The 243,793-nt window shown below is 42.5% G+C and overlaps 2 protein-coding genes and 2 non-coding genes across 7 annotated transcripts; 1 reads left to right on the plus strand and 3 right to left on the minus strand.

The window, feature by feature from the left end:
• The first annotated feature begins 88,272 nt into the window (after positions 1 to 88,272).
• Positions 88,273 to 88,379, plus strand: LOC118657127. The gene has a single exon (XR_004967866.1). It is a non-coding gene; the product is annotated as a U6 spliceosomal RNA (small nuclear RNA).
• A 14,328-nt stretch (positions 88,380 to 102,707) lies between these two features.
• Positions 102,708 to 114,262, minus strand: ZNF622 (zinc finger protein 622). 2 transcript variants are annotated; one of them, XM_036309301.1, is made up of 6 exons: positions 113,494 to 114,261; positions 112,313 to 112,579; positions 111,909 to 112,071; positions 108,335 to 108,447; positions 104,223 to 104,366; positions 102,708 to 102,983 (listed from the first exon to the last, which is right to left on the minus strand). In XM_036309301.1, exons 1-6 carry the CDS (start codon positions 114,098 to 114,100, stop codon positions 102,856 to 102,858), a joined length of 1,422 nt encoding a protein of 473 aa, XP_036165194.1. In that variant the 5' UTR covers positions 114,101 to 114,261; the 3' UTR covers positions 102,708 to 102,855. The 2 variants fall into 2 exon arrangements, with proteins under 2 accessions (XP_036165194.1, XP_036165195.1); XM_036309302.1 differs by lacking the exon at positions 102,708 to 102,983 and having other exon boundaries at positions 104,360 to 104,498; positions 113,494 to 114,262.
• A 5,486-nt stretch (positions 114,263 to 119,748) lies between these two features.
• Positions 119,749 to 119,885, minus strand: LOC118657232. Its single transcript, XR_004967944.1, has one exon. It is a non-coding gene; the product is annotated as a small nucleolar RNA SNORA76 (small nucleolar RNA).
• A 778-nt stretch (positions 119,886 to 120,663) lies between these two features.
• Positions 120,664 to 229,195, minus strand: RETREG1 (reticulophagy regulator 1). 3 transcript variants are annotated; one of them, XM_036308108.1, is made up of 9 exons: positions 228,773 to 229,195; positions 208,478 to 208,584; positions 202,338 to 202,368; positions 131,854 to 131,980; positions 130,498 to 130,582; positions 128,384 to 128,521; positions 127,500 to 127,564; positions 127,136 to 127,262; positions 120,664 to 124,938 (listed from the first exon to the last, which is right to left on the minus strand). In XM_036308108.1, exons 1-9 carry the CDS (start codon positions 229,069 to 229,071, stop codon positions 124,445 to 124,447), a joined length of 1,473 nt encoding a protein of 490 aa, XP_036164001.1. In that variant the 5' UTR covers positions 229,072 to 229,195; the 3' UTR covers positions 120,664 to 124,444. The 3 variants fall into 3 exon arrangements, with proteins under 3 accessions (XP_036164001.1, XP_036164003.1, XP_036164004.1); XM_036308110.1 differs by lacking the exons at positions 202,338 to 202,368; positions 208,478 to 208,584; positions 228,773 to 229,195 and adding an exon at positions 158,088 to 158,496; XM_036308111.1 differs by lacking the exons at positions 202,338 to 202,368; positions 208,478 to 208,584; positions 228,773 to 229,195 and adding an exon at positions 155,220 to 155,239.
• Positions 229,196 to 243,793: the final 14,598 nt, after the last annotated feature.

The following is a 243,793-nucleotide window of genomic DNA, read 5'->3' on the forward strand; positions in this document are numbered from 1 at the left end:
CTCTGTATGTTGTAATCTATGTAAGTTTGAATCAATTTTTATTCAGGTTTATTCTATTGCTCTATTGAGGATCGCTGCCATCTTCACGTCATTGATAATGTATGTTGTATCTTGCCTCATATTCTAGATGTGAAGGGCAGGAGTATTTTCCTCCACAGTGGATATTGCCCGGCCATTGCCTAGTTCAAACCTTAACATTACTTATAAAAAATGTACTTTGAACCTATTTTTTCAACAAATAAATTTCATCTCTAAGAAGGGACAGAGAAGCTAGAGTAGTTAATTATATGTGAAACAAATTATTTTAATATTTTCAAATTCCCTCAGGCATCTTTGGGCAAGTTGCTTTTGTTTTGCTAACTTCTTCATTCCATTTATTTATTTATTTATTTATTTATTTATTTATTTATTTATTTTTAAAATCCTCACCAGAGGATATATGTTTATTGATTTTAGAGAGGGGGGAAGGGAGAAGGAGAGACACAGAGAAACGTCAATACGAATAACATGGATCAGCCGCCTCCCATAAGTGTCCTGACCATTGATCAAACCCATGAACTGGTATGTGCCCTGAACGGGAACTAAACCTACGACCCTTTGATGCACAGGATGACTCTCCAAACAACTGAATCATCCAACCAGGGCTGGCCAAGTTTCTTAAACTCTGCGAAACTCAGTTTTTCTTCTGTAAAATTAGAATGTAAATATGCATCTTGTCTAATTCATGCAGTTGGTCAATGATCAAATGTGATATTTCTACCATGTTTTATTTGGCAGGAAAATATTTGTTTGAGGGGGTGGTCTTTGATGCAAAATCTTTGCATAAATGCCAACTTAGAAAGCTGTATCATGAAGTGTATTTCAAATAAACAACATCCAACTAAGCTTTTCACCTGTGGCAAACCACAAGAGGCCTGATGTCATTCTTCACTAATTGAAAGTGATTATTTACAGTCAATATTTCCTTTCATTTAGAAAATATATCCTAGGAAGATATGTATTGCCATAATTTGAGAATATGATTTTTTCTGAGGTTTAAAATAGGATTGACTTGAGTAGTTTAAAAGGCCACTATTGATTACTAAAAATTAGTATCTATGAAATTATTTCCTTATATAACATTATTTATCCAAGTTACTTAAGTCAGTATAAGCTCTCCAAGTGTGTGATGATGATAATCATAGCAAGGGCTAAATGTTCATGTAAATGCTAGAGCAAAGACTGGTATCCATATAGAGTCACTGAATGGGACAGGAAATACAGGTATTATCTATTGGACAGATAGACGTTTCATAAAACAGGTAATGAAACAGAGATCAAGTGGTTTTGTCAAGAAGCTACTTTGTTGTAGAATTGAGATGAAAACCCAAATCCTCTAAATCAAGATGTAGAGATTTTTAATTAACTACTCCACATTAACCATTAAGATATTCTCCCAAATTTTCATACAAAAGTAGCAATATTTTTAAATTGCAGGGGTTGGAAAGAGAATATGTTTAAAATGTAAGGAGGAACCTGGCCAGCATGGCTCCCAGGTTGACCATCAACCTATAAACCAGAAGGTCATGGTTCGATTCCTAGTCAGGGCACATGCTCGGGTTGTAGGCTCCATCCCCAGTGTGGGTTGTGCAGGGGGCAGCCAATCAATGATTCTCTCTCCTCACTGATGTTTCTATCGCTCTGAAATCAACAAATATTTTTTTAAAATAAAATAAATGTAAGGAGACAAAGTATTTAGATTTTATCAAAACTTTAACAGATTTCCATTTTATAGTTTGGTATCATGTGAAAGATGTTCCATTTGTATAATAACTGAGTTCTTGGTTCAACATAGATTTTCTATTAGACTATGAGAAACTAGTTAAAACATATTTAATTTAATTGCTTATTTATATTTGCAGTACTGGTCTTAAGTTGGAAATTAATTCTAGAAATCATTATACTAAATTAATCTTATTGGAGTTCATTTTATTATTCTTATGCAGCAAATTTCAAAAAATTAGCTTAAAAGAAAAAACACACGTAACATTCTCATATAAACTCTTTCCCAGCAGATTGATCCACTTGAACATCTAAACAGCCTGATGAGGCAAACATCTTTCCTTATCCTGGCCAGGCAGTATAGGTGCGCATTTTCAGAGTAATAATTCATCATTAAATACTGTCAATTCTGCAAAATTACATGTAGAGTGTCCTGGACATTTTAAATCTGAATGAAATGTAAAGCAGGGGAAATAGACTAGGGATTTAGCAAAGATAGTCTTGGCTTTGCCACTGGAGTGGGGGAGGAGGCATTGTGTACTACAGCCGTATGCTACAGCTGTTCCCAAATTCTTGTGTGGCAGTTGCAAATAGGAATGCTTTCCTCATAAATGTTTAACTCCATGGTTATGGCCCTTTCTTTGAGAACTAGACTTCATCCCAGTTGTTCACTCTTAAGAAAGGATTGCAGTAGGTGGATGCAAACTTGAATATCAAAATAGAAATTTTTCTTTCTGATAAAGAAAACAGTTCCAAATGTCATGATGGTTAGAGGGCCTGACTATGCTTGAGTACCTGCTCTATCCCTGACTAATGTTGGTGAGTCACTCTACCCTCCCTGGAACTCCTGTGTAAAATGATGACCCCTATGGTCCATTCTATGTCATCCTTGAATCCTCTCAAATGTTCAACTTTATTGTTCAAAGCAGACTGCTGAGCTCTTCATCAAAGACTAAGATTATACAAAAGTCACTATTTTACTTAGTTAAATTCAGTGCCACAATCCTTTCCTGGCAAATGAATGAATGAGTGAATGAGTGAATAAATGAATGGAGTACAAATAATGACATTTTCATAGGAGCAGGGAATGAGAAGGCTAGATATGTATTTACTTATTGTTAGGATGATTAAACTAGATTACCACAACATGTGTCAGTTATATCAGTGGAGGGATTGAAAAGTGTGTCTTCTAAGAAAAAATTCTCTCCCCATTTGAGCTCAATGATTTTTGTGGAGTATATTGTTTGCTGCTTTCTTTCTGCTTTATATATACAGAAAGAGCACGCTATCCTTTCACATAAAATCCACTCCAAAAACAAAATGAATGAATTCTAAGAAGTGTGATGGAAGAGTTTAACTTCCTGCAGTAGGATACATCTGGTTAAAGTTTCCATCAGTTTTTTAGAAATGAATCATCAATTGCAATCACTATGATATAGTCTAGAAAAAACATAAATATATACAGACACACACACCCATCCAAAATATACACATCCCATTATAGATAGATATATATGATATAGATAGATAGAGATAGAGATAGAGATAGAGACAGAGACAGAGACAGAGACAGAGACAGAGATAGAGATAGAGATAGAGATAGAGATAGAGATAGAGATAGATAGATATAGATACAGATAGATATACAGATACAGGCACAGGTACAGGTATAGGTATAGGTATAGATATAGGTATAGATATATACACATCCCCAAAAGTATAGCAATTCTATAGCTTAGAAAAATAAAGGGCAAAAGTGTGCTGAGTCAGGTTACCATGACTCTCTTTAGTGCAGAAGCAAAAAAACTTCATGATAGCAGACAACTAATCCGAGATCCTCAGAACAAGAATTAATTACATAGGACTGGATAAACTGATGAGTGACTATGTAAGCCTTTAGTTTAATGTTCCATTTTCATATGGGTATATAATAAAGCCTATTCTTTTCTTCTCATGCTGTTCAAGGTGGGGGGAAATTTATTCTGCTGAGACTCTCTCTCCAACATATTCCCTTCAAAACATTCTCTCTTGTTTTTCTCACTGCCCATTCATAATGCCAATGGCCAATGCATGTTGACCAAAACACAGACTGACTTGAAGAGAACCCAAGTGTGGGGTACTGAACTGTTGCAGTTGTGTCCAAGCATGTCAAACTCAAAGGCTAACACAGGCCAAATAAATGAGGCATGCGGCTCATGGACCGTGAGTTTGGCATGCTTGGTCCAGACCCTTGCTATCTGGTCTGGCTTATTTCCAAAGACCACTGACCTCACATTTTGCTGGTAATTGACCTTCTCTTGCAAAAGAAAAAATATATTTTGGGAAAAAATGTTTTTCATTTTTCTATAACTTTGACACAGAAAGAAAATTTATTTCAAATGAAATAATTTATAGAAAATTCTTCTTTTGATAAATAGTCAAGTATATTGATAAGACAATCATCAAAATAAGTCATTTTAATGGTGAAGCAGAAAATACCTGCTTTTTCTATATTTCTTATATAAGTATTTCAGTCTCACAGTTTTATTGTTACTTTTTTAAATTGAGTTTATTGTGGTGACATTGGTTAGTAAAATTATACAGGTTTCAGGTATACAATTCTATAATACACTAGAGGCCCGGTGCACAAAAATTTGTGCACTAGGGGGAAAAGGGGGGGCCCTCAGCCCGGCCTGTGCCCTCTCGCAGTCCGGGACCCCTCGGGAGATAACGACCTGCTGGCTTAGGCCTGCTCCCGGGTGGCAGAGGGCAGGCCCAATCCCTAGGTGCAGCCCCTGGTCTGGCTCAGAGCAGGGCCAATTGGGGAGTTGGGGCGCCGCCCCCTGTCACCCACAGAGCAGGGCCGATCATGGTGTTGGGGCGCCGCCACTCTCACACTCAGGGCAGGGCCAATGGGGAGGTTATGGCTCTACCCTGTCACACACAGAGCAGGGCCCGTGGGGGGGGGGGGGAAGGGTTGGGGCGCCGCACCCTGTCACACACAGAGCCACAGGGCGATCAGGGGGTTGGGGAGCTCCCCCGTATCAGGCATAGAGCAGGGCTGATCAGGAGGTTGGGGCGCCTTCCCCTGTCATGAACAGAGCAGGGCTGATAGGAAGGTTGTGGCCCCGCCCCTGTCACATACAGAGCCGCAGGGTGATCAGGGGGTTTGGGTGCTGCCCCCTGTCACTCTGATCCCAGTGCCGGGAGGCATATTACCCTTTTACTATATAGGATAGAGGCCTGGTGCATGGGTGGGGCTGGCTGGTTTGCCCTGAAGAGTGTCCTGGATCAGGGTGGGGGTCCTCACTGGGGTGCCTGGCCAGCCTGGGTGAGGGGATGATGGCTGTTTGCAGCTGGTCACACACCCTTCAGGGTGGGGGTCCCCACTGGGGTGCCTGGCCAGTCTGGGTGAGGGGCTGAGGGCTGTTTTCAGGCTGGCGGGTGACTGAAACTCCCAACCGCTCCTTTTTTTCTTTTTCTTTTTTATTCTGGGCCAGCTTTAGCTCTGAGGCTTGGCTCCAGCTCTGAGGCCTCTGCTGTTGAAAGCAGGTATCTGGTTTGTTTGGGTTCTATAATCGAAACAATGTATAACTCCAGCTCTGAGATCCCAGCCGGTTGAAAGCAGGTTTCTGGGGTTTTGTTTAGCTTTTATATTTGTTACAATGTTTCAAACTGCAAGCTCAGAGGCCAGCAAGGCAGGCGGGGAACGTTGGTTTCCTCCGTCACTGAAGCAAGCAAGCCTCATGTTCGCTTCCAGCTGCCTGGCTGCCGGCCGCCATCTTGGCTGGCAGTTAATTTGCATATCACCCTGATTAGCCAATGGGAAGGGTAGCGGTCGTACACTAATTACCATGTTTCTCTTTTATTAGATAGGATTCTCTGTATATTGCATTGTGCATTAACCACTCCAAATCAAGTCTCCTTCTATCACCATTTATCCCCTTTACCTTCTTTTACCACCGCACTCCCCATTTTCTCTGGCAACCACCATACTGTTATCTGTGCCTATGAGTCTTTTTTTCTTCGCTCAATCCTTTCATCCTTCTCACCCAGCCCCCAATCCCCTCCCCTCTGACAGCTGCCAGTCAATTCTCTGTATCCTTGAGTCATAGTTGTTTTTTTAACTCTTCTTTCCTTCTTATCAGCCCCTTCCTAACCCACATACTTATTCAAGCATTTGACCTGCCTTTTGGAATCTACTGCCACTGCCACTAACCTAGCTTAGATCAAAATTACACCTAACCTAAACTGTGATGACATTGTCTTAACCCATCTTTCTGACTCCAATCTCCTCGCTCCTTCAGGCTAACATCACTCACACCATTCCCTACTATCTGCAGCCTTAATTAGCCACATAAAACCCAACTTTGCTCACAGGATAAAATGCAAATCCTCTCTTGGAATTTCAAGACCTTCTACCATCTGCTCCCACCTTCATTTCCTCCTGTTTATAGGTTTTGCGGATCCCTCACACTTTCCAAACATTCTGCTTCTGTCCACAGTTTCCTCAGCTTAGAAAGTCCTTCTTTTCTCCTCCCTACACCCCATCTGTGTTTGCCTGTTTCAATTACACCTTGTTCACAGTTTCCTTTGAGAGTGTTTTCTAATCCTTCTTCTCATGTCTGTTAAGAAAAATTACCTAAACTTTCTCCATTTCTAGAAATATTGTCCTTAACTTTCTACTCTGTATATGATCATTTACTGCTTCTGCTTTCTGGTTGAAGTCAGTGGATTCCTTCGAACTAATAATGTCTCTACACGGACTGTTAAGCTTTAATTCTTGTAGGAGAATGAGAATACTTTTCCCTGCTTCCCATTATCTCAACTGATTTTGAGGGGATTCTGGATTTATAAAACATCCCCAAGAAATATTAAGAACTCCCACATGAAAACCTACTTTCAATGTCATCTATCTAATAAAAGCCTAATGTGCTAAGTGTCGGGTTAGCTGGTTGGCCATTCAACCAATCAAAGCATAATATGCTAATGATATGCTGAGGCCACTCACCACTTGCTATGACATGCACTGACCACCAGGGTACAGACGCTCCAACTGGTAGGTTAGCTTGCTGCTGGGGCCCAGCCAATCAGGACTGAGCGAGCCAGGCCGGACACACCCTGGAACCCTCCTGCAGTCCCTCCCCAGTTGACCAACCTCCCTTGTCCCTCCCTGGCCCCAACAGTGCACTGGTGGGGTCCCTGGGCCTGGCCTGCACCCTCTCGCAATCTGGGACCCCTTGGGGGATGTTGGAGAGCGGGCCTAAGCCAGCAGTTAGACATCCCCCGAGGGTTCTCAGACTGCAAGAGGGTACAGGCCGGGCTGAGGGACCCCCCCGCCCAAGTGCATGAATTTCGTGCACCGGGCCTCTAGTATATTATAAGCTCATATAAAGTCTTATCTTCCAAGGCATGAATTACCTGGAATAATCGGGTCATAATAACATAGGTGGTCTCAGTTCTCAATTTTATATAAAGTAAAAATAAAAAACAATAACTAAGACATAAAGTTATTGCCTTAATTGCTTTTATACATTAACCAGAGATATTTTTGTTCTACTGAAATTATGTTGAAAAGTTTTCAATTTGCTTTCAATAATTATTTTATTTATTATGGTCGTTTATTTTGAGTGATGAAATTTGTTAGTTATAAGAACAAATACTAAAGGTTTGATACCAAAGATATGGGGCTTTTCCCTTAGTGGTAATTATAAGTCCTTAGACAACTTTTTCAAATTAAGAGAATGTCTCAAAGCTAGCATGCTCATTGAGGGCTTCTGAGATGTTATTTTTAGTACAACAGGAGAAAGAAACTTTTGGTTTTAATTAGTTATATAAAAACAATTTTTCCAATTAAAATTATTTAGATACTTTGCCTGGTCAGCATGTCTCAGTGGTTGAGCATGGGCCTATGAACCAGGAAGTCAGGGTTTGATTCCTGTTCAGGGCACATGCTCAGGCTGCAGGCTCAATCCCCAGTGTGGGTCGTGCAGGAAGCAGCTGATCAATAAATCTCTCTCGTTATTGATAAGACTGTAAACCAATAATTAACCTCACCATTTGCATCAGGAAATTCTTGCAAACCAACTTATCAAGACAGTTCGCTCCTGTGGGCAAACAGCTTTCCCATCAAACAACGATGTGCTCACCTAAACAAAGAGCTTGCTCATCAGAACCTTGCTTTGCTATGTTCACCAAAACTGTATTTTTATTTCATGGGCCTACCCAATCCTCCTCAGTCCCTGCTTTGAAAGACCCACCTTAAACACTTGGCCCAGACCTCAAAACCCTACTAAGAAAGAAAAAAAAAAGAAGAAAAAACCTTCCCTAACGTCTTCCTTTTATGATAGGCGATCATCTTTGCTGCAAAAACTTTTAGTGCATTCGGCTTTGCTAATCAACAGGTCTTTGGGTGGGAGTCAGTCAATATGCTATAATCAAAGAATTATCTAGTACTTTAAAAGCTAGTGTTGTAGCAAGCTTTATGATAGTTTTCAAATTATCCTGCAGTAAGTCATTGGCTGATACTGAATACTGCATGTTAAAGACAGAGTTAGACCTCTAAAGATACTCAGAGCTTATAGATCACTTTATAGAAGTGTAATCCAAACTGTACTGGACAAGTGGCATGATTCTTTATGCCTCTCTAGGACTATTCTATGGGCCCCACAGAGAAGGTGAAAACATGAATAAGTTTTGAAATGGTTGGGCAATCCATTTTACCCACTCAATAATCACTGTTCAGAATTCACTCCAGGCAAATTTTTAGAATAGACAGAATTTGTCTCTTCTTTTCCAGTTTTCTTTTCTTTATGCTTTTTCTTCTCTTCACTCTTTCAGGTAACCAAAGCCTGCCTGCAGGCCTCTTGCCTCTACAAAGCCAGGGACCTTATCAGTCATTCACACCTTGGTATGATTGGGTTTCCAACAATGACTTATCTTCCCCACCTCCCCTCATCTCTTGCTTTAAAATCTCATCGTTCACCTGTGCTGTCTCCTCCATTATACTTTCTCCCAAGGTGTTTTCATTTGAAATTTTTTTCTCTTGGTAAAACGAAAGGACTTTTCCCTAGTTAAAGGAATTTTAGAAAACTAAGAAATATTTGGCAGGCCCCCAAAATTCCCTATACTTATTCCATTTAATGGGTCTTTTTAGTCTGTAGGAAAGCCCAGTCACACTGACACTAAAGTAATTAAGATTATTGGAGTGAAGTGGGCAAAAATATCCAATAAGAAAAATAAGCAAAGATACTATAAGAAGCAACCAGATAAATAAATCCAGGTGTGACATTCTGGAGGACAACTGGCCCAGATACAACAATTCAGTTTCATGAAAAGAGAAGACTATTCTGGAACAGATACTAACAAATCTTTCCTATAAAGTCCAGATAGTAAATATTTTAGACTTTGTGTGCCATACTGTCTCTGTCACAACTACTCAAATCTGCCTTTATAGGGTAATAGCAGCCATAGACAGAACTTAAATAAATGAGTGTCTGTGTTTCCATAAAACTTTATTTACAAAAACAGGCAGCCTAGAATTGTCCTGCTGCCCTTGTTCTAGAGCCGTGGTTCTCAACCTTCTGGCCCTTTAAAACAGTTCCTCATGTTGTGATCCCCAACCATAAAATTATTTTCGTTGCTACTTCATAACTGTAATGTTGCTACTGTTATGAATCATAACATAACTATCTGATATGCAGGATGGTCTTAGGCGACCCCTGTGAAAGGGTCATTCGACCGCCAAAGGAGTCGCGACCCACAGGTTGAGAACCGCTGTTCTAGAGGAAAGACTTGAGGTAACAATAAGAACCAATATATAGTTTAGTCCTGGGTTAGATTCTTCTTGGAACAAACCAGCTATAAAGACATATGGGGTATAATTGGGGCAATTTTATATGATTTAGATACTAGATAGGATAGCTTTGTTTACATAGAAAAATAGAAAATCTTAACTGACAAAAGCAGATCATTCACTATATATACTATCCTACTAACTATTTCATTTGTTAAAAATGAATATGTATAAAATTTAAAACTGTATTCATTAAGGTGCTATTAATGTTGGGGATATAGTGTTTCAAATTTCTTATTTTTTATTTTTGTGTAATTTATAGTCACTGACTTTATAATGGTGAAAGTTTGTTTTTATTTTTAAAAATACAAAAGAAAATTACTTACTCTAAATATTTAAAAATTAATATATTCCTTGGGTGCTTAAAATGAAGAAATCCTCAAATTTTCATCTTTTAATTTTTGTGAAATTTTTATGGTAGAAATATAAATAAGATCATTTCATTTTAAAACATATTTTGTAGAATTTTCTAAAACAAAAATAATTCCACAAATAAATCTCCAATTGTTTTAGGCTTTTTTCTAATTTTTGATGGTTTTTGAAACTGTCCTCAACAGAATAATAGACTGCACACAAATTTGTGACTTATAAATCACATTTATTATTGCCGACAGGAAATTTCATACTTAATGTATGCAATGACTTATGGGTAGCAATAAATGTGTGCCATTAGAATGTATATTTATAGCTTTAGCTCTGGATTTTAGATTTTATTGAAGGAATTCTGTAATGCATTTCTAAGTGGTTGTCATTTAACATATCTGAGACTAAATTTACATAAGGTATTTCTGAATAAAGTGTATTATTTGACTCAATTATTTTCTTTTGTCTTTTTAAGTTTAAGAGTAGTGGCAAGACTTATTGGGGTGAAGGAAAATAATATTCCCTTGGGGATGCAGAGGGCGGGCCGGCTCCCTTAGCAACTGTCCCAATATCCCTAATATCCTCCACATATTTTCTTGGTTTGGGGGAATAAGCAGACTTGCTTTCAAGCTAACCAGCCTACTTTCTGGGTTTTCCTGGGTTGGTTATTTGATGTTATATTATATTTTATTTTATTTACTTTGATTTTCTTCCTCTAAGAAATTTGAGACTGGAATTGCAAAACTTGTATAGGCACATTTGCTTGGGGCCAATTATTCCACACAAATATGTAGTAGAGTTAAAAGAAGTCCCCACATCAGATGATGATCGCTTACCGTGTAGGTAGGTGCAAAGGGTGCCTTCCCTGCACCATGGAATAGGGGCTTCCACACCAACACAATCTGTTTTCTTTGATGACACACTAGACCTCCGTGAACTTCCCATTTCCTCTTTGAGAATGAAAGAGTTTGGATGACTTTTTCTTTAAAGGACCATTTAGAGCTGACATGCCATGGCTTACTAATTATGTATCTCACTCATTCTTCTTTCATTTTCCATTTTTTCATTACAGATAAAAGAAGAAACATTGCAATAAATACAGGATAGCTGGCTTCTCCTCCCAGCTCTGCTATCATCCCTCGACCCTGAGCAGCTGGATTTGCTTTGCTCTTGCCAGCACTCCGGGCCCACCCAGTCCCTACACTTGTACCCCTATATACACAACAGTTTTGAAATGATTATGTTTCCCTCCCTGCACCCGCTTCTGAAAAGTCTGTACTTAGAACTCATGCTGAGGTCACATATCATTGTAAGGGCGGCAGGTTTGGTCATGAATCCTGACTGTTAGATTCAAAAGCTCATGCGGTTAGGCTCTGCACAACGAGATCACCATCCTGATGAATTGTTCATTGCCTCTCCCAGTTTCCCCTTTGCAGCCTACACTCCTCTTTCTGTTTTGCCCCTTTGACATCTTAGCCCATGAGCAGTCCACATCCAGCTATTTGACACTGGGAGCAGATCAGGTTTTAATGCCCCTCTCCTCTATATATCACAATCATTTTTTAGCACATTTAGAAATAATTACAATGTAAAACTAATCATGATAAATGGCTACAAAAGAAATAGAGACAGTGAAAATTTTCATTTATGAAGTTTTACATATAAAATCACTCCCCAAAAAATGAAAGAAAGAAAAAACCCACGAAATAAATATTGCAGCACAAAATGGGAAAACATTCACTGCATTGGGTTGAATTTGGCTCCCCACAAGAGTTGTCCAAGTTTTAACCGCTGGTATTGCTACTGTCATAGTTAGTTAGTTAATACTAATAAAGGAAAGAAAGCAAAGGGAAGTCGGACATTGTAAGAATACTCATCTGGGCAGCTTCAACAGGAAGCTACAGCTTCATACTCCCAGGGAACCATGGTCCATTCCCAGCAGGTCAATGGGGAAGGGATCGAACAAAGGGGAGACAGGAACATGCACAGAAGTCAGGTGGTGCAGGAGAGGGGCCTGCCTGCCAGGTCTAGCCTGGAAAACAATGGATCGGCTAGGGCCTAGGCCAGTGATGGTGAACCTATGACACGCGAACTCATTTTTTTGGTTGATTTTTCTTTGTTAAATGGCATTTAAATATATAAAATAAAATAAAAAATATAAGTCTTTGTTTTACTATGGTTGCAAATATCAAAAAATTTCTATATGTGACACAGCACCAGAGTTAAGTTAGGGTTTTTCAAAATGCTGACACGCCGAGCTCAAAAGGTTCACCATCACTGGTCTAGGCCGTGGTCGGCAAACTGTGGCTCTTTGGCCCCTTGAGTGTGGCTCTTCCTAAGCCTTAGGAGTACCCTAATTAAGTTAATAACAACGTACCTACCTATATAGTTTAAGTTTAAACAATTTGGCTCTCAAAAGAAATTTCAATCGTGTACTATTGATATTTGGCTCTGTTGACTAATGAGTTTGCCGACCACTGGCCTAGGGTGTGGATCCCATCAGAAGCACAGGAAATCTTGGAATGTTAAAATCCCCAGACAAAGGAGCTTTCTCTCTTGTGCTCCTGAATGCTTACTCTCTCTCTCTGGCTCCTTGAACCACACTAACGCGTGCGCTTGCCTGTTCTCTCTGCATGGCCATGAGACATTAAGCAGCGCATGGCAGACTTCATGGCTCTGCAAGATGCTGTACTTTAATATGGAACAGAAATTCTGGGCAGTGGCCTTAATGCTGGCTCTGCTGAAGACAAGATGGGACTTCTTCCATAGCAGAACAGATGGAGATGGGACCTTGGAGGGGAAGCCCATTAAGTTTGCATCACCAATAAAGCTTTCCATGAAATCCCATTCTCCCATTGGGGGCTCAGGAAATTATTTTCCTCATGGCACCCCAAGAACTCCACTTCCATTGATCACAGAACCATGGTCTTTGAAGATATAATTAACTGATAAAGATGAGATCTGCTGGACTAACTGAGTGATCTCTAAATCCAATAATAAGTGTCCTCATAAGAAGACACAAACACAGGGGAGAAGGCCATGGGAAAAGGCGGCAGAAATTAGGATTGCCAGCAGCCACAAGAATCTCGGAGAGAGACACGAAGCAGATTCTCTAGTCTCCAAAAGGAACCAACACCTTGATTTCAGATTTCTGGCCCCCAGAACTGTGAGGAAATATGTTTCTGTTATTTAAGTCACCCATTTTGTGGTAGAAAACTAACATGGTAATGAATTAGTACTTTTGATTACAAAAATATATTTTTCAAAAAAGAGCAAAACATTTTTGCCTATATTTGTTCCATCATAGTAGTGAATAACTAGTATAACAGTGTCTATTTTCTTTTTTTAAATATATTTTTATTGATTTCAGAGAGGAAGGGAGAGGGAGAGAGATAAAAACATCAATGATGAGAAAGAATTATTAATTGGTGCCTTCTGCATGCCCCCCCCAACTGGGGGATCAGCCCACAACCCGAGCTGTGCCCTTGACCAGAATCGAACCTGGGACCTTTCAGTCACCAGGCCGACACTCTATCCACTGAGCCAAACCAGCTAGGGCTACACATTTATTTTTAAAAAAGCAATGGTAAATGCAGAAATGTTTAGATTTTATGCCAACACCACATTTGGGGAAGGAGTAATTGATGATTACTGAGGGCTTGGAATTGGTGGTGCGTGCTGATCATAAAAAGACCAACTGTTAGTCCAGTGTTATTGCTGTTTAGCAATGCTCAGAAACAATGTGCCCCCTTCCGGCCTGTACCCAGGGGGGGCTGCTCTCACCATCTTGACTTCCGTATTCTACTGTCATAAAGGATAAGAAAAAAAGAGAGAGGAATGTTGATTGATTTACACAGGGGATACCCAGACTCTCAGGTTCTTCTCCTCAGACCCTGTACCTTGTTAGATCATGAAAGCGCTTCACCTCAGGGTTACACCTGGCTGCTCCTGCTAGACGTGCCTTCACTTTGGCCTCACACACAGTACACCCTCTCCAAGTTCCCTTTTTGGAGGAAGGCCATCTAGTCACCCTGCAGTAATAGTCACAACGAAAATCAAGCAGAAGATAGAGTGATCATGGCCCTGATTTAAGCTGCTGTGATAAACTGGGAGGCAAATTGCAACAAAGAGGATGCTGTGATGTCCAAAACGCAAAAAGGAAAAATAACAGGATTTTCTATGCCAATGAAAAGTTAGCATAAGGATATGCAAATCCAGGAAGAAAAACGTAACGTCAATATGAAGACCCAAAGGTAAATAAAAACCAGAGACTCTGAAAAATGCTTGCCAGAGTGTGAATATCATGCCCTTTAATACAACTGTCAACTTCAAAATAGGTTGTTATTGAAAAGCCAGTGTAGTGAACAATCATTTTTTTTTTTTTTTTTTTTTTTTTTTGCTTTAGAGAGGTTCCATTTGGCAGTGAGAGGGGACATTTGTCATTGTATATACAAGACCTAATTAGGTTGACACCACAAGCAAATACATGGCACTGGGGGGAGGGTGCTTTAAAATGACACTATATGTTATTTAAAATAAGTGGTCTTCATTTTTAGTATATGATTATTTCAAATTCTATATGATCAGTGAAAAAACTTGCATTGCTATTTTACACAAACAACTATTATCAAACACATCAATAAGGCTCTAGTTAAATATTTCTTCCCAATGGTAATCAAGACTTTTAAAGTAATTTTACAGTCTCTGGTGCCTCATAGGAAGAGATAATATGGCTGAATTTTACAAACATATTAATTTCACAGACCTTGCATTTTTGGAAGTGAATTTATCTAGAAATTGCTTTATATTCACAGAATAGAAGCAGAATGAAAAGCCTGGAGGTCTGAATAGTTTTTCTACCACAACAGAACTGGAAGGGATAACTTAAACAGTAAAATGTGTTAAATAGTAAATTGCACGGGAATCTTGAGGAGGGGACTTCAGCTCCCTCTGTGAGCTGAGTAGGTCCATTGCAGCAGCTAGAGGGGAGAGGTAAGCTGAATGTTTGTAAATGCAATCAAAGGAAAGCACTACACATGCATAAAACACTAATTTTCATCAGTGGGTCCCCTGTGTTGTGTGCGTATGTGTAGGCAATTTATTATCGTCACTATATATAACTCCAGTCAGTCTGAGCTAGGAAGAACAGCTGTTTCCCACCAACAATGTGCCTCTGAGGAGTCCCTAAGCAAGTCTCCTAACAAAGCAAAGCAATCAAGGCTGATTAAAAGGATAGCATTAAACAGCAGTGAAGGCAAAGCAAAGGGGGAGAAGGAAAGACCATTCCCCCAAATCAACCTTGCATCATCCACAGATATCACTAAACCCTGTAATCATACCGATAGCTGTTTACAGTCATGATGACTTATTCTAATGAGGAAATTTAGAAGTTCTTTGTTATACTACCTATCTGGTTATGCAGGTATAAATTATGTCATGTTCCCAATACACAGAGTATGAGGTTCATCCTCAGGTAATTTGTATAAAGAACAAACACAGTAGGCAGTAAGAATTCAAATTATTGATGTCCCCTCCACAGTCATCGCCTTGGGAGGTTATAGACTTATTCCAATTATGCCCTTCAAGACTTTTGAGCTTCTGTTTGAGAGGAGTTTATCAGTCTTTCAAGAGTTTCTCTCTTTCTCTCTCTCATGCACAAATCTGCATGCACACATGTAAACATATACACGTGCACATAAAAGCCAGTGATTACAATATTGTCATTCCAGATTGGGGGAGGGTATTTTTTTAATCAAATATATATTATTCAAGTTTCCTGCCATCACCCAATAGTAGTTCACCCCATTTTCTGTAACAATAACCTTCCTGATATTTAACTGATATTGTAGTACATGACCACCAAAAATAAGGATAGAGTCTCTGCCACACAGCTAGCTGGCATGGTCATATGGCCAGATTCTGCCCAATGGTATATTCCATACTGGATAGTGAGCCATCTTGAAACAGCCAATGGTATTGTTGACAGATCAACAAAATAGAGGGGGCCTGGGCCCCCTAGAGACTCTGCAGAGCAGAACCATGATACAGCCCAGATTCTTGAGAGAGAGGAAAATCAACTATCTAGTCTGAGATGTTGCTGCTTTGGAGTTGAGCCACTTACGGACAAATGGAACTCATAATAGAGTTGTTTTTTAAAAAATGTAAATCTATCTTCACAGTGAAACACTATGAGCCACTATGATCACAAACCTTTCAAAGGATCTACGTAAAATTCTCCAAGAGGAGCTACAGAATATGGCTCAGCCATCCAACTGTGTTGTCCGGAAGTAATCACGTGGGAAGGTACATGTCAGTGTGTGCTTAAAAGAATTAGTTACGTTACTTTTTAATTATAGAAGTGTTGTGTAATTCTGAACAAACATAGGCCGACAGCGTAATGCATGTTTGATCATACCTCCTTTAGAACATTGTCATCACCCGATAAGCTAGATAGGAGTTGAAGTCATTCCACTAGATTGTTTAGGAAGGAATTTCAGAATTCCTCCCTTATCACATAAAATCTCTGCATCCACTGCTAAACCTACTAGAAGGGAAGAAATTTCTAGCTTCTCATAAATGATTATGATTGTTTATGGAATGTTCTTCTGACCTGCTGTTTAATCAATTGAAAGTGGAATTCCAGTCTCCAGTAGGAATTTACTATTTGAAAATCTGGGGAGCCCCAGCTGCAGGGCTGACATTGAGGGAGCTGTCAGTGGTAAGCCCAGGCCAGGCGTTGACAGCATCTGTTCCAGAATTAAGCAATGATTGGCGTCCTTGCTGTGCCAGCTGCTAGATATTTTGAGTGCCTTCTGTATCTATAGCTGCCCATGGGGGCTTTACTCCTGTTCTAGCTGTTGCAGAGATGGAGTGTATGATGAGCCCTCGGATGAATATTCCCCTCCTACTCTAGGTAACAAATGTGGCTGGAGAAGGTTGATATCAGGCAAAGTCTACAACGGAATTGTCTGTCTAACCAAGAGATGGTTAGGGAGGAATCACCTGTCAAACCAGAAGTAGATCAGGGCCAGAGCTAAAAGGAAGTAGCCTTCTGAGGTGGATAATAACCTAGGAGAAAAGGTACAGATTCTCTCTAGAGAAAAAGACTCGATGAGGAAGAGAGAGAGAGTAAAACAGAAGCCAGAACACAAAGATGGAATCGGGGAGTTGGCTGCAAACACTTCCAGGTCCAGGTTTCCATTGAGAGGCCACTCACCGATGCTACAAAAAATTGCATCTGGCCATTAAGCAGTGGCTAAGGCCCTCCCTCTCCTCCTCCTTTTATTTTTATATTTCTTTTATTTTTTTATTTTTCTCCTCAATTAATTTCAAGGGTTCTTCCTTTCTCCTGCTCAGTCATTAACATCTTCTGGGAGTGGGGACCAAGGAAAACTATTACAGATGGTAAGAGGAGTTTGGTGGGATTTTTTTGTTTGTTTTTATCATTTTGGTGGTTCTATTTATTTATTTATTTTTGTGGCATCCTGAAAACTCAGTGTAAGCCCCAGATATTTTTTGTTGTCGTTATTTATACTTTTTAGTGTGGAAACTTTCAAAGATATGCAAAAGTAGAGAAAATAGCAAGATAGATTTCCAGTTTGGGCAATTTTGCTTTATCCATAACCACCACAACCACCTCTGCCCCTGAATGATTTTAAAGCAAAACGTAGGCAAGCATATAACTTCACAGAAATATTTCGGTGTGTCAGTCTAATGAAAAACTAGAGAGTAAAGCTTAGCTTACAATGAGAATAATATTTCTCCTGTTCTTTTCAGAAAGTGCATTTTGGGTCCTACTCATCAAAAGGACAAATTATTAATGTACTTTTCTCCCTTGTTCACTTTTTTCTGCCTTCTGAATAAATTCCATCATGACAAATTACTTAACTTTCCTCCTGTTGACCCTGGAAATTCTACCGGTTACTCAAATGACATTAGGAAAGAATAAGGCTCCATCGGTTACTTTTTAAAATATATGGTGTTCTCTTTCACACTCTTAAATGCATTAGTCACACAGATTTCCCTTCTTTTGCCATTGAGAAACTTTCTCCCCATTATGCAATTATCCCCTTTCGGTGCAATTTTTTCCTGTTCCCATTTAAATGTAACTTTTCCCTTTTGGATGAGGTAACTTGGTAAGACAAAAAAAATTACCTCAATAAATCTTTTTTAATAAGGAATATCTCAGGTCAATTGTACTTTTAGATCATAAACCAAAACATGGGTACTGTCATTAGAAGAATTAATCTGAGTGGAATTCAGATTTTTAGATTGGATTGCAGCAAAAAGTAATGCCAATATTATTTGCTAACCTTGTTATAGCAAGCCTTTTTGCCTTACAGAATCATAGCTTGTGAGATATAAATCATGTTACACTGTTCAGTGATAATTCATGAAATATTGGATGGTTATGTGAAAATAGGTCTTAGACTCATTCATTCATTCATTCAGCAAATTCTAACTGAGGACCTATTATGTTCCAAACTTTAAGGTCTCATTAAGGTTTTAATGAGATATCAGTAAGCTAAATAGAGTAAGTCCATATATTCATGTACAAAAATTCTAGAGGAGGATTCTGAACACAAACAAGTAGGAAATAAGTACATAATGTAATCTTAGGTATTTTGTTATGAATCAAAATAATCCAAGATTAAAACAAGGAAATCAATCCGGGGGGGGGGGGGGGCGCGGAATAGCCATTTTTAGCTAAGGTGGTTAAGTGCCATTGGCGAAGAGACCTAGAAAAAACCGTAAGCATAAGCTCTATTAAGACCTTTTCGAAGAGTACGGGTGGACCATAAATCCAAAGATTGGTATCCTTAGAAGAAGAGGAGAAGAGATAGAGACACAGAAGGTGTGTGAAGATGGAGGCAGAAATTGGAGTCATGCATCTACAACCTAAGTAACAGCGAGCATTGCTGGCAGACACCAGAAGCAAGGAGAGAGGCTTGGGACAGTTTCTACCTTAGATCCTCCAGAAGGAGCCAACGCTGCGGACTTCTTGCTTGTGGACTTCTGGCCTCCTGAACTGTGAAAAAAATAAATTTATATTGTTGTAACCATCCAGTTTGTCCTGTAGTCCTAGGAAACTAATACACTTAGTAATAAGCTTGCTGGACAAATGAACTAGGGCTTCAGAATTATTTTCTGAGAGTCACCCATGATGCTAGACATGTTGTCAGCAGTTAATAAATGTGTTTTGAATTAACCCAACTACTTCTAGAGTCTATGAGTACAAAATTTCTCATACCCTTAAGCTGTCCATAAAAAGCAAAATTCAGGGAGCCATTTAGTCGTTCCCCTACTCTAACACACAGTATATGAGTGACATAAAAGTTGAGCAACATTGGTTCAGCCACTTGGGCACATGAAGACAAATCCATTAATTTACCCCATTCCTCCCCATCAGTGTTTGCAGAGCTAGGAAGCCTGCATATATTTTTCTAAATGGCTCTTCCATTGAGGTTGAGTCTTCTTATTATCCTGAGAAAAGCAAGTTCAGGAATTTCATTAAAGTTCTGAAAAATGTTAACCTCCATCTCCTGGAGCATTTTTTACAAAATCCATTTGTGCTTCAGAATAGGAGAAAAACACAGCCACAGCCATGTATTAACTTGGTATTGACAAAGCTATTTTCTGTCAAATGACCTTCTGAATCTCACTTCCTGGATTAGGAAATGGCAGCAGATGTATGTTCACATCTGGATTATGTTGCCTTGAATTAAAGTGGCACTTCTTACCAAAAGAACATTGTTCACTAATAGGATTTTAATGTTATGGACAAATTATTCTGATTTTTTTTTATCAGCTATTTAACCAGGTTCTCTCCCCACTGCCATAGGCATAAAAAGAAATATAAGGTACTCTTGTAGGTAGTGAGAGAGACCTGGAGAGCATCAGCCATTGATTAACCCAAAACAGCTTTGGGGAAAATAAGGCTGAACAATTTAAAGGGTATGAGATGAAGAATGTTTCAGCTCAGTAGGGGGCAAAAATTGGGGTGAAGGAAAAAGCCCCTATTCTTCCCCAGCATTGTCCAAACATGAACGTGGATATATTCTCCCCATCTTAGCATGTCTTGTATATTTCACTTTGTGGGTGGAGGGAAAAATGAAAAGAAGAGAAAGCTGATATGGTCAGAGAGTGGGAGTGGAAAATGGGGAAATAGAAAGAGGAGGGGATAAGATTTACTTTTTAAAATATATATATATATTTTATGGATTTCAGAGAAGAAGGAAGAGAGCTAGAAACAACAATGATGAGAGAGAATCATTGATCAGCCTCCTCCTGCACACCTCCCACCAGGGATTGAGCCCACAACCTGGGCATGTGTCCTGACCGGGAATCGAACCATGACCTTCTGGTTCATAGGTCGATGCTCAACCACTGAGCCATGACAGCTGGGCAAGATTTACTTTTGATTGAAGTAAAACAATATAATAGAAGTTGCCAAGTATTGGTGATGGGCAACCGAGGGACCAGGGGGAGGGTTTTGGAGGCAATGCAGACTGACCTGCATGATGAATATATTGCTTTGACAACCCTCCCAAAAATGTTCCCCATAAATGTTCCTGGCTCTAATTGGGGCAGCAGGAATCCTTTACAAAGAATTTTTAAGTTTATGATCCTTGGGGTAGAAAGAAGAATCCACAAGTGACGCTGATTAAATTGATTTTACAATATATTTATCTCATTTCTCTTCTCTAAGCTTTTTGTCTTTTTGCAGTTTTTTCTACTAACATATCTATCAAGTCATATTTTTAGAATAAGCAATACATTTGCACATCAACACGAGAAATAACTCTGCAGAGTTGTAATGTCTGGAAGATATATAAAGTACTTATTTTAGCGATGATACTATACTATTGCTTAAAATATTTGGTGGGCTCCTTTCATGATATTGCTTTCAGACTCCATGTCAATTCCTTTAGAAACTGCTCAGTGTGCCATAGAACTTTAACCTCTGAATATGGAGGAGTTTTCTGGACAAAATCAGAAGTCACTCAGAAAGAACAATGGAATTTGAGGTGAGTGGTCAGATTCAGTGGTATTTTTGTGCAAAAAAAAAAAAAAGCAAGTTTATAAGAAATATGCCATTTAATGGAAAATTTACATTATTGGCATACTTACTTCAGAGAACAACAGGTTAATTTCTGTTAACATTGAAGATACATGGACCTACTCCTGGGCAGCAATCCTACAGAACTGTCAGTTGTAAACACAGGGAGATATTTATAAGGAATGATGTGTACAACAATACTACAGTAACCAAAGTTACATGTATCGACATAGGTGAATCCTAAAAACATAATTTTTAACAAGAAAAAAATGAAAAGTGGGATCAAAAGTCTCCAGAATTTTAAAGTCCTATCTGGAAAACCTGATTAAAAACATGGAAATATATTTGACCCAGTTTAGTTCATAAAAGGGAAAATTGCCTTCAAATCATCACCTACAGGAATGATTTTTGTTTTGTTCAAAAGCTACAAATTAGAAAACACATGTAAAATCTTATAAGGTAAATATGTTGACCTAGCTGACTTCCAGAACTCCTCCTGATTCATAAATATCCGAAGAACACTGAATTTGATCAATCAGAGTTGAACACCACATTGCCTAGACATCCTGTTGATTAGAAGAAATGTGCTTTGTCTGATTCTTGCGGAAGTTGAAAACCTCATGGCCTAGAATGTAATTTCAAATGCTGCGCTTAACACTTAGGCTCGGAACAAAACTAAAGGAAAGCATTTGGCAATATTTATTGTAATATAATTTGATATAGAAATATTTAATTTCCTCTAGATAATCAAACCTCCCAGATAACAAATCTGAGGAAGGCAAAAGGTAGGTTGGGGGACAAAGGTAGAGAGAGGCTATTATACACAGCATTCAAGGAGTCCAGGGCTGCACCCTAGACTCTCTTGGGTTCCATATACCTCAGGCCTTCACCCACCCCCAAGTCCTGGCAGAAATGTAAGCAGCACATGAAAGATGGTAGAGACCCAAATACATCTGACAGAAAGCTGGGGGTGGTTTTAAGGCCCAGCTAATTTTTTTAAATTGTAACTTCAGCAAAACTTTTGTTGGTATTTAGAAAAATAAAAACGTGTCACATTTGAAAAAAAAAATTTGCACTTGGCCAATTATGGAAGTCTATTTGGGTGAAAACATGATACTAAGATATTTCCCCTAGATAACTATTACATAGTAGAAAGCACGGCAGTTACTTTTCTGTATCATCAGTATTACTTCTACTGAAGCCTCTTCTCCCACTTCTCTCTTCAAAGTGAGCAAGAAGAATGCACACCATTTCATCTGCATGCAAATCCAGAATCAAAGCATAAGAAACCCTTTTGTTTTAAGCTTCAGAGTGATCAACTCTCTTTGGCAATTACACAGGTCACTACAATGGGAAATGCAAAAATCTAGGGGCCCACTGAAGCTTAATGACTCTCCATATTTACTCTGATCCCTTCTTAACAGCCTACATCCATGCCTTAATTCATGGCTAATAGAGGTCAGAGGCAGGGTTAATAGCTTGCAGCTCAAAATTCATTAAGTCATTCACTGATCATTAAAACATCCTGAAAGAGCTTTGTGTTGAAGTTTTAATAGGAGCAATATATGGAGACTTGCTATTCTCAAATACTAATAATGTTCTTTTATGACAGTAAGGATGTGTGTGCATCTGATGGCTAACATTAATCCTGATTACTAGTTCTAATCTCTTAACATGACTTCAAAAATAAATTTTTAAGAAAACTTCCAGAAAGATGAGATATCATGCATTACAACTTTCTGGCCCAGGAGCAAGTGTCACAGTTTTGGGAATCAGTAAGTTCTCTGGGTTCTGATAGAGCCAGGTATGCCGTGGTTCTCAACCTTCTGGCCCTTTAAATACAGTTCCTCATGTTGTGACCCAACCATAAATTATTTTCGTTGCTACTTCATAACTGTAATGTTGCTACTGTTATGAATCATAATGTAAATATCTGATATGCAGGATGGTCTTAGGCGACCCCTGTGAAAGGGTCGTTCGATCAACAAAGGGGTCACGACCCACAGGTTGAGAACTGCTGCAGGTATGGGAACTGGCTTGGAGCTGGCCTGGAAGATTGTTCTAATCCTATTGCTCTCTTCCAGTCCATCCAGCAGATGTTAATGGAGCACCTGTTGAGGAGACAGAAGGAAGCTAGGTAGGTAGGGGTGGGACCAGGGGAAGGGAAAATAGAACTGGGGAACCCAGCAGGTGGAAATTACTAAGACAACCCAACTGGGTGGGGAATGAAGGGCACACATGAGAAAAGTGAACTTTAAAATGTATGGATGTTTCGAGAAAACGAAGATGGCGGCATAGGTAAACACCGGAGATTGCTGCTTAGCACAACCACTTCAAGAATACAACTAAAAGACGGAACGGACATCATCCAGAACCACAGGAAGGCTGGCTGAGTGGAAATTCTACAACTAGAAGGAAAGAGAAAAGCATACCGAGACTCAGAGGAGGTGTTGTGTGGAAGTAAGTACAGAGGTACAGAGGCGCACACAGAGAGGGCTGGCGGCTGAGGACATGGTTGTCTTTTTCAATCAGTAGGGAGTCTCAAGCTCTGAGCTCCAGTTCCAGGCGAGTCTCTGGGGACCCAGACTCATATGGGAGAACCTGGACTGTCTGGCATTGGTCGGAACTCGAGGGCAGCTTTCTCTCGGAGGTGCTTGCAGCGATTGCCGGGACACTGAGAAGTGGAGCCTCTGAGGGCAGCCATAGCTGCTTGCTCCATTCTGTTGATCCCCTGGGACCCCGGCCCCACCCAAGCTGTGAGCCTGCTTTTGCATATGAAAGGCCTGGCCCTTTGCAATCTGAAAATTACCTAACAAACTTGCAGCTGGCCCAAGGCCCCATGGCAACTTGCATTGCTTCACAGCTGAGCTCCTGCTGGGTAGCCTCAGACAGAAGCTAGATTAGCACCTCCTTAGAGATCCAGGAGCCAGTGTGCCCGGTGGTCAGAGTGGGACCATCCAGATTGCAGCTCCTCGAATCCATAAAGGACACACTCAGGGGGCAGACTCAGTGAGCACCAAAGCCCCACTGAAGCAAGTCTTGCTCCGGAAGGGTGTCTCCAGCACAGAAGTTTTCCCACTGCAGACACAGCTGATTCTCACAGCCAAATTGGCCTGGAAGCCAATTCCTCCCAGTGATACCTACAACAATCAAGGCTTAACTACAACAAGACTGTGCACAAAGCCCACAAAGGGGTGCACCAAGAGTGTCCACCTCAGGTAATTGGGAAGGCTGAGCCACTGGGCCCTATAGGACACCTAGCACAGAAAGCCACTCTATCAACACAGGGAAGCATAAAAAATGCAGAGACAAAAAAACAGGACACAAATGACAGAAATAGAGGAAAGCAAACTACTGGATATAGAGTTAAAAACCACACTTTTAAGGTTTCTCAAGAACTTTCCAGAAACTGCTGATAAATTTAGTAAGACCCTCAAAAAGTCTGGTGAGACCGCCGATAAATGTAGTGAGACCCTCAAGAAATCTAGTGAGACCCTCAAGGTTATGAAAAAGGACCAACTAGAAATTAAGCATACACTGACTGAAATAAAGGATATTATGCAGAGTTCCAACAGCAGACTAGAGGATCACAAGAATCAAGCCAAAGATTTGAAATATGAAGAAACAAAAAACACCCAACCAGAAAAGCAAAATGAAAAAAGAATCCAAAAATACGAAGATAGTGTAAGGAGCCTCTGGGACAGCTTCAAGAGTACCAACATCAGAATTATAGGGGTGCCAGAAGAAGAGAGAGAGCAAGATACTGAAAACCTATTTGAAGAAATAATGACAGAAAACTTCCCATACCTGGTGAAAGAAATAGACTTACAAGTCCAGGAAGCAGAGAGAATCCCAAACAAAACGAATCCAAAGAGGACCACACCAAGACACATCATAATTAAAATGCCAAGAGCAAAAGACAAAGAGAGAATCTTAAAAGCAGCAAGAGAAAGACAGTCACTTACCTACAAGGGAGTACCCATACGACTGTCAGCTGATTTCTCAACAGAAATTTTGTAGGGCAGAAGGGAGTGGCAAGAAATATTCAAAGTGATGAGTGCCAAGAACCTACAACCAAGATTACTTTATCCAGCAAAGCTATCATTCAGAATTGAAGGTCAGATAAAGAGCTTCACAGATAAGGAAAAGCTAAAGGAGTTCATCAGCACCAAACCAGTATTATATGAAATGCTGAAAGGTATCCTTTAAGAAGAGGAAGAAGAAGAAAAAGGTAAAGATACAAATTATGAACAACAAATACACATCTATCAACAAGTGAATCTAAAAATCAAGTGAATAAATAATCTGATAAACAGAATGAACTGGTGATTATAATAGAATCAGGGGCATAGAAAGGGAGTGGACTGACTATTCTTGGGGGGGAAAGGGGTGTGGGGGATGCGGGAAGAGACTGGGCAAAATCGTGCACCTATGGATGAGGACAGTTGGGGGGAGGGGTGGTGAGGGCGGAGGGGGGGGTGAACCGGGTGGAGGAGAGCTATGGGGGGGGGGGGAGGAACAACTGTAATAATCTGAACAATAAAGATTTAGTTTAAAAAATAAAATAAAATGTATGGATGTTGCTAAGACAGACAGCTTGCAGAGGATCAATCACAAGACAGTAAATCATATAAACCAATCCCCAAGGATGTTGCTAAGGCAGAATTATTTGAAAGAACCAATCAGAAGCTAGTAAGCATGTATAGCTTGGATTTTATAGCATAGATTTTGGCATATTTTTCAAGTCTGCTTGGCTTACCTGGGCTGAATATGGTAGAGGGATCATACTTCCACAAGAAAAATAAACATTTTTACAGCCTTTTAAAAGGTTTAAATATATGTGTATATATATGTATATGTATATATATATTTCATTCTCTTATTATTTTCTTTTTCAAGGACATTCTCAGATGACACATATTTTGGAGAAAATCCTTCTACTTCTTGGTAGAAGAGAGAAAGGTGATAGAGTCTCCAGGCATTCCTATCAAAGATAGGAGATAATAGTGGGGAAACTGAAAATAGTCGATTATAGACTCTTCTTTAAGAAATCTTCCCTGACAAGCCATTTCTTTTTAGAAATATCAGATGCAGCAAAATTATATTTAAACAATAATTTAGACAGCTCTTTAGAGAATGTTTAACTGGAGTTCAAGACACATTCAGTGGAAGGGGCTGAACTAGGTTAGAGACACTACTTCACTACTATGTTATCCTGTGTGTCCTCGGGGAAGCCACTCAACCATTCTGATCTTTAGTCATAATATTTAAATAATTATATTTTTGTTACAAAATATAATGTGAAGAGTAAATTATACTTATGTATGTAGAAGTAACAGTGAATTGAAAACAGAGATGCAATTTTTAGTAGTTTTTACAAGTTGTTATTCCTAGTAAGCATTTATCCAAAAATAAAAGGATCTTAATGTCTTAGAAATCGGTCAGCTTTTATTGAAAGCCTCTTAAACTCTTTATAAAAAGCCATTTTGATTTATTTCCTAATTTTATAGATCATAAACACAGATCTTGGAAAACTGAACCTCAGAAAAAAAATTGCAATCATTTAACTATTTTAATTTTTGATACATTAAAAACCATGTGGTTAAGCTTTCCTCACTAGGAACTGAATCTGCAGGTCCAACCTTGATGTTGGATTCTCCACACTCCAAAACTATGAGCAGTATATGTCCATTGTTTCCGCTACCCATTCTATATCTATTTTGTTACATCAGCCAAGCAAACTGATATAGCTCATAAATGTAACATTCATTTCCATTTTTACTTCCTTGAATGGTTTTATATTCATATAATCTCAGCCAGTATTAAATCAATAATAACTACAATGTCATTAAGAGCTTCATTTTCGAAGTAGTTTGCAAGAATATGTTGACTACAAAGAATCTGCTTTTTTGCTTTATACAATGCCTTCATGGATCTTTTTGTATGCTCTAACATGTCTATGAAACTTCCACTATGAGTAGTGTTCTGACATTTGTGATCTAATTCTAAAATGTTATCTTTTTTTCACATGTGAATAAATAAATTTGGACGTGGTTTAAGCATGCTCTTATTATTTAAAAGAAGTTATTGAAAGAAATTGTCACCAATGAATAACATATTTATAAATACCAATCAGAAATAAATACCTAGTACTATAGAAACACTACATTTTATTTCAAGATCAATAATTCTATTTTTATTAAATGTGAAAAACAAATTTCTACAAAAGACAATAGCAAACCACGTTGCAGTCTATGCTTCTAGAGAGAGGACACATGCTTCCATGGAGATATGTCAAGGCTAATGGACTTATTCAAAGGTTAAATTTCAGGGCCCTAGCCCAGGTTTGAGTCATGCTGTTTTATAATTACATGCCCATGGCTACTCTAGTTGGTTAGCACATCGTACTAATGAGGCCAGTGGCAAAAGTTCAAGTCCCCAGGCAAGCAATTTGTTTTTCTCTGCTTGTGGTGATGGCTGTAATACCTATCAAGTCAGGCATCAGAAATGTGTGTCAAACATCACAGTGTTAAGAGGAAGTGCCAATGGCTTAATGAAAATCTGTCCTTTCCATTAGAAAGATATCTCACAGCACATGTGCCTCTAATGGAGGGACAATGGTGTCACCTTTAAATGCAAGGAGTAGAAAATTCCTCATGCTGCTACAACAAACAGAATTCTTACCAGAAGCAAGTCATAAATGTCATAAAAAATGATGATCTTAAATTAGATTCCACATGAATAATTTCTTCATTTTTCATCTTCGACCAAACAGTACTAAATTTGCCATTAAGAAAAAAACTATGTGTTTACCTGCTTCCTTCCTGTTGCCCCAAATTGTTATGAGAATGAATCAGAGAGTATCTTGGAGGCATTTTTAAAATAATAAAATATTCATCCAAATTGTCCCCTTCTGACCCAGTGTGGGAGTAGATATATTGAGCTTTCACAATGTGAAAGCAATGGATGATGTGCAATTCTGCTTCAAACAACAGTCAATTCAGAAAAGAAAAACAGAATTTTTAACCTGTTATTTGAGTGAAACAGTTGAGTGATGACCAATTGGTAGCATGAAGTAGTCAGAGCCATAGATAATTCTGACATAACCATTCTTAGATGTTCAGTTTAGCAAAATCCACTGTTGAATAGAATGCAAAAGGTCGGCCACCCTTTAAAACTATCTAGAAATTTTGTAGCTTTATTAACAAAAGGTCTCACTGGAACCTGTGACAAGTCTAAGCCAAGAGACCTGTAAGAGACACCTGCTATCTGGCTAACTGGATATACAGGGAGGCCCTTAAATAAAGGAAACAGAGGATGGGAAATTACAAAGCCCCAGGCCTGGACTTCAGACTTGTAGTTGACTGAATCCTGAAACCAAAATTCTAGAAGTTACTCTTGAGTTATCCTTCTCATGTGCATATGATTATTCAATTAATTGTTCTTTTCATTCACTGAATTGTTCTAATCATTCTACTTCCCAAATGTTACTCAAATCCATTTATTTCACTCCATTCTCTTCAGCCACTACTCTGGTTCTGATTGCCACCATTTCCTACCTGGATTATGTATACCCTGTATACTGTCTTGTAACTCCTTTAATCTAGTCTTCTTTCCTTCCACTATTTTAGCCATACTGCTCCAAAAATAATCCTTAGAATAAATGCAAATAGGCCTTAAAACCCTCAATGGCTCCCCATTGCCCTTCAAAAATAGTGTAGTACCTAACAATGGTTTGTGAAGCCTCAACAATAGAGCCTCATTTCAAAACTTTTCCCCATCATGCATTTCCTGCTCACCATACCAAACTTACTCCAGTTTTTCAAATGTGCTCTTTCTTCCCTCAATGGTTTCCTTTTGGTGAAGCATTCTCTCATCCAACCCTTCAGTTCACTGAACTACTACTCAACCTTTAGATATCATCTTAAATGTCTATCTTTCTTGAGAAGCCTTCCTTGACCTCAGGGCTCGCTCCAATCCATTTTCTATTCCCTTAATACCCTATGCCTCCTGTTATCCCTATAATAAATATTCATCATACTAATTATAGCAATCAATTTAAATCTTGCTTTCCTGCTAAGCTCCAAGCTCAGAGAGGCAAGGACAGATTCCATCTTGTCTATAATGAGAACAAAAGCTCCATGAGTGTAGGAATTTCTTTTATTGTTACTATATCCCCAGCACCTAGAGCAGTTCTGATAATAGCATACACTAAATACATTTTTGTTGAATAAATGAATGATAGGCACTCAGTAAATGCATATTTAAAAGAATCCATGGAGGAAACTCAAGGCCACACAGAGCTCAAAATAATCAAACTCATAGGAAATATTGACACATCGGAATGGTAATTATTTCATATCAGGAAATGTTCTACATCTGTTCTTTGCTCAGAGGACTCCCTCCTACAAGGCAAGCCCGCTCAGAGTTCAAGAGGTTATTCCATAATCAGAGAAGTCATTTAAAAATGGTTAGAGTCTTAAGAGACACCTCAACCAAACCAGGGACATTGGATGGATGCACTGTACTCCTCCTTTCTACATATTTCTAACTGATGGAGGCCATGGTGATGAGGTGACAGTCAATTGATCTGGTCCAAATTTATCTAAAGAGGAAAATATTGCTCTATGCTGCTCCTCAATGCTCAATCCTTTCAGGAAGCATATTTGTTTATGGTCAATGCATGAGCAACAGTTTCCTCTTCTGCAGAGGAAGAGGGTGGAACTATAGGCTCTACAAAGTCCCTTTTAGTCATAGGATCCTTTCAAAAGTCATAGACACTGAAAGGCAAATAAAACCATGAGTGTTGCCATGGAAGCTTCCATTGATACATTGCTGTACATAACCAGCACTACAAGTCCTGGAACTGGGAGTTTCATGTGTGCTTTCCTCATTATACTATGGCCTAAATAAAAGTCAGAAAGTCGGTCTCGAGAGGCAAAATATATAATTTTTACTTTTATATTTGAGCATAGATTATAACCGATTGTTTTTTTCTAGAAAATTTGAAAAAAAAAATGCAGTCACCTACGTGTTTACAATGACAGTCTTTTCCTTTTCTCTAAATATCCAAAGCTCAAATATGGCCTGCTATATAAAAAGACTTGACCTAACTTGATATAGCAAAGCGAATAGCATTTTAACTTTTTTAACATAATCAGATATCTAGAATGATAAAGACAAATGTTCCCTAAAGTGAATGCTTACTATATGGGGACATAAATTTGATAATAAAGTTCTCTAGAATGCCACACTTCTATAATACATGTTTGACCTTTCTTTCTCCTGCCTCTGCCCTGTCTACATGAAAGATGACATGGGAATGGAGCCAGACAAAGGAAATACACCTAGAGTATTGAAGAAGAAGAAGAAATTAGCTTCAATGAAAGGTGGAGAGATTTCAGTTGGGCATAAGGGAAAACTCTTGATCTTGCTATGATAAAATATTAAAATAGGCCAATCAGAAGTTATGAAAATTCTATCTTTGGGGATTTCCTATAAAGGCTAAAAAAAAAAATCTGCCTGGGATCCTTCATTTATTCATTCATTCATTAATCTGATATAAATTACTGATTGCCTAATGACCAACTACCAAACTATGTACAAAGCATATTTCTGAACCAAAAGACAGGAATCAGGAGCATGTTATGTCTTTAGGTTTGTGACATTTCTCAATTGTTATGAAGTGTTCATGTATCTGCATATGGAGAGAATGGCTAAAAGATCATCCAGAGAAACATTTCTACCCAGAGAGACACTAATCCTGTTACTGACTATCAGATGTGGCTCTTTGTGAATAAAAAAACAAAAACATTTCTGTGAAATTAGTGTAAGTATCCTGTATAACTTACTTCAGAGGGGAAATGACTTCAAGGGATAGTGAATTCTCCATTACCAAGGTTATCCAAACTAAATGACCATCTGTCAGATAGGTACTAGGTGAAAGTCCATTGTTTTGTTTGAAAAATATACTTCAAAAGGGTATCTTTTATGAAAGCAAAACTGTTGGCCAAATTGTTGAGAAGCAATGCTAATTGAAGACATCCTAAAAGATAAAAATGAATCAGGGTCATTGCTTTGCAGGTGCACACACAACTGGGAAAGAGTTAAGCTCAATTCAAAGTACTAGTTTTTATTTCTATTTCTTAAATTGTGGAAAGTCATTTCGAATTCATGGTTAAGCATCTTAAAGAGGAGATACTGGAGAACAACTAGCAGTGGATTCAACAACTCATGTGGCACAGGCACCAGCTAATCAAAATGGGCAGGAGCCAGGTCCCCATAGCCCTTGCTTTGCTAGGTGTTGACCTTTATTTGCCAGCTCTGGGGACATCCAATGGTATCTGATGGGAGAGTCGAGGAAACTGGGGACAGGACAACTTGGATAGGTTGTTGGGAACAGTGGCTATTTATCAACTGGTTCAGAAATAATTTTCTCTAACATGTTTTTATTGATTTCAGAAAGGAAGGGAGAGAGAGAGATAGAAACATCAATGACAAGAGAGAATCATTGATCAGTTGCCTCCTGCAAGTCCCACACTGGGGAGTGAGCCTGCAACCTGGGAATGTGCCCTGACTGGGAATTGAACCCGTGACCTGCTGGTTCATAGGTCAATGCTCAACCACTGAGCCATGCTGGCTGGCAATAATTTTCTAGTTTTACAATCAGTACCACAATACTAGGGGTCCATGGGTAGCAATCACTCCTGGGAACAACCATTCATGTGAATCCAGATACTGCTAATGCCACACCAATCCTTATCCCCAAACAGCAAGTTCAAAAGGAAGAAAAAAAGAGAAGCAATCCATTTTAATTTATCTAGATTTTTCTCATCTTCTGTGACACAGCCATTAATAAATGGAATATGACAGGCTGGGTTTCACAATATAGTAGGGAAGATTTGACTGGAGGGCCATCCATGTCAGACAGAAGAAACTGGGAAACAAGGATCTACAGGAGTTTGTTTTGAGACCAGTGATGTTCACCCACATACTAGTTTTGTCTTCATAAATAATTCCTCTTGATGGAGGCTGGAAAAATAAAATAAAGAGTTCTAATTAGAGATTAAAGAAAGCAGGAATTAGGAGTTGGGGAGAAATTCTGACATTCTGAAAGACCAACACAATTTCAAGTATCATTGGCCACCTAGAAGAAGATAAGAAAGAAGTTCCACACAATAGAGTCACTAGGATAAGTAGGGACAAAATTACACAAGTATGAGATGATTTATATGTAATTAATATACTAATGCCTGCTACACCTATCACTTCAGCTTCACCTATTTATTCATCAACTGAAAACACATTGAACCTCGACCATGGGCAATCCCTTAAACTTATTCAAGTATTTGATAATGTGAAAAGCACCATATCAACACTAACTTTACATTATTGGTTCTCCATAAAAGCAGAAATCATGCCATAGCCTTTTATAAAACTAATTTTAATTTATAAGTAACAATAAATCCATTCCTTTTTTAAAAAGGAAAAAAACTAAATAATAAAAGTGAAATGACTATATAATTTAGTATCCAAAACAGGACACTCCTGAGGGTGAATGGAAGTGCATTAATAGTTATGTTGGGAGAGAGGAGGAAAGACACTAGGTATAAACAGAGGCCCACCAGACAAATTGGGACATTGGGCCATACAGAAAGGAACCCTGAAGCCCCTTGTGAATGCCCAGCCTCCCCCCAAAGATCTTTGATATTTCCCAAAGGTTACATACAGTTATTATTTCAGAAGAGTGACAATGTTTGAAAGAAAGCCAGAGACCTTTTTGTAGAATCAAGGAAGGTGACATTAGATAAAGAAAACAGAAGGAAAAGTCTCTCCCAGAATACGACACATCTTTAGCTCACAGTTAACCTGGGGAACACTTCTCTGATGTCTATTCCCATACTTCCATACTTCTTGCCCTGAAGCACATCAAGATCTACTTAACAATGTCTAACTCTCACCAGTTGGCCTTAGATATAGTGGCAAAAGAGATCCCCCTTACCATGGGCAGTCTCTGACAATTCTGTTATGCTTTACATGGCCTTGAAGGGGTCTTATTTCAATTTTTTAAAAATAAGCTATTCATGATTATCTCCTACCCAATATTGTATTACAATCTACAGTTTATGCAGAGATGCATTTACATTTGAAGAAAAAAATCTATTTCTATTTTCTGATGTTCTAAAGCAGCGGTTCTCAACCTGTGGGTCATGACCCCTTTGGGGGTTGAACGACCCTTTCACAGGGGTCGCCTAAGACCATCAGAAAACACATATATAATTACATATTGTTTTTATGATTAATCACTATGCTTTAATTATGTTCAATTTGTAACAATGAAATTGGGGGTCACCACAACATGAGGAACTGTATTAAAGGGTCACAGCATTAAGAAGGTTGAGAACTACTGTTCTAAAGAGAGCAGTGAAGGGAAAGTTATTGGGGAAATGCTGGGGCTGACCAGCAGACCCTGAACCACGGATGAACAGATTACTCAGACACAGTTTGACTGTGAAAGAGAGGGCTAAGGGGCTCCTGGCTCTAGCGGTCAGAGCAGACTCGATTGCCTGCCTCATTAGCCTTTTATTGGAATTTTTATCTTTAGATACAATCAGTAGGGTGAATAACTTTGGGAGAACACATGTGTTTACATTGTCCTCTAGGTAAGAGCATCCAGGGATTAAGCATAAGGATTCCAGTAAACACCCGGAGGTCTGAATATGCACAGGCTTGTTTGGAAAGGTCAAGGAATAATTAGGGGTGCCACCTTCGACACTTCCTTAAGTCTCCCCTAAGTCGGAATCCTGATAAACAGGGTAGGCAGCCTTCTACACACTTCCCTTTTATCAGAATGTCCTCCTTACAAACTTTCCAACCAAGTCTCGTGTGCTCCCCAGCAGGGAAAAGTGCTCTCCACCCTTCATTCATTGCCCCAATGGGGAGGAGAGACATCAGACTGGTGGTCAGGAGACAGAGCTGAGCAATGCCAGAGATGATGGCTTTCTACAGGCCAGACATCTTGTTCAGCTGGAAGGAACTCCCCTGTGATTGTCTGGATGTTGCAGGCAGTGAGAGTAAACCTTTTGAAATCAGGGGGAGTATTACTAAGCCTATTTGGCCCACATTTTAAACCATATTTTTCTACCAGCTTAATCAATAATAAAGCCTTTTTTTTTTTACTCCCCATCTGTTTGCCTTCTCTGACTTGTCACTCCACTGGCTCCAAAATCCGGATGGAGAGATGATTCATTTATTGGTCCTCCAAACTCACACACGTAGGTCTCGATGAGGCTTCATAACAACTCTTCTTTATGGGTGACTACCATGTTAAGTAAAGGTGATGAGGGGTCCTGACCCGTATGTGCTGCTTTTCTTTGCACCTCCGTAATTAATAGCACACATTTGCATATAGTTCTCCAGGGTCGGTTGTAAGGTCTAGGGTTACAGGATAGAGTTTTCTCTCTTAATAGCCATAGAAAATGGAAGCTTACAATCCTGCATTTATTAGCATCATGCCCTGCTGCAGGAGATCTTCACTTTTTTAGGGTCAGAGACTATTTTCAGTGGTTCTCAACCTTCCTAATGCCACGACCCTTTAATACAGTTCCTCATGTTGTGGTGAGCCCCAACCATGAAATTATTTTCATTGCTACTTCGTAAACTGTAATTTTGCTACTGTTATGAAGCATAATGTAAATATCTGATATGCAGGATGTATTTTCATTGTTCGCGACCCACAGGTTGAGAACCGCTGATTTAGATCATCATGTAGATATGGAAAGTCACTCCAGGAAAATGCACATATTCAAAACGTTGGGCATCCAATTTTATCAGCTTCCTAAAGCTCTGAAATAAATGGTTATAAATCCTGCACCATGCTCAGATGAGTGCATGACCCCCTGTCACTTCTTACTGGCTGGCAGAGGACAGAATCCTCAACTCTTAGGAGGGGAGAGCCTTTAGAGCTCATCAGAGTCAACTTCTCATATTAAACTTGAGGAAATAGACCTAGAATAACGTTGTTAAATTTGTGGCATACAAATCCCTTTAAGCTCCTTAGGACTGGTACTATTTTAAGTGCATAAGACCCATTTTTCCATGCTAAGGGACCCTGAACATCTTTCAGTCTCAAAGTTGTATTTCCTCTGTACTAACTCACTCTACATGTGGAAAAGCAAGGCACCCAAAAGAAGTTCCTTTTGTTTCTCAAACAATTAAACTATCCTCATGAGGATAGGTTTCTGTTTTAAAACAAAAAGAAACCAAGTGTGAATAGCTTTAAAAAAATATATTGAACACAGTTCCAGGGCCCAGCTGATGCTCAACAAATGATTATTATCTGGCAATGGAAAACATACATTTTTAAAAAATGAACTACCCACCGTTGTTTGTATTTGTTATAACTACATATTCCATGTAAACATATCATTATAAGCAAATCGGTTACAACCCTGAGGCTCTGGGCAAGTAGCCAAAGGGATTCTAAGCCAAGCAGTCCAGACATCACTGTCGGGTAACTCCATACACCTGACAAGAGTATTAAAGTATCTTGTCACATCGTTGCCTCTCCTGGCTGGTATTTCTTTCTCTCCTTTAGTCAGCAGAACTAAATTTTTATCAGTTTTTCTTTCTTCTGTGACTATAGAAATTGGTTCTTCCTTCCAGAATTTCTCAACTTGGTCACTATGGACATTTGGGGCTAGATCAATCTCTGTTGTGGGGGGACTGTCCTGTGCATTCAGGCATATTAAGTAGTATCCCTGGACTCTGTTCACTAGATGCCAGTAGCACCCCCTCACTCCCCAGTTGTGACAACCAAAATATCTCCAGACATCACCAAATGTCCCCTGAGAGGCAAAACCACCCTAGTCCAATGCTGAGAACCACTGCCTTCTTAAAGGAATCTGCTTGAAACTAAAAAGACAAATGAAATTTAAATTCAAGAAAGCATCTGAAAGTTGACCAGCCCTAAGAGGACTCCTCCCGTGAACTGGGAGCTTGCTTGCTTGCTTGCTTGCTTCCCAATGGTCTTCTTGACCCAGGAGATCTCTTCATATGCAATTCACTGGAAATTATTCCTTCTGACTCTCTAACTTCCACTGCTTTGCTACAGGACCATTGCCCCTTGTGATAAACTGTGTCATCCTTTCCGGTTCTAATCTGCTTAAGGGTAGCACTCTATGTTCATAGGGAACACCAAATTTATTGTATTCAGACAACCAATGGTTGGGTGTTTTTTTTTAATGAAATAACATGGAGTGATTGGGAAGAAAGTGGGAAAGTGGCTTAGGGCAACCTGTCTGGTCAGTGTACCAGGTGTACCGGTTACTAATGATGGATTTTGTAATCAAAGAAAACAGAATAATTTCAAGAGAAATATCAAAAGTGCTTTATTCAAAGTAATGTCCATTGCTAGCTACACATTTCCCCATCTTTCAGGTAATTTGTGGATACCGTCCCAATAGAACTTTTCTGGTTTTGAGGCAAACCATTCAGAGACCCAGTTTTCCACTTCTTCATGTTTTGAAGTGCTGCTCAGAAAGTGCATGTGGCACTGATTGGAACAAGTGGTAATCTGAAGGAGCAAGGTCTGGTGAATACGTCAGCTAGGTTAATACTTCCCAGGCATTATCTTTTAATGTGTCTTTAACTGGTTTTGAAGTGTGTGATGGTGCGTCATCATGAAGCAAAATTACTTTGCCGTGTCTTCTGGCCCATTCTGGTTGTTCTATGATCAAAGCATGGTTCAAATTGATTATTTGTTGTCGGTAGCGATCAGTATTAACAGTTTCACCTGGTTTTAGAAGCTCATAATACACCACACCTTCCTGATCCCACCAAACACAGAGCATTGTCTTCTTTCCGAAGTGATTTGGCCTTGCAGTCGATGTTGATGGTTGACCTGGATCAACCCATGATTTTGTGCATTTGGGATTCTCAAAATAAATCCACTTTTCATTGCCAGTCACAATTCGATGCAAAAGAGACTTTCTTTCATGCCGCTAAAGCAACATTTTACTGATGACTTTTTGGTTTTCCATTTGTCTTTCGTTCAGTTGATGTTGCACCCATTTTCCTTCCTTTAAAATCTTTCCCATTGCTTGTGAATGATTGGAAATTGTTTGCTGAGCAACGTTTAATCTTTCTGAAAGTTGTTTTTGAGTTTGACATGCATCTTCATCCAATAATGCTTGTAATTGTTGTTCTTCAAACTTTTCAGTTGACCTGGACGTTCTTTGTCTTTCACATTGAAGTCATCACTTTTAAAGCATTTAAACCAGCAATCACATGTATCTTGAGATGTAGCATGTTCACCATAAGCTTCCCAAAGTATTGGGCAGCACTTTTCTTCAAGATAAAGTAATGAATTATAACTTCCTGCAAATGCTCTTTTTTTGGCACAAAATTCGACATTAAGTGTAAAAATATCTATGATGTTAACACCTTCAGCAAATTTGACATATGAAGTTTTGAAGCTTGTTGTCAATACAGCAAAATAGCATACATATCAAATTGCATATATATCAATATATGTGTAATTCCATCTATTGAACAAATACGCATTATTAACCGGTACACCTAGTAAATTTACCTGATTAACATAGTTGTTGATCCAAGATTCTACAAAGTTCTTTGCAAAGTTGGATAACCTAAAGATAGCCCTCAAGATGCCAACCTTTTATGGATGGAATTAGAATCTTGCTAAATGCAATGTGGGGAATAGGTTTCCAGTATGCCTGCCCGTGCAGTACCCTTCTTTAAATTCCTTCCATCTTGCTAATTTATGGCAAAGCTCCTTCCAACTCCAGGGCCAAAACACAATAATGCAGCTCATTAAGAGCCACCAAGGAGTATTTAGGAAACAGGCAAAAGGAACAGTTCCTTTATTTCCTTTCCCTGGAGTCTTATTTCCACTCCAAGGTTTTCTCCATCTCTTCTAGTTTGAACAACTAAACATTGGCTTGGAAAATAACTTACCACTATAATTCATCTCTGAGCTAGTTTTTTTAAAAAATTTTATGTTTCCTGAAGTTGCATGTGTTTCAGTTTCAATTCCGAATTCCAAATGCGCAAAGTGAACTCCTATTTTTCATCTCCAATTAAATAATGCATTCCTCTAATTCTAAAGCATCCAATCCAAATCATCATGTTGACAGAAACTCATCTGTCATATTCATTAGAAATGCCCCTTTCCTTCTGCCCTCTCCCAACAATGTTGCCTGCCATGATTTGGTAGTTGTTTCAGAGCACACTGAGCCGCAAAATCAATACCTCATTAAGTTATTTCAAATCAGGGAACTACAGCTGTTTCAGAGAACGAGCATGAAATATGGTTTCATCAATAGAATCCGAGGCTCTGTCTACACAAAGACAAAACAATTGAGTACTTCAGTCAATGCTGTGTTTTTTTAAAAAAAAAAGTCAAATGAGTTGTTTGGTATTGGGTAAGCCAAATAATAATTTGCCTGTTATTTTTGTCACATACAAAAGCCATTGAACTGAAGGACATTGTCATGATGTTCCTAGTCCATTTCTTTGAGTCCCTCTAAGACTCTGAACAGAAAAATGTCTATTCTATTCTTTTGTTGTTTGATGTTGTTTTTTTTTAATCCTCATTGGAGGATATTTTTCCCTTGATTTTTAGGAAGAGTGGAAGAGAGAGGGAAAGATAAAGAGAAACATCAATTGATTGCCTCCCCAACCAGGGCCTGGGCCGGGGAGGAGCCTGCAACCAAGGTGCATGCCCTTGACTGGAATTGAACCTGAGACCCTTTGGTCATAGGCCAGCGCTCTATCCACTAAGTCAAATGGGCTGTCCATTCTATTCTAAATTGCTGCCAAGAAAATGTCCCTGACAATTGCCCATGAGTGTATTCTTCCCTTAGTTAACATAAGGACTAGAGTGACTAGCAATTATTCAGTAAAAATTAAGCATTTGCCCTGCCTGGGTGGCTCAGTAGGCTGGAGCATCATCCTGTACACCAAAGCTTGTGGGTTCAATTCCCAGTCAGAGCACATATTAAGGTTTGGGTTTGATTCTTGGTTGGGTGTGTATGGGAGGCAACCAATTGATCTCTCTCTCTCTCTCTCTTCCTCTCTCTCTCTCTCTTTCTCTCTTTCTCTCACTCTCTCACTTTCTCTCTAAAAACAAAAACAAACAAACAAACAAAAAAACAACTCTCCATTGTGGATTTAAAAAAAAAAATCTGAGCATTTACGGCAAATAAAGTCCCCACGTACAAAAATTAATTCAAAATGGATCAAAGACCTAAATATAAGACCTGAAACAATAACTTACATAAAAGAAAACAGAGGTACCAAACTTATAGTTACAGAAAACATTTTATGAACTTGACCCCAAAGGCAAGGAAAGTAAAGGCAAAAATAAATGAGCGGGACTATATCAAACTAAAAAGCTTCTGCACAGCAAAAGAAACTGACCACAAAACAAAGAGGCATCCACCCAGATGGGAGATGATGTTTGCAAACAATAGCTCCAATGAAGATGTAATTTCCAAAATATATAAAGAACTCACAAAACTCAACACCAAACAAACAAACAACCCAATCAAAAAGTGGGCTGAAGATCTGAAAATACACCTCTCCCAGGAAGACATATGAACAGCCAACAGTATATGAAAAGATGTTTAACTTCACTGGCAATTAGGGAAATGCAAATAAAAACTACAACAAGAAACCACCTTACACCTGTTAGTGTGGCCATTACCAACAATGCAAGCAATAACAAGTGCTGGAGAGGTTGTGGAAAAAAGAGAACACGTATTCACTGCTGGTGGGAATGTAGACTGGTACAATCACTATGAAAAGCAATCTGGCAATTCTTCAAAAATTTAGAAATAGATATGTAATACTTTAAAACAAAATAATTAATTAATTAAAAATAAAATAAAAGAATAGAGCTACCATACAACCCAGTAATCCCTCTTCTGGGTATATACCCAAAATCCTCAAAGTCATGTATTCTCAAAGTTATATGTACCTTTATGTTCATTGCAGCATTTTTCATGGAGGCCAAGACATGGAAACAACCAAAGTGTCCTGCAATAGAGGACTGGATACAGAAGATGTGGTGCATACACACAATGGAATACTACTCAGCCATAAGAAAGGATGAAATAGCGCCATTTGCAACAACATGGATGGACCTTGAGTGATATAAGTCAGTCAGAAAAAGCTAAGAACTACATGATTTCACTCATTTGTGGAATATAAAACCAAAATTTGTGAACACAAACGGTAGTGATTGCCAGAGAGGAGAGGATGGGGGGAAGAGGCGTTCCGAATATATTTTGTTAGAAGTCAAGGCAGTGACTGGGAGGGGGCATGAAAGGGTTTGCTGCTGCTGGTAATGTCTGTTTTTTGGCATGGGTTTGATTACATGTTGTGTTTATTTTATGGATAAAATTAATTGAGGTACATGTTAATATATGTATACATTTTCTGAATTTATGTTTGCTTCAATAAAAAAGATTATTTAAAAATAAGGTAAGGAGGAAAATAAGGTAAGAAGGAATATTAGCATTAAAAAGGGAATGGAAAATAAAGGATGAGTGTAAAAAGAAAACAGTACTGACAAGGGGACCTGCAATCCTCTGTAGTATCGCCTAATGCTTTCAAAAGCCTGCTGTATAGATTAAATGCTTCTAGAGTCTTTATCTGGACTTTGTCTCTGCCATTGTTGATGGTAAAAAGTAACTTTATCTGCTCTAAAATTTAGAATGCCCTATTTGGACCTATTTATGTGCCAGAAGTAGTCAAATCCTTGCTACTCTGGTTCTTGGATGATTTCATGGCAATGAGTCCATTCCTTTCTGGCAGCAGTTCTCAACCTGTGGGTCGCGACCCCTTTGGCGGTCGAACGACCCTTTCACAGGGGTCGCCTAAGACCATCCTGCATATCAGATATTTACATTACGATTCATAACAGTAGCAACATTACAGTTATGACGAAGCGACGAAAATAATTTTATGGTTGGGGTCACAACATGAGGAACTGTATTTAAAGGGCCAGAAGGTTGAGAACCACTGCAGTCTCTGGATAGTGCATACTCTTAGATGCTTAAATGGAATTTGTGATATTTAGACTAATTTTCTAACAAAGTCAACTTTTTTATTATAGAAGAACTAGAGGCCTGGTGCACATTCATGCACCAGTGGAGTCCCTCAGCCTGGCCTGCAGAATGGGGCCAAAACTGGCTCTCCAATATCCCCAGAGGGGTCCCGGATTATGAGAAGGCACAGGCCAGGCCGAGGGACCACACCAGTGCACAATTGGGGCCAGGAAGGGATGCAGGAGGTTGGCCAGCCGGGGAGGGACCACGGGAGGGCTCCAGAGCGTGTCCAGCCCATCTTGCTCAGTTCCGATCGGCCAGACCCCAGCAGCAAGCTAACTTACCAGTCGAAGTGTCTGCCCCCTGGTGGTCAGTGCACATCATAGCAAGCGGTTGAGTGCCTTAGCATATCATTAGCATATTACAATTTGATTGGTTGAATGGATGGCCGGATGACCAGACACTTAGCGTATTAGGTTTTTATTATATAGGATACTGCTTTAGATGTAGTGTATATAATCAATTTGGAATTTAAATTTAAGTAAAGACTTCATTAACTAACAATTACATACAGATGTGTGTGTGTGTGTGTGTAGCCATAGCTTGATGATTTACTTATCTTTGGAACTTTCTCCAGCATCAGCTCCTAATCCACCTGGTTATCCAAAGAGTTATATTGTGCCTTGGGTTGTTGGCAAGTGTTGTTTTTTTTTTTTAATAAATGTCCTCCATAAATAACTCATTTTAACTAATTTTATATGGCTTTTTTCCCCCAAACTGATAAAACAACTAGAATACCCCTGTGCAGGGAAAATTAAAACAAAGTTTATGAGCACATGAAGCTCCATGTCTTTCGATTTTCTCTTCATTAATTACACAATGTTCGCAATGGGGAGTAGGGAGGTGAACCAGTGTTACTCTTTGTTCAGAGCAATTGCTTGGTCTTTTCCTTCTTAATGAAAGCTGCTTAACACACACACCTGAACCTTGACACTAAATCCTAAGGGCAACTTTTAAAAATCATGCATTGTCAGTTCCTCAGCTCTTCTCTCTTTAGCTTATGCAGGTTCATATATGGAGCATTCTTTTTATCTTGGATTGAGAATTTTCTAGATCTGAGAAGCACTTGGAAATGTTTGGCTGTTTGCCATGAATTCCAAGATTAATAACCCCTCTGGTAAATGAGAAAGAAGAGTTGAAAGATCATTGAAGATTATTTAAGCTGTCCATTTAAAAACCCTCAAAAACTCTTCCCCCAACTATTTTAATGAGAAATTAACTTAAATAAAGAAATCATGGAATCTTTTAGTGGCTTCTTTTTTTACCAAAGACACAAACTTCAGAGTGATGAAACATATATACTAGTATTTGGGGGTGAGTGAGAACTAAGCCATTTCCTTAGATTGTCGTCTTGTATTATTCTTTTTGGAAATAGGGCAGCTGAAGCAAGAAATGGAGTGCGCCCCGTTATTACTTTTTTTCCCTTTTAAACTAAACCTTCTTTCAGTGATCCGTGGCCATATCCTCTAAAAGCACAGCTTCAATTTTCACTTGGAAAAATGGGCTCAGGCCACAGCCTTCTCTGCTGGACGTTTAATTTGTTCTGGCCTTCCTGGAGAGCACAGTCATCCTGGCTTCTGCCAGCAGCCTGGGTGGAGGAATGGCCTGGGGTGTGCCTCCAGGCTCGCCCACCGAGCAGCAGAACCTCAGGCATTGTCCGTCACAGAGAGAACACCTGGTTTCCGGACCATGAGAACGCCCTGTCTGCGTTTCTCCTTCTTGTGTCTCTCTCCAGATGGGAGTCAGCATGACACTCACTTCCTCCTGAGCTGGGAATAGCTGTTACAAAAGAGACTGGATAGAAACATAACTGAAAGCCTATCTGACAATGAGATTTTTTAATTGCTTGAAACAATGCACTGGGTCTGAGACAGTATCAAGTGAGAATCTGCATTACAACTGCCGTGGCTTACACAGGAAGAGTCAGTGTTTTGTTCTCCATTGGGAAAACATTCTTGAATGGCTTACAAATCAGGCCTCTATAGGCGATTATTTTCTTTAACAGATTTTATCATATTTTGATGCCTTCATTGATTTCCCTTCCCATGCTCACTAATGGTCCAAGTATTATTCAAGAGGAGTCAAGGTCAGGCCACAGCCGCGCTGAGCTGGCCCTCAGCACAGGTGGAGGACGAGTTCGGTGCACAAAGCATATACTTTTTCATTTTTTATACATTTAGATCAGGGGTTGTTAAACATTTTTGGTGCAATGGAGCCCTTTGGCATTTTTGTGAAATCTATAAATTCTGAATAATGGGGGTGTGTTTTCATTATAACACAGAATAAAGAATATTACAGAGGAAACCAGGAAAATTGAAATAGCTAAATACCTAAAATTCCAGTAAAATTACCAAAATACCTAAAAATAAATCTGGAGGTTTCTACTGCAGCAAGTAAGGAGCTTAGAAGTCATTGTTCTGTCCTAACAAGTAAAAAAACTGAACAAACTGAAAAAATCAACAACTCTTCTCAGATCCATGAGAGAAGGGAGGTCACAGGGCCAACTGCTGCCCCCTAAATAGGAGAGACAGATGGGAAGACACCAAGAATCACAATTTACTGACTCAGCAACCTGTGCACAAAAACCACTTCAAGAAGCTGAACCAACTCTGCTCCCAGCAGAGTTAACTATTCTTATCCCATCATATTAAAAGTGTAAATAATTATATCTTACAAAGTGCAACGGCCCAAAGTTTACAATAAATGAAGTCTAATGCAGCTGTATTCACACATTCCACATCCACTTATTGAGACAGGTGGGAAGCTGTCTACCTTTTTCACCTATGGCAAAAATTACAGCACTCAGTGATATAGGAGTGGTTCATTCCACGACATCAGAAAGCTTAAGACCCACTTCTGAACTATATCTGTAGATTTTTATATAACTAGCAAGGTTTTCCAAAAAATTTAAAGTGGAAAATGATTTTTTGAAAGAGATTCTCCAGCCCTTTCAATAAATACAGTTTTGTATGAACCAACTCCTTTATCTCTATGGTTCAAGGTCCCTCCGTCTGCCCCCAGGTGAAAGATGCCCTCTCCCACTCCTGGACCAGACAAGCTGGGACTGGCTTTCCCCTCCATAGAGAATAGGAGGGATCAAGGACGAAGATGTGACCACAAGGTGGCAGTAGCACACACAAGCTGTATTTGGGTGATGCTTTGACAAGTTCACATGCAAGAAAGTCCCTCACTGCCTGAGACTGTCCAGAGGCTACAGCACTGGGGCCACCACCCAGAAGAGGAGGAGGGCAAGGGAACTCCCAGGGGAGAGGGAGATCAGAGAGGGCCTTCCCACTTAGGTGATGTTACTCAGCAGGCCAGCTGGGTCTCTGGGTCAGGGGGCTTCCAAGGGCAGCAGCAGTGACTTGGGGTCTCTATGATCTTGGGGTTTATCTTTTATGGCTAGCAGGTGTTGGGCAGTTTCGCAGGGTATGTAAACAATGTGAGCTCTAAATAGCACTACAGAACAAACTGCTTATTTGGGCTGTGCTTAAAACAACTGGATGTATAAAAAGTTGAGTTTGGGTCTGACAGGCTTTTGAGCTAATGGGTCTCAGCCTGCTGTGGAGAAACAAATTAAGGGGTCCATCCCTAGAGGCCACCTTTGGCTCATTTGTATGACACCATCTCTTTCTTACACACCCTTTGTCTCTTCCTAAAGCTGTTGTTCCTGCTCAGCCACACCTCAGTTCAGTCTGCTCCCAGGTTCGGGCCACCTTCACATAACAATGCTAGCCCATCCCCCTCCCCCCCACCCCCCCACCCCACCTCACCCCTACCCCCCACCCCCGCCATGACTCCATGGCTCTTCATGGAGACTGGGGTTGTGATGCTCAGACTATTTATCTCTGATGCCATGTCCTACCTGAGCTCTGTCCCTGTCCCTGTGTTTTCTCTGGTGCCTGGATGGTTTCCTGCCCCCTGACTTACTTCTCCTTTATTTATTTGTTATTGCCTTAACAGGACTTATCTCAGTCTGCAATTCATTAACTTTGAAATGTGCTTACTTTTAAAATGATATGCATGCTCTCCTTTCCTCTGCTAAATTGGGAGCCAGCTGGGAAAACCAACCTCCTCAGCTTTGTTCACTCCTGGATTACCAATGCCTGGAACAGTGCCTGGCACAGAGTAGGTGCAAAGTTAATAAATGAATGAATGGATGGCATGCTTCACAGTCATGCAACTTGAACCTTCCTCCAGTCTTTTCAGTGAAGAAGGAAGGAGAATGGATGAAATTGTCACCTAGGGAGCAGGAGATGCGAGTGATCTGGGGAAACAAGATGATTGTCAAGCCACATATCTGGGCCTACTTGATGTTATCAAACGTGACTTGAGAGTGACACCAATTCCCATCACTGTGTGTCTTTCTCCAGCTATGTTCCTGGAGACAAAGAAAGGGTGCTAATCAAGAGAAGAACAAAGGGGTTGAAGATATAGGCAAGGAAATGATTGTCATGATTGATCCTGGAAGTTAAGGAGCACAGTGAGGACATGTGGGAAGTAAGGGGCAGTGAGCAGATGGTAGGACCCTTGAGGGTAGCAGGGTTGTTGGATTGTCAGAATCAGGATACTGATTCTGGGAGAGAATTTTAAAAGTAGGATGTTAGAGAGATTCAGAGTTTGTAGTTATTGAATGACAAATGAGTGAGAACCTATCAGGTGTTCTTCCCTATGGCATATCTGTTTAGAGAAGCCAAAAGCCTCTAACTGTTAAAAACGCACTATGGACACCGTGCCCTTGGCGATCTCAGATCTGTCTCTTGCTTCAACAATGTTTGGATGGAACAGGCCCAGCCTCTGACGACCCTCCAAGATCTTTCCTAGCTACCACCTCCGGAACCACCTCCACCATCCTCAGACTGAGATACCAGCCAACACTGACTTTTTCTTTCTTTTTCTTTTTTTGTCTTAACTTCTTATTGCCAAATAACCATGAGCTCCCAAATCCGTCAGAATTATTCCACGGAGGGAGGCTGCCATCAACTACCTGGCCAACCGGTATCTGCAGTCACCAACACCTACCTCTCTCTGGGCTTCTGTTTCGACCTGACGATGTGCTATGGAGGGCGTGGGCCACCTCTTCCTCGAGTTGGCAGAGATGAAGCCGAGGGCACTGAGCATCTGATGCAAAACCAGTGCGGCGGCTGCATTCTCTTCCAGGACGCGCTGGAGCCTCCCAGGATGAGTGGGCCAAACTCAGGACACCATGGAAGCTGCCCTGGCCTTGGAGAGGAACCTGAACCAGGTCCTCTTGGAGCTGCAGGCCCTGGTTCTCCCCGCAGACCCTCGTCCCTGTGACTTCCTGCAGAACCACTTCCGGGGAGAGGAGGTGAAACTCATCAAGAAGATGGGCGACAGCTGACTCACCACCGCAGGCTGCCAGCCCCCAGGCTGGGCTGAGTGAGGAAGAGAGGCTCACCCTCAAGCACAGCCAGGAGCCTTTGGAGCCCAGAGGCCTTTGAGGGGGCCCCTCTGCATCCCCTGGTGTCTGGCTTTTGCCTGAGCATCTCCCCCAAACCACTAGCCATTCTTCTAAACACCTTGAAGCCCTCTCCCATGCATTGGACCAAATGGAAACAATAAAGTTTTTGCAGCAAAAAATATATATATTAAAAAAAAAAATAAAAGCATGTTAGGAAAACTGCCTTCTGTTTAGTTCACAAACACCTACATAAGTCCATAGAGTAAAATGTACAACCAGATTAATTATTATTGGGGTGAGGGAGAGAGGATTGTCTTTCCCCAAACACAGTGAAACCTTTTATAGATAGATCTTCACGTGCCTGGCAATGATTGGGGGAAAGTGTTATTTAAATTATTTTATATGAAACGTTTTTAAAAACCTCCTCATGCAATCATCACAGAGCCATTAATTATCCATCTCTATTTCACTCACCAGCTCTGCCAGGGCAAGTCCCTGCCAACGCTGTCATCCACCGCTGCTCTCTCCAAATCAGGAATAATTGTTTCTCACATCCTAAAACAGCCACGTTCACCAAAATGAATGGTCAATGGAACAGGCATTCTATTCAAAATCAGCAAGCAATTAATTCCACCTGACCAATAACTCAGATATTTTTAAAAGGCATTCTTGAAAGGTAAAGAGGAAACCATACACACGCTATAGAAATGCCCATCATGCTTTTGTCAAGAACTTTGCTGTATATGTTCTGTTTGCCTCAAGCCTTCCCCCTCTGGCATATGCTTGGCTCATTTCCTACTTCATTCTGGTCTCTGTTCGAGTGTTATGTCCCCAGAAAAGCCTGCCTTGATAACACTCTCTAAATTGGCACTGTTACCAATGCCTCTCTCATTTACTGAATTCTCTTTTATTTTTATTTTATCATTACCTGGGACCTTTTCCATTACCTGGTGTCTGTTTTTGTCACTAGTGGACACCCAGTGCCTAGAACCAGTTGGATCTGGCACAAAGCAGGCACTCAATAAATATTTATTGAATGAATGAACAGTTGAATGTATGAATGAACAGAGATGTACAAGAAATGCCATTCCAGGGAGAGAAAACGTTTACAAACATTTTAGGTTCATAATAAGAAAACAATAGTTTAAAATACATAAAAACAAAAGTTTAAAATGCTCTGCAAGTTTAGAGCATTAAAATATACTCAGGTCCTGGAAGGGAATATTGTAAACCTTTCTGTTGAAGAGAGATTTCCACTTAGTCAAGAAAAAGCAAAAGAAGAAATGTCAGTCTAGAGGGTGATTTTACTTGAAAGGTAAGTGCTCAGAACAAAGTCTTATAATGGGAATGTTTCATCAAAGCACATTGCATGCTTGACAAAGCACTTTCATTAGTGTAATTTATGTCATGGTTGGTTTGAGCCAAGACACACACATATTAAACATAACAACACAAAAATGTACACAGAACTACTTGTCTCGTTTTGAGACATAGGTAAATCTTACTTCTGGTTGGTAATCACATTGGTATTTATGGGAATTGCTGTGTTAAGTTACATGAGGTATTTCTTGCCAAAGGATCAATTTAACGTGCTGCCCCGAGGAACATCAATCGTCTGAAAAATTTCCTCCTTGTAGTTTCAGGCAATGTGAGATGGCATTTTCAGATATTCATGGCTGAATTCCAACTCAGTATTCACAAATTCATTGATTTGGTTGGGGGAATGAGAGTGGAGTGGGGTGGGGTGGGGGGACACAGAGGCCAAAGCAAACTAGATGAATGATGACTTCTATTTGTTGAACAGACGTACAAATAAAATACAGCTATAGTTCAGTTTCAGAAACTATCCCGCTGTTTATTTTTAATTTTACTTTCAAGAATGAAACTCTTCTAGCCTTGTGATATTATTATATGAGACATTTGTCTGTTCATTATTATATATAATTCACTTAACCCCAAGATTTTGTCCCATTCTTTTATTCTGGACCTACAAATGCTCCTCTGAAATTTTCTTCTTTAGTTTGAGCAACCTAAAAGTTAGAAATAGAAAATATTCACCATGCCTGACCAGCTACTCAAGTAAAACCATTTCTCCCTTTCATAAAGATTTCTATTTCTGAAAGACTTATTACTTGCTTTCAAGATTATAATCTACTTCTCTGACACACAGTCCTGTGGAATGTATCACATAGCTTACCCACATAGTAGAGGGGTTATATACACAATTTTAATCTAATAGAACTTAAGATAGACTCTTTTTAGTCTCAAATTCAGTCTACAATCTTCCTAGTCTACTTCCTAGAAAAAAAAGAAGTTGAAATGTGGGTCTAGCATGTCAGATAACCTTGCCTTATACGCTGAGATTTATCTTCTGTTCCCTGAAAGTGGTCACTAGCTTTCTTTCATTAATTCACTCACTCATTCACCCTTTGTTCATTGAGCCTTTTTGTAAGCATCTAGTTAGATGGAGGTGAATTGGGTATTAAAACAGTACAGCTCATCAGTAATGATTTCCTATCTTGTTTGCATTAATACCCCTCACAGCTCGAAAGCAAGTCTCTTGCCTTTGTGATTTGCAGAAACCCAGCATTTCACATTCACTAGTGACCCTCTCAGAGAAGGGTCATCACCTAACTTCAAGAAGCAGACAGTTCATCATGCTTATTGTGCATAATATTCCCTGAGGCGGATGCTGCCTTTATCTTCTAGGGTATTTCAGGATGTCTATGAAAGATGCTCACTGAATACATTCAAAGACCCTTGATGGACTAATTTCATTACACTATGCTAGACCCAGGAAATGGCTCTTCTCAAAAGGGTCAGATTAGACGTACTATGGCATTTGATGTTTTCTTTACCTTCTTCCGCCATGAATAATTGATCAAAAAGCATTCTCAAATTCTGAACAACACAAACACAGAATGAATTATTAACACGAGCTTCCCCAACCTAATCATCTTATCTTCCTCTTTGACTTTATCCTCCTTGCCAATCTTATCATGACTCAGTAGAAAATTATCTCTTCTGGGCTCTTCTGTCAAATGGCTGGGTGTTCAAATGTTTGTGTCTCCTTTCTTTATCTGTAAAGGGAAGGGTTGACTTAAATGATGTTATGGCCTGTAAGTTGGGACAGTTTGTCATTTTTATATCAAGACTAGAGGCCCGGTGCACAAAATTCATGCACTCGGGGGATGGGGGTACCTCAGCTCAGCCTGAACCCTCTCACAGTACAGGAGCCCTCATGGGATGTCTGACTAATTGCTTAGAGCGGGCCTAAGCCATCAGTTAGATATCCTTAGTGCTGCTGCTGCTGCGAAGGTGGGAGAGGCACCTGCCACCCCCGCTACACTTGCCAACCATGAGCCCAGCTTCTGGCTGAGCGGTGCTCCCTCTGTGGGAGCGCACTGACCACCAGGGGGCAGCTCCTGCATTGAGCATCTTTCCCCTGGTGGTCAGTGCACATCATAGCAACTGGTCGTTCTGCTGTCGGGCCGAAACCAACTCTCTGACATCCCCAAGGGGTCCCAGATTGCAAGAGGACACAGGCCAGGCTGAGGGACCCACCGGTCATGATCAGGGCCAGGGAGGGACGTGGGAGGTTGGCCATCTGGGGAGGGGCTGGTCGGCCAGACCCCAGCAGCAAGCTAATCTACCGGTCAGAGCATCTGCCCCCTAATGGTCAGTGCATGTCACAGCAAGCAGTTGAGCGGCCTTAGCATATAATTAGCATATTACGCTTTGATTGGTTGAACAGCCAACCAGACAACTGGACACTTTGCATATTAGGCTTTTATTATATAGGATGTAGGAATCAGGGTGATTCTTTTCCCTAGTGCAATCCACCTGCTTCTCTGAATGAGGATTTGAGAAATCTCTACCTTATGTTAGATGCAGATCAAGGCTTAGAATAGAGGGGTACATTTCCACTGGTTACTAGAATAATAATGGGTCCAAGTCATTGGTTGTACTTGTTCAAAACTGGAAGCAGATGAGGGGAAAAAATCAAGTGGAATATGAAAATGAATTCTCTGAAAAAAAGACTGTGCCAGTGGGTCCTGTGTTTTTGGTGCATCTCCTGGCAGAATTCAGACCTTTCCTTTAATGTCAAAAAGTTTTAATTTGGTTGGTACGCTCTGCCTTTATTTCCTTCTTGTCACTCTTTTCTTCATCATTTCTCTCTCCACCCCACCCCACCCCACACAACTCTCCTTTCCTGTTTCTGCTACCAACGAATGGCTATTTTCCCATTCTGAAATGAAGCTCAATGAGATGAGAGAGAGAGAGAGAGAGAGAGAGAGAGAGAGAGAGAGAGAGAGAGAGAGGAAACAGAGGTGGGCACTGTCTAGTGGAAACAGAAATATAATTAAGAGTAGGGAGTGGCTATCATGCATTTACCTTCTCTGCTTCCCTTTGTTCCTGGTCCAAGAACTTTTCATTTTCATTGAGATGATGTGCACTGTGGGTCTTGTGGGTATAAGACTTGAAGTGGATGGCAAATGTCGACTCAGCACATCCTGTAATAAGTGTGCAGTCTACCAGGATGTGGTGCCTTCAGGGAGCCAGGAGTCTGGGATTCCGCATTGGTTGCTGTAAAGTCAGCAATCTGTCAAAGCAAGTGGAAGAGGAGGGGCAGGAAACAGGAGAGATGAGATAGAGAGAGCAGGAGAGGGAAGTAAAAAGGAAGAGAGAGAGGGTGTGCATTTAGTTCTGAGAGTATTTGCATCTAACTCAGTGCATCTCACTCAGGAAAACTTGGCTAGGCCTGGGGTAGATGACATCGGACTTTAAAGATGTTTTTCTTCAGCACCTTTAAAAGGATAACTACATCCACAAATATTACACTGACAATCTAATTAATTTACCCTGTATGACAGAATGGAAGATGTAGTATGCAGCGTTGGAAGACACGGCATCTGATACACAACATCTCATACACAGTTTCTTCGGGGGTTATGAAGATCAGACTGAACTCTGTTCATTGGGTTTAACATTTATTGTAAGCATGTCATGGACCAGGCCCTGGAGCAATAAAGGATGAAGAAGACATGGTTTGTATGCTTGAGAAGCTGATAATTCTAGTAGAGCAGGATATTGGTCTGTCCTTTTTATTGCCACCAACAGAAACCACTCCGGCTATTTTCAACAACAAGATAAGTATTTTTAAAGAAGGTTACTGAGTAGCTCAAAGAATCACCAGAGTAGCTGGACAGTCCCACTGGAACTAAGAAAGGTTACCACTGCCGAAGGCATGTTGAGGAGCAATCTGATTGGATCGCTACTTGTGACTGATGCTCTTTTGTCACTTAACATAGCCTACTACTCTATTCATAAGGGAACACTTTTATATGTCCCCACAAATTAGATCAACATAATTAAACTAGAGGCCCGGTGCACAAAACTTTGTGCACTCGGGGGGAAGGTGGAGTCCCTCAGCCCGGCCTGTGCCCTCTCGCAGTCTGGGACCCCCCAGGAGATAACGACCTGCTGGCTTAGGCCTGCTCCCGGGTGGCAGAGGGCAGGCCCAATCCCTAGGTGCAGCCCCTGGTCGGGCTCAGAGCAGGGCTGATTGGGGAGTTGGGGTGCCGCCCCCTGTCATGCACAGAGTAGGGCGGATCGGGAGGTTGCGATGCGACCCTCAGTCATTCTCAGGGTAGGGCCGATTGGGGGGTTGGGGCACCGCCCCCTGTCACACTCCAGGCAGGGTCGATGGGGAGGTTGCGGCGCCACCCCGTCACACACAGAGCAGGGCCAATCCGGGGGTTGGGGCGCTGCCCCTGTCATGCACAGAGCAGGGTCGATCAGGGGGTTGGGGAGCTCCCCCCTGTCATGCACAGAGCAGGGCCCATCAGGGGGTTGAGGAGCTCCCCCCTGTCACTCACAGAGTAGAGCCGATAGGGGAGTTGGGGCACCGCCCCCTGTCACACACAGAGCAGGGCGGATTAGGGGGTTGGGGCGCCTCCACTCTTACACTCAGGGCAGGGCCGATGCGGAGGTTATGGCTCTACCCTGTCACACACAGAGCAGGGCCCGTGGGGTGGGGGGGAGGGGGTTTGGGGCGCCGCACCCTGTCACACACAGAGCCGCAGGGCGATCAGGGGCTTGGGGAGCTCCCCCATATCAGGCACAGAGCAGGGCTGATCAGGAGGTTGGGGCGCCTTCCCCTATCACGAACAGAGCAGGGCGGATAGGGAGGTTGTGGCCCCGCCCCCTGTCACACACAGAGCCGCAGGGCGATCAGGGGGTTTGGGCGCTGCCTCCTGTCACGCTAATCCCGATGCTGGGAGGCATATTACCCTTTTACTATATAGGATAGAGGCCTGGTGCATGGGTGGGGCTGGCTGGTTTGCCCTGAAGGGTGTCTTGAATCAGGGTGGGGGTTCCCACTGGGGTGCCTGACCAGCCTGGGTGAGGGGATGATGGCTGTTTGCAGCTGGTCACACACTCTTTTATTAGATAGGATGTCAATCCCTGCCCCGTAGGGGAGCCCACCTAGTGCACAATGAATATTTGTTCCTGTGAATTGTCGCTCATATCCAATGAGTTCTGTTAATAGCATTGGCTTCTGTTTAATTTAAAATATAAGAAGAAGAACATAGAAATCATGGTTTCCATTTTTATATTGTGTGGGTTGTTTCTAATCATTATTTAATATGAATCCCCAAGTCTCAACTAAATAAGCCTCAAACAAATAATTCTCTCTGGCTTGCACAGGCATTCCAGTGCCTTGCAAAGTCCACTCCCTGTCCCCAGAACTTCGGGGAGTCACTGTGGGGATCAGTGTGAGCTGGGCCTCTCTCAGGTCTACCGAGGTGGCCTCTGGTGGCCTGCAGGACTCAGAGATACGTGGACACCACACTGAAGAGACTGACTCCCCTTCTCTGGCCTCTGGCCTTTGATTAGCTCCCACTGGCACCTAGCAATCCCTCCATTGGTGTTATCTGAGTGGAGGTGACCTCAAACAAGGGTGAAAGGAAACAGATTTTGGATCACACTCAGAATATTGGTTTGCTCCTCTATGAAATGGAGATTCCAATCTTCTTTTATCGTATGGTGACTTTTCCCCTTAGTGGCTTGTCCTCCCTCCTAGCAACCTGGCTGCATCTGTACTTACCTTGGCTGTCAAGCATGCCTTTTATTCCTGAATCCCAACCGTGGACCTGATTTGTGCATCTTTCTACATGGGAGCCTCCAGCCTCTGGAGATATAGATTCTGGGAAGGGGTTTGTTGCCAAGATCCACCCCCCATTCATAGTCAAACAATAGTTGTTCCATTATCAGCAACCTTGCAAGGAGAAAATGCTATCCCTGTTTTAGTTAAAGGCTTCCAGTATGAAATGTGATAAGGTCAAAAGAGTTATCTTGCTAAGATGACAGAATCATGGGTCAGATTTTTTCTTTTATTTTTCCCTTATTGAAGTTAAATTATAATTTGCTCAAAAAAAAGGAATAGACTTTATAGGAAACTCAAGGACTTAGGCATCTATCACAAACTAGTAGACCAAATATTAAATACATAGAGGAGACATTTTAAAATAATATTCCAAGGACTCTGAATTTAAACCCCACAATTGTCAACAATCACCTCCAGGCAGTCACTTTTGCCAAGAAAGTGATATTTATTTTCACTTGATCTTAGCCAAAAGGCCGAGAAACGATTGTGATATTTATTTTCATGGTGACCTACATGACCCGTTTTCACCACCCTCTTTGTAGTCACATTCTCTCGTTTGCTCACTCCAGCCACATTAGTCTCTTGCTGGTTTTATAAAAAAATATGCCTGACGCCCTCTGAACAAGAACTTTTGACCTTGCAGTTTTCTACATCTTTTGAACCCTTCCCTCAGATGGCCTCATACTTCCCTCGCTCACCTCCTCAGGTCTTTGGTCCAATATCCCCTTCTCAGTAAGACCTTCCCTATCTGAAACTTAAGCCCATCTCTCTGATCCCTGCCCTTTTCAGTTTCATTTTTCTCTGGAGGACTTGCCACCATCTGACACTGACACCATAGCAACAAACCCTTCTGGAAGACTCCTTATATGCTGGGCCTAGTCTAAGAGCTTCACGCACATGATCTCATTTAACCCTCACGGCAACAATGCTCTCAATGATCTCATTTTACAGATGAGGAAACAGAAGTGCAGGGAAATTGAGTAGCTTGCTCAGCATCACACAAGGACTAAGTGGTTTTGATGACCAGGATTTGAACTCCGTGCAGCGCGGTGTGGCTAGAGAGTTCAGGTTTATCTACCGCGCTTTCATTACTTAGCCCATTTACTTGGTTTATTTTGAACCTCCCTCCACTATAGTGTAAGCTCCAAGAATTTTCACATTTTTTTTCTTGCTGCATCCTCAATGCTCAGCACAATGCCTGGCCCATAATAGGTGTCAAACAGATATTTGTGTAATTAATTAATTTGTTAGCTAGTGTACCTCTATAATCCCTATTTCAGCCTCTGGTGTATGCCTGCATATGTGTTCAATGCCTAGTCAATATTTTTTAACATGACGTAAATCCCTAATGGCACATTTCCTTAACCACATTCTCCCACTGTCCTGCTCAAGCGAACGTTAGAACAAAACTTTTTCCATCTGACCTTTGCCCAAAGGCCCCAAGGCCAAGAACACAACAGTAAGTTCCAAAGGCCCCACATTCCAAAAACAGTGCTGAAGACAAGCTGAGAAGGGCTGAGGCTCTTCTCCAATGCCGGACGAGCACAGGAAGGTCCCAAGAGAGGCCAGGCCTTCTCTGCTGCCTGGTACCACTCCTCTCCGCTCCACAAACCGAACCTGACAGCAACGGCTGCTTCTGAGACACGCATGTCAGCTTTCATCTCCTCTGTGCCTGGCCTCAAATGCAGACAAGAGCCACTTCACAGTGCTTGGCCTCAGAGATGTGCACCTACTCGCAGCCCATGCTCCCCAAGTCTCTCCCCCAGGACAACACCTGACAGAAAGCGATACTAACACTCCATCTGTTAATCCACTAGGACATGCAACCTGCTTTGAAATCTGCTTTAATTCACATTCATCCTTTTCATCGCTGTCCAGTCGTTCAGCCTAGACCCCACCTCCCCTAATGAAGACAAGAATCACAATGAAGATCAAAATCATTCTACTGCATTGCCCAACGCCTTTTGGAATTAAGCAAGCTCAAGCATCAGAATTCCTCCAGCTCCTTTACTGACATGTTTTCAGTCAGTGATGGGCTTCTTTAGCTGTGCCTCCTCCGACTTCTGCAGAAGATCTCAGCTTGCCCTTCCCCAGTGCAACCCTCCAGCTACAGCCTCCATCTCTGGGCAGCTGCTGGCCGCCTCACCATCTGTCACACTGGCCCTCTGCCCACCGGATATGAGCCAGTGGTTTATGGCATCTAGCGAAGACACCCGGGAAGATGGGAATTTGCTGCATCAGTGGCATTGTGTCTCCACATTCCACCCCTCTTGCTGGAAGCCCCTCCTGATCACATCTGGTAACGATTGTACTCGTGGGAGAATCTGTGCATCCCACAGCGCAGGGAGCACCCACCCCCAAGCAGGGTTAGTACAGAGATTCCTCCTGATGGCAGCCCCCACGGTGCTTCCTCAGCCTGATGCTTTGTGAAAGGGAGGTCTCTGCAAGCCCAGCTCCACCCTTGCTCTTCCATTATTGCCAATAGAGAAGAACTGGACCAGGCTGACTTGATTGTCTCCTTGTAATCCCTGGTGGCTTGTCTGCATAACAGAAATAACTAGATCACAGTGTCAGCTACAAGATAGTATGGTTATTTTAAGTGCCAACTCACTTCGTGGTATAACGTCTCAGATGAGGGACACTGGAGTACATTTGGAGTATAGAAATGAGTCCGCCTCAGACACCTAATCAGCCACATTCCTATCAACTTGGTTTCTGTCTTAGGGCAGAATGTTTGCCATTTGATGGAAGGAGGAGGGTGCAGGATATAGGATGGGGAGATAGGGGAAAGAGAGGATAATTAATTACACAGACCAATTTGCAATCAAATCAGGATTATGGTGTACTTGTCCCTATGCACCATTTCATAAAAAAGACAAAAATGTATTTTCTAGGATATGCTGGATTTCAGTAGAACAACCCCGTTAAGCTAATCAAGTAGCATTTAGAACACTGAATAGAAATATACTCTCTTACATAGTGTGAGAGAAAACAGTCTAGAATTTTCAATGTCATCCTTCCAAAAACACACAGTACCAATTTGGAGGTTTGGGGAATGGAGCTGAGTAATGAACCCTCCCAGGCATATACTACTTTGGGGGGACAAGCTGCAGTGAGTCTGATTTAGCTGATTTATGATCCCACCCAAAAATGTATGGGGACCAATAGTACAAGACCAGGCCTCAGGGGGGCCCTTGACCTTCCTCTATTCTGAGGCCACAAGACGCAACCTACACCCCAGTCAAATTTCCACTTTTATCGAATAAGGGAAATATGAAAAAGAGTGGCAGAAATAACTCCTAATTACCCTATTTCCAAATGTTAGCAGGTCATTGGAATGGGTGCATATGACTCTTAGGGGCACACCTGGGCAGGGAAGACCTGATTTCACACTTGCATTGTCCAAGCCACTGCACTTAAGCTCACCCTTCTGTTTCTGCAGCTGCTCCTTACTTCCTTTCCCTGTTATGAACTTTCAAGATACTAATGAATTTATCTGAGCTTCAGTGGGACTTAGGTTTATGATGGGGAATAAACTGCCATTTCTGTTCAATGATGCAAGCTCTCTGCTGGGCAGCACCGTCAGCTGGGGATAGACACTCTTCTCTCACTGGGCGAGAATTCTTTTCCCTTTCCATGGATGAGCGCCTGGTCACCAGCTTAATGATATATGGCACAGACCACCGTCTGCCCTTTGCTGAGTTGCGATCATGCAATTTACTTTTCTTCAGACAAAAACTCTAACTAAAGTCAAGATGTTGGAGGCCATTAAATATATTTCCATCCATTAAGTAAGCCAGGAAATTGCTTGTTCCTTTCATTGAATTTCTCTACATGAATTGAAATACAAAATAGGCATAAGTGTAGATTATGAAATAATGCTGATTTTCCAACTTCACCTACCTTAAAAGAAGTTCAATACTCAAACAGAAATAATATATTACGGAAACAGCATGTCACCATCCCTATCTATCCTTCAGTGAAATGGGTCCTGCATCATTGACAGACTTACTAAATGGACTTAATTGTGATAAAACTATGATCTTTAGGATCTTGGATGTAAAGAGGAATATCCTGATGGGAAGGACATGGTTCCCCAGAGCTAGGAAATGGCTTGCTCGTGCTCCTACTGCTCTTTGATTCCCATGAGAATTCTTAGCCTGATTTGGGTATCCCCTTAGGAACACACCTCTCCCAAGGAACCTCCTCCAAGAAGCCTTCCTTGTTCTGATCCCGTCCACTGCTTTTCTATCTTGTGCAGAGGACTTAAATAATCGTGCTTCCAAACATTTCTCCCATTTCCCATCCCTTTCTTATTTATCCTTAATACTGGAGCTGTCAGCTTCTAGGGCAGCCCTTCAGATGAGCATTTCTGGATCTATCTCTCCTGCATTCTCTGCTCAAACCAAGCATGTATGCTTTGCATGACTTTGCAGATACATACTTTGAATTTCTCTTGTGTATGTGCTGTGTGTGATGTTTCTCTAGCTGGGTCTACAGGTTCTGGAATTCTGTTACTTATCTTTTACATTTCTGTATAGAAGCTGGAGGCCTCTAAGGCAGTAAATGAACATGATAATGTGATCATCTAATGAACTGAATGATGGAAGGACTCATGAAATCTTAAAACTCAACTCCAGAACCACTCCTCTCGTGAAATCATCCCCCCACCCAAGCCCATGTGAGAATTAAATTTTTCTTCATTTGGGCTTTTAGAGTATTTCAGTTTTCCCTTTATTGTAGTACATACCACACACTCCTTGTAATATATCCAGTTGTACATGTTTCTCTCCCCTCTGGGCCAACTGTGTACACCTGTGCTAGCTTTACATGCATTATCTCTAATTATTCTGGTGATCATTCCATGTAGGTATTACTATCTCCATTTTAAAGACAATAAAACTATAGCTTATGGAAATTAAAGTAACAAAAAGTAAGTAAGAAGCTAAGCTAAAATGTTTGCAAGGTCATACTTCTGCCCCTGTCCTGGTGTTTTCTTTCAAGAGGAAGAAACCCTATTAGTGAAACACTCCAGCCCTCTCTGTCCCCTTACTTCTTCCTCCCCAAAGGACATGGAGCATCTCAATGCACTGGTTTAGTTTGGAAGGAGAATTTGGACAAGCTTTCTTCTTCTCTCCCCTCCCATACCCTTCCATTCCTCCTGCGTAGAGACCCGAGCTCTGTTCCTTTAAGCAGCAAGTCTAAGAAGTAGCCCTCCCCTCCCCTTGCCCAAGCTGGTTTGGCTCAGTGGATAGAGCATTGGCCTGAAAACTGAAGGGTCCCAGGCCCGATTCCGGTCAAGGGCACATACCTTGGTTGCAGGCTTGATTCCCAGTAGGGTCCAGGAGGTAGCATATCGCTGATGCTCCTCTCTGATCGATGTTTCTATCTATTCCTCTCCCTTCTTCTCTCTAAAAATCAATAAAAATATTTTTAAAAAGAAGTAGCCCCAATTCCTATGGCCTAAGACATAAGAGATTATAATTGGGATATAACCTCAAATGTACCAATACCCAACACAATAAGTTGGTAATCTCAAATCAGTAAAACATATCCTCACATGAGGATTAAAAAAAACTAAAAAATATTAATGCTATTAAGTTTCATCCCTTGAGTAAAAGTCCTTTTAATATTTTATGTTATGAATTGAAATGTGCACATGGAATCCTTTTGCTGTGTACCACGGTGTGAAGGTTGTCCTGAGGAAGGCCCTGTGAAGTTGTTTGAAGTCTGCCCTGAACTAGTTTTTTTTTTTAATGAACATTATTTTTACTTAAAGGAACTACTATGGTCATTTAAACTTGGGTATTTGGGAAACTATTTGCTCAAAAATGAACAAAGAGCATGTCAGTTCAAACAAAACAGCAGACAATAATTGTCACCAATGATAAAATTCAAGCTTTCAAGTCAAAATTAGAATTTTTTAAAATGTATATTGAGCTTGATAGTTTCCTAGTCTTAAAGACGTCCTGGCCCGGCTGGTGTGCCTCAGTGGTGGAGCATTGACCCATGAACCAGGAGGTCACAGTTTGATTCCTGGTCAGGGGACATGCCTAGGTTGTGGGTGCGATCCCCACTCTACCTCCCTCTCTCTCTAAAATCAATAAAAATACATTTTTAAAGAAAGACTTTCAGATGAGATGGGTAGTGATATTAACAAATGTGACATTTTGGTATTATAAAGTGAAATAGTGAACAACATTCAGGAGAGATGCCTAACTCAGTGAACCTATGTTTCCCAAATGACCAAAATATGGAACAAAATATTAACAAAATTATGCATGAGTAAAGGGTCTTTTCAAAACGTAAGCTATATCAATGAATTTTAATGTAACAAAGTATACAAAGTACACTGGTAGGATTTCAGATTCTACATGGACACTGATCTTTAAGAAACGAGCAGTTGTTAAGTGTTAGTGTAATATCAAAGAAGAAAACACACCATTATCTAAAACAGGTTGGAAAATACACCTCCTTTTTTCATCTGCATATATGTATAAGGCTGGAGTTTCTTCAGATTCTTCAACCAAAAGAACATATTGCGACAGGTTGAATGCAGAAGTGGGTATGAGTATCCAGAAGTCTTCTCTTCTCTTACACCAGATGTGAAAAAGATTTGCAAACATGTAGGGAAAAAAAGGCCACTCTTTTTCATTTTATTTTTGTTTGGGAAAATACCTTAGCTTTAATAAATATGTTCTCCATATTAAATTGAAATGAGTTTAGGTATTTTTAAGTGAATTGATAAATATTTTTACATATCTCAGTTTTCATTTTTAATATAATAAACATTGATAAGTATTTGGGGGTTCTCAAGAATTGTTTAGAGTTTAAAGGTGTACTGAGATCAAAAGTTTGCAAACTACTAACCTAGACAATGAGAACTCTCTGGCTAAAACCACCAGAATAAGAAATTGAGGGATGAAGAAATTATAAAATCTTTGAATTTTTAACTCACACAGAAAAACAGAACTTACTTTCAGTCATTAATTCCTACGTATGTCTATTTGAACTGCAACCAGCAAGGAGATTTAATCTCTAGACTCTAATTTCCTGCTGGGAAATGTATAATAGTGGAAGGTTTGGATATCAAATTCAGGTATCTATGTTATTGTACTGTATTATTGTGCTTTGTTATTAATGTTGTCCTTTAATTTCATCTCAGAATCTCTGAACTGGAGATACCAGAATGGACTGAATTGCACAATGTGTCAGATATGCATTTCAGGTAGATCACCCTAGTGTTTTTACATAGGAAGAATTTGAGTTAAACAAAGCTACAGAGAGTTGGACCAATTAGGAAATACGAGCTAAAGATACAAATGGGGTGATGGGGACCAGAACAAGGACCATAACAACAGGGTGAAAGATGGAAAGACATATTTGTCAACTGAATGTATGCAGCTTTGGGGACATCCACAAAAGACAATAGACATCTTTTCCAGTAGTAAGGTAAAATATAGTCAGGTAAAGTTAGGTGAAGGAAATTATTCTGCTGGCCTGTATTCCAAGGGTGAGACATGGGACCTTTCAGAGATAGGGCACTTCCGCCATAGCATGCCCAGCTTGCTAACATAGGTATCTGGGAGGAAAAGGCCCAGTTGTGACCACCTATGCTCTTGATGGATCACACAATAAGAGGAAAGAATGACTACCTGACAATAGAAACCAAGTCACAGGACAGCTATGGGTTGCCATTTATTTCTGTCTCTTAATGTAAATAATGTGTCAGGACCTTTCCTATTACATCAGCTTCCCTGATTTTCCTGTTTCACCCGGGGAAAAGCCAGCTGTACCAATGTCCACGGGAGACCAGCACTCTTTCATATAGAGAGGTGCCCTTCGTACTTCCTCTGAAAATGGCATTCCTGCCTTCCAGTTGCTATATTTTATGTCATAAAATTCTGTTTGGTTCTTTTTACAGCCACCTACTACATTTTTTAAGTTAATTTCAGAGGAAAGGAAAGGGAGAGATAGAAACATCCAAGATGAGACAGAATCATTGATCGGCTGGCTCCTGTATGCCCCACACTGGGGATAGAGCCCACAACCCAGTCATGTGCCCTGACCAGGAATCAAACAGTGATCTCTAGGTTCATAGGTCAATGCTCAACCACTGAGCCAGGCCAGCTGGACCACCTAGTACATTTTGATCTCTTGTTTCTTCATTATACTTTCAATAGTTTCTTTATTAAAATATATCTAACATACCCACTTTCCATTCTGTTTCTGATCATTTTCATGTCTACTAGCTTTGCAAGTAGCTCTTAGCTCAACTTCTGTTCTTTGCTTTTTACTGCTGACTTTTGTTTATACTGGCTTATTTTTGCTTAATCTTTTTAAAGTTATAAACTCATGTTCTTGCAAGTTTACCTATGGGAATTCTTTGAGGACAGTGTTTAAATTGTGTTTCTCTAAGGAGTGTTTGCATTGGTCCCTGCCAGTCTTCTAGGGGCACTACCAACTCAAGACTACTCCAAACTAAAGTTTCTCCAAACCCAACAGGCAAGGGAAATTTGGTCCCAAACCCTTGTGATTTAGGGTTCATGGTTAGAAATTATATGTGAAAATCGAGCCAAGCATGAGACAGGATGCATCCCTAGCATATGTCTCCAACACCTCCATCAGCAGGGGAAGTTTTTCCTACTTTGTCTACTTATAAAAAATTGATTGATGAGAGAGAGATAGAGAGAGAGAAAAAGAGAGAGAGAGAGAGAGAGAGAGACATGGATTTGTTGTTTCATTCATTTATGCATTCATTAGTTGCTTCTTATATGTGCCCTGACCAAGGATCAAACCCACAACCTTGCAACCTTGGTACACTGGGATGATGCTCTCACCAACTGAGCAACAAGACCAGGGCCCCTACTTGTCTACTTTAGAGATGCTAGCTTTATGCAAAAACTCTGACTTGACCCCTTTTCCCTCTTTGGGGTCCAGGCTTTGTCTTCTGTCCCTGTGCATTTGTCCCATTAAAACCCAGGTATTAGGCACCAAGTTTTAACAGATACGCCCAGGGAAAACACTGGCTCCAACTTGCCTTGCTCTTTTGGATTTGTATTTTCATGAGGTTTTTAGAAAAACCCTAATAAATTCTTTTGCTTTCTCTGAGCTCAACCATGTACTGTAAAAGATGTGAGAAGTTGAGTTTTTCTACAGTGATTTTAGGTGTGCTGTGCTAGGAGAGGTCTCTCTGAACATCTAAACCACTACTTTACAGAAATTGGAAGTTAGAGCTATAGGCTTGTATCATGCCACAAAGTAGATAAGTCATTTATTTATGCCTCATGTTTGAGATGATCAATCGAGAAAGAATACAGTTGGAATAAAGGAGTTAAGAAGGCCAAGTTATTATCTGTTCCATCCACATGGTCTACCCCAAAGAGATCTAAAGGAAGATAGATGGGCATGAGATGAGTCACTATTTTGTATTAATAGGAAGCAATCAAGTGTCAAACAATGAGTGTTGTTTGTCTTAAACAAACAACAACAACAAACTACAAAACTGAATGTATTACTTCCTTAAGTAAGGGATAGTTAAACTGGCTGGGCACAGTCTCTCTGAGAAGAGTAGGTAACCAACCTGATATGATATCTGGAAAATGTAGACCTCAAGGATTGGTGGGCTTTCAGAAGCAGGTGTGGGGTGATGTCAGCTGGAGAAGCACCATTATTCAGGTGAGATATGCTGATGGGTTCACTTTCAGAAGCCTGTTCACTGGGGCAAGTCCAATAGTCCCTATTGGCTGACTTTCCAAGGCAAAAGGCCAACACTGAATCGTTGGTTTTCAGAAGCACTTCACTGGGATGAGTTGTTGGTTGATTAAATAGGTTTTAAACTAGTTCTGATCACTCCATGCTATAAAATTGTCTTTTTTTTGCCAAAACCGGTTTGGCTCAGTGGATAGAGCGTCGGCCTGCAGACTGAAAGGTCCCAGGTTCGATTCCGGTCAGGGGCATGTACCTGGGTTGCGGGCATATCCCCAGTGGGAGATGTGCAGGAGGCAGCTGATCGATGTTTCTCTCTCATCGATGTTTCTAGCTCTCTATCTCTCTCCCTTCCTCTCTGTAAAAAAATCAGTAAAATATATTTTTAAAAAAATAAAATAAAATAATAAAATTTTCTTTTTAAAAAAAAAAATAAAAAGCACTTTTAAAATCCATTTTGGTGACTACTTTTTACTGTGGCTACATAACTAGTTGTTTCTTAGGAGTAAGGGAATTTTTTTTTCTGGCCAAAGAAAATGGCATCAAGAAAAAATACAATCATTTGTTAAACTAAATCTTAACAAAATTTCTTTTTCAGATAGGACTCAAATCCTCAAATTAGGATTAACCTACCAACAGCCTCAATCACCCATGTATTCATGCTGTGAGAAAGAGGAAATGACAAGAAAATGTTATGTCCTGGGGTTGGTTCAGCCTCTCACACTTTCCACAGCTATGTCGGTACATTCAGAGCTATATTCAGAAAACTTACCTTGTTCACAAATCATAAAACAAAGCCCTCATCACGAAATAAGATTTTAGTCATTGTCAGTCTGTGTAGTAAAGGAAGAAAGGAGATATGCTGCCTAGGAGATTTTTAAACAAGTATGATGTAAAAAATATTATGCTTCATACTTAATGAACTGGGGAAAAGTGAACTCAGGCACCTAATTTCCTGATGATTTTAATTAATACAAATTACACAGAAATTAAAATATTTTTAGCTACGTGCAATTTGGGATCTGAAAGCACTTATCTTTACATTTCATTCAGTATTCCACAGTGTAGTAGATAAAGAAACAGCCCCAGAGCCTGACTACCTGGAACCACAGCTTAGCTCTGGAAGTGCCTCAGTTTCCTCGTTTGTGATTATGAGCTGAATTGTATGCCCTCCAAATTCGTGTGTTGAAGTCCTAACCCCAGCACCTCAGAATGTGACTATATTTGGAGATAAGGTCTTTACAAAGGTAAAGTTCAACAAGGTCATTGATGTAGGTCCTAATCCAATATGAGTTATTGTCCTTGTAAGAGGAAGAGATTAAGAAATAGGCACACAAAGAGGGAAGACCAAGTGAGGACACAGTGAGGAGGCAGACAACCTACAAGCCGAGGAGAGAGGCCTCAGAAGAAACCAACCCAACCAACTCATTGATCTTGGACTTCCAGCCTCCAGAACTGTAAGAAATAAGTTTCTGTGATATTGTTGGGGCACCCCTAGGAAACTAATACATCTGCTAACGGAATAGTATTGAACCCACATCACAGGGTAGTTGTGAGGATAAAATAAATCAATAATGTAAAGTAATAATAGTTACCAATGTTTCCTGACTACCACTTACTATATGCCCACCACTCAGGGCAAAGTCTGATTGCTATTCAGTCAATGCACTTACTGTGTATTTTTATTATTTTTAAAAAAATGAGATATGCTCAGTGAGAATGGAATATTCTGATCATAATTTTGGATTTGATTTTAAATATAAACTATGAAGAGGTAAAGTACAGCATAGGGAATGTAGTCAATAATATTGTAATAACTATATATTAAAAAATAAATAGTAACTATGGATGGCTCACCCCACTTGCAAACTTGGAAAAAGGTGTTCATCCTCCATTATGGGTGGCAGCCTTGTGTAGTTTTTAATCAGCGTGTGGATAAACTGCCATTTGAGGAATGAAATTAACTCATTTAGCCTCACCCAGGGTAATTTGTCAGGCACATAAATGAGATGATCAGTTTTGACCCCCACTTCCTCTCTTTAGATGCCCTAACCTCTGTACTTGGAGTGGTAGGGAGTTGAGTATAAATTTTTAAGCACTGTCAGAAGAGACTTACTATTTCAGGGGGAGGTAGAGACCGCTGGAATAGAAGCATGGTTCAGGAGGGGCAGAAAAGAAACAAGGAGAGCAGCTAGTATATTTGCCTAGACAGGGGCAAGGAGTGAAGACAAGATGGATAGGTTGACTTGAGAAATTTAATGTATGTGACTTGAGAAACTTAATGTATGTCTTGGTTTGTTGATGAATGAGCATGTTTGGCAGAGGGGTTTTAGTATCAATACGTAGGCATAACTGAGAAGCCGACAGTCTAAGGCAGTGATGGCGAACCTTCTGAGATCGGCGTGTCAGCATTTTGAAAAACCCTAACTTAACTCTGGTGCCATGTCACATATAGAAATTTTTTGATATTTGCAACCATAGTAAAACAAAGATTTATATTTTTGATATATATTTTATATATTTAAATGCCATTTAACAAAGAAAAATCAACCAAAAAAATGAGTTTGTGTGTCACCTCTGACATGCGTGTTATAGGTTCGCCATCACTGGTCTAAGGTGACCCTAGAAAAACTGGAACTGTCCTATGATGATGGTGAAGGCGTCACTTGGCAGAATGACCTGGGAAGGAAATTCCATCATAACTCTTCCTCTTATCCTACAGAAGGACTATGTGCAGTGGAAGCCGGAACTCTGTGGAAGCTGACCTAAAACAGATGTGGTGAGCTCTGCTTCAACCCTGGACCAGAGGAGAATCATTAAGGTAGCATTTAATCATGTACATTAATGGTGAGAACAGCAAATATGGATTTCAGAAGCTCATTTTCTGTTTCAGGAATATGCAGTAATGTGAAATAGACCAACAAAGTATAGGTTAGGGCAGTGATGGCGAACCTTTTGAGCTCGGCATGTCAGCATTTTGAAAAACCCTAACTTAACTCTGGTGCCATGTCACATATAGAAATTTTTTTATATTTGCAACTATAGTAAAATAAAGACTTATATTTTTTATATTTATTTTATATATTTAAATGCCATTTAACAAAGAAAAATCAACCAAAAAAATGAGTTCGCGTGTCAGACACGCGTGTCATAGGTTCGCCATCACTGGGTTAGGGTGAGGCCAAGTGACTTTGTTGTAATGACTACTTAAGAATCATATGTAATTAGAACATATAAAGTACGGTTGACCCTTGAACAACACAGGGGTTAAGGGTGTCAACCCCCATACAGTTGAAAATCGGCATATTATAACTTTTGGCTCCTCAGATACTTCACTACAGTTGATCCTCAGTATCCTCAAAGAATTGGTTCCAGGACGCCTCTTGGATACCAAAATTTGAAGATATTCAAATCCCTTATTCAAATGGTGTAAACCAATGCATGCAGTCAGCCTTCTGCATCCAGGGATTTTCAACCTCAAATTGAAAATGCCATTTACCATCAGCAGTTGCTTGAATTAACAGATACAAAAACCACAGATACAGAGGCTGACTGTATTTATGAGGAAAAAAAAGTCCACATATAAGTGGACCCTCCCAATTCAAACCTGTCTTGTTCAAGAGTCAACTATATTTATATGTAATGAGTAATTTTGAATGTTTCCTAATTTTAACAACTTGAACAGTTCCATGTTGTTCCATATCTTAGTCAAATATCTTGTGATTAATACATGAAGATAAACTTCAGTCTCTTGATTAAATGAACATATGTTCTATATTTATTGCATCAGGTAATTGAAGTCTTGAGCATTCTTTGTTTCATTGTCTGTCCTTGCTCAAATCCCAACCCAACACCCAAGAAGACTGCCCCACCAATTTACAAAAAACCATCGTCCAGGAATTGAACCAACTCCTTAGTCTGTGAGTTGTTTTCTGTAGGTTCTTCATATGTAATTTAGTTTAACTGAATATGTTAATTCATTAGGCATGTACTAAACTCTTAACTAGGAATATTCTGGATAATTCAGTTTGCTTTTGTATACATACAATTACTAGCTGAGTGCTGACTGCAGATTTATGAATAGAACAAAAAGACAGGTTTGCTTGCCAAGCTGTTAATTGAGTTTCCCATTGTCAAAGTAACTGTCATTTTGATTTGTACACAAAACCAAAATGATAAAGACATCACTGGAAAAAAATTCTTGGGCTTATGGTTACATAAAGAATAAGCTTGATGATTTGCAGACTCAGTTGATTAGATTAACTGATGTGAACTTTAAAATTCATCATACCAGTTGTTTTACTGAACTGACTGCTAATTTGTTTTAGAAAATGAATGTGTTAGCCCCGTGTGTTGGCCTTAAATTGTTTCTCTGTACTCTGACTTTGCCTTCCAGATAGGTAGCTATAGGCCTACCATTTATTGGCGGTTACAATTTCTTTTCCCATGCCTCCTGGTCCACCTTTGCCAACCTCAGGTAAATGACATTTAATCAAAGAAGAATCATTGCCTTGTAATCAGTAGTGTCATGCACTGCTATGACACCCTGCAACCAACAATTTCAGGATGGGAATAGAAATGGAAAGCAGGGAATAACAGTGCAGGCTTCCAAACGAGCAAGGGGCCTCCTCATTGTTCCTGCTCAGTGATGGAGCAGGAACAGCAGGAATTGTCATTAGCCAGATATTGAGGAACAGCAGGAATGTGGACTTTCATGGCTACAAACTCATGCATACAGTTCCTGGGAGTGTTCTGCACTGCGAATTATTATGCGCCGTGGAACTTTTTCGGTTTCCTAATGGTGCTAACATTTCTTTTTTACCTAATTGCAGAGAATGACAAGTGAGAGAGGAAGACAATAAGCATAAAAGCAAGAAATGTGCCAGATAGAGAGAATTCAGCATCGTGACCAATTTCAGCCTCTCTCGGGAGACTTTGGTGTCAGCACTTAAAGAGGAAAAGAGAGGAGGCACCATCCTCCTTCTGTTCATCTTCTGACCCTTCGCTTCTGTGTGGGCCGCAGACTCAGCCATGAGTCACGCTGTGTAGGGAAGGGTGGCGGGGAGGAGCGGAAATGGAAGCAGTCCCTTCTTATCTGTTTGCAAGGGCTTCATTTGAAAAAGGCTAAATATAATTGAAGCTAATATTATTAGTGTGCATCAGCTCTCGGATTTTTTTAAAGATCCATTTGTTTGATACGTTCATTTTCCTAAAAGCTTTTGCATGCATTTGATGCTTTTAACTTTCACTCTATTAACTGAAAGTGGTCAGGAAGAAAATGAATATTCCAGAGCAGCAATGGGTTCTTGTTTAAAGATCTTTACCGGATCTCTAACATAAACCACCAGAGTCCCATTTTTTTTGTGTGTGTGTGGGGGGGGGGGGGGGGGGCACATACCATAATAGGATTGTAGGTGTCATTCTTAGAGGAGGCCCCGCCTTGCAATGCCTATGCTCAGAAATGCAGAGAAAGTGGTTTGACAATTTTAAAAGTTTTTATTGTCTATCTACCAACACTTACACATTTATCTTAATATTTCCGGAAACTTTTTTTATCCATTGTCCTTTTTTTCCCAGCCCTCCCGCATGGGTGCACCCGGTTGTGAAGATACATGTACAGTCATACACATAAGGACATTTCAGTCAACAAGGGACTGCATATACAACAGCAGTCCCATAGGATAAAATGGAGCTGAAAAATTCCCGTCACCTAGCGATGCTGTAGCCATGGTAACACATAGTAACATAATGCATTACTCATGTGTTTGTGGTGCTGCTGGTGTAAACAAACCTACTGCACTGCCAGTTGTATAATGACAATGACAATAAACTATATTACTGGATTATGTATTTACTACATTATACTTTTTATTGTTATTTTAGATTGTATTCTTTCTAGTCATTAAAAAAAAATGTTTTTGCCCTGGCTGGTGTGGCTCAGTGGTTCAAAGGGTCATGGGTTTGATTTCCAGTCAAGTGCAAATACCTGAGTTTTGGGTTCATCCCTGGCCGAAGTTGGAACCCATGCAGGAGGCGACCAATGATGTATCTCTCTCCCCCCCCCCCCCCCCCCGGCTCCCGCCTTCCCTCCCTCCCTTCCACTCTCTCTAAAAATCAATGGAAAAAATATCCTTGGGTGAGGATTAACTAACAAAAATGTTTTCTGTAAAACAGTGTGCCAGGTTACATCTGCAGCAGCCTTGTACATATATCTCGAGCTTACCACCTCATTTGATTGCCTCATTTTCTCTTGTGTTTGATTTAATCTGGTGTTATTTTATAAATTTAGTGTGGTCTAAGTGTACAGTGTCTATAAAGTCTACAGTAGCGAACAGTCAAGTCCTAGGCCTTCACATTCACTCACTGATTCACACAGAGCAACTTCCAGTCCTGTGACCCCCTTTCATGGTAATTGCCCTAAACAGCTGTACCATTTTATATCTTTAATACCACATTTTTACTGTAACTTTTCTATGTGTAGATACACAAATACTTACCACTGTGGTACAATTGCCTACAGTATTCAGAAGAGTGACATGTCACACAAGCTTGTAGACAAGGGGCAATAGGCTATACCATATAGCCAAGGTGTGTGGTGGGCTCTCCCATCTCGGTTTGTGTAAATGCACTCTATGATGTTCACATGACAACAAAACCACCTAGCAATGCATTTCTCAGAGCATATCCCCGTTGTTAAGCAGCACATGACTGTATACGCTTAGCACAGGGCCCACTACATTACAGATGCTTAAATATTGCTAGAGGGGTTTTTTAAATGGACATAGCCTGTGTCTGCTAACTTGACTAAATTGTATGATTGAGGATTAAACTGTTTTGAGATCAAGCCAGGAACTAAGCTAACTGATGAGGAAACAGTTGATTGGGCTCCAGCTTGGTGAAGAATGGACAGGGAGTTGTGGATTCAGAGGCAAAACTTAAGTACCACTTGGAGCACTTAACAGCAATGTGACTTTGGGCAAGTTACTCTAACTCTCTGAGTTTCTGCTTCATCCTCTGTAAAACAAGGCAAATAATACATTGCAGGATATTTCTGAAGATTAAATAAAATTATACAAGTCAAATAGAGCAGGTCCTCAGATAACATCATTTCATTCAAAGTCATTAAACAGTCAATAAGATGTTGTAGGATCTTAACTCTTGTTTATATCAATTAGCCTATGATAAAACTGGTTTTGTTTTATGTTGTTCCACTTAAAGTCAAGGAACCTATGGACAATGCTAAGTGGAAATTTCATGTATTGAAACAAAAATGTATGAAACATTTCGTACAGTATCTGGCACATAGTAAATGCTCAATAAATATTTTTATTATTAATTAAAGAAAACCTGTGCTTTGGTAATAAAATTATTTTAAAAATAGAACAATCATGATATTTTTATTATAGATACCATGGAAAGTTTTTGTTTGTTTGTTTGTTTGTTTGTTTGTTTGTTTGTTTAAGGCAGCAAGTGGTAAATCCCACCAGTAGAGCAACTGGATTTCATGCCAATTACACTATTTGAACAGAGTAGACAAAACAGGTAGATGATTGTCCATTCAAGAAAGAGAGAAAGGAAAGGATTTGTAAGTGTTAAAATGTGCTCTCAAATAAATCAAGTACTTAGAGCCAGTAAAATGAATTTAGGCTATTTACAACTGCCCCTTTCTGAGCCACGGTACAGATATTTATGGATAAAATTGTGCCCTTATATTCTTGCTTACATCAGTCCTTACTTGGCTACAGATACAAGTGAAAACAAGCTAATAGGAACTTCAAGTCCAAGAGCTTGAAGGATCATAAGCATATTTTCCAAATGGCTGAAAAAGCTTTCATATATTTAGTCCTATTTTTACATCAGAATTGTGTCATCACCAGACCGATGACTCAAGTTCGTGTGACCTAATCTGTAATCTACTAATACAAGCTTAGTCACTGGGTCACCTTTATGTGAGAAATAGACATCCATTTCCTAATTCATCAACATAACCTCAAAAACATTTTGAAGATTTGAATTAAATTCAAATATGGATCTAAAAGTTCAAATTGAAATGAAGCCCATACCTGTTATTTGTCAAACATTCGCACTCTTTGGCTGATTTCTAAATTCTTTCATTAACTAAAACACTCTATGAAAGAAAAAGGATATCTGCCCACAGAGCAAACGTAAGTATGCTGGACTACTGACAGTAGCAGAGAATTTTGGAAAGAAAATATTGCCTGAGAATAGAGAGGAGAAAAAGACTCAGTGCTTTTTGGTCTCTCAGAAGGCCACTGTCATGTCCGCACATGTGGTTGGCCCCAGAGAGCTGCGAGAGGAGAAAGAGGCTCTTGTTGACATCATGAGGGTGGAGAAATAAGAAGTGAAAGAATATGTAGTACAGAAGGGCAGAGGACACCCAGCTGCTGCAGTGAGAGAACTTTTGTGTTTGTTTAACCACATTTCCATGCTAGCCTCATTGTCTCAGGTACATACAGCACACACAAAGGAACTGTGACAACAGACTTAGCATTTCTTTTCATTAATTTGTACAAATTAAAGTTGCTGGCAGTGGGTCCACTATTATTATTGAACATCTCCTTATACAGGGTCCTGGATGAGGAGCTGAGGGAATATAAAGATGTTTAAACAAGAATGTAGTCCAGAGTCCACACAATCGAGTCCATTGGTAACAATCGTGACAATTTGAAATCTTTGCTATGTTTACAAACAGCTAGAATTGCTAGTCCTCTATTCTCTCTCTAGCCTTTAGCCCCTTAATTACTGGACCCAAAAATGGACTACACATACCACTTCATAAATCTTAGCCACAAATATAGCCATTTTTTAATCCTAGTTCAAAAAATATTTTGTTTCCTCCCATCCCTAACCTTGAGAATAACAGAACAGACAGCAAAGGCCATTGTCCTTGAGAACAACCCTAATGCTTTCCTAACCTCCTTAAGTCTACCATACATTTTCAGGGACACTGATTTTAACAACTGTTTAAGGAAACACTTTGAAATGTTTGCCCTCAAAGAGGGTTGTCATACCTTCGAAGCCCTCTGTATGCATTTCCCAAATTGCCTCCCAATTCCTCACTCCCACACAGTAATAACTAATGTCATCGCTTCCAACCTTGCTGTCATATTAGACTCCTACTTCTCCTTTACTCCCAAATCCCACAGGCTACCCAATCTTCTCTTGATGGTGGAAGTGCGTCCCCACCCCATGGCTCTGCAGTCATGCCACCGGAGGCTGGGCTATGTCACATGTCAAAAGAAATGTGAAGAATCCCATTTTCCACTTTGGAAAACACTATGGTTTTTGTGGGACTGGAATAAAAATGCTAATGTGCTGAGAGTGATGGGGTACTTTGGTTCCTTTGCATTACCAGAGAACCCAGTGAGATCATTGTTGTTTTGGGAGCCATCCTGGAGAGGGAATACATTGTGCAAATGTGCCTGGAATGCAGGCTGGTGCTGGGCCACCTGGAAGCAGGATCTGGCATGCCTGACTTAGCGTGCAGGGGCTCACAATTTCGTCACTTGGTAAAAGAATCAGTCTCTTTTATTTCTTTATATTCGGTCACAGGAAAAAAGGGAGACCTCATTAATGGTAGCCAGCATCAACTAAAACATGGACATGTGTCAACTAAAACAAAAGTGTGCAACTAAAAAAAAAGTAAGAACAAAGGGCATCTTTACAAAAGGTCAAAAAACTGGATTCACTCAATGAATTCAGTGTTCATTCATTGGCTTTCTTAGTAAATCTCGAATGACTTCTCTCACGCATCTTATCAAGGCACAGCTGTGTCTCACCACCTATGATGAAGTCACCACAATGAAAATGTGGTTTGGGATTTTGGCAGGGAGCTCATCACACGAGAGGTAATGAGGCTTTTGTGACAGTTTACACACATGTGTTGCAATTTCAGCATTGGTAGCGAATAGCATCATCAGTCATTTACTGTCTCTGAAAAAAATTTTGGTGGCTAATCCCTTGACTGATGACCAATGACTAAGTTACCCTTTCAGTCCATCTATATGAGTCAGAGTTCTCCCGAGAAACGGAACCAATGGGACATGTGGCTGTATAGAGAGAGATGGTTTTAAGGAATTGGCTTTTGTGATTGTGGAGACTGGCAAGACCACACTCTGTAGTGTAGGCGGCTGGCTGGAGACTCAGGGAAGAGTGGTTGCAATTTGATTCTGAAGGCCGTTTCCTGGCAGAATTTCTTCTTCCCCAAGGAAAAGGCTTTCAATTGATTGCATGGGGCCTACCCATCCACATTATGGAAGGCTATTGGCTTTACTTAAAGTCTACTGATTAAAATGTTCATCTCTTCTAAAAAATAACTTCACAGAAATGCCTAGAACAATGTTTGATGACATACCTGAGCACCATGGCCTAGCCACATTAACACAGAACATTAACCACCACATGGTGCAAGTGGCTTGCACCTCTCAGTAAGGGACACTCACCAAGGTGTCACAAGCTGGCTACAAAGGTGGTCTCATGAGAGCTAGGTGGCTGCATCCTGGACATCTGTCCTCGGTGATAACCTTGTCGGTTCTTTTCAAATCAGGCTACTTCTCCAGAAACTATACTCAAGTCCATATTAACCAAAGATGAGGGGAAACTTCTGCTTTGTTTACTTTGCTTTATTTTATTGCAACAAACAGCTATATTATGATTTATGATGTAAACTTGCACTCACTTTAAAAATAAATGATATCTTAAGGAAAAATTTTTCTTTCTATACACCTTTATGGGCTGTGTGCCCTAGTCTCTCCCAGAGATAATTCTTCTTAAACTTACATTTCTTGCCATTAGATATAAAAATTGAAGAATTGCTGTGGGAGCTTCACTTTGGTCATCTTAAGCTCTTGGCCCCCTCAAATGGGAAATTTTCCATTGGCTGGTTCAATGAAGCTGACCCACAGCCTGACCACTTGGTATTGCTAGAACACTTTCAACTTCCCTTAGCAAAGTCTACAGGACACAGTTGGGCTTAGTAATTATTAACCCAAGTAGGCAAAGAAGTTAACCATGTCTGCTAAGTACAGAGGCCTGAGTCCAAGGTTGGCTCTGCACCCTCCTCCCTTCCTGGCCACTGGAAGACAATGGAGAGAAACATGAAGTGTGAATCCTGTATAGCAATCCATCACTGATAAACAAGCTTAGGACAGTGTATTCAGCAGGAGGAATCTTTGAATTAGTGTGTCCAAAAAAACAACAGCGTAAGACATTTATTCATCCAACAAACACTTACGGGGCACTCACTATATACTAATAGCACTCTGCTAGGCACGTTAGTTAGGGTATGGCTTGTATTTGGTTGCTTTCAAGAGGTTTGTGGGGAATCAAGCACACATAAAAGGCTGAAGGAGAAGAAGCATCAGCAGTGGGCATCATCCTACGTGTGCTGTTACATAACTGAATTTGATCATCCATTTTAAGGTTAGTGAAAAACCAATTGTAGAAAGCCTTTAATTTAAAATGGAAAAACTCAATGATTTCCTCCTACTGGAAATTTGGAGAAGAAAATATCCTATTATCTAATAAATTATTGGCATTAAAATGCATTAGTACTCAATCTTTATAACATCTGGTGACAGCTGCATTGCTTATTAAAAACACAAAACAGTCTCCTTTCTCCAAGCATGCTTTTATGGTTCTTTTGAAAAGAAACTCATTAAACTCAACCACAGAAGAAAGTAAGCTGCTTTGGAATAAATTGGTATGTTATAAATAAGGAAATGCTTTGCATAATAGGGCATAAAAGGAAGAAATCACTGGGTTTGAGACAAGGAGAAAAATTTCATACAACCAGGATGCTAGCTAGAACTGAGAGTTAAGGAGGTAAACTGTAATTATGGAAATAATAGTACAAAAAAACAAAGCCAAATTCAGAAAATAAGGGGTCTTTCTCTCATTTTTAATACCTTTCTCTTCTTCCCCTGCCTTGCTCTCATTCTAATCAACTCCAGCATATTTTTTGTTTGTTTCTTTTCTCCTCTGCAGTTTCTGTGTCTTTTGTGTGCACCTGGCCAGTCCCCGCTCTGATTTGAAGTCACCCTTTCCCAGTCACTGGCCGAAAGAAAAACCCGACCCACTTCCTATGTCTGCCATGGGCCGAACTACGTGTCTTGGGCAAATCTGTTATCCTTTCCGAACCTCAGTTTCATCAGAGATAAAATGGGACATTACAGCATACCTCACGCGACAGGCACAGGGAAGACTTTCCCCAGGATTGCTCATGTCAAGCCCACTGTTGCACAATTTGATCATTTCTCTAGAAAAGGGAGTTTATATCCTTGACCCCTGATCCCCGAGGCTTGACTGCCTGCTCACTCACTGTACCCACCATCTGCTCCAAACCCTCCTGTCAATACTATTACCGCCAATTCCCGAAGTTCCCAAACCTGACTGATCATCAGAATCACCTGAAAATCTTTCTCAGCATATAATCCAGGGACCAATTACATCAGATTCTCTGAAACGACTGAATCAGAATCGCAGGGGTGGAAGCAGGGCAGTGATGGCTCATAAACGTCCCCCATACCTGAGGGCAGACAGTCCAGATTGGTAGGTGACAGGTTTAACAAGCAAGAAACTTACCTACGAAGCTTGTCTTCCATGGCTGCAAATCAAGTATGTCTCTACTCTGCCCACCAGAATCTTAAGAGTTTATGTAGAGGTTTTGACAGGGTTTGCTCACGTGTACCACCTGGATGGTCTCAACAGCACTTTCCTCTCTCAAGGCTGTATTATGAAATGGCTCCCCCTACGGCAGTGGTTCTCAACCTTCCTAATGCCGCGACCCTTTAATACAGTTCCTCATGTTGTGGTGACCCCCAACCATAAAATTATTTTCGTTGCTATTTCATAACTGTAATTTTGCTACTGTTATGAATTGTAATGTAAATATCTGATATGTAGGATGTATTTTCATTGTTACAAATTGAACATAATTAAAGCATAATGATTAATCACAAAAACAATATGTAATTATATATGTGTTTTCCAATGGTCTTCGGCGACCCCTGTGAAAGGGTCATTTGACCCCCAAAGGGGTCGCTACCCACAGGTTGAGAACCGCTGCCCTATGGGAACAGAGGGCAGAATGTACATTCCAAGGACAGGGGAGGAGGGGAGGAGCCACCAATATCCCCTGTCCAGATCCAGGGTCAACTGAGTTCACGTCCTTTCCATGACCTTCTCCAGCAGATGGGACTCAGAGGCTCTGCATGCATTTTTTACAAACCCTCTCCATTTAATAATTTTTATGTGTTATCAGCCTTGGGCCCCATTCAAAGTCTATTTCCTTGTGAGGAGCACTGATGACCCCAACCAATGCCTGCTCTCTGTGGCCGTACTTTCTCGTGGCCAGTACTGTTCCAGATGTGGTTTTCCTCCCCCCTGGAGTTGGCTGCACCCTTCTCTGCCCATCACTGTCTCACACCTGCTCCTAGCCCTGCCCTTCCTAGACTATCCCATCCTCTGCACTGACTGTGTGTGCCAAGCCCAGCTTTCCCATAAGCCAGGACGATGTTTGCCTCCTACATATTCTTTCCCCTGAAACCTAAACACCTGATTTCCTCACATCCAGAGTACATACCTGACCCATGCTTAGCTCTTACTCCTCGGTCACATGACTACTTTCTCCCAAGGCCTCATTCTTTGTACCATGTCAAACAGTCCTTCTAATTAGTCATGCAAATCCCACACAGCAATTTCTCATTCCGAACCCCACTATAAAGGCCCTTCACCCCTTATCAGGAGCCCACTACTTGGGCATCTTTAGCCCTGAAAAGCAAATCTAGCTTGGTTGGGATTTTCCTGCAAGTGCTGAATCAACGGAATGCAAATGTTTTCTTGGCAAGAGCCGGGGGAAAAGCTTGAGCAATCTCTGAATAAAGACGACGGGCATCAGCTCACACAGCTGTGGAACATCTCATTCATTACCCAGACCTGGCTACGACGCAGAGCCTGTCCTTGCCACTGCCACTTCACGTCTGCGCATTGTGTTCCTTTCATCAGTGGTCCCTGGGAACTGAAAATACATCACACATGCAATGAACTAGAAGGAAGTGAATCAAGGTAGTGTGTGTGTGTGTGTGTGTGTGTGTGTGTGTGTGTGTGTGTGTGTTCAGTCTTAAGCCTGGGGCTAAAAAGAACGTGCCTGGAACTATGTACTATGCCAGTGTCTGTGAGGAGGGAGCTGCCTTGGGCACAGCTCCAAGAATGAGTGCACAAGGGAAGTTGGGGTGAAAAGTGTTTCACCAGGATGTTTTCGGCTTCAGGCTCCTCAGTACTCAATTATAATTAGTTCGGACAATAAGGACATTTATCTCATAAAGCAAGAAGACAGAGGAAAGGTGATTCCCCGATTGCTGCAACAGTTCAATGAGAACACCCAAGGCTCTTCCCATCCTTTTACCCTACACAGTGTTGTAATAACCACCCTCGGTGCTGCAAGATTTAGCTGCCACAGATCCAGACATCACCACAGACATGACCACAGACATGACGGCATCCAGTGAAAATATCGGTGTTTTCCTTCTGCGGGTCTCTTTTTATTAGGGAATCCACTGTTCCTTAAGATCTGCTACATATGCACAGACATAAAGCATCCTTTCCTTGTAGGTCCCATTAGCCAGGACTGGCTTGAAGGGAATCTAGGAACATATCTGGGATTTGTGTACCATGGCGGGAAGCTGGATCTACCAGGAAACATGAAGTCATGGCAGTGGCAGGGGTACAAGGACTATTGAGTAAACAGCCATCACTGACTGTCCCAGGGACTCAGGACTGGATAGGCAGAGGGATAGAAAAATTTTTCCTGCCTGAACGTGTCATGGTTCCTCTTTGTACCACTTTGGAAATAACCATCTCCACATATCTAGGCATACCTTGGAGGCAAATGGCCAAATACTCGGGCATCGCCATTTGTGGTCACTACTTAAGGACATCAAAATTCTTTTGTATCTTTCTAGACACCAGGAGAAACCAGTGCTAAGGAAGCTGGGTTTAGTCTAAACTGGATGCTGTCAGAAATGCATTATATTCCTTGGGGCAAACACATAAAACCACAAACTCTCTAAAGGCCTGTCTTAGCTCAGTCTCCTAGAACAAAAATGCCATAGCCTCAGTGGCTTAAGCCACATAAATTTATTTTTCACAGCTCCGGGGACTGGGCAGTCCAAGTTTGGGGTGCCAGCATGGTCAGGATGTGGGCCCTTTTCCAGGTTTGCCGTTGGCCCTCTTCTTGCTTTGTCCTCACAGGCAGAGAGCAGAGAGAGGAAAAGCAAGCTCATGTCTTTTCTTAGCAGAGCACTAATCCCATTCCTATGGGCTCCACCGTCATGGCCTAATCACCCTCCAAAGAACCCATCTCCTAACAGAGAGTTAGGATTTCAACAGATGAATTATGGGGAAGGGAAGGAGCAAATATTCAGAACATAGCAAGGCCAAAGGGAAAAGAGGAGAAACAGTGGGTTCCAGTGCCTGGACTCACAGCTCAACTTCTGGTTAATGGTGAGCAGACTGAATTATCGCTAGATGGAAAGGAAGTAGATAAAGGCACTATTACCAAAGTTAATTTCACTCTAGCACTGGCGAAGCCTGCAAATTTGTGGATAAGGAGAATTAACTAGGAAGAATGTCAACAGGTAATGGCTGAAGCAGGGACTTACTGGTCTTAACCTGGGCTTGAGTCCAATCCTGTCTATGTGTCATGGTGTGACCTGATGGGGCTCAGGAGCCACTCTGTGCAGGCTGGAGAAGTTCCCTTGTAATCTCTTTTATATATTAGGACATCGCCTAAGATATTTGTCTAAATAAAGAGCTCTGTGCTTGATAATAAAATGAAACAAAGCAAAACAAAAAAATGATGGAAGGGATGGTCTCAAATCTTCCTTTCAATGTCACTGGTCAATGATTTAAGGACAAGTAAGTGATAAGTTGTATACATTTATCCACTGTCAATGCCCTCCAACCAAAGACCATCAGGAACACACCATCCTGGAACAAGCTGGGTTTATTATTCACAGCAGGGAGAGGTACGCTGGCCAAGAGGAACCTTGAAGCACCTCAGTAAGAGGCTGTCAGAAGGAACCTATTCTAGGGTTTGGGCTTTGTCTGGGTAATTGGCAGATGGGGGAAGGTGGGGAGGGCGGGAAGCCAGTGCTAAGGAAGCAGGGGTTTGGTCTAGACTGGATGCTGTCAGATGTGGGGGAAAGTCTGTGGTTGGGTATATTAATAAAACTTACCCATAGGGAGAGCAGACTAGAGCAAAGATACAGCTATAACTGGTAAAGAAGCAGCAGTCACTCATTGCAGCTGAGAGAGAGGATGTTGGTATTTTATGGGCTGCACAGTGGCCTTATTTGGTCTCACTTCATCACGGTCTCAGAGCGACCTTGTCTGATGTTGTGTTCTGTGAGCTTGTTTATGTGAGCAGAACAATAGGGCCAGCTCCTGGATGACAGCAGCTGCTTTTTATTCTCTCACCTCCCTTAAAAAGATGTGTTTTGAAACAAATCCTTAAATCAACACCTATCCCCTCAGAGTTCCTCCATACATTCTGATGCTTCTGTGAATAAGTTGAATAAACATTCATGTAAAATACCTTCCTCACCAGGTCTCTCTCACTTCCCTCACCTTATTCACTGCAGCCTACCCCACCCAGAGATACTTGAGAGTTACCCGAGAGACCTGGTTGTCTGCCTTGTGTTCATATCAATGAGAAATCCTGGGAGATAACAAAGAATAAGCAAAGAAACCATTTCTAGCCCAGCTGGCATAGCTCAGTGGTTGAGCATCAACCTATGAACCAGGAAGTCAGGGTTCAATTCCTGGTCAGGGCACATTCCTGGGTTGTGGGCTCAATCTGTTTCTGTCTCTGTCCCTTCCTCTCTTAAATCAATAAAAATATTTTAAAAAAAGAAACTATGTCCATCTTCATTGGTAAGGGTCATCTTTTCTACTCAGTCTACTGATTCAAATGCTAATCTCTTCCAGAAACTCCCTCACAGACACATACCAGCTATCTGGGCATCCCTTAGTTCAGTCAAGTTGACACATAAAATTAACCATCACAGCCTTCATTCACACCATGTTCAATAATCTCTATTTAAAAGTCCCAATTTTGTTTGAGGACCTCCCTGCCCCTGCAACATCTCATTAGCAGTCCAGGTGGTTTGCATGAATGCCCCTCCCTCTGCAAATCTATCAGAATAATTTCATCATGGTTTTTTTTGGCCACCAAGTTTGATTGGTCAATGTGAACACGTAACTTTGTTTTGTTTAAGCAGAATGAATCTTCCAACTTGAGAAAAAGAACTGGGAAGAAGACTTCAATCTGGGAGAATTGGAATCTGATCAAATTTCTAGAGCTAATTATCAATCTACTAGTGGCCCGGTGCACGAAATGCATGCGGGGGGAGGGGGGGTGTCCCTCAGCCCGGCCTGCACCCTCTCCAATCTGGGACCCCTCGGGGGATGTCCGACTGCCGATTTAGGGATCGGGCCTAAACCGGCAGTTGGACATCCCTCTCGCAATCCGGGACCGCTCACCTGCCTGCCTGCCTGATTGCCCCTAACCACTCTGCCTGCCGGCCTGCTCGACCCAAATGCCCTCCCCCCACCAGCCTTCTTGCCCCCAACTGCCCCCCCTTGCCAGCCTGATCACCGCCAACTGCCCTCCCTTCCTGGCCTGATCGGCCCTAACTGCCTCTGCCTCAGCCCCGCCACCATGGCTTTGTCCTGAAGGACATCGGAAGGTCTCCTGGTCTAATTAGCATATTACCCTTTTATTAGTATAGATAAGAAATATGAGGGAGAAAACATACTAACTACTTTGAGGATGCAATTAGTGATTGTGAGACTCTATAGGAAAAAATGACCTAGTTTCCTGGAAGAAAACAGGAGAGAGAGAAAGAGAGGGATAGAAAGAGAGAGAGAGAGAATCTATATATATAAAGGGATCTAAAAACTTATTAATCAATCACAGTGTATGGAATTTATTTGAATGCTGAATCAAATAGAAAAAATAGCCACGGAGTATAAACTGACAGGGTATTTGACAATATTAATAACTTCAGAAATTCATACTGAAAATCTACATATGAAATAACATCTAGGACTTGCTTCAATAATTGTGGGATGAGGAGGGAAGAGATGGAACAAGATTGGCTGGGTATTGATAACTGCTGAAGCTGGTGATGGGCATGCTGGGTACATAAGATCTCCTTACTTTTAGATACACTTGAAATTTTGCATTAAAAAATTTTAAATAAAATTAGACCTATACTTTTTTACACAATAATTCAATTTTTGAGGCATGATACAAATTATTTAAAAAGATCTTTACTTTATTTTTTTACATATATTTTTATTGATTTCAGAGATAAAGGGAGAGGGAAAGAGAAATAGAAACATCAATGATGAGAGAGAATCGCTGATTAGCTGCCTCCTGCACACCCCACACTGGGGATTGAGCCCACAATTTGGGCATGTGCCCTGAACAGGAATTGAACTGTGAACTCCTGGTTCATAAGTTGACACTCAACCACTGAGCCACCCCAACCCAGGCAAGATGTTTATTTTAAGATTACTTTTTTAAAAAAATATATTTTATTGATTTTTTTACAGAGAGGAAGGGAGAGGGATAGAGAGTTTGAAACATCTATGAGAGAGAAACATCGATTAGCTGCCTCCTGCACACCCCCTACTGGGGATGTGCCCACCACTAAGGTACATGCCCTTGACTGGAATCGAACCTGGGACCCCTCAGTCCACAGGTCGATGCTCTATCTACTGAGCCAAACCGGTTAGGGCAAGATTACTTTTAATGGAAGGAAACTAAATGCTGAAATACAGGTTAAATAGATTATAGTAATTTCTTTCAATACAAGGGGACAAAAGTAGGTTTACAGTTGTTTTTATGAAAAATAATACAATAATTAATACACAAGAATACAAGAATAAACTGTTTCATGTAATCACAACTATAAATCTACTTTTGCCAAGCCCTGTATAATGATATGCACCCTTTAATTACATCTAGGAATAGTTTGTAAGGACATGGGAATGTGCTTACATAATATTAACTAAAATATAAGTCAAGATTATATTATTTCAAATAAGTGAAATATATATACCAACACAGTGAGATAAGAAGGAATTTAATTCTTCACGAGAAGGAATCAAATAACTATCTACAAAATGAAAACTAAACCTTAGTTGCAGAGAAATTGAATGAACTTTGCAGAGGTGACCCTGGTAATCTGCTAGTGGTCCTAAATCACTTACTGTGGCCTCCTGACGTCCTCTCTGCCAAAGCCCCTTTCATCAGACAGTAAATGTCCCCATGTGGCTGACTGCTAGCCACTGTCACATCAGGCCCAAACATTATTTTTAACCCCTCTGCTCTGGTAGATAATGGTTCCAAATTCCAGGACTAGAGCGATAAGGCTTCCCCCCACTAGGAGCGAGACACCATATAGTGTGCCTGTGATGGTGGATAACCCACAGCACTCTACTGCTCCTGTTAAATCTACTTTCTCCTGCCTCCGCTGGCCCTGTCCGGCACCTGCAGAAGGATGGTGTCCCGACAGCTCATCTTGATTCTGAGGAGCTTTATCTGCACCTCTTGATTAGCATTCTATTTATATGCAAATAAGAACTTGCCTTCCTTGCTTGAGTATTAATTGCCACTATAAATTGTAGCTCTTTCTAAATCCAGGGAGTTGTGGGATTGTGGGATATAAGGAAAGAAAGTGACCTTATAGAATAAGGAGACTTCATTTTAAAGATGAGGAAACTAGGGCTCAGAGTGACCCAGTAGATTTCTCAGGGGGGATATTGCTACTGAGTGCATCCAGATACAATATGGAGATCTCCATCCTAGAACCCCAATTCAACTGGAAAAAAAAATCACAGAGTAACAACAGGCCATCAATTTTTCTGTGTGTGTGTGTGTGTGTGTGTGTGTGTGTGTGTGTGTGTGTAAGAGAGAGAGAGAGAGAGAGAGAGAGAGAGAGAGAGAGAGAGAGAGAGAGAGAGGGAGACTGACTCAGAAACAGAGGTAAGGAGTGGGAATTTTTAATCATTGGTTTCCAACGGTGGAACTCACCCCCTGAAAGTGGAGATTGTGCTCAGTTAATAATAAATGTAGCCCCTTGATGAACTTCTACTTTTTAAAAATATATATTACTAGAGGCCCGGTGCACAAAAATTTGTGCACTGGCGGGGGGGGGGGGAGTGTCCCTCAGCCCCACTTGTGCCCTCTCACAGTCTGGGACCCCTCGGGTGATAACGACCTGCTGGCTTAGGCCTGCTCCCGGGTGGCAGAGGGCAGGCCCAATCCCTAGGTGCAGCCCCTGGTCGGGCTCAGAGCAGGGCTGATTGGGGAGTTGGGGCACCGCCCCCGTCATGCACAGAGCAGGGCGGATAGGGAGGTTGCGATGCCACCCTCAGTCACACTCAGGGTAGGGCCGATTGGGGGGTTGGGTGCCACCCCCTGTCACACTCAAGGCAGGGTCGATGGGGAGGTTGCAGCGCCACCCCCTGTCACACACAGAGCAGGGCCAATCAGGGGGTTAGGGTGCTGCCCCCTGTCACGCACAGAGCAGGGCCCATTAGGGGGGGTTGGGGCTCTGTACCCTGTCACACACAGAGCAGGGCCAATCAGGGGGTTGGGGCACTCCCCCCTGTCACACACAGAGCAGGGCCAATCAGGGGGTTAGGGCACTGCCCCCTGTCACACACAGAGCAGGGCCCATCAGGGGGTTTGGGGCGCTGTACCCTGTCACACACAGAGCAGGGCCAATCAGGGGTTTGGGGCACTCCCCCCTGTCACACTCAGGGCAGGGCCGATGGGGAGGTTGCGGCTCCACCACCACCCCCCCTCCCCCCCCCCCCCCCCCCGTCACACACAGAGCAGGGCCGATCAGGGGGTTGGGGCGCCTTCCCCTGTCACAAACAGAGCAGGACAGATAGGGAGGTTGTGGCCCCGCCCCCTATCACACACAGAGCCGCAGGGCGATTGGGGGTTTGGGTGCTGCCCCCTGTCACGCTGCTCCAGGGGCCAGGAGGCCTCACGGCTCCACTGATCCCAGTGCTGGGAGGCCTCACGGCTCCGCTTGACACCGGGGCAGTGAGGTCTCGCTGCTCAGCTGATCCCGGTGCTAGGAGGCCTCGATGCTCCGCTGATCCCGGTGCTAGGAGGCATATTACCCTTTTACTATATAGGATAGAGGCCTGGTGCACGGGTGGGGGCTGGCTGGTTTGCCCTGAAGGGTGTCCTGGATCGGGGTGGGGGTCCCGCTTGGGTGCCTGGCCAGCCTGGATGAAGGGATGATGGCTGTTTGCAGCTGGTCACACCCCCTTCAGGGTGGGGGTCCCCACGGGGGTGCCTGGCCAGTCTGGGTGAGGGGCTGAGGGCAGTTTTCAGGCTGGCAGGTGACTGAAGCTCCCAACCTCTCCTTTTTTTCTTTTTTTAATTCTGGGATTTATTTACCTTCTATGGCTGTCACTGGAACTGAGAGCCGGCTTTAGCTCTGAGGCTCAGCTCCAGCTCTGAGACCTCAGCTGCTGAAAGCAAGTATCTGGTTTGTTTGGCTTCTATAATTGAAACACTGTTGCAACTCCAGCTCTGAGGCCCGGCTGGCTGAAAGCATGGGGTTTGTTTAGCTTCTATAATTGCAACATAGTTTCTTAGAGTGCAAGCTCAGAGCCCAGCAGCAGCAGGCAGGGAACCTTGGCTTCCTCCTTCACTGGAGCAAGCAAGCCTTCTGTTCGCTTCAGCTGCCTGGCTGCCGGCTGCCATCTTAGTTGGCAGTTAATTTGCATATCTCCCTGATTAGCCAATGGGAAGCATGTCAGAGGTATGGTAAATTACCATCTTTGTCTATTATTAAATAGGATTCTTTAAAGAAATGTAGAGGATTAAATTATTTACCATTCAATTGTTACTGTTAAATGAATTAAACATGGAGGCCTTTAAACCCAGGTGGACCCAATTCACTTGGCACCTACATAAGCAAACTAAAATCTAAGTCTGTAAATGCCTCAAAGTTACAAAACTGAAACCGAAGGACAACCAATCACAGTCAACTAGGCTTTAAGCTACAGCCAATCAATCATTTCCTTACTTTGCTTCAGCCTTTTCTCTCTCAGCTCCTGTCAGCCAAGTGCTCCTAACCACTTCCACTTTGGAGCTGCAGGATTCCGATAGATTTTTGCTCAAATAAACTCTTAACAGTTTAAATATGTCTCAATCTGCGGTTTTTAACAATACTAGAAGAAAAAAAATCCTATCGAATGCTCAATAAATATTTTAATGTGAAAAGAGAAGGAACCACATAATAAAAAAAATTAAGTTTTTTTACAGCATTAAAAAGGTGGGGGGTGGGTTGACAAGGAAATTCTGGGAGGTGTTGAAAGTTCAAAAGTTCATGAGTGGGATGCGCATAGGCAAACTTCTTTATGGTCACCCAGCTCCAATTTCAGTTCCCTTGACATAAACAGCTCTTGACAATTTCCGTTCACAGCGTGCTCTGAAGACATGTGTTGCTCTCAATGGGACTTGGGCTCCCAGCTCTTGAACAAAAAGGTCAAAAAGAGGAGAAAGAGAAACCCCATACAGTGCTCTCCTTTACTCTTCCTCCAAACTGCCAAACAACAAAACTAAAATGATTTCATAGTGAGTTTGATATCCTGCATTCAAGGGAGAATAATCCATGGATTAGGGGGAGGGGAGACACAGTACCTCATCCAGTGATGGTGAACCTATGACACGCGAACTCATTTTTTTGGTTGATTTTTCTTTGTTAAATGGCATATAAATATCAAAAATATAAGTCTTTGTTTTACTATGGTTGCAAATATCAAAAAATTTCTATATGTGACACGGCACCAGAGTTAAGTTAGGGTTTTTCAAAATGCTGACACGCCGAGCTCAAAAGGTTCACCATCACTGTAAGCAGTAGAGCTCCCTGTGGGATTCTGGGCAACAGTGAGTTGTATAAAGTGTTAGAAGAGGCAACGTGGAAATAGGGCAGGACTGGCTGGGAGGTCGGGTACTCCTTAGGAGGCCGGCAGGTCCTATTTCCTAAGGCAAGGTGAGCCGGCCAAAGCCCAGTTGGAGGACTGCAGCTGGTGTGTTGCCCTTCCTTGACAGGTGTTTTCCGGAAGCGCAGGCTGACTTGGGTTCAGCTTTGCGTCCTGGACCGGCCTCCGCTTCAGAGTCTTGGTGATTATAGAGTGAACTAACTGCATCATCCCAGAAACATCCTCAGAATAAACACCAAACTCACTGAACCCAAAAGACTTAGAAGTACTCTCTGGGCTCCCAAACTGAAAGTGGGCATTCGGTGGAGGGGAGATGTATTGCGTGAAATGGTAGGTTGCATTTAGAAGCAGCCACATCACTATTCCTTCCCCTGGAGCCTGGGTTTCCCACCAGATGTGGCAAACGCGCCTCCTTGACAACACCTTTCGCATCTTGCTTTAATTAGGAGAGTTCAGCTCCCACGGTGCCTTCTTTGTGTCCCCAGAGAAAACCAACGCATTATTATTCCTCTGCCATCTTACAAGTTGCTGAGCCTTGAAAGACCCCACGGGCAGCTGCTGGAGCATTGCTGAGGGGGCAGGGCCACATTTAATTGCTTCACGCATGGAGGCCGGTTAACGGGGCCTTCAGTCTGTATTTAACTCTGCAGCCCATGATGGACTTCCGTGGTGGGAAAGCGCGCACGCTCCTCTGCACACTGTTTTATAACTGACGGGGGAAGATGCCCTTTCGTTCGGTAAATTGTATCTGGCCTTTCCAGCCCAGAGATAATTAATGTTTGTTCTCATCCAACGGGCAGATTCAAAGAAATACAGCTCCCATTAGCTCCTGCTCAATTAAGAAAAATGCTCATCGGCCCCCATGACTCAAACGCTGCTCCCAACTCTGTGAATCACAGGCTGGAAGGACCAGAGAGGTCGTCCTTGCCAACTTTGGTGCTTCAGCCCCGAGCCTAACAATGTCCAGTTCCCCCACCCCACTCAACCCATACCAGCTCCGTACCAGGCACTGCCCTAAACATGTATATGAACCAGCTCTTAAAGGAGGAGCATGAACTAGCTGATAAATGATGCTGATACGTCAGCTAATTTAGGCATGGTCACAAATCCATGATCCTGAGTGTCACAGTAACCAACAAAAACTTGCGTTATGGGGTCAAGTCTACTCCTGAAACCTATGAGCTGTGTGACCTTGCGCAAGTCACAAGAAGAGACCACATTCTTGCACGGGCATACCTCATTTCACTGCACTTTGCTTCATTGCACTGCACAGATGTTGGGTTTTTTAAAAATTGAAGGCAAGACCCACCACCAGCAAAAAAAATAAGGACTTGCTTTATTGTGGCGGTTTGGAATCAAACACACAATTTCTTTGAGGTAGGTTGGTATCTGACCAAAGCCCAATAGAATAAGGTACAGCTCGGGGGTAGATGCCTCTATGGGGTAGTTCCCCTCACTTTGTTCCCTTTCCTCAGACTACACCCAGGCAGCCACTCCCAAATGCTGATGATCGGTCACCAGTGGCTTCAGAAAAATGGAAAAGAAAAAAAAGGAAGTGGGTCAGCCCAAATACATCACCATCCTTGAAAATAACACCTGTGATGTCGAGTTTCTACATCTGTCATTTGGAGCTGAAAATGACCCATTGTTAACTGGAAGTCGTTTATGGAGGACAACTGACTAATCTGTCAAAATTTCAAATGCCCATACCCCTTGACCTAGCAATTCTATTTCTAGGGATATATCCTAAAGAATGAGGGAGTGCTCGCTTCAGCAGCACATATACTAAAATTGGAACAATACAGAAAAGATTAGTATGGCCCTTACGCAAGGATGACACACAAATCTGTGAAGCATTCCATATTTAAACAAAAAAAAGAATGGGGGAAATGTGTGTACAAGGATATTTATGGCCATGATTTCTGTATAAACATAAGATTGGAAACACTCTAGATGGGGAATTGACTAAACAAATTATGGTATATTTGTACAATGGAATATTACATTGTTAAAAAAATAAAGGCAGCTTTAACTAAATTTAAAGGATACAATTTCCAAGGTATTTTGTTAACTGAAAAAAAAATGAGCAAAGTGTTATTGTTATATTTTTTAAGAAGCGTCGATATACTCATTTGCTCATATGTGCATAGAATATGTTTACAAGGAATTCAACAATCTGGTAATAGTTACTGCCTCTGGGTAAGGACTTAAGGTGGCCTGAGGTCAGGAATGAGAGCAATATTTATTTTCTCTTTTTTAATATTAAGCTTGCGCCATAGGAATGAATTAGATGGACCGTGTCCAATCAGTTGAAGGTGGGTCTCGTTCAATCAGCTGAAGGCCTTAAGAGAAAAAGATTGAGATCTCCCCAAGAAAAAGACAATTCTGCCTCAGAAATGCCTTCTGACTGAAGACTACAACATCAACTCTTCCCTGGGTCTCCAGCTTGCCTACCCTTTGATTTCAGACTACCAGCCTACAACAATTACATGGCTCCTGTCATCAGACATCACATAGCACACAACACTCTTGGTACAGCCTCTGCTAACCTCTTATTTATCAGAGTGTGTATGTCCAGTCCAGCTAGCTAGGCTACAAGGTCTGTGTGAACAGGCACCATGTCTCCATCATCAACAGGCCTCCGACATCCAACAGAAAACCTACACCAGGAAGGAACAAGGGCCCACTAAAGATGTGCTGTTGAATGAAGCAGCACTTTTAGTGACAACGGTCCCGATGCTAAATGCTTGGGTTTGGTTCATCCACAGATCAGCATCCAAATCAGCTCATCGAAGAGGAGGAACATGAAGGCAAAGGAAAATAAAGAGGAAAAACAACCCTTACCAGTTATTTTCAGTTACTAGGACACTTTACATGTTTCTTCAAGCACAGCCACCTAAAGACTGTCAAAGGCAATTCATTGTTCACATTTAATTGAGCAGGACACCATAGTGAAGTTTCCACAACATAAGACTTAGTTTACCTATTTTAAAATTAAAATCAAGAATTCCCTTTTAAAATAAAATATATTTAAATAGAATAAAATATAAAGAAAAATGTTATCTGTATCACTCTCCATTAGATCTCAGATGTCTGTAGAGTTTCATTGTCTTTTTTCTTTTTCTTTTTGTATTCCAGAGAGGAAGGGATAGAAACATCAATGATGAGAGAGAATCATTGATTGGCTGTCTTCTGCATGCCCCAGACTGGGGATCGAGACTGCAACCCAGACACATGCCCCAAGTGGGAATCAATCCATGATCTCCTGGTTCATAGGTCGACATTCAACACTGAGCCACTCCAGCCAGGTTCATTGTCACCTTAGGATATGTTTTTTTTGATGTTAGAGAGAGAGGAAGGGGAAAGAAAAGAGACAGAGAGAAACTTCCATCGGTTGCCTCCCTTACATGTCCTGACTGGGGATTGAACTGCAACCTGGGTATATGCCCAGACCAGGAATCAAACCCGAGACCTTTCCATGTATGGGACGACACTCCAACAAACTGAGCCACACCAGCCAGGGCTCACTGTCCATTTTAAAAGAGGAAATTATGACCCTCAACTCCAGGATCAAAATACCATTCCTGAAAATCAGACTAAATCCTAGGTTAAAAACCTCCGCTGACATCTTTCACAAAAGTTTTTTATCATTTGCAAGGATTAAAGGATTACAAGATTATAAAATTAATTCATCTTTGACAAATCATCTGAATTCTATGGTTTAGTTTTCTGATCAATAAGATTATTTTCAGTGAGCACCAACACCAGCAATTCTGTCCCCTGAGAAAACTGATTTATAACCATGTCAAATGGAGATTTTCTTTTACTTCCTGTTTTTACTGTTCTGTCTTCAGCTGCCAACCCAGAACTTAGAGGCTGTCCCCTGAGAGCCAGGAGGCAGAATAGTCTGAGGCCTTCAGAGGTCATCCTTGAAAGCAGGAAATACTCAGCTTTGACCTGGTCTATTGAAATCAATACGACGTGGCACAGAGAAAGGAAGCAGGTGGTGGAGTACAGTTACATCAATATTTTTCTTTATTATATAATTGGCATTAAATTCTGTTACAAGACAGGAGGATTAAACGGACCATGAGAGATACAAAAATACAAAAATATATATGATGAATCATATCCCAAATGAATTCTAATCAACACTATAGGTTTTGTGGTACAGACTTTATTTTCTTTTAATACAGTTATCTTATTTCCACTCTGTGGAAAAATACAGTCTAAAGCATAAAGAAGAGAAATATGATCTGTGAGTCCCATCACCAAAAGACACAACTATTAACATGTCAGCATATTTGATCACAATAATTTCTCTCTGTGTTTTTTTATATAATTGTGAATCTTGCTTTTCCACTTAACACTATCCTATATAATAAAAGGCTAATATGCAAATGACTGAAAAGCAGAAGGACCGGTCACTATGATGTGCACTGACCATCAGGGGGCAGACACTCAACACAGGAGTTACCCCCTAGTGGTCAGTGCACTACCACAGGGGGAGCACTGCTCAGCCAGAAGCAAGGCTCAGGGCTTGCGAGCACAGTGGGTGAGAGGGCTCAGGCAGGGCTGAGGGAACCCCCCCCCCCCCCAAGTGCACGAATTTCATGCTGGGCCTCTAGTAATAAAATAATTGACTATGTTATTATAACATACTCTTCCTTATAGGGATTCATATTATCCTCATTTTTTACATAAAGCTTTTTCTAAGGCCCCAGAGCTAGTAAGCAATAGAGCTAAGACTCTAACCCACCTCCAAAACCCATGCTCTTCCTACTATGTCCCACTCCTTAAAAACAGTCATTCCTTTTGGCCCAGTAAATCACCTTTTAGAAATCCATACGGACTCTGAAATGTACAAGACAAGTCTGGAACATTTTGAAATGCAGAAAAGCAAGGAACTATTAAAGACTAAACAGGTCATGTCAAAAGATAGCCAACTTCAGTCAAAAGGGCACATATTACTAGCAAAAAGAATAATAATCAATTAAACAATTAAAATGTTAAATACATAAAAAAAACTCATGCATTCAGACTGCTTTTTAAAAAAATGCTGTTTTACAAACTCATTACTCTGAAAACTTACAAATATGTAGAAAGAATCAAGAATTTATCCTGCTTTTCCTATACAAGTTATATTTCAGAGCAGCCTAATAATTGATGAGGATAAATTCTTTTTTATAGAAGAGTGATGGCTAATGAATGCAGAAGGAATGATGTGGAGGGGAGGGGGAGTGCCATTTCAATCCTTAATGAGACACTGGATCTAGGCCACAGTTGTCAGGGAACGCTGCAACCCCAGGTGAAATGTTTATAAGAAACTCGCAGAGGTCGGGGCATGCTGACACCACTGACATGACTGAAAGTGAGGCCACCTGACAGCATGAGCTCCCGATATGACTCAACAGAAAGTTCACGGGATAAGGAATATCATGACCTAAAAAAACATTTGAACTTTAGTTGAATAAGCCTCAGACCTAACTATGTTTATGGGAAATACAGAGAACAGAGGCACAAGTCAAAGACATCCCAGAAAAACAATGGTGCAATTCTAGAATATGGAACATAGAGGATAAATAATTCAATTTCACCAACAAATTCAATGGCATGAGTGGGAGGAGGAACTATGCAGACTGAATACTGTTGACTTTATTGGTTCTTATTATTTGAATAACCAACTGTAGAAGAACAAATTTAAGACAATTGGGGACATTTGAATATGCACTGGGTATTAGAATTTAAGACATTTTTGTTGGGTATATAATACCCAGGTGGTTACCTTTTTAAAGTCTTATTGCTTAAATGCATATAAAGTACTTTATGAGGAAAATGACACACCATCTGATATTTCTTCAATTATTCCAGGGGAAAAAAGTGTGTATGTGTGTGTGTGTGTGTGTGTGTGTGTGTGAGAGAGAGAGAGAGAGAGAGAGAGAGAGAGAGAGAGAGAGAGAGAGAGAGAGAATATGAGTGTGTGAGTGTGATGGGAAGGAGCAGGAGGTAGAGATGGATAAATGAAACAAGATTTATAAAGTGTTGATAATTGTCAAAGCTGAGTGATGAGTACATGAAGGGTCATTATACTAGTCTGTCTACTTTCGTGGTTTTGGTATATTCCATAAATAATCTGAGGAAAAACTGTCAGAAAAACCTGCTCCACATGCTTCTTACTGATTTCTTATCTATATTTGAAATGGATCACTGCACGTATTATCTGACTAGTTTTGAAACTGATGATTAAAAAAAGATAAACTATGTTCTTTTGTTACCCACTGCCGAAACTTTAAACAGAAAGAGCATGAAAACTATCAATTTCAGAAATAAATTAAGTAAATTAAAAGATCTATGATATGCTCAGTGAACATGTCTTTCCTGTCGCAAAGAAATAATTTGGAGACGGAAAGAGAACATAAATCCCGCAGATCAATTGTCTGTGATCTTCTTTAATGAGGTGAAGGTGCTGATTTTTTCCCCAAAAAATATCTGATGCTGTGGGTAACAACAAGAAACAAAATTGTGCGTGGAGTGAGAAAAAGAACACTTGTGACAGCCTTACTTTTCCAGGGATACAATGAAGTAAGCCAACAGCATCCAGGGGTTAAAAATAAGACCATTCACCATATGCCCACACACATTCCCTATAATGACAGCTGGGGATCTAATTTTAAAAACACACTACATTTCCAAAATACTTCAGCAACATCTATCTAAACAATGGATTAGAACTTGATTGAAAAATAAATAATTGAAACACCAAAAGCTCACTGAAGGAACGATGATGCTATGTGGGGAGCCTTCCCATAGAAGCAAAGCCCTTTGTGTTCAAAAGTTTTCTGCTGAATGAAACTACTGAATATTTTAATATTCAATTTGTGAAAGAAATTACTTACTCTTATTCACTAGTTTGTTTCTAACCTCAGTATCAAAGCAACTGGGGCAATAAAGGTATTTATAAGATGCTTAAACCAAACCGGAGTATGCACTTTGGTCAGGTTCATGGGAACCAGACTCTGAGATATAAGGTCACATGTAGACGCTTTATTGGAATGTGCTCTAAGAAACATACCTGTGAAGGTGAGAGGAGCGGATGGGCACAGGGAGAAGCTGAGCTGTGATGCAAGTGCAAAGAGTTCTTAGCCAATACCACAGGGAAATGGGAGTTGCCTTTCAGAGTTGTCCTCATTGAGTCAAGGGTGCCAAGCCTTCCTATCTTCACAGAAGTCCATCTCTGGTAATGGACTGTAACCTTGGGCCATTCCTGAGTGGGACTCGCTAATGAGTCCCTGTGCAGGAGTCAGCCAGCTCTTCTCACTGCTTGGGAAATGAATTCTTTAGTCCTGACTGGGAGGTCTAGGGAGTAAAACTGTTCATCCATTACAGTCCACCCCTTGAGCCTCTCAGTTCTAATACCTTCATATACTCTCATCCTATCTGAAACTAGCTCCATATGATTCTGAAGTATCTGTTTTTCTAGGGAAGCTTGTAAAAGAACGTTTTTGGGATAAATTGCAGTTCTTGCCACTCTAGCTGGTATCATTATCTCCCTCTTCTACTACCCTTTCTAGACTCCCCCACACCCTCACATAGCACTCCTGCTAGTCTGTGTTGCTTACCTGGTGGGGTGACCCAGGTTCTCATTCCTGAGTGGTCTGAGCCCTAGGCCAGCATGAAGACATGGCTGTGGTGGTAAATGGTCAAATGCAAGCTATTGCTCTTGCTTACTTACCACTACATTTGATAAGGGAGTACCAAGAACAACCCAGTGAATCTCCTGGGTAGATGTGGCTGCAACCAGGTAGCAGTTGTACCTTAAAGTTTCATGGAATCCTTGCTGTATACTCTGACGGAAGCATTCCTGTCTGGGGACCAGGACCCCAGAGACTCAATGTGCAGTCACCAGGAAGCACAAATCCCCCAGCACATCATGGGGAGTAATGGTAAGTGGGGTCAGGCCTGCTTCCAATTCTTGATTAATGCACCTATTGGGAGCACAGCATTATATAATGGACATTGATTCAATGCCACTGCATCCTCAGAGGGTATCATCTCCAGGCTGTCACCTGAGCTGTGGGTTCAAAAGGCTCTATTGGGCAGGCAGCTCTGGGTGGATAGTATGGCGTGGGTGGGATCCAGTCAGTTATGCCCACTGTCGCTCTTCCTCTGCTATTACAGTATAATGGGATCTGTGGTCCAGGGTTACATCATGTAGGGTTCTATGTCAGCTTATCAAATAATATGCAAGCTCATGGATGCTGGTGGTGGCTGAGTTCCTGGGGCAGAAAAAAGCAAAGCCACTTCTGGAATGTGCCAATTCCAATAAAGATTCATCATTGTCACTTCCAGATTGAAAGGGACCAAATGCAGTCCAGTGGCTCACAAGTAACTGGTTGCTCACCTTAGGAAAGAATGTTGTATTGGGGCCTCCGTGTTGGCTTCTGTTGCTGGCAGGTTGGATGCTCAGTAGTGGTAATAGATACGTTAGGAATTAGTTGACTTTTATGGCAGTCTGCTCACAATTACCAGAATCACTGTTTTTGTTGGGGGAAGGGGACAGATGGGAATTAAATGAGGACTTGCAGTATTGAGTGTATTAAAGGTGGCAGACCTTACTGGATTCAGCAGGTTGGGAAATAATTATCTTACTTGTTTTTATCAATCTTCCTTAAATGTATGTTTAGCTCACATTTATTTCAATGTTTAATATTAGAATTGTTTGGGGTCTCTTTTGGATTTTTGGTGATGTTTGTGTGACCATAAGGCAACATAGGAGTTTAACTCTTGTTTCTCTCAATTAGCCTATGGTAAAATCGGTTTGGGCTCATTATATGTTGTTTTGCTTAAAGTTGCAGTTTCTAAGAAACTATTGACAACATTGAGGACTTACTGTTCTTAAAATTACCACTGTCCTTGAACCCCTCAAGACCTTGCACCCACCAGTGCACTCCCTCCCAGGTGTCTCACCACAGTGAAACTTTGAACAATTACAGGGCTACAGCATGCCCAAGGCTACCAGTACTCCACACTCCCTGAGTGATGGTGTCCTCATTGACCACAGGCCAGCTGGTGACCCAGTTCCAGACCTCATTTAAGCACCTCCTTCCTTGGACATCCTGGCACTAATGGTTTTAGTTAGCAGGTTCGAGCAGCGGCTGCTGCTCTAATCGCCCCTCAGGAGCAGGGGGAGGTGGAGAAGCTCTCAGGGGAGATTGGGGCTGGCAGCCACCGCTCTACCCACTGATGGCACTGAGCGATCAGGGCCGGTGCTGGGCACCAGAAGTGGGTGTGAGCAGCGGCTCCAGTACCAGCAGCGGGTGCAAGCACTAGGCAGGACCGTGTTGCACAGGAGCAAAGAATTTTCAGTAACTACCAGAGGCTTGCCCTGATGACAGCGACCAGCACCCTGCCTTGCTCTGGTGCCCCTGCTCACCTGCTCCACCATCTCACAATGGCCAACACCCACCATGTTCTGCCGCACCACCTGGTGGTCAGCACACATCATAGCAACTGGCTGTTCAGTTGTTCTGCCGTTCGGTCTATTTGCATATTAGGGTTTTATATATATATAGATGGGCACAGTTTTAACTTTTTAAAACTCCAAATTAATGAATCTCTGGACACATCTGACTTGCAACATCTATCTAATTCTCAGATAAGGGTTTGTGGATCGGCCCTGTTGGCTCTCTTCTCCTTCCCTTTTGCCAATATGACCCCCCTCCTTCCTTTCCTGGCTGTCACTGGTCAGTCTGGAATAAGAGCTGCCCTTGATCAGGCACCACATCCTCAGTATGTCAGTATCTGTTAGGCACCTGGACTCCTAGTGTTTGGAATTCCTACAATGTCTCTGCAAGGGATTTGTAACTAGCCCTATTTTAGATGAGGAATCTGAGGCTGAGAGAAACAATGCAACTTAGCAAAGGTAAAGAACTACCAGGGCCGAACACGGTGGCACCCCAGTCTCCAGTCACAGCTGCTGCTCCTTCCACACACCAGGATGGGCTATACTTGAAGAAATACTATTTTTAAAGGAGCACTTAGTATTCAGCCAAGACACTTACCCTGTGTACTGAGAGGTTCTCAAAGTGTGATCTGGGAACCCCTGGGGGTTCAGAGACAAAGGTTTTTTTTAAGAGAGGAAGGGAGAGAAACATCGACAAATGTTACTACACTAAAGATGGTATCTACACTTTTCACCCTTGTCGTCCCTCCCATTGTCACAACAGTGTTTCCCGTGTCTATGTGATGTGTGTCATAGCTGAAGAAGCAGATATACCAACCCAGTCATCTTTTGTGAAGCGGAATGTGAAAGATAAGTGCAAAACTGTAAAACCAATTCATTCTTCTCACTACAGAGTTTAAAAAAAATTATAGCTATTTTTCATAAAAATATATTGTTAACATGATTGTATTATTTTTAAATTAACATTTGAAAATTTTCTCAACCTTCATTTCTAACATGGTATATATTGATAGTACAACTAACAAGAACAAAATATCTTCAGGGTCCTCAGTACCTTTTTGTAAAGGGGTTCCATGATGGAAAGATTAACTCCTCGTGCAGTGGTTACGAGTGCAGACTCTGGAGGTGACTACCTAGATTTATACCCCAACATTGCCACTTACTAGAGCCTTCTTTATACCTCAGTTTTCCCACCTGGATAAATGAAAATATTGCCTCCTTCAGAGTTGTTCTGAGGACTAAATTAGCTGATACATGCAATGTGCCTACCACAATATCTGGCACACAAGCTATTTTATTTTTGCTTTATAGTTACTGATTTTCAAATAGTATATATTTTTTGTGTTTATTTCCAGGAAGAATTCCCCCAAGTCTTAAGACGAATAAAAAATACATACTACCAACTTGTCCAAATAGAGCTCATTCACTTGAATTGGAAATAGCAAAGACCTCTTGGAAGGAGAGTCATGCTCCAGGCATAAATTTTATAATAGTTTCCATTTATTGTCAATTTAATATTTTCATTATCCGGCACTAAGCATTCTAAAGCTCTCTTCAGAAAAAGCTCCAATCCCTCGCCTTTGTAAGTAGAGTCTTACTTTCCACATTTGCAGATGCTGTGTTAGAAAATGGGTAAACTTGGGCAAGGCAACATGTCGGAGACACATCACTCCAGGTGAAAGTGGTACTTGAGGATGAAATAGCAAATGTGGTCATTAATAATCTATAATAATAAAAGGGTAATATGCTAATTAGACTGGACATCTTCCAGGCATCATTCTTGACGTCATTCCTGATGAAGCCAGGGCCAGAGGGAAGCCAGCCCCATCCCAGGTGCCTGCGGGCGGCCAGAGGGAAGCAGCCCGGGTGCCGAGGGAAGCCGGTGCCAGCAGCCAGGGGAAGAAAGGCCTACTCTTGAACAAATTTTCATGTATCAGGCCTCTAGTAAAATATAAGGGAGTAATATAACGAATGCCGTGAATTCAGGAGTTAGATGTCGTATTCAATGAAATAGACATTAAAGATTTAGGGAACAGAATTGATTTTTTTAAAAATATATATTTTATTGATTTTTTTACAGAGAGAAAGGGAGAGGGATAGAGAGTTAGAAACATCAATGAGAGAGAAACATCGATCAGCTGCCTCCTGCACACTCCCTACTGGGGATGTGCCTGCAACCAAGGTACATGCCCTTGACCGGAATCGAACCTGGGACCCTTAAGTCCGCAGGCCAATGCTCTATCCATTGAGCAACACCGGTTAGGGCCAGAATTGATGTTTTTAATATAGTTTTAATGCTCTGCCTGTAGTTTTAGGTATATGCTAAATATAAAGGCATTCTTTCCTCAAAAGAAATGCATCATGTTTACTCAGCAAATAGCTTAAACTAAAAGGTTTTCTGAAGGAGCTGAAAAAGTTTGACTTTGCAGAGTAGTCGTGACCAGTATGTACTACTGGGAGGAGAAATAGGTTTTTATTGGCCTGTCAGTTACTGTTATATATGTACTGCAGAGGAATCTCAACATACAATCCTGAGCACCCAGGTTCAGCCCACAAATGATCAATAAATTATTACGCGAACATTCAAATGTTTGCAGCAGTATTAACAAGCTAACCAAATCTTCCTAATCTCCATCAATTTTTGTCATAAAAAATGTGCTGATTACAAATGAGGCTAAATGAAATGTGTATTCTTCAAAGCATTTATAAATTTCTCTCGACTGACAGATTATCTTGCAAAAAAGTCTGCACACTGAGTTGGCAACACAGCTGGTCTCCTGCATACAAATTATTGTGAATTCCAAATTAATAATGTCTAATGGGATCTTAAAGAGTTTAGAAATAACTAAGGTGGAGGAGAGCAGCTTAACAATTATGAATCCACAAGTGACCAAAATTGGTGGGGGCCAAAATTCAAATTCATTCACGTTCTAGGCAAGAAAAGGTGGTATCTCCTTTCATGCCTGCAACATTTGTTACTCATGTGTGTATCATTTATGTAACAATGATGTAAACATTAGATTCCACGTATTTCTAGCTCTAAAACAAGCTTCTTCCAGAGCTGCTGCAAATCTCATGAACTTGAGTAAATGTTTATGGCGCATTGGGTGTGCAAGTGTGCACTGTAGAATAAATGAGGCCCAGGATTCTGTATCAGTGCGTTATAATATTAAGACCTTCCCTGAGTCTATTTCCTCATCTGTAAAACAAGAATGCTACCTACATCTCACAGTGGAGGGGTAAAATGGTGCATAAAAGCATGTTATGCTCACTAAACCACAAATTTACATCCAGCAAAGCAGGACGAATAGGTCAAGCCTGCATCCATTCTATAGACATTCAGTGCAAACAACCAGCACAGCCACAGGTAACACCTATGGAAAGGTAATATGTTATATTGTCTGACTTTTAATCCTGGTCTTTTAAAAATAAACATCTAGCCGAAACCGGTTTGGCTCAGTGGATAGAGCGTCGGCCTGCGGACTGAAGGGTCCCAGGTTCGATTCCGGTCAAGGGCATGTACCTGGGTTGCGGGCACACCCCCGGTGGGGGATGTGCAGGAGGCGGCTGATCGATGTTTCTCTCTCATCGATGTTTCTGACTCTCTATCTCTCTCCCTTCCTCTCTGTAAAAAATCAATAAAATATATTTAAAAAAAAAATAAAAATAAACATCTTATTGAGATATAATTCACACACCAGACACTTCACACATTTAGAGTGTACAATTCATTGGCTTTTAGAAGATTCAGAGTTGTGTGGCCATCACTACAATCAGTGTTGATCCCAGTCTTGATGTCTCAAACTAAAGACACACATAAACTTGCAACGGTGATGTGGTCCTGAGATTTCTCCCAAGAGAGAAGATTCCACAGTCACAGGCAGCCAGCTGCAGCAGCCAGTGCCAACTTTGTACTGATGAAGAACCTGTAATACCATTGCTCTGTATCCACTGTAAATGTAGACAACTGGCTGTCTTAAAGACAATAAGCAATGAGTGGAAATAGCCATAGGGATCGGATTACAAATTTGGATTTAGCAAAATGATCAAATTTGGGGTTAATTTGGATTAATTTTAAATTTAATAAAAAAGAATTGTGAATAATGAAAATTTGGAGAGACCAAAGACCAATAACAACAATATGTCAAGTAGGGAAAATCCTATCTAATAAAGAGGGAATATGCTAATTGACCCTCATGCCATCCCAAAGATGGCAGTGCCCACAGCCAATAAGGAGGGACTATGCTAATTGACTGCCCCACCCTCAAAGATGGTGGCGCCCACAGCCACAAGATGGTGGTGTCCAGTCCCCTCAGCCCCGCCAGGGCGGACTTGCCTCTGTAGTCGCCCAGTCCCCTTAGCCTCCCAGCTGCCCAGGGTGGCCCAAGGTGAAGGCAAGCCTCAGATGGCGGCTGCCCAGCCACCCGAGGCTCAGATAACCAGGGCCGGTCGAGGCTTGTGCTGCCAGCAGTGGCAGCAGCAGAGGTGTGATGGGGGCATAAGCCTTCCCCTGATCACCAGGTCGCCTCCCGCCCCTGAAGGCTCCCGGGCTGAGGGAACCTCCCCCCTTCAGTGCATGAATTTTCATGCACCAGGCCTCTAGTTAAAAATGATCAAGCATGAAGTTAAGGATAGCAGCATTCCCTAGGTCTTAAGCAGGTTCTCTACCCACTTCTCCAATGCAATAGCCATGAGATGTCAAGAAAAGAACATGTAGCCGGCATGGCTCAGTGGTTGAGCATCGACCTATGAACCAAAAGGTCATGGTTCAACTCCCAGTCAGGGCACATGCCCAAGTTACTGGCTCGATCCCAATGTGGGGCTTGCAGGAGGCAGCCAATAAATGATTCTCTCTCATCACTGATGTTTCTATCTCTCTCCCTCTCCCTTCCTCTCTGAAATCAATAAAAATACATATATATTTAAAAAGAATTAAAACTCTGCTTTGAAAAGAGTAATTGGTCCATTTAAAACCTTTAAAAAAACAGCATGTGGCTATGAAAGAACAAAATAGTAGCAAATCACTGTGTAGGGATGGGCTAGGAAGCCCAAGGAATCCTAGCTACAGAAGACAGTGGGAAAAAGTATATCTAGGGAAAGAAAGACAGACAAACATCCAAGGAGAGAATGACCAGGAAACAGACCATTGGACATTTCCATATTTCCCTAGTCCACAAAGATGTCTCCTATTTAAGTACATTCGTCATGTTTCTTGTCTGGTTCATTCAACTCTAAGGAGATGATGTCTAAATCTCTCTTTTCTTTGTCCTCCCTCCCAATAGAATTTTACTCCAGAAAGGCAAAAAAAACTGAATTCTATAAAATTGTGATGTAGACAGAGGTGAGACAGTGGATTGCTTCACAAACCCAGAATCAAACTAAGAAAGTAATTCACAAAGTCCAGGGGGAAAGTGGCAGAAATATTATAGGTCAGCACACATACTATCCTCACTGTCCCCCAAAGTAAAAATGCTCAAAATTAAAGACATATGGGTATGAACGAGGTACACTGCAGTGCTGGGCTGGTGTGGTAACGGCTCCAGGACGAGGTAAGCACCAGGTAGGGGATACACACTATGGACACCTCACAGCGGTCAGAAGCAGTGAACTAGGTTTATCATATTGAGTGAATAAAAAGGAAACTGACGGGCCATAGCACAGTATCATGTAATTCATGAAGTGTAAATTAAAAGCATACCTCAGGCGAAGCACTACCTCATTTCCCAGGATACAGATTTAAAATGTGTCAAACACAAGAGGGCAGGCACTTGTGCAAGGATTTAGAAAACAGGATGAAGGAGCAAAACTGAAGTCAGGGAGTCCTCACTGTGGAGGGTAATGGACCGGTGTACAGAAGAAATAGAATTAACTCAACTGCACATCCAAAGTTTGTGAGGCATGTCTCTCGCAAATGAGGGCCCGTGAACACATGCTAAGGACAGGCATGGTCTCCTGGAATTCCTACATCCACTATTCAGAACATTGCTCTGACCAGAACACAGGCCATTCGGTGTGGCACCAATTTGGTCAACCAGAGAGACCTCTGGCACTTACATTATGCTGGGGACTGAATGAGCGATGCGTCCTCTAGCAAATTTATTTAACCCCAACCTGTGAGGTAGTAAACACCCCATTTTACAGATTGAAAAACCAAGTCAATTTTCTAGGCACAAAGGTAGCTGAATGGATTTGAACTTAGTGTTTAACTTTGTTTCCAATATATGTTTCCTCTCAAGCAACTTCAGAGATTTCATCCTCAGGTAACTTGTTTCTAAAATGAGATGTAAACACTACACTTATTTCCTTCCTGAACTAACTGCTCACATAAAGGCAGTATTGGAAACCCAGTGCACAGCCCCGTCATTCTTGTGTTCATATTTAGAAATGAAGAGCCTGTACAGCAAGCCACTGATATGCTCTTTAACTTTGCCTGAATTTAATGAACGAGCCCAAACTTTCACCACCTCCTGAGCCGCAGTACATTCAAATGGGTGACGTTCAACTAAGCCCTCTTACTAGGTTCCAGTGCCATCATCTGCTAAGTCACTCTTCTGAAAGTTAAACTTTGAAAAAGACAAGTCACTAGTGAGTTTCCCATATTATGCTGACAGCCATAAATCAGATAAAGGCTAAGGCAACAGACACTTCCCAGCAGTAGTGCAAGTCCTGAGTCCAGTAGACACTTTGTGAAAACATAACCTTTAAAATCTGACCAGAAATGATATTCAAGAGCCAATATGATTCTGCCTTTTATTATTCGGTCAGAACAGATAAAGTACAGGGAGAAGTAGCAGCAAAAGGACTGTCATACAATCAGCTTCTGCTGGTTCCCAGGCAAGGACCCCTGTACAGGAGACGATGCCTCAATCCACAGCAGGCCCTCAGAACATCACTTGGGCCCTAAAGTGCATCTGCTTGGTGGCATTGTTCTTCATTCCCGTCTTCAGCAGCCATTTTGACTTCATCCTCTGGACATACTGCATGTCCCGTTTGTTCATAAGAGCTGCTCCTGTGGTTGGAAAGGAGATAAGAATGAAGCAAATGTCTGTTGTGATCAGAGAAAACCCAATCTTTGCAGAGAATCTCAAACTAAGTTTGGGGTTCTTATATTTAAAGAAAAGTTGCTAACTTGGGATCTCCATACAGTGGGCTGGGGGTTTATGGTTTATGTGTACCCCAGAATTAATATACTAGTGTGTGTGAGTGTGTGTGTGTGTGTATACAATTGAGAAGCATAAGATAAAATCAGTGTCTGCTAGATTTAAGTGGCCCAGGTCACCAAGTAGATGCATTTTAGGGCCCAAGTGATGTTCTAAGGGTCTCGCCAGACTGAGTCACAGTCTCCTCCACGGGTGTCCTCCTTGCGTGAGAACCAGAGAAAGCCGATTGATGAATGCCTTCCTGTTGCTACTTTTCCCTCTACTTCATCTGTTCTGACCTAATGGAAAGAGCTCACAGGTGGCCACAGTAAAGGAAACCAAGTGTATATAAACACAGTGGCCTTGAAAATGGATTTTGGTTGGACACAGCTTTCCAGGCCATTAAAAAAGAGCTCTCCTCTTATCGTCTCCACAGTCCTCTAAGAACAGAGCTCATACAGCAGACACACCAGAATACCCTTAAATAATTTCGTACTGATGATGCATCAAAGACCAACAATTTCAGTGGCCTGCTTTATTGTTTGACTCTTACTAAGTTTTCAATGGGAAGTACATAAAGGAGTGATGGCTAATCTTGATTACATGCATATACTATAGCACACATGCATTATGATAATCAACCTGCACAACTCTACAAGGTAGGTCCTATTATTATCATCACCATTTCATAAATGAGGAAAAGGAGGTGTGAGTGAATTATATTACTCATGCTCATCATTAAGAATCTACAAGTACATCAGATAGGACTCCACTTTTGCCACAAAGATACTACTTAATTCTGTGTAACCTCCAGGGTTTTTTCAACCTTTGGTGATTGCTAAATACTTTTTTGGTAATTATTATCTTCTGAAAAAGTTAATGGTGTTGATGCAGTTTTAGAAAGTTCCAGGAATATGAAGTTCTTAAGTCACAGAACTGGGTTTACTGCATAAACAAACCAAGTAGTAAAGGAAGCCAAAGAGCCAAGAGGCTAAGTTTCCCCTAGACCTCTCTAGATCCACAAAGACGACATAAATGGAAGCGACTTTCCCCAGCCCTCCTGTAAAACGAGGGCATGGGCTGGTCTGTGGTTGTCCACACCGACATACCTGTGCTTCCAGTCCATCCCAGGGCTCTGTACTGCTGGAGTACCCGGCCCACGGCCTTCTGGTTCTTGGCAACTGTCACAGCTCTTGACAAGCCAAATCGCTGTTTGTAGTATCTCATCAAGGAGCGATGGCCCACTCTGGCACCTGTTTTTCAGAGGAGCAATATTTAAACACTGAGATGGACAGTTTTCCAAGACACAGGTATAAAGCAAGGGCTTTCCAAAGCAGACTCCACAGGGTATCAAGCTGAAAAATGGAGTGCCACAGGACAGTGCTCTAGTTGTTGAAAAAATATGAAGCAGCAGATTGAAAAGTGAAAGAAAACAAGAAAGCAGTGAGATTTTTTAAAAAAGAGAATGGTAAGCAATTTTTAAGTGAAGTGTTCAGTATCTTATATTTATGTACAATACCAGAGGCCTAGTGCACAAAATTCGTGTACTGGGGGGTGGGGGTCCCTCAGCCCAGCCTGTCCCCTCTCACAGTCCAGGAGCCCTCAGTGGATGTCCTACTGATGGCTTAGGCCCGCTCCCCGTAGGGAGCAGGCCTAAGCCACAGTCTGGCAGCAGAGGCTCAGAGCAGGCGCCCTGTGTGTGTGTGCTGCTTGGCTTCTCCACAGCAGAGAAGCCAAGCCTCTTCAGTCTTCAGTCGGGCCGGAGCCTTCAGTCTTCACACTGAGCCTGCGTATGCAAATTAACCACCATTTTTGGTGGGTTAATTTGCACACTCATCTGATTGGCTGGTGGGTGTAGCGGAGTGACACCAATTTGCATGCCTCTCTTTTATTAGTGTAGATGCCTGCCTAGAAATTCTAATAGCAATACCAACTAATATGGATAATAGGACCCTATGAGGTATGGGATTTTAACTTTTTTTTTAAATAGAAGATTGAGCACAGAGAACAGTCTTGATGTTTAGGCCTACAAGCCACAGTCGGGCTAGAACAAAAATCAACCCATCTTTCCTTTGCTTAAATTCTCTATAGCAGTGGTTCTCAGACAGGGGCGACTTTACCTCAGGACACTTGACAATGATTGGACATATTTTTGGTTGTTACAGCTAGAGAGTGGATAAGGCATCTAGTGGATAGAAGTCAGGGATATATCTAAACATCCTGCAATGCACAGGATAACCCTCCGCATCAACGAATTATCTGGCCCAAAATGCCAATGGTGCCTGGGTTGAGAAACACTGCCCTATTGCTTTCTTTTTTTTTTTTTTTTTTTTTTTACAGTGGAGAACCTCTGAGGCTTGGCCTCCTGGGCTGCATTCTTCCCCAAGCCTTGCACCCAGAGTTGGTGGAGATAGTGAGCCAAGTTCATGATCATCTTGGACACATCCTTTTGGTAAGAAGGCTAACCAAATATCAAGATCTCAGTCTTGCCTTCAGAGTCCCGCTAATTAGGGTGTGACACACACTCGACGTGCAGAATGTGCTCTCCATTGGGGCCAAAGATCGCTTCCACCAGCCATGCCTCGAGGTGAAGTGTCTTCAGACTCTTGAGGTACTCTGTGGAACCAGCAGGGCTGCTTCGTGATGTCACTCAGCACCTGGAATGGCGCCCCTCCCCGCTGCTCCAGTTGCACGAGCTCCGGAAAGCGCTTGGAGGTGGCCATGCTGCAGTGGGCTACGCAGAGAATGCTGGTGTAGATGCAGATGGGCCTGGCTCTGCCCTATTGCTTTCAAAATGATGGAAATTACCCAGTGAACTAGGATTTTAAAAGATGATTAGGTTGAATTCTCTCTATAGCTTTTGCCTATTTAGAAGGATCTGGTAAGATTATGAAATCATGCTTTCAGAAGTGAATTTCTATAGACTATCTGATTCTTTACAGGAAAAGTGTGCTGACCCCTATATTTTAGCTTCACAGCAGGTGAAAGGGAAGGGGCAGGCCTCTGTGAAGACTAACTCCTGACTCCATGAGGACAGAGGCTCTCAAAATGTGATCCTGGGCTAATAGCATCAGCATCACCTGAGAGCATACTCAACACAAGTTGTGTTTTCACAAGAATATTAATTAGGAAATAAGCAATCAAACACATTTTCAGACAGATATAAACATGTAGAAATTTAACAACAGCATATACAAAAGATAAAAAATAGCTATTCCTGCTGAAAATAAGTAAAAGAAATATGGCTAGGTAGAGCCATGTGGACAGCTTCTAGGAAAGTTTGACACCTACATATATAAAGCCATTTCTTTCAGAATCCTGTGTAAAAAGATACTGTAAGGATACTATATGTACAGGATACTATAAGTATGGCACACACTTGTATTTGCTTTTAAGACCTGGATCTTTAATTTACATGAAAAATTCTGTCAGGTCCATTATTTTAGTCCCTCTACCTGGGAAGCTACCAGAAAAATTTTTTTTGCTACATAGGAATGGAAAAGTAATTACTTCCAGATTCAAGGGATGACAAAAGGAAACATTCAAATCAAAGACAATACGGTCTTTGAATACCGATATAGGTAAAAACATGTTTCCAAACCTGACTGTTCTGGCAGCTTAAGAGTTAACGAAGCTCCTAGACCACAAATAAATAAGTGAAATGCAGCTGATGGATATGAACTCAACTTAAATGGAGACTCTAGCAGGAAACCTAGCATTGTTCATTGTGATTTTCTATTTATAATGTTAGGTTGGAATGCTCCAGGTTTGTAATGATGAATACCTCAAAATCATTAAATGATAATTTTGGTCATTCGTATATACTAAGTCAATATGTTTATATTCTTAATCAACATTTAGAAATACATTATTATTGAAGTTTGCCTTTTAAAAACATCCTTGAAAAGGTTTCATTTCCAACAGCTAGCAGAATGAATAAAAACTGCAGTGTTTAGAGCCACCCTGACCTGTGTCAATGACAGTGAGCACCTGACCTTAAGCACCAAGTATAATATGCTGAGAACAGCTCAATTTGAAGGCCTCATCAAGGAAAATTATTTTTAGAACACACTGACTGCTCAATATATAACAGATGGGTTATGTCCGAGTTATGGTGAAGTCACAATCTGTCCATCTATCTGTCACCACAGCAATAACCACTTACAGAACTGTCCACTCCTGCCTAACAAGTAGCCCAACAACCAGTGACATTAGATTGTGGGGGGAAAAGTATCTCCAACAGTCATTTTCTTAAGATGATCTAGGTATCTCTTGTAGACCCACCAACAGTTTCATCTGGCTAGTCAGCGGCTCACTAGATATGTTTTTCATAGCAACTTACTCCACAGAAACTGAAGAGCAAAGACCTCACGCAACAGAGCCAAACCAGTTTTCAGATTTATGCCCACAGTGCCCTCTACTGGCTGCTCTTTGTCATAGCTACTTGATCTGCAGGAACTAGAATACTACCATTAAGAATATTGTTCCCCACAGTACAAGACAGAATTCAAACTCTAAACCTCTCCCTAAAACAGAAACAGTCAAACTGGTCCCTGTCAATTAGGTACACCCATGTCAGACTACCATTTGGAAGTCTGAGCAATATAAGGAAACAGGAATCAGTTCAAAAAATAAGAGTAAGATCAAGATTAACAAGAAAAACTTAGATTGGGTCCAAAAAGTTGATCAATAGAACAAGTCTACATATTTGAAAAGAAAAGAAATGCCTGACAAAGCATTCTGATGAGACAGAACAGAAGCGAGCAAAAACAGTGATCCAATTTAAACAGAACAGCCAACACAGAGCTCACTGGCAACCTTTAGGGTACCACATACCTGAGAACACAAGCATGCATGTTAGGTTTTATGTTCTTTTCCCGTCAATACAGAAAAGAACGGGTGGGAACATGCAGCTCCACTAGTCTCGCTGGCATTAAGCTATTTACTTATTTTTAATTTTTATTTTTTAATACATATATATTTTTTTATTGATTTCAGAGAGGAAGGAAGAGGGGGAGAGAGAGATAAAAACATCAATAATGAGAAAGAATCATTGGTTGGCTGCCTCCTGCACACCCCCCACTGGGGGATCAGCCCGCAACCCAAGCACGTGCCCTTGACTGGAATCGAACCTGGGATCATTCAGTCCGCAGTCTGACACTCTATCCACTGAGCCAAACCAGGTAGGGCTAAACTATTTATTTTTGACAAATGCACATACCAGATGGTAGAATCAGCTCCATGGTTTCATCATCATAATCCAAGGTCTTTTCTGAAGGCAACTCCTCTGTCTCATCAGGATCCTCCCTGTCCTTGTGATCTGGGTAGCTACTCCTGGAAACAGTGAAAGGTATTAATAAATAGACTAATACCTCAAATTTAACTAAAGACATAAATTGCATTTGCAAATGTGGCAAATCCACTTGCTACCCAAAAGGGGCAATACAGAGTTGCAGGGTCTATAGACAGAAAACAACTTTTTAACGTTTTCTCTGAAGTAAAAGTGCATAAATGACTTATGAACTCAAAACAGATCATAGAACTAAATAGAAAGCACAAAACTATAAAACGCCTAGAAGATAACACAGGAAAAATCTAGGTAATTTGGGGTTATGTGATGACTCTTTTTAGGTACTACAACAAAGACAGGATCCATAAAAGGAAAAGAAAAATGATAAATTGGACTACATTAAAATTAAAAACATCTATTCTGTGAAAAGAAAATTTCAAGAGAATTGAAATATAAGCCACAGACAAAAGATTTTCAGAAGATACAGCTGAAAAAATACTGTTATCCAAAATATTAAAAAAAAAAACTTTTAAACTCAACAATAAGAAAACAAACACCCAATTAAAAAATGGGCCAAAGACCCTACAGACACCTCACTAAGAAGATATACAGCTGGCAAATAAGCGTGTAAAACGACGTGCCACATCATATTATCAGGGAAGTGAAAATTAAAACAATGAGATGCTTAAATTTGGCCACAATCCAAATGCTGACAGCACCAATGTAGATGAGGTTGTGGAGTAATTCTCATTCATTGCTGGGGGGAATGAAAAATGGTATGGTACAGCCACTTTGGAAGACAGTTTGGCAGCTTTTTAGAAAACTACTGACATATGGTAATTCTCTACCATATGGTCCAGAAATCTTGCTACATGGTATATCCGCAAAAGAGCTAAAAACTACTGTCAACACAAAAATCTACACACGGATATTTTTAGCAGTTTTATTCATAATTGCTAAAACTTGGAAGTAACTAAAATGTCCTTCACTAGCTGAATGGATAAACTGTGGTACATCCAGGCAATGGAATACTATTCAAGACCAAAAAGAAATGAACTGTCAACCCATAAAGACATGGAGGAACCTTAAATGCCTATTAGTAAGTGAAACAAGCCAGTCTGAAAAGGCTACTGAATGATTCAAACTACATGAAGTTACGGAAAAAGCAAATCTATGGAGTACGTAAAGATCAGTGGTTTCCAGGGTCAGGGGTGGAGGGAGGGAACATACAGGATTTTTAAGGCAGTGAAATTACTCTGCATGATACTATAATGGTGGATACCTGTCATTGTACATCTGTTCAGTGTAGAATACCAGGGTGAACTCTAATGCAAACTCGGACTTGAATAATGATGAGTCAGTGCAGGTTCATCAATTTTAACAAATGTACAATAAGTGGAAGATGTCGATAACCTGGGAGGCCATGCACGTGTGGGGGCGGGGGGGATATGGAAAATCTCTGTACCTGCTGCTCAATTTTGCTATGAACCTAAAATTGTACTAAAAAAACAATGAGCAGATTACCTATAATTGAATTTTTTTACCTATTTGTTTCTCCCTAGGAAGGTAGCCATAGAGGAAGAGAATATAGAGCTGGAAATGCAGCTCTCGTCAATTTAACCATTATAATAATAAGTTCTGTAAACTGGTGGTTGCCAGATGGGAAGGGTGTTGGGGAGAAGGGTGAAATGGGGGAGGGATTAAGATTTACAAATTGCCAGTTATAAAAACAGTCACAGGGGATTGCATGTAACATTATTTATATTTAAAATCATTTTTCTTGAGATACTAATTGTATGTATTATTATATTTAAGACAGTTTTTCTTAAAATATTAATGTTTATTGCATGTAACATTATTATATTTAAAATTGTTTTTCTTGAAAAAAAAATAAAAAAGAAGCTTTCCCTTTTAACAGACTGGAAAAGAACCAAAAAAAACAACAACCAGTCACGGGGGGAAACAGTCACTAATCTATACATATAAAAGGCTAAGTGACCGACCATTCATCCATCCGACCAGCACCTATGACGCGCACTGGCAATTTAAAGATAAACACTGACTTGCACATGCACGATACATATAAAGCTCTCGCTGGCGCCAATCTCACGTCTGTGTTTTGATCTGTCATTGTTGATCATGAATTTGGTTGACACTTCTATTATAGAGAAAGGGTAAATAGTGATATTAAAATATTTCTTCTAATTAATTTCCTTTCAATGTACACCGGGCCATTAGTATTATAATAACTATGTATGGTGTCAGATAAGTACTAGACTTACTGGGGTAATCACTTTCTAAGTTATATAAATGTCTAGTCACTTTGTTGCACACCTTAAACTAATATAATATTGTATGTCAACAGTAATTGAAAAATTTTTTTTTTTAAATTCTAGAACAAAGCTGTCCAATAGACCTCTGGGATAGAGAAATTATCTGTATGTTCCAAATCAGTGTGCTGTTAAGCACTGAGCTATGACATGTAGTTGTGCAACTGAAGAACTAATTTTTTTTTAATTTATAATTTAAACTTAAATAGCCACATGAGTACACTTAGTATTACCATATTGGTGCAGTTCTAGAAGACTATGTGCCTAAGAATGTTCACCAATATACAGAAAGTAATTGGAAAAATGCACATAAAATGTTAACAGTAGACAAATAACCCAAAAGAATAACAGATAAAAGGCGTGGTCAAACACTTCACAAAGAGACATCTAAATGGTTAATTTATAAAAGGTCCTCAATTACAGTGGGAAATGTAAATTAAACCCACAATGGGTTACCACTACACAAAAATGACAAAAATACCAAAAGTGACAAAAATGAAAAACTCCTTTCCTACAAGAGAAATAAGGAGGAAAAAGCAAAATGACAACAGAGAAGATTAGGACTTTTCTGAATACTTGTAGCATATGGTGTAGCACACTTGGCATGTAGTTATACACACCTGCTTGTGTGGCACACCTGTGCTAGGTCGTCGGCATCTTGACACTAGGAATTAGCTGTTCAAGAGTGCCTACCATAGATTCAGGGCATAGTATTTCAATTATACAAGTTTCTGGTAAAGGGGACCATCTATGGGATCATCTCACCATCAAATGCACACAACTGGCCTAGTTCAGCAACCGCCTCAACCCCCTTAGGAGACAGCTTGTGCCTGAAGGACTCTCAGGGAAACCAAAACCTAATGCCTGTGCTTCTGTTCCTGAGGTCAACTGGCAAAGCTGAACTCCTGATCATTAAACCGCCAAAAGCCCCCGAGTTTCAAGTCAAACAAATTTCAGTTTGGGGCCTGAGAACTTCTCTTTATCATATGTATGTGTTTAACTTTGTTACACTCAGTTTCTTATCAACAAAAAAGAGCGAATAACCTGCCATATAGAGATGTTGTAAGAGTTATGAAGACTAGATTGTATGGTGCCAGACACAGATCAGGCACTGGCACTTCTGATATCACTTCAATGCAAAGACGATGACTTCACATTACAAACCACAGACCTACCTAAAGTCATAGAAGTCTGCAAATTCCAAAGCAGCATCCCCGTCTGTGAAGAGCTTACAGTGGCTTTTGTCATTCATGTGTGCCTGCACAGCTTCCGTGGAGTAAAAGGACTTCCCTTTCTCGTTGCACCATAAGCAAATCTTCCCAACACCAACTTTCTCTCCTGACAAAATAATTTGAGGGGGAAAAATATGAAAAAAAGCTTTTGTGGCCAGGTGCAATCTCACCATGTATCTGCACAATTCAAAAAAAAAAACATGCACCAAATTTCTGATCTTCACAAAATAAATATGTACTAGTAATTAAGTCAAAGATTGATGAAAAACATAAAACTAATGTTTCCTTAAGACCTGCCCCCCAATTATGTGCTATTTCCTCGTTAAAAGGAAAGCTATTGTACTTACCCAGATACTGGATCAGTCCCTTAAGATCCGAAAGATATTCTATATCAGGAATAAAGAAGCTATGGATTTTAGTCATGTGAGCCACATTCTTCATAAGGGAGCTTGAATGATGGGAACAAAATAAGCAGTCCTTTATGGAGATGGCACCAAGAGGAGCGCCTGCCCCCGCCTCTGCCTCTTCCTCCTCTGCATCCTGCTCCTCCAACTCGTCCATCGATTCCGCATCTTCACATTCCATTTCTTCGTCAGAATCAATATCTTCCCAGTCTTCAAGCCAGAGATTTGAGAAACAAGGTTAGTTTAAGAAAAGTGGTGACCGCAATGTAAGAAACCACACAGACATACAAGCATGAGGTGGGAGTTGCTGACTTACCTCCCGGGACAGCCCCTCTTCCAAGATCTCAATTTTCACCCTTCCTTTCCCACAGACCAAGTTGTAAGGCTAAGAAACACCTTCACCTCTCTTCTCCAGCCCACAGTCAACTCCTCGAAGGAGTCTGCGCCTTCCCCGTGTCTAGATGTACACACACAACCGGTGTTGACAGGATGTGTGAGGAGGGAAAGGAGGAATAAATAACTCAAAGTCAAGGAGCCAGGCTGCTGGCTCCAGCTCCTCATTCCAGGTTAGGAGCTGGTTCTGAACCTCTCCTTTCATTGTGTCAACCAACTAAATTAAGTGCAAATCCATGGTAACTAGAAACCCAAGAGCACTTGGTCCTTCTATTTTGTCCTTCTCAACCTGTGGGTCGGGAACAATGAAAATACATCCTGCATATCAGATACTTACATTATGATTCATAACAGTAGGAACATTACAGTTATGAAGTAGCAACGAAAATAATTTATGGTTGGGGGTCACCACAACATGAGGAACTGTATTAAAGGGTCGCGGCATTAGGAAGGTTGAGAACCACTGTGCACAAGCCTCCTCATTCACAACAGAGAGGGCGTCAATCCGTCCGCAGGTGTTTATTAAGGACACACCTTCCCCCGCCCCGCCCTTCCCTCCCCCCCCCCCCCGCCCCCAAGGCTTCAGGCCCGGAATGCACAACAGTGAACGAAGCAGACTGTTCCCCGTGGGCTCCTGGACAAACGACCTCGGAAAGCATGGAAGCCGCTCCCATCGCTTTCATTTAAAGACACCCCCACGCCCCCGACCACACACACACACCGGCCCTTACCGTCTCCATCCAGGTCCCCCTCCTCGCTCTCCTCCTCGCCCTGCTGCTTTGCCAGCTTCTTCGCCTGCCGTTCAAACCACTGTAAACGGGGAGGTTTCTCGGCCGGGTCTCGGTCGTCGGCCGCACGCCCTCCTTCGGCCACCGCCCCGGGACCCCCGGACTCCTTCCCCGGCGCCGGAGGGGCCCTCTTGGGAGACGGCTGGGCCTTGATGACCTGCTGGATGGCCGTGTTCATGGCGTCCTTGTCAACACGGTCCACGCCCAACCCTTTCTCCAAGTTCTTTTCATTCATCATCTCCACCCGGCGGCTCACCGCCTTCCTCTCCAGCTCCACGTGCCGCCGGGACCGGAGGTGGTTTTCGTAGGCGTTCGCACAGGCGAACTTCTTACTGCAGACGGTGCAGTAGGTGGCCGTGCCCTTGCTCTCCTCCTCCGCCACGGCCCGCTGCGCCCGCACGCGCTCCTGGAAGCCCTCGGCCGTGACGGGGGCCATGTCGGCCACCTTCCGCTTCAGGTTGTAGCGGTGCCAGTCCGTCTTGTAGTGGGCCCGCTGCAGCTCGGGGTCGCCGAACGCCACCCGGCAGGTGATGCAGGTGTACATCGCCATCCCCCGGCGGGAAATACGAGGCGACAGAGACAGAAAGCTAGCGACCGGCGCCCCGACCCCACGACGCGCTCAAACCCTAACTCGCCTCACCGCCCGCGAAGACGTGGAGTGGGCACCGACTTCCCGTCTGTATCTGAGGGAAAAGATGGAACAGAAAGGAAGTTCTTCCGGGATGGACAGGAAGTCCCGCCTATTGGCCGTGCCCCTTCCAATGAGAAGCCAGGAAGGCGAGAGATGCCATTGGCTAACCGAGCCACGCCCAGTCGCCTGAGGCGGGCGTTGATTGGGTCGGTCGGTGTGGATTGTATGCTCAGAGGTGTGTTTTGATTGAGTCCACCGCGGTGGGTGGTGAGCCTAAGCCTCCTACCAGCGGTTCTCAACCTGTGGGTCGGGACCCCTTTGGCGGTGAAAGATCCTTTCACAGGGGTCGCCTAAGACCATCGTGCGTATCAGATATTTACATTACGATTCATAACAGTAGCAACATTACAGTTATGAAGTAGCAATGAAAGTAATTTTATGGTTGGGTCACAACATGAGGAACTGTATTTAAAGGGCCAGAAGGTTGAGAACCACTGAGTCCTAGACGGTTCCTTTATTTACTTTCCTTCGTGGTTTTGCGAGAGAGACGTGAGGTGGTTCCGGCGATCGCTGGAAGGAAGGGGAAGGGGGGCGCCCCAGACGGCTCCCAGGCCTCGGAGGATCCGGAGGGTGGTCCTGCGTCCACGCCACCGGCCGGGGTTTTCGGAGGATCTCGCGGGCGGACCCTGCCGCCTGGTGAATCGGTGCCACGAAAGCGAGGTGTCCGCCCAGCGGAGCCCTCGCCGTTTGGGCTGGAGTCCAATGAGGGACACTGGACATGCAGACCTGAGGCTGAGGGAATTCACAGGAAAAACCGGAGAGTCCAGGCCTGAGCCCGGTGTATGGGGCGAACCTTCAAGGGAAGTCCCGAATGAAAAGTGCCAGCTAGGAACAAAGAGCCTGCCAAGTCCCTGGCCAATAGAAATCTAATCCAAGCCACGCATGCCGTCTTAAACCGAATATAGCCATGATTTTAAAAAGCAAAAAGAAAGAGGTTAAGATTGGTATATTTTAGTTAACCCACCAGTATAGCCACAATATTATCATTTCAACATGTAATCATCCAAAAGATTTAATGAAATTTTACGTTCGTGTGTTGGCACTAAATTTGGAACTCGAGTGTATTGTACAATTAACAGCACATCTCCATTCGGACTAGCCTCATTGACATCTCAGTTAACCCTATGGCCTCAGAGGTAGCCGCGCAGTTTATAGAAACCATGAATGTTACAGGTTAGAGAGTTCTCAGACTCATCTGCACAGCCATCACAGTTACCCACTGGACCTTACATCTTCAGAATCCAAGTGGTTCTTATCACCAAAGAAGGTAAGAGATGTTTTTACCAATCTAGACCAAAGCAACGCTGCCCATGTTACTCAAAACCCTCCAGGGGCTTCCCTTGATTCCGAATGAAAGTCAAGCATCTTTCTACTATGATCTGAACTTTTGTGCCCCACCCCCCATCCCCAAATTCATACGTCAAAAGAAAACCTGATGCCCAAGCTGGTGGTGTAGGGGGAAGTTGGGGGGGGGGGGGGCAGGTCTTCAGGAGGTGAGTAGTGGTTTTTTCAAAGCTATCCAGGAGGGGATACAATAAGAATCTACACATGGAATACTAAGCTATGGTAAAAGAAGGAGTTCTTACCATTTGCAACAGCATGGATGGAACTGGGGAGCATTATGCTAAATGAAATTAGCCAGTCAGTGAAGGATAAATATCACATGATCTCACTCATTTGTGGAATATAACGAACAACATAAACCGATGAACAAAAACAGATCCAAAGACAGAGAAGCATCGATCAGACCGTCAAACCTCAGAGGGAAGGTAGGGAGGGTGGGGGTAAGGGGGAGAGAGCAACCAGAGGATTTGTATGCATGCACATAAGCCTGACCAATGGACACAGACACCAGAAGGGAAGGCATGAGTGGGAAGGCAGGGAGGGGGGGCGATGGGGGGATATGATCACATGTAATACCTTAATCAATAAGGAAGTTAAAAAAAAAAAAGAATCTGTGACAAGGAAGAGGTCCCTCACCAGACCATGCTGGCACCCTGATCATGGACTTCCAGCTTCCAGAACTAAGAGAAATAAATTTGTTGTTTATAAGGCACCCAGTCTATGGCATTTTTTTTATAGCAGCTTGAACAGACTAAGCTACTGTTTATTCTAGGAGGCCCTATATGATCTGCCACCACCCTGACCCCCTACCTCTGACCTCCTGCCACACCGCCTTTCCCACTCTGCTCACTTCTCTTCAGTCATATTGAAACTGTTGCTGTCCCTCTAACAAGGCTGAACCAACATCTTTTGTTGGTACTAAGTCTTAGAAACCCTTTGAGTTCTGCTTGGAACATTCTTTTACTAGATTACTTCCTTCAAGGTTTCTGCCCAAATACCTTTACAAGAGAGGCCTGTCCATACCCTCTTATCAAATATAGTGCCTACCCCCCAAATCGCAAGCATAACTGTTCTCTATAGCACTGTATTAGTTATTACTCTATGAAAATACCCCAAAATTTAGCAGCTTAAAACAATAAACTTTGATAGCTGAGTTTCTGTAAATCAGGAATGTGAGTGGCTCAGGATGTCATAAAATCATAGTGAACATGTGGGCCAGGGCTGAAGTCCTGTGAAGGTTTCACTGTGGCTGAAGGACACTCTGAAAGATGGCTTGTTTACAGGCTGATAGCAAGAGGTTTGGGTTTCTCGCTGAGTTGAGTGTCCTCTTAACGCGGCGACTGGCTTCCTCCACAGAGAGCAAAGTGGAAGCCATAATGTCTTTTATGACTGGTCTGGGAAGTCACAGTTATTTCCACAATGTGCTGTCGCTGTCAGGTGCTGTCTATGGATGGGGAAAAGTTCTGAAAAATACATAGTTAGGCAGCTTTGTTCTGTGAACATCATAGAGTACACATACACAAATCTAGATGGTATGGCCTACAACACACCTAGACGGTGTGGTATAACCTGTGGCTGCTAGTTTACAAGCCTGTACAGCAGGTTCCTGTACAAAACAACATGAGATTAAATCAAGTACAAGAGAAAATGGGGGAAAAAGAAAAGAAATAAAAGAAAAAAAATTTTAGAGAGAGAAAACGATACAACCAAGATGAGGTAAACAGGAAATGCATGAGACTGCTGGCAGAACACAGCATACTGTTCGACAGCAAACTTTTTTTTATAATTAGAAAAAGTACACACTAATAAAAAGTAAACACCTAAACTGGTGGCATAGGCTTATATTATTAACAAGTATTATGTACTGTACGTAACTGTATGTACTATGCTTTTATATGACTGGCAGGTTTACATCAGCGTCACCACAAACATGTGAGTAATGTGTTGTGATGTCACTAGGTGATAGGAATTTTTTAGCTCCATTAGATAATCTTACGGGACCACACTCATATATGTGGTCCATCCCTGGCCAAAACATGCTTACTGTGTACACGTCTGTACTTACAAAGGTCGACCTTATTTAATGTGGGAGGGGTCTACATAGGGTGGGAGTGGGGTGTTTTAGGGACCATTTTGGGAAATTGGCTGCCACTAGCACTTGCTGTTTGACTGTACCCCAGTTTTAGCATTGAAAGTCTTGTATCCAGGACACCCCTCCATCTGGGCAACCCAGGATGGCATTATAGTACGTCACCCACACTAGCCTGTAAGCTCTGTTGAGACAGGGACACCTTTCATTGCTGTATCCTACAGTTGTGCTAGAGCAATACAGAGGCTGTTCAGTACTTTCAAATGAATTTTTTATAGTGCAAAATTAAGTCAGACTTTCCTAAACCATTGTTCATGTCGTCCCTTCTGTTCAAGAATGGTTATCTGTTGCCCATAGGCTGCAATGAAAATTCCTTTGCCTGGCTTTCATAACCTTCCTCCCATGCTACCTATCTCCACTGTGTTTTTTCCATGCCACCAAGCAATTCTCCAACACCAACCGAGTGCCTCTATCTCAACTCACTCCGGTCACTCTCTACCTGGAGATACCACCACACCCCACAGGCTCCCATGGCCCCTTCTCGGGTTTGATTAATTTGTTAGAACAGCTCACAGAACTCAGGAAACCAGTTTACTTACTAGGTTACCAGTTTATTACAAAGGACAGTAAAGGATACAAATGAACAGCCAGATGAAGAGATACATGGAGTCATGTCTGGAAGGGTCCCAAACATAGAAGGTTTTGTCCCTGTGGAGTTTGGGGTGTCCTACACTCTTGGCTAGAATATCTAGGTGCTTTCCAAAAGTCACCTCATTAACATAACAAAAGACACCTTTATAGCTCTCATCACTTAGGAAATTCCACAGGTTTTAGGAGCTCTGTGCCAGGAATGTATATTTCTCATTATAAATCACATCACCTATCCTTTATGATTTTCAGGTAGTTCTAAACGAAGACAGCCCTACTTTCATTTTGGGATTTGTTATGAATGGTAAGAAATACACAATTAACTACTACCATGAAGCTAGGGTCAAGGACAATGAAATATAAAGGAAGAGGCAATGGGGTCTTTAGAATAGAGAAAGTTCATCAACTAGGGAGATCAGAAAAGTTTTCATTAAGGAGTTGACCCATTCCAGATGGGTACTGAAAGGGGAAATACTGAGGACTTCATCTGCAAGTAGAAAAAGAAGAAAAACTGTGGAAGAAGGAAAATAAGGGACATATTTAGAATATGTCCAGTTTGGGCAAAGCATAGGATACAGTGAAAGAAGGGAAAATAAGACTAGAAAGTATCAAATTATCATTGGGTAAAGCGTTGAACTGTATAGACTTTTTTACTCATTCTTCATTGGTAAACAGCAGGGATGCAAAAGTGTCTCAGTTTATATGGGCATCAGGAATAGAACTGGGCCTTCAGTAGATCCAGCAGAAGGAGCTGGAATTGATTAGAAAAAATACCGTAAGGGCAGGTCTGCAGCCAATAGCTGCAAGCCAAATGACTAAAGGACCTTTGAGTTAAATTTTCCACAGCATATCCAGGTACTATGTTAATGTGTCTAATTTCTGCTGACAAATTATTAAAAAGGTCTATTACCAATTAATCATCCTACTGAAGAATTTAAACTGAGTCCGCCCATGACAAAAAAAAAAATATTTAGGTTTGAAAATACTGAAAATTCCTTCTGGATACTGTGACATAGCCCTTAAGTTAGTTCACTTAATTACCAAAGTGCTGATGTTATGGTGCACACTGTAACAATGACAGTACCATGATGAGTGGTTCCTTTATAGGCTAGGAGATGTTGCAATGTTGATTTTTGGTAATTAAAAAAGTTAATAAGGTCACCCTCAAGTCAATTGATATAGTAGTGATCACAATATTTGCTGGTTTCGGCTTACTACTTTTCACATTCCTATATTCTAGTGGCAATTGGGTTTCAATAAGTAACTGTAAAGGAGATAGGGTTGGTTGAGGTTACCTTTCGGGGGTAACAAATATAGAATATAAAACGAACATTTAATAAGTGGTTTACAATTTCTATGAATTCTGTGGTCATGAAAAAAAGTTAAGTACTGTGATTTTCAGTAAACAATCCCCCCCGCCCCCATCCCATGTATCTCGCAGTTAAAGGAGACACAAGCTAGAAGCTGTGTGCCCCAGTTATATGCAAGCATGTGCTGTGTAACTGAGTAACTTATTTAACCCTGTTCTTCTGGGGGGGGCGGGGGGACAACTCTTAACAGTAATCACAAAGATTATACACAATCCCAAGTGTCATTGTTTTCTGTTTTAGGTCAAGGGTTGGCTAACTTTTCCTATAAAGGGCCAGATAGTAAATATTTTAGGCTTTGTAGGCCTATGTTCTTTGTCACAACTATTCAACTTTTCTGTTAATAGCATGAACGCAGCCATAGACAGTACATGAATGAGTGTTCTAATAAAACTTTATGAATGCTGAATTTTGAATTTCATATATTTTTCACATGTCATGAAATACTGATTTTTTTCAACTATTTAAAAATGTTAAAAAAAACCAAAAAACTTTAGCTGGTATTCCATACAAAAAGGTTGCAGGCCAGACTTGGCCCACAGGCCATAGTTTTCCAACCCCAGTCTTAGACACTTTATCCTCATAACATATTAGGACAGGGGTGGGCAAACCTTTTGACTCGAGGGCCACAATGGGTTCTTAAACTGGACCGTAACAAAAGCATGGATGGAGTGTTTGTGTGAACTAATATAAATTCAAAGTAAACATCATTACATAAAAGGGTACGGTCTTTTTTTGTTTTTAGTTTTATTCATTTCAAACGGGCCGGATCCGGCCTGCGGGCCGTAGTTTGCCCACGGCTGTATTAGGAGCTGGGTGTTATATGTTAATTTTATAGATAAAGGAAACAGGTACAGAGACATGAGGTGACTAGAGTCCCACAGCCAGTAAGTATTAGAACCATTAAACATGATTAGTGAAGAATCTCATATATGGTCCGGAGTCAGCTGAAATGATAGACATTTTTGCAAAACTTTTCATCCTTTATTCCACAGCATTTATTGGGTTATGAGGCCAATAAAGTGTAGGCCCATTGAAAGAAACAGAGTTTTCTTATAAGCAGGTACTTGTTGATTGACTTGGTTTTCATGTTTGAAAAGATAGCTTAGTTGAAACACAGGCTGGGGGAAAAATATCACTGTCTTGGTTTTACACAGTTTTTTTTATCCCCTGAAAGTGTTTCAGATGCTTTTTTCCTCCCATTCATTCTCAAAACATCCCTGTGAGAAGGTAAGAATTAGCTTCCTAATTTTATGTTGGGGACATTGGGGTAGTGGTCTTGGGATGTTATGTGTCTTTGACATTGTGACTTAGGGCCATAATATTAATATCAGAACCAGGCTCCTACTTCTGACATTCCATCCCAGCTGAAATGCTTTGGTGGAAATGGAGGAACAATACACACAAAAATAGTTCTGGGACTTTTTAATTTCATCATGATCACAAATGACCTATGACAACAGTTTAATAAGTGTTTTCAGAATCATTTCTACCTTATAACTAATATAGTTGGAGCAGTGTAAACTCTACATCAACTAAATTATATTTTTCTTAAATGTAGATTTGCTTCTGTCCTAAAATCAGTAATATGCTGGCAGTTGCCACTTATTTAAAAGGAATTGCCCTTATTTCAAATATTGCAGGGAGATGCCTAAAGGTGTTGAGGATGTTTGCCAATTGCAAAATCTTATACAAGTTTCTTTTCTTAAAAGAATACTAAGCTGGAGAGGGGCAATTTTTTAAAAAATCACTTTTGAAGATTTTTAGGGTAGGAAAAAGCAAAGATGTTTCAGAATGAGAATATAAGCACTGCTTTAACCCTGGGTTGACCTTCCAAAGCAAACTTGACCTTCTTGGACTCTGTTTTATTGTTTCAGATCAATATGCATGATCAATGTATACTATTCTCGTTTTGCTCAGCATTTTCTACTGGAAATGAGCAAAACATTTTTCTACAACTCCTCTATAATTAAAAAATAAACACATGCTTCAAATTTTAATGACTGCATCAATCCTTATGGTAAGGGATATAGAGTCCCCCGCCCCCCCCCCCCCCCATACCGGATCAATCACAGGGTTTACTGTTACTATATCTTAAAATCAGAAACAAGATTATATATAATGCTCCCCCACGAAAAAACAAACAAAAAACCATAGACACCCAAAAAAATAAAAAAAACCTCCATATCCCTGTTAGTTTGAATTAAGAATACCATTATTGTATGTATAAATTTGTGATCATATTCTCAAACAAATAACATTGAAGTGCCAGGTTCATAGGCAGACAGTGAAGATATAAGGTGACAAAGCCACTGTTGACAGAGAGCCGGCATGTCTCCTCCATAGTGCTGGTAACACATTTTTCTACCCTCCCTTGTCCTCATCCCCTCCCCATCCCGAAGACCCTTTTGACTTATAGTTAACAACATTTGATCCTAGTACATTGTTCAGACCATCAACTCCTGAGTTTATCTTCTTGTGTAAGCTTGTCCGCTGAATTGTAACACATTCTTTAATTATTTGGATTATTTAACTTCTTATTTTCCCCTCAATGAAGAAATTGAAATGACCTTCAAACTTTTTGACTTTATGGCCAAAAATATTTTTTAAATGAAGAAACATACACATTAAAAAAAAGGGAATCCTAGTCATCACTATTTATAAATGTGTGACTGTATTTTTCTTCATGTCCAGAAACTCTTACTGAATAGAATTCAGGTATATTTCTCCCAAACACACACAGTTCATAGATCTGACACCAAGTTTTCATTTGTACCAAAACGGGCAAGATAATGAAGGCACAGGCTCACTGTGTATCAATAAAGGACATCAAACACAGTCATGAGGCACTAATGACATATAAGCATAGTCAGTCACAAAAAGCAGGTGTTCAAAGTCTTCAGTAACTTCTCTCCCTTTAACATTTGGCAAAATTCAGTCTAGATATTTTAATATCTCAGAAGGAAAAAAATAAAAGCTGCTACATTAAAATGTCACATTGCCTATGATTACACTAGCCTTTAGAAAATAAAATGAAGGGCAGGATCACAGATTTCCTATATTCTTGGATTATCCTTCCTTTCTGAGGGTCTCAGATGTCTGTATGCATCTGCAGACATGCCAGCAGTACTGAATATTGAAACGACTGCCAACAGTCTTTGCTGGCATGGTCCCTCAACACTATTAAACGTTACATTGCAAAAGCACAATTAGCTTGATTCCTGCTCTTTAGTCCTTTGTTAAAAACCTCCGTCAAATCTGGTTATTAAAGGCGATCGAAAAGTTTAAAATAATGGAAAAACATATTCTAGCTTCCCAATGAGAAACATTAAATATTTAGACTTCAATGGCAAATAAATACATATTAAAGCCAAGCAAGTTTTTCTCCTGTAGGAGAATTTATACAGACTACAAAAACAGTTATTTTTTTTTTCTACTACTGATGACCACATCACTCACAGAACAGATCAGGAACTAGTTTCATGATTTTAAGAGACCGTTTTTTTTCCCCCCCCATGATACTATATCAAAGATGAGGGCTTTACCTAGCTCTGAGCAGGCAGAATAACTCTGCACTCATGATATCCCTATTACAAATATATGATAATTGAACCACAAAACACAGCCCAATATCTGTTTCCAACGGTATGCGTGATACATAATTACTTGCTTTCTATGGGTTAGTATCACCCACTGCGGGCCGAGAGCGGACAGTCAATGGAGCATGCCATTTGCAAGGAAGCCTAAATCTACAACTGCAGAAATGACAGTGGAAATGTGCCAGCCTATCCAAAGGAGTTAAATACATTTTAAGAATTTTTCCTAGGAAATTAATTTTGATATTATTTTCCAAGTCTTCAACTAAAGATGCCTCAATAATTTTTGCCTTTTTACAACAAAATCCACCCACCAAAAATATTTATCTGTTTCCCAGTGTTAGGAACAAAGGGGTAGATATAACATGTATTCCCAATTAGTTATTAATGATTCAGTGAAGTGCAATAAACTGTTTTTGCAATGCTTGAAAAATTAATTGTAAAGAAAAAATAATTGTAAAGGAAAAGTAAGGAGTACTTATGGAAGGATTGCAGTAATTTCATGTTTTCTTTTTGCTTTAAATATAACCCCTAATATTCATCTCTGAAAACACAGGATGTATGTATATGTGTGTATATATGTATGTATACACACATACATACATATACACACACACGTCAAGTTGACCCTTGAACAATGCGGGGGTTAGGGGCACCGACCCACTGCACAGTCAAAAATCGGTGTATATCTTTGACTCCCCCAAAAACGTAACTATTAATAGCCTACCACTGATGGAAGCCTTACTGATAACACAAACAGTTGATTAACACATTTTGTTTATGTATTATATACTGTATTCTTACAAGAAAGTCAGCTAGAAAAACAAAATGTCTAAGAAATCATAAGGAAAAGAAAATACATTTATAGTATTTATTGAAATAATCCCGCACAGTTCAAACCCATTTGTTCAAGGGTCAATTGTATATATATATATTTTTTTCATTTCCATGCTAATTACATAAAAATAACTATCAGCTATATCAATCTATCAGTGTCAGCTGATATATATCCAATTAATTCACTGCAGAAGGGAAAATAAGACAAAATAATCTAAAGCAATGAGTAAAGCTCACAGTTCAAAAACATTTTTTTTTTTTTTTGCTTGTTTGAAATTTTTTGGTAGTTTATCTGTGCTCTGTCATATAAGCTGATTCCAAACTAGTGCCCTCCAAGTAGATTTGAAAGGAAGCCTGAAGACTTCTTAGTTTGCTGTGCTTCTGCTTCCTGGTCTTGTGAAAGTCCCAATTCACTCTCAATTTGATCGAGCTCTGACTGGTCAAGGAGTTCAAAGTCATCCCCTTCTTCAGTGTCTGTGTCCTCTCCCGGGCTGGGTGCAGCCTGAGAAAGGGCTTGCTGCGCGCCCTCTAACTGGTCTTTGATAGCAGCAGTCACTGCAGCTGTGATGACGTCCCCAGCCAGGTTGCTCATCAGGTGAAAGGTTTGGTCACTGCTCAGAGGAAGGGTGAGACCAGCTGGTGACTGCCTCTCTTTGCTGGGTCTGAGGCTGCTGTCCAACTGTTCCTTTTTTCTCTTGAGCTCAGTGGGCAAGCCGAGGCTTAATTCATCTTCATCGTTTGTTCCCATGCCATTTTCTAGAGATGGAAAATCTGAAAGGCCTCGAGAGAAAACTTCCTCACTAGGTCGGTCAAGATCTGTAAAACGTACAACAGAAGTTCATGCTTAAGCACCATGATAAATTTGAAATGAAAGAGTAGTCTAAAAGATACTGATTTTAATCTAAACCCTCTGGGCAACCTTGGCATTCATCTAGCCGCCTGGTTCAGTTTAAATAAACCTAACCACACATACTGGACCCCTCCCAAATCTGGGGCACCATCTCTCCACAAGTACACAAATACTACATGCCCCCCCCCTTATGTCTTTAATGTTTCTCCTAAGCACAGAGCAGTGTACATAATGACTTACTATTCGACCTAACATCAGCTTGAGGCTTTGCCTAAAGTTTAAATGTTCACCATAAACAAATATTTCATCCTGCCCCTGGGGAGGAAATTAGCTTAAGCCATTGTGGATATGTATGATCACAGAATAAGAAATATTTCAATTGGAGGTTTTCATGGTATCTGGTATAGCAGATGGAGAATATTACCCAACCTCAGCATTTTCATCCAGGAAGACCTGAGTATCTGTAGCCTGTGTTTGTTTAAAGCAATTAATTAGAAGAAGCTATTGCTCCTCCTACTCCACATTCAACCTCAGAGCACATGGAAACATTTGGCTTTACATAAAAATAGCTGCAGGCTTGATCCCTGGCAGGGAGGGGTGCAGGAGGCCACTGATCCATGTTTCACTCTCACATTGATGTTTCTCTCTTCCTCTCCCTTCCTCTATCTCTAAAAATCAATTAAAATATATATTTTAAAAATAGCTCATACCATTTTAACCAAACTAGTGTCCTGAATACATGTAGGGACACTTGTAAAATTTGGTACATTTGAAAGCGGTGTCAGGTTCATAGGCAGACAGTGATTTTATTTTCACGTTTCAGAGAAAATCTTTCAGTATAAAGGTTAACTCTTTACAACAGTGATTTGAAATCCTCGGTTTAACTAGCGAAAAGTCTCATCTGTGGGTTGGGTTATCGTCCTTCCCTTGTGTAAATCTGAGGTGGGATGCTGAAAAACAAAGTGTTTGTTATCTAGGTTTTGTGGGTATTTAGCACTTAAGAGATCTTCAATGGATGTCAGTGATCCTCTTGTTCTAATGCATTTTAAAGATGAGGAAATTAAGGTCCCCATAAATACTAGTATAAGGTCACACAGCTAATTACAAAGGCAAGCCAATATTTGGGTCTCCCAGTCCCCAAAACTGTCTCCTTTCCAACCCTGCACAGCCCCCCTCCTTTCTCTCGAAAAGAGTGTTCTTGCTTGTAAAAGTACATTGAAGACGATTTATTCAGAATCCTCTATTATAGCCTGCTCATATTTTCAGTATATGGCTAAGATGACTTGAAATAATCTAATAAGACTAGCTAAAGTTAAGTTACTGCACATGAGTTGTCTCTCAATTTATTTTAAATTGTACTTAACCTAATTATTAAAATAAGAGCATTTCTTGTTTATTTTTAAACTGACTTTGAAGACAAACATGAGAAACCTTGGAGTCAGCTTTGGATTTGGGGAACTTGCCCTCCATGCTCAGTCCCTGTGAATGAGGGCTAGCCTCAGATATGTGGGATTGGTTTTTCTCTTCCCCTCCTCCCATTACTGCTATAAACAAGGTCACCAGGCTTTCGAGAAGTTAATTTTGTTCACTGTCAACATTTATATGTTTTCTAAATAAGGGCAAATTTTGGACACTGACTTTAGATTTGTTTTTCATACTCAAAAAATAATAGCTCTTGACATATAATTCAGATATTATCAAATTTATCCCTTTAAAGTGTACAACTCAGTGGTTTTTAATATATTCACAAAGCTGTACAACCATCACCACTACCTAATGCTAAAACATTTTCATCCCTCCAAAAAGAAACTCATACTAAAAAAAAAAAAAAAAAAAGGAAGAAACCCATGTAATTAACAGTCACTTACCATTCCCTCTTCCCCAGGCCCTGTAGTAGCCACGTATCTACTTTCCATTTATATGGCTTTGTCACATAAATGGAGTTACTCAATATATCTAGACTTGTCTGGCTTCTTTCATTTTGCCTAAAGGGTTCAAGGTTCATCCATGTTGTAGCAAGTACTAATACTTCATTTCGATAGCCAAGTGACAGTCCATTATATAGATATACCCCATTTTGGTTAGCCATTCAGCAGTAGACAGCGTTAAATATTTTGCATGCACTCATAATAATAAAAAAGAGAGAGAGAAACGTGAGCATACCGTCAGAAGTGTCTGTCTGTGGAGTGTATCCTTCTGAAAGGTTGAAGGTCCCATTGTCAGTCCAGGACACCTCGGATACGTCTGTGTCGGACACAGACAACTCTTTGGCAGCCACCGTGAGGCTAATCTGTGTTAATATAAATACCAGTGGCACATTCTAAACTTCTGTGGCAAATCTTTTGAAAACTCCATACTACCACCAAAAATGTCAGGCTAATAAAAACCAGGTGAGTATTTCTCCTTTCAGAATTGTTCAATCATCTTAGAGAAATAGGAGGAGTCGATTGGGAAAATCATTCTGGCTTTAAATCAATTTACAGTCAAACTACACAGGAACAAATGGAAAAACTAAACAAAAAAATACCTTAGGACAAAGAGCTGAAAAGTCTAATTCACTGTCATCTTTGTGACTTTTTTCTTTGTCTGCTTCTGTTGAGAAAAAATTGGGGAGCTTTCAGTTTCCCGGCCAGCTTAGACATAGTGTATCTTATCCATTACATATCCTTACCCACATTCCTCACTTTCTCCAACGCTTCCACGGAATTAAATGTTTGCACATAACAAGCCTCGCTTATTTGCAGAGGTGTGATTTCCAAGGGGAATGGCCCATATCAGTGGTTCTTACAGTGTGGTCTCTGAACCAGCAGCATCAGCACCACTGGGAACTTGTTAGAAATGCGAATTTGCAGGCCCTACCCTAGACCGACTGAATCAGAAACTCTGGGGCCGGGCCCAGCAATCTCTGCTTTAATAAGCCTTGTTATTAAAAGGCAGTTGTGATGCATGCTATAGTTTGAGAACATATAAGGTCACAGGACAAGTTAAGAAGTGAAAATTGATGACACTGAGTTTCCCTCTATGTATTTTGTTTCCCTTCCCATTCTTTTGATGCCTCTTCTATGGTTCCCACACTCTTAGTCCTACCTGTGTCATTTTTTATTTGCAATGGCCCACCCCAAAACAAAGCAAATTAAAGAAAGTAAATCGTAAATAGCAAATATAGAATGGTTGAATTCTTTTCTCCCTCTCTGAAATTTAATTAGAAAGTCCATTTATTGTATGTTTCAGAAGATAATAAAAGTCTACCTAAATAGGAAAGGCTATGTTACTTTGGGGAAGGGGGTGAGCTTCTGTAATAATATGCTGTAAAAGGCAAACACCCTGAAATGTACGGAAGGTGATTTCATAATCAATAGCCCACTGATGTCTCATTTCATGTGTGGAACCTAAAAGTCAAACTTTACCTACCAGATCTCTCACGTTTTTTCTGGTTAATATATTCTCCAATTCCAAAATCTAGTTTCAGCAGGACTGACTTGATTTTGCTGTATAGTTTTTGTCCCATATCATTACACTTAAACAGTGGACACAAAAATGCACACAGTACTGAAATATAAGAAGGAAGAGAGTGTGGGTAAGATGATCTTCATTTCAAAAGGCTACATCTTTGTATTTCACAAAAATATTTCAATTCCCCTTAGTGACAAACAGAAGGGTTTTTTTCTTAGGGAAATGCTGCTGTGAAATAAGTTTACAATTTCAATTCTTCTCCCTGCAATAACAAGTTATTCCTGCATGCATGCGCGCGCACGCTCACACACACACACACACACACACACACACACACACACACACACACACGTTTATAGTCATTGTTTTCAAAGACTTACAATTAGATCAACTCCCTCCCTTCAATCCTTTACCCTCAAAATTTATACACAGATTCCATGCTTTCCAGACAACAGTCCTGGGTTAAGATCTCTACTTATTTGTTAAATGCAAATGCACCACGGGAAAATTATTATCTACTTGTCTCTCATCAGTCATATTAGGATAGTAACGTTATTTCAGGGCTGCTGTGAAGGGGAAATGAGACGAATGCAAACCATCTGAATAATGCCTGGCCCATATCAGACTCCCCTTCTCCACTCTCTTCTCCTCTACCTGCTGCACAAGGCAGATCGGAGGCTGACATTCTACATGAATTCTATTTGGGAGAATGGATTTGAGCTCGGACCATTTGCCATCTGTGGTATGCATCGGGAAAACGAAAAGAAATGAAGGCTGTATTGTCTTCCCTAATGTTTATTTCTTCGTTGTTGTTAGGAAACGTGCCTATTTACCTTTCAAATAGGAGATGCAAACTCAAATACCTCTAGCAGCCAAGGTGGTATGTAAAAATTTTAAAAGCTGGTGTGAGAAAAATAGGGCAATGTAAGGGTTAATTAAGTGGAACATGCCCACACCATCTAAAGGTGGCAGCACTAAATCATATTTTTCAGGAGAAGCAGGAAATCTATTTTTACAGCATTTTCTAATTATAATTGATGTACAGTAAATTACACATATTTAAAGTGTACAATTTGATAAATTTTGAGCCAGGCATACAACTAAGGAACCATCACCACAATCAAGACAGTAACTATATCTACCATCCTCCAGTTTCCACATGTGTCTATTAATCCTTTCCTCCTGCCTATCCTTGACCTCTCCTACCTCACCCTCAGGCAACCATTGTCAGCTTTATCACTAAAAATTAGTTTGAATGATACATAAATAAAATCATACATTATATACTCTTTTCTTAAAAAAAAAAAAATCTGGCTTCTCCCACTCAATTGATTATTTTGAGATTTATCCAGATTGCTGCACATACTGATGTTTTTCATGCTGAGTAAAAATCCATTGTATGGATATACCACAATTTGTTTTTCCGTACATCTATTGATGGTCATATAGGAATTGTGTTCCATTTTTGCCTCCTACACATAAAGCTGCAATGAACATTCATTCATGAGTCTTTTGTGGAAAAATGCTTTCATTTTTCTTGGGTAAACACCTAGCTATGAAATGGGATATAAAGTAGCTTTTAAGAAACTGCCAAACTGTTATCCAAAGTGGTTGTACTATTCTACTTACCCACCAATAGTATGTGAGAATTCCAGCTGCTCCATATCCTTGCTAATGCTTGATATGATCAGCATTTTTAATTTTAGCCATTCTGGTGTAATGGTATCTCATTGTGGTTTAACTATTTTTTGAGCCACAGAACATGCACAAGGGCAAAGGTATTCGTGTGTCTGTGGGGGTAGGGAGTATACTTATTTATAGCTTTAAGACATCATTTAAAGTAACATTAATTACTTATAATCCTGCCTTTTGGCAACTATTCTTCCAATTTTAAAATATAAACAGATCTCGATGAAAAGGAGAAACTTCGGACAGATGAAATTAAAGAACAATCAACTTTCTTTATAATAAAGAACTCATCCCCTCCTCTTCCAAACTATGGATGGTCTTGTTGACCATTAAATGATACCACATGCATCGCATAAACTAGCCAAATGTTCTGCTATACTTACAGAGTAGATAGCTGAGTATAACCCCAGGAATGTAACTTCCCAAGATCATAAAAAACGTGCACACACTGCAGACCAGGAGGCAAAACTAGAAATCAGAGAAATAACACGTGACAGTTATGCATAATACCAGGACATTTCAGAGTACAGGATACACACACACTTATTTTTCTATATGTGATCTATTAATTATGGTGAAGGCTTTTCAGTGTTCTTTTGCCCTTAGTTCTGACTAATGACTATAGTGTTCAACCAGCCTTACTCCATTTTCACACTTGGTAATAATCGTTCTGACGTTCCAGAAGCTAATTTCTGGCACAGGGCACAATGTCTCCCATTAATCATGCCTGTGGCTTTTAGTACTGCCAGATGCCAGCGAACTGAAGATTTATATGCCTCCAGAAACTTCTCTTACTAAGGATCACCCTCTGGATATAAAGCAGCCTAGGAACTAAATCTGAAAGTTCAAACTACTTCTATAAGCAAAACATGTTACAGAAATTAGATGCATTTCTCTAAACATAACGGGAATTTGCACAGCTGATAAGCTACTGGGATAACTCTACTGGCCATTTTCTTATTTTTTTTTTAAAATATATTTTTATTGATTTTTTTACAGAGAGGAAGGGAGAGGGATAGAGAGTTAGAAACATCAGTGAGAGAGAAACATCGAACAGCTGCCTCCTGCACACTCCCCCCACTGGGGATGTGCCTGCAACTAAGGAACATGCCCTTGACCAGAATTGAACCTGGAACCCTTGAGTCCACAGGCTGACGCTCTAACCACTGAGCAAAACCAGTTAGGGCTCTACTGGCCGTTTTCATCCTCCTCCGTAACTATATCAAATTGATCTACTTCTACATCACCTAGAAACCAGCTGTGAATGAAATGAAATTCCCACAGTGAAACATGATTATTTTCCTTCCAGGAGTCATTTTAGATTAAAAAGAGAGACTCAATTATCTCCAAAAAACCCTTCAAATGACTAAGAGTTCATTTCATTTCCCTTTGACTTCAGAACCAGGCTGAACATTATAAACTGAAATTCTTAATATTTTTTTCTTCTTGGTCTGGATGACAAGACCAATCACCATTCTTTTTGTTAAGGAACTAGATAAATAGGTATAAAAATAGGAAACCAATCCAATTTCAAACTATGATGTTGAAGTTTGTCTAATGCTGACACACGAGTGATTCTAAACCTTGCTGATACCAGCTCTTATGGGATGTGTTGTTAGTAGATCGTCTTCTGAACTGGAGACCACTTACAAGCTGGTAAAATAAGTAACGCATTTGTTTCTAAGTTTACTGCACCATTTAAAGCACACACAATCATTCTCCCACACTGGGAAACTTGCCTTGCCAGGGCTCTGCTGTTTGAAAAGAGACATTTCTTGAAGAAATATGCTGAAATTCATCCAGGATTCTGCAATACAGTGGCTGAGCCTGGGTTTTTCATCTGGTTTGGAAGTGATAACTTCCCAGCTAAAGAGAGAAGAAAACAAAAAAAAATTAAACGAACTTTGGATAATTCAACATTCATTGCTTCAGAAGCAAATATTTATTGAGCACATACTGTTGGCAACACTCTCTGGAAACTCCCTGTGCAGAGGTAAACAAGCCAGATATCTGCCTAGCAAAGCTCAAGTGCCCAGAGAAGAAAGACAGACTAAATCACCAGCTACACAATACCCAGTTACAATAAGGGACGGCTGGGGGAGAGGTACAGGGTGGGGGCGTTGCGACATCCTCTCTGAAGGAATCACTTGAGCCAAACCATGGTGGCTCGGTGGTTGAGCATTGACCTATGAACCAGGAGGTTGCTCTTCGATTCCCGGTCAGGGTGCATGCCCAGGTTGTGGGCTTGATCCCCAGTGGGGGGATGTGCAAGAGGCAGCCAATGATTCTCTCTCATCATTGATGTTTCTATCTCTCTCTCCCTCTCCCTTCCTCTCTGAAATCAATTATATATATATATATATATATATATATATATATATATATATATATATATATACTAGTAGCCCGGTGCATGAAATTCGTGCACATTAAAAGGGAATTAATTGCCCTAACCGGTTTGGCTCAGTGGATAGAGCATTGGCCTGCGGACTCAAGGGTCCTTGGTTGCGGGCACATCCCCAGTGGGGAGTGTGCAGGAGGCAGCTGATCGATGTTTCTCTCTGGTCAATGTTTCTAACGTTCTATCCCTCTCCCTTTAGGAAATGCCTCCTGTGACAGTATTTTGGGACAATAAATTCCACTGTTACTAACACTTATATTACCATAAGAACTGTAAATAATTCTAAATTTATATATGAATTATTATTACAATCAGCAACAGAAATGAGAAATTCACTGTGTACAAGTTGAAATTATTTTCTAACCAAATGGGTTTGAAAAGAGTAGTAAATGTTTTAGATAACAATAAATGTATAAATGGTGCTGAATACAATTTAATAGAAATACATACAATTTAAAAAGGAAATCTGAATTCAGTGGCAAAGAATTCACTCCTCTAAATAAAAGATGGACCCAGATGAGTTACCCTCTGGGAGTTTCCTAATAAACTGTCCAGTGATTAATTCTGATTTCCACTGGAACATGCATTTCTATAGTCTTCCATTATATATAGTCTACCATTCGCTTATGTCACACAATTCAATGTAGATAATATAAGGAAGTATGTAATATATGCTGTAATTAATATAGTTATATAGTATAGTATGGGATGGAACATTTCAGGTCAACTTTTCAAATTCCCTTATTATTATAGATGCGCAAAGTGAAATCTAAGTTTCCTCTGCTAGTTTGGGGCAGAGCCACGACCTGATGCCACGACTCCTAATTTTCCATGCAGTTCTGTTTCCTTTGAACATGTACCCTCTTCAAAGGATAAATAAATTCAACAACATCCTTTAAAGAAACCCAATATTGTAATTTAGAGCGAGAAGGAGCAGTCAGTGTTCCTCCTCACTCCTTTCTAGAGTCAGGAGGAAGAAGGTGTGACTAACCCAAGGAACACGTGGCCTCATTTAGGAACTGCCTTTCTAGGCAATAAAGAGCTCTTTGTGTGCAGAATGCAAACACTCAGTGGAAACTAAAATTCATGCTTGGTGGCTGGTTGGTGCTTAATACAGGTGGCATTGAGAAGAGAGAGAGAGAGAGAGAGAGAGAGAGAGAGAGAGAGAGAGAGAGAGAGAGAGAGAGACTGCATAATGAAATTCTAGGTTTTCCTAGAGAGCCTTATCTGGAAAACACATGACCAGAGAAAGGATCGCCTGTGAATATTGGATGATGCTTGGGAAAGAGATCTTTTACACTATCCTTGGCACTGATGAACCTGCAACGTAAGATCCAACTAACATAAAAGGAGCCTTAAAAACAGTGTGAGGCTTTCTCAAGTTCTTAACCAAAGAGTATAACTCTCCTATGTCTGAAGGTCATCCAGTGGATAAAACTAATGGCTTCAGTATTAATAGTCCAGGGTTTATTTCCCCCCTCCTTACTTTCAGAGAGAACATGCACTTGCCAGCTTCAAAGGGAAGTAAGGTTCTTTGGTTCATCTGTCCATTCTTCGTTCTGTCCGTCCTTTCCTCCCTCACTCACGTGCTTGCTTCCTTCGGCTTTCTCTCTCACTCATGCCTTCACTGAGTAAACCTCCTACACACTCCAGCCAAGACATAAGGACCCCTCAAGAGTGCCTCCCTGGTGGTCATCATCCCCAGCCTCCCCCACGCTTGGTGAGTCCAGCTGAAGTGGTTCTAAGCGAGAAGCCACAACTCCCCCTTGGCCACACCATCTTTCAAATGGGCTTATTCCCAAGGATTGCAGCTGTGTAGTGCTTTCAATTTAAAAAAAGGTATCAAAACTATGGCCCTGGCAGATTCATTTAGCTACTGTGAATTTAAAAAAAAACCCACAAAACTAAAGGACAGATTTTTGACAAAAGACATTTTGCATGGTCAAGATAAGCATTTATTTGCCAAAGAACCAATTGATGGTTTCACCTGCCTGAGAAACTCTAAGGGAATAGAATTAGGAAGATGGTTCCTCAGACAAGCAGCCTCACCTTATCACAGAAGGGAGCTTGGCCTCCCAGCAGAACTTTAACCCACCATCCTTTCTTGCTGCCTGCATGTCCCTGTTAGAATACACTTTGGTATATACATTAGGTGGTCAAGCCTAAGTAATCCTTCCAACCTTTGTCATCTCATGGCACACATAAACTACTAAAATTCTGCAACACACCAGAAAATATATATTTTTTGCCAATCTGACAAAAAACAAAGTACAATTTTGATTCATTCACACCAGATGGCTATTGCTGCGTCGGCTACGGCACTTTTTTATTTGACAATCTAAGGGAAAAGATGTCAGGTATTGTATATGTTACAAATTCTTGCCGCACATCAGTGTGCCAAGGCACATCGGTTGAAAACTGCTATTCTAGAAAGTTCTCTAGTTGACTGTGAGCCCCTGGGGCGCAGTTTAAACAGCAGCTGTCTGGGCCTCACTCCGGGAGTGTGGTGGAGCAGATCCTGGGCAGAAGCTCAGAAATCTGCATTTTTAATACGTGTCCCAGGTGTTTCTGAGACAGGTGTTTCTTACACTAAGAGTGACTGCGAGAAACACTCCATGAGAAAGTTACGAAGAATTCCCATTTCAAAAATAAAGACAAGAGGAAAATTTGCTTTGGGGCAAGAATTTGCTCAGGAATCCAATCTTCCCTCCCACCTGAAACAACCAAAAAAAAAAGTGGGAGGGGTAAAACAGACAAAATATATGAAACACTGATTTTTAAGACATTGGGCATTACTCAAGGTAGGTGGGCAAATCTGAGAGATGATTGAGTGCTGTGATGTCCAAATCACTGCTGTGAGTTTCTAGGCTGAGGAGCAGGAAGGATGGATCCTGGTGACTACCTGAGTTGAGGAGATAGAATTCAGAGTCCAACGAGAAGACCCAAGAGGGCTATGGTGGCGGGACTGAGTGGGTGGACTAGAGCTTGCAGAGAGAATGCTGACCATCAAAGACCCCTAGAGTCTCCAGCTGAGGGCCACCAGGGCACGCATAAGGAACCCAGGACCAGGAACCAGCCATAGAAAGGACAAGCAGAAACAGAGTCCTGTGCTCACACAAGGCCAGAATGACACCTGTCATACTGGAAATTCTGGAAAACCTCAAATTCATGGATATCCTCAGAAGGGCTTTGCCTCAGTTGAAGAGAATAATTAATCCTAGGCTAAGTGCTGCTCTGGTTCTAACAAGTCTTAGAAGCAAGCTCCAAAAGGATCAAACGGATTTGAAGTTATGTAACTGTGGCAGACCTAGGAATAAAAAGTGCTAAGTTTGGTATGATCCAAACAACTCACGTGGTCTAACTGGGATCTGAAGGATTTTATTTCCTTTCATGCTTACCCTTTAAATTATTGTGTACCTTTTTTCTTTAGAAATGTACTTAACAAAAACATGGTTTAAATTTTATTTTAAAAGACAAGTTAGTCTTTGTACAGTTTAATGGGTGACACATGAAATTCCAATGCACTTTAGTTTCAGACTGCAGCACACAGTATCCTCCATTAGGGGGTGCTATAAGGCTAATAAATGCGACACTCTTCTGCTCTTTAAAAATAGACTAATTCGTAAAAGAGAACACCTGCTAGCAACCTGTTTCATCTCTTTCGCCCCCAGTGCCTTTGAGCTCTACAAAAATAATGCAGAAACAAATGAATCTTGGCATACAACAAATGATGTCTGTCAGTACCATTTTCCTTCCATTCATTTCAATAAACATGCATTGAAGGCAGTTGATGACTGTCAGTCATCATTCCTGGATGCAGGAGGCCAAGGAGCAGGAAGGATGGATGGCTATGGCACCCTCTCCAACCAATAAGTCAAAGCTTACACAGGACCCCAAACTAATATTCTCTCTCTCTCTCTCTCCCCTCCCTCATTACCTCTCTCCCCCCTTCCTCCCTTTTTTTCACTATACATAAAGCTTGCCTTCATAAAATGACATTTAATTAGGGCTATTGGAGAAAAAATTTTAAAAAAATGAGTTGGGAATTGAGTATGGGAGGAGAACCTGTTAAATAGAAGATACCATCTTTTCATTATTGTGCATTTCACAGGATCATACATCTTTTTAGAATATGCTTAGTGAACCTAAAATTCAAAAAGCATTTTTGTTGTGGAATGTTATTTTTTAAAGCAAAAAATTAAGAGTTTTTAATACATCAAAGCTCAAGTCCTTTCATATATTTCTTGAGCTTTAGGTTTGAGTAGACAATTGCCAACAAGAGACAGGTACGCTGTGGTGGATGGGGAAAGAGAGAAGAGGAGGCAGTGTGAGTGAGGGGTGGAGAATATGAATGAATCCTGAGGGTCTAGTTGGAGCTCTGGGGTCCTGAAAGCCCTGAGACGCAGAGCCAGCCACAGATATCCCCTCTGGGGAGCCAAGTCTCCTTTGGGCCTTGAGTTGGTTTCAGCTTGGTTTCTGGCATTTGCAGCACAAAATGAAGTGCTACGTTTTCAGTGGGATCAATGAAGAGTTGTGTAACATATTTTAAAGTCGGAGGCAGAAACAACTATTTAAAAAGAGGTATGGAGGAAGATTAAACACAGAGATTAGTATCACAGTTTTATTTAGGTGACAATCTTTAGTAGAATGGAAGAATGGAAATAGGGTGAATAATTCAAGTCGAGGCAGTTAGTTAACAATTCAAGCTAAGGAGGTTTCAGGCAGCAAGAAATAAGAACAGCAGCTAACACCAGGGCCCAGGCACTGCTCTCTATGATGTAAGTGTAATCTCACATTCAGTCCTTACAACCAACCCAGGAGAGAAGTGCTCTGTGTTATTCCTGTCTTACAGATGAGGAAATGGAGGCCCAGATACATTAGCCATCTTGCTCAAGGTCACAGAACTCGTACACAATGGACTAGGCCTGTAGGAGATGGAACTGAGGCTGCTCAGAACGGGAGACACAGGAAGGCCTCTCTGGAGGGGAACATGGGGATCGTGTCAGAGATGAGTGAGAAAGTGCATTAGGGCATCAAATGGGAAGGAATACAGAATCCTTAAATGCCGAGCTCCAGAAACAGAAATACTTAAAACACAGCTTTGGTTCCCAGGTGTAACTAAGGACCAACGAGTTAGATTCCTATTTTCTCTCTGCACCACTTCAGCTGTTTCTAAGTCAGGACCCACACAATGGTTCCAAAGCACGTGCCAATGATAACCATGCTTACAGCTGCCGCTGGCCGAGCTCCCCACAGGGCCGGGCACTGAGTGTAACACGGTGTGCATGTCCTCACTGACTCTCCTCCACCTGAGCCCCACCCCACCCCATCGGCATACCATTCTCTTCTGTAGCAAGTACTGACTGCAGTTCATTTATGTTTGCAATGTTGACTATTGGATTTTAAATTACATGAAAGAATTCATAGAGGTGGCTCTGGCTTCAGCAGCTAACAGAGCTTGATGTCTATAAAGCACATGGAAGAGTGACTAGATGAATAAATGTAAACAATGGATGAATATCCAAGAAGAAAACACCAAAAAAAAAAATTACTGGTTATTTAGTGACATTATGTATGATTTTTATTCACTTATCTGAATGCTTCTCCACATTAAATATTGGCAATAGTGAGCATGTATTCCTTTCTATGTCTAAATATATATCTAATAATGGGCAAAAGGCCCCCAAAATTTGGAAACTTGCTTTCATTTATGTGGAATGGGTTTTTTAAAAAATTATTCCCCTAGAAATGGAGAGTTAAACTGCCTTCAAAATTAAGTAATAAGGAAATATGCCTAATTCATTCCAAAATAACTAGAAATCAGTATTTTGTGTGGAATTCCTTCTGGCAAAATGTGGGCCCCAATGCTTGACTTCTCCATGGGGATCAGGAGCACCCTAGGCAGACAACATCACATACGACCCACATGCATGTGTGATCCGGGGAGCACAGGACTGGGGCCTGTGAAGCTGTGTAGGCCAGACTGTGAAAGTCAGCCAGTTCCCAGCCTTCCCATGCGATAGAGAAAATGAGCCCCTTTTTTGTTTGTTGAGCCACCTCAATCCACTGGAGAGCATTTTCAGATAACTGTTGTCTCCTCTTAAACACACACACACACACACACACACACACACACACACACACACACACACACACACCTTTCTTGTCAGTTTTTAAAAAAATCTTTATTGTTGGAAGTATTACATATGTCCCCCCCTTTCCTCCCCATTGGCCCCTTCTAGCCTACCCCCACCCCCTGCCCCAGGCCTTCACCCACCCTATTGTCTGTGTCCATGGGTTATGCATATGTGCATACAAGTTCTTCGGTTGATCACCTTTCACACACCCACCCTCCCCCACCTTCCCTCCTAGATTCCACAGTCTGTTCCATGCTTCCATGTTTCTGGACCCACTCCTTTCATCAGTTTATTTTGTTCATCAGATTTCATATATGAGTGAGATTATGTGATACTTGTCTTTCTCTGACTGGCTTATTTCACTTAGCATAATACTCTCCAGGTCCCTCCATGTTGTCTCAAAGGGTAAAAGATCCTTCTTTTTTACAGCTGCATCGTATTCCATGGTATAAATGTACCACAGCTTTTTTATCCACTCACCTCCTAATGGGCACGTGGGCTGTTTCCAGATCTTAGCTATTGTAAATAGCACTGCTATCAACATAGGGGTGCATATGCTCTTTCTGATTGGTATTTTGGGTTTCTTAGGATATATTCCTAGAAGTGGGATCACTGGGTCAAATGGCAGTTCCATATTTAATTTTCTGAGGAAACTCCATACTCTCCTCCACAGTGGCTGCACCCGTCTGCATTCCCACCCTCAGTGTACTAGGTTTCCCTTTCCTCCACAGCCTCACCAGCATCTGTCATCTGTTGATGGTAGCCATTCTGACAGTGTGAGGTGATGCCTCAGTGTTGTTTGAATTTACATCTCCCTGATGATCAGTGCTAGTCACTTTTTAGATGTTTCATATCCCTAAGAACTCAAATGGCAATAATCATTCCCAACGATGTTTAGAAGAGCTCTGTCATACCTCCTCCAGAGAATGCACATTATTTTACACTATTTGATTTGGATCTTTAATCTATAGGAATTGAACAATGAAGCCAAATAATATTTTTGAATAAGTGAATTATGTCAACATCCCATATGGACAAACTTTTTAAAAAGGGGACTTGTTATAACCTAAGTTGTCACCTAGCAACCACGACAAGCAGCTGCTTCCACCATGACACCTATAAATATGCTTTGGCCTGGAGCCCGCACAGCCCTGTCATTCTCCTCGAGTGACTAATGGTCTCATGCTCGCTGTTGGTAGCGAACATCTGTTGATGGTTAAGTCCTGCCGAAGTTTTCTTAGAAAGGTCAGTCAGTATCCAGTTACAGATTTTAACATTTCTTAGCACAATGTGTTAGAATTTCTTTTAATCCTGTGGACACATAATATGTTCTTCCGTGTGTGTGTGTGTGTGTGTGTGTGTGTGTGTGTGTGCAGAGAACAAAATAAAAACAGGTATGTGTCTCTGCACAAACACAGCATTAGAACCATGACAAAGCAAATAAGATGTGTCAACTGGAGATTAAAATAAGCAAAAGCAAGATTAAGAAATTACATAGCCCTCCACTTGAAGCTGTCACTTTCTCAGACCTCGTGAGCAGCTCCTCCCAAGGCCAGGGACCAGGAGGCACCAGCTAAGTGCTGGCTTTTTCTACTCCAAGCAGCTGAGCCCCATCTCCCTCAGGGAAACCTGGGATTCTACGTAGGTGGGTGTCTCTCTCTCTCTCTCTCTTTGCCCCCTCTCTCCATCCCTCCCTCCCTCTCTCTTTTCATACTGTTTTGAACAAATCAGATAGCAGTCACTTTGTGAAACTGCCCCTGTGTCCCTTCCATCTCAGTCTGTGCACTGCCACTTCCCAGGAGCACAGACCATCACTTATCCACCAGGATGATTTGGAAGGTTGGCACTCAACCGCCATCACGTTACTTCTTATGTTATTCTGGTTTCTATGAACAGATGCCAGTTAGAAGTTATTTTCCAGAGTTTTCAATTTCATTAACTTTTCAACAACTAGACTGTCATAAAGTCAGGGCAAGAACAATTTAAATTCCATTACTAGCTCAGAACAAGCACCTACTTGAGACCTGCAGATTAAACACCCTTTGGTTTGTGAATGCCAAGATTTGCTTCAATCACTCTCCCCGATGGAAGAAAAGGTTTCTACCTTATCCCTGAAGGACAGATAATATCTGAGAGTCAGGAAACATTTCTCCAGGAAATCAGATATTATTATTGTGAAGCAAGTTGACTAATTTGGTCATAAGCCTTTCTTTGCATTCTACTTGGGGCCACAATTTCCAATGAAGTGCAATCCAGGATTTACTGTAACTGGAGTCAAAAGTAATTGTCCCCTTTTCACACCTTTGGCCTAGTTATATGAAACGCACACTTCTGTGACAATACTAAAGGGCATATTTCTTACAGAGCAAATTTCATCAACAATATGGCTCCTAATTTTGTTTCTCAGAGACCTTACCCATTTCACAGGTCTGTACAGGTACATACAACCCAGATACTAAATGGTCAAGCTCCTCCAATGTGTTTTTATTATAAACTAGGATCCCAGCCTGCGATTCAAAATTGCGTGGTGCTGCCCAACCTCGAGTCACTGGTCTGGCCCTGCCTCCCTCTCCAGCCCTTGAAGCAGCCGTGGCCACTGCTGATCAGGCCCTCCCCCAGCTCAGGCCTGTGGAGGCCCCTGCCACCCCGCCCCTGAGGCTGTGTGCACAACCTCCTCCTGTCCGGCAGACCCGTTATGGAGTCCCGGTTAATTAGCATATTTCTCTATTATATATATATATCACCTGTCTATTAAAACGTCTTTTGGCCCTAACTGGTTTGGCTCAGTGGATAGAGCATCGGCCTGCAGACTGAAAGGTCCCAGGTTCGATTCCGGCCAAGGGCATGTACCTTGGTTGTGGGCACATCCCCAGCAGGGGGTGTGCAGGAGGCAGCTGATCGATGTTTCTCTCTCATCGATATTTCTAACTCTCTATCCCTCTCCTTTCCTCTCTGTGAAAAATCAATAAAATATATATTAAAAAAAAAAACAAAAAAAAATGTCTTTTGTTTGAAGACTGTCATCAGTCTTTGTTGATAAGAGGATGCCCTGGAATATGGCAGATATGGAGTCAGTGACCATCAGTTATTGAGGTATTCATTCAAGATGCTGGACTGTTTAATTATAGGCTACATTCCCACTTTATTTCTTTTAAGAACGCATCTCTCATTTTTCTTCATTTTCAAGCCAGCCACAGAATGTGGCATTTAAAGGAACACACCTTACCAAGAGAATCATTCTTATCAGTCAAAGAAATGAGAATCTCCTTACAATGAGTCAATGGTTCCCAAACTCGCCATCAACCTCCCTCAAAAGCAGATTTTAAGAATAAGCTATTGTGTGGATATTGTGTGTTAGCGGTAAATTACAACACAATACTCCATAACAGCATGCAGAGATGATGGGTCTGTATCTGGGGGTGTGCAGGGCACAAACCAGAAAGGGATTATGTGACAGCCTGGGTAGAAATGGATGCAGGTCCATGAAATGTGTGACTATGAAGAAGTCTTGCTTAGGGAAGGTGTGCAGAGGTGGATATTACAATAGAGTGAGGTCAAATTTCAAAAGAAGTTATTTCTCCTAGTAATAGGTTCTTTAGGAAAATAAAATCATAAAAATTAATACATACAGCCTTCTGACTTAGAGTTTCTATAGAAATGCATTTCCCCCACTTTGTCATATTCACAGAATGAAAACAGGGATGTGTCTAATAATGAACTGAAAAGGAATCAGCCGGCCTTCAATGCATTTCTAATCACCATGGTAACAGTCATTGTGTGTTTTATATCTGGAGATGAAGAGTTCCTGAAAACACTTATTTAAAGAGTTCCTCCAACATTTCATTTCCGTTCACGTTATTCATTTTCTCAGAAAACCTTACTCTTCAAAGTTAGTATTCCTAGCCTCAGAGAAGGCACAGAAAATTACTATTCCTTTGTGAAATGCCATTCAGTGGACATAAATGCGATCTGAATGATCTTGGCTGGCTGTTGTGCCTGTGGAGAGCTGTCTGGCCATCTACACCTCCTTCACTCTCACCTGTGGCAGGTATTCCTCTCTGCCTCTAGAGCTCAAGTTCCTGTCAGTGGGGTTCAGGAGAACCTAACAGCCGCCAGATGTGCTTTATGTGTGAGAAAACTGCCAGTATTGGACATACTAGAGACCTGCTTGCCCAATATTCTAGCCATTTCTTGGAAGTCACCTTCACTAAATCAGATATCACAGGAAAGCAATGCATGTTGATCACACCTACCACCTCCCTCGGGCACAATGTTAACTCCATATCCCTTACTCCTTTCACCTCGGCCACTATTTACTGGATCTGCTAGTCAGTAAAATTTCAAATGTCTTCTTGTTTGTTACACAGTTTATTATTGCTTCGTTTTCTGCTTGTGCTCTATAATTCAGTTGCATGAAATAGACTTGGTAAGATCCTCTGGTGAGATAAAACAGCTTTTTGATCAACCTCAGTTATTTAGTTTTCCTAGAAGAGAACCATCCAGAACCACAAAGACAAAACTACTGCGAAATAGTGTTTTAACTGGGCCTGGACATTCTAAGGTGTCTCCACCCGGCTAAGTAGGTCAGTTAAGTGGTGCTAAACATTTTATCCTGAGCTACTTGGGAGAGCTCACAACCCGAGGTGAGTCTTCAGGGAACGGAGCACAACCAAAACGGGCCCACGGAGCCAGATGGCCAAAGGTTCGATTCCAGTCAAGGGCATGTACCTTGGTTGCGGGCACATCGCCAGTAGGGGGTGTGCAGGAGGCAGCTGATCAATGTTTCTCTCTCATTGATGTTCTAACTCTCTAACCCTCTACCTTCCTCTCTGTAAAAAAATCAATAAAATATATATATTTTTTAAAAAAAGTTCATTTTAAATAGGTAACCAAAGAGGTCAGGAATGAATCAACTCTGTGAATTCTATCATGAATGGACTCTTTGGAATTATAAGAGCAAATACAATTAATGTTCTTTTAACAAATTATGCTAAAGAATGTGGGAATATAATAATATGCAGATGAGCAGCTCCATGACCAAAGACGTCACTCCATTCAGAGTTCTTCCTCGTCCCCAGGAGAACATTGGGTTTCCAGGTCTGTACAATAAGGAGCAGGACCAGACTAGACAGTGACCGTTTCTGGATCATCCCCCACCCCCTGCCCTTTGAAATATCTCAGCAAACCAGAGGGTCTGTGGGCTCCAGGCTGCATACTGCTGGATGGGCTAATCAACACCTTCTGCTCAAGGATTTTGTCATCAGTTATCCATTCACGTGTTTGCTTAAAAAGCTGACTTTAGGAAAATACTAAGTCCTCTACTTTTATGAAATAAACCACATTTACTTTCTCATATAAAGAATGAATTTAGAAATTGATATTCATTTGAAAGAGGAATATCTAAAGCTAGCAATATCCCTTAAATCATCCCAGTGATACTGATGGAAAAGAGAATCTTAGACAGTAGCTATCGGTGACACGTCAAGTCCTGATGACCAAGTGTCAGATCTCAGATTGACAGAGGTTCCCCACAAACAGGCTTCCCAATAAGCTGAGAAAAGCCCAGGGGCTTCCATTTTCTGAGGCTGTAAGAGTATTAAAAATGTAAAGTGTCAAACCCAGGTTATGCCAAGGCTTACAGTCCTGTAACAGAAACACAGAACTATATAAGGATTTCGTCTTTCCTTTGGACTGCTCATTTCCAGGCCTGGTGACTGCAAGGCCAGGGCAGGTTTCCTGCTGCCCCTTCTGCAGGCTCGGTCAGCTTGATCTGTGAGGAAACAACCTTCATTGATTTGTCCCCTTTCAGAAAAACATACAACTACAAATTCTGCGTTGGGACAAAGTTGGGACCTGTGATTTCACTGGAAACATGAGCTGGAGATTCCAGAGATGGGGGTTAGAATGCAAAGGTAATTTTACCAAAAACTGGGGGGGGGGGGGGGGGGGGGGAGTGTGCTAAGCTTCAGGGCCTAATCACCTGGGAGTAGTTAAATCCCCCTTTCTCAGATTTTCACCATGGGGTTTAAAAGGGCTATCATATCCTTATATATTGCCAACAATGGTCAATTTTAAGCTGCTTTTCCAATATTAGATAATTTCTCCCTTCTTTTATCTAGGATATACAGATTATCCATTAATTCCAAACCATATTAACAAGAAATAAGTGTGAATATTCTTATATTTGGGGAATAACCTGAATGCTGACTGGGGACTAACAAAAAACTGGGCATTTAACTCAATCCAATAAATATTAACTTACGGATATGTGCAATGGGAATTATAAAATTGCCAACTGATTTAGGGTGTGGAATAGAGATTGGTGGTGTTGCATAAAATAAACTCCCCATGAATTATCTATGCTCCCTAGTTTATTTAAAGAGAAGAATTGAGTAAATCAAACAACCCATATAAAGGATCATTCTTATGCTCACCCCTCCATCAACCTTTTGGGTTGTTCTGTCCACTTTTTTTTAAAAAAAAGCAAGATTTATTAGCAACTTGCCATTCCTGGCTCTCACCAATGCATTCAATTAGTTTTCATAGAGGTCAACAGCTGTTATGTACTAAGATAGAAGTTGACCTATTGTTTTAAATGTCAAAGTGGCAATGTTTTAAACAAGACACCACTTCATTTTTCTCTCATGTGCAGTAGAGCAGAGCAGTCCGGGGCTCTATGGGCTCTCCATAATGTTGGAGATATAGGCTCGTTTTATCTTGTTGCCCAGATACTCTCAACATCATACTTCCATCCCACAGTCCAAGATAGTTACTCAGCTCCTGCCACCCCCATCCTTGGTCACAGCCAGCAGGACGGGGAAACGGGATCAGGAGGGCACTCTGGTTTCCCTGAAAGTCATGGCCTGTAAGTTGCATGCAAAGCTTCAGCCTACTTCCCACTGGCTGGAACACGGTCACATGGCCATGCCTAGCTGCAAGAGAGCCTAGGAAATGTAAATCAATTACCAGTGGCCATCATCCAGCTGAAACGTGAGATTCTATTACCAAAGGAAGGGAAGGTGAGTATTTGGGAACAAACAGCGGAATCTCCCACAATTCTCTTTCTGATCTCCTATTTCATCTGTTTACATAATTTATAATTAGAACGATGCAATTCCAGTAGCAACAATAAGAGGCATAATGGGATTTGTGAATAAATCTGACTTGGTAAACACACAACTCAAATATGGAAGCAGATATATACTCGAGTCAGGGTTGACAAACACTTTCTGGAAAGGGCCAGATATCAAATATTTCTGGCTGTGTTGACCATCCAGTCTCTGTACTCAACTCTGCCATTACAGCTCGAGGGCAGCCACAGGCAATATGCAAGTGAAAGAGCACAGCTGTGTTCCAACAAAATTTAATTTACAAAAACAGGCTGTAGGCTGGATGTGGCCTCCAGGCTGCACTGGTCTGCTAGGTTCAGGGTGTCATGGGCTTCAGCCGCGTCCTGTACCTCAGTGATGGAGAGATTATCCCAACAAGCTGACTGAGAACCTTTCAAAGAGCTTCTCCTACAACAACACCTCCCATGTATTTTGTATATACCAAGTGCTGGGAACTGTATCAGGAGCTTCATCGTAGTATCTGAAATCCTCACTACAATCTGACAATGTGAGCAAATGCCTCCATTTTCCAGGTGAGAAAGCAGGCACAGGCACGATGGGGTAGCACCAGATGAGACCTTTCCAGGTCTTTCCAGCCCCAGCCCATCAACTGCCCACGCCTGTTTAACAGTCGTGGGCTGAAAAACGGTCCTATTGCTAATCATAAATGAAACAGAAGCACACAACTTCTTGTCAGGTTTCTGGTGAAGGTGTTAAATGCCAGCTTTGACTTGTAAAGTAGTACAAGGAGAAAGGTTTCCCTCTGATCTTAAAATAATCCTTGCCCTAGAAGTTTATCCAGGATCTAGCAAAGAGGCATCTAACCTTCAGATTTTCCCTAGGGGAAGTTTCTACCCTCTCAAGCTTCCAGATACTGGTAACTAATGGGGTTGGGGGGAGTCAGGGTGCCATTAATATCGTTGAAAACTTTTAGGATCTTTCAAAATAAAACAAACAGATTCTTCTCCCACTGTTCCCCACCCCCAACCCCCATCCGCACCTTGGCACAGTGTGCTTCACTCACATAACCGTCTCCAAGCATGGCAGGTCACACTAATTTGTCATAACATTCTTTCCAGAACCTTCTCAACAAGGCCCCATAATCCTTATCAGAACACCAGGCACCATTTCCAGTTTATAGGAGTTGGCACAAAAGAATGAAGCCATTTGCCATCAAACCGTCACACCTGCCTTACGGAACACAACAGCTTCCCATTTTCCCCTCTGCTGTGCCCAAAAAAGGGATTATCAGCTACTTCCTTTATCGTCTACGTCAATGTCTGTTGTATTTTAGTTTACTGAGCAAATCTCTTCTTGTTTCAGCAAGCAAGTGGGTTCATTCTAGGTTTATAACTAATCTACGTATGGATTCCTTTTACAACAAAGTCCACACCTCAAAGCAAATATACTTCTCAAAGAAAGTCTCCCACATTTTGGAAACTATGAGAAATTACAGCTATGTAGAATTCATGTTCAGTTTAACTACTTTGGAAGGAAAGTTCACCACCACTCACATTACAAGCTACTCCCGAAACACTTCTGTTAACTTCTGAGAAAAAAGAGCCATGTTTAAACATACAAATGCCACATAATCTGTGGCCCTGCCTAGAACACTCTAAGACACAGACACTAGTAACTTCCAAAACATGCAAACACCTTTGTAATCCCCTCACCTTGTCTCAAGATGGAATTTACACGTTTAAGTTTTATAGGCATAATTTGAAGATAATAGATGGGTTTGTTTTCTTTTCACAATACAGCACTTGCCTATAGTTCAACTAAAACAGCACCCTGAGATGTCCCTCTTGAGTCACTCAGCAGTGTTTGTGCGCGGCTGCTTGTTCTGTTTACAGCCAGCCAGAGGCCACATCATGATGGTAATTACTGCGCGACACTCCCTCCTCCTCAGGCACCATCCCGTGTGGGTGTCTGAGCTCCAGTCTCCACCCTTGAAGCACAGCACCCCTCATACATCAGTTACCACGGAGAGGGGACTTTTGGGGGTTCGAGCCTTTCCTTCACCTCTTCCCACATGTACATTCACAAGTGCAGTCCCCCGTCCAAGACAAAGAACTCACACTCTGGATTCCTCCCCAGAAATTGCAGAAACTACACAGCAACACCCTTAAGAGCTCCCTACCTGGCATTTACCCAGCGGGGTGACAATCACGCCCAGGGCAGGCCAATCCTGCAAAAATGAGGCTATAGCTGGGGAGGTGGAGGGGCCTGGCAGACTGACGGGAACCTCTTTTTAAGACGGGCAACAACACTGCCCTCTTGACCACCACCTAAACTTGTGTGTGTCTCCCAGGGACAGCTGGGGCCCTCCCGCTGTTTCCCAATTTCTGCATCAGGACATTTTGTGACCTAGATGGACTGCCATGCATTACTGCATCTAGGTTTTGCCTCCAGCCTTTGCCAATGTGGATTCACTGACAAGCAGGTGGTGGAGGTGCGTGGTGTGAAGGTACAGGAGGAGCAAAGAAGTTAGAGAGAACAGATGCATGAGAGTATGAGAGAAAAATCAGAAGAAATACAGGTTAAGAGTGGATCAGGGTTGGAACCGTTTCTGCCTGATTGCATCTCACGCAGAGGAGACACTGGATGAGGTCATATTACTCCGGCCAAAGACCCAGAAGCCAATATTCCCCCAGGAGGTCATTTTTATTTTCCCATTCAGAGTTTACTGGTGATTTCACAAGAAAGCTGAAAAAACATAAACAGAGTTTTAACTCACTTCTGCCTGAAGGTCCTTCCTCTGAGTTTGGGCTGGTTCATGCACATTCTTACTAGGCTGCCACGTGGCCACAGAGACAAACTGAAATCCCTGGATTTGAGCCGAAGGAGAAGTTGGACTGCTGAAGACAATTCCTGATTTTCAAAGCAGCCTTTCTGTGGGTATTGCAAGCCGATGCTTCTCAAGCACAGCATCAAGCATTGTCTTCCTCTCACCCTATCTCACCGTGACTGGCCTTCTCGAGAACGGAGTCGCTTCTGTCCCCTGTCCTAAGTTAGAAACCAGGTGAATGGAAGACTTCATTTTTGGTTTCTCCACATATAGGTACATATTTGACTTGCGAGTGGCCGAGGCTATTTCCTGGTAATTATTTTATCTCATTCCCTTCCTTAAAGGACTTTAGGTGGCTTATAAAAGTTTACAGAAAACAAGGAATAAAATAAACCCCGAAGGGAGCAGAGCCTGTTGGCCTGCCAGGTGCACCTGCATAAATGGAGGACCTTCACCCAGGAAGTGCAGCCCACCCAGGGCCCAGAGCTTGGGGGCAGCGCCTGGGGTGGTGTCACGCCCGCACTGGGTCTCTTCGCTGGATGCCTTACACACAGCTATTACAGCCATGGGGGGAGGGAGTGGCCCCACCGGGAATGGCGCTGAAGGGCCTGATGGGAAAGAACATAAACCCAGGGGAAGAAGAGTATACAAAAATGCATTCCAAAGGATTCCAGACACTTGCTAGAAGTGAGCTGCCATTTTACCTCCCGGTGACTATATCAGAGATGGAAATACAATCATTCAGAAGATTCACGGTGCTCCTAAGATTAAAACAAACCAACTGGACAATAGATACACACATGCCCTGAACCTGAACTTCCTCCTGTGGATACTCGGCTCACTGTCAGCTGCACTGGGCAGACAGCCTTGCTTCCGGCTAGAAGAGGTACGTTCACTTAACTTGGGTCTGTGGCACAACACTCAAGCTCACCTGGATTAAAGCAGTCCTACGAAGGATTAAAATCATGTGAACCAAACACATGCCCCTTGTGACCGTATTCCAAACGTGAAGAACACGCAGACCATCCAGATCAGACCAACTAGTATGCACTGGGCAATTCTGGATCGACCCTGGTTGAGAACACCATCTAGTGAGAGTGGATGGATGGCACACACAGAGTACCTTCCACATACATTAAATATAATCAGGATATTCACAAGGATTAGGCCACATATGGTAAGGTGTTTTCACTCAAAGTGACCTATTTAGTAGTGTTTAAGGCAATGTATAACTTACATAAATATTATTACTATTAACTGCTTTTTGAGGACTTACAATGAGGTATTAAATAAAGTAAATATTTAACGTAGATTGCTATACTTAAGCTATAAAATAAGTCTATAAAGTATTATTAACCCCATTTTACTGGTAAACAAAATGCAAGATTAAGCAAGATTAAGAAACTTTCCCAAGGTCACCCAGCTAGTAAATGGTGAGGCTAGGATCTGCAGCCAGGATTGGAAATAGCTTTGTCTAATTCCAAAGGCCATGCCTAGAGTCACTCTACACAATGGATGAAATAGATAAGTGTTTATGCCTTAAGATGTGAACTTCAAAGAAATGGAAAGTTATTCTATATAAGTAAGTATATTCATCAAGAAACTATACATTTCTCCATTAGAAAGAGATGTCGTTGGTCAGCAATTTTTTCTTATTAAATTTATTGGGGTGACATTGATCAACATGATCATATAGGTTTCAGGTGTGGGTTTCTATGTTATAAGATCTGTATATTGCACTGTGTGCTCACCACCCAAAGTCAAATCTTCTCCTGTCACCATATATGGTCAGCAATTTTTTTTAGGCAAGGAAGCCAGATAGAAAGTTTTACCATAAATATATTTTCATATATATATATATATACATATATATATATATATATATATATATTTTTTTTTTCCCGAAAGAAAGGGAGAGGGAGAGAGAGATAAAATTGAATCAGTAATGAGAGAGAATCACTGATTGGCTGCCTCTTGCACACCCTACACTGAGGATAGAGCCTGCAACCCAGGCATGTGCTCTGAACTGGGAATCAAACCGTGACCTCCTGGTTCATAGGTCGATGCTCAACCATTGAGCCACGCCAGCTGGGCAATATGGCAAAACAATTTTCAATAATACATTAAGACTATATATGGAAAAAAAACAAAGGGTAGAATATTTTGCAGACATTAAAAAATGCTTCCAGATGTTAGAGGCCATTGGGAAATGCTCCAGAGAAAAATAAAGCAGCATACAAAATTGTATATATCAGCCCTGGCCAGGTGGCTCAGCTGGTTGATGCGATGTCCTGTACGCCAAAAAAAACAAAAACAAAAGGTTTCAGGTTCAATCCCCAGTTGGGTGTGTATATAGAAGGCAACTGATCAATGTTTCTCTCTAGCATTGATGTTTGTCTCTATCTCTCTCTTCTCTCTCTCTCTCTCTCTCTCTCTCTCTCTCTCTCTCTCTCTCTATATATATATATATATATATATATATATATATAAATCAATAAACATATCCTCAGGTAAGGATTTAAAAAACTGTATATATCATATATAATTATTGTAACTTTGCCAAAAACATCTGTCCAAGGAAATACTTGAAAACAAATATTATTTTAGGGCAGTAAGATACCAGTTGATCCTTCCTTCTTTAAAAAAAAAATATATTTATTTATTTATATTTATTTATTTATTTTTTGAGAGAGATGGAGAGAGAAAAAATTGATGTGAGAGAGGAACATAGATTGGTTGCCTCCCATATGCACCCCAACTGGGAATTGCACGTGCAACCTGGGTAATGTGCCCTGACCGGGAATGAACCGGAGACCTTTTCGTGCATCAGACAACTGAGCCACACCGGCCAGGGCGGTCCTTTCTTCTTTATATTCATTTTTCCCTGCAGGTACTGTTTAATTTCTCCAAGTGGGAAAACAGCATTGTGTATGAGATTTGCCCCTCAGGCAAGCCCTTGAGCTCACATACCTTCTGTGGGACCCAGATTTACACAGTGAGAAGAAGCAAGACAACCAGGTGGATCTAGACACGAGTTGCCCATGAAGGGACAAAGGCTGGGAGTAAGGAAAGCCCACACAATGGACTTTTCCTCTTAGGGACAGCTTCTGTTGGCAGCCCTGGGACAGGCCGGGGACAGCTCACCCCATGGCCCAACACACAGCAGCTATAGGCCTCGTTTGGTGTTGGAAACTAAAGAGACCTCCATCACATTTTAGGGATGACAAAAATCAGTCACCTGCTTTATAAACTAGAGATCAGCTTGAACAGGGGCTTGGGGAGCCACAAGGGTTTGGGAAGCATGCTGCTTGTTAGCTGGCGATTAAGACATTGGACACAAACAACCTCCGGCAGCAAGGACAGATTAGAATTCTTAATCAATTTCAAATATTAGCCCAGCTGGGTCAAAAGAAGATTTCAAAAGTGGTAAACAGTTCCTATGCTTGAGAGACATTTTCCAAGACTGTGCTGGAGGGTGGAAGAAAAAGAAGGCATTTGTTCCTTCAATAAGCCTTTCCTGAACGGCTGGTATGCCCTCAGGACAAGCGGATGAAGAAGATGCAGCAATGCTGGAAGGAAACGCTAACTCTATCAAAGTGCAGTCTTTGGAGCTGGAGCCACAGTCCTTGGAGAGCTGGAGCTGACCCCACAGGCTTTCCAGAACCAGTTCTGTGCACCTTTCCCAGCTCCACTTTCAGCGACCTCCTGGTCTTGAAGAGGAATCAACAAAAGCTAAGATAAGGGCTTCCCCTCCCCCAGAGACCAGCACACCAAGAAGGCCCAACCTTGAGCTCCTCCATTCCTCTCCACTCATTGCCAGCCACTCTCTCCTTTCTCCCTTGTGCCAACCATACTGACCTATCAGAGCCTCAGACCCACCCCGTGCATCAACACCATATGACTATGGATGTGTCTAACTGCGCAGGCTCAGGAGTCAGCCGCCTGCCTTCGAAGAGCAAGCCCTTCACTCCATGGCTGGGTGAACTTCGCCTCTCTGTGCCTTCTTCAAAGCCAACAGCAGCGTAAGGACTTTTTCAGACATACAAAAGCTGAAGTAGGCTTGCTCATGGAAACCCACCTCACCTAAAGCTTGAGGTGGGGCGTGCTGGTTGGGTTTCTTGGTGAGGGTTCTCCTAGCCCAGTGATGGCGAACCTTTTGAGCTCGGCGTGTCAGCATTTTGAAAAACTCTAACTTAACTCTGGTGCCGTGTCACATATAGAAATTTTTTGATATTTGCAACCATAGTAAAACAAAGACTTATATTTTTGATATTTATTTTATATATTTAAATGCCATTTAACAAAGAAAAATCAACCAAAAAAATGAGTTCGCGTGTCACCTCTGACACGTGTGTCATAAGTTTGCCATCACTGTGCTAGCCACATCTCATATTTTAAAGAAATAGTATCATCAAAGGATAAGCTTCATCAACAATGTAAAATTAAGACTCTCATCAGGCCAACCTGAATTATTAAAACATCTGGATTAAAAACTATATTTAAATCAATTTCTTTTAAATCCTCCAATAATAAAATCCAATGCAATTGCTAATGCCATTTTCAAATACTAACTAGGCCATGCACCTTCAAAGGGCTTCGGTTTTCTTAAATAAAACGGCCCTTCGAATATCCAGAGCCCAGATGGAACCTCGCCACTCAAGAGCAGAGCAGAAAGATCTGTGAGCCAACGAGATCGCCACTGTGGAGTTACAGCTTTAGAAGCTCAGTGGCCTTTTCCAATAGAGGTTTTAGGTTTTTACTATGTTATATGACAAGTCAAATAACCATGCTTTAGAGAATCCTACAGTAACAGCCAATATTTTGCTTCTTCGTCGCTAAAACCGCATACTGTCCTTTCGATGATATTCCACTTATTGGTTAAATATGAGATTTGCGTAGAGCATAAGCAGGTACTTTGAACAATCTAAAGACCAGCTGCTCTCTGTGATCCCCACAGGGGCCTCCAGCAGTGCTCTTTCCTGGTTCCATGGTGAGAAGACTCTAAGTCGCCCTCCCTCACTGTGGACCTGAGAAACCTGTCCAAAAAGAACGACAGTGGAGCCTGTCACACACTCACAGGCCACCCCCAGATCACCAAATGGTCAGACTCACTGTATAAAATGGTTCTCTTTCTGTCATGATTCCAAGCACCTATGAAAGGCCTGGGAGGCCACGCAGGGGACCCAGTTACCTGTCACCCAATGGGTGACCCCACACTGCTCTGTAATAAACAGTGCTGTCTTTGAACTTCCACTGTATCAGCCTCAATGCTCAAGTTTTCTTGATGGGTAATTTGTACTGATTTCTGAAATGCACATCCACCTAATTTCCAACTGTGGACTTGAGTTATGTTCCCAAACTTAGCACTTTTACACCTCAGATTCCACATTTCCATGAGAGGTGATCAATGGTGCTGAAGTTCTCAGTCCAACTCACAAAAGCATGTTACCTCATAATGTCTCTGAAGGATTGAGGTGGCCCCACCCCCATCCCAACCCCTTCCTGCAAACCCTCGAATGACGTCTCACCACCTTGACTGGCATCTACCCTCCCACTCTGGCCTATGAGATGCCATGGGCCCGGCCAGGCCTTTTCCTGCTCATTGCTCTCCACGCCTGCCTTTCTGTTCCTACAGGCGGCAATTTATCCCCCTCTCAGGGCCTGGGCTCACGCCGGGGCCTCTTCCAAAGCACCCGCTTCTCACATCCTCTCTTGGCCAGCTCCTCACATCCCAGTGCCCAGGGCACCTCCTTGGAGAGGCCTCTGAACTACTCTTTCATACCACACACACGCCAGGTAGTCGTCCACAGGACCCTCTGAAAAGATCTGAGCCCTTATTTCTCAACGTGTTAAGTGTCTGTCTCCCCCTTTCAGACTGTATGCTCCATGAGAGCAGGGGCCGAGCCCCGCACCCTACCACCTGGCATAGCCACTGGCTTAGATGCTGCACTTGATAAACACATACTCAGCGAGTGTGTGCACATGATGACCTCGCCTGGAAGAGCTTCTATAAGACACGTTCAGGACTCAGTCATGGTAGCTGGGGTCCATCTCCCTTGCTGGCAGCTGGAATAGGGAATGTTTTACCTGTCCACATCCCTCCACCCACTTACTAACCACATCCTGGTACTAACCACACCCAGGTGCTAACCACACCCAGGTACTAACGACATCCAGGTACTAACCACATTCAGGCACTAACCAACCACATCCAAGTACTAACCACATCCAGGTACTAACCAACCACATCCAGGTACTAACCAACCACATCCAGGTACTAACCACATCCAGGCACTAACCAACCACATCCAGGTACTAACCAACGACATCCAGGTACTAACCAACCACATCCAAGTACTAACCACATCCAGGTACTAACCAACCACATCCAGGTACTAACCAACGACATCCAGGTACTAGCCACATCCAGGCACTAACCAACCACATCCAAGTACTAACCACATCCAGGTATTAACCACATCCAGGTACTAACCAACCACATCCAAGTACTAACCACATCCAGGTACTAACCAACCACATCCAGGTACTAACCAACCACATCCAAGTACTAACCACATCCAGGTACTAACCAACCACATCCAGGCACTAACCAACCACATCCAAGTACTAACCACATCCAGGTACTAACCAACCACATCCAGGTACTAACCACATTGAGGGCGTGCACTGCTACCTCCACGGTGAAGCTCCAAATCTGATGGAACGAGGGACCACGTAGAGCCAGGCTCTGGCCAGGGTCTAATTTTCCTCGTATTTCTTGATCCTGGGGGCTGCCCCAACTTTTTTCCTTCTTCTCCAGCTTCCTGCTTGGGTTTCTGCCTGCCTTAGTCTGCTACAGAATGGCATTCTTTCACACCCTCTCCCTGCATCCCCTGACCTTGAAACTGGGACAGAGCCTTGGGAGGTTGTTACCAGAGTGTTTATCACGGGGGACAAGCTAACAGGGAGGAGGAGGTCCCAGCAGGCGTGCTCTCGGACACACTTGCTGAGGGGAAAAGCTGGCCGTGAGCACAGAGCGGCTGGCACAGGGGGCCCCCGGCACACGCGTGAAGCTTTGTGTCATTTGGTTTCCACTTATTGAAAGCACTACATTCAGAGTTCGCTCCCTGACAGTCCCAGAGCAATTCAGGGCACCAAAGTCCAAAACGGGACCGAGGGAACACGAAGAAGCTGCGTGTGAGACTCCACCGTGGCCTGCAGCTCTCAGGCCCCAATAGCAAGTGTGGTCAGCAACCCGCCACTTACAGTTCTTTCTCTGTTACCCGTGGCATCCGAGGAGTCTTCCAGTGGCACTTCATCTCAAATTTAGCAAGAGTAAAACTCCCTCTCGAGAGTAACATTTTATTTCTAGCCTGGCTCCCAACGTTCACCCTGTCCAGGGTACCCTCTCTAGCTTTCTGCATAGATGGGGGGAAAACAAACATACGAAGCAAAGCTTATTGTATTGAAAACCATAAACTGTTCAGAGCAGGGAGTTAGCTCATCAAAATAAAACAGTGGGAAGTGGGGGTATATTACTTCAAAGGAGTGAGAGGGAGTTTCCCATTTTTAGCAAATATATTATCAGTTCTTGGTAATAATAATAATTATTAGATAGATTTTTTTCCCTCTTGTCTGTGTGTCCTCCGTAACCAGTAAAACAAATTCTTCTAAAACAATCTATGTTTGTCGTTAAACATCACAAACTATTAGTTCAAAATATTTGTAATTATCTACAATTAATTATTATTTAATTGTGATGATGTTCCATTTCATTAAGGCAACCCTTCTTACATTTCTGCCAAATCTCTCCCTTCAATGTCTAAAATAAGCAGGCACCCTAGGTATTTGTTGTAGTGGTCTATGAAAAACCCCATTCAACAAGCATTTATTCAAAATGCCTATTCTGTGCAAATTTCTACGCAGAGAGCTGGTGGGAATGCCAAGATGCTAAGAGAAAAGGAGAAAGTGCTGCCTTCAGAAATGCTGACGGCCATGGGGTGTGGGAGTGGGAGTGAGGTGACACACACAATACAGGTAGATCAAGCCCATCATCTCAAAACCAAGGCCAACATTTACATTTCTCTGAAAATGTTTTCTAAACTAGTTAGCTAGCCCCTGTCCTAAATCTAGGCACTTTTATAAATGCTCTCCTCAAGGACTTGATTTAAGGTCTCATTTTATATAGAAAGTTGTTTTATTATCCAATTAAATATCAACTTAATGTCCCCATTTGTTGTCCTGGGAAGAAATCTGGATGAAAATTAAAACTAGAAAGCTACAGAGAAAAGGAGCTTTTAAGGACACAATTACAACTCATTACAATCAGCACAGACAATACACATACACAAGCGACACACACACATACTACATCATATAACCATGGCTGGAAAGGGCTTACCTTACAGAAAGTAACAACAAAAATACTGGCACCCCTGTTCATACAGAGCTACCAGTTTCCACCTTTTTTGACAATAAAATTGTCAACAGCCCCTTTTCCTTTTTAAACAGCTTTAAATGTATTTATTTTTCCCACTGCAATTCCATGTTATATTAGTTCAGGTACACAGCCACAATGGTTAGACATTTATGTAACTTAGGAAGTGGTCATCCCGACAAGTCCAGCACCCACCTGGCACCATACGTAGTCACCACAATACTATTGACTGACTATAGTCCCTAGGCTGTACTTTACATCTTGTGACTATTTTGTAACTGCCAATTTGCACTTCTCAATCCCTAAACCTTTTTCACCCAGCCCCTCCACCCCCTTCCCATCTGGCCACCATCAGTTTGTTCTCTGTATTTGTGAGTTTGTTACTGCTTTGTTTTCTTCCTATTTCTTCATATCTGAATTTCCACGACCCTAATTAGAATTCCAATGAAACTGATTCATACAAATGTTGTTAATACAGCAATGGGGCTAGAACTGAGACCTTCGATATGGGCACCTGTGATAGAGGAATAATTGCCTGTTTTCTGTTCCATCTCTCTCCCCTCTCCTTAGAGCCAGATATTAATAAAAACATTGATACAATTAATGTTCTGCATATGGGCTTCAACTGAGCACATTTTAAAAGATAAGAACTGTGGTTTGTTTGTTTGTTTTTAAGTGTTGTAATATCAAAACTGGTATATTGGTTTAATACTTAACCTTTATAAAACATTCAACAAGTCTTTAAAATGCAAATATTTTACAAAATGTTCACTAGCTTAGATTTCCAAGAACTATCATCTACAGTTAAAAATCAAACATCAAAAAATTCAAATAGACTTTACATTGTAGGAAGAAATACTTTTAAAAATTTCACACCATCACTTCCTCGTTGAAGAAAAACACTTATTTACATATGTTTCTAAGGGTACATTAAGTTAATTTTATGTCTCTTTCCTGCCAAAGAAAATTCAGTTTCCTGGAGTTAAGGGATTGCATTCTAATTCTTTTGTATTTTCATTTAAAAGTAGTCATAATATTTTTTTCAAAGAGAACTAGCAAATGAAATAGACTCAAGAAGAAGTAAATATAGCATGTAATTACCTTTTGTCTGGTCCCAAGTCCTCTCCTTCAGGCATGTCTGCCCTTTAAAAACGCTAAGAGAGGGGAGAAGGCTGCAGCACGTCCGTGCCCAAGGTTTCTCCTCCACTCTGACCCGACCACAGGAGGGAAAATCCCAGCAGTCAAGTTCTTTCCTTTTCGGAAAAAAAAAGCACTCCTCCCTTACTCAGAAAGTAGGTGTTTACAAACTTCCAACGCGCCTGCCTGCCGTGAATGAAGCTAAGAGCTGAGTTATTATGACTGTCCCCTTCTAAAAATAAACAGGTCACCTCTTACTCCCAGCACCGTGACAGGCAGCTGGGAGCAAGCTCGGCCCAGCTGCCCCGCATTTTCTGTCCAGTCGTGTGAGGAGGTGTCACCACCCAACTATTAACCTTTGTTGGGATGACCTCACCTAGGCCTGCCTACCCTTTCTTTTTCCTTTTTTTTTTTTTTCCTGGCATGACCAGGCACCCCACCGACGGGCAGCGTGGCCACGGGGAGCTTGGAACTTCAGCCGGGCTGTCAGGTCTCCAACCCCCCAGGAGGGAGCTGGAGGGTGGAGAGCAAAATGGGCCGAACGTGCCAGAGCTGAGAGGTGTGTTTGTTCTGAGAACACTTTTGCCACTCAGCAAAAGAGCTCTCACTTAGGGGGAAAAAAGTGCCCATAAACAATTATGTTTTGAGGGATAGTGTGTTGCATGAAAATCTTTCCTTAAGTCATTGAGACTTCTCAACTCAGAATAAGTCTGCACACCAATAGGAGCCCCTGTGCTCCTCTGGGCAACATGGTCTTTCCCACAGGACTCCCCTCTGCCATCAGGGAGCAGCCTGACATGGGACACAGCTCGGCTCACCATCACCTCGGAGTCATCAATCACTAGGTACCCTCATTTGCTGCCACTTCTCAGACCAGGACAAAAATCACTTCAATTCTTTTACCAAAAGGCTAAGAGAAAAAGTTTGTACCAAGGTGGTCAAAAGGTACAAATTTCCCTTTACAAAATAAGTCATGCAGCTGTCATGGACAGCCTGGTGACTATAGTTAATAATGTTGTATTGTATATTTGAAAGTTGCTGAGAGTAGATCTTAAAAGTTCTCATCACAAGAAAAAAATTTGTAATCGTGTGGTGACAGATGGTAACTAGATTTGTGGTGGTCATTTCATAATATATGCAAATATTGACTCATTATGTTATACACCCAAAACTAATATAATGTTACATGTCAATTAAAATAAATACTTCAATTTAAAAATAGAAAGTATAGCTCCAGCCTCATTTAAAGGAGGGCAAAAGGCTAAAGAAATATTACTGAGATTCCTTTAGAAATATATCCTGCCGAAACCGGTTTGGCTCAGTGGATAGAGCGTCGGCCTGCGGACTGAAAGGTCCCGGGTTCGATTCCGGTCAAGGGCATGTACCTGGGTTGCGGGCACATCCCCAGTGGGAGATGTGCAGGAGGCAGCTGATCGATGTTTCTCTCTCATCGATGTTTCTAACTCTCTATCTCTCTCCCTTCCTCTCTGTAAAAAATCAATAAAATATATTTAAAAAAAAAAAAAAAAAAGAAAGAAATATATCCTAAATGCTTTTTGCATACAAACTTGAAACTACTTTGTTTTCCTAATTGGTAACATTAAGTAAGGCAGTAAGCAAGATCTAATTATTAAGAAACAATATACCTTTCTTTTTTTTAAAAAAAAATATATTTTATTGACTTTTACAGAGAGGAAGGGAGAGGGATAGAGAGTTAGAAACATCGATGAGAGAGAAACACCGATTAGCTGCCTCCTGCACACCCCCTACTGGGGATGTGCCTACAACCAAGGTACATGCCCTTGACTGGAATCGAACCTGGGACCCTTCAGTCCACAGGCGGACGCTCTATCCACTGAGCCAAACCAGTTAGGGTTACTTTTCTTTTTTAAAAAATGCCTGTATTCCATTGTCACATTATAGCTGATCCTAGCAAATACTTCTATAGCTAATGTGTATTTCACATTTATGTTTCAGAGTGACTTCTAGTGCATTAAAGAACTGAAAAGTCAAAACAAATCACATCATCTGCTTTCCTTCGGTAGTGTTAACTATTTTGTGATACATGCATGTCACAATTCAAGACATTTCTTCAGTATTTCATACAAGATCTACAGTTGTTGACCTCAAAGTCGAAGGTTAAGTCGGTGCAGATACCTGCACACATAACTCAAAAACCATTGACCTTGAAAGAAAACAGCCATCAGCAGAGCTCTGAAGAGCAAGCTGGGCAGGAGCCTCTCAGCACTAAAGCAATGGGCTGTGTTGTTAGAAATGTGAGGATTAAGGAACTTAAAGGTGAAGCACTGAAAATATGATCAGTGAGAATACTGCTGTACTTTTATTTAATCTTAACAAAAAGTGCTAATTCTCTAACTCTCAGTTCTGACCATTCTTTCCCATTAATTTTACCTTTCGTTCTCCTAAGTGTCTAGTTTACTACTTCTTGACTATCCGAGCCCAGCTGCTGCTGAACTTAGCTGCTGGTTACTACAGACTGAGTATGTCCCTGAAAGCTGCCTCTCAATTTTAAAGGGCCGCTAACTGATCGGTGCGGCAACAGCTGAACTGCCCATTACTACCATGAAATAGTGACTAAAACATTTCCTTTAAGCACTCCTTCATGCATTTTGTACTTACTGGCTTCCAACAAGAAAAACAAGCAAACCAAATCTCATACACACAGACAACAGTATGGTGGTGACCAGAGGAAAAGGGGAGAAGGGAGTAAGGAGTAAAGGGGGCCAAATATATGGTGACAGAAGATGATTTGACTTTGGGTGGTGGGCACACAATGCAATATACGGATCATGTGTCATAGACTTGTACACTTGAAACCTATGTAATCTTATTAACCAATGTCACCCCAATACATTTAATATAAAAAATTTACTTGCTTCAACCATGAATTCCCCTTTGGTATATTTGTGTTCATTACTGAAATCAAAGGACAAGAAGGGAAAACACGAATAGCACAGATAGACTGACATAGTGGGTGGCTTCCTCGCATCAAGGCTGCCTTCAGCCCTGCAGGGGTTGGGGTGCCAAGGATTCCCTCATCACTGCTGACCTGAAGTCCACTGGGCATCCTGGAGAGAGCCCCTGAGGGCCACAGACACTGAAACAGGCTCAGCAAAGTGAGGTGATCTGCTGTTGAGAGAATTACAGACCCGAGTAACTCTTTTGATTACTGGTATAACATAGCGTTTGGGGTGGGGAAGCTTTTATCGCTTTGAAAGCCACGAATGTAGGACAAGTCTCAGTAGGATTCCACCAAGTAGAAAGGAGAGGGGACCGTCTTAGTGGTGTGGCACGTTGTTTACCCGTCATTACCAAATGCATCATTGACACCATGTACATACAGGGTCATTTGATCCTTTAAAAATTTTTTTAATCTAAGGGGGGGGGGGGGACATGTAAACTCCACAAATAACACATCTGCCCACTCATCAGCAGCACGGTGGGTGACAGCGGATGGGGAAGAGCAGGAAGTGAATGAAGTGAGTACAGGAGTAGCCTCGGGAAACATGGAGAGGGAAAGCGCCCTTCAGCGACTGCTTACGGAAGGACCACATGAAACGAGGCTGGTGCTCCGACCTCATGCGTCATCACCCTACATCACTGGCTTGTTTTTTATTATATCCTGTGTTTACTGAGACCCATTTCATTGCACTAAACGCGGTCCCTACAAACTCTTGTTTGTGATCCCCCTCTCTGAGGCGCTGTAGTCACCTGAGATTGGTTTTGTTCCTGCCTACTTACTCATTCCTTCTCTTCTTAAAACATAGTTGATATGTTTCTGTATCAAGCCAATTTCTTTCCTTATCTCCTCTTCTTCTCATCCTTCCCCAACTCCTACTCCATCCAAAAAACTCTATAAAACTCCAACAGAAGTACAGACACTGGTAGAAATCAAATTCCCTAGGGGGCCAAACGTTACCATTGGTTCAAGCTTACCTCCACAGCACACACCTGTTCCTGAACAGTTTTGCTTGCTTATGTAAAGCTCTCTTCAAAGGCTCTATGTATATTTCAGGGGCAAAGGTCTTTGGTTCCAAGAAATTTAGAACACATAGCCAGAGGACAAAAAGAAGTCTGGCAGACTTCACTGCTTTTAGCAAGCATAAGGAAATGGAAAATTTCTAAGATCACAAATCCTAGAAACAGAGGTCTTTGTGGGCTGTAAAAATCTGGACTGACTGAACAAGAGTGGCACACAGCTCAAAACAAATCTTATCTCTTGAGCTTAAAAATACAATGCAAGATAGAGGGCAATAATAACCTTCAGTTTAACTATGAATTACGTAATACGTCTGTTATATGTTGATCTTCCTTATCATATGTTCTGTAGATCAATGTTAAAAATTACCTTTCATTCCTACATAGCACCTGATAGGATGCTTCTTGGCTAACGTTTACCCAGTGGAGAAGCCAAACTGCACTGGAGACTTTCCGCCTGACTAGGCCTGCAACAGGGAATCATTATTTCCAGATTAGTTTTGAGGTGATGGGTTGGGCGGCCAGAAAGCCTCCTTCTATCCCTTTTCCTTTGCACCAAGTGACACCATTGTGGTCTTGGCTGGCTGAGCTCCACCTGCTGACCCAGCCTTGGTTGGGGATGAGAAATCCCTTCAGACATTGAAAGAATGTCTCCTCCCGGCAATGGCATTTGAGGAAATGTGCTCCCCGGCCCAATATCCTACAGCCTGGAGGCATTTCTGAAGAGGAAGCAGCCCCTTTAGCAGCTTCTGTTATAAGAAAAGCTGAACGTCTGCAAATCCTGGTAAGTGGGAAAGAAGTCGGCCTTGACTTAAGAGACCTCATAACTGCTTCTCGTAGAAGGACAGACCCCGCCAACAGCGTCATGGGCAGGTCTCCTTATTGCCTCAACCACTCTGTCTGCCCGTCTGTCTGTCTGTCTGTCAATAAATCTGGCCTCTCAGAAACATGATGCATCTCCTTCAGGCCACCTCAGCGTTCCAAATGATACAACTTGAAGGTGTCTCATAAGTGACTTCATTCCCACCAGGTCTGAGGAAAACGCCTTCAATGAACAGCGAAAAGGAAGAAATCCAAAACCTGAACCCTGAAGAGCCTCAGAAGAGAACCTGGGCCCAGTGAGACTCTGACGAGGTTAATCCCCAGTTTCCTGTCTCCACAACCATTCCTCGTGAGGGGTTTCCTCCAGCACCTCTCTCCTATAAGCATAACAAACGTGCTTTATTTTAATGGACTTTTTGTTTGGGTAGAATTTTAGCTTTCTAGAACAGTTGCAGAGGAAACACAGGGAACTCACATGTACCCCTCACCCAGCTCCCCCTGGGTCAGCATCTCTCACTTCCACAGTATGTTTGTGGAAACTAAAAACCAACATTGGTACATTCGTCTGAACTAAACTCTGAACTTTGTGTTTCACTAAGGTCCTTCTTCTCTTCCAGGACCCCACGCAGGGCACCAGATGCAATCAGACATCGTATCTCCTTAGTCCACTGTGGTCTAAGATTTGCTCAGTCTTTTCTTGGTTTTATGACCTTGACAGTTTTGAGGAATATTTTGTAGACATAGGTATTCTGCAGAATGTTCCTCAGTTTGAACTTGTTTTGTTTCTTACATGTAGACTGAGGTTATGGGTTTGGGGGAAGAAAACCTCCAAGCTGAAGGACCCCTCTCATCACATCACATCACATCACATCACATCAGGGGCTCATGTTATTGATACTGTTGCTCAAATTGTTCCAGCCACAAGCTCCTCCTCTAACCCCTTAAGAGACCAGGAGAGGCCACCTCTTGGCCCTGCTGACACTGCTCCATTAGACTTGCCCAACTATGCACTGAGCTCGGTGTTTACCACCATGCACCCAGTCCCCTCTAAGACCATCTGACTTCCTTTCCACCCTATGTCAGCACCAGCCACCAGGCGACACCAGATGTGAACCCAGAAGGAAGGTGGCCCGACACAGGGGAACAAAAGGCTGTACCCACACACGTGCGCCCATCTCTAAGGACACACACAAGACAGGGCACTCGCTGCAGGTGCTCCCGCCTCTGTGGGGCGCCAGATGCTGAGAGCCGTGTCCTCGGAGGTGAGCTGTGTGCACACGTGAGCTACCACCAGTGTGTTCTTCTGAAAGCCTTGGCAACTTGCCATCTTTTCCCTCACTCTGATAAAATTTCCAGGATTGAAACCAAGTTCAGATTTCCTTTCCGCGTGTGCTATTCACCTTGCCTTTCATGTTTCTTTCCTATTTTGAGTATTAGAGGAAGTCCAAGTTTAAAAATGGAAACGAGACTTGGCCTCTTTAGCTGTACCCACTTTTAGCATCAAACCGTGGCAATGCCATACACACACCTCATCACGGGTTCTCTCCGCGGATTCACGCCGCCAGGCGCTGCTCTCAGTCTGCTCATTTACAACCAATGTCAAGTTTTTATCTCAAACTTGACTTTATATTTTTCAATAAGACAATAAAATCTGTGGGGGGTCAATGACCTATTTAAGACTCCTCTTGATCCAGCTTAAAATGGAAACGTCACCTCAGTCCTAAATATAAGCGAAGAGTAAGGGCCACGCTGTGTCAGAGCTGTGACCTCGGCCAGGAAACGTGTTTTCCACACCATCTGTGGATGGATGTGCAAGGAGGTGGGGGGGCACTGTGCTTACACATGTTTTCTAGGATGATGAGGTCCCCTTCTCCCCATGAAAGTGCAACTGTTTTCAGGTGAGGAGATAAACAGGGAGTCTCACCAACAATGAGAAATAGCTCTTTTTAAGGGCTTCACAATAACATAGACTTACAAACCCTAAAGGCAGAGTAAGGCTCTTTCTGGGACTTCACCCTGAGAAACAGGCTTCAGTGGACGAGATGGTGCCTTTCTTGGCCCTGTGTGTCCACGGCCCCCAGATATTTGTGGCAGCCCTTTAGGCAAAGCAGGGAGACGGAGGAAGAGCAGACCTTGGGTTCCTAGGTGTACTGGTCAGGTAGGATTCCATCCCAAAGGGGGACCTGGCAGTGCCTCACAGAGTCCACAGGGTAATAACTGTCCACTTATTACCTGTCTCTAAAAACATGCTTTGCTTTGTTTTACTTAAAATTATCTCTCAGGCCGAGGAGGTGGCCACAGTTTGTGATGTTACCAAATCTGAGTTATACCAGGGCTGCACATTTAATTTCTTCCTTTAGAATAGAGAAGCACTGGGGGAGGGAGAACGGCTGAAATGACATCAGTCAGTGCTAGTTTAGGAAGCTTTTAGATGTCACAGAGGTTACCTGGCAGAAGTGGCATATTATTATAATATTATATATTAACAATGTTAATAACAATAATAATATAATTGAAGATAAAGACATTTATCACCGATTTCATTATCTGTGGGGGGTAAGCTCATAACTGAAGGGGCTAAGTGTTATTATAAATAAGCGTTTCAAAATTTCTTCAAACAGTAATATAGTGAGTGGTCATGTTATGAAGACTGAGCAACAGACGGGGATGGGAGGTGAGGACTTGGGTGAAGGTGGTCAAAAGGTACAAACTTCCAGTTATAAGACAAATAAGTTCTGGAAATGTAATGTAGAGCATGGTGCCTACAGTTAACAATACTGACCTGTAATATTTGAAACTTGTTAAGACAGTAGATTTTAAAATGTTTCCCCCTGAAATTTTAACTCTGTGAGATTGATGGATGTTAACTAGACTTATTGTGGTAACCATTTTCCAACATATCTATACCAATAAAAGGGTAATATGCTAATTAGACGAGATGTCTTCCAGACAAAGCCACAGTGGTGGGGGCCAAGACAGAGGTGGTTAGGGGCCATCAGGCCGGCAGGGGAGAGCAGCTAGGGGCGATCAGGCCAGCAGGGGAGGGCAGTTAGGGGCGATCAGGTCAGCAGGGGAGGGCAGTTAGGGGCAATCAGGTCATCAGGGGAGAGCAGTTAGGGATGATCAGGCCGGCAGGCAGGTGAGTGGTTAGGAGCCAGCAGTCCCCGATTGCCCCACAGGGATCGGGCCTAAACTGGCAGTTGGACATCCCTCGAGGGGTCCCGGATTGGAGAGGGTGCAGGCCTGGTTGAGGGACTCTCCCCGCTCCCGTGCATGAATTTTGTGCACCGGGCCTCTAGTACTTATATAAATCATTATATTGTACACCTGAAACTTTTACACTTTTTATGTTAATTATATCTTAACAAAACTGGACAAAAAAATAAAACTAGAAAAAAAAAAGATTGATTGAAATAGTTGTTGGTACAATTTCCAGTGACTCTACTTTTATAAAGTCCTCTAACACAACTTAGGAATGAAGATGACATGTTCTGGAAAATGTGTTAGGCTCAAAGAGTGGCCCCAGTTTCAATAAAACTGACATGAAGAGAGAATAGGGAAAGCAGCATTTTAAAACTAACATGTATATAAGATTTTATATATATATCAACATAACTAAATTATCAAGTAGTGATTTTTGACAGCAGTTGCAATAGCTTGAGTAGGAAATTGTACCCTCTGAATTACATGCAGGAAGCCGTAGACTCAGGATGGCCACAGGCCTCTCCTCGATCATGCTGGAGAGGAGGACCACTGCCTCCACTTGTGGTCCGCTCTTGCCAGGCACACACTGCACTCCATGCAGAACAGGTGTGTGGAAGCCAGCTAGCTCTTCAGGGTCAAGAGAAGGCCTGAGGGCCAGTTGGGGTGAGATCCCATGCAGGTCCAAGGTGATGATAGAGTGGGGGTCTAGGATACCTTATGGTGATGGAGCCAAGCGGTTTCACTGATGGACTAAATGTGTGGATTAGGGGCGTGGTGAAATCAGATATGACTTCAATCCACTCATCTGAATACCATAAAGTTCCTAAAAGCACATTTTTGATGGGATGCTTTACGTATTAAACAGGTTGGAAACCTTTTCTGTAAACAGCCACAAAGCCAATATCTGTCAGAACTACTCAACTCCACGGTTGTAATGTAGACAAAACGTAAACAAATGAGTTCGAGCCATAGTTGGCCAACTGCTGTATAATATATACATACCCAGCACAAATTAGAGTATGTGTCCATCTGTAATTGATTAGAGAAAAACATCTGGAAGGAATTATGTACCCCAATAGTAATAGTGACTAGCCCTATGAGTCTTCCTTTCTTTTATGTGCTTTAAATATTTTTGAAATTTTCCCCATATACATATTCCTTTTGTAATCAGATAAAATCTACAACAACAAAAAGATAAAGTCTGGAATTCTAACTTTTAAAATTCTACAAATGAAAACAAACTCTGTTATCCTGTGTTTTGGTGTCCTGTAATTGATCCTACTTTTTAGTGGAGATTATTTAATATAAATACTAACTATATTATTTAATATTTCATCGGGAAATAAATTCTAACCTGGAAGTTGACAATAACCTGTGGTGGTGTTCCTTAGAACTGGAGTGTGTCTGTCTGTATGCGGGATGGAGAAAGGATGTCTTTTTACTGCACTGGCTAAGCCTCTGGAAAAGGTTGCATCTTGAATTAGCAGCTTGACTGTTTGCTGCCCAGATAAATATTGTGTTGCTATGACTGAAATCGTCCTGCCACATGGGTCACCCTGTCGTATAATTAGCTTCTTATCAGATCAGGTGCAAATCAAACCAGCAGCACTTGCTGTTCATGTGGTAATTGAATAAATCAGAAACACTCCTTTCAATGCACCAACATCTGATCGAATATTCTCACCATCCCCTTGAAGGCAGCCACAGGGTCATTTGGGGGCATTGTCCAACAGCAAGCTGTAAACCTCAGAGTAAATCAGACGTCTTGATAAGTAATGCACAGCTAGTTCAGCTACGTTAGCTCATTTCTTTTCACGCTTCTAATTGTATTGCTGTGCATTTTGTCAGTTCACCTGGACGTGGAACTGGGCAGAAACTGACTTTAACCTTGAGAGTCCTTCAGGTGCACAGACACTAGCCTCAAGACACTATTTGCATTTATCTTGCATCATGGTCAGGTTCATCTTCAACCTCTCTGTCTCAATCAGTGTGAAGTCAAAGTGAAGCCTAACATAGCTTGACCTGCATCCAGAGAGCTGTGCCCTGTCCTCTCTCCATCATTTGATCTGGTTCTCTCTGGCCCAGAAGGCCAGGCCTCAAGAGAGCTCCATTTCCCCTCTGCCTGCTCCTCCTCTTCCTCCCTTCCCAGGTGCAGACCCTAATAAACGGGCTGTATGCTGATCTCTACCTTACAGACTGTTTCCAGGAAACCCACCTGGCTCTCGTCCTCAACTCTGTGTGCCAAATTTTGTTTATTTCTCAATAGGACTGCAACTCCTGGCCTGAGCAGTGAACCACTGAAGGACAGTCTCTCCAGCATCCAGACCCCTCATTGCATTGGGCACAGCGCATGTGATCCGAGGGGCAATTCTGCCAAGTGACCCCTGGAGCAAGCCTGCCTGGATTCTGATGCTGGCTCTACTACCTACTAGCTGTGTGATCTCAGGCAAGTTACTTAGCCTCTCCGTGCTTATTTCCTCAACTATAAAATGGGTTAACAATAGTACTTCATACAGTTGTGAAGACAATGCACTTGTACATGTTGTAAAGTCGACTGGACTGAATTAAGTATATAAAATTGCATGAGAATGTTAACATACAAAATTCTGAGAGCAGTGCTGGAATTTAGACTGTCCTACTTAAGTGTTTACTTTAACAAATGCTCAAGAGATAAAGAGATTTTTTATGTGGTTCTCCCCAACTGCAATGATCTTTCCCTTCTCTGACTTTCATCAGAATATCAACATAAGGAAAGAATGAACAAACCTACTTTTTAGATTTCCTATTCTTTCATTTGTGGTGCCTCATTACTACTGGCCAGCTCAGCTCTTGGTGACAGGTAATAATGCAGCAGCACAGGAATATTTACTACGTGTGAAGAGCTTTATGTTAACTGTTTCATAGAATCCTTAAAAAGTCTTGAAGAAGGTGGTGTTCTTATCCCATTTCACAGATAAGGAGACTGAGGCTGACAGGCAAAGTGTCTTCCCCAAGGCCACAGGAGCTTGCAAATGGCTGAGCCGGGGATATGATTTTCCTCTCTTAAATCACCCATTGCTCATAGAGAGCACAGTTCCAGACTCACCTAGATGTTTATTAACTAAACAGTTTTGTGAAATGACTGATTCACTTAATAACAGCTTACTGACGCCAACCACAGGCCAGGCACTAAGGGGGCAACGATCAGAAAGGGTCCCTGTCATCACCAAGTTTAAGTCTGTGAAGAACACAGATAAATCAACAAGCAATTATAAAGCAATGTGATGGGCTCAATTACGATAGGGAAAGGACAGATATGGAGAGTCACAGGCTTGGGGGGCTGTGGTGGGCGAAAAACTCTCCTGGGGGGTGATGTGTCAGTGATGGTAAAGGATGTGCTGGGGCTGGCGTTGAGAGGGGATGGAAGTAAGACAAATCATGGCCCATCTGAGGACAGAGAAGGGGGAGTGGTTAGAAAGAATGTCAGGAGGACTATGAGGTTCCACTAAGCCTGGATTTCTATTACCAAATTAGGCTTGTATGTGCCCTTCCGCCAAATGTAAGGTTCCTTTACACCAGAGGAAGTGGCATGCGTTAGGAGAGCTTCGGGGAATATGTCAGAGCTTCCAGGGCTGGCCCACCTCAGACTGCTGGGGTGGGGGGAATGGACCCATGTCCTCCTAAGCCTCAAAAAATAATCCTTAAAAAACAGACACACGAAGATCAAATGTGTCCTGACATCTAATGGAAACCCAATGGCACTGAATGTTAGGAGCTTATTTGTCACTTGAATCTTTGGCTGTTTAGAACTTTCTAGAACATCACAGGTTTCCTCTCAATCTACTTTTTAGGGTTCAAATGCTTTTGCTTTTTCCTTTTTGTTTCCTCCTGTAGTTTTCTCATGCAAACAATAAAGAGAAAGAGTAGAGCAATTATCTAGATGCCATTAAAAAAATTTTTTTTACAAAGAATGCCTGTATTACCTATGTATTTCTGCAGAAACTTTTACAAATGAGCCAACATGGACCTAACTGCATGCATTCCCTGCACAAAGTTATAGCCGGGGTGACTATGGTGTACGTTGGCCTTGGGAGAGCAAGCTAGGTTCCCTCCATGGTTTATTAGTATCTTTGTTTTGTAAACTGTTAGAGCTGATATAATGCATGTGAAAGACTGGGATGGAATTTAAAACAATGTCAACTCTGAAGATAGATACTTTGGAATCAGTACTACATTCCTCTCCACTTCCCAAGACAAGTTCCAAATTTCGAGTGTGTGTGTGTGGAGGGGAATACTCTGTCCAAGGCAGACCAACATAGAGGTCTCCAGAGCCAAGCCTTTCTTGACAGATGCTCAGGAAGGAAGGAGGACTTTCCATGGTAACCAGCAGAGGTCCGATAGGGGTCCCCATGGTGGTTATGGGGTTATTTCACACCCTCGTGGGTGCTTAGAATGACCCACAGTGTCCAGGGTTCCTGGTGGCAAACAAAGATGGGCTTCCTCTGGTTGAACGGGTCAAAACGCAGCCCAAATGTCAGCACAGAATGGTTCCACCAGAAATCGCAGTGGGAATAGCCGGCAGCTCGCAGAATGCTGGATAGTCAGGAGCCTTCATCATGGCCATCTTGGAAAATGGGTGTGCAGACCGCAACCCTCACCAGAATGGGTTCCTTGAAGCCTGCTTCTTTCATGACCGGCTTCCAATTCCAAGTCTGACGTCCGTGCATCTGGCTGTGGAGCCCGGGTCACATGCCTACACCCTGGCTCCGAGGGCGTCCGGGAAAGTGAACGCCAGCTTCTACACTGGAAAAGTGCAGGCCCGTGAGGCAGGAAATCCCCTTCATGGGCAAGTCCCTCCAAAGGCCAAGACAGCCAGAAAGAGTGGCAGGACACCCTTTTCCTTATTCCCACGGATTCACAATAATGAACATTTTACCAACCAAAAAACTGAGCTTCGAGGGTGTTTTGAGTTGGGAGACTAACGTGTATGACATCACCTATTCCCCATTCTAATTCTGTGTGAGAACAACACTGCCTACACGCACTCTAAGAACTGAGATAGGAGTTGCCCCCTGGTTTGGAGCCGTGCAGAGCTGCTCCCCAAGGTTATCGTTTGGAGTGCAGAGCACTCCACACTCACCCATCCCCCGCTGGGTGGTGAGGACGTATAGAGCGTGTAGAGAGGAGAGATTACCCTGCCTGTTTCAGCCAACCTTATCAAGGCCAAGGCCATCATGTGATAATGTGTGAATGAATCAGAAGGGGTAGCCCGGGTATTTCTGTCCTCATATCAACATTCACACTTCAATACCAGCCAGCTCTCATTTTCCTTTTCTGAGACTTCACTGGCCACTTTTCACATCAGACCTGGAACCTCCATCTCATCGATTTGCGAAGAGTAGAAGCCCCCACAGAAAAAGACTCTGTACCAGGGGTTGCTACAGCGATAACATATCCCTACCACACTTCCAAAGGGCAGTGTCTTCTGCTACCATTTTCTTCTCTGGAAATGATGGTCTCCTATGGACACAGGATCCCGCGCTCATTCATCCACCATCTTTAACTGAGTACTTTAAGTGTCCGGCACTGGGCTAAGTCCCAGAGAGACATGGATGAATATGGGAGGCACATTCTCTGCTTCATGGAGCTCCCAGGGTGGTGGAGTAGGTGGATATTAAACCAGTGAAGCATAAACAAACACATAAAGGCTCATTTTGTTAAGAGCTATGAAAAGCTGGGTCCTCATGAGGTAAATTTAAAACCAGAATGCCTATATTGGTTTTCTTGTCTTTCTCCCTTTCTCCTCCCATCCCTACTCTCAAATACATACAAATATTTTTTTTCTTATTTTTTTTTTAAATTTTTGTTTAGAGAGAGAGGAAGGGAGAGAGAGAGAGAAAAACATCAATGTGAGAGTGAAATATGGATCGGCTGCCTCCTGCATGCCTCCTACTAAGGATCGAGCCCCCAACCCAGGCATGTGCCCTGACGGGGAATTGAACCAGCAACCTTTTGGTGCATGGGACGATGCCCAACTGAGCCACACAGGCCAGGGCAAATCCATTTTCAGGCAGCATCAGTCCTTATGCGATTTGAGTGCTCTGCGTGATCTCAATGATGCTCAGGGCACAGACCGCCAGCTGCCCAGTGGGCACTGTGGTCTTTAGATGCAGGCTGCATTGGGGTGGACACAGAGCACACTGCCATGTGTATCTTCCAGAACTGAAGTCACAGGGAGCATACAAAGCAAGCGTTTTACACGCCCTTTATTTCCTTGGGAGCCCACCTTGAACCAACCAAATGCTGGGATGAGAAACATATGGGCACCCCCTCATTCATTCCCAGAGAGAGCCTCTCACACAATGCCCTGAAGCTGGACGGTGTTAATTAAAACCCAAACTCCCTCCTGAGGCTTCAACTAGGAAGAATCGGACGACTCACAGTGGCAATGACAGTGACAAAGCTTATGAGTCAGCAGAAGTGGATCACCTCACAAAACATAAAATGGCCAACCTGGGTCACCCCCAGGACCTGGATATGTCAATACTTCAACACATTTTAACTTCACCACCAAGACACACGGGTCTCAGGACAAACATATGTCTCTCATTTCATTTTTCCTCATCCCACCCAACAGGAAACGCGAACGCCACTGATGTGCCAGATACACTGGATGGAAAACCCATGAGTCACCGTGGCGTGGCACAGCCGTCTGCCAGGAGCCTGGAGATCACTGCACAGTGTTGGTGGCACCAAAGCAAAAGGATGCCCGAGATCGTGTTTTTTTCATAAATTGAAATAAGAGTTGGAATGTTTTAGAAACGAATGGGCTTCCAAGGTCATCTCAGACTCTCCTTTTTGAGGAGCATGCTGGCAGGCTAAAAGAATGTTCTTTCAAATACAGATTTGCTGCAAGGTCCCCCACACTGAGCGCTCTTTGGGGGTGGCTGTATGTGTGGTTGAAGGAAGGGCTGGGCTCTTCACTGCACCTCACATCTCAGGAGTCCCAAGATGGCAAATGGTCCGATTACAACCTATCCCCTTGCAGACTCTTCCCTGCTCTCCTCTGACTAGCCCACGCCAATCCCGCTCTGCCCGTCTGGTCCCTTAGGATGAGAGTGTCCACTCCAAGGCCGGGCAGCCCCACCTGGTCCCAAACAGCTGTGAACCAGATCCACTTGTACACAGCGCTCTTAAAGGGGCCAGGCACTTTGCAGGCTTTCGTGTGCTTTAATCCTGACCAGGACCTCCTGAATTAAGTAGCATTTTCCACATATTAAAAATGAAATAATGAGGCTTTGAGTCTTTGAAACTTGCCCAGGCCACATACCAACTGAGAAAGAGGTGGGGGGATTCTGTAAATGGCTCCACAATTCGCCTGAAGCTGCAGGCCAGGGCCTCCAGGTCTCCAAGGCTGCCAGCTGCCAACATCTGCAGCAGCTTCAAGGTGGGGCATGGAAGTGGGTCATAGATGGGTGTGGATATAACCACAGATCAAAGGAAGGCTTTAGTTCTTTAAAAGGAAGAGGACAGTGTGAGGTATGGATGTGGGGTGGCAGGTGCATTCACATCCACAGGGCCTTTTATCCACTAAGGAGAGAGTGACAGCCCAGCCTGGGCCTGCTCTCAGCCTCAAGTACGTGCACAGACTAGAGGGTGGGGCAAAAGTAGGTTTACAGGTGCTCATAGGGAAAATAATACAACAATTAATAAGTAATAATACAAAAATAAACTGTGTTTTGGGTACTCACAGCTGTGAACCTACTTTTGCCCCACCCTGTACAGAGGAACTCAGCTCTCAAGGATATTTAAGAATATTCCCAGGAAGGCACTTGGGATCAGCTTACTGATGTCTATGAGCTCACACAGGGAGTTTGGGGAGGGCCTCAAATCAGAACAAGATTTCTGAGCCGCAGCATAGCCCCCAGCCTAGGGAGGAAACACAACTCCCCCGCCCCCACCCCCGCACCCGCCTTAACCAAAACACACAGCAGATGGAGCCTGGATTTCACCCAGAAAACCAAGCCGCCAACCTCAGAGGGAACAAAGACCACGCCAAGCCACCAACCTCAAGGGGAAAGTGAAGACACTGCCTTGGATGAAGGAGCCTTGGGCAGCTGGATGGTTAGGGTACCCCTTGGGTCCCCCTGGGAGTCTTGTTCTGAGCATGGAAGTGACTTTCAATCAAGGGCTCTTGTCACATACAATGAAGATAAATCATAACGATGACAGACAGCTAAGATGAACTAAACGCGCACCGTTCTAGTATATTAGATGCTGTACCTATGTGATCTCATCCAAGCATCCCCGAAGCTCCAGTAGGGGGTTTCTATTATTACACCCATTTTAAAGATGAGCACACTAAGGACAGAGAGAAGTCTAAACTCAAGTCTGTTTTAACCACAATGGCCTGACTCTCGGCACAACCACTGAGACCTGCTGAGACAGCTGGCCAGTGGCATCATGGACCTCGCCTTAGGATCAAAGAGGAACAAAAGGGCTTGATCGCTTGTAAGAATCTACGCGGACACATGTTGTACTCCAAGATTTTTCAGAAGGCATTGAAATCATCTCTGCAGACATAAAGCTCTCGGGTCACTCCACGGAGCCTCAAAGAGCTCTGGATTAGAGATCATTTCCCAAGGAAGGGCCCCAGCATTTAATTTCCAAACAGTTGGGACAACTGAGGAAAGAGGGCGGCCCTGACTTCTCGATCTGGTAGAATGAGCCTGGAGGAAATAAACAAGTTATTTTGCTCCCGTCCTCACGTGCTCTGACCCAAAGCCAGCGGGAGAGTCCTTACAATTCAGTGACTAATCAGATGATGGGCCGGGAAACACACCTCTGAATGTCATCAGAGGCCAGGGATCCAGAAATAAGCTGTCACCGAAGGGACGTGTGCCCTCTGGATATAATTTCCAGAACATGTTTCGCAATGTAGGGCTGGGACTTAGTGAGCCAGTCAGGAAAGGTCAAAACACAGCCCCTGGTCTGCTGCACCCAGCTCGTCTCCTCCTGCCCTATAACCGGCTGCCTGCTGCCGCCCTGTCCCTGAGCCCCCTGTCCCTTCCCAACCACCACGGGAAAGCCAGTGCACCCGGGGGGGGCGTCCTGTTCCCCGCCTCACTGTCACTGACGGCAGATCTCCCTGCTTCCTTGACTTGCCTTGAACATGTTTTGAGTAATTGTCAAAATGAAGGAGTAGTTTATTCACCAGACAAGTAGATGTCAAATAATTACTGGTGCCAGATTCTCCACTTATTAAATGTGACTAAGCTGAATGACATGTTTTAAAATAACTTCTCTTTTTAAAGTCATGTTTTCTGGGAGTAGAAAATGTGAATGGCACTTTTAAATGGACAGAAAAGAATCCTACGTGAGGGAAATGCACATTCAAATAATGTTTTTAAATGTAAAACTTATGATTATTTTATTTATATTCTTTTTATTATTTTTTAAAAATATTTTAATATGTTTTTATTGATTTTAGAGAGAGAGGGAGAGGGAGAGAGAGAAACATCGATCAGCTGCCTCCTGCAAGGCCCCTACTGGGAATTGAACCCAAAACCTGGGCATGTGACTGGGAATCAAACCAGCGACCTTCTGGTGCAAGGGACAACACTCAATCCATTGAGCCACACCAGCTGGACTTATTTATATTCTTGACTGCTTTTTGGATAAGGACCAAGGATTTGCCTGCTGATAACAATAGACATTCGATGAACAGATTTACCAAAATCGAACCCTTTTTGGGTGGGGACCTGGGCATACAATACAAATAGCTTTCTCCTTTAAACCTAGACCCTTCCCCCAACTCAAAATCACCAACACAATAGGTTTTCCTATGGCTGTGATCTCTATCCTATTGCTGCATTTTAAGCACTTGCAAACTTCTTAAGAGCAAGTCCATTACCTTATTACGCTTGTTTATTGAGCAGAGTCATGAATAGTCAATAATTGATAAAACTTGAGAGCACAGAGTGTGCCTGCTAAGTGGGAAGGAGGGAGGAAACTAATGAGGCTTGACTTGGAGCTCAGGACTGATGTCGTTGTCACACAGAAGCACCATGCTCCGCCCCCCCCCCCCCCCCCCCCAGACACGAGCCACAGCTAAAGAATGGATTCCTTTCCACCATGAATTCAGAGATTACAGAAAGGATCTTCAGTATTGAGTGTCGTCACCCCTTAGATTCTGGGCCCTTCAGGAATGTCACACATACCGGTGAATGATTCACTCTGGTCTGTAGAAAAATCAAAGCTGGGAAAGACTTAGGCTTGTTAATGAGTAATTTGGAACGAAGGCTGATTACATACAAGGGAAAGGAAGGCGAGGGAAACAGGTGCCTGTTCCAGACAATCCGGGGTGCTGGGCACCCCACAGCCATCAGCTCGCCTGGGCTCTGAAAAGCCACACAGAAAGACCTTTCTGAGCACATACGTCCTGTGCGTATGGGGTGGCGAGTTAAAACCCTTATCCCTCAGTGAGAAAACCTAAGCAAGTCCAGTCTTCACGGGTCATAAAAAGTAAAGCTAAGAGGTTCAATAACCAAATCCCAAGAAAAAACAACGGTAAAATAAAAAATTTCCTTTGGTGCCTCTGCTTTTCCACTGCGCAGATCCTGAAATGTCCTGTTTTTAACAAAGAAACATTCAACATTGTACATTGTTAGAAGCAACATGTTACCCAAAGTGGCTTTTATAATTGAAATAGAAGACATAATTCTAATAAGTGATTGGAAAACAGGAATAAATAGGGTGCTGATTCAGTATACAGAAAAATTAACACTAAACCACAATTTTGAAATATTGATCAATGTGTATGCCGGAAGCCGGTCCATCCTTGCTGCTTGACACAGTCGCTGCAGGAAAGAAACATCTGCACAGCATATGTTTCAAGGGACCTGGCATATATAGCATACTGTTCTTAATATGTTTGCTCCCCTTAGCGCTGTGTGTTTTAACCAAGGTCACCTCTCCAAGAAAGGTTGTTTCCCCAGGTAGGAATTTTTCCCTGAAGTCAGGGAGGGGATGCCTCTCCTAGAAAGGTTGTTTTCCCAGGTAGGAATTTTTCCCTGAAGTCAGGGAGGGGATGAAACTCCTTAACTAAGTGCCAGGCGGGTAGTTAATCACTACAAACAATCATGCTTAAGCTACATAATCTTTACTCCCTGGAATGGAGATAAGAAACGCCCTAACCTTTGTAATAGAAATTGACAGGATTAAAATCAACTGGTATAAATACGGATGTAACAAGACAATAAACAGCAGAACTTCCCTGGAGATCCAGACCAGAACTTGGCTGGAGATCCTGGCTGGAGATCCTGGCTAGGCTGCTGATCAACTGAACACTGTCTCCGTGTCCTTCCTTCTTCGCCGACTCCGTCTACACCTTTGGGGACCCCTGGACCTGCTGGGGTTGGACCCCGGCATCTGGCGCCCGAACAGGGTTCCCTTAGGTAAGTCCCCCCGTACTTGGGACGGATAGGACTGCACCGTAGGGTGCTGCAGACCCCCCCCCCCCCCATAGAGAATAAGTAGGGTAAGCGGGTAGTTAGTACAGAACTTAGATTGACAAGATGGGTCATACTGAGTCTAAAGAAAAAAGACTCTGTATTAATCTTTTAACGCATATGCTTGCTAGCAGAGGAGTTAAGGTTACTCCCAGTCAGACAGAAAGTTTTATAGAAGACGTATGTGAATGGCTTCCTGAGGATGGAACTGTTAATTTAGAAACTTGGACTAAAGTAGGAGAGCAATTAAAGAACTATTACAGCTACCATGGATCTGAGAAGGTCCCGGCAGTTACCTTTTCTCTCTGGAATTCAATTTGTGAAACCTTGGCACCAGAGGCAAAAACGGTTGAACTTTCTCAAAATTTAAATAGTCCCTCGGCTCCACCCAGAGAGGATACATCATCATTGTCTCCAGCTCAATCTAAAAGCAATTTAGCTATGCCTAGTGATCGGGAGGAGAATAAATATCATAAACATGACCATTGGTCCTTTCCAGTCAGTAGAGAGGAGAATGGCCCTCCCATTCAAAACAGGCTCCCCAAATTAGAAAGGAAGCCTAAACCAGGTCCTGTGGCTCCTATGAGCTCCATGTCTAAATTTCAAAGGGCCATAAGAGAAGCTGAAGCTAATGGAGATCTTGAATTCTCACTCTGCTTCCCAGTTACATATGAGAATGAGTCTGGTGGGAATAGAAACCCCACCTTGGAGCCTATACCTTACAAAGTACTTAAAGAATTAAAATTGGCCTGCTCTGAATATGGACCTCTAGCTCCTTACACACAAACCTTGGTAGAAACCCTAGCCAGTAAATGGATGACTCCTTATGATTGGTCACAGGTTTGTAAAGCCTGTCTCTCAGGAGGCGATTACTTATTATGGAAAACTGAATATGAAGATCTTGCTAAGAAAGCTGTAGCCACTAGCGAAAAAACCAGAAAAGGAATAACCCTAGACATGATATTAGGAGAAGGTGATTTTAACACGGCTGAGGAGCAAATGAATATGCCCACAGAGGCACTTACCAAAGTAACCAGTTGTGCAGTAAGTGCCTGGAAATCCCTACCTTATACAGCAGGAGAAACAACCACCCTTACAGAGGTTAAACAGAAGGTCGAGGAACCATATCAGGATTTCCTTTCTCGCCTCATGCAGGCAGTCAAGAGAGTAATCAATAACAAAGAGGCAGCCGATATCCTAATCAAACAACTGGCTTTTGAAAATGCTAATAATACCTGTCAGGCTTTATTAAGGCCGATTTGCAGAACAGGAACTATAAATGATTTTATAAAACAGTGTGCTGATGTAAGTCCAGCATTTATACAGGGTGTAGCTATAGCTGCAGCTCTCAAAGGGGAGACATACCCTCAATATGTACAGGCTATAGGACAAGCCAGCAATACTACAGGTAATAAAAGAAATATGAACTGCTACTCTTGTGGCTTATCTGGGCACTTTAGCAGAGAATGCCCAAATAAAAATAATAATACTCAGGCCAGATGGCAAGCTCCTCGACAGCCTGGAAATACATTAGGGAATAATATTAATCCTCCAAAAACCGTCTGTCCCCGATGTCAGAAAGGATTCCATTGGGCAAAGGAATGTAGATCAAAATACCATAAAAATGGTCGGCCTTTAAACTCTACAAATAGCTCCCAAGGAGGTTATATCCCATCACCTCAATCGGGAAACTTGAGAAGGGGCCAGCCCCAGGCCCCTGCAATAATAGGGGCATCAACCTTCAACCCCTTTGCAAATTTCGATCAGTCAGTGACCTCTTCAGGGCAACCCCAGGCAGTGCAGGATTGGACCTCCACTCAACCACCCATGCAGTACTAACCCCAGACTCGCCAGTAGCAGCCATTCCTACAGGAGTGTCTGGGCCACTGCCTGAGGGAACTGTAGGTTTAATATTAGGACGGAGCTCCACCTCGTTACAGGGGATCTTAGTCATCCCAGGAGTTGTTGATGCAGACTACACAGGAGAAATACAGATTTTACTTTCCCCACCCACCACAACTATACAGATTCAGCCCAACCAGAGAATTGCCCAATTAATCCTGTTACCAATACATAAAATAGGGACAGCTGTTACCCAGGAAGCTAGAGGGGCCGGAGTCTTTGGATCTAGTGATGCAGCATTTTGGATACAAGAAATCCATGCTACTAGACCTACAAAAATTTTACAAATTCAGGGAAAACCAATTGAAGGTCTATTGGATACAGGAGCAGATGTTTCCTGCATAGCAGGGAAGGATTGGCCCTCTTCATGGCCCACGCACACCACCTCCACTTCCCTAGTAGGACTAGGCAAGGCATCTAATGTAAAAAAGAGTTCTCAGATTCTAACTTGGGCTGATGAAGATCAACATTCAGGAACATTCTGTCCCTATGTAATTACGACTATCCCCTTTACATTATGGGGAAGAGATATCTTGTCTCAAATGGGAGTTGTATTATATAGCCCCAGTGATAGAGTAACATCACAGATGCTAGACACAAGATTTAATCCAGGAAAGGGATTAGGAAAGGAAAGTAATACCTCACACTCCTCGACAGGATCTGTAATTGGGGCCATTGCCCTTAGGACTGCTGATCCCATAGTCTGGAAATCGTCACAACCAGTATGGGTTGAGCAATGGCCCTTAACATCTGAGAAAATATCAGCAGCCCAACAATTAATTGATCAGCAATTAGCAGAGGGACATATAGAGCCATCAAATAGTCCTTGGAACACACCCATATTTGTAATAAGAAAGAAATCAGGCAAGTGGAGACTTTTGCAATATCTAAGAGCCATAAATGCCACCATGGAAGATATGGGCTCCTTACAACCTGGATTGCCCTCCCCTGTGGCAATTCCACAGGAGTATTGTGTTGTTGTTATTGACTTACAGGATTGTTTTTTCACTATACCTCTTCACCCAGCTGATTGTCAAAGATTCGCATTCAGCATACCATCAGAAAACTTTAAACAGCCTTATCAGAGATACCAATGGAAGGTTCTCCCACAAGGGATGAAAAATAGTCCTACATTATGTCAAAAGTTTGTAGATCAGGCATTGCAAGTTATTAGAAAGAAATTTTCAGATCTATATCTTATTCATTATATGGATGATATTTTACTAGCTCATAAAGATCGGGCTACTTTACAGGAAATTCTTACTCAGACCATCCTTGCTTTAGAAGAACATGGTCTAAAAATAGCCCCAGAAAAGATTCAGACTGAACCTTCTTTTTCATACTTAGGCAGAATATTACATACCTCTACTATCACCCATCAGCCTCTACAATTAAGAAAAGATCATTTAAACACATTGAATGATTATCAGAAACTATTAGGTGATATCAACTGGGTCAGGCCATATCTAAAAATAACCACTCTTGACTTAAAACCTCTATTTGACATTTTAAAGGGAGATTCTAACCCTAAGTCTCCCCGACAATTAACTGTAGAAGGAGAAAAGGCTATAGCAAAAATAGAACAGGCCATCAATAAACAGCAACTACAGTATCTAGATTATTCCAAATCTTGGGCCTTAATTATTCTAGCCACTAAATATACTCCTACAGGATGCTTGTGGCAGGAAGGACCATTAGAATGGATACATTTACCTGTCACTCCTAGGAAGATTGTACCACCCTATCCCTCCCTAGTGGCCACTCTCATTATCAAAGGTAGACGACGCAGTATCGAACTCTTTGGAAGAGAAGTTACTGAGATAATAATACCTTATAAAAGAGAACAATTAGACACACTATTACAATTTGAAGAAGAGTGGCAAATAGCTATAGGTAACTTCCCAGGACAAATTTTACATCATTTGCCAAGATCACCTATATTGCAATTTCTCTCCCTACATCCGTTTATATTTCCTATCAAATGTTCAAAAGAAACATTATCACCTCCTGCCTCCTTAGTATTCACAGATGGTTCCTCTAATGGTAGGGCAGTAACAATCATTGACTCAATAACCCATGTTCAACAAACTCTAGAGACGTCAGCTCAGAGAACAGAGCTTTTGGCAGTCATTTATGCTTTTGAACAATTGCAACAGGTTCCCTTTAACTTGTACACTGACTCTCAATATATAGTTAAATTATTTCCTCATATTGAGACCGCCTCTCTCCCACAAGGAAGAACAGCCATTTTCTCTTTGTTAACTCAGCTACAAACTTGCATTCACAAACGAGAAAAGGCTTTCTATATTGGACATATTAGAGCTCATTCCTGCCTACCAGGACCCTTAAGCGAAGGAAATTATCAGGCGGATTTACTAACTCGCCCAGTAGTTTGTACAGCTCTAGAAGAAGCCCGGCGGTCTCATGCCATTCACCATCAAAATGCTTCTGCTCTCCGTCTATATTATCGCATATCTAGAGAAGCTGCTCGAAGTATTGTGCGTGACTGCGGCCATTGTCCTACTCATTTTCCTAGCCCTGTTACTGGAGTTAATCCAAGAGGACTTAGACCCTGTGACTTATGGCAGATGGATATTACTCATGTCCCATCTTTTGGCAAACTTTGCTATGTGCATGTTTGTATTGATACCTTTTCTCATGTTATCCTTGCTTCTGCACGTACAGGAGAAGCCTTTAAAGATGTAAGTCAACATCTATTCCAATGCTTTTCCTACCTAGGAATACCAAGGGCACTTAAAACTGACAATGGGCCTGCCTATACCTCTAGAGCTTTTAAAAACTTATGCTCTACATTCGGCATCGCACATACTACAGGAATACCCTACAATCCTCAAGGCCAAGCAATAGTAGAAAGGGCTCACCAAACTTTAAAAACACAAATTAAAAAATTACAAGAAAATGAGTTTAAATATTCCTCTCCTCATCATGTTCTACAACATGCTCAATTTGTAATTAATATACTAAATGTAGATTCTGAAGGAAATTCCCCGATGTACAGGCATTGGAACCCTGATCTAACTAAACCTAAAGCCCTCGTCAAATGGAGAGACTTGCTTACAGGAGCCTGGAAGGGACCTGATGTACTTTTAACCCAGGGGAGAGGATATGCTTGTATATTTCCACAGGACGCAGACTCACCTGTGTGGATTCCAGACCGTCTAGTCCGACCTTATGTCTCACCGCCCGCCATCTCTGCCTCATCATAGCACACCTGACCAGTGCCCGTCTGCAGCAGATGTGCAGCCCTGAGCTGGAACAATCTGTCCATTGGGAGGATCACATGTGCCTCCGTTTTGTCTTTCCACATGTCCCAGCTTTGCCCCACATCTCCTTTCCTTTTTTCTTTTTTTAAAATCTAACTACTTGTTTGCTGGTTCTTTGGCCTTTCTCCTTCTTTCCTGAACACAGCCTTTTCTAGAATCTCCCTACCCTACTGTTCCAGGAAGGGCATCTCCCTTTTATGCCGTGACTAGGGGTGTTTGGTATATGCCCCATACATGGAGTTGTCTTGGGCCAAGAGCCTGACATCCTGGGCTGAGAAAGCCCTGTTCCAGGACTCTCCTTTGTCCTGTATTGGCCCCTCTTACCCTTGTGTCAAGAGGGACCCTCTTCTTACAATCCAATTGCCCATAGCTGTTGCCTGAGCTCTCTGTTCATGCTGAGATTGAAGCCTCATGGTGGCTGGTACCATGGATCTGTCTCTGGCCCAATGGCGTAAGCTGGGCCCTCTCTAGAGAAGAAACCTGAGTTCCCTATGATCAATGCCAGAGCCCCGCCAGCAGGCGAGGGAATCCAAAGGCAGTTGCTGGGCATGGAGGCCAGAGGGACATAGGCTATCAAGGAGACAAAACTGAACCTCACATCACCCTACTTGGCCCAGAGATGGCTGGTAGTCAACGACGGGTAAGACTCCACAGGGTGGGGCAACCTAAGACAGGCACAGTCGGGGGCCAGTAGGAGAAAACTTGGGGTGCAACAAAGGTGGGGCACAGACCCCCCTCCCCAATGGTGCAGGGGCTTGAACACTCGGCCCTTCTGAGGAAGGTCTCCTGTCCCCATGGCTGCTTCCTGCTTCCCATGCCCAGCTCAGATCGGGACCCAGGTAAAGACAGAGACTGGCTGACAGCAGCTGCCCTCTCACTGCAACAGGACTTGTTTCCCATTTCTACCTTGGACCACAGGGAAAGGGGCAGCTGAAGGAAAGGGCTGTGTCAGGATGCTGCATTCTGCCCTTTCTTCTCCCTCTTTTTTCTAAACACTTCCATGCCTTGTAGTTCTGTTGCTTTCTCTTCTTTTTCTCTCTACTACCCTCCATCTTCCATATCAGCTGACCCAGAGGGCACAGCTTACTCCTCCTCGGACACCGACACCACCATCAACCACGGCCCTGATGGACCCTTTGATGCAGCCCTTCAACTCGCTGACGCTTTGGGAAGCCCGTCGCCAGTGATGCCGCCTGCTAGCCAGACCAACAAAGACAATCAAACCAACAACTTGAGGACAGCTGTAATCCCTTGACTGAAGAGGCTGGCAACCTTCTACAGGAATGGGGCTCCTTGTGCACTCCATCCACTATGTTTATAGTTATGCTCACTGTCATTGCTTGCCAGTCTCCTTCCGAGTTTTAAACGGCCCAATCTGAGAGGTGGCCACTGATTTGCATGCGCTATCATTTAAAAAATAAAAAAGGGGGAATTTTCCGGAAGCCGGTCCATCCTTGCTGCTTGACACAGTCGCTGCAGGAAAGAAACATCTGCACAGCATATGTTTCAAGGGACCTGGCATATATAGCATACTGTTCTTAATATGTTTGCTCCCCTTAGCGCTGTGTGTTTTAACCAAGGTCACCTCTCCAAGAAAGGTTGTTTCCCCAGGTAGGAATTTTTCCCTGAAGTCAGGGAGGGGATGCCTCTCCTAGAAAGGTTGTTTTCCCAGGTAGGAATTTTTCCCTGAAGTCAGGGAGGGGATGAAACTCCTTAACTAAGTGCCAGGCGGGTAGTTAATCACTACAAACAATCATGCTTAAGCTACATAATCTTTACTCCCTGGAATGGAGATAAGAAACGCCCTAACCTTTGTAATAGAAATTGACAGGATTAAAATCAACTGGTATAAATACGGATGTAACAAGACAATAAACAGCAGAACTTCCCTGGAGATCCAGACCAGAACTTGGCTGGAGATCCTGGCTGGAGATCCTGGCTAGGCTGCTGATCAACTGAACACTGTCTCCGTGTCCTTCCTTCTTCGCCGACTCCGTCTACACCTTTGGGGACCCCTGGACCTGCTGGGGTTGGACCCCGGCATGTGTACAAAATAAATTCTGTGGCCTTCTTCAAGTATCTCTTCCCCTTCCTTTTCTTATTTTGTCTTAAAATGATCATTTCCATAAGCAAAACAAAATCAATCTAAATACAATCATGGACTTCTTTCCCTTAAGGCATGATGTACCAATGAAAACCTTTTCTGATGATGTAATACTTACAGCTATTTTTATTCTGGGCCATAGGCTCCCTCACTTTATGTAGAACAAACAGCAATGAAATCTCTTTAGAATCACTTGAAAAGTAAAATGACACACACAGCTTAGGCTCTGCCTAACAATGTACCATTCTTGTTATTTCTCCCAACCTCTCTGACACTGAGACCTCCTCCCCTTGTTCTGACATCAAGGGAACTACAACAAGATCCTGGCATGCGATGGGTACTCGGCCAGATCTCCAGCAGATACACAGCAGGCGTCTACTAAGTGCTGGAAGAATGGGGCCACTGATCAAGCTTAAGACACCAACAGGGACCATGGCCTCAGAGTTTAAGCAGGAACCCCAAATAGCAGCCAGTAGATACCTAGAGGGGGCCCAGGGAAACGGTCGCCTCCCGTTCTCTAGTCTCAAACAAAAAGGCTGACATTTATGAAGTGCTTCATCCCTTTACAAATGTTGCCAGAGGTTCAAGTGCAGAACTTCAGAGTCAGGCTCAAGATAAAAGATACTTTATGGAGGGAAAGAATAGATGGCTAATGAACTCCTATAATCAGAACATTTGGTTTCTTCAGAATAAAAATAACATTTTTAAAACACTCTACATTCACTTTGCAACATACTCTCACAGAGCCTCATTCATAGTTGGCTCTCTGTTGACTTTTACTGAACAACCATGAGTGTTTCCAACAATGGGAACTTAATCTGTAATACAGAAACTTTAACTCCTGTTTCAGCAGCACTCATTTAGGCTATAGAAATCGGTGGATAAATACATACAGGCATGGGCAAAAGTAGCTTTACAGTTGTTTGTATGGAAAAAGACACGCAGGCCCTGACTGGTTTGGCTCAGTGGATAGAGTGTCGGCCTGCGGACTTGAAAGATCCCCGGTGCGATTCCGGTCAAGGGCATGTACCTTGGTTGCGGGCACATCCCCAATAGGGGGTGTGCAGGAGGCAGCTGATCAATGTTTCTCTCTCATCGATGTTTCTAATCCTCTATCCCTCTCCCTTCCTCTCTGTAAAAAAAAATCAATAAAATATTTTTTAAAAAGACATGCAGGGTATGATTATTACAATAGCTTTGTTAACTCTGTTGCACGTACTCACAACAAGTCTACCTACTTTAGCCCACCCGTGAATATCTGATTCTTCTATAGTCTCCTTTCAATATGTGTATAGAGGTCCTTCTATAAATATAAAGACACACAGTATGCTCAATCCTGTAACCACAGGTTTTATAAGGCCCTTTAGCTCTGAATGCAATGAAAACACACAAATATGTCATCATGACATCAAATTTGCCAACAATATCACATCCTGAAATTATTACTGGATAAAACTGTTCTGATTTTGAAAAAGAGAAGAATATTGCCGAAACCGGTTTGGCTCAGTGGATAGAGCGTCGGCCTGCGGACTGAAAGGTCCCAGGTTCGATTCCGGTCAGGGGCATGTACCTGGGTTGCGGGCATATCCCCAGTAGGAGATGTGCAGGAGGCGGCTGATCGATGTTTCTCTCTCATCAATGTTTCTAACTCTCTATCTCTCTCCCTCCCTCTCTGTAAAAAATCAATAAAATATATTTTTAAAAAATAAAAAAAAGAGAGAGAAGAATATCATATTGAGTATATTCCTGAACATTAGTTCTGGATAAAATTAATAATTATGGCCAAAAATTCAAGAAGCACCTACAAAATACCAAGGTTAGGAAAAGGTAGTTAAAGTAGCCATTTTAAAAAATAAATGGGGAGACTGGACTTATAAGCTTCTATCTCATTAGTGAATATAAAATGTTCTAAACATAGAATAAAAACCAGTATCACAATATGCCTTAGATGGCCTTGTGGCCAACAGGGCTGAAAGAGTGAGGGGCAACCTGGATGCAACCCAGAACGAGGAGCCATGTCCAGCCTATACCTGATGCATCCATCCCACAGGAGCTGACCTACAGAATCACGAGCGAGAAATAAATCCTGGCTGTCTGCCACGGTGATTGTTATTCTTGTTATGCAGCAAAACCTGACCATGATAAGTCCTTATGCAATAAAGAGAAGAGAATGGCAAATCAGGGAGTCATCATGCATTCATTATCAATCCTGTTTCTATTTGTTTTCACATGAACTGCTGCTTAAAAATTTTAAAGGATCTTGAGAACACAATTAGTATAGCCTTTTTGACCAAAAAATCTTATGGAGAGCCACTTTTGCATTTTGTCTGGATTCTCTCCTCCTGTAACATGAATGAGGAGCCAGGATCTATCAGGTTCCAGGACTGGGGGAGAGGAGGGTGATCAGGATTGGTTAATGGCTCTGCCCTTGATGGTGTCTTGATGTAGGGTGACCCTGCCACATGACCCACACTTACCCCCAGCTCTGACCACAAAGTCAGACCCGCGTTAGTGGCTATTTCCCAAAGATATTAGAATATAAACTGGCAAAGGTAGTATATGATTAAAAATGGTCCACACTGCCTGGATGGTGTGGCTCAATGACTGAACTTTGTCCTATGAACCAGGAGGTCATAGTTCGATTCCCTGTCAGGGCCCATGTCCTGGTTGTGGGCTCAATCCCCAGTGGGGGGCATGTAGGAAGAAGCTGTTCAATGATTCTCTCTCATCATTGATGTTTCTATCTCTCCCTCTCCCTTCCTCTCTGAAAATGGCCCACACCAAAGTAACAATAAGTTTGAAATAACTCTTGTAATTCAGGATTCCCACTCTCAGAGCTCAATAGTAATAGTAGGAAAGAGTATCCAAAAGAATAAGAAAGGGGGCATTTCTTCTTTGTATCTAAGTGGGTCCTAAGATGCTAGAACTATTTAACCAAGGGGACTAGCAAGCAACCTCTTCTCTGGGAATCTGAGTGCTGGACAGATTATCTTTATGATTATCCATTAAAATCTTTTTCAGAGGCTCAGATTACCTATACTTTCATCCTACACTTCAAGTCTATATTCCTAGGACTTGTGTCAACCAATTAAATTCCTCTACTTACACTCATTATTAAAATCCAAATGGGGGAAATGGGCAGGAAGAGAACCCCAGGTCAAGAGGTCAAGCAAAGTCTAGGCCAGTGGTCGGCAAACTCATTAGTCAACAGAGCCAAATATTAACAGTACAACGATTGAAATTTCTTTTGAGAGCCAAATTTTTTAAACTTCAACTATATAGGTAGGTACATTGTTACTAACTTAATTAGGGTACTCCTAAGGCTTAGGAAGAGCCACACTCAAGGGGCCAAAGAGCCGCATGTGGCTCGTGAGCCGCAGTTTGCCGACCACGGGCTAGGCAGTGAGCTCAGGCAACAGCACTGCGCAACATCATTGATGCAATATTGGGGTGTCAACCCGGTCATAGCAGCCTCATCCACTTCTTCACTGGCCTCCCTCTGCTTCTCAAAATCCCCTGCTTACCAGAGAATCACTTGTTTTCCATTCCAGAAATCAGTTACCAGTATCAAGAGGAAAACTTTTCCTAGAAATTTAGCTAACTACTTCTGGCTATGGATTATATTGATCCCATTTTCTAACCAGGGGGAGAAAATTCATTTATTACCAGCTGTGCATTCTTTCACTGTTGGGGAACAAGGAACAAAGACAAACTTATAAGCTGACCTCTAACTTTCCATGTATTCCCTCCCCCTACCCCACAACAAAAAATACAAATTCCTCAAACCAGGAACCCTTCTCCCCTCCATGAGGAAGTAGAAGTGGCCGGATTCAGTCACCAGGCATTTACTGAACATCTCGCATATGAACCAGACTGTGAAGGAGGGCGGCCTTTTCCATTCCAACTAAATGAGGCCCCAGATTGGGACAGTCCTGTTTAGACCCTAAATCAGTTTCAGATTTGTTGCTCAACTTAAAATTACAAGTTTCTTTTCCCACTTCTCTTGATTACTGAGTCTTCATGTTCTATTCCAAGCATGGTGCATCCATCAAAAGCCCTTTAAAGCCAGATGATTTCATTCCAACTTAGTCACAGGGGGAAAAGAAGTATTTAAATGTGCAATGTATTCAAAATAAATATCCATTTCTGACTTGAGGATATTTAGCTTGATAAGTGTTGGAATTGAGACAGTTTTCTTTCCCAGGCAGATGACTCCTGAGTCATGACTGAAAATATCATCACTCATTTTAATAAACAACTGACCCCCTCCCACCCCTAATCAAGGCAAACATCAAGGAAAAGATCTTTTCAAAAAGTGTTGTCAGAGGAAGCAATGAAACGCCTCTAAGTCTAAAGCAGGACTGAAAGCCGAAAGCACTGTTGATGCTGTAATGGCATTAGATGGCTCTGAAATTATAGTTTAAAAATACTCTCCAAGAAGACAAGCCAAATGACTGCAGGATTATAAGTTCTCTCTCCCAGTTGTTCAGGTATTAAAAACAAGCACAAGTAAGAATAGCCTTCAAAAAAAAAAAAAAAAAACCTAACGAACAGCACGAGTAGTAATGTAATCTACTCAATAAGGCTACATCACATGCCTCTTTTCCTCCTCTGACCAAATACCTCTCCATAATGCTTTCCCCCTCAATGTCCCCCCTTCCTACATATTCCTTCCTCTTTCAAAAAACAATTAGAAGGGAGACATGACTGAAATAACCAGCGAAGGGCACATGGTCCATCATCAAAGCCGGCAGCTTAGCATCTTCTCTCTTTGCCTGCATGCCTCCCTCTCATGGTGACACAGGGTCATCAGGATAATCCAGGATCATCCCCCACCTTAAGATCCTTAACTTAATCACATCTGCGAAGTCCCTGTATCATGGGAGGAACACAGAAAACGGCCTGTGCATTAGGAGGTAGACACCTTTCGTGGGGGTGGGAGGGGTGTTCAGTCTACCACGGACACTACACAATCCTACAGCCTTTTTTCTTTTGTTCACTTTTCAACAAGCAGGGACCTTTGCCTTCAGCATTTCATGGGTCAATTCATGCAGAGGTCCTTTCTCCACACAACTGCAAATTAAGCCATTTTCTGGGATTCACGATTCAAGAATATTTAGAGCTCTGGAAAACCCATGTTTCCATTCGTTTCCAAGAGAGGAAGAAGTACTAAGTCAGGCCCAGTTAGGGAAGGACAGACTTTGGCGCACATAATAAACAACCTCCAAAAGATTTCATAAGACAGTGGAAAGACATGGGGGTGCACTCAACATACCACTGGGTTCCTGGAGGCCTCCCAAGCCATCAGCTTGTTCCTACACTAAGAAGCACAGTCATCTGTCACTGATTTGTGGGTTTCCTTCCCACTTAGTCCGTCTTCGTCTCCACGGATGCACCCTTCCATCACTTATCTTACTCCCTGTTCTTTTCTTCACTCCCGCTACTACATTAAAATCTATGTGCACCCACGTGCATATGTCTATGGATATTGACATAACCTTTAATTGTATTTTCTTCTTGTAACTTTAGGAGCAATACTATTTTTGCCCTGTTGAAATATGCAATAGTAATAACACTTTGGAGCCAGCTGCTAGGTTTCAACATAGCCAAGTTATTCTTAGCTTCTCTTATGCACCCTCTAGTGGCAGCCAACACTAGAGCAGTCTTGCAAGGAAATATTTGTAAAATAGGTGTCAGAGCCCAAGAACTGGTGCAGATTTTGCACAAGTTTTCAAATGTACAGTGTAGGCGAAAAGGCGCCACATACTAACCTGGCAAGCTCAGGGGAGGCCTGCATGGTGGGCCTTATAAACTCAGAGACCTAAAGTAACCACACAGGGTGGTCTGACATTAAAACATTCAACTAAAAGTGAGTCGTAGTGGGTAGTCATGTCCTAGGCCAGTATCTTCCTTGACAAACGTCGATCTTCATTTTCACTGAGCCTGTCTACTACCTTTTTGCATCTACGATAACATACCTTTGGAATGTCAAGGTAATTTCCTTTCTCCGGACTCCTACCAGAGCAGGGGGCCACCGTGTCCCTCACTGTTGTTGTTGCTGCGCTAATTGCTAACTGTTAGCGACCCTGCACCCGCCTATGTACAAGAAGTACGCGTCTATTTGTTTTACTCTTTATCCAATCCCAGAGACTTTCCCACGCTGCTTTCTCCTGGCTGGCTCCCTCACCTATCACCAATGAATTTCATGCAACCCCCTAAGTCTTCCCCTTGATTCTGATATATAAGATAAGTGGCATAACTGCCATTTTCTAGAGCATTTTCTCAATCCTTTGAGATTTTGCTTCCTGGCAATTGTCATCAGCTTGCTCAAATAAACTCATAAACATTCCTATAGGTTTGGACGTTTGTTATGCTGACAGCAGCATTCTGGCTCAGGAAACCATTCACGTACGTGTTGGGCATTTTCTTTTTGTGATCTTTGGTAAGGCCATAGAGTATACTCAAACTCACAGAAGCAATGGACAGGCTGGTTTAAAAAAAAAATCCAAAGTCCAGTGAAAATAGAGGTCTAAATAAACTGTGGTATAGTCACGTGATGGAATACGATACAGCAACAGAAAGGAATGAACTAAAGCTATACACAGCAATGTGGGAGTCATCTTCTTGAAACACATTTAACGCTAAGACACTAGTTCTAGAAAACATAAATATGGTCGCATTTTCATAGGCTTCAAAAACAAAAAGTTGATTTAGAAATACATACAATGTAATTTAAATATGTGTATGTTTATAGATACTTATATGTATACATACACAAATATGTATATAATTTTAAAAGCAAAGAAATAGAGAGCACAAAATTCAGGACCATGCTTGCCTCTGGTGTGGGCAGGCAGCAGAAGGGGGTAGGGAGACACAACAGCGCCAGTCCTGGTTGGGGGAAAGGCTCGTGTGTATTCATTTCATTATAATGTCTGATAACCTATGTATATATCCCATGTGTTCTTCAATATATCAAATGTGATCATTAAAATATAATTAAGAAATAAGTACAGGTAGGTAGATTGATAGGCTGATAGATTGACAGCTGATATCTGATAGATGGACAGACAGGTGGACAGGCCAACAGAACCCAGGGGTGAGTTGTTCTGAAGAGAACACATGCCTTCTCAGATTCATTCTTGTTTGAATTGCCCAAAGACTATAGTTTGAGCACAATACTATAAATATCTGTCTTACTCTGGATGACACAAGAAGTTACACATTTTACGTAAGTAAAACTTCCTTGTAAGACAGACACCTAAATCATGAGAATACCTACTTCAGCCCCTTCACATGTACCCAGAGGCTCAGTCTGGGGCTTGTCACTAAGCCATAGAAAAGGAGAATTTCAGAAATGTTATCCCATCCTTCAGATACCACTTGACCTTGGAAATTAATGATTTTAACTTACTTAATGATACATTAATAATTTTTACATCTTACTTAATAATACATTAGTAATTTTTCTATAACCCTATCCTATGAGGCTTAGTGTCCTCAGGCTGATTTCTGAGGCTCCATCCCCTCCTTTGGGCCCAGTGGTTTCTCTGGACCTGGTCCCTGACCTTGTTTCCAATGACGGAGCCCAGCCAGGCTCTCTCCTCGTAACCAGAGCCCTGTCTCTGGACCACAGCTCTTTGGCACTTAAGTGAGGTGAATATCCAACGTGGTGCTGCCTGCGGAGTTCCATTCTACCTCCCACATCTTCTATCATAGGCCCCACCCTGCCCAACGGGTCACATCCCGTCATTGAATATCTTGTCTCCCCCTCATGATAAAGGCTATGCATGTTCATTATAGAATAAAGGTAATAAACTGGGTAAACAAAATCAAGAAAATTAAAACTACCTATATTCCCTTCACACACAGATACCACATTTATGTCCCAATGTATAATTATATTGGATGATGCATTGTATCTCTCTCTGTACTTGCTTTAAGTCTACAATGAACAATAAGGGGTAGATTTCACAGCCTGAAATATTCTTGTACAACATGATCTGAATTAGCTACACAATATTCCATTTATTCCAGTTACTATCGCTGCATTAAAAAAAAACACACAAAAAAACCTTACTGGTATAAAAGAAAAACCACCCTCAAACACAGCTTCTGCCTCAGGGCCTTTGCACTTGCTAGTCCACCTGCACTTGCATGTCCTCCAGACATGATTCCCAACCTCACCTCCTTCAAGTCTGTGCTCTAAACCCTTTTTAAGGAAGATTTTTACATTTATTTTATTACAACTTGACCCTCCCTGCCCACCCTTATACTCCCTAATCCCCTCTACTACTTTAGTTTCTCTTAAACGCCATCTAACATTATCTATTGTAGTAACATTTATTTTCTGCTCACTCACTCTACTGTGAATTCCACAAGGACCTGGTTGTGTGTCTGTTGTTGTTGTTTTTCTTCCACAAATGCCTGGCAATAAGGCATTCAATAAGCCTTTCTTAAAAGGATGGATAAGTGAATGAACATCTATCTATATAAAAGGCTAATATGCTAAGTGTCCTTCCCATCTTTCAACCATTCGCTATGACATGCATTGGCATTGGCTACCAGGCGGCAGATGCTCAATGGAGGAGCTGCCGTGATGTGCACAGAGAAGTGGCACCACAGACCTGGCTGGCAAAGCAACACTCGGCTTCCCCCAAGTGGGGCACAGGCCCCGCCACCACCCCGGAGTGACAGCCCACCAAATCGCAGCCGACGCTGCCGAGACTCCGTGGCCAGCCTGGAAACGGTTGCTGTGGGCACCGGGTAATGACTCACATAGCAATGCCCAGCTTCCTCGCCCTAGCGACAGGCCATCTATACATGTAAAAGGCTAATATGCTAAGTGTCATCCGGGTAATGATGTCACTTAGCAATGCCCAGCTTCCTCTCCCTAGCGACAACTAGCCTCCTTGCGGTTTCTGCAGCCCAGAAACATGACTTGCTTTATAACAGGTGCAAACATTTTAACCAAATGTCTGTGAAGCGTTTTCACGTGCATCATCTCATTTGATCCTCACAAAAGTCCTGGAGAAGGTAGATAGGAGACTCAGTAGAATCCTTTCTTTTCATTAGTCAGAAAATGGATATTTAGAAAGCTTAGAAACCTGACCCGACTGAAAAGTAAGAAATGGTGGGCCTTGAAAATGACTTCAGGTTTTCTCACTGTGCAGAATATAGTCAAACACTGCTGCAGTTAAATATTTTAATTTCCTTTCAATGTGCATGAATTCATGCATGGGCCACTAGTGTGTGTGTGTGTGTGTGTGTGTGTGTGTGTGTGTGTGTGTATAAAATTTTACAAAAAGACTGGAAGGAAATAAAACTGAAAGTGAGTTTAATTTCTAGGTGATGGGGTTATTAGGGATTTGGGTTTTCATCTTACTGTTTCCTATATTTTCAGTTTTCTAAGTTAGCATGTATTATTTTTAAAATAAGAAAAAATACATTTTAAATGCTGGTAGGCAAATATGACTACAAATAAAATGTTTGGGAACAACAGAAAGAGACAGGCAGAGAAAAAAATAGCGAGAGAGAGAGAGAGAGAGAGAGAGAGAGCGCGCGCGCAGACCAAAGGCAGGCACTGCAATAAATCTAAGCAAAAGTAAATAAATTCCTAACTGGGCAGGTCATGGTGAGTAGTCAATACCAGGCTTGTAACTTCCCTAGTAAAGTTTTATCTTTGCCTTAAGCTTTAAAATGCCTTTTCCAGACCCCTGGGAAGAGTAACCACCCTCAGGAGAACACATAATCTTAATAACTATCCTGTAATTCAATCCCTGCCTGGTTTTTCTCCCACTTCCATGTAATCTTCCTTATGTTCCCTCCTTTATCCCAAATACATACAAGAAACTGCAAATTCATTCTCAAAGCATTTGAGATCTTGTTTCCAAGCATTGTTGTCAGTTTTGACACAAATAAACTCTTATAAAAATTCTCTACAGGTTTGGATGTGGAAGGAAGGAAGGAAGGAAGGAAGGAAGGAAGGAAGGAAGGAAGGAAGGGAGGGAGGGAGGGAGGGAAGGAAGGAACTTTGAACTACCTGTGAAGTCTATATATTCAAATAATCGTAGCATAGGTTAGGGTAAGTTAAGAGAAATTTCAGCTACTAGTCTTCCTTCTCTGGTAATTTAAATTGACTGAAGCAGAGAAAGAATGCTACTAGGTAGCAGTTAGTCTAGTTTAATTATTTTATATATTTATAAATGAACTACATTTTCAAATCCTTAATAATTCAAGATCTACTACCTAATCAAATCTAGTAAGCATGGGGTTAAGATGGATGAAACGTGGATGAAAATGATCAGAGTGGGAACTTTCATTTGTTATCAAGTGGCTATAAAGATCCAAGGGCTGCCACTGGGAATGACACTTAATTAGGCAAAAATGTAGCAGGTCTAAAATAATGGGGGCGGGGGGTGGTGCTAGAACTATAATATTGAGTGCATTTCACTTAAGGAGTCCTAAGTATTAAGTATTTAGGCTCACGCAAAGGCTGCTGCTCCGAGACCCACAGGGAGCCTGACCTCTGGGTTTCTGTCCATGTTTTGACTCAAAATACCTGCTTGAACATAAGAGAATATGTTACTCATGAATGGAATGTACACAGAGGAACAGGTCTGACAATTTACTGCCCTTATCAATTGAAACAGTGGGCTCTGAAATGTATTGCACTTCCTCTTTCATTTTATTTTTAACTAGAGGCCTAGTGCACGAATTTGTGCATGGGTGGGGTCCCTCGGCTTGGCGGGCGATAGAGGCCTATGCGGGGGAGGGGTGGCCATCTGGGGATAGGGACCACGGGAGGTTGGCTGTGGGAGCCCACTGACCACCTGGGGGGCAGCTCCTGCATTGAGCATCTGCCCCCTGGTGGTCAGTGCATGGCATCGCGAATGTTTGAGCAGTCATTCCGATTGTTCCAGTTGTTCAGATGGTTGGTTAGGTTTTTATATATATAGATGTTTTGAGAAATTTATCAACTGCTATTATGAAGATCCATGTCAATTTCATGAAGAGCTTTTCCCCCCAAAGTCACATTATAGGCATGTATTTTCGTTTGATAGACTCTTGAGAGAAAAGAATGGCCCTTAAATGTCTAGCATGAGGCATTTTAAAAACTCATAAATAGCCCTGGCTGGTGTGGCTCAGTTGGTTGAGCGTCACCTCACACACTAAGAGTTCACTGATTCCCCATCAGGGTACATGCCTGGGTTGCAGGCTCAATCCTCAGGAGGGGGCGTGCAGGAGGCAGCCGATTGATGTTTCTCTCCCTTCCTCTCTCTCTAAAATCAATAAAAAATATTTTTTAAAAAAACAACCTCAAAAATAAATTCTTATATGGGTTCACTTGATGGTAAAAAATTAAGCAGAATTCTCCATATCACTGTCCTCCAAAACAGCTTTAAAGACTGCTTTTGGTCCTTTGACCCCTACTTGTATTCAAGTGGGGTAATTTTCAAAGTATAACTTCAAAAAATGAACACAACAGATTGGAATTCGGATGAAGACCTTTGGGAAACTTTCGGGCCCAACCTCAGTAGCTCTGGCTAAAAGAGCTGGCTCTCTCGCCATCAATGACTGGATCTGTTCTTTCCTGAGGAGGAAGAAAGGGGCTTTGACTCCCCATTGTGCAATACATGACTACAGAATTGTGCTTAATTATTATTTTTTTAGAAAGGAATAAAAGGGCTATTCGGATTTTTATTTTGGCAGGGTAGAGACTTTAATAGTGCTGCTTAGCTACCAGCCTAGCCCAGACATCTTCAGCCAAAAGCTTACCCAAGCACAGCTATGCTTCTGCTAAAATCCAGCATATTCTGAATTTAAGTGAATTTCTTTTCTTGAGGAAATTTTCTTTTCATTTAATCCAACCAAATGCATCCTTCATCGCAAGGTTTTCTTTGAAAGCTCAGGGAGATGTGGCTGGCTCCCTGTCTATCGTTCCGGCTGCAACTGAACTAAAAATAGTTGCCAAATATTATGCCTTATTAGAAAGGCGCAAGCACAAGGTTACAAAATACAAGTTACAAGGTGACTTTTCAGACACATTCAAAAATCCTAAACCTGCAAAATCTAGTAGTTTTGATGCATGAGTCAGAATTACTGCCATACCTAACAGCAAAGAAAGAGAGCAAACTTTTCAAGTTACCATGTGTTGGGGGGGGGGGGGGGGCGGTGGAGAAAGCCTCAAATGGAGCCACTTGGGCTATGCCCACATCACCAAACCAAGGCTTTCCACCTAACCTAACTGCAATTTCAACTTTCCCCAGGAATATAATCTTAACCAGTCAGTCTGGAATTGTCTGATGAGCACCTATGAGGTCATCTTCCATACAGGCCCTTTTTATCCCCGGAAGGATGCTGAGGTTGTCAGTTCTTTCCAATCCCTTCTCCCTTCTCTCTATACAAGCCTTCCATCTTGTACGGCTCCTTGGAACTCCTATTGGCTAGATGGGATGCTGCCCGATTCATGAATTATTCAACAAAGCCAGTTAGATCTTTAAAATGTACTTGGTTGCATTTTTGTTATTTAACACACGTGACTATTTGATGCTGTTTACTTGATAATTCACCGTCTATGCAATTTTGATGAGGAATGATGATTCATAAATATAGAAAGCAGTTCTCACGCTAAATTCTCTTCCTTAGAGGAGACAATTTAGCAAACGCTAGATGACTTTTCACTTTTAACATAGTATTGGGCTCAAGGATTTAGTCAGACATTTCTTACTTAAATGCTCCAGTTCATTCTGGGCACGCGAGCTGGGGCAAGCTCAGGACTTGGGTTTTACAACCAAAGATTCTTGGCTTTTCTTCCTGGGGCAGGAGAGAGGGGGAATCCAGCTACAACACTTTAGCAGTTATCTGGACCCTGACAATACAAAGGGTCCCATGAAGTGGGGCCACATAACGACTTCTCCTCAGAGCAGGTAAGAGAGTCAAGCTAAGAGGTGTCACCTGGCAATGTGACTCAGCTAGACGCAGTGGTTCTCAACCTTGGCTGCACATTAGAATCACCTGGGAATCTTTTTAAAATCCTGATTTCTGGGCCTCGTCCTCTGGAAATTCTGTTTCTTTGTGATGGGGTGGGGCCACAACATTAGTAACAAAGAAACAGAATTTCCGGAGGATGGGGCCCAGAAATCAGGATTTTAAAAAGATTCCCAGGTGATTCTAATGAGAACCACTGCTCTAGAAAGACTGACTGTTAACCCTCCTCTGTGCCCACAAAGAGTCAGCTCAAGGTTGGGCAGAGTAGATCCAATGCACTACTTAATGGCTTACATTACACTCCCACTTCCTATGAAGGAGACCGGCTGGAGCTCGGGGACTCTGGGGGAGTCTCTCAGAAAAATCCCAAAGCTCTCAGCCACAATTTTCAAAATCATTAGTTGCCACGAAAAACCCCTGTATTTTCGGTAAATTGGCACTGAACAATGAAACAAGATTTATGATGAGAACAGCTCCTTCACCTGGGTTATAATGCACACCACTATTAAAGAACCAGGGTTAGGAACACGTGGCCTAACTGGAAACAACTTTGTTATTAAAACGGGATGTGCACAATTTTTCCTTTGTTAACAGAGGGTTTTGTTCAGCCAGCGGCCACAGTCACATGCAGAAATAAAAAGCTATTACACTATGGATCAGGTTTCATTTCAATACCAGGAGTGAGTCATAAAAGATGTTAATTTGGTTAGGCTGACAGACAGCTCTGCATAAATCCTGTTCACAGGTTGTAGAGTTAGTGCTTACTGGTTATTAAAAAAAACAAAAAAACAGGTCAAGCCTGAACGCTTCCCAGAATTTACCCACCAAGAATCACATCTGTACAAGATGAATTTTCCAGGCACAAAAACCAAATGTGAATGGCCTGTGATTAACATTATTCAAATTTGATTGCTGACGACAATATTGGAAATTAGGTGCTGGCTTTACGGTTATGTAGTAAACTTTATAAAAACCTTTAGAGTGTCCAGAAAAACTACACATGCATAGGTGTGCATGTACACTACCATCTTCCTGCTCAGTTTTGAAGGAAATTCTTTAAGCTGAGCTTAGCTGACAAGAGCAAATGTTCCCAAAGAGTAAACAACAGTCTGAAATAACAAGCCACTAGATGTAACAAGGCAGGCATTCCTTCCCCACTCCTCCCCCCACCCCACCACAGCTTAATTGAGGTGTAATTTACATAAAACACTGTATAAGTTTAAGGTGAACAATATGATGATGTGTACACTTATATATTGCAAAATGTTTACCATACCCTTCACCTCACATTGTTACCATGTTGTTGTTTCGGTAAGAACATTTAAAATCTACTCTATTAGCAAGTTTCAAGTATATACAATACTGTATTGTTAACTATAGTCATGCTGTACATTAGATCCCCTTATAACTAAAAGTTTGTGCCCTTTGACCAACATCTCCTCATTCCCCCACCCCCCAGCCCCTGGCAATTGCCCATCTACCCTGTTTTTATGGGTTCAGCTTTTTTAGATTCCACAAGTGAGATCATACTGTATTTTGTCTTTGTCTGACTTATTTCACTTAATGGAAGGCACTCAACAATGGCAGAATTTCCTCTTTTTTTAAAATTCATTTTCTAGTATTTCCTTCTTTTTTAATGGCTGAGTGATAGTGCACTGTGTGTATATATATCCCAATTTTCTTTATCCACTTACCTGCCGACTCTTAGGGCGTTCCCACACCTTGGCTATTGTGAATAAGGCTGTAATGAACATGAGGGTGCAGCTATCTCTTCAACCTGCTTTCATTTCCTTTGGATTTACACCCAGAAAAGGAACGGCTCGATCATACAGTAGCTCTATTTTGAATATTTTGAGGAACCTGCATACTGTTTTCCATAGCGGTGGCACCAGTCTGCATTCTTACCCACAGTGCACAGGGTTCCCTTCTTGAGGAGCTCCTTTTTCATGTAGAAACTTGACAGTGGCTTTATGAAGGGAGAGCGCTCCATTATTTGGTTCACCTTTTAACAGGGCATTTGATGGTCCTTAATGAGCCAACGAGAGTCCCATGAAGAGAAGGTCTGGCTCATTCTGAGGCTGAACACAAACTACTTGCCCAGTGCTAGAGTTAAAACTCACCCTAGGCTGCTAATCTGGGAATCCGCCGTGCAGCCATGATATGGGTGTGGATTCTACCTACGGCCAAGTGAGAGCGAGGTGCTGAGCTCAGCACCTGAGACCTTGGCAGTGGAAAGCCCCTGGTCCACATGGAAAAAGCTCTCTCTGCTTCCGAGGATCCTCTTATCCATCACTGTATTTTATCCTTAAAATAAAGTGTTTTTATATTTTCCAATGTTAAAAAACACAAGCACTACACAGTAGCAGAAGCCAAGAATCACTATAAACAACGTAACAAATCTTCATCAAAAGCATTTGAGGGCTCGGCCGGTGTTGCTCAGTGGTTGAGCATCAACCTATGAACCAGGAGGTCAGGGTTCGATTCCTGATCAGGGCACATGCCTGGGTTGCAGGCTCGATCCCCAGTGGGGGGCGTGCAGGAGGCAGCCAATCAATGATTCTCTCTCACCATTGGTGTTTCTATCTCTCTCCCTCTCCCTTCCTCTCTAAAATCAATAAAAATATATATTTTTTAAAAGAATTTGAGGAATACATATTTCAGTTTTACATCTTCAATGAGATGAATAGATTAGGAGTGAAATTATACAATGGAAACTGCAGTGAAAAAATATGGGAAAATACCGCCTCCCCTCCCCCCACCCCCACTCCCCCCATCCCCACCCCCACTCCCCACCTCCGGCCACTTCAGACACCAATCACAAGTCCCACTGTCAGGTGCTTCTGACCCATCAGCTATAGGTCGGCGGCTCCAATGATCCCCTCCTTGAGTTGGATTAGTCTGCAAGAGCAGCTACGAGAACTCAGGGAAACATTTTACCTACTAGATTAGCAATTTATCACAGAGGATCTAACTCAGGGACAGCCAGATGGAAGAGATGCATAGCACAAGGTAGGGGGAAAAGGGCACAGAGCTTCCACGGTCTCTCCACATGTCCACCGACCCCGAAGCTCTCCCTGCCCTGCCCTTTTGGGGTTTTACGGAGGCTGCATTACACAGGCATGATGGATTCAATCATTGGCAATTGGTGACTGGTTCAACCTCCAGCCCCTCTCCCCTCTCCGGAGGTCAGGGCTTAGGACTGAAAATGCCAACACTCTAATCCCATGGTTGACTCCCCTGACAACCAGCCCCCATCCTTAGGTGCACACAGACTGGAACATTGGGCCCCGGGAAATATCTCGAGACAAATGACTGTCAGAGCCTTGCTGGTTCCCCTTGGGCCATGCCATCCCTCCCACCCATCCTTCCTCCACCCTGAGAACCACAGGGGTCAGTTTTCTTCTTATATCCAGTGTCTCCCTCTGTAGAGTCTCCTGTCAAGTTCACAAACATTCCATGGAAATTTGGGATCCGGAATGAAGGAATAAGCAGGCAGAAGTCAACTGGTCATAAAATTATCTTTTACTTGAAATACTCAATATTTCCAAGAGCACAGCTTTCAAGGCACATAAAATACCAAGTGTTTTTTTTTTAACAGAATTTGAACAGCAATTTGGTCCTTTTTGTGCATTCATTTCATGCTGTCCACTTTTACATATATCGAGCACCCTAAACCCCTCCCTCTAAGTAATGCCAGGATGTTTCTTTAAGGCAGGATTTAGAAAAACAAACAAGTGCCCATAAAAATTCATTTTACTGGAATATGAATCCTTCCACTTTCCTCATTTTTCCACTTCTCATATGCACAGCTAGCGAAGTGAATCATGCTCCCTCGTCAACTGCCCGGCTCTTTTCTCTGCCATTTGGAAATGTACTTCTACTTCAGGGAGGTGACACCCAATGAAAAGGGAAGTGACTTGTCTCCGGCTGGGCAAGGAGTCAAGAGGTCAGTCCACATGTGCTGGACCATCACCCGTCAGAGCCCTGCACCTGCTCCTCCCACCCCAAAGTCCTCTGAATGGCAGCGTGGTTAACCCTTCGGGAATGTTCAGGCACAGTTTCAGGGCCCGGGGTCGCCCTGTTCTCCCCAGCTGTGCCATTCATGCCCCAAAACGAAGTCTGAAAGGAAGTCCTCAATGAAAACGCCCCTCCTTCACTCCCAGTCCACCCTTCTTTCTTCACTTCCAGTCCTCAGGCATTGTCACTGGCACAATTCAGGTTGCCCAATATAACAGCAAGATGTGAGCTATTTCTTAAATGAGTCTCCACTAGATTTGCATGAATTTTTCCATTCTTGCAAATTCCTATAGGACTTAAGTCCCTGTCACTAAAATATTATTTCAGAGTTCTATCCTGGCGGCTTGGTCACCTCTTCCCTTAAGCCCCCCATTAGCCACAACACTGAAAGGAAGTCTCCTACCTTTCACTGAGGCTTCTCCACAGCTGTGCACCTGCAATAAGGAGAAGGCATAGGTGAAACTTAACCAGGGCATTTTTCTCTGGAGGCATTTCTCATCTTAGAAATATTCTGACCTATTTAAATGCAATGCTTACATCTTTAAACTCTAAAACTTTGCAATAATACCTTGTATACCTCTGACATCATAACTAACTCAGGCAATTAATCCACACGTGTTTATTGAGATACTACTACATGCAAAACACTTGGACAGGTACCATGGGAGAGGGAAAACCATATACCACATGGTCCTGTCTTGAGGACTTGACCGTCTAGTGGTGCAGCCAAAACTTGCACTCAAGTAAATGCGAACCAAGGAAGAAACTACACAAGCAGCACAAACCATGAGACTTCTGGGAAGACAGAGCACCCATAACAGAGGTGGTACTTTTGGTTGTTGTTGTTAATCCTCACCTGAGTATATTTTTTCCATTGATTTTTAGAGAGTGGGAGGGAGAGAAGGAGCGGGGGGAGGGAGGGAGAGAGAGAGAGAAAGAGAGAGAAACATGGATGTGAGAGAGACACATCAATTGGTTGCTTTCCGCATTCGCCCCAACAGGTCAGGGGCTGAACCTGCAACCCAGGTATGTGCCCTTCGGTGCATGGGCCGATGCTCTAACCACTTAACACACCAGCCAGGGCAAAAGAGAGGGCATTTAATGTGATCTTTAAAATGGTGCTGACAAAAGACATTTTATTTGAGAAAGGGGTTTTTTATTTATTCGTTCTTTAGGTATTTTGAGCTTATATCTAGGCTCAAATAAAATTGACAGAAAAAAATATATACCTAGATCTCATTTGCTTTCTTAATTCCCCAGTAATTTTCTTCATCAGATAGTGCCTTAATATTAAACTTTCAACTACCAGCTTAAATGAAATGGCTATAAGACAGTTTCAGCATTTACCAGCAAATGACAAAGATGTTGTCTCCTGTTCTTCAGTGTCCCCTACCAAAGATCTATGTGACAAGTTCTACTTAAAATTTAACCCCAGGAAAATGTTTCTCAAAATTGCTTGCATCCTTTCATCAGATGATTAGAATTGTACATCTGATTTGGCTTCCCTTTTTGCCTTGGCTGCCAGTAAGCCCAGACATAAATCTGTTGCTCAATTATGGTCATCGTGTTAGACTCCTGTTCTTCTGCTAGACCTCTAGTAAGCAATCTTATGTTCCTTATAGGCTGCCTCAAGTATTTTGGAACTAGATGGAATATCAAAACAAAGCAAATAAAAGAAGTGAACAAACCCAAACAAAAACAGACTCAGAGAAACAGAGAAGGAAATGACAGTTGCCAGAGGGAAGGGGATAGGTAAAGGGTGAAAAAGGTGAAGGGAAATAAAAACAAACAAACATAATAAAGAGAGATTTGAAATGGTCACTATGAATGACAGAATGGCAGTCACTTAAGGTTAAGTTCTAGTTCTTTCTCTTTGCAGTTCCTGGGCTATCTCATTTATTTTTACTCTACTGTTTAAACACAAGAAAATGCATCACTCCAGGCACTGAAGACATGGACTTCACCTGAGTGAGCTGGGTGCAGAGTGAGCCCAAATGACTTCAGATTCCTATGAATTTACTCTGGAAACACCTATAGCTGAGTCTGTATGTGTCAGGGCTGACTGTATAAATGGGACTTCTTAAATTAACTTCCATATAGAGTTCAATGTTTATTAAAAGATAAGTAATAAAAAAAACAAAGCAAAGCAAATAAACAACACAAAAGAATACAAGGAATTCTGAGCACTAGTGAGGTCTCAACAAACGTTGGAAAGCTGGATAGGCTAAATCCTAGAAGCAACGACTCTCCTTGTCATACGACATTTCTCTGATAACACTGGAGCCAAGAGTGGAGAAAAGAGACAATAGTACTGAGTGTTGCTTTGTTATTAAAAATTGGAAAAATGAGCATGGCTGCTGGCATGTAGGACAGTGGGGACAGTGGCACTGCAATCACAGAGCCCAGACCGGGCTGGGGCTGCACAGGGCTGAGGGACAGGAAAACTACGCACCAAGAGCTGGCCCCACCACAACGAGGGGCAGGAGCCTGGACAAAGGAGTCCGCTGAAAACCGACCTTCGGCCTCTGCAGGGGTTGCAGACATTGTACTTCCCAAGGCTAAGGGAAAAGATGAGGCCACTAACACGTGACCGGATCCAGATTGTCATTCGGTCAAGCCATGCGGGTACAAGCAGGAATGACAGGGAATGGAGGGGCACAAAGGACTATATAGTTCAGCGATGGCGAACCTATGACACGCGTGTCAGAGGTGACACGCGAACTCATGTTTTGGTTGATTTTTCTTTGTTAAATGGCATTTAAATATATAAAATAAATACCAAAAATATAAGTCTTTGTTTTACTATGGTTGCAAATATCAAAAAATTTCTATATGTGACACGGCACCAGAGTTAAGTTAGGGTTTTTCAAAATGCTGACACGCCGAGCTCAAAAGGTTCGCCATCACTGATATAGTTCATAGCCACGCTTCCCGGTAGGTCCGTGTTCTGTAGCAACCAGCACGTGGCTCAAATGAGGAGTGCAGATTTTGCAGGAGGAAAGGTGTAAATGGAGACAGTGGGTGGAAATGCTGCTCAGGTGGCCGTGGGGAGCCCTTCTGGGCCCACAGCATCTTAAAGAGAGCTGGCCGGGCATTCGGTTCCTTAGCAATGAGAGAGAGGAGGAGGTGGTCAAGGAGAAGTCTAAGTCTAAGTGGTCATGGAGGCTGCCCATGCTGGTGACGCGTAACAGAGACTAGAAGGATCTCCATGCTTCTGCTCGCCTATTTCAGAGTAAGCATCTAAGACAGTATTAAAATTAATAATGGAGGGAGTGGAGGAATACAATTACATTCTTAGCAGTGGACGTGTAATGTCTTTAGCCAAGTGGAGAAGTGGAAGGACAGCAGGAGACAGAGCAGCTCCCTGAGCCCTGATGACTGGGTCCTCCTCTCCTCATTGCAGTTGCTGTCGGCCAAGGTATCTAGTGAGAGCAGCTGGCAGTTCTGCTTGAGGCCATGGTGTTCCTATAACTGCATCTGGATCTAATTTGAAGCCGATTCTGAGTCTCCCAGAGACCAATTCATCACAGTCGGGCCTGGGCAGAACGGCCTGCGAAGTCAGGCTCCTGCCAGCTATTTACAGCCTCAGATGGGTCTTTGTCCCAAAAGGCTTGGCGAAGAAGACGAAGCAGGCACCACTGTTTCTGCCGTCATAGGCTGGGTAGTGCTGGGAAAGCACAGTCATTCATCCAGTTTCTCAGGTTTGTTTTCTTCATTGAGCGGAAATGCTGAATTCAGAGCAATGTGCCCGGTGAAAACCCTGACAGAAAGATGGGCCATTGACAAATGTCTGCCCCACTGGATGGAGCATAAGAGCTCCACTTGGGCGGAGAGGACAGGGGTGTGTCTGAATCACACTGGAAGCCCAGCACCTATACAGGCCCTGGCACAGAAAGGCCCCACAGACTGACTGAAGAGGGAACAGCCCCACGTTGTTCCAATCAAGTGGCAGAGTTGAACAGAGTAGACTGTTACTGTGCCCAAGGCACTTCTGTTTCACCCTCTTATTCAATCCTTGCATAGCCTTGGAGTAGAGGTTGGCTTCTCCCATTTCATAGGGTAAAAAGGTTCAGAGAGTGTAGTAGGCTGAATCATGGCTCCCAAAGACATCAGGTTTTAATCCCTGGAACCTGTAAAATGTTACTTGTATGGACAAAGGGATTTACCAGATGTAATTAAGCTAAGAGTCATGAGATGGAGATTATCCCGGATTATCCAGATGGGCCCCAAATACAGTTGGTGTTCTTATATGAGAAGGGCAGAGGGAGATTTGACACAGACAGGAGACAGCAATGTGACCATGAAGGCAGAGACTGGAGTGATGTGGCTACAAGCCAAGGACACCAGCAACCCCAGGTAGAAAAGGAAGGGATCAGACCCTTCCCTAGAGCCTCCAAAGGGAACAAAGCCCTGCTGACACCTTGACTTTGGCCCAGTGATGCTGCTTCTGGACTACTGACCCCCAGAACCATTAGAGAAGAAATTTCTGTTGTTTGGAGCCACCAAGTCTGTGGTAATTTCTTATAGCAGCCACTGGACACTAAGGCAGCCTATGATGGGCTCTCTCCGCAGCTAGCAAATGGAGTGAATCAGCTCAAGAACTAGACAAGAACTAGACCCTTAGGCTACAAGTCTCCCAACTCTGCCACCTTAATTTTTTAAAGGACCAAATCTTTGCAATACAGAGGTTCCTTGTACTTCGTCACTATGAAAGTTCCATACTGGCAAGAGCATCAAGCAATGAGTCAGTGCCGAAAACAACCTCTGTGTAAGGGGCCGAGCGTGAGAGGAGGACAGTTATGAAGTCTTCCAGCTTCATCCTTGGCCTTCCACATTTGTCTGTTCCTCGTAACTTGTGCTGGGACCAACTCTGATGCACCACTGAAAATATGGAGCCGCTCAGCTTGCGCTGTGAGTCCATTTCTGCTGCTGAGCTAAAATGACTAGGGATAAAATTTGTCAGTGGGCTATTTCTACTAAGATTCCCAAGAGGAAGGTTCTGGAGCGTGAAAATGTGACAAAGTATATTTGAGAAAAACAGGCTCTCTTCTACCAGTTGTGAATCAAGGCAGAGACATGGGGACCACCATGCACTGATCCCACCGACCCTGGTACAAAATCCCACAGCATCAAGATGCTCCACCTCGGGGCGGCCTTCACACATCTGGGTAAGCAGAGAGCATCTGGGCAGGTGCCTGTTAGGGTTAAAAGTTAGGAGTCTGTTCTCTGACACAGAAGAGGGGGTAAGGGAAGGAGAGAGGAGAAGAGAGGGTGAGAAGGAAGAATGCATGCAAGAATATCATCTAAATCAGGGGTGGGGCACATAAAACCCACAAAATCATTTGGTCTAGCCCTGCCAAGGCATTAGGGGTGAGTTAACTAAATGTTTGACCAAATAGAGCAGGCTAATTTTTTAAGTTGATAATTTTGTATGGCCCACGAATGATGTTATAAATATCCAAATGGCCCTTGGCAGAAAAAAGGTTCCCTACCCCTGGTCTAAACTACAGATTCATGAAAAGCAATAACTGGACAAACACAAGTTTGTTCACCTTCCCAAAACACTAGAATGAAGAAATTTTAGTTTAAGAACTATAAAGACTTAAAATATAAACTGGATGGCAGTCCACATCATGATAGTAAATACCTAATACCTAATATCCTTGGCATCAGGAGAGGGTGTCCTCCACGAAGAGGTCTCAGTGTCCTTGTCGGGGCTAGAAGTCTGGGCAGGTCTTATGCACGTTCATCACGAGAACCCCAACCAAAATGATCTGTCCATTTGGGATCATGTGTAGTGAAATCAAATACCTGAATGTAACGTTCTCTTAGCTATCTTTGATCAAATCAATCTTACCACATTCACGGGGCTCAATTATTCCAAAGAGGGATTTTTGCCCATTTGCAAAACAAGCTCAAACCCTGGTAGAAGAGGACCCTCCAAGTATGAAAAAGCTTGGCTCAGATTTATGATAGAGATAAGCTAGTCAGAAAACACCTTAGAAAAAGTAAAAAATAATGTAAGTTCTCACTTTTAAACTTCATATTTAAAATTCATTTTTCATCACCAACTAATTAAAAAAAAAATTTAACCATTACTTCCTTGTTTTTTAAGCCCTGAATTTTTTGTTCATTTTGAGGTAGAAAAAAATTTACCTAAACCAGTCCATTTTTGAATGGCCCACTTTCATCATGTAGTATGTGATAAATACTTACCTGTTATCCTCACTGACATCCTTAAATATCAAAATGGTACTTACATAATAGTGCTTAGAGCTAAAAGAGAAACCAACACATATAAACCTTTTGCCCAGAGCAGTAGCTATGACTAGGGACAACATCAGTTAAATAAGTACCAGATATTAAATAAATGTTTAATAAATAAATATTTAATCAACATTAAAAGTAGCAAAGTCAATGTCTGTATCCCCTGGCTTCCTGCTCCTTGTCAAAGGACGTCTTGGTTCAGATGCCTGCACAAAAATCAGACACTCAGGCTCTAGAAAACTAAACCCCATCACAGTGAATTCTGAGCTTTCTTACCTCTCTTTCTAGACAAAACCATATCCTTTATGATTTGCATAATAACTCGCCCAAGTATCGAGACGGCAATCAGGTGATACACTCTCCATGGAGTCAATGCGAGGAACCTATCAAAGCAAGAACAAATCATTTCAGTTTGAGGATTTTTATTTTTTTAAAAATTAGGTTCAGTTTCTGCCAACACTCAACAATTTCACTTTCAAATCACCCCAATATGAGCACATAAAAGTCATTTAATAGGCATCGATGTCAACAAAATAAAAGCACTTGATCCACATATAATTTTGTGCTAGGCTTTCTGCTCTAACCTGTAATTTGGGCAGAGAATCTGCTATCTTGGGTGTGGCCCAAATTTCGCTCTGCTAACAGATGGAGAATGGAATTGACCTGAAACACAATTATGATCGGCTGCAAAGGCAGAGCTACAGGGCTCTTAATACAAACAGAGACGCTAAATAGAAGCCCTGTCCTCCGTTTTATGTTTTACTTTTATGCCGTATTCATTTCTTTAACTACTACGCCCTCCCCACCAGTCTCTTAAAAATAGCAGTTATTAAGAACTCAATTTGCTAATAACCATTTTTCCTTAGAATCACTACCCTTTTGTCCATTTGCCCACCTCTCTCCAGAGGAAAACAAAGAATCCTTTATCTTGAACAGCATATAGATCTTATAACACTTTTTTTTTTTTTAAATTGGACTTATCAAGGAATAGAATGGCAAAGTCACAAGGAGCTCTGGGGCTTCCTATGGAGGTTGAAGCCCATTTTACACTAGTTAATTGGCCAAGCTAGTAATGACATGAACATTCATGTAATCATAATTCATAGAAAATTAACTTAACAAATGCATCATGTAATGCTAAGTGCAAGGCATTGTAGAGACTATAGAGAACTAAAGAACATATGAGCACTGCCTTCTAGAAATTTACTTTCTCATCAGAGACTAATACAGATTGAGCTAGCCAAGTACCTCACAGGGAGTCTGTCTAGAAACACAGGTAAACAGCTCCCTACACGGCATACCCCTCTCGCAGACACCATATCCTGAAGTCGTCCCAGGGACACACCACCCACTTGTATTTCTTATTCAATGATGAAATGTTGAAAACAAAATCACACACTACCCCCAGCTGGATGTGGACTCGTCACTGTACTTTCCAAAGATGCACTTAAGTGGCAGAACAGTGACGACACTGTTAGTCAGTCCCTATGAGAGGCAACACTGGGACAGGAGATTCAAAGCTAGGGATTATAACCCTACTTGGTGCAACTGCCCTGACTAACAAGGGTGGGAAATGTTTTCAAAACCCTAAGTTTTTTTAAAAAGGGGGAGTTCGTGGTGTATCCAGTGTCAGGCTTCCTAGTTGCTGGCAAAAAAGGGGAGAATAGTGACCTGTTATTCCCAGTGCTTGGGGAGCTACGACTCCTTGATACTCTGTAGCCAAACCTGAGGCCCAGTAAAAAGTGGCTGCAAATATTTGAGCACCAATATATGTATCAGGAACGTCCACTGTGGGCCCACATGCCAATGGACACTGTCCAGTTGGATTTCAATTGGCAGGACAACCTCAAGGCCAGAGACTATGTCATCCCAAGCAGAAAAGCCCTTTCTCATTCTTTCCTAAGGGTCCAATTAAAAGGAACGCAGAGACAGAAACAAACAGAAAGACATAGAGATGATAGATAGATAGATAGATAGATAGATAGATAGATAGATAGATAGATAATAGATAGATAGATAGATGATTGACAGATATAGCGATAGAGAGAGATAGAGACAGATATACAGAGATACAGAGACAGGGAATGCCTGTGGATGAGTTTGCAAGCATAAGTGGTCTGGCTGCCTCACAGGCCTCAGTCCCCACAACACCCTATACTCTATTTCTCGAACATTCCAAACTGAGAGTGAACCTGGGATTAGAATGAATCTCTTCTGATGGCTGTCAATTCTTCAGGGTCCTCCAACTTCAGCCCCTGATCCTGGGGCCTCTTGGATCCCTCAGCAGGTTCAGGAAGCTGGGCAAGCAAAGATCCTGTTCCTGCAGCTTATTCTGTTCCCCTGCCCTCCGCCCGTCCCCCGGTCCCCCGCTCCCCCGCCCCTCCCCCGCCCCTCCCCCCCCACACACACACCACACCGATGGAGGGAGTGTGCACGCTGGTCTTAGGCTCCTTTCAGCTGTAGTTATTTTTATTTAAAATAATACTTTAATGTCTTCTGTTACATTTAGTGATTTTTAAAATGTTTCAGTAAATAGCACAAAATGTAACAGAACATTTTTCAGTGGGAAACTGGGATTCTGGAAAGGCCGCACAGGGCCAGGCACTGGCCTGAGTGACTTCCCTTCCCTCAAGGCTGCCGTCTCCCTGATCCTCACTGTTATTCTGTGAGGTCCCCACCTTTGACAATGAGGAAACTGAAGCTCAGAAAGACAGTCACTTAACTGGGTTCACCTTGCTAGAAGCTAGTTCACACCTCACTTCAGAACCCCTATTCCCCAGCCACAGACACACACACACACCACACACCACACACACATACACACACACACACACACACACACACACACACACACAGAGGCACGCACACAAAGACACACGCACATACAGAGGCACCGATGCACATACACATGCATATACTTGCCCATCTCCACGAGTGTTTATTTCCACTATATTTTAGTCCAAAAAGCAGTGGAGAGAGCCAAAATATCTACGATCCCACAGAATAAGTACAAATAGATAAGAAAATTGGAAAAGGGAAAATAAACAAAAAAGATTACTCAATTCTGAGGTTAGCCCACAAGAATTCAAGCCATGAGTTGAGCTGCAAGAAGAAAGCCACAAACTGGGATCCGAGAAGACCTCTTCAGGCTAAGACTTAATGCTTCATTATGAGAATCCCCTTTTTTTACCCCAATAAGAGAAGACCAACTAACACAAAGAACATTTTCGTATCTTCTTAATATGAAAAGAACTGACTGATGAAACACAGCGAGGACTAAGTAAAGCAGCCAGTGCACAGACAACCACCCAGGCGCCCTCGGACAGCCCGGAACCACAATAACGACCGAACACCACCTGGCCTTGTTAGAAGTGACTCTGTGGGGACGTTTGTTTGCTTTCCAGTCTTTTCATTGTTTGCCAAGGAGAAGCTGTAAACTAGGAAGAAAGAGAAGTGCTGGTTGGACGTGTTCCAGCAGGGAACAAAGCCACCTCCTCACACTGAGTTCAAACGTGGGTGTGCTAGAGGCGCTGCCTTTACCCAGCAGGTCTGTCCGTCCAGCTCCCTCTGTGTGCCCACCTGGGGCAGTGCCAGGGGTAGAAACAACCCTAACAACTTTCTCTAATTAAACAAGGGAGACAAAGCCGTCCCTCAGCACAGCCCTACCCAAGCTCCAACGGAAAACACGTCTCTCCTCACCATTCCACCTGAGATTTCCAGGCCCATATTAACTCTCCAAACAAGACAGACAACGCCCGTGAAAAACAAGGTGGGGAAGAAGAAGAAAAGAATATGTAATAAGGAAAGATGACGGTTTCCCATTAAGTTCTCCACGCGAGCGCCTTAGCTTCTGTGCTTATAACATTTGCCCTTAAGCACAAACAATTACAGAAAATGCCTCAGTTCAACCACAAACGCAGTCAGCAAGGACTCTGAGGCTGGAAGAGAACAGGGTCCACATTTCCATCACAGGCCTGCACGGCAATCAGATGAGAAGAGAACGAGAGGTCAAATTCAAAAGCCTGGCAAAGGCACAAGAGTGAGTCAGATACCATCCCGTGGACAACTGTCACACTCGGTAGCCAGACATGCTGAAAACCAGTCTCCCTGGCAGACGGCAATCAAATTAGAGCCCTCCGCTGCTCTCCCAGAGTAATGCTTTTTCCTTCTTAGTACTCATCTTGATTCCTACTTGTCCATTTGTCTGTCGGCTGTTTACCATTTCCTTACACCACTCTGCAAAGTTCATGAGGGAAGGGTCCAATCTCCTCTGTTTACTGATGTCACCCCAGCAATAGGTCACTCACTGGCCAGTAGCAGGTGCTCAAGAAATACATTTTGTACTGTTGTTCATTCAATATATATTAACGATTGTATGTCAATTTGTGCAAATAATCATGCATGTAACTGACGTAATCATCAAACATTAAATCCCTAAAGCACACTATTATAACAGTAACAGTTTGCTAAAATGAAAAAACAAAAATGTATGGAGGAGCATAAAAACTTCTAATCAGTTTTTTGAAATCCTTCCACGAAGCAACTGAGAATATGGATGGCCCTTGGACCTTGGCTTAGATTAATTTTTCTCTTTAAGGGAAGACCGGGCTTCTCACTAGCTATTGGAAGTCAGTCTGTCTCTCCTAACTGCCACTGTGCCAAAGCCCTGTTGCCATGATGTGGTTGGTCAGGTCAAAGTGATAGTGCCTCGCTATGTCATAGATCCTTGTCTCTGGAGGCGCAGCAGATGCACCTCCCTTCAAGTCTAAGAAGCCAAGCTTACAAGGAAAGCCACACCAATACACAATATATGTTTGGGAGTTCTTCTAACAGCCATGCTATTTATTTATTTATTTATTTATTTATTATTTATTTGTGAGAGAGAAAGCGAGAGAGAGAGAGAGAGAGAGAGAGAGAGAGAGAGACGTCAATTTGTTGTTCCACTTATTTATGCATTCATTGGTTGATTCTTGTATGTGCCCTAACCGGGGATCAAACCCACAACCTTAGCATATTGGGACGACCCTCAGCCATGCTCTTCAATGCCACAGGCATGTGGCAATCATGGGGTCATAAGCCTTACAACATGCGCCTATTTGCACCAAGCAAACTCCATGCACTTCAGAGATTTCATGGGCAACATTAGAGCTAAGAGCATAGACACAGATTCCAATGTCTTAGTCATACATGGCACTAATATACAAACAGTCTGAACTTTCAACTATGCAGTATTTGGTGACATTATTAAAAGTGAAAGTTTTAATGGAAATAACCAATTTCCAGTTTGATGAATGAAAGCTGGTGTTCACTAATACTACTGAATTTAAAAACAAACAAACAGAAAAGCAATTTTTAAATCATATTTCCCATTTATACTGGATTATATTTTAAAATGGATTCTAATAAATTTAGAACATGAGCCAAAAGTGAAATTGTATTAAGTATTTTTAAATATTTAAATATCATATACTTTAAAAAGGTTAAGAGTTTCGTGTACCATTTTGCATAAACTATGATGATAAACTGGTTAAAGTCTCTCACCAAAACTTTCTGATATTATACACAACAATGCAAGTTGTTGTTTTGAATTTGCCCAGAAAGTTTTGGGAAGTTAAATTTAAAAGGTGAACTTATCCTATCTAATAAAAGAGAAACATGGTAATTAGCCATACATCCGCTACCCTTCCCATTGGCTAATCAGGGCGATATGCAAATTAACTGCCAGCCAAGATGGCGGCCGACAGCCAGGCAGCTTGAAGCTAACATGAGGCTTGCTTGCTTCAGTGACAAAGGAAACTAATGTTCCCCGCCTGCCTTGCCAGCCTCTGAGCTTGCAGTTTGAAACATTGTTACAAATATAGAAGCTAAACAAAACCCCAGAAACCTGCGTTCAGCCAGCCAGGATCTCAGAGCTGGAGTTGATACAGTGTTTCAATTATAGAACCCAAACAAACCAGATACCTGCTTTCTGCAGCAGAGGCCTCAGAGCTGGAGCCAGAGCTAAAGCTGGCCCAGAATCAAAAGAAAAAGAAAAAAAGGAGCAGTTGGGAGCTTCAGTCACCCGCCAGCCTGAAAACAGCCCTCAGCCCCTCACCCAGACTGGCCAGGTACCCCAGTGGGAACCCCCACCCTGAAGGGTGTGTGACCAGCTACAAACAGCCATCATCCCCTCATCCAGGCTGGCCAGGCACTCCAGTGGGGACCCCCACCCTGATCCAGGACACCCTTCAGGGCAAACCAGCTGGCCCCCACCCGTGCACCAGGCCTCTATTCTATATAGTAAAAGGGTAATATGCCTCCCAGCACCGGGATCAGCGTGACAGGGGGCAGCGCCCAAACCCCCTGATCACCCTGCGGCTCTGTGTGTGACAGGGGGCAGGGCCACAACCTCCCTATCCGCCCTGCTCTGTTTGTGACAGGGGAAGGCGCCCCAACCCCCTGATCAGTCCTGCTCTGTGCCTGATAGGGGGGAGCTCCCTAACCCCCTGATCACCCTGCAGCTCTGTGTGTGACAGGGTGTGGCGCCCCAACCCCCTGATCGGCCCTGCTGTGTGTGTGACAGGGTGCGGCGCCCCAACCCCCCCACCCCCCTATGGGCCCTGCTCTGTGTGTGACGGGTTAGAGCCATAACCTCCCCATCGGCCCTGCCCTGAGTGTGAGAGTGGCAGCACCCCAACCCCCTGATCAGCCCTGCTCTGTGCGTGACAGGGTACGGAGCCCCAACCCCCCTGATGGGCCCTGCTCTGTGCATGACGGGGCAGCGCCCCAACCCCCTGATTGGTCCTGCTCTGTGCGTGACAGGGTACGGAGCCCCAACCCCCCTGATGGGCCCTGCTCTGTGCATGACAGGGGGCAGCGCCCCAACACCCTGGTTGGCCCTGCTCTGTGCGTGACAGGGGGCAGCGCCGCAACCTCCCCATCGACCCTGCCTTGAGTGTGACGGGGCGGTGCCCCAACCCCCCAATCAGCCCTACCCTGAGCATGACTGAGGGTGGCATCGCAACCTCCCAATCCGCCCTGCTCTGTGCATGACAGGGGTGTCGCCCCAACTCCCCAATCGGCCCTGCTCTGAGCCCGACCAGGGGCTGCACCTAGGGATTGGGCCTGCCCTCTGCCACCCGGGAGCAGGCCTAAGCCAGCAGGTCGTTATCTCCCGAGGGGTCCCAGACTGCGAGAGGGCACAGGCCAGGCTGAGGGACCCCCCTTTCCCCCCCACCCCGAGTGCACAAATTTTTGTGCACCGGGCCTCTAGTAAGTATATAAGCAAATATATAATCATTCCTAAAATTAATAGAAAGAAAGTTTTCATACTACAGCCAGTGCCCCAGCATATGTCCAGGGAGGGTGCAGGGATAGCACAGCAGGAGGAGGCTCACCTAATGCCCCTCCTCCAGCTCCTAAGCCCTTTCTTCCACATACAAAGATGGATTGGGACTGCATGCAACTCATGCTGAGCCCCAGACGAGGCCACGAGGCCACCTCCTGACTCGTGTGCCGGGGTCCAACCCCAGCGGGGCCAGGGGTCCCCAAAGGTGTGGACGGAGTCGGCGAAGAAGGAAGGACACGGAGACAGTGTTCAGTTGATCAGCAGCCTAGCCAGGATCTCCAGCCAAGTTCTGGTCTGGATCTCCAGAGAGGTTCTGGTTAGGATCTCCAGCCAGGTTCTGTGTCCATGTTCTCTTGCTAGGTTCTCCAGGTTCTCCAGCCAGATTCTGTAGCCATGTTCCCTCGCTAGGTTCTCCAGCCAGGTTCTGCCCAGGTTCTCCAGCCAGGTTCAGTCACCAGGTTCTAGTCAGGTTCTCTTGCCAATTTCTGTAGTCAGGTTCAGCCCAGGATCTTTTGCCATGTTCTCTCCAGCGAAGTTCTTCTGTCTCTAGGCTCTGTGTAGGTTCTGTCTTCTGAGTTCGGTGTTCTAAGTTCTGTGTCTTGCTGTCTTGTTGCATCTGTATTTATACCAGTTGATTCAATCCTATCAATCTCTATTACAAAGGTTAGGGCGTTTCTTATCTCCATTCCAGGGGGTAAAGATTATGTAGCTTAAGCATGATTGTTAATAGTTAAAGTGATTAATTACCCACCTGGCACTAGTTAAGAGGTTTTATTCCCTCCCTAACTTCAGGGGAAAATCCCTACCTGGGGAAACAACCTTTCTCAGAGACCTTGGTTAAAACACATAGTGCCAAGAAGGTGAGCAAACATATTAAAAACAGTATGCCATATATGCCAGGTCCCTTGAAACAGCAAGCATGGACCGGCTCCCGGCACTCGTGGTGGAAGTCCCCTCTCCGGGATCCAGGGATGTGCATTCTCATGCACCGTGGTCCCTAAACTGTACTCTTCTGATGGACTCTCTAGTCCTGATTTTTACATTTTATTTCCAATGAAAGCTTGAATTTGTTAAAACACTGAATGTGTGCCTGGTTTTTGTTTGTTAACGCCCTCTATTATATGTACTAGTTACAGGAGAGCTTAATGAGAAGTCAACAGCTATTTTAAAGAGGTTTTATTAAAAACAACAACAACAAAACACACCCTTAAATTGTAGTCGGTTGCTCTAACCGGTTTGGCTCAGTGGATAGAGCGTCGGCCTGTGAACTGAAAGGTCCCAGGTTCGATTCTGGTCAAGGGCATGTACCGTGGTTGCGGGCATATCCCCAGTGGGGGGTGTGAAGGAGGCAGCTGATCGATGTTTCCCTCTCATCGATGTTTCTGACTCTCTATCCCTCTCCCTTCCTCTCTGTAAAAAATCAATAAAATATATTAAAAAAACTGTAGTCGGTAACCAATGTAACTATTGAAGTGGCCATGCCTGTGTTAACGGGTCCTGGGGTTGTTCTAGAAAACAACCCAAGTATCGGCTTGTAGTTCAGGAAGACAGGCAAATGTTTCCTTCGAATAGTAAATGAATGTTCAAGTGACAAGAACGTCCCCCTACGACAGGTTTCCGGGATGCAGTTATCCCCATGGGGTGAGAAAAGGTGGTACTGCCACTTGCTGAATGTTAAACATCTTGTTTCAGGTAGATGTGCTCACGTTGCACCATTACAACCGAGAGCAAGACAGTCTTCAATTGTCTCCTCTTGTCAAAATTGACTTTTAACAAACTTCGGCTCCGTGGACAGGGGTAAGGAGGGAGGATGTGGTCTGAAGCTCACAGCTGGGAGCTTCTGAGGATCCCGACAAACCATGGGGAGATCTGTCCATACTCCTTCCCCAGACTCTCAAGACCACCCGAGACGCGGCTGGATCGATACAGTAAATTTCCCACAGTGACCTGAGAACTCGGAGCAGTGATCCTGGCACCCGGGAACATTCTTATTTTGCCGTCCAAGCTTTCATCACGCTTGTTTCAACGCTCAGCAGTTTTAAAAAGGGGTCAGGAGGCCCCGAGGCGGGGCCCGTTGTCACCAGCTCACGGAGGGGCTTGGGCCTCAGTTTCTTCAGCCATACAATGAGGTGATGACGTAGCCGGAGCAGAGTCCCTACCTTTTGTTTCCTCATACAGATGCCGTCTTTTGAAAGAGTTTAGCTGCTAACAAAACAACCTGGTTTACTAGGTCAGAGCTGGTGTAACTTGATCACAGAAATAAGTATCTTCCATCAGCTGTTTGAAATACGGAAAAACAGGTTAGTGCCTTCAAAGCACTGGGGAGCTCGGGGTCCTAGAGGATTTTAATAGATTCATGTTATGGTTCTTTGGCTGAACTCTGCTACCCCGGACCCACAAGACACGAGCGAAAGTGCCAGGGTGCTTTTTTGGAAGCTGACCAGCAGAAAGTGGCACCTGCGTGGCCTGAAGCTCCCAACCAAACCTAAAATGTAAATAGCAGTGACACTCTTCTAACTCAGCACATCCTGGTCGCATCCTGGCCTATGACAAGTTAGGATGTTTGTTTTGAGCACATGCAAAGGCAAAGCATGAATTCTATCCACCTTTGGTTCATTAGGTGAAGTCTATTCTAGGACTCTATGTGTACCTGCAAAGCCAGGCCTGACACCCACCTCCCAGGGCATGACTCAGCAAAGCCCACAGCCCACAGCCAGGGCAACCTCCCTGCACAACTGCAGGGGGCGCCACGCAAGCTGTGCTATGTGTGAGTACCCCTTGGAGGCACACAGAAGCCCTGTGTTCAAGTCCACAGGACTACAATGGCAGCTTTTATACAGCCAACGTTGAGTCCTGGAAGTATGAAAGCCAAAAAGAAATGCTTTACTTATATGCATGCAACAGACAAATGTTACTTACTAATGGACACAAGACACTGGGGGGTGGGGGAAGCCGGGGGAATGTCAAGGGGGAGAAAAAAGGAGACATGCGTAATGCTCTCTGAAATATTTTAATAAAAAAAAAAAAAAAAAAAAAGAAATGCTTTAAGCTTGCCCTTAAGCGCTAAAGCACTAGTGATGATAATACAGCAGCCTGGCCAATTCCCTGTTTACCTAAATATCAGCCATCAGAAATCAATAGCTGGACCTGCTACCAATCATCTACAAGAGATTGGAAAGGCCTTGGAAAGGCATCCGACTGCTCAAACGCAACACTGGAAGCAAGAGAGGAGACAGGAAGGGCAATGCTTCAAAATTCTAAGAGCAAATTATTTCCAACCCAGAACTCTAAAGCAAAACAGACTAGCAACCAGCTGGAAGGGTGAGACAGAGATATTTCCTGCACAGGCGTTCTCACAACATGCATTTCCTTTGTACTTTCTTAGAGGTGGAGAATGTGCTCTCTCAGTACAGAAGGAGTTCACCAAGAAAGAGTCCAGTAACAGGGGGAAAACAAACAGAAATGAGAGACTCCAAACAAACAAGAAAACCTTAAACCTTCGTGAATGTTCTTAAGGGGAAGAAAAGGGGCCTCCCCCTCGAGGCTGTGACTTCTCCTGACTCTGTCTGCAGCATGGGCCCAGTGATGGAGGCTCCCGCAGAGGAGGGAAGGAAGGGGTGACGGATGCAGATGTCCTAAGAGGACAGCAGGCCCTGGGGACAATCACATGAGATAAGTATAGGAGGGTGAGGACTCTGAGAGGGGTGGCTCCAGGGAAAAGGATAAAAAGAGAGGAACTCAAACTGGCAGCCTGATACATTTGACGCATTATTAAAAGGAGTTTTCCAGAAATGCTGGAAAATTAAGATGATCAAATAGAAAAAACTGCTAAGAGTAACAGCAAAATGAAGTTGTACAAGCACAGTACTGTAAACATGGCATTCTCCTTAGTTCATGTATAAACAATGCTTACACAGTCACAATGATAAGTGATCAAACCAAAAATTGTGACATCATTACAGTAGATGGAGGAGCGGAAGGGAGTGTGTGTGTGAATTAGGGCAGGAGGAAACAAAATAATGTCTCAAATTGCTCAATCAAGAAATGGCATTAAAAAAATGTTAACAGCCCAGCTGGTGTGGCTCAGTGGTTGAGTGTCAACCTATTAACCAGGGTGTCAAGGTTCGATTCCCAGTCAGAGCACCTGCCCAGGTTGCAGGCTCAATCCCCAGTAGAGGGCATGCAGGAGGCAGCTGATCAATGATTCTCTCTCCATTTATACTTCTCTCTTTCCCTCTCCCTCTCTGAAATCATTAAAAATATTTTTTTTAAATCTTTTTTAAAAAAGTAACCTACTGACTAGACTTATTGTGGTGATCTTTTCACAATATATATAAATATGAAATTATTATACTGTATACCTAATATGTTATATGTCAATTATACCTCACAATTTTTAAAAACAAATTATAAATAATGTAAAAAAATGGCATTTTAAGGATATTATTTAGAAAAGCCTAAAGAGAGCTAAAAGCAAATCATTAACAATATTTGCTCTGAGAAACAACCAGGAAGTGGAAAGAGATGGGACAAGAAAATGTCTTGGCTTTTATTAAAAGTCAGTTGGGATTAATCGATCTGAGAGACAGCGAAAAAGAGAAAGCATGCAGGTGTGTGTAGAGAGAGAGAGACTGACTTTCATATGCAGTACTTTCCATATCATTTACTACATATTCTATAAACGTAGCTTTAATTGTTTTCTTTTTACGTAACTGGTTGTCAACAGAGTTTTACTAAGTTTCTAAAAACTAGAAAAACAGACCCACAGAAAAATAAAATACCTTCAAATTGTTCCAGGTACCATGAAAAATACAAGCAGATCTAAATACTGAAATTAACAGGCAAGACCCAGAGAAGGTGGCAGGGATGACCCACGGCGGTGACTGCGGACTGAGACAGTAGGGGGGCTGTGGGTGACATGCTGGACACAGGCAGAGCCGCAGAGGCGGAAGGAGCAGTAAGAGCTGAAACAGAGCAGGGAGGCTCTGCAGATGGGCCGGAGGAGCAGGGGGTCTGAGTCCCCAAACATCCTCCCCTGCTCTGTCAATAAAGACGCCACCATCACTGCCAGCCAACGGCCCAGCTCCCCTCCCCCAGGGTATGGCAGAAGTGCTCCTTAAAGACAGGATGCCATCCCCAACACTAAACGCACCCAGGCTCACAGCCCAAAGGACACATGTTTTAGGTGCTATTCGACACCATCAAGCAGCACAGCCACCTGAGAAGATGCGGGGTCCACATGACCTTTTACCTGGAGAGAAAGGGCCACCCTCCAATCAAAAGGGCAAACACAAAAGGGCACCCAACATGATGAAGCTGGACCACCTGACAACTCAGAGAGATGCACTCTAGGCTTTTGCAATTAACGCTGGAAAACGGAAAACAAAGGTGGTAGAATGGAGCTGTGGTTAGTGATGAAATTTTATTTGGAAAAATAAATCAGCTTCTTTCCTGAAAGCAGATAAGAGACAACCAGCTATGTGGGAGGCAGCCAATGTTTTAATTGAGAAGTAAATTCACTGGGTCCTGTAGAAGACTTATGGGATAAGCCATATAACGTCACACTCATTTTACCCCCCTTGCAGTAGGCTCTAGTTCAGGGGTGGGCAAACTTTTTGACTCAAGGGCCACAATGGGTTCTTAAACTGGACCGGAGGGCCGGAACAAAAGCATGGATGGAGTGTTTGTGTGAACTAATATAAATTCAAAGTAAACATCATTACATAAAAGGGTACGATCTGTTTTTTTTTTTTTTTAGTTTTATTCATTTCAAACGGGCCGGATCCGGCCCGTGGGCCGTAGTTTGCCCACGGCTGCGAGTCTAGTTGATAGGGGGAAAAATGTACAAAAGCCTGGTTGGAATCCAAGCTCTGCCACGTACTGTCATCTTGGGGCAAGTGACTTAAATGCCCTGGGCCTCAACGTTCCCCTCTGCAAAATGGGACAATGACCCCTTGCTGGGTGGTGTGAGAAATAAATAATAACTATGCCAAGTGCCACAAAGCAGGAGCCCAATAAATGGTCATTGTTAAAATCAATGATCACTTCAGGTATCCCCAAGTGAAATCATGTAAGCCCACAGAAAGTGTGCCCCCAATTTGTCAAAAGAACACCGGCTGTTACTCAGCAGTGTATCCAAATCGATGTATCCAGTAACCCAGGCGTGGCCACAACTTGAGCGAGTGCTGGCGTCATCTGTTTATCTTTCCAATGAAAGGCTCGCTCAGTGTCTGGGCAGAGATGAGAGGCCGGCTGGCCCATGGGTGGCTGCAGCTCCTTCTCCCAGTTCTAAGACTCCATGTGGAGCATGCAAGTGGCCACACCTCGCCCAGCGTGTTTTCATTTAGGTAGTGCTGCCTTCATCCCCAAGAGAAAAATATTTCCTTCCCAAATAAACTGAAATAAGCAGAGAAGAAAGCATGTAGAAAATGAAAATCTTGCCCAGACAGCGTGGCTCAGTGTTTGAGCTTCAACCCATGAACCAGGAGGTCACCAATTCGATTTCCGGTCAGGGCACATGCCTGGGTTGCAGGCTCAATTCCCAGTGTGGGGCGTGCAGGAGGCAGGCCATGGATGATTCTCTCTCATCATTGACGTTTCTACCTCTTTCTCCCTCTCCCTTCCTCTCTGAAATCAAGACAAAAACATTTAAAAGAAAATGAAAATCTTCCTGAAGAATCTTTGAAAACACTTCAGAGTTTTATGCTTCTGAACGCATGTATGTAAAGAGATGTGGATACTACAGACACTTTTGAGCTCGCTTCTGTCATTTCCCGAGCAATACTGACTACTAATACAATACAGCATAGAGGTGGCCACAATACTAAATTTAGCACTATTCCATGAAAAAAATGCAGCTTGAAAAAAATTGGTCTATGAGGACAAAGATGAAAATACAGGGATCTGATAAAAATGTATTTACTGTAGAAATGGCCGGACATAAATAAAACCAGGAAAACAATGTCATCCAGCGCTTCCCCCCAATTATTTGTGATTTCCTGCTATCCTTCCCCATGAAAGATATAGCCAGCCTCGTCCTTGCTCAACCTTCTCAATCTCAGTAAATCGTTCCTCCTTCAAAGAGGTATTAGTCACCACTGTCCAAGGACTCCTGGGCACGTCCACTACAGGCACGCCTGCCTTTCCCCCTGGTCCCCAGGTATGGGAGGAAGAGGTGTCCGCCTAAGCCCAGCCCTTTCAGCCCTCCTCTAACAAGCTGGAGGCACCATCGTTGATGATATAGAGGGGCTGTTGACACCAAGTGCGAGTTGGACCCTGCAACCTTCCAAACCAACCCCACAGGACAGCACACCAAGGACCCCCAGTGGGTCCTGGGCATTCCAGATTACACGGGTGCCCAGCCTAAGACGTCACAGAAGTCATAGTACCCAAGGTCTCCTGCCCTTGTGCAGTCACCTCAGGCAAATCACGTTCTTGCAGTTTCACTATTCACACACATGAAGGGTAATGTTGTCATGCGATGCCAGATGCTCTGGGAAAAGCCCAAGGCCTAGACTTTCCTGTATGCCAAGCCTCCAACTGTGGGTTCCATACTAAATCCCATCAGGGCACTTTCTAGGCTGCAGAGACAGCGTGCCCCGAGAGGGAGGCTGCGCTGGAAGGCATCCAATGTCAGTGCTGTGACCCGCCAGGAGACTGAGAATAGGGGCATTTTGCTCCATCCCTTGCCTGTCCAAGGCAACCGTCATGTGGCCGCAGAAAACATGCGTCAGAGCTCGCCACTCCTCTCATCAAAAACAGACATCTCACACAAAGACTTCTGTCGGAATTTTTTTCAATAACTTTATTCATGAGAGCCAACCCTGAAAACAACCCAAATGAACATCAACTGACCAGTGAATAAACAAATCGTGGCATATCCCTGAAGTGGCAGCCTGGTCATCAACAACAAAGAACAAATACCTGATATGCACAACGGGGTGAATCTCCAAACTGTACGCTGAGTAAACAAAGCCAGACACAAAAGACATCCTAATAGATGGTGTATCATTTATGTGCAACTTTAGGGAAGACAAATAGAATCTATGGTGATGGAAAGCAGGTCAGTCCCCAGGGTGGGTACTGACAGGAAATCATTCGGGGTGATGGAATGAATGGCCTAGAATTGGTTGCCTTTGTTACATAGGTGTGACATTGGACTGTACACTTAGGAGTCTGTGCACTTTATTGATGGTCCACTGCAAACAGTTAATTCTTTAAAACCACAACCAAATGGGCATTTTCCATTTCATTGGGTTCATTCCATTCTATGTTGTGTTTACCATCGGGTGTCACTGATTGCTTCTGGGAAGAAACCGTAGCCAGGGGCAGGCGTGGGAAAGAGATCTGCAAACTGTTGGCCCCTTTGTACTTTTAAACTTTTGAACTGTGAGGCGGTATTAGCTAATTTTTTTGAAAATACATAAAATTTAAATTTTTTAAGAGAAAGAATTTAAAAACATGTCCCTCGTTGATAAAATAAGGGAGACACAGCCCTCAGACTACTATCAAGCGCCACACCATCTATTTCAGGTAGTGGACATGCTGTTCTTGAAGCAAACACTGTATGTGGTCTGCATTTTATCAAACTCCGCGGAGCTCTGAGCGAGTACCATTTCTTAGCATAATTTAATACTTCAGCATTTTCCATAAAATACATAGATCATAGATAATACATACATATACAGTTATAAAATACTCATAACTTGAACACTATGTAACCGCTACCCAAGTCAGAAAATACAACACTGCCTGTACCCCAGAACCTTCCATATGTCCCCCTGGAATCACACCTTCTCACTCATCCCAGGAACAACCACTCTCTTGATTTCAGGAATAAGAAATGTGTCTTTCTTATCTCCTATGTGTATATCCCCAGTCAATACTGTTCAGCTTTGCACATTTTGAAACGTTTTTTAAAAACTGAATCATTCTGCACATATTACTGTGTGCTTCTTCTGCCCCAAATTACATTTTTAAAACTTGTGGGCGGCCCTCTGCCAGGGAAGGCGCCATGGCTCTCCTTTAAGTCCTGTGGACTGAACCCAAGGCGTGGGCATAGCCCTTCCTTGGGGACATTTCTAGCCAAAAGGTGAGAATGCCTTCAGCTCAACTCTTCAAAGCCCAGGTGCAGGGAATGGGTTTTTATTATGTAAATCCAGTCAAGCACCAGGAATACCTCCCTTATCTTGAATTTTGGTGAAACCTCCTGATATTTTGGGGAATTTGGACTATAAAATAAACACGCTGCTTTGGGACTGGGTCTCTCTGCCTCTCTGCCAGAAGAGGACAGAAGCCTACCCAGACCCAGCTTTTCCTTCTATTTCTGCGTCTGTCTTTCATTTCTCAATCCCAAAAGCGCCTCTACTTGAAAGAACCGGTTCGCGCTCTCTCTCTGTGCTGGACGTGGAGAAGGGAGCATTACGCCCCGACACAAAAACTCATCCATGTTGTTGCCTATCGCTGTAGCTTTGTTAGATAGTATTCAGGGGACGGCAGGAATAAATGGAATAAATGGACCACAATTTACTTACCCATGAAAATATTCACGGATACATTAATGAGGTGGCTTTTGTTTTGTCCCCATTGTCTAAACAAAAGACAAGTCACAGACATAACATGACATTCAAGGAAACCATTGCCCCAAAATGTGTTTCCAAAACACCTAGCCAGTCTCATTTTCCCACTTTTCTCTACCAACCCGTGTGCCATCACATCAGTTTGGCAATAGTGACTGAAATATCAGGTACAGTTCCTAAGGGCTGGAAGGCTGCTGACCATGTACTAGATCTACCCAAAACATTCCTGTCCATCAAGATCTGGCCCAGGCACGATCTCCTCATGAAGACCCCACAACTTCTTGTCCACAATGCCACCCCTCCCCTGGAGTTGCATCAGGGTAACCTATCCTTTCTCTGACTCTTTTTTAAAAATATATTTGTATTGATTTCAGAGAGGAAGGGAGAGGGAGAGAGAGATAGAAACATCAATGATGAGAGAGAATCATTGATTGGCTGCCAAATGCCCCACACTAGGGATCAAACCCACAACCCGGGCATGTGCCCTGACTAGGAATCAAACCATGACCTCCTGGTTCATAGGCTGATGGTCAACCACTGAGCCACACCGGCTGGGCCTTTCTCTGACTCCTCTAACACAATTGCTTCACACAGCCTTGAGTTATACCCGTTTGTTAAGGCCATACCTCAATGTTGGTTTTTGTAGTTCACAGTACTGAAATCTTGCAGATAATGAGCAGGCAATATATGTTAGAGCTTTTGAACTCAAACCCAAAATCCTGAAAGCTACTGCTGGTACCAGGTATTAAATCATTCAAAAATATATGTTTGAAAAGTTAGTTTCCACAAAAATGAAATAATTAAATACTAATTAAAGTAGAAACAACATCACTCTTGCTTAAGGTAAGATATGGGTTCCTCATATTTCTAACCTTGATCTTTTTGTTTTTCTCATTAAAAATATAGAGCTTTAGAGTGACTGGGACACAGAATGTTTTAACATCATCATTTAAGATCACTTGATAAGAAGTACACTACTTATGTCCTAACTGGTTTGGCTCAGTGGATAGAGCGCTGGCCCGAGGACTGAAGGATCCTGGGTTCAATTCCAGGCAAAAGCATGTACCTAGGTTGCAGGCTCAATCCCCGGCTCTGGTTGGGACTCGGGTGGGAGGCAACCCCAATCAATGCGCCTCTCTCACATCTATGTTTCTCTCTCTCTCCCTCTCTCTCTTTCTATCTCTTTTTCCCCTCTCTTACACCCTCTCTAAAAATCAATGAACAAATATTCTCAAGTGAGAATTAACAACAACAAAAATTACACTATTTAAAGGAAATGATGTCCCCAAAAAGTGTTTAACCCCAGAAACAACAAAGGGGAAAAGTCCAAAATTTTAATGAATAAATGAGTCAGAAATTCCAGTTAACAAATATTTCATAATTTAAAAAGCGTACTATTATTTTTCTATCAAAGAAAATACATGCATGGAATGTAGACACTGCAAACTGGAAAGAAATAAAAGAGGTGATCAAAGATATAAATGGATTGAAGGCCTGGTCAATGTTTGCCTTTCCAAAGAACTCATAAAACCAAATGGATAGAAGACATCACTCGAATAATGCCAAATATGCCTTCAATTATTTTATGCAGAAGTCATTCTTTTCAATAGAGGTTATACAGAATACATCATAGGAAAAAATGTTTGCAACTCATATTATAGAAATCAGGCTAAAATCCTTAATATAAAAAGAGTTCCTACAAATCAATAGGAAAAAGCCCAATGGCTCAACTAAAAATATGGATAAAAGTTATTTATAAACAGATAATGCAAAGAAAAGATAATTATAATGACCCTTGACCATAGGAAAAATACTCAACCCCAGAGAAATAAAAATTGAAGACCATAGTGGGATACCCTTTTTTACCTGATTTGCAATCAAAAAGTTAGAGAAAATGCTGTTGGCAAGGGTAGAGAGAAACAAGCGGTCATACACATTGCTGGTTGAAGTATAAATTGGTAGAACTCCAAGGAAGTCTAATAATTTAGTGATATCCATCAAAATTACAAGTGCATGTCCCCTCTGATCCAACAATCCCACTTCTGGGAATTTATCCTACATAAGTACTTGCATATATGCAAAATAGTTCGTGTACAAATCCATTACATATAACACTGAGATAGCAAAAGTTTAGAAACAACCTTAGTTCATCAGTAGGACACAGGTTAAATAATCAGGGACATCCTTACAATGGAATTCTATGCAGCTGAAAAAGAACAAGGGAGTGATCACCAAGACACACTAAGAAGAGGAATAGCACAGGCAGTATTCTTCAATTTGGGTAGAATATTGAGTATCTGCTGAAATATGCATTATCTGGAAAGATACAAGGAAACAGGTAACATTGGTTGCCTCTGGGAGGAAACTGGGTAGCCAGAGACAGGCATGGGAAAGAAATTTTCAAGATGTCCATCCTCCTGTACCATCAAACTTTTGAACTATAAGACTATTAGCTATTTTTAATAAATAAAATTTAAAAATAAGAAAAATGATTTTAAAAATATGTTCCACATTGGAAAAATGAGTGAGGCACAACCCACCTAGCATAACACAACATCTTCCCCTTATTTTGAGTGCTCACATAACTTCACAACAGGATCAAGAAATTTGGAAAAAACTCTAGAAATACTGATAGCAAAGAGACCCAAAGCCAAGTTAATTCACATTCAGGGGCCCTGATAAGAGACAGCAAGTTTTTAGGGAAAGCCAGGACTAGCACAGATCTGTAAGAAAAAAAATCTTTGAGTTGCTCGATTCACCTAGAAAACAGAAGGCTACGTATGACTTGCGCACTTATTTCCTAACTTTAAGGTTAAGAAATCTATGCCCTATAACAAGATACCTGTTACCTAAGCCCTGCTTAATCTGCACGGTGTGGGCCATGCTTGTTATGAGGACAGGGTTGCAAACAAAGAAGGCTTTTCTCCGCCCTCCATCAGATGACGGAGCTGTCTTCAAGGAAGGAGCCAGACACTTCCCCCGTCCTTGCCGGTGATGGGGTCCATATGGAGGGACAAACCTGTTGATGAGGGGCTTGTCATAGCCATTCCTGTGTATCCTCTCTGGACTTCACCTAAAAATATGCCTGTTTTCCTCATTGTGTACACCTCCCGGGTTGGGGTGTATATAATCCATCTGGCTGCCTCCTGTTTTCTCCTGGGGGAGTCAAGACAGTGAACCCAACCCTCCCGGGAAGGGAAAAACAAATCTTTCAGTGCCCATCTCAGGTGGCAGTCTGGAGCATGTGCCTAAGCTGGTCCAGATATGCCTGCTGGGGATGCAAGAACGAATACAAGTTCAAGCACGATGGCTCGGGCATGCTTTGGGGGAACAGGTCAAAACCTGCGAGTTTTAGAAAGCAGAAGCCCAAGTTAAGGAGTATGCTGGGCACACCTACAGGTACAGGTGCAGGCGGGTCAGCCAACGACCTGGCCTGTGAGACAGGACACACACACAGGATGACAATTGTTTACAGGCAGTGTCTCTGGAGCAGACCTGAAGTGGGTGTCTACCTGCTCAGAAAGGTGACCAAGAAAGTGGGGCAAGGCTGACACTTCTTACTCCGCAGTGTCCAGCGCGCACCCCCACCCCAAGCGCCCTAAGGTAGGCCGCCCTCCTGGACGTCCCCTAACCCCACACACACCCGCCCTGACCCCGAGGTCTCACCAGAACAGCAGGTTGGCCCCGGCGAAGCCGAGCACGGTGCGCAGCGGCCTCTCCCAGCTCAGGAGCTCCTTGGCGCAGCAGCCCAGCCACAGCCCGGGCTCCCCCAGCAGCCAGGTCACCGCGGCGGCCACCTCGCCGGCGGCCCCCTCCACCTGCCGCCCCGCGGCCGCCGCCGCCCCTTCCTCCGGCGCTTCCTCCCCCCGCTCCCCGGGGGGAGCCCGGGGCGGCGGCTCCTGCTCCCCGGCAGCCCGAGCCGGGCATCCTTCCTCGGCGGGCTCTGGGCGCGCCGGGCTCGCCATCTTCAGCGGCGCTGGCAGGCGGGCACGGGCACGCGCGGGCGCGTCGGGGTGTCGGCGCCGAGAGGGCGGCGGGTCCGACACGGGGCGCGCACCGCGGGGCGCCGAGCTGGGTGCCTTGTGACGTCAGCCCGGCCGCGACTGGGGCGCCTCCAGGGGAAGTGGGTGCGGCCAAGTTCGCGCAGGGCGGGGCGGGGCGGCGGGCGCCGTGGGAGCGAGCGAGCGAGCTGGGCGGGGTCCCGGGGACCCAGGGAGCGTGACCCCCTTTTCCCTTCCCGCTGCGGAGGGGCGGAGAGCACCCCCTCCCGGTGACTGATCTGAAAGGGAGGCAGGGCTCCGGCAGCAGCGGTTGGACATCTGAACTTCCTCGCGCCGGGGCCCCTTCGCGCCTCCCGCAGCCTTGATGGCTGAGCGGGTCTCAGCCCCCGCGACCCCCTGGCCCAGCGCGCCCGCAGGGACAGGCGACCCAGCCCCAGCAGAAGTCTGTGGTACTCTGCCAACACCGCAATAATATAAATGTTGGATTGCGAAAGGAAGAAAAAAACATGTGGCTCAACTAAAGAGCATCTTGCCCTCTCTTTTTTGCATTCGCGTAACACCGGGCCCCAGCAATTGGGGCGGGAGGTGGGGGGGGGGGGGGCGCTTCCTCTCTCCAACTGTGGGCAAGGTCCTCTGGCTCCAAAATGCGCCTTGGCCTGTGGGAGGTACTGGTGGGAGGTCCTGGAAGGAGGGACAGGTGAGCGAGGAGCTCAGAAGTCAGAACCCCCGCTTTGCGTGTATCCAAGAGGTTTGGCAAACCTGGACTGTGCTCACTCCCCTGTCCCCGCAGGCGTGGGGATTGGGAAAGGCTGCGAGAGGGGGTGACAGGGAATCCTGAAACCTCGCATACCAGCCCTCACTGGCCCCAGTACTTCTGCGTGAGTGTGGGGAGAGGGTAACTGTTTATGTTCACTTTTCACCATTTGCACTGTTTAAATGTTGTATTATTTAATCCCCTGGAGAACCAATTTGGCGCACAGCACACTCAGAGCGCCAGGACAACTCCAGGGATCAGCTAAGCCTGGGCCCCAGCCTGTCACTACACCCCAGGTCTTGCCTGCAGCCCAGGGTCCTCAAACCAGTCTGGGAGGGGAAGTGTGTTGACCCCTTAGAGTAGACAGAGGGGTGCAGACATCAGATGTGAACTCAGCCCCACTCTCCAATGATCACCTGGCACAACCCCCTGATCAGGTGCCCACCCCACTTAGGGCCATCATCTGGCCCTGGCCCCTGATCAGGTGCCCACTTCCAGCCATCAAGTGGCCCTGCCCCTGATCACATACCCACTTTAGGCCATCAGGTGGCTCCGCCCCCGATTAGATATCCACTTCTAGCTTATTATGTGGCCCCCACCCCTAATCAACTATCCACTTCCGGCCTATCAGGTGGCCACGCCCCCTTGTTCTCCCGCCCACTCAGGTGTGACCACCTAGTCCCAAACCCTTGAAACCCTGGAAGGTTTCTGTTTCCCAGGTGCCATCTCCCTAGTTCGCATTCTGACCCTGCTCTCACACCTGTCAACAGTCCCTTTGCCAAAGTCCTCCCCAAAAATCCTTCCTACTTGCTCTCTCTTTCCTGTGGGACTCTGACAGCTGGGATTGGAAAGGAGACAGGAGAGTAGTGGCTTGTCCAGGTTCTAATCCCCCTGTTGGTGCTTTTCTCTAGAATAAAATGCCCCTCCCTCCATCCTGAGCTTTCTACCTGCGATAAATCAGGGCATCTTACATCCTCCTGGAATCTCCTACTAGCAGGCAGCCTGCTCTCACAGGTTGGATGGGGCTCATCCTCAGAACAACTAAAAAGCCCATTGGTAAGGGAGCCTCTGGGGAAAGTTCTATAATGTTCACCTGGGTGGTCATTGTATACATTTATCTCTCTGTGTATATATTGCAGATGTGCGCACTGTACTGTATGTATGTAACACCTTAGGAAGTATGCTCCTTGACTTGACTCAGGCTTATTGAGCACCTACTATATTCCCAACACATTGCTAAGCTCTGTGGATATGGCTTCCACCCACCAGAAGCTCACATTCCAAGGAGGGGCCCAAACAATTGTGAAAATGGCTGTGATAGAAATGATCGCTCTGTGCTAAGAGTCCTTACCTAAATCATGCACCTGAAATTAGTCAGGTTTCAAGAGGCTGTTTGGCACAGATGACATCAGCCCTGGATTGTGAGGAGAAGGGAAGTAGAGAAGGGGTCGGGGGAGGAGGCAGTAATTTGTTTTGGGAGGTCAAGAGGAGAGAGAAGGTGTGGAGGTGTGCAGGTGGAGGTGCGCATTTCCTTCTGTATATTAGCAGAGACCACCAAGGCCTTGCATGATCCACTCCTGGCGGGAAGTTGGGGTTTTAACATGAAGGCAATGCAGGGTAGGGTCTCTGGGGTTTCTCACGTGCCTTTGAAGAGAATCCTTCTGACAACCCTAAAGAAAGTGGCCTGGCAGACAATGAGAGAGCAATGTAGAAACAATTGGGGTTTTTTTTTTTGTTTTTTTTCCAAAAGGAAAACTATTTTTTCCAGGTGTCAGGCCCTCCTCGTGGTCCTAGTGGAGGAGCTTTGCAAGGAGAAATGATGCTATCCTGTGTAATCTGGCCTTTATTTAGCACTGGATACAAGCCAGGGGGTGCAATATTCTAAAATTTTCACTGGACTCCACAGCTGGAGGGGAGAATGTAGGGCAGAGGAGCTGAGGAATCAGACATCCCTATCATCTAAACCAGTGTGGCTATGCTTCCAGAAGCATGTCTGCAAGAGTCCTTCCGCCTCCCCCGAGTTCTAATTATTGTCAGGATCTGCTGAAATAGGAAAAGCTGTTGACAAAAAAAAGCTAAACTACATTTGTTCTATGTGGTTTGCAACCTTATTATCTCTATTTACTTGATAAATCTTCCTACCCACCTTTATGTGAAATATTTTCTTTCTCTCTCTGTGAAAATGACTAAGGAAAAAAGTGCTACACTAAACTATTTTGCATAAAAATGGAACTAATTGCTCTCATTTGTCTTTTTCACCTCTGACCTCTAACTATTACTGACAAAGGAATAATGTCACCAGAGTTGACACTGGCATAGACTTACAAATGAGTGCTACTGCTGGGTGTTTTTTCTTTGTCTGATTATCTTTGTGATGCTTGAATAATTTATTCAGTGCAAAGACTACATAAAAATGATGCTAATGATGATTAAAATAAACCTGGTCCCATATTTTCAAGAATATGTTCATGTTTAAAACTCCTGCGGGTGTCCTTGCTGTTTAAGATTCTCTTCTGAATTTTGCATCTCTGTATGTTGGCAACAGAGTGAGTAACATGAATGAGCTGGATGATATAGATTTGACAATATATATCCGAACAAAACAAGGAAACAAGGGTGGGAAAGAGAGAGCAAAACAGGGGGTGGGAGTAGGGGCGGGGTAGAGATAGGAAACAGTTGTAGCCACTGATTCTAAGAGAAAATTTAGAAAATAACACAGCTCCGGCAAAGAAACTAAAAAGACACATAGGAACTCTTAAAAAGAGGCCACTCACCTTTCCCTTCCAAAAGTAGCTAGAAAGTTTGTAATAGGAGAGAAAAATAATGAATAATTAATTCCCATTCCAAGAGGCCAAATAGACCACATGAAGCTAAGCCTTAGAATGAGAGGGAAATGCCCCAGTATTATTTTTCTCCCTAAAATGATCCATGGTAGAATTCGTCAGCAGGTCCATGACTTCTTAAATGAAAGGAGCCTTGCATACATGTTGTGTTGTTTGCTAGTCCTGCAGGGAGATTATTTTTGTGCTGATAATTTTATGAAAGCAATTCTACCCTCCTGTTCTTCCCATATCCTCTACTCCTTTCCCTAATTTTCTTGTCACGGAGCCAAGAGAACCTAGGCAGTTCACTCTAAGCACAAATAAATAGGAACCTTACACAGCAGCCACCTGGAGGAAATGGAAAGGAAGACTGTGCCTGGTTTCCAAGGCCCAGCTCTCAGAATGGATCGGCTGTTTCTGTTGGGGGATTGTTAGGGTCACCGAAAAAGGAATGCACCAGGCCCAAAGTGGTAAGGGATTATAAATTAGGTCATTTGGAAACCAGATGGGCTGAGTCCCAAAATGGCACCAGCACCCAGGGATGGGGAGTCAGTGATTGTAAAGGACTCTAGGCAGGCTTTTTTGAGTGGGAATTCTCTGGGCAAGTCCAGAGGGGAAAGTTACTGGTCTTAGCAAATGGTATGTGGCCTAAGTGAAAGGGAATGTCGGTTCTGTGCACCAGCTGTGTTCCCAGTGTAAGTATTGTGAAGCATGGTAGCAACCATCTGTAGTTTAACTTTAACCCTGCTGTTTGGCTTATGTTCCTATTTGCTTTGTTTAACAATGGACGGGTTGTTTTGATTTTCTGAATTATATAAATCATCCCATTCAATTAAATGCCTTATTGATTGTAATGTGAATATCCCATGGGTTGGGGTCATACTGGTCTTAGAAAGCATATTCTTCTGTACCTGGGAAACAGGACAGCACAATTATCCTAAATTGTTTTAGTGACCACAGATAGTGCGTTCCAGCTGACTCAGTGGTCCCAAGACTAGGACAGCACAATTACTCTAAATTGCTTCGATGGCTCTAGATAATGAATTCCTGGCAACTCAATGGTCTCGAGACCCGAGGGCTCTAGATAATGTGTTTCTATCATCTCAGTGATCTGGAGACCCAAAACTGTAATTTAGATAACATGCCTAAGTTTAACCCAGGTTACCCAAGGGCTCTAGATAATGTGTTTATAACATGCTGTTTCTGCTCCTGTAAACTGCTTTTTTGCAAATTAGGTTCCTCATTCCAGGCCCGAGGGCTCTAGATAATGTATTTCTGTCAATTCAGTGACCCCGAGACCCAAAACTACAATTAACATGCTTAATTCTGCTTCTGTAATCTGCTTTTTTCGAGCCAGGTTCCTCATTCCAAACCCTGGGATGTAATCAATACCTTGTGATTTTTGCCTATATAACCTTGGAGCTGCGACCATCTTGTTACTATGAGATTTGGGAAATGGCCCCTCATAGTCCCAGATTGCAATAAATGTGACTCTTTAATTCGACTTCTTGAGGCGTCCTTCTGTGATTCGCGGGGTACATTACAACAATTGCTCCCTAATAACAGGCAAGAGAGCTTTCTTAAGGCTTTAGAATGGTTCATTAGGGAGAATTTAGGCCACATTACAATAAGAATATATCCTGAAAAGGCACTATTTATCCACGAGCACACACATCAACACACACACACACACACACACACACACCATCCGCAAGGATGACTGCAGGACATTGACTTCCAACCCCTTCCCACGGGGCAGCAGTTACACTTGAATCAGCAGACCCGCCACTGTCCTGGAGGAGTTCATAGAGAGGACGGACCGCCTGTTGAACCACCCGCTGGAACCAGGCAATCGGTGCCTCCTCGCCCCCTTGGAATCTACATTCCTCCGACTGTTTCCACAGTGGGAGCCGTTTCTAGGACACAGGTTGAGAGAGTAAGGTGTTGTTGAGACCATCTGGACTAAACCCTGTTAAAACCTGTGAAGAAACCCTTAAGATTCTGGCAGGCAGGTGTGGAGATGTCCTCTTGCAGCTGCCTAAGACAAGCCTAGAGAGGTCCCTTGTTAACTAAGCCTGCCACCTCCCCGCCTGGACGGTCTGCATGTCTCCTCGCCCTCTGTGTAGGGGGCCAGTTTCAAATTTCGCCCAGGGAAATCCTGAGGTTGCAAACCAACAACCTAGTCTGCTGCCTCTTCTTTTTTTCTTTTTGGTCCTGGTTCTGCCTCATTGCACTTTAGTTTCATTCATGCCTTATTTCTGCTTTCATTGATCATTAAACATTCATCAAAGGCTGCTTGTGGGGCTTATCATAAGACAAGCAGGACTGCTTATTTCCCTCATGGTGCTTAGGTCCTGGACAAGGGAAAGGGAATCTGAAGACGGTGGCTGGCGGGAGGGAGTGGGGAGCATGTGCAGGGCCCGGGCAGGAGAGAAGCTGGCCTGGCCCCAGAGGAAACCACAAATAGTTCTGAATTCAGGGACAGCGGATGAGCAGGTAGGTGCTCAGAAGGGCCTCCTCTGTGTGCAGCTAAGGAGTTGAGCTTTGGGGCCATTGGCGGGCTGTCTGCAGGAGAGTGAAGTGGCTGGTTTGTGTTCCAGGGAGGTGTTTCTGCTCAGTGGATTAACTGGAGCCTGGCCGAGATACAGCACTTTTCCTTGTCATTCACTAGGATGGGAGAGGAGGAGGAGAGGTTTGGCTCATCCTAGGAAATGCCAGTTAGGCAGTAGGGTACAGGGGCCTGCAGCTCAGAGACCAGCAGGAGTTATGAACGAGAGATGGATGCAGGCAGGAGAATGGGCTGTATGAGAACTTGGTGGAGGGCAAGGCCCAGCTCAGAGGCGCTGCCCAGCTCAGATCAACTGCACAGAGCAGAGAAGGTGATGAGACGTTTGGATAAACAGATCATAGGGAAGAGTGTTTTGAGTATCAGTCACTGATTTAGGTACAGTCTTATGAGGGGAGGGTGGAGGGGGAGAGTTCTTGAAGTTTGTGGGTTTCTTTGTTGTTTGTTTGTTTTTACCAAGGAAGTGACAGACTCGCACACCAGCCTCCTGAGGGCCCAGGAGTGAAGCTGACTTCCCTGGAGGGAGTGAGGGAGTGAAACTGTCATGTGATTGTCTCTGAATCCAGGCCTCGGAATCAGGCCTCTACTCTCAAGGGCATTTATTTTCTAAGTTAAAATTAGATAGTGGAACAGAATGGAGTAGCTGGGAGACTTCCATCCCACAGACATCCCTTCAGAGTGTGTATCTGGCTTGTCATCTCTTACTAAGTTTAGTTCATTAGAAATTAGGCACAAAACACTGGTGCCCCTTTAGGCTGGGCAACGGCCGAAGGCCCTGTTGGGAACACACATTCAGGCTGTGTCACATGTTATCCTCATAGCAGTGCTTGAATGGGCACAACTGGTGATGTTCATGGGGACCCTTCAGCTTTGCAAAACTCAAGTGTCTTCTGAACCATCAAAGGAATATTAAGGTTCTATTTAATATAGTCCAAAGTTAAGTCTACAATAAGTCCTCACTTAACATCGTCAATAGGTTCTTGGAAACTGCTACTTTCAGCAAAAACAATACAGAGCGAAACCGAATTTCCCATGGATTAACTGATACAAACAAGAGTTAAGTTCCTATGGCATATTTCTGGTTGCATAACATAACATCATCAAACTTTTAGGTAAAGACCCAAAACACTTCTAATATTAGACAGTGCAATCAATGCTAGCTATTCTTACATTTAAGAAAGATGAATAAAAAGAACTAAGATCATTATTTCAACCATTCCCGCTCTGGGTCGAGGGTGACCGGAACCTCTCCCAGCAGCTCAGGGAGCAAGGAGGAACCCAGATTGGATGGGACTCCCTTCCATCACAGGGCCGCTCACTCCCACACTCACTCAGACTGGACAACGGGCACACATCCATTCACCTCACATGCACATCTCTGGGATGTGGGAGGAAATCCATGCAGACATGGAGAAAATGGAGAATGCAAAAACCACACAGACAGTGGCCCTGGACAGGAATCCATTTTTTATTTTTTTTTCTCATCAACATTATAGCAAAATGACACTGAACTCAACAACATAGGTGAGGACCTACTATATTTGCATGTGGGCCAATTTATTGGAAATTGATAGTTTCTCTCTACCCCATTTGCACTCATTCCTGCCCTAAACCAGGTCCTCTGGTGTCACAAGCAGAACGATCCAAAATAAAAAATAAAAATTTAAAGGCCACAGGAGCTCATTCTGGGTTGCCTATAAAAGCCTCTGGCTGGGACGGAGGCCTTTCTCCTTTCTGGAGGAGAAGATGCATGTGACTCAGGGACCCACAGGTGCAGAGGCTCCTGCTTCCATAGCCAGCTTCCCGTGGGCCCTCCGATTCCCCAGGTGCCAGGCAGCTGATTTCTCAGACAGTGTCTGCAAACTGCTGGCACCCATGCACCTACCTCTGTTTGTTCTCCCATTAATGGGGTTGCTCTGGATCTCACCCTATAAGGAACAGAGGGCAGAGTTGGAGAGGAGGAGCTCCTTTCCCAGGAATGTGCACCCTAGTGGGTCCCAACCAGCTGCCTGGCCCTAGACACACCTTATGAATTAAGCCTGCTCTTTAGTTTATACCACATGGGGCGGGAGAGGGAGGTGTCTGATTCCTCACAAGCCTGATGGAGGAGGACAGGTAGAGGTAAAAAAGAGTGGCATTTACAACTTCCCTGTCAACGGCAGTAACCCAGAGTGCCCAAGGCAAGAAATATGGGAGTAAGTTTGCTTCTGGTCTCTCCTTCATTCTGTCTGCAGTAACCATATGTCAGGTTTGCCCACCACGGTGCTGGTTTATGGCTGCTGTCTGGCATGCTTATTTATAGCACTTCGCTTTTCCTTCTCAAGGGTGTCCTGGTTTGGATGATAAATTATATGCACTGCCTATCCATCTCCAATCTGTCAGCAACTACGGAGGATCCCTCCTCTTAAACACTCCCATGCCTACATCCCTGTTCTCAGTCTTAGGGCCGACATCGCTGTTCAAGCTTCATTGCTTGGTGCCCGTCTAAACCATGTCAGCCTCGTACCTCCTCCTCTTCCAGTCCACCTTGCACAGCCCTCCTCTAAAACACAGCTTTCAGCCCTGGCTCGTTTGGCTCAGTGGATGGAGCTTTGGCCTGCGGAATGAAGGGTCCCGAGTTCGATTCCAGTCAAGGGCACATGCCTGGGTTGCAGGTTCGATCCCCCGTAGGGGGTGTGCAGGAGGTAGCTGATCGATGATTCTCATCACTCGTGTTTCTATCTCTCTCTTCCTCTCCCTTCCTCTCAGAAATCAATACAAATATATTTTATTTTACTTTATTTTTTTAAATATATATTTTATTGTATTTTTACAGAGAGGAAGGGAGAGAGATAGAGAGCTAGAAACATCGATGAGAGAGAAACATCGATCAGCTGCCTCCTGCACATCTCCCACTGGGGATATGCCCGCAACCCAGGCACATGCCCCTGACCGGAATCGAACCCGGGACCCTTCAGTCCACAGGCCGACGCTCTATCCACTGAGCCAAACCGGTTTCGGCAATACAAATATATTTTAAAAATAAAAATAATAATAGTAAAACACAGCTTTCAACATGTGACACCCACCCAAGCGCTTAGGACAATGCCCAGTTACCTAGCGCAGCTAAATCTAAATAATTATAAACTGCCTTCATCTCTTTCTAAAAGCTTTAATTCTCTTTAGGCAGATTAGCTGCTCCCTGATCTAAACACTCAACTGTAGTCAGATTAGTTCTTCACTGAGCCCACACCCCAAGCAAACTCTCACATCCATACCTTGGCTCTCACTTTCAAACCCTTCCCTTCCTGTCTCCCCAAGCCCTGGCTCTCCCCTCCGCAGCCTGCTCACTCCTCTCCCATCGACCCTTGCTCAAGTGGAAAGAGCATGGGTTTCATAGTCAGGAAGATCTGAACTTGACCCACGTATCCAGGCACCAACCACTGTCTCATTGATCCTGAGACACACGTATCCCTCCCCACATTAACATACCTGAGAATGACATGTACTTTAACATCTACGGCATCTTAGACCCACTAAAATATACTAGCACTCTGACTTTGTGTTGTAGCACAGTCCCTCTGAGTCTTAGTTCCCTCATCTTTTAAAACAGGAATAATTCCTGGTTCTCAAGACTGTTGTGGGAATTACCTGAGATAAATGCAGTGGAGACCCAGGGGGAGAGGATCTCCGAGGGAATCTGGATTCCATGCCCAGCCTTTTGGGAATGGTTGCCCAGTATCTCTTGGGAAGGCCTGTACCACATGGAAAAAGTGTTGCAACAGATACCAAAGTTTGTGCCTAATAGAATTACATAAAAATTCCCTGCAGTGTGCAGAGTGAGAAAGACCTGGGTGGCTTAACCACAACACTCCAGTGAAAATTCTGTTCAGCTAAAGGGGACATTTCTCCAGCGGTAATGGATGAAGTAGCTTTTTGTTGGAGATGTTATTTGCATGGAGAAAACGACAAAAGCAGTGTTGTCCTTAATTTGTTCTTAGGTAGTAAATCTTCAAAAGCTAATTCTATGTCAAAAGTCCACAAGTAGTTTCCTTAACATTGGGTCAGAGTTGGGTGTTTTAATGTTGTTCGGTTGGACGATTGCCATCCCTGGTGAGACGTCCTTTCCTTTCTTATAAAACTTGGCTCACTCCAAGAAGCCTGGCAGCCAGCTCCCCTAGGGCACAATCTAGCTAACTGGCAAGGGAACCTGCCTCTCTCTCAACCACATCAGCAACCCCAAACCCAGATCATCAAGACTGGTGTTTACCTCTTGCTCATGGACCTAATGCTGGTTTTCAGTGAAGGGCAATAGAACATGGGATAAGGGAAGTGAAGAACCCTGTGGTGCAGGGTTTGAGTGGGAGTTCTCAGTAAGTATGAAATCATAACCCCATATTCTAGCTCCGAATAACTGAAAGAGCTTAGAATCCCTGACACCCCATGGCGATGAGCTACCTTGGGGAGCAGGTGCTGGTTTCTGGCTATTTCCTATCAAAAAGAACCAGGGCTCCTTAGGGAACTGGCTGATACTAGGTCTGAGTTAGGAGCATTTGGTGTAGTAGAAAGCAAAGACATGTGTAAAGATTATTCACACTCCATGTCAAAAGGACACAGAAGCCAGCTCAAAGGGGATCCCACAGACCAAATCTGGGAAACTTTGGGATCAAAAAGAATAATCTTGTTAAATGATAATACATTGAGTTAAAAAAAATTACGACTCTATAGTGATTCTCAAAAGAGAGAGAGGAAAAGCTCTGCTTTACAAAAGATTATAAACTAATAAATATAGACTACACGAAATTATAGATTTAGGCAATAATCATCAATGAATAACATGACTTATTGGGAAAAAGACTAGGGAAGAGAGTGTCTACACAATCTCACAGGTTACTTATGCATTGCTTATGCATTATGTCAGTCCCCCCTTATCTGCATCTCCTCATGCTTGGCATCACCAGTATCGGGGCAATTGGACCTTATGAGCTCCCTGATCGAATGCTATGGGAGGGACACAATAAAATGTATTGGAAACAATTTACCTGAATCAATTCCTGACAAAAACAGAGGAATCCAGAAAGAAGCACGTTCTGCAAGTCTATTGACCTAGACCTTCAAAGTGTGTAATATCAAGAACAGAGGAAGAGTTTGAGGAAAATAAAGAGGTATAGCAGCCAAATCAGGGTGTGAAATTTTATCAGATTCTGGGTGAAAAAAAAAAAAAGCTAACAAGGACATTTGGAGAGACATTTAGGAAAATCTAAGTCCAGACTGCATGTTAGATAATCTTGTTGAATTAATATTGCTTTTCTTGGTGAGATAATGGTGCTATGGTGATACAGGAGAACGCCCTTCTCCTGAGCGAAGCAAGATGCAACACTTAGGGCTGAAAGCCATGGTAGCAGCCATCTGCTTTCAGCAAAAGGGAAGTGTATATATATATATATAGACAGATAAATAGAGAGAGGAAACGGGTGTGGCAAGATCTTGGTGAATGTATGTGAGGGGTATCCGGGTGTTCTTTGAACTTTCCTGTGGGTTTGAAACATGTTAAAACAAAAAAAAATGTTTTTAGAAGACTTAATGAAAGAATAGAAAATAAATTTCTTAAAATAAAAATATTTAAAAAGATAGTTCCCTTCAATTTATTCCCCCCCCCCCCCAAGACATTTCTCCTTTCCATGAACTCTTGCTTGGCTTAAAATCATTGTAATACCACTTAGCATGGGAATTAAAATAATGGTTGAAATACTGTAGCAACAGGAAATGAAATAGTTCTATTTTCTCCAGAGAACAGTAACTTATCTCTTTAATTCAACCTTTTTATACTAAGCATCATCTATATACAAGATCCTATGAGAGGCACCATGAGAGATATATAGATGAACAACAGTATGGTTTCAGCCTTGAAAGACGTAAAATCTAAACACAGAAATGAACTCAGCAAACATTTTTTGAGAGATTATTATGAGCTAAACAAACGGCAGGACTAGGAATCTAATTATGTATAAAACAGTCCCTGCAATAAAGAACCCCTTGTCTTTTGGGAAATAGAGACACATTAATTTCAATACAATAAGACAAAATTTATTAAAAGATCAGGTTCTAAAAATTATGACCAATCAGGGACAACTTCAGAACAAAGAATACCTCTGATCTAGGGCTTGAAGTGTAGGTCACAGTATTTTCAAGACAAATTGGTAAGCATTTCAAACAAATGGAACAAAATGTGCAAAAGCATGTAGGTGTGAAATGGGCATGACATATTTGGGAATCTGTAGTTAAATATAGGTAGAACTGAAATGTAGGGTATTTATAGAGGGGTAAGAAAGATGGAGCTAGAAATATAACATGGGCTACTTGATAAAGAGCTTTTATCTTATAATAAGGAGTTTGAACTATACCCTTTAGGTGATGAGAAGACTTTGGAGGTAAGTGACACGATCAGATTCTTATCTTAAAAAGATAAACTGGTGGTGGAGTGGCAGGTGGATTGGAAGAAGTTGAGGCAGAGAGACAAGGTAACAGGCATTGGTAATAGTCCAGGTGAGAGATGCTAAGAGCCTAAACCAAGACAGGGACATGAAGACAGGGTAGATGCAAGAGACATTTTTTAAAAATACGTTTTTATTGATTTCAGAGAGAGAGAGAAAGGTAGAGAGAGATAGAAACATTAATGATGAGAGAGCACAAGGGGGTGAGCAGAGGGGAGGGCACCTGTTGCGTGTGTGGAAAGGGAAGATCAGCTTCTGACCCTCTCTGAGCAGAAGCAGAATCAGCAGAGCTCACCTGGACTTAATAGTCACTACTCACATGAAGCCAAGTTGTGCCTCCTTCCAGATCCTTGGCCATGTCCAAATTACTGAGTTTGCTAAATAAATACCATATAAATAATTTGTTATTATAATGTCATTTATTAAGCTTTAATGATATAACTGAGAAAATTAACGCTATCCTACATACATATTGTGTATCTTCAGACATGTAGTTATAGATTCTGATTTAAGTTCACTCAAAATTAGTTCAAAAGACAGGATTCCATGGAAGAATGAATTTTAAATCATAAGTGACACGCACTAAGTCCAAGCAAGTCTGACCTGGCAATGACACAACATCTGGCACAGCAGCTGCAGTTGGACTACCACTTGGTTGACTCTGCTGTAGTCCACTGGATTTAGGGGTTTGTTTTGTTTTTCAGGAGCAAGACTTAAAAGGCAGCATGATGGGGCCTTACCTTGAATCTTCTTTAGGGATCACTAATTTCTGCTACTCCTCCCAGGACGCCACATCAGTTTTGATTCACCATCTTGGTCATGGAGGGGATTCTTTTCAGAGCACTCTTGGCCCTCTGCAATATGGTAGTCTTGCCCTAAGCCAAGGAATCAATGCAAGGTTGTGCAATAGCAACTATGCCCATTATACATTTGGGCCTGGGAAAGACCACCAGGTGGGCCAGCGTCATAGTGGACTCGCTGCAAGTTGGATCTGGGCCAGATCTCCATTTATTACCTAGCCCCAATATTCCCGCCCTCAAACAGAGGCCGTGGTAATGATTAATGTCTCTAGGTATTAATGTCCATTAAGGCCTTGCCCAACAGTCATCAAGATGCTTGGGTATTTCTCAGAGTTCAGTTACCAAGTAGAGCTCCTTGGTGAAGGACTGGGAGACCGAGGAGCAGATACACTTGTGTGGTGTTGCAGGGTTCTTCCTTCCGGGGAAATGGTCTTTTCTTCAATGAATGGGCTTGGGTCCAAAACTTAACTCAGGCCTGGAAACTGGGTAAGGGATTGTGACTTTTTATTGGGGTGGTGGTCCCCCTCCAGCCTCCTGACTTCTTCTGATTGTATAGGTTGAGCACTCTCTTATTGGCTAACCATCAGTTTTGCCCCTAGGGATGTAGTCAGTAACTAATAGGATTTTGAGTTAAATCCCTTGAATGTTTTTTTTTTTTTTTTTTTTTTTTTTTGGTTGGGAGCAGAGTCTTCATGAATATTTCTTGGCCAGAGGGGTACACTGTGGCAAGTGACAGTCAGCTGTCCACCAAAGCTTCGTCCTCCCCTGTACTTACTGTAGAGTTGTTTTTGAAAAGGTGGTTGCTGTTTCAGATCTTAGCTATTGTAAATAACACTGCTATAAACATAGGGTGCATATATTCTTTCCGATTTGTGTTTCGGGCTTCTTAGGATATATTCCTAGCCGTGGGATCACTGGGTCAAACGGCAGCCCAAGTGCCCCTTGGTAGATGAATAGATTAAAAAATGATGGTACACTTACACAATGGAATACTATGAAACGATAAAAAGGAGGATCTCTTACCCTTTGAGACAGCATGGAGGGACCTGGAGAGTATTATGTTAAGTGAAATAGGCCAGTTAGAGAAAGATAAGTATCACATGATCTAACTCATATGTGGAATTTAATGAACAAAACAAACTGATGAACAAAACGGATCCAGAGACATTGAAACATGCAACAGACTGACGTATTTCAGAGGGAGGGGCCAGGAAGAGATTAACCAAAGAATTTATATGCATACTAGAAGCCTGATGCATGAAATTTTTCTA

Source organism: Myotis myotis, unplaced genomic scaffold (genome assembly GCF_014108235.1).
Source record: "Myotis myotis isolate mMyoMyo1 unplaced genomic scaffold, mMyoMyo1.p scaffold_m19_p_5, whole genome shotgun sequence".
Lineage (NCBI taxonomy): Eukaryota > Metazoa > Chordata > Mammalia > Chiroptera > Vespertilionidae > Myotis > Myotis myotis.

Excerpts from the sequence above, each read along its gene's own strand:
- ZNF622 (XM_036309301.1), bottom strand. The coding sequence starts at position 114,100 with ATGGCGATGTACACCTGCATCACCTGCCGGGTGGCGTTCGGCGACCCC. Across the intron at positions 112,580-113,493 it reads GGGGGACCTGGATGGAGACG|ACTGGGAAGATATTGATTCT; the intron begins GTAAGGGCCGGT and ends TCTGGCTTGAAG. Across the intron at positions 108,448-111,908 it reads GCAGACTTCTATGACTTTAG|GAGTAGCTACCCAGATCACA; the intron begins GTAGGTCTGTGG and ends CACTGTTTCCAG.
- RETREG1 (XM_036308108.1), bottom strand. The coding sequence starts at position 229,071 with ATGGCGAGCCCGGCGCGCCCAGAGCCCGCCGAGGAAGGATGCCCGGCT. Across the intron at positions 208,585-228,772 it reads GGGGCCAACCTGCTGTTCTG|GTTCCTCGCATTGACTCCAT; the intron begins GTGAGACCTCGG and ends TTGCTTTGATAG. Across the intron at positions 202,369-208,477 it reads GGTTTTGTCTAGAAAGAGAG|GTGCACAGCTGTGGAGAAGC; the intron begins GTAAGAAAGCTC and ends TCCTTATTGCAG.